The sequence below is a fragment of the Macaca thibetana genome, chromosome 7, assembly GCF_024542745.1.
Source record: "Macaca thibetana thibetana isolate TM-01 chromosome 7, ASM2454274v1, whole genome shotgun sequence".
Lineage (NCBI taxonomy): Eukaryota > Metazoa > Chordata > Mammalia > Primates > Cercopithecidae > Macaca > Macaca thibetana.
The window spans coordinates 165,808,643-166,097,000 of record NC_065584.1 but is presented as its reverse complement, the minus strand read 5'-3'; the positions used below and the strand labels follow the sequence as shown (position 1 = coordinate 166,097,000).

At 45.3% G+C, this 288,358-nt stretch overlaps 3 protein-coding genes across 7 annotated transcripts; 1 reads left to right on the top strand and 2 right to left on the bottom strand.

Annotated features, from left to right (window-relative positions):
- Nucleotides 1-37,152: 37,152 nt before the first annotated feature.
- Nucleotides 37,153-88,166, top strand: MESD (mesoderm development LRP chaperone). Of its 2 annotated transcripts, XM_050798573.1 has the most exons (4): nt 37,153-37,157; nt 77,272-77,500; nt 84,896-85,128; nt 86,866-88,166. In XM_050798573.1, the coding sequence occupies exons 2-4, from the start codon at nt 77,288-77,290 to the stop codon at nt 87,122-87,124; spliced, it is 705 nt and encodes a 234-aa protein (XP_050654530.1). In that variant the 5' UTR covers nt 37,153-37,157; nt 77,272-77,287; the 3' UTR covers nt 87,125-88,166. The 2 variants fall into 2 exon arrangements, with proteins under 2 accessions (XP_050654530.1, XP_050654529.1); XM_050798572.1 differs by lacking the exon at nt 37,153-37,157 and having other exon boundaries at nt 77,204-77,500.
- Nucleotides 63,007-65,017, bottom strand: TLNRD1 (talin rod domain containing 1). The gene has a single exon (XM_050798569.1). The coding sequence runs from the start codon at nt 64,729-64,731 to the stop codon at nt 63,643-63,645; it is 1,089 nt and encodes a 362-aa protein (XP_050654526.1). The 5' UTR covers nt 64,732-65,017; the 3' UTR covers nt 63,007-63,642.
- Nucleotides 88,167-114,896: 26,730 nt separating the features above from the next.
- On the bottom strand, nt 114,897-287,226 carry CEMIP (cell migration inducing hyaluronidase 1). Of its 4 annotated transcripts, none has more exons than XM_050798563.1 (32): nt 285,957-287,226; nt 284,441-284,631; nt 283,668-283,869; nt 275,983-276,075; nt 193,557-196,960; nt 188,749-188,895; nt 187,757-187,895; nt 186,471-186,707; nt 183,144-183,323; nt 179,727-179,797; nt 178,678-178,773; nt 177,879-178,000; nt 172,002-172,134; nt 171,064-171,255; nt 160,367-160,542; nt 157,904-158,113; nt 147,010-147,215; nt 145,921-145,990; nt 144,894-145,022; nt 142,310-142,395; nt 141,257-141,388; nt 138,022-138,057; nt 137,785-137,940; nt 134,908-135,088; nt 133,489-133,704; nt 130,077-130,288; nt 128,953-129,138; nt 124,528-124,732; nt 124,272-124,358; nt 123,443-123,600; nt 119,509-119,609; nt 114,897-117,765 (listed from the first exon to the last, which is right to left on the bottom strand). In XM_050798563.1, exons 5-32 carry the CDS (start codon nt 193,693-193,695, stop codon nt 117,638-117,640), a joined length of 4,131 nt encoding a protein of 1,376 aa, XP_050654520.1. In that variant the 5' UTR covers nt 193,696-196,960; nt 275,983-276,075; nt 283,668-283,869; nt 284,441-284,631; nt 285,957-287,226; the 3' UTR covers nt 114,897-117,637. The 4 variants fall into 4 exon arrangements, with proteins under 4 accessions (XP_050654520.1, XP_050654521.1, XP_050654519.1 ...); XM_050798564.1 differs by having other exon boundaries at nt 284,441-284,617; XM_050798562.1 differs by lacking the exon at nt 285,957-287,226 and having other exon boundaries at nt 284,441-285,763.
- Nucleotides 287,227-288,358: the final 1,132 nt, after the last annotated feature.

Here is a 288,358-nt window from a genome sequence, read left to right as displayed (position 1 = left end):
GACGCCATCAAAAGAAAGGAGAGGAGAGGAGAGGAGAGGAGAGGAGAGGAGAGGAGAGGAGAGGAGAGGGAGAGAAAGGGAGAAAGGGAGAGAGAGAGAGAAAGGAAGGAAGGAAGGAAGGAAGGAAGGAAGGAAGGAAGGAAGGAAGGAAGGAAGGAAACAACATTGCATAATATTCATTCATTCTACAAATGATCATTGAAGAGACACTATTTCAGGTTCTAGGGAGAGAACAGTGAACAAAACCAAGTCCTTGCTCTCATGGAACTGACATTCTAGTGAAGACAGACAGACAAAATAAATAAATAAATACATTAGGTGGTATTAGGTGCCAAGAAGAAAGGTGAAGGGATGGAGAGTAAAGGCTTCTCCAGGGAGAGAGACCAATATATAGCACAGTATGGGGCTGCTATTGTAGATGGGTAGTCTGGGACAGCCTCTTAGATAAGGGGAATGTGAGCAGACACAAAGAAACTGAACAAGTGAGCTGTGAGGCAGAGAATAGCAAGTGCAAAGGCCCTGGGTCAGAAGACTGTTTACGTGCTCCATAATAGCTAAGCATCTAGCGTGCCTGCAGAGAAAGTATGGAGGAGAATTGGTAGGACCTGAAGCCAGAGAGGAAGGGAAGCCATATCAGAGAGGATATTGTGGACCCTGGATAGGACTTTGAGTTTTACTCTGATGATATGGGAGCCAGGCATGGCATGATCTGACATATACTGCAAAATCATCAGGCTGTTATATTGATAGAGGACAGTGGGGCAGGGTTAGGATAGTTGCAGGAAGATCAGAAACAAGGCAACTGAATGGTCCAGCTAGGAGATGCATGCAGGATAGTAGTAGTGGAGGCCATGAGCAGTGGTGGGGTTCTGGACACATTTTTGAAGGTAAGTCCAACAGGATATGCTAGGGGTTGAATGTAAAGTAAGAATAAAGGAGGGGACGTGAGAATGACTCTGAGAAACTAGAAATGGCACTGAAGCAGGTAGCATGGCATAATGCAATGGCTCTCAACCCTGGTTGCCCATTGGAATCATCTGAGGAGCTGGGAAACCCTATGAGTGCTTCGCCCTACCTCCTAGAGAATCTGTTTTACTGGTCGAGGGTAGGGCCATCCACATGTCCCTTCTTTCACTCATACCTTACATCCAACCCCTAGTAGAGATGCACATGCCTAGGAGGGAAAGGCAGTGGGATCAAGCCTGAGTGAACTTGAGGGATCCCTTGGCCAACACTGAGGACCAGGAATGGCTCGGCCCCATGAAGGGTTTACAATGGCTTTGAGATGAGGATTAGTTCCTCAGGGCCCTTCCTATTCCACACCACACCACAGCCACATTATATACCTTGAGGATTAGCATCTCCATAAGAAAACTGTGAATAGACTCATCTTTCTTCTGATACCTTAATCTCTCAATCATCTACTTTAATAACCATTTTTGTAAAATCAAATATGAAAAGTTAAGAATAGAGACCATGCTCACTAAAGCGATTAACAGTCACACTGAAATGCTAATTCAAAGAATCTGCACTCCAATCTCCCATGACAAAGCAATGCCTCAGATTCTTTAGGAATCAGAGTGCAGGGCCAAGGTGATGAATGTGGTTGCACAGTTATCCAGCCTCATACATCTGCATCCCTGAGGAGTTGTTCTGCCTTCCGTTAGTCAGCACACTCTCCAAGCCCAATATAAATGAGCTTAGTCAAGAGCAGAATTAATCAACTCAATAACCAAGTCATGGGAAAGGCAGCGATGGAGCCAGCTTCAGAAATTACTGGAACCCTGAGCTCTCTCTTCCTCTTGTGGTTCCTTATGCTGGTTTCATTTGCTTCAGATTCACTTTCACTGTGGACCATGGTTTATGCCTTCACAACACTCTCACATTAAGAAAAGCAGGCTTCTCTCTCCCAGCCCCAATTTGAAAATATACTAGAAGAGGATTTTTATTTCCCTAGCTTGGGTTGTGTGCCCATCCTTTTGGCCAGGAGGTCAAGTTCTGTTACCACGTAACAAGGAGAAGGGCTGAGCAAATAAAAGTAGTAGAGGTCTACAATTCCCCTCCACCACAGCTCATGTTTATTCAGTCACTGTTCTCTGAGAAAGTGGTCATCAAAGTGCACTTTGTGGCTACAATGGCCACAGAGGCAGAAGGTCTGGGTTAAGAAATATCTAAGACTGCTTAATCTGTGTTCCCCCCTCATAGACTCATGAATCCTTTCTCAAGCAGGCATAAATCAATGCAATTGAATCATTTTTGTTTTGTTTTGTTTTTACAAAATACTTTGTCTAGAAGGCTGAATTTTAATCTAAGCAAATTGTTTCTGGCGGTTATAGGATAACTAAGGGTCATTGCTCTAGATCACTCTACAAGCCAACTTTCCTTCTCTGATTCTAGATCTATTCAGGGAGCATCTCCACTGTGAAAAACATTTATGATAATTTGCTGCCACTACATGGACTTCCACAAACTCAACCTTCCTTAACCCCAGAAACCATAAACTTCCAAAAATGATGACAAGGGGAAGAGATGAAAGATGTGGGAGCAATGTGGCATAAATCCCAACCCACTCCTCTGCTCTCCCCACTGTATGGATGGAGGTGCTGAGGAAGCTGGTGGGGTGAGGAGAGGCCTGAGAACTCTCACTGATAGCCTCCAATTTGGAGTGACGTTGATCTAAGTAGGTGATTGTGTGGCCTGGGGAAAATGTACAATAAAAACCAATGTTGATAGGGCCCTGACTTACCACACCAGTAGCGGGGCACCCAGTGGAATGGGTAAGGGGCCTGAGGGCTGTAAGAACAGACTCCAGGCCTCAAAGCTGAGTTAGAAGAATGACATGAAGTCAAAGAGGGGTCCCCCACTGCAATCACCCAGGAAAAAGACACAACCCCTCCTGCTTGTGGAGGGAGCCCTGGAATGGCCCGATAAACAATCTTTCAGATCAGAGTCAAGTCCAGGTCTTCAGTCAAGGCTGAGAAAAACTCTTTGACATTTCCTCCTTCCCACACTGTATCGTTGGGTCCAGGGACGCAGAGGAGCCTGTAAGCTATTCTCAGACTATAGCCATGCAGGGAGGGCCAAGCTGGGAGAGGGAAAATTATTTTTTAAAAGGTGAAAGAGATACTACTACTAATAAGCACCACATCAACATTTTCACAAGTGACTCTTCCAATCCTTCAAAGAGCGCTTCATCCTGATGTCACTTTCACTGTTCCACAGCCTCAAATACCTGAAAACAAAAGAATAAAAAAGAAAACTGAGAGATGTCACAAATTTAAATGGGCTCACAATCTAGGAAGGTGACTAAGACAGGTGACACTGACCACCTAAAAGCACAGGACTGAACATTTGTGAGTGGCAATACTGGAGATTGGAAAGCATCATCAGTGCAAAGGAAACTACCACCTCTCCACCCCATCAGCCTTTTTAGTGAAGCAATATGGTTAATCAAGAGAAGCTGTAGATCCAGGTGTTTCTGTTTAATGCCCCTATTTTGAAATATCAATAGGACAAAAAGTTTGTCAGCCAACTGAATGTGGCCCATAGTCAATCAGTTTTTGGATCTCTCCCCATTAATGAAGTACACTTATAAATATTGACCCAAAATCTTTATTAATTTTATTTTATTATTATTCCTTTTCAGAGATAAGGTCTTGCTCTGTCAGCCAGGCTGGAGTGCAGTGGCACAATCATAGCTCACTTCAGCCTAAAACTTCTGGGCTTAAGTGATCCTCCCACCTCAGGCTCCCAACTAGCCAGGACTACCTGTGTGCACCACTACATCCAGCTAATTGTTTTAGTTTTTTAGAGAGACAGAGTTTTGCTGTGTCACCTAGGCTGGTCTCAAACTCCTGGACTTAAGTGATCCTCCTGCCTCAGCCTCTCAAAGTGCTGGGAGTATAGGCATGAATCACTGCATCCAGTCTCCATTTTTTTTTTAGTCAGCAAATGAATGTTGGCAATTCATTAAAAGAATAACTTAAAATGACGAAATGAGATGAGTGACTCATACGTCCAGATTTCAAAACTTACAAAACAATAGTAAGCAAGACTGTGTGGTACTGGGTCAAGGAGAGACACATAGATCAATAAACCAGAATCAGGAGTCTAGAAGTAAGCCCTCGCATTTGAGGTCAATGATTTTCTACAAAACTGCCAAAACAATTCAATGGGAAAAGAATAACTTTTTCTACAAATGCTGCTGGGACAATTGAATATCTACATGCAAAACAATGAACTTGGATCCTTATCTTACACCATACTGAAAAATTAATTCAACTTGGATCAAAGACCTAAATAAGGCCAGGGGCGGTGGCTCATGCCTGTAATCTCAGCACTTTGGAAGGCTGAGGCAGGTGGATCACCTGAGGTCAAGCGTTCAAGACCAGCCTGGCCAACAGGGTGAAACCCTGTCTCTACTAAAAATACAAAATTAGCTGGGCATGGTGGTGCATGCCTGTAATCCCAACTATGTGGGAGGCTGAGGCAGGAGAAGTGCTTGAACCTGGGAGGCAGAGTTTGCAGTGAGCCAAGATCACATCATTGCATTCCAGCCTGGACAACAAGAGCAAAACCCTGCCTCAAAAAAAAAAAAAAAAAAAAAAAAAAAAAAACTTAAATATGAGAGCTAAAACTGTAAAACTCTTAGGAGAAAACATAGGTGTAAATCTTTATGACCTTGTACTGGGTAATAGTTTCTTAAATACGGCATTAAAAACACAAGCAACTAAAAAAATAGATAAATTTGACTTTATCAAAATTTAAAAATTCTGTGCTGCAAAAAATACTATCAAGAAAGTAAAAAGCCAAGCCACAGAATGGGAGAAAATACTTGTAAATTGTGTATTTGATAAACTACTTGTATTTAGAATATGTAAATAACCCTTAAACTCAATAATAAAATGACAAATAACCCAACTAAAAACTGGGCAAACGGCCAGATGTGGCAGCTCATGCCTGTAATCCTAACACTTTGGGAGCCCAAGGCAGGAGGATTGCTTGAGCCCAGGAATTTGAGGCCAGCCTGGGCAACATGGCAAATCCCAGTCTTTACAAAAAATGCAAACATTAGTTGGGTGTGGTGGCACATGCCTATAGTCCCAGTTATTCGGGAGGCTGAGATGGGAGGATTTCTTGAGCCGAGGAGGTGGAGGTTGCTGTGAGCAGAGATGGTGCCACTGCACTCCAGCCTAGGCAACAGAGCAAGACTCTGTCTCAAAAAACCCAAAAACCAAAAAACAAAACAAACAAACAAAAAATTTAAAAATTAAAAAAAAATTGGGCAAAGGCTCTGAATAGATTTTTCTCCAAAGAAAATAAACAAGTGGCCAATATACACATGAAAAGATGTTCAACATCATTAGTCATTAGGGAAATGCAAATCAAAACCACAATAAAATATCATTTCACTTCCACTGTAATCAAAAAGATAGACAATAAAAACTATTAGCAAGAATGTGGAGAAATTTGAAGCCTCATACATTGCTGGTGGAAATGTAAAATGTTACAGCTATTTTGCAAAACATTTTGGTAGTTCCTCAAAAAGTTAAACGCAAAGTTACCATAACCCAGCAATTTTACTCCTAGATATCTACCCAAGATAAATAAAAACCAATGTCCACACAAAGACATAAATGTTCATAGTAGCAGTACTCAAGATAGCCAAAAAGTGAGGACAACGAAAGTTTCCTTCAATTGGTAAATAAAGTGTTATATCTATACAACGAAATATTATTCAGCTATAAAAAGGAATGAAATACTGATACATGCTACCACATGGATGAACCTTGAAAATATACTAAGTAAAAGAAGGCAGATGAAAAGACCACATATTGAATGATTTCCATTATATGAAATGTCCAGAATAGGCAAATCCATAGAGACAGAAAGCAGATTAATGGTTGCTAGGGGCTGAGGATTGGGGAAGGGGTTGGGGGTGGCTGCTAATGGGTATAGGGTTTCATTGTGGAGTGGTGAAATGTTCTTGAATTAGATAGTGGTGATGGTTGCACATTTTGTGAATATTAAAGTGTACTAAATTGTACACTTTGAGAGAGTGAATTTTATGGAACGTGAACTATATCTTAATAGAAATATCAATTTAAAAAATAAGAGAACTTGATAAGGTGACTAGTTACACAAGTGATATAGAAAAATTATTTTTCTATTGAAATAATGAAGTATAATGGGAAAAATCTCCCGCGGTACAACAATAAGTACAAAGACAAAATACCTAGTAATAAACTAGGCAGGAATTTGTTTAGAACCTATAGAAAGAAACCTTTTAAAATACGAGTAAATGGAAACATATCTTCATCTTTGATCGGAAATGTTTATTTTTTCTTTGAATCATTTCTATAGTCATGAGTTTCCAAAGACAATATTAAAAACGTTGTTTTGAAACTTAAGAATCAAAATTTATCTAGAAAAAGTTATCTGGAAAATCCATCTGGAAAATATGATATCAAGAGATTTTGTTTGGAAACTGAACAAGAACTATAATTTATCTGTAAAAATAAAATTTATCATGCAGAATACTCAGGTAAAAAAAAGAGAAATGGACTTGTAGAGAATGGAAAGAACTATTCCTAAAATATATTATCTAGGTATAATAATAATAATAATAAAACCTATTTTTACAAAAGAAGAAATAGACCAGTAGAACAGAATACAGGGCCCATAAACAGGCTTAAATACATACAGGAATTTAACTTATAATATAGCTAGTATTTAAAATAGGAAAATTAAAAATTAGTCAATAAATGATGTAGAGATAACTGAGTCTTTGGAAAAAAAATAATCTGGATCCCTACTTTACTCTTCATATCAAAATAACTAATGGATCAAAACTTTGTTTTTCTTTTAGCACTTTGATTTTTTTTAATTTTTCTATATTTAGGGAGTACAAGTACAGGTTTCTTACATGCATATATTGCACAGTGGTGAAGTCTGGGCCTTTAGTGTACTCATCACCCAAATAGTGAACATTGTACCTAATAGGTAATTTCTCAGTCCTCACCCCACTCCCACCCTCCCACCTTTTGTAGTCTCATATGTCTATTATTCCACTCTGTGTGTCCATGTGTAGCCACTGTTTAGCTCCCACTTATAATTGAATATGTGGTATTTGACTTTCTGCTTCTGAGTTATTTCACTTAGGATAATGGCTTCCAGTTTCATCCATGTTGCTGCAAAAGACATGAGTTCATTCTTTTTTATGGCTGAGTAGTATTCCATGGTGTAAGTGCATGTGTATATATATTATGTATGTGTATATATACATACATAATATATAATGCATTATATACAGTTATGTGTATGCATATATATACACATATATATATCACATTTTCTTTATTCCTCCATTGATAAATATTTAGGTTGATTCCACATCTTTGCTACTGTGAATAGTGCTGCAATAAACATACAAGTGCAGGTATCTTTTCAATATATTATTTCTTTCCCTTTGGGTATATGCCCAATAGTGGGACTGCTGGATCAAATGGTAGTTCTATTTTTAGTTCTCTGAGAAATCTCCATACTGTTTTCCACAAAAGTTGTACTAATTTACATTCCTACCAACAGTGTACAAGCATCCTTGCCAACATCTTTCTCTGCATCATCTTTCTCTGCATCTTTGCCAACATCTGTTGTTTTTAGACTTTTTAATAGCCATTCTGACTAGTATAAGATGGTATCTCATTGTGGTTTTAATTTGCATTTCTCTGGTGATTAGTGATGTTGAGCATTTTTTCATATGTTCATTTGTCACTTGTATGCCTTTTTTTGGAAAATGTCTGTTTATGTCCTTTGCCTACTTTTTAATTATGTTTTTTGTTTTTTTCTTTTGTTTTTTTCGTATTGAATTGTTTGAGTTCCTTGTAGAATCTGGATATTAACCCTTTGTTGGATAGATGCATAGTTTACAAATATTTTCTTCCATTCTGTAGGTTATGTTTACTCTAATGATTTTTAATTTTGTTGTGCAGAAGATTTTTAGTTTAAGTTCCATTTGACTATTTTAGTTTTTGTTGTGTTTGCTTTTGAGGACTTGGTCATAAATTCTTTGCCTAAGCCAGTGTCCAGGAGAGTTTTGCCTAGGTTTTGTTCTTGGATTTTTTGTTCTTGGATTTTTTAGGTCTTTAATCCAATTTAGTGAATTTTTTTATTGTAAAAGGTATGGGTCCAGTTTCATTGTTCTGCAGATGACTATTCAATTTTCCCAGCAACATTTATTGAAGAGGATGTCATTTCCCCAGTGTATATTTTTGTTGACTTTGTTGAAGATTAGCTGATTGCAGATAAGTGGCCTTATTTCTGGGTTCTCTGTTCTGTTCCGTTGATCTATGTGTCTATTTTCATACCAGTATAATGCTATTTTGGTTACTACAGTTTTGCAGTATAATAGAAAAGAAAAAACAAGCCAAACCCAAAGTTAGCAGGAGAAAAGAAATAACAAAGATCAGAGTAGAGCTAAATGAAATAGAGACAAAAAAAATTACAAAGGATCAATGAAACAAAAATTGGTTCTTCAAAAAGATAAAATTGATAAACCATGGCCAGGCACAGTGGCTCACACCTGTAATCCCAGCACTTTGGGAGGCTGAAGTGGGCAGATCACCTGAGGTCAGGAGTTCAAGACCAGCCTGGCCAACATGGTGAAACCCTGTCTTTACTAAAAATACAAAAATTAGCCAGGTGTGGTGGTGGGTGCCTGTAATCCCAGCTACTCAGGAGGCTGAGGCAGGAGAATTGCTTGAACCTGGGTGACAGAGGTTGCAGTGAGCTGAGATCGCACCACTGCACTGCAGCCTGGGCAACAGAGTGAGACTCTGTCTCAAAAAAAAAAAAAAAAAATTGATAACCATTACCTAGACTAACCAAGAGAAGAGAGAAGATCCTAATAAATACAATCAGAAATGAAAAAGGAGACATTACTAATAATATCATAGAAATACAAAAGATTATGAACAACTATATGCTCACAAACTAGAAAACCTAGAGGAAATGGACAAATTCCTGGAAACATGCAACCCCTCAAGATTGAGGCAGGAAGAAATAGAACCCCTGAACAGACCAATATTGGTAGCAAAACTGAATCAGTAATAAAAAAATCTTCCCCCAATAAAAGCCTAGGACCAGATGAATTCACAGTCAAATTCTACCAAACATACCAAGAAGAATTAACACCAATCCTCCCGAAACTATTCCAAAAACCTGAGGTGAAAGGAAGTCTCCCTAACTCACTCTACAAGGCCAATATCACCCTGATACCAAACAGACCAGGACACAACAAAAAAAGAAAACTGTAGACCAACATTTTTATTAATATAGATGCAAAAATCCTCAACAAAATAGTAGCAAATTGAATATAATAACACATCAAAAAGATAATATACCATGATCAGGTGAGATATATCCCAGTAATGCAAGGATGGTTCAACATATGCAAATCAATAAACATGATACATCACATTAACAGAATTAAGGACAAAAACCATATGATCATCTCAATAGATGCAGAAAAAAATCTGATAAAATTCAGTATCCTTTCATAATAAAAATTCTCAGCAAACTAGACATAAAGGAACATGCTTCAACATAATAAAGGCCATCTATGACAAACCCACAGCCAATATCATACTTAATGGGGAAAAGTTGAAAGCATTCTAAGAACTGGAACAAGACAACAATATCCACTTTTACCACTCTTACTTAACTTGTATTCTAGAAGTCCTCACCTGCTCAATCAGGCAAGAGAAAAAAATAAAAGGCATCCAAATTAGAAAAAAGGAAGTCAAATTATTCTTGTTGCTGATGACATGATCTTATATCTAGAAAACCCTAAAGACTCCACCAAAAAACTCTAAGATTTGATCAACAAATTTAGCAAAGTTTTAGGATACAAAATTATTGTGCAGAAATCAGTAGCATTTCTATACACCAAAAATAATCCAGCTGAGCACCAAATCAAAAGGCAATCCCGCTAACAATAGCTATTTAAAAACATATAAAATATGTGAATACATTTAACCTAGGAGGTGAAAGATCTCTACACGAAGAACTACAAAACACTGGTGAACAAAATCATAAATGACAAACAAGTGGAAAAATCCCATGCTCATGGATTGGAGGACTCAATATTATTAAAATGACCATACTGCCCAAAGCAATATACAGATTCAACACAATGCTTATCAAATTACCAAGGTTATTTTTCACAGAATTAGAAAAAAAACTAAAATTCATATAAAACCAAAAGAGAACCTGAATAGCCCAAGCAATCCTGAACACAAAGAACAAAGCTGAAAGCATCACATTCCTTGACTTCAATTATACTCTATGGATCAAAATTCTAAACAAAAAACAAATGATAAGACTTTTTAAATAAATAATTTATTATAATCTTCTAGGATGAACACCTACTAAGCCCAGAGACAAAAAGGAAAAAATTAATTTCATTACAGAAAAATGTTTGGCTTTTATACAGCAAAAAAAATTACAAATGAAATCAAAATATATATGACAAACTGATTAAAATATTTGAAGCACATATGAAAACAAGATAACTTTTTAATTTATGAAGAATGTATACAAATCAGTAAGAAAAAACTCATCAATCTGATTAAAAAGAGGGCAAAGTGTGTTAACAGACTCGTAACAGAAAAATAGATACAAACGACTAAATTAGCATTTGAAAGTATTTAACCACATTTATCATTTTAAAAAATGAAATAGAAAATAAAATAAGATACCATTTTTCATCCTTCAAATTGGCAAAAATACAAACACTAGCAAGGGCATGAAATCACTGGCATTCTTATCACAGCCGGTGTATACATCGAGGCAGCATTTTGGAATGGCACTTGAGCAATAGCTGCCAACATCTCATTCATTTGTGAAACACATGCATCTTCCACAACTAGAAGTTTACCCTACAGTTACACTGACCAAAGACTACCAAGATCACATGTGAGCAAGAATGCTCTTGGCCAACTTCTGGTTCTTGTAACAGCTAGACAAAATAAACAAAAACAACCAAACAAGCCAATAGCAAGGGACAGATTAAATAACTCACCACCTCCCTCACCACCCTGATACGAATGCCTCCAGCATGACCTCTGGATGGAATTTTTCGGTAGCCTGTAAATCGTTCCTCGTATGTCCTCTCTTGTTCTCCCCACCTTGCCCAAGTCCATTCCTCATTTTGTAGTCAGAGGTGTCTTTTCAAAATGTAAATCTAATCATTTTACAAATGCACACGTGCACACACATACACACACTGCATAATATACTTTCAAAGTCTTTCCACTGCTCCAAGAAAAAACCCACCCCAACTTCTTACCATGACCTACAAGGTACTGCCATGTCCAGTCTACCTGCCTCTCCAGCCTTATTTTGGGCTGCACTCCACCCTCAATTTCACTCCCTCACACTCACAGTGCTACCTCCACTCCAGGACCTTTGCATATGCTATTCTATCTGCTTAGAGGTTCTTATTTTTTATTCTTTTGTGTGTTCATTTATGTATATATGTATGTGAGTACATCCAGAGTCATATTTTTTACTTTATACTTTCCTGTAATTAAACTACAACTAAGAGATGCTATAAGCAACCTTGAAGTAACAATAAGTCCATTATTCCTACTGTTTGCTTGGCCTTTCCCCAAAGCAATCACATTCTGACATAATCTTGAATTGCTTATTGTACAGACAGCTAACCCTCCTCCTGCCCTTATTTACTGACCATCAATAATGCGGGTGTCTGCCTAACAAGGATACTCCTTTCTCTTTTCATTTCCACAGAAAAGAAACCCAGCTGCCAGATGCCTCCTTTGCAGGCCTTCTGGCCAACCCCACATATGTTAGGAGCTGGGGGGGCAGAGACAAACCCTGCATTGTAATCGCAGTTCCTCTGACTGTGCCTGTCCAGAGAATCTCCAACCAAACTCCAAACCATACATCTTATCAACTACTTTGTCTGAAAAACAATTTTTTTTAAGTTGTATTATGCTTTCTTCTTGATGATCCACCACCAGAAAAAGATATCGGAGTGGGTACCAGATGTAATAAAAATCCTGTTGAATAATTTGGGCAGCACTTTAAAGATGACATATTTAAAGAAAATTGTAATCAGTGACCGAATTTGAGCGCCGTGTTGAAATGGAAAATAGTGTATCTGGAATACCATTCTCTAGGGACAGGATTTGCAGGGAAAGTCTGTGGGGTGGGTTTCTTGGTGCTATAAGAATTACATTAAACTCCCCTCTCCTCAAAGTCAATAATTTGACTTTAAAGCTGTCTTAGTCTGTTTGGGCTGTATAACAAAATATCATCAACTGGGTAGCATATAAAACAACAATAATTTATTTCTCACAGATCTGGGGGCTGGGAAGTCCAAGATCAAGGTACTGACAGATTCAGTGTCTGGTGAGGGTGTGTTCCTCATGGACTGTGCTTCTTGCTGTGTCTTCACATGGTGAAAGAGGCAGAAGAGGCAGACAAGCTCTCTTGGGCCTCTTTTACAAGGGCACTTATCTTATTCTTGAAGGCTCTATTGTCATGACCTAATCACCCCCTGGAGTCCCCACCTCCTAATACTATCATCTAAGGGGTTAAGTTTTCAATGTATAAGTGGGGAGGGCAGGGGGAGTGAGGGACATAAACATTCACAACCACAACACAGACCACAACAAAGCCAAGCTTTATTTTATTTTATTTTTTATTAAGAGATATTCTTTATTATTTTTATTTATTTTTTTTATTATTATACTTTAAGTTCTAGGGTACATGTGCATAACATGAAGGTTTGTTACATATGTATACTTGTGCCATGTTGGTGTGCTGCACCCATCAACTCATCAGCACCCATCAACTCGTCATTTACATCAGGTGTAACTCCCAATGCAATCCCTCCCCCCTCCCCACTCCCCATAATAGGCCCCAGTGTGTGATGTTCCCCTTCCCGAGTCCAAGTGATCTCATTGTTCAGTTCCCATCTATGAGTGAGAATATGAGGTGTTTGGTTTTCTGTTCTTGCGATAAGTTTGCTGAGAATGATGGTTTCCAGCTGCATCCATGCCCCTACAAAGGACACAAACTCATCCTTTTTTATGGCTGCATAGTATTCCATGGTGTATATGTGCCACATTTTCTTAATCCAGTCTGTCACTGATGGACATTTGGGTTGATTCCAAGTCTTTGCTATTGTGAATAGTGCCGCAATAAACATACATGTGCATGTGTCTTTATAGCAGCATGATTTATAATCCTTTGGGTATATACCCAGTAATGGGATGGCTGGGTCATATGGTACTTCTAGTTCTAGATCCTTGAGGAATCACCACACTGTTTTCCATAATGGTTGAACTAGTTTACAATCCCACCAACAGTGTAAAAGTGTTCCTATTTCTCCATATCCTCTCCAGCACCTGTTGTTTCCTGACTTTTTAATGATTGCCATTCTAACTGGTGTGAGATGGTATCTCATTATGGTTTTGATTTGCATTTCTCTGATGGCCAGTGATGATGAGCATTTTTTCATGTGTCTGTTGGCTGTAAGCATGTCTTCTTTTGAGAAATGTCTGTTCATATCCTTTGTCCACTTTTTGATGGGATTGTTTGTTTTTTTCTTGTAAATTTGTTTGAGTTCTTTGCAGGTTCTGGATACTAGTCCTTTGTCAGATGAGTAGATTGCAAAAATTTTCTCCCATTCTGTAGGTTGCCTGTTCACTCTGATGGTAGTTTCTTTTGCTGTGCAGAAGCTCTTTAGTTTAATGAGATCCCATTTGTCCATTTTGGCTTTTGTTGCCATTGCTTTTGGTGTTTTAGACATGAAGTCCTTGCCCATGCCTATGTCCTGAATGGTATTACCTAGGTTTTCTTCTAGGGTTTTTATGGTATTAGGTCTAACATTTAAGTCTCTAATCCATCTTGAATTAATTTTCATATAAGGAGTAAGGAAAGGATCCAGTTTCAGCTTTCTACTTATGGCTAGCCAATTTTCCCAGCACCATTTATTAAATAGGGAATCCTTTCCCCATTTCTTGTTTTTCTCAGGTTTGTCAAAGATCAGACGGTGGTAGATGTGTGGTATTATTTCTGAGGACTCTGTTCTGTTCCATTGGTCTATATCTCTGTTTTGGTACCAGTACCATGCTGTTTTGGTTACTGTAGCCTTGTAGTATAGTTTGAAGTCAGGTAGCGTGATGCCTCCAGCTTTGTTCTTTTGACTTAGGATTGTCTTGGAGATGCGGGCTCTTTTTTGGTTCCATATGAACTTTAAAGTAGTTTTTTCCAATTCTGTGAAGACACTCATTGGTAGTTTGATGGGGATGGCATTGAATCTATAAATTACCTTGGGCAGTATGGCCATTTTCATAATATTGGTATCTCTTGTCCATGAGCATGGAATGTTCTTCCATTTGTTTGTGTCCTCTTTTATTTCACTGAGCAGTGATTTGTAGTTCTCCTTGAAGAGGTCCTTTACATTCCTTGTAAGTTGGATTCCTAGGTATTTTATTCTCTTTGAAGCAATTGTGAATGGAAGTTCATTCATGATTTGGCTCTCTGTTTGTCTGTTACTGGTGTATAAGAATGCTTGTGATTTTTGCACATTAATTTTGTATCCTGAGACTTTGCTGAAGTTGCTTATCAGCTTAAGGAGATTTTGGGCTGAGATGATGGGATTTTCTAAATATACAATCATGTCATCTGCAAACAGGGACAATTTGACTTCTTCTTTTCCTAACTGAATACCCTTGATTTCTTTCTCTTTCCTGATTGCCCTAGCCAGAACTTCCAACACTATGTTGACTAGGAATGGTGACAGAGGGCATCCCTGTCTTGTGCCAGTTTTCAAAGGGAATGCTTCCAGTTTTTGCCCATTCAATATGATATTGGCTGTGGATTGTCATAAATAGCTCTTATTATTTTGAGATACGTTCCATCAATACCGAATTTATTGAGAGTTTTTAGCATGAAGCGCTGTTGAATTTCATCAAAGGCCTTTAAAGCAGTGTGTAGAGGGAAATTTATAGCACTAAATGCCCACAAGAGAAAGCAGGAAAGATCTAAAATTGATACCCTAACATCACAATTAAAAGAACTAGAGAAGCAAGAGCAAACACATTCAAAAGCTAGCAGAAGGCAAGAAATAACTAAGATCGGAGCAGAACTGAAGGAGATAGAGACACAAAAACCCTTCAAAAAAATCAATGAATCCGGGAGCTGGTTTTTTGAAAAGATAACAAAATTGATAGACCACTAGCAAGACTAATAAGGAAGAAAAGAGAGAAGAATCAAATAGATGCAATAAAAAATGATAAAGGGGATATCACCACCAACCCCACAGAAATACAAACTACCATCAGAGAATACTATAAACACCTCTATGCAAATAAACTAGAAAACCTGGAAGAAATGGATAATTTCCTGGACACTTACACTCTCCCAAGCCTAAACCAGGAAGAAGTTGAATCCCTGAATAGACCAATAGCAGGCTCTGAAATTGAGGCAATAATTAATAGCCTACCAACCAAAAAAGTCCAGGACCAGATGGATTCACAGCTGAATTCTACCAGAGGTACAAAGCCAAGCTTTAAATAAGAGATTTGTTCCTAAAAGGTTTCTCTTGTTCTCCACTAGGTGTGTTGGCATATTCCTTGATAGTACCCCTCAGGAAAGAGCTATGTGGATGGGCTACCCCATCATCTGCCCACAACCTGCAACAGTGACCCCTGTCATCTCAGAATAGAGAAGTGCATACTGCAGAAGAAGTGGAGCTGTAGGGGCATTTAGGGGGTTGGTGTCCTTTGTAAATTCTTCACGGAGAAATGCCCAGGAAAATAGACACCAGGCTATTAGTGAAGAGCTTTATTTGTACAGCTTATTCCCAATGACGGATTTTCACCGGATGGTTTATTAGGAGGTGCTTGTATGTAAGGAGTTGCTTGTATGTAAAATGCCTGTATATCACCAGCTGAAGAACCTGGCAACAGCAATAGCTGCTGACTTCAGACAGACAATAAGCCTCATGGTGAAGAGAGCTGATTTCGGCTTCCCACAGACAAAGCAGCTATCTGAGATCAGCAAAAGGGCCCTAGTGTCCCACGGAATTTACTGACACAAAATACCAAGACCCCACGGAATTTACTGACACAAAATACCAAGATATGGGGCAGGAGGTCGTTCTCAAACAGGCTCAATTTCATAAATGCAAATTTAAACAGATTTTCAAAAAAATAATAAAACAAAACAGACTTTCTCTTCTCTGAGTTTCCTTTTGCCCAACTGTAGAATAGGGGTGAACCAGGAGACTCTAAGAGGCTTGCCAGCTTTGCTATTCTGCTGTTCTATTGCCAAATCCAGGGACTCTCCTAAATCTTAGACTAGAGTTTGCCCCAACCCTGTTCCTTGGCTGAGTGGCCAGGGGGTCCTCAGAGTCTGGCCCATATGTCCATGGGTGGTCTTCATACTCTTCAAGGCCTGATGTGTGTGCCCCTCTATACTGAGAAATGGTCACTGTCGTAGGTTGTGGGCACTTGACATGGGCAGCCCCTCTTCCCTAAAGAGTACTTTTGGGGAAGATGCCATCTCAGCTACTGGAGACATATTGGAAGCCAGGCTTTGACCATTATCCCTAAATATGCAAATATATTCTGAGTCTGAACAAAGGGCCTGCAACTGGAAACAAAGAAGATGCTAACAGAAAGAATAGCCAAGGGTAGATTTTTCAAGGGTCTCACTAAGGAGTTTAGAGATTTATTCAGCAGGCTTTGAGAGCCAAGGTTTTTAAACAGGTAGCTTCTTCACAAAGATTAATCTGGTTGTGGAAGTGTAGGTGCATTAGACTGGGGAGAAATAAGAGCTTGAGATTTACTTAGAAAAGGCCTCTTTTGTTGGGAAAGGCCACAAAAGAGGTAGTGAACCAGAGAGTGGGAATAGGAAGAGGGAGAGACACAAGACTCCTGGGAGAAAGTTCATTGTAAAATTGGCTTTGGGAATCATGGAAGAGAGATAAATCAAAAATGGTTTCAAGAGCTTCAGAATCTTTTGTGGCAGCCTGAACACAAAAACACAGAACCCACCATCCTCCACGGAGTCCCAGGTCTGACCATGAGAGCATCATGCCTAGTCACTTTGCTGATTGTTTTTATCCTCTTCTTGTCCCCAGAAAACACTCCACCACCACCCCATCCCTGAGCCACAAAAAAGCTTGACACCCGGTGACGCTGGCCCAAAGTGAGAGTAATTTAACCCAGTGGATCCTGGCTGGTTCAGCTGGGAGGTCCGTGGACTGAATGTAGTATAGCTTATTTCTAAAGACTAACCACAGTTTGGGGGGCTACGTCTTCTAAATGTAGTGGTCTTTTGAAGGCGAAGGTCGATGTCCACTCCACAGCCAGTATCCTCCACAGCAACCAGATAATTGAGATTTCAGTTAGCCAGAAAATTTCCCCTTCCTTTTACACTTGCAGACCCTATTGGACCCTAAACCCATAAAAAGAATGTCACGGGAAACTTACAGAAGGCTACACATCTGGATGTCTGGCAAGGGGCAACTTCAGTGATGCACTCTGGGAGCTATTTTGTGGCTTCTACTTGGCAAATAAAAAAAATAAAATAAGTAAAACCAACCACAGACACCCTTCAGGGCAGTCCTCTGGGTGGCCTTGAACCAAACCAGTTGTCTCCTTCTTTCCTCAGTTGTAGTTCTGAAGAACAACTTGAGAATGTGCTGGGGATGTAACATGTTTCTTTTCTTCTCTTTTCTCTTCTCCTCTCTTTTCTTTTTTCTTTTCTTTTCTGAGACATGGGCCTCACTCTATCACCCAGCAGGCTGGAGTGCAGTGGTGCAATCATAGCTCATTGTAACCTTGAACTCCTAGGCTCAACCAATCCTCCTGCCTCAACCACTCGAGTAGCTCAGACTACAGGTGCACACCACCACGCGTGCCTAATTTTTAATTTTTTTGTAGAGATGGAGTTTCGCTATGCTGCCCAGGTTGATCTTGAACTCCTGGCCTTAAGTGATCCTCCTGCCTTGGCCTCCCAAAGCGCTTATATTACAGTTGTAAGCCACTGCACCTGGCCACAATATCTTGAGATAAGGGGAAGCTGGCCAGAAAAACCCAGGCTCTCTGTTTCAGTTGCCCTTAGAAACAAGATGTCTTTCAGATTTTTAACCCAGTGACTCACATGTCCCCAGAGTATAAAACCCAAGATGATCTCTTTTCTGGGGTTCCTCAGCTAGAGTGCAAATGAGGCACATGCAGAGAAGATTGTATCTACCCTGGGCAGATTTCCTGAGTCTTGGGGGACCAGGATGTAATGAATCCTAGGCTTATGTTGTCCCTTCTGCCTGCATCTAGGAATAAATCCACTTCATGTAACTTGTTGCATATGCATATGCTCTGTCTCATCAGATTCAGAGAAGTTGGTAACCAGTGCACAGTGAACCTGTTTCACATACCCCAAATTGAAAAAGTGTCATGAAAGCTGTATGAGGAGAAAGTTTTGCAAAACCTAAGACTTTCAGCAGTCTCCAGTGATCTAAAGAGGTTGCCTACATGGACAGCCCATGAGCTGCCAAAGGGTCCTTGCTCAGGGGAGGGAAGGGGTAAAGCCAGACTGCAGGAGAGGAGGAGAAAATAAGCAATGAGCAAGGAAGACTGAGGAAGCCAACCCTGCTCCCAGAAACCTGGTAGTTAAAGAAGAGACCTGTGGATTCAGTCATAAAGAAGCACAATGGGGTGGCATATTGTATTAGTTCATTTTCACACTGCTATAAAGAACTGCCTGAGACTGGGTAATTTATAAAGGAAAGAAGTTTAATTGACTCATAGTGCAGCACAGCTAGGGAGGCCTCAGGAAACTTACAATCATGGCACAAGGTTAAGAGGAAGCAAGGTACCTTCTTCACAAGGCAGCAGGAAGAAGTGCCAAGTGAAGCGGGGAGACCCCATTATAAAACCATCAGATCTCATGAAAACTTACTCACTATCATGAGAACAGCATGGGAGAACTGCCCCCATGATTCAGTTACCTCCACCTGGTCTCTCCATTGACATGTGGGGCTTACGGGGATTATAATTCAAGAGGAGATTTGGGTGGGGGCACAAAGCCTGACCATATAACATATGGCTTCCCAGTAAAGGGTGGGCCTGCGTACCTTTGAAAGTATAACTGCAGTACCAGTCCAATCTGGTCCAACTTTGTGTAATAAAATTGTGCATTGTTTATCAGTTGCTATGGACCCCAGGTTGCAAGTTATGTAACCTGAGCATACCCAGATGAACCAAGTGTGCAACACAGGTGGAACCTAAGTGCTCAGACCAAAGAATAAGGAAGTGAGTTAAGAAGCAGACACGTGGCAGGATCCATGATTCCATCAGATGGAGCCCTGGCATCATTCCCACAGCATGATCCAGTCAGATCACACCTAGCATCACCTCATTGCAAGATCCAATTAGATCGCATCTCATTACCCCTGCCTATAACATCTGTCCCAGTCCCCAGCTCGAGAAGACAAATTTAAGCACTGCCTCCTAATTCCTTGCCAGTCAACTTGCAATAAAGCCTTTCTTCTCTCAAAAGCCAGTGACATAGTATTGGCTTCTAGGTGTGTCAGGCAGTGAGCCTGTGCTTTCCCAGTAACAAACCCATAAGGGTAGAGGGAGAAGGAAGGCAAAGAGAGAGGGGAGATGGCGATGGGGACTGATAAATATGAGGTCTGAGTCAGAGGAGGGAGGGAAACTTTACAGCTGAAGGAACACATTTTCCTCTAAAAAGGAAGAAGAAATTGAGGACTTGGAAGATGAGGCTTAGAGAGGATGGCTGGAAATCAAACAGGAGTGGGCTTGAGCCATGACTTGTTCACTTCCTGGATATGATTCTGGATAAATCATGGCAGGAGGTAAGCATCATCTTCAGTTATCATATTCAATGGTGCTATAGTAAGTATATAAACTATAATTCACTACTGCAAATGAAATAGAAGGTACAGCCATTTGTTGGATGGGGAGTGTGTCGATTTGAGAATCTAAGGTAGAAAGAGAGGGCTGGAAGTAATCATTGTGAGGCCTGCATATGGAATTAACAAGAACACAGCAGTGACTTGAATCAATTACACTGCTATCTTTGCATTCCGCTTTGATCGTCACATCATCTTATCTAAAAGTCACAATGGTACCTTCAGGTAAGTGCTACTATGCTCAATTAAAAGACAAGAAGGCAGAGAAATTACCTCACTTGCTCGAGGTGACATCATTAGTGAGGAGTAGAGTTAAGCATGGAAACCATATTTCCTGATTCCACGCCCAACCCTGCCTCTGATATATCCCATAGAGGAGGCCCACTGCCAGGCATTGAGATTGCAGATGGCTCACTCATGAAAACTATTTGAACAAACAAATGATAGTGTCAGAATGAACTTGGCATGCTGGGATACAGGCCCAAACCAATTTGATGACAGGCAGGAAATATGAACTACTGTATTTAGAGTAAAATACAAAGCAGGAGACCTAACCAGGCATTTTATTCAATTCTGTGTGCTTCTTGCACTTAACACACTGCATGCACACTCAAGATATAGGTGCTGGACTGTGGCTTACAGATAAGGTGACAGGAACTTGTGGCTGGAGAAAGGGAAACCCCTGCTCATGGTCTCAGAAGCCAAGCCATGCTATGTGCCTGACATCAAGATGAAGCTTCTACTCCAGCCCAGATCAGATCCTCCCTGCTCACCAACACTGAAATGTTCGTTCCCAGCTCCTAGAATTTGTTGAAGCACTTGCCCCAACCTAGAAAACTCTTCTATGTCCTTTGATTTGTTGACTAGGATTAAGATCAGTCTCATTCCCTTCATGAGGCCCAGGCTCCATGTTTTGGGGTTTGACATGCCAGGATGTGAATCCTAGCTCTGTGAATCCATGCTGTGTGATTCGGGGAAAATACTTACCTCTCTGACTCGGTTTCCTCACCTCTAAAATGGGGATAATAATAATGCATACCTTTTCAAGACTGCTTAAGTTTAAATAAGATAATACACATAAGGTGCACAGATCAGCCACAGAACATAATAAATCCTCAGTGCATACATATTCCCACTGTGTATTTATCACCTGCTGTCATGTTTACCAGTTGTTATACTCATGATTTCAACACCTAGCAATCTCCCCCTTAGATCTTTCTTCTGAGCTCTGGGACCACATATCCAATTCTGCTAGAAATCCCCTTTCCAGACACCTCACTAGTATGCCAAATTCGACATGTCCAAAACTGACTTCATCCTCCCCACTAAGCTGCTCCCCTCCAGCATTCTCTAGATCTGTGACCATCTCCCCTACCCCCAGCTGCCCAGTACAGAAAACTGCAGGTTGTCCTCAACACCTTTACTTTTGCCCATTAAATGGCTTGCCAAGTTTTGTCAATTGTATTTCCAAATATTTCTTTATTGCTTCCCTTCAACTCCCTTCCTACCACCATCTGCCTGATTTAGGACCTTGTTATCTTTCTCCTAAGTTACTGCCACAAATTGCTCTTCCACTGGATTTAAACCACGGAAATTCATCTTCTGTGCCTTGACCACTATGTGTTTGGAATTCCATATTTTGTTTGTAGTGAGGATAGTGTCTTTCCTCCTTGTCCCCATTTGCTCTTCCTTGTTTTTTGTTTGTTTGTTTGTTTGTTTGTTTTTTTGTCGCCCAGGCTGGAGTGCAATGGCAGGATCTCGGCTCACTGCAACCTCCGCCTCCTGGGTTCAAGAGATTCTCCTGTCTCAGTCTCCCAAGTAGCTGGGATTATAGGTGCTCACCACCACACCCAGCTAATTTTTGTACTTTTAGTAAAGACAGGGTTTCACATTTTGGACAGTTTGGTCTCGAACTCCTGGCCTCAAGTAATCCACCTGCGCCGGCCTCCCAAAGTGCTGGGATTATATGCATGAGCCATCGCACCCAGCCTCTTCCATGCTTTCTTCTCCTTCTTGTAGTTGGGAGGGAAGGGGCTATATGACCAGCTCCAATATGAAAATGTGAGTAGAAGGAATGTGAGTCATCTTCAGTTACAGGCACTGAAAAGCACAGTTGTTCTTCCCTGTTAATATGATCACCATGTTCCAGATGGTGCTGCTACAAGATAGCAGAGCCTTTTTTGCCTGGATCCCTGAATGACTATATGGAACAGGGCCCTCAACTGTTCTATTTTGTGCAAGAAGTGTAAGCAAAAAGTAAGCCTTTGTTGTGGTAGTCACTGGCACTTAAGTCAAGGGTAATTTGTTACTATAGCAGAACCTAGCCTAACTTGACTAACATAATTACAATGATGCTTCTCGTAGAAAACCCTTAAGTAGCTCTCCCATTGCATACTAGGTAGGATACAAACTCTTTACCATGGCCTACAACATCTGTTCTTGTCTGGCCTCTGCCTACCTCTTTAACTCCTCTTTGCTATTTTCTATCTCATGCATTATGTTCCAACAGAATAAGAGTAAGTTTGCATCTTGCTTCCAGACCTGTGCTCCTGCTGTCCCTTCACCAGGGCTTCTCCTTCCACTGCCTCCCTCTTGCAGCCAATTCTTATTAACTTTTTAAAGCTTAAATTTAGAGAATCACCTCCACGAGCAAGTCTTCCTTGATTTCCTCCCCAACTCAGACTGGGTGAGGTGCCTGACATCAGGATTTCCATATTACCCTCTTCACATATGTATCAACATGCTTGCCATGCTGAATTATAGTCACTTACTGTATCAGTCCATTCTCACACTGCTATAAAGAACTGCCTGAGACTGGGTAATTTATATACAAAAGAGGTTTAATTGACTCACAGTTCTGCATGGCTGGGGAGGCCTCAGGAAACTTACAATCACGGTGGAAGATGAAGGGGAAGCTGGCACCTTCTTCACAAGGCGGCAGGAGAGAGAGAGTGAAGGAGGAAGTGCCACTTTTAAAACCATTAGATCTCATGAGAACTCTCTCACTATCACGAGAACAGCATGGAGGAAACCACTCCCCATGAGCCAATCACCTCCCACCAGGTCCCTCCCTCCACACATGGGGATTACAATTCAATATGAGATTTGGGTGGGGACAGAGCCAAACAATATCACCTGCATATATCTGTTTCCCTCCTCAGATAAAGTCCAGAGTAGGAACTCCATGTTATTCAACTCTCCAGTCCTCTTGCCTAGCACAGTGAACCATAGCAAACATTCAATAAATACTTGTAGACTGAGCAGTTAAGCAAATGGACAGTATCTGATGATGGCAGATTCATAAAAATGTGTACTGGTTGGACTTTTTTGTAACCCTGACCAGGTTGGACCACATCGAGGTTGGATCATCTTCAGTTGCGACTATGTTAGCAGTCAGCCCATATGTTGGTCAAGTACCTAAAACAAAACAAGACGCAGAATACTATGTACAATATGACCCCACCTATGTTTAAAAATGTGTTTAGCTGTATATAAAATTATAGAAGGAAATAAAAGAACCCAGGGCAGTTTTTTAGCCTGTTCATATTTTCATTCATTCTAAGATGTACACCCTTTCCAATTTTAAGATCTCTGATCAGTGGCTTGTTGCCCAGGCTGGAGTGCAATGGCACGATCTCAGTTCACTACAACCTCCACCTCCTGGGTTCAAGCAATTATCCTGCCTCAGCCTCCTCAGTAGCTGGGATTACAGATGCTCACCACCACGCCGGGCTAATTTTTGTATTTTTAGTAGAGATGGGGTTTTACCATGTTGACCAGGCTGGTCTTGAACTCCTGACCTCATGATCCGCCCATCTCAGCCTCCCAAAGTGGTGGGATTACCGGTGTGAGCCACCGTGTCTAGCCCTAGGGCAGTTTTTTAACTCTAGGAAATGAGAGTGGTGAGTGGGCAAAAGTCTTTTTATTGTTTGTTTTACACCATTCTGTATTTTTAATTTTGAGATTTTTACTTGAGCATGTATTACTTTTATAATTTATAAAAATAGTTCAATCTTTTTTCTTAACGCTCTGTAATGGCATGGTCTTTCTCTTGGGATTTTCACACTGGCAAACTGGACTCCTGTGCATGTGAAATATGACAGGCCTGGGGCTGCCTCCCACCTGGGAGGGGCCCCATGCCAGGAAACGCATGGCAATGGGTGGCTTAGCTGCTCCAAACTTTAGAGATAAATGAGACACTCTCTTCACCTTAATGAGACTGTCCTCCTCGTCCTCCTTGCCTCCTCTCTTCATGGGCTGGCAAGGACCAGGGTTAGGGTGTGGGCCTTAGGGCAAGCAATGAACTGAGGAGGTCACTTGGCCTTTATTTAGTTTTGGCTTAGGCCAGAGGTGCTGGGAGAGTTTTGTAGTTCAAGTGGGCTCCTGGGCAGCTCACCAGGGCCAGGGGGTCCACAGAGGGAGTTGAGTTCAAAGCCCTCATTGCAAATAAATAAAACATGCCTGGCCCTGTTCTCTTTGCACAAATCTCCCTAAAAGACATGTGGGCACAATAAGTGGCATAGCCAATAGCAGCATCAGCTAGGGACTGTGCAGTCCAAGTAACCATGCCAGAAGACTCCCATTGACCCTTCCAGATATCCCCTTTCCCCAATTCCCACCCCTGATGTCGTGCCCAGGAGGCTGGTTTGTGTGCAATGTGTCAATCGGCCCCCTGCTTCTCTGGCTTCTTGTTGGCTTTGGAGGGAGGAAAGTGAGGTCAGGGCGTTTGTTCTCCGGGTTTCTCCCTGTGAGTTTTCCTGCAAGTGACTGTGTCCCTTGACCAAAAGTCATTGCTCTCTTCAAAGCATTTCCTTTATAAGACTGTCTCCTTCCAGATTTCCCCACTGCTCACTTCCCTTCTCCCTTTGAGCCATACAAGCCCCACATGATGGTACTAATTCCCTAATCTCCGCACCTTTGCAATTTCTCCCTTTATTAAATTCTCCTCAAATTATCCAAATTTGGCTATGCCATTTGTTCAGGACCCTGCTTGATAAAGCATTTGTCTATAAAAATACATGGAGGCCAATTATGGTAGTTCACGCTTGCAATCCCAGCACTTTGGGATGGGAGGATTGTTTGAGTCCCGGAGTTTGAGACCAGCCTGGGCAATATAGAGAGACTCCCATCTCCAAAAAAAAAAAAAAAAAAAATTTACCCAGGCCTAGTGGCGCATCTGTAGTCCCAGCTACTTGGGAGGCTGAGGCAGAAAGATTGCTTGAGCACAACAGTTCGAGGCTGTAGTGCCTTTTGATAGATCCTGTGAAGAGCCACTGAACTCCAACCTGGGTAACAGAGAGACCCCATCTTCCTCATCCCCAAACAAAGGAAAGAAAAGAAAACAGAAAATGGTGAAGCCCACTCCCTGAACTGAAAACGGGAAAATGTATGTAATGGGAAAAACTGCAATTACTTTTGCACCAACCGAATACATACTTAGATTCAAGCATTCAGACACGTTCTCCTTCCTAAGGCACTGGCAAGGCACTGAAACCAGTGTGGCGAGAGAAACAATTCTGGTCTAGTCCACATGGTTACCTGTATGTCCTACACTATTCCTGTCCCACAAGATCTGGGACCTCCCCTTCTCGCTTTAGAGAACTTACTACTCTTAGTCTTGGCTTTTAGTGCCTCTTTCAGTCAATTGATTTCTCTCTCTTTTTTTTTTTAGATGTAGTCTCCTCTGTCGTCCAGTCTGGAGTACAATAGTATGACCTCAGCTCACTGCAAATTCCACCTCCTGAGTTCAAGCAATTCTCTCCCTCCTCAGCCTCCTGAGTAGCTGGGATTACAGGCACCTGCCATCATGCCCAAATAATTTTTGTATTTTTAGAGACGGAATTTCACCATGTTGGCCACACTGGTCTTGAACTCCTGACATCAGGTGATCTGCCTGCCTCGGCCTCCCAACATGCTGGGATGGGATTACAGGCGTGAGCTGCCACACCCGGCCAATTGATTTCTACAGATTCTGCATCCTTGTTCTCAAAACTGAATGATTCCAGTGCCAGTTTTACCACCAATAAATGCATGCTTGATGCTTCTGCTTGGTCTCTCCAGCTTAGCCCCCATGGATGAGGCGTGACCACTGACCGCTGTAGAAACTGGAGGCATACTTTGCTTTGACTGCTGCGGACAGGCTAACCTTCCACCATGACGGTAAGCTGGCTGATCACTGTCTCCCTCATGAACTCTTTCTACTTCATATGATTAAATATCTTTGCCTGGAGCTGCTCAAGATAAGCCTGTTCCTTCCCTTCCTGCCTAACGTGGTGTGGGAAGAAAAAGGTTGGTCTAAATTCTCCCTAAAACCCAGGAGTTCCTGCCGACTTTTCTTGTAGAAACACAAGGAATTCTGCTACCCATATAAGAAGCTTCTAAGACAATACTAAAAGATTGGAATTCAAAATGTTCATCTTTGGAGGAGGGAAGGCAATGTTCCTAAAAATGAAGAAACCTGACTTCTAACCTGGTTCTGACGCTGCTCTTCTGCAGCCTCTGAGAAGTCATTTGCCTTTGGAGGCTTCAGTGTTCCCTTTTGTAAAATAGAGGCAATTGAATAAGAGTGTCCCTTAACTTTCCCAGACTTAACATTAAAAGATCAAATGTGATCACTAAGAAGGACTAGATTACTTTCAGAATCCTAAGAGTGTATAGTGTCATCTGTCCCGGGTGCTCTAACCCCTGTCCCAAGACAGTGGAATGGACCATATGGTCAGGAAAAACCGGTCATTTTTCCATACAGACAAAAACCAGTTACAAAGGAGCTACTGAAAATCAGCCCCACAGACTTTTCATGGCCCCAACCTCTGTTAATTACTGGTAGCCAAATTGACTCGACTTTCAGAAAAAGCTGTGACTTTCTTTAACCAGGAGTTTTGTACTCTCAAAGCTGCCTATGAAATATACTCAGAACAGGGCACAAATTAGTCACAGTGACTGTGTTCTGGATAAATGTTAAGAAGCCATCCCAAGTGTGTCTGCTACACAGGATGCTGGATCTGGTATGTGAAAGGGAGAAGATAGACTCATCTTCCCAGCGCAGAAGGCTTTGCACCACTGCAGGCCTGGGAAACCAGGGCTCTCCAGGACAAGGATAGGCAAATTTGCCTCCTTTCACAGGAAATGGGTGAAGCCCGGCTTGAAATTATTACTCAGACGTTTTGTGCTGTGAAGGAAATGTCTTCTGATAGCACAAAGGTATTGGTTTCCTGTTGTGAACTGAGAGTTTCTGCCTTGCCCAAGAACGGACAGGAAGGGAAAGGGTGGTTGTCCCTTGGAAGTCCTTGTTGAATGAAAACGTCTGCTCAAGGTTTTCCAGGACACTTCAAACAGCCAGAGGAGAGGTTAGAGGTTGGGGAGAGGTCACACTGGTAAGGGAGGTAGTGCGTGTGGAATAAGAGTGTGGAGAGGTTGGCTGTGTGACACTTCAGCTCCACAAACATTAGTTGAGCAATACTACATGCTGTGGCATGTGCCCTGTGTCAGGTGTGTCAGCTGGCTTAGGCAGCCCTTGCCCTTCAAATAACAGTCCAGTGGTGGAAACTGGTACAAAAACAATTTTTGAGCAATATGATAAGGGCTGACATGAAGCTATGCCTAGAGTACTGTGGCAACATAGCACTGTACTTTGGAACAATCTTTACACCCTTTTGGCTCAGCTTCCCCTTGTTTATAATGAGGGATAAGAAGTAGAACTTAAGATTTCCAAGACGGTGGTAATAACTATTGAGCATTAACTACGTTCTAAGTGCGTCCTGTGCATTTTCTCCTCTTCTCCTCACAATAACCCTGTGGTGTTGGTCCTATAAGATTTAGAAAGGATGGTAACTTGCTGAAGGTCACAATTCATAAGATGCAACACTGGATCCTGGCAACCCTCTCTTCATCCCTCGTCTCCATTCCAGAGACTCCTTTCTCCAATATATTTGGAGATGATAGGGTTTGCTATGAGCCCCGAGTCTGATCCTGAGTCGCTCTCTTGGCAGGTGTGTCCCCTCCTGCTTCTGTCAGTGCTGCTGTTGACAGTTCCATAATATCCCATCTTCACTTGCTGAGCCAGCCCCAGCAAGTTCACAGTTATCTGTGTCCATGCAGGGTTGCTTCTGCCACACTGGCCTCCGGGAGGGTGGCCTGGGAAAGCCCAATCTTCACTATCCTATGGGCCTCCACAACACCACCTCATACAGCTGTATGTGTGAGGCTCATTTTACTGAAGAGCTTGGGTAGCTAAAGGGAATTACAACATAGAAGAATAAATTTACAGTGGTTTGCAAAATAGGAACAGTCTCACCATCCAAAAGAATATAATCTCTCCCAAGTAGTTAAAGACCATTAGTGAAGTGATGGTTTGTGGGCACACCCCAGTTTTGCTCCCCTCTCTCTGAGTTGACCCTCCTCTTTCCTCCTCTTTCCTCCTCCATGTGTCTAGTCAGCATTTGCTACTCAAGAGGGTTATGGCTGGGCATGGTGGCTCACACCTGTAATCCAGCACTTTGGGAGACTGAGGCGGGTGAATCACCTGAGGTCAGGAGTTCAAGACCAACCTGCCCAACATGGAGAAACTCCGTCTCTACTAAAATTACAAAAAATTAGCTGGGCGTGGTGGCAGGCACCTGTGGAGGCTGAGGCAGGAGAACCACTTGAATCCGGGAGGCAGAGGTTGTGGTGAGCTGAGATCACACCACTGCACTCTAGCCTGGGCAACAAGAGCTAAATTCCGTTTTTTTAAAAAAAAGGGTTATTGGTTGCCCTATGATCTAGTCTCCCCTCTTCTCACACCAATAAGACAGTAACCTACAGAGAATGGCAGAGAATAGATCTGAGGCTTTAGGCCCTAACTGCTACTGTTATTCTACCTAATAGCACACAAATCTATGTCTCTTTGTGTTTGTATACCTGTGCACAGCTTCAGATTGTGAATGAAAAACAACCTTTCTCTAACAAAATAAAAATTAAAACCCTTCCTATTTTTCTTAATGTTTGGTATACTGCATGCATGTGTTCATTCAAATATTTATAATTTCAGCCAGATGCGGTGGCTCACACCTGTAATCCCACATTTTGGGAGGCCGAGGTGGGTGGATCACCTGAGGTCAGGAGTTCAATACCAGCCTGGCCAACATGATGAAACCCTGCCTCTACTAAAAATACAAAAAGTAGCCAGGCATGGTGGAGCACACCTGTAGTCCCAGCTACTCAGGAGGCTGAGGCACGAGAATCACTTGAACCCAGGACACAGAGGCTGTGGTGAGCCGAGATCCTGCCACTGCACTCCAGCCTAGGTGATAGAGCAAGACTCTATCTCAAAAAAAAAATAAAACATGAAATAAAATTTAAAAACAAAATAAAGCAAATATTTATGAATTTCAAAGAAGTATTTACCAAAGGCCAAATACTATAACAGACACAAAGGAATTCAGAACAGAAATTAGTATTAATAGAATACTCCCATCTTCTAGCAGGTAGTTCTCAGTCCAACAGAGACACTGTATGTAGGAGATACACTGTAGGTTGACTCACTCTACACATCATTCCAATTCTCCTCTCCCTTGCCCTTCTCTGTTTTAGAGATTGTGGAGTGAAATACTTGTTTATCTACTCTCCCTTCTAGCTAAAAATGGCTATGAAATACAATTCAGGTCAAGGAAATATAAACAGAAGTCTGCTGAGGGGTGTTCTGGAAAAGCTTTTGCTATAACACGAAAAGAGGGACAGCTTCGCACACAGCTTTTTTGCTTCCTGTCTGGAATGTAGACATGATACAGCAGCCATCTAGTGATGAAGGGGTGACAAGCCAGAGACCATGGACGGAGGAGTAATATGTAAAGTCCCTGTGTTCCTGATGACATTGGTGAGTGCATTTCCTTCCTATGAACTGCTTACGTCTGCATATCTTATTATGAGAAAAATAACCTCCACTTGTTTAAGCCGCCATTTATACTCAGGACTCTATTGCTTGAATACATTTCTAATGTATGCCTACATGAATAGAAACAGCTATTCAAGAAGTGCTATATTAACAGGCAAGAAAAATAAATTATGGGAGCATAAAAAATAAGATCATGTCCTCTGCAGGAACATGGATGAAGCTAGAGGCCACTATCCTTAGCAAACTAATATAGAAACAGAAAACCAAATACCACATGTTCTCACTTAAAAGTGAGAGCTAAATGATGAGAACACATGGACACATAGAGCGGAACAGCAGACACTGGGGCCTACTGGAGGGTGGAGGGTGGGAGCGGGGAGAGGATCAGGAAAACAACTAATGGGTGACAAAATAATCTGTACAACAAACCCCTATGACACTAGTTTACCTATATAACAAATCTGTACATGTACCCCTGAACTTAAAAATTAAAATTAAAAAAAAAAGAAATTATGGGAGCAAAGAAGAGAAATCTTCCCAGAAAATGGCAGCATTTGAGCAAATTCTTGACAGAACAGAAGGAATTTTTCAGATGCACAAAGGCAAGAAGGTACTCTAGACAGGAGGAAAAGTATGTCTGAATGCATACGCCCAGTAAAAGTACAGCAAGGCAGCTACCAGCAATTGGAGTGCAGATTATAAGTGAGAAAGATGTAGGGTCAGAGAGAGAAATACAAGGGCAAAATCCAAAATCAGTTTAGACTTTATCTTGTAGCAATAGAGGATTACTTGAAAGCCTTAAAGCTGGAAGATAAATAGGGGTTTATAGTTTGGAAAGATAACTCTGCCAGGAGGGTACATGACGGATGAGAGGGAATAGAGGAATGAATGGAGGATGCTGGGAGATTACTGGAATCTTACAGGTGAAAAACAGTGAGACCTGAACTAAGGCAATGGCTTCAGGGCTCAAAGGAAGGAAAAGATTTGTAAGATAAATGTTGGAATCTAATCTAAAATTGCATAGAACTATCCAATAAAAGGATTGGGATTACAATAAAGCCTGTAATCCTAACACTTTGGGAGGCTGAGGTGGGTGGATCACTTGAGGCCAGGAGTTTGAGACCAGCCTGGCCAACATGGCAAAACCCCATCTCTACTAATAATACAAAAAATTTGCCAGGCGTGGCGGTGCTGTAATCCCAGCTACTCGGGAGGCCGAGGCAGGAGAATCGCTGGAGCCCGGGAGGTGGAGGTTGCAGTCAGCCAAGATCTCAGCACTGCTCTCCAGCCTGGGCAACAGAGCAAGGCTCTTTGTCAAAAAAAAAAGAAAAAGCCTGTAGACTAATTAACAGTATTGTACCAATGTCAATGCCCTGGTTTTTATACTGTATTATAGGCTAGGTACCAAGGCTCATGCCTGTAATCCCAACACTTTGGGAGGCCGAGGCAGGAGGCTCATTTGAGCCCAGGAGTTGGAGACAGCTTGGGCAATATGGCGAGACGCCAACTCTATTTAAAAATAAATAAACAAATAAATAGATATTATTAAGTAAGATGTCACCATTGGGGGAAGCTAGGTGAAGTATACACAGTACTTTATGTAGTATTTTAACAACCTCCTGTGAGTCTATTATTTCAAACTAAAAAGTTTAAAATGTTTTCAAAGTTAAAATAAATTTCCATAAGAATCTAGGTCTTTAAAAGAAAATAAATTATATATAGAGGAACACAGGTCAAGCTGGTCTCTACAAAGCTAAATGCCAAGAAAACAACAGCGTAGTCTTCACAAAAGAGTGGCACAATTTTGAGAATGAATCAAAATTAAGATCTCAAGAATGGCAAAGACATAGTTTGAAAGTGCTAAAAGTGGGCGATGAAATCATTTAAATATCATGCTGTCTTTTGAGATTGCTTTTTAATTTACTTCTAAAACATCTTGAAAGTGTAAAAATTCCTTACTGACACATGCTATAAAAATACATACATATGTACATAATTGTTGGGTTATTTTTCCTCTGCTCTTCTAACTCCTCCCTTGGGCTGGTGGTCTTTGCACTGCTGTTTCAAGAATGAATGTTCTTTTTGGCCATAGGCCTCTAGGAGCAAGTCTGAGTTCACCCTAGCCTCAGCAGCCCATGCCCTGAGCCACCAGAGCAACAGGCTCCCTTGACCCCAACCCGGGTCTCTGTAGGATCGCACACCAATTTCAAGGCTGCCAGTGGGCACCTGAGTACCCCTCTTTTCTGCTTTGTCTGGTGGCTTTGCCTGCCTTAACCAGTAATCACACTGGCCCTCTGCAATCACCATGTATACTCCACGTTGGATCTAATGACCCTATATCCCCTTAGTCAGCTCTGACTCTCTGGTTTCTGACCTTCCATCACATCTAAATATCCAAATGGAATGAGTTGTCCCTTACCAAGCTGGGAGAGGCGATTTATCCCACCCTGTTGTTTCAGATCAGAAAGACTAATTTCAAGACAGCATTCCCCAAACTGTGCTTTACAAAAAACTAATATACAATGAGATATTAATAGGTAGTCAGAAAAAAGTTCCACTAAAACTAAGATAAAGTTAAAGAGGGTTATTTTTATTGCATATCATTTAAGTTTTTAACAGGCTAATATTTCTTGTAAATATTGTGCCCCAAACTAATTTGGGGAGCTTTATTGGTGGAAATCCTAGTTTCATTAATCAGAATTCTAGACATTCATAGAACTGTAGTTTGAGGAAATGCTGTTCCAGGGTGATGTGTCCCCAAGGAATGACAGATCCCTTCCACTATATAGAGTTTTCCTTTCCTTGCCCTATTCCCAAGCCTTGCTAGCAAAGGAAAAATGGCTATGTTCCAGGATTAAGAGTTAAGTTCCTTCTGCACAAGAAAAGGGAAAGGAAGCCACCTAGCTCCTTAAAGGCCTGACAGTGAGACTGCAAACTCCAAGGGAAGACAGGCAGGAGAGAGGCCTAAAAGGACACAGAAAAGAGTGCGGGCTTCCTTTTCCTTCATTCTGATACAAAACCTTCGTCTGTATCTGCTTGCCAAGGTTGTTGATATTTCAAAGTAAAGAACTAAGTAGGTGGGAAGTAGAGAAAACTGTGGAAAGGGACCAGGAAGGAATGAGGGGATAAATATAGGAATCTCATTGTGGATGTTCTTCTATTTCAGTATCTTCTCTCCCTCCCACCCTCCCTCTTTTGTTCTTTCTTTCTCTCTCTCTGACAATTACTCTAATACTATTTGGTTCCATTTCCAATACTGAAGCTGTCTTTTTAAGCTCAACAAAACTTTACACATTTATGATTTGCTCTGAAATACTTCAGCAAAATAATAAATAAAACATTCATAGTGATTGGGGTTGGGTCATGGGGATTTATACTACTTTTTGTATTTCTGAAAGCTTCCATGATGAAATTTTTTTAAAATACACACACAGCACCTCTTTTGCTTCACTATGGGAATAGGCTTACCTGGATCTCAGAGCTCTTATAAATTACAAAACAAACCAAAATTCATAAAACAAGCCAACACACAGAAACAGAAGCCAAAGAAACAGAAACTCCAAATACGCCTGAGGACTTGGCAATGATTACAGAATTTTAAAGTTCAAAGTCCTGATTGGTCATTGATAAGCAACCCACAGCTCCTAGTATTGAATGCTGTTTGCACAGCTTGCAGATTCAGCTGGCAAAGTAATTTGACAGTGGAGGATGAGAAACTGTCTTCTTACACAGTGTTTCCAAAATCTTAGAGAAGCTTTAAGCTCTTCTTTCTTTCTTTCTTTGGAGACAGGTACCCAGGATGGAGTGCAGCAGGTACAATCATAGCTCACTGTAACCTCAAACTCCTGCACTCAAGCCATCCTTCTGCCTCACCCTCCTAAGTAGCTGGGACTATGGGTAGATGCCACCATGTCCAGCTACTTCGTAAATCTTTTTTAGAGATGGGGCCTCACTGTGTTGCCCAGGCTATTCTTAAACTCCCGGCCTCAGGTAATTTTCCTGCCTCGACCTCTGAAAGTGCTGGGATTACAGGTATGAGCCACCATGCCCTGCCAGTTTTAAGCTTTAATCATTGCAGAAGTGTAAACAAATGTTGCAAACTTACCAAAAAAATCATCTGAAGTTTTAGTTATTCAAGTTTCTTTTAGACCTTTTTAGTTTTGTGAATTTAGAACAATCCCATTTTTAATTGTTTGTTTCAGTCAATGCTTACCATCTGCAAGAGGAGTCTATCATTTTTTAAAATGTCAAATTAAAAAATATATTGCTTCAAATTCACAAATTCAGTAAGTGTAAATGGAATTTAAATAATTACATTTTTATATAACCTCTTTTGTAAGTTTGTTTCATTTATACTTCTGAAGTTATTAAAGCTGGGAAATGCACTAAGGGTTTTGGAACAATATGACATGCATCTTAAATATGACCAGATATTAATACAGAATTTGCTTTGGAAAATTGAGGGTGGATTTTAAAGAGCTTGGAATTTTACCAGGACATGCCTTGGGAAGCTGCAAACATGCCATGCTCTGGGATTCTCTCATACTTGTGTGTGTCTTTACTTGCCACCACTCCCACTCAAGAATTAGACTCTAGTGGTGTTTGGGGGCAGCGTGGGAGCATGAGGAACTGGCAGACAATTAGCACCTCTTGCCCATCTTTCTCTCCTTTGAGCACCTTTCTACACTTCATTTCTGCTTGACAATAATTTCCCATTTCTCCATGAGCTCTGTCCTCTCCCTCCTGTGAGCAAATCAGCCTAAGGTTTTCCCCTAATGATGCTAAGGCTGCACAGAAGGAAAAAATCAACAGATGACAATCAACAAGAGGGAAATTGGCTATTTCAAGCTAACATATTGCACTAGTTCATTTTGCATTGCTACAAAGGAATGCCTGAGGCTGGATAATTTATAAAGAAAAGAGGTTTATTTTGGCTCAGAGTTCTATAGACTGTACAAGGAGCATAGAGCTGGCATCTGCTTCTGGTAAGGCCTCAGGGAGCTTACAATCATGAGAGAAGTCAAAGGAGGAGCAGGGGTGTCACACGGTGAGAATGGGAGCAATAGAGACAGGAGGGAGGACCTAGACCCTTTTTAACAATCAGATCTCACGTGAACTAATAGAGTGAGAACTTACTACCGGGAGGAGGGTACTAAGCCATTTATGAGAGATCCATCCCCATGACCTCCCACTAGGTCCACCTCCAACACTGGGGATCACATTTTAGCATGTGATTTGGAGGGCACAAATATCCAAACAATAACACTAATTATCTTCCCTGTTTCTTCTTTCACGTCAGTGTCCTTCAAATTGGTGAAGACCACCATTTCCATCCTCCTATGCAGTGGTTCTGAAGCTCCACTGTGCATCCTGGTCAAGAGGGAGGCTTCAGCCACATGCCGACTTCCAGGCCATTCTGATTTTGTAAACATAGGGCAGCATGTAGGGTGGTCTCTGTGGCCACAGGTGAAGGGGCTTTAACTTATCCCACCCTCCAGCCAGTCTTCACCTCTCCCCCAACAGCTCTCCACCAGTTGTGGGGGCTCTTGCAGCTTCATGGTGGAGAGCACTGTTTTTGGAGTCAGGGAGAGCAGGATGTGGATCCTGATGGTATGATCCCTGTCCTCAACTGTAAGAATGTGGTGCCTCATTAGATGATGATGAGCGTTGACTAAAATAATCTGTGCAATTGTTGATTGCACATTGATTGGCACTAGGTAAGTCCTCAATAAAAATAAGTGATTCTAAGTATAAACAGACTCCCAATAACTATTTTATTTCCCAGTTGTTCCTAAGTCATCAACTTAATAGACTCATTTCTAGAAGAGAAATGGGAATAGATGCTTCTAGAATTGTGCCAGACATTAAAATTAATTCACTGTTGGAGAGGCTCTGGCTTCCCCCTTTCTTCCTCCCTTTATTAAAAGAACTCAGATTTCTAATCTGACCTTCCCTTTCCCATTGCCCTTGATTTCTGGAAGATTACTAACACTGCTTCTGCTTTCACAGCTGCACTTCCTCTCAGGACCTTGGAATTTAATTCATCTGGGCCCAAAGACTTGAATCCAATAAAATAAGTTAGACCCTCTTCATACCCCTTCACATATTTGTATTCATTCATTCAGCAAATGTTCTTGAGCAACACCACTGTGCCAGTGCAATGTTAGATGCTGAAGAGACAAAGCTCAGTGTCTAATGTCTTAAACGCCACTTCCCCCTTCATGCCCTTTGTTTCACCCTTTTCAGATTAAAAATTATTTCCCTTGCTATGGAAAATGGAAGCAAAGTAGGAGGTGAGCAGTTTTGCTTCCTCTTTGTCCCCTCGTATATTTACATCATTTCCTCCAAACAATGTGTCTTTCCTTTTCCTGTTCTTCTTAATCTATACAGAGCCATAAAACCTCCTTCTGATGAGATCAGCATTTTCCCCAAGCCTCTGCTCTTTTTAAGCTCTAGTTTAAGCCTCCGTTCTTCCTGAGCTCTGTTGGGAGGCAGCCCTGCTTCCTCCATCTTTTATATATGGTCTAAGTCTGTACCTGGGGGAGCTTCCATGAAGCTTCACTAATTCCCTCTGTGCTTCCTCCTTCCCTCTCTCACTGTGCAGTATAAGTCAGGATAAGCTAGTTTTTGCTGCAGTAACAAACACTGCTCCTAGTTAAAGCAATGACAAACAATGGTGTAAGTCTTGATCACTCAACCAATGATGACCCACGAAACAGGCTGACAAAGCAACGATGACTCAGCAAAACAGGTTGACAAAGGCTCAACATCCTATATTGCACCACTGAAACAGGTGGCCTTCTTCATCAATGCAGCAGGGCAAGAGTGCTCAAGGGTCTTATACCAGCAGGTAAATGCTTCAGCATAGGGGTGATACACATTACTTCCACTCACAAACTGCCAGCCAGAATTCATCACATGGCCCCACCTAACTACAAGGGGGTAGGCAAGTGAGTACCAGGAAGGAAAAGATCGTGTATGAGTGAGCACACAAAGTTCATTCCACAGGCTGAGTCACAATTACATGACTGGAATTTCATTTCGGACTCTCCCAGTCCTGAAGCAATATAGACCCTTTGAGATCCTCTGACCCTAGCATGACACCTACTTCTTGCTGACTCTCCTTTTCTAAAATCTGTGTTCCTTGTCCAATTACTCCCAGCCTTTCGCTCCTTCACTCCTTATCCTCACTGGGGAGGTTCCCTGGCGAGAAACTCTAGCCATTCTGATTTTATTCCTGAGAAACCTGGGGAAATTTTATTTAACAAAGCACCCCCTGTTGGGGATAATTAGAAGATGAGAATGTGGGGGCTAGAAAAAGAAGCCGAGCAGATGGCAAAGAAGTGAAGCCTCCTGCTGAAGGACTGGGGGGCATAAAGCCAACTGCAGTGAAGGAAAAGGTCACAGAGAGCCTTGCTGAGCTGCTCAAAGTTGGGGTCTCTGTGCCAGCTGCCTCTGCATCACCTGAGAGCTCATTAGAAATGCAAACCTTCAGCCCCACTGCAGGCCTGTGGAGTAGGAGTCTGCATTTTAACCAGATCCCCGGGGGGATTCACATGCACAGTACAGTTTGAGAAGTCCTGCAGTAGAGCACTTCAGAACACCCCTGTTGGGAGGGAAGACCTGGAAAAGATCTTTGGAACCCAGTGAGAACTGGCAGCAGAACCTGACAATCCTATATCTTAAAAATAGAGAGGTTTTAAACAGGATGCAGAGACTGTGCAGATGCTGGTGTATTATGCATATCTTTGGTAGCAATACAAAATGAATTTACAACCATCTAGTTAAAATGGAGGAGGAAGAAGTTTCTAAAAAGCTCGTATCAAATAAGGAATGATAAATGGGAATTCCTTACATAATATTTATTGTTACTAATATGAAGTATGCTAAATGTTATTATCTTAATTTAGTATATGATTTTTGTAAAGGTACAAATATTGGAATGCTTTCCCAAGGCCCACTTGCATCCTTAGTTTCTGACATACTTCTTTTCCCTAAGTATTAATTCCCACTGGAGGTGTCAGGATCAAACTATCCTTCTAGCTCCTACTGATTGGCAATGCAGAGATTGTAGCATTTGGTTCTGCCACTTCCAAATTCCCAAGATTCTTATTGCCCACTCCCCCAGTCTCCTTTCTCTGGACTGCGCTGGCAATTCTTCTTTCTGCACTACTGCCCCTCTTCATTTTAAGATGTTGTAACCACCAAATTTATAGACTATTCTTTACCTTTTCACTGGGGGTTGGTTACCTTCTGATGGCATGTAGAGAGGATCTGAGCTGTGGGTAACTTGGAAACAAATCCCAAATGAGAGAGTGAAACGCAGATTGCTTTTATTTACAGGAAGGGCACTTCTGATATGTTGGACTTATTTCACTCTTTAGTGTGAAGAACTACTTTATATTGTCATAGATATAAATACAGACCTAGACCTAGATATAGATAACGATCATTTATTCATACATGGATATAGAATATCCGTTTCACATCATATGGACCATAAATGGTGGTCACATTTCTTACTATTTGGGCAAAGTCTGGTGGTCAGTGAGAATGAAGTTAACACACAAAAAGAAACGGAAGAAAAATAGAGAGCAAGTCCCTAAGTATTCAAGGTTCCAAGATTTAATTTTTTCCTGAGGCCCTGCTATGCCTTTGTTTTTTGGCTCATTTCCTTCTAGGAGACCATGAACCAACCCACTGTTGTACGAGCTAATTTAAGCCAGGTTTCTGTTGCCTTGAACCAAGAGACTAAAGTCATTCTCCAAGGCCTCACCTCCTTCCTTAGGTACCATTACTGTGGGAAGACTCAAACCCTAACTATGCTATGCTATATATTATGACATTTTAAACACAGTGGAAATAGAGGCATGGTTACCTGCATCCATATTATATTATGCTAGCAATGGAATTCATCCATCCATAGATTGAGGAATGAAAAGCCCTGTCCCCCTCTGTCGTATATACCCAGGCCTGTACCACAACAGTAAGTGTTGAGATTAATGGGCGAAGCCAGAGAGTACGAACAGTTATGCATGCCCACTGTCATTATCTCCAGAAAAATGTAATGCATGCCGCCCTGCTGAAGTCAGGCAAGAAGGCATCCCTGGGATCCCTAGAAGCCTTGTAATGTGAGAGGATGCATGAGGCTGGGTGAGTCCAGGAAGGACACAGGATATTTGTAGAGAATCTCCAAATGCTAGCTTTGTGTATTACCTCACCTGGCAATCTATCGGCTTCCATACACTGTGGCATCGAGAGTGCAATAATCATTTTACAGAGGAGGAAACCAAGCCTCAGTGAGGGCAAGTGATGTGCTCTAGGTCACCAGCTACTAAATGCCAGAGCTAGGATTTGAACCCAGATCTGTTAGATGCTAGCGCCTCTTCTCTTCCCCTATAGCTGTGTTTCTGAAATTATGCCATGCACACAAATCACCTGGGGGCCTTGGGAAAATGCAGGTTCTGATTCGGTAAGTGTCTTTGTCTGTTTTGTGCTGAAACAGAAAATCACAGATTGGGTAATTTATAATAAACAGAAATTTATTGGCTCATGATTATGAAGGCTGAGAAGTCCTAGATCAAGGAGCTGGCATTTGGTGAGGGCCTTCTTACTTTGTCATAACATGGCAGAAGCTATTACATGGGGAAAGAGAGGTGGAGGATGGGGGGCCAAACTCATTGTTTATAATGTATTCTTTACAACTCTTGCTATAACAGCATCAATCTATTCACGAGGACAGAACCCTAACGACCTAATTGTCTCCTAAAGGTCTACCTCTCCACATTGTTGCTTTAGGGATAAGTTTCCAACACATGAACTTTAAGGGACACATTCAAACCATAACAGTATATCCAGACTCCAGGGTTGAAACTGAGAGTCTACATTTTTAACAAGCTGCCAGGTGACAGCGGCACTGCTGGTCTCTGGACCTACATTGGGTAACAAAACTTTAAAGGACCACATGGCCCTGAGCATAAGTTCCCTGAAAATTAGGAGAAATCTTGGGGAAGAATTTCAACTTTTGTGGACCATAGAATTGATAGAGGTTTGAGCTAATTTTGCAAAGTTCTTGTGGGGTAGGGAGGCCTCCAGCTAACATCTGGGCTACATAAGTATTTAGTTGTACAGAAGACAGAATTTTTTTTTTTAAGATGCAAAGGAGTCTGAAAACTCCTTTTTTGGTCTGCAGGCAAAAGCTTCCCTGGAGAAAGAAGACCTCTCCTGCTGGACCCTGTTCTTTCCAGGGCTTGTTTTGCACTGTCTAGCTCTTTGTTTTGCCACAAAGATCTATGGGGCACCCCCATTAGCCATTAGCTAGCTGTAGCAGAAACTGCCAGATCTTCTTGTGCCCCTCCCCCACTACATACTTTCCAGAATGTTAAAATTGCAGCAATTATGTGAATTGCTATGAAAGATGGAACTGTGAGAAATGGATTAGTACAATGGAGCACATGTCATAAACCCAGGGGAAAGTCCAACACTTCAAAAAAAACAAAACTAAAAAATATATGTACTTTCCACATATTCCATTAAGGGGAAGAGACAAAGAAACTTGGCCTAGGGATCCTCCTAGCTGAGAATCTAGGAAACCTAACATGACTGTTGGCAGTTCTTTGCTGGGATGGAGTGTGGTCCCCTCTCTCACAGCTCCAGTACACTGCTCAAGGACTAAAGTGACTTTGAGCTGTGCCTCAAAAGCAAGTAAGATGCTCCTTCAACTTTCTTTCATGATACAAAATTTGAACTCGTCTTTCACCTATCAAGAGCTGCAGCCCTAACCCCATCCACCAACTTGTTCCATACCTGCTACTTAAAATTCAATTACCAAATCCCACATGTAGGCCAGGCGTGGTGGTTCACGCCTGTAATCCCAGCACTTTGGGAGGCTGAGGCAGGCAGATCACGTGAGGCCAGAATTGAGACCAGCCTAGCCAATATGGCAAAACCCCCATCTCTACTAAAAATACAAAAAAATAGCCGGGTGTGGCGTCACACACCTGTAATCCCAGCTTTTTGGGAGGCTGACGCATAAGAATTACTTGAACCCAGGAGGCAGAGGTTGCAGTGAGCCAAGATGGGGCCACTGCACTCCAGCCTGGGCAACAGAGTGAGACTGTCTCAAAAACAAAACAAAACAAAACAAAATCCCATGGGTGTGTTTGATAATGTCTATGCAAACCGAACATGTGCATGCCCTACAACCCAGCAAGCCTACTCCTTGGTACACAACCAAGAGACATACGTTCATGTAGGCTAGGAGCACACGTTCACAACTGTACTCACAGAAGCCCTGTTCCTAACACTGCTGACCTGGGAACAACTCAAATGTCTCCCAACAACAGATGAGATAAAAGAGTTGCATTATATTTACGTAGTGAAATATTGTGCAATATTGGGAATGGACAAACTGCAAGTATATGCAACAACATGGATAAATTTTACAACATATTGAATGAAAAACAAGAGTAATCCTAAGGTATTTAGAAGTCAGGGTGGTGGTACCCTTGGCAGGAGGTGTGAGGAAAAGGAAGGGGACACAGGGGAGGGGTCTGCAGTGATGGTTGTGATGTTTCGTGATCTAGGTGCTGGTTTCACAAGTGTGTCCACTATGTGAAGATTCATCGACGTTTATACCCATGATTTGTGTACTTCTCATGTATATATGTTACGCTTGAATTAAAAGTTTACTTAGAAAAAGGAAAAGTTTACCATTCACCTTTAAATCAAAGCCCCTTTTCTGTTAGTGATTCCGCAGCAGCACCTCGGAGGTGTCCAACCCCTCCTTCCCCCTGCCTCCACCACAGTCTGGCTTTATACGATCTTTCTTCTGTGTGGCTGGCGTTTGTCTCCTTCTATCCTGCTTAACTTCCCCAGTCAGGGCCTCAACCCCTGGGACCTGTTATGAATGAAATTGTCACCTCTCTGGGCTCCCTACTTCCTGTCTGTCCCATCCAGCTCCTTTAAAGTGTTTGGTCTGGATGTCTGCTTTCATCATAATCTTCCTTTTAAACTTTCAGTCCACCATCATCAAGTCTGTCATAAAATGCAGCTTCTTTGAATAAAAATCAGGCCACACGTCCCTCCCAACTTTGTCTAGTCTGTGCGCTCCCTAATGAGCCAATTCTCCAGGCAGATGGTCCCCTCCTCCCTCATTGTCAGGACACTCTTGTGGCTTCTGCCGGCAACCCCGAGTAAGACAGAAAGCCCAAGCCCATTCCATCTTGCTCATTCTTCCCAGGACCAACTCAGATTTCTTTAGCCTTCCCGACAAGACCTTGACATTAGCCTCATCCAATTCCTCTCTCCTCTGATCTTTGGCTGTCCATACTTACTTGCCCAAATCATTCAGGGTTGGCCTTATGGGCACGTGCCCCTTGAAAGGAGTTGGAGAAGAAAAAAATGTTCTGAACTGTTTTCATTCATGCTTAGGCTGGGAACACATGCTGGTCACCATTGAATACAAAACCTCCTCTGGCTCCCAGATGTAGATCACTCAAACACCCAACCTGATCTTGAACTTCAAAATACAGAAAAAGTAAACTTGGCAGGGAGAAAACTGCCCACTGACTACCAAAGATGACACAGCATGAATATTTCCTCCAGCTACACAATGGAGAAGCTGAGTAATACACAGAATTCACTAAATGACGAGGACTAAGATCACAGGGGTTTTAAGGTCAGCTGAAACTCGATTGCCGTAGTTTTCCTTCCTCTTGGGTAAAAGCTTCTCTGAGCAAACCACGTTTTTTCAGATAATCAAGGCTGGAGTCCCTGCTGAGGCAGTTCGTTCCTGGCCTTCTGGCCTGGGCCACACGCTTCTCAGCCCTTCCCTGCTGGGCTGCGGGAGGGTTCAAGATGGAATGAGGTAATGCTGGCAGGACAGCTGCCCAGGGAGCCAACGAAACTCTGCCCCGGCTGCAGCCTAAGCAGGACAGGAAGCAAATTAGCAGAAGCAAGCAGTAATTTGCCTGCCAACAATAGGAGTCAAAACTGCATTTCTGACCCTGCACCGTTGATCATCCTCACAACAACAGTCATCCACAAGCCATAAAAAGGACAATGAAACACGATTTGAGATTGCAAATGCTGGAGTCAAGAGTCCTGGGTCCAAATTCTAGTTCTGCTACTCATCTGCTATATGACCTTGGGCAACTTGCCTAAAGTCTGTTAGACTCTGATTCTTAAATGTGCATATTTCATAAAGGTGTTGTATGAAATGAGAATGTATGTAAAGTGTGTAGTACATAGCAAGAGTGCAATAAAAAGACAGTATGTTCTATGGGCTTTTGTGAACTCCTGCCATCTTAAATTTATTAACCCTCCATGTGCAAAACCTCCCTCACATTTTTTGCTTCCCTACAGTCTTGTTTTGTTTTGTTTTGTTTTGTTTTGATATGGAGTTTTGTTCTTGTTGCCCAGGCTGGAGTGTAGTAGCACGATCTTGGCTCACTGCAACCTCTGCCTCTGGGGTTCAAGTGATTCTCCTGCCTCAGTCTCCCAAGTACCTGAGATTACAGATGCCTGCCACCACACCCGGATAATTTTTCGTATTTTTTAGTAGAGACAGGGTTTCACCATGTTGGCCAGGCTGGTCTCAAACTCCTGACCTCAAGTGATCCACCTGCCTCGGCCTCCCAGAGTGCTGGGATTACACGTGTGAGACACCGCACCTGGTCCATTCTTGCAAACAAAAAAGGCCCTGTGAAAAAATTGGGAGGTAAAAGTAAAGATATCATCAAAAGCAAGACCAGTTTAGCAGAAGTGGCTTACGAGGTGAGGCAGACTCAAAAATGGGGTTAATCTACTCCTAAAGGTCTCTCACTTCATATTGTCTCATCTAAAATTCTACCAATCTATTGCATTCCTACTATCCTGTTAAAATTAGAAGCCCATGTGTGAAGATGAAGACTATGTGAGTCACTCACATGTTGGTAGTAAATTAGCAATCTGCTACTACAAGGGACTCAGGGTTTTTGATTGGAAGTTGAAGCATATAGTTAACTCAGGAGCACAGATCACTCGAGGGTTAGGCCAGATAGGGATTCCACTGAAAGACTCTGAGTAGCAACATCCATAAGAGCATGGACTCTGGAATCATAAGGCCCAGTTCAAATCCCATTTCTATCATTTACCAGCTGTGATCTTAGAAAAGCTACCTGACCTCTTTGGACCTCAGTTTCCTTATTATGAAATGGAGATGATAATCCTAGGGTTATCATGAGGATTAAATGAGTTAATGTATACAGTCAGCCCTCTGTATTTGTGGGCTCCACATCTGTGGGTTCAACCAACTGTAGATAGAAAATATTTGAAAGAAAAAATGATGTCTGGGTGTGGTGGCTCATACCTGTAATCCCAGCACTACTGGAGGCTAAGGCAGGTGGATCGCTTGAGATCAGGAGTTCCAGACCAGCCTGGGCAATATGGTGAAACCCCGTCTCCATTAAAAATACAAAAATTAGCTGGGCATGATGGCGTATGCCTGTAGTCCTAGCTACTCAGGAGGCTGAAGCAGGAGAATCCCTTGAACCCAGGACGTAAAGGTTGCAGTGAGTCAAGATCCACCACTGCACTCCAGCCTGGGCAACAGAGCGAGACTCTGTCTCAAGAAAACAAAAAAAGAAAAACAAAAGAAAAGAAAAAATGATGTCTGATGTCTGAACTGACCAAGTAGAGACTTTTTTATACTGTCATTATTCCCTAAACAACACTGTATAACAATCATTTACATAACATTTATATTGTAGTAGGTATTATAAGTAATCTAAATATAATTTAAAGTATACAGGGCTGGGTGCAATGGCTCACACCTATAATCCCAGCACTTCTGGAGTGCAAGGCAGGCAGATGGCTTGAGCCCACAAACTCAAGACCAGCCTGGGCAACATGGTGAAACCCATCTCTACAAAAAAATAGAAGTTAATCTGTGAAGATGAAGACTATATGTATGATTCATTCACACGCTGGTGGTAAATTATCAATCTGCAAAATTAATCTGCAATATATAAAACTTAGCCCCATGTGGTAGCCCGCACCTGTAGTTCCAGCTACTCAGGAGGCTGAAGTGGGAGGATCACCTGAGTCCCTAAAGGCCAAGACTACATTGAGCCATGATTGTGCCACTACACTCCAGCTTGGGTGATGGAATAAGACCCCATCTCAAAATGATAACAATAAAGTATACAGGAGGATGTGCACAGATTATATGCAAATACAACACCATTTTACATCAGGGAGTTGAGCATCCGGGGACGTTAGTATTCAAGGGGGTCTCCTGGTATCAATTCCCCACAGATACCAAGGAACAATTCTAAGTGCTTGGAAATGCGCCTGGAACAAAGAAAGTATCATGTAGGTGTCAGTTATTATTAGGAAAGCCTGGGGCAAAGGATATGAAATTAACAAGGAAGATGATGCTGAAGACAAATTCTCCCATATCCCAACTCAGGGGCCTGGCTAGAGTCACTGTTCCTCTCTGCAAACTGGCCATTTCCATTTCCACTCTTTTGCTGTCAACAAAAGAGCACTCTTCTCTGTCAACAAACAGAGAAGAGCTTCTGTGCTTCAGCTGAACCACATTTTGGTGAATGAAGATGTGGGGGTTGCCTGAGGATTTTAAGCAGCAGTTCTAGTATGTTTTCCACAGGCAAAATGCACTTGCACTTGAGGCTCTAAACTACCAGCTTTTTTCAACTGTTATGTGAGGTAAGGCCTTCTCTGGTTCATCCTAAAGCATCCCTATGAAAACAGAAAACTGTAAGTGGAAAAAGATGCAAGTTTGTGGCAGAGGGAAAAATGCACTCTTGGGAAAGATAGGGAGGGAGGGCTATTCCTTTATAAACATAGCATCTAAGATTAAAGTGCTTATTATTACAATTATCCTTCTAAAGAAATCCCATAAAATACCCTCATTAGACTTTGACCTCAGCCTTTAGACTCTAAAAATAACAATTTTTTTTTTCAGTAGGGATAGTACCAGGTAAAATATAGTATAAAAAGAAAACAATAAAAAGAGTAAAAAAATAAAAGTAAAGGAAAATATTTTAAATAAATTTAAAAAGGAAAAAGGAGAAAGAAAGTAACTAAAATTCTTTAAAAAAAAGAGTTCACTTTTTTTGCTTTTCTTTGCAGTTTTGGCGATAAGCTGACTTTCCCCGCGGCAATACCCACAAAGCAGTTCATGTCTCTTCTTTGAGCTTCAAGGTCGCCATTTTTAAGATGGGGTTAAAAACACTTACCAAATGAAATAATGTATGTAATGGGTTTGGAGGTACCTCAAGCATAGCTGTTGATTATTGTTAGCATTAATATTTACTTCCAATGCCAAAAAACTGCCCCTCATTTTAAACTCCTTCTGTTAAGAGCTCTTTCTCAGCTCCTCCTTACCTATAAGCCCAGACCCTGCTCTTTCATTACTAATTTGGTTTGTACAAAGATGTCATCCTAGAGTCCCATGGCAGAAATGGACCCTGGGCCATCCCAATGCCTTCCAGCAAGTCCCTAAAGAGCCTGTCCCAGATTGCTAGACATAATTAGACACCTAAAAAAGGAAAGTACACAGTCATGCTGACTCATACCCTTCAGTGGGCACAGAATGGCCCCACTACAGATGACCTAGTCTAATGCCCTCATTTAAAGATGAGGAAACTGAGGCCTAGAGAGGGAAGTTGTTCAAGGTCATGCAGGGAGGTAGAGGTGAGCCCCAGCTACAGCTCTTAACCATTGACTGCCAGAGAGCACTGACTCATTGTTCTAGGAGTTTGTGTACCATAGACAGGATGGTTTTGGGAAAATCACTTGAAGAAAAAACATTAGGTCTCTTTCTCCTTGGGATTAGGGCTAGTTGTGTTTCTATCTTATTCCCCAGCTAGACTCTGAGATACTAGAGAAGGCAAGGACCAAGCTCAATCATTTCTCTATCAATGCCTTGCATAGTATTAATACTTACTAAATATGCATTACTAAGTACAGAAATGGTTGCTGTATAATAACAGATAACTCAAAATAAGTCTGTTCATGTATCCAAGTAAATGATCAGAAATATGGGGGGAATTTGTTCATAAAGATGTTCATGCAAATACTACTTATAATAGTAAGCTATTGACAAAACAACAACCAAAATTTCTAACGAGGAGGAAATGACCAATTATACTGTAGTATACCCATGCAGTAGAATTAAAATAGTATTTTATAACACTTTAATTCGCTTGATTTTAACAAAATGGTAAAATACTAAGCAAAAAAAAAAAAAAAAAAAAGCAGGTTACAGCTGGGCGCGGTGACTCACACCTGTAATCCCAGCACTTTGGGAGGCCGAGGTGGGGAGATTACTTGAGGTCAGGAGTTCGAGACCAGCCTGCCCAACATGGCAAAACCCCATCTCTATTAAAACTACAAAAATTAGCCAGGCATGGTGGTGGGCTAATTTCAGCTAATTTCAGTAATTCCAGCTACTCAGGAGGCTGAGGTAGGAAACTCCATCTCAAAAAAAAAAAAAAAAAAAAAAAAAAAAGTTACAAAAAAATTTCTAAGCAATTAACCATGTTAAAGAATATGTACAGAAAAAAATTACTGGAAGGACATATGCCTGAAATTAAGCATGGTGATCTCCCAGTAGTAGCATGTTATAGAGATTTCTTTTTTTTTTAGGTTTTTTTTTAATTTTTAAAAATTGTCTACAATGGGTAGGCAATTTTATGACAGAAAAAGGTCCCTGTAAAAGCATCAGTTGAGAAGCTATCTTTTAGAAGGGCATCTGCATCAGGCCTGCTATAGTTTGGATGTCTATCCCTGCAAATCTTATGTTCAATCTTGATTCCCAATGTTGAAGGTGGGGCCTAATGGGAGATGTTTGGGTTGGGGGGTGAATTCCCCCATGAATAGATTAATGCCCTCCCTGGAAGAGGGGAGTGAGTGAGTTCTCACTCCATTAGTTCCCCCAAGAGCTGGTTGTTAAAAAGAACCTGGCATCTTCCCCTGTTCTCTTACTTCCCCTCTCACCATGTGATCTCTGCACACACTGGCTCTCCTGCATCTTCTTCCATGAGTAGAAGCAGCCTGAGGCTCTCACCAGAAGCAGATGCTGGTGCCAGGATTCTTGTACATCCTGCAGAGCCATAAGCCAAATAAACCTCTTTTCTTTATAAATTACCCAGCCTCAGGTATTCCTTTATAGCAACATAAACTAGCCTAAGACAAGCCATAGAAGATTACACTGTATCAGGGAAGTGTCACTGAGGCAGAGAAATTTACTGATCCCAAATGCCATGTGCTTCTTTAAATTCCCAGTTACCTTGCAGCTAGGGCACATGACTGTTTCTGACCAATTAGCTGTGACACAGAACACTTCTGAGTCCCTTTTGAGTAGAATCATTGAAGAACCAACAGGCTATCTTTTTCCTTGCTGCAGGCACAAAGATCATGAATTCCAGATGGCATCAACTCCACCAGCCTGGGTACTTGGGTGATTGTGTGGACCAAGTCTCTCTCCCTTTTCTCCCCCATACTACACTAACATGAGAAACTTTTGTGCTGAAATCACTATGGTCCAGTAGTTCTCAAACTTTGCTACTGACTATAATCACTTGGGGCCCTTTTAAGAATCCTGGTGTTCGAATATCTGGGGATAGGATCCAGGCATCAGTATTTTTTTTTAATTCCTCAAGTGAATCCACTGGGCAGCCAAGACTAATAATCAGTGACCTACTCCACTGGTTCTTAAAGTGTGGTCCCATCCAGCAGCCTCAGCATCACTTGGAACTTGTCTGAAGTGCAAATTTTCAGGCCCTGTCCCATCCCAGATCTACTGATTCAGAAACTGGGGGTGGGGTCCTACAACTTGTGTTTAATAAGCTCTCCAGGTGATGTTGATGGACAGCCAAGTTTGAGAACCAGTGACCTGGAATATCTAGAGTATACAGTCATATTTCCTTAAGCTGGTTAAATTGAAGATGAATTTACTAACAAAATTTAGTAGTGGTTTTGTTGTAACAAGGGATGTCCCCACTCTTAAGAAATGCTTATTTACTTGGATTCACCTTTGGAAATATTTTCACATATGCTTTTAAAAAAATGATTGTACTAATTCAAACGAATATTGGGCGGGGAAAAAACCCTAGGACTCAAAATATTTCATGGGGCCAGGCACAGTGGTTCACACCTGTAATCCCAGCACTTTGGGAGGTGGAGGAAGGAGGATCGCTTGAAGCCAGGATAACCTCCTGGATAAGTTTATCCTTATCCAGGATAAGACCAGCCTCGTTCTGGGCAACAAAGCAAGACCCTGTCTCTACAAAAATAAAATAAAATAAAAATTGGTCAGGCATGGTGGTACATGCCTGTAGTCCCAGCTACTTGGGAGACTGAGGTGGGAGGATTGCTTAAGCCCAGGAGTTTGAGATTACCATGAGCTGTCATTATACCTCTGCATTCAGCCCGGGGGACAGAACAAAATCATGTCTCTTAAAAAAAAACCCAAAAAATTCATTCATAGGTAGTCATGGTCAGTAGTTCTCAGGCTTTAAGATTTCTGAACACAGTGATTTTTTTCTAAATGTTGGAAGCACCAAAATAAGGTTGATAAAGAATTTTGCAATGCAAGAATAGTTTTTAAAATTAAAACTAACACCATTACGTTCATGAAATGAGCTTTTAACAACAAAGACTAAGAAATGATATAATCCCTGAATAAAGAAAAGTCCATGATAGTACTATTAGTAAATTTACATTTCACAGTCCTCTGTTTTCCATTTTGCTCAGATTGATGAAATCTTTGACACACATAGGCTCTGGTCCTCAGCCAGTATCTTGGAACCACTGAACTGGGTGACAATTAAGGCCAACTCCCTATTCCCCAGGACATTATGTAATACCCAAAGGCTTCCAAATTGTACCAGAAGTAGAAACCTCTAAGCACTAAGCACTGCTCTAACTTTCAGCACCAAATTGTTGCAACTCACAAATTCTACTTCTTCCCACATCTCAGTTCCATACAGGCTTCAAGGCTTAACGTCTACAAAAGAATTCACATACTTCCCCAATCTTTAGTACCAAAAATAATAACTAAGCCAGAGCATGTTGTTACCAATGTTCAAAAGTAAGGCCCATTTATACAGACAGAAGTCACACCCTGTGTAAACCACGACCCTCTTCCCAGAATGACCCCATCACAATGCTAAAGGGACAGAGAACTTCCCTCCCAGGGAACATGCCACCAAGTACAAGCTCAATAATTTTTTGTCAGTTTCAGTTATGAGTTGGATGGATTGTCTGGGAGCCAAGTATGACATCTTCCCTCTTGGGCAAGGCTTGAATTTGGTGCTCACAGACGGGATCATGAGAATAAAGGGCATAGAGAGGCCAGTTGAGTGATTCAAAGGGTGCCGAGTCCAGATTTCTGTCCCAGTATGTTTTGCCCCAATAAGCACTACCTCAGATTTAGTCCTCTGAGCCTTGCAGGATTTGAAGGTTTCAGTGATTGCTACTGAAGAACAAGTTATGTTCTATGAGCAGTAATTCCATTAATTCCTCTTTGAGCATGGAGAGTAGGTCTTACGTTTATATCACTGATGCCTGGCCCAGAGCAGGTTGCCAGGAACTGCAAGCTGAATGGCTCAAGTATATCCAGGCTGGCAGTGAACCAGCGAGATGGGAAGCAAGGCATTGAGCTGAGAATGGGATTCCCTTGGGGAAATTAAAGGCAGGACTATTCTGAGAAGGTTGGTGAGCCTGCCTTCAGCTGCTAAGAACTAATCTCAGGGATTAGGATGCAGGCATCCTAGGATAAGAAATATTTGGGGATTGTTTGGGGAGAGGGCAGAGAGGTCCAAAGACAGAAAGCACAGATTATTCACCTCTCACAATTGCCCTTTCATACTGAGCTGTGATTCCTCCTTGTGCTGGGAGAACAGGAGCCTAGATTGTATCTCCCAGCCCCATGGCAAGCTTTTGCAGGTGCTTAAAGCTGGATCGCTAAAGTCATTATTCCTTTCACTGAGTCCTTACAGAATTCCTTTCAAAGCTGGAAATCACAGTCTGAGAGAGGCTGGATCATTTGATGACCATCACACCAGGACCCCATACCACAGCCACTCAGCTTGTGGCAAGTGCAAGGCTTCCAGCTGTGTCCCAGTGCCCCCACCCCCATCCAGTGTGCTTATGATCCTCATCAATTTGCACCACCAGAAAAGGGACATGAGCAACTCATTTCACTTTTTATGGAAATCATCAGAGGCTATTGACTGTGGTAACTCTATCTGCTTATTACTTCACTGAAATCAGAATTTCAGCGCTAGTGGTTGGAAACGCTGAGCTAGGAGCAGGTAGGATGTGGAAGGAAGAAGTTAAATAATTAAATAGATATAATACCTTTGTTTTAAACAATCCCTTTAATTTAGCTAAGATAAACATAATCTTTTATTTCCAGACAGTATCAATGATAAAATGCAAAAAAAAAAAATTAAGAAAATGATTCAAATGGGCGGTTGGTTGCACATTGGAAATTTTAATTTGCCCAAAAGCCCAAATGCCAGTTTGCTGCTGACCTGAGGGTCCCCCTGCATTCCCTGGTGGCTTTGGCATAGGATCTCTTTTTCTTCCCTAAGGCTTTAGCTTCTTTCCTCCATTCACAGAAGCCCGATCCTGGAAAGCAAAGAAGTAGGCAGAGATTGCTAGTAGGCACAGCTCACTCCAGAGCCCAGCTTAAGTACGCTATTATAACTAAAACTTGATTATGGAAAGTCATGAGTAATTTCTGTATTATAACAATTATGGGACTCAAAGCCAGGACTCACTCCCTCAGTCAGTTCTCACGCTGATTTCAAGGGCTCCCTAGGGAATATGGTTCTAAGTTCATTTGTGGGAAAAGACGCCCTTCTCGAGGTGGCATTTTGTTTCCTGACCCCTGCTAGACCTAAAACCGCCCTAAGGAGAGGGGCAAGAATCATCACCGGGTTGGCATCCAGTCCACCAGCTCAGAGCTCAAACTTAGGCGAGGCCCTGGGGCACCTAGACCAGTTGAGGGAAGAGAATTTGGGCCATCCAGGGCCTTGGAAGCCACCCAGATCCCTGGAAAGTCCACAAAAGACCAGACATGCCAAGGCCGCCCTGTTCTGCAGCACAGATGGAGAGTCCTAGTCTTTGGAGTCATCTAGGCTCAAAGGGTCACCACGTGTTTAGGACAGGAAAAACATTTCACATAAAGAGACCAACAAAAGCAAATGCACAGACATAGGAATAAGAACAGCACGGGAAAAGGCCTGAGTTCTGCCCATCATGCTGGAACAGAGGCTTAGGCTGGGGGTGGTGGGAGATGAGTGCCACGGACCAATAAGGGCCTGGTCCTGTTCCCTGTGGGACCAGTCCAGTGGCATGCTGTCGGAACTCAGTAAGTAGGCTATGTGAAGTTGCAGTTTAGGGCCTAGATTTACTACACAAGAGACATGGCTAATGGGAGGAGGTGACGAAAGCATGCCTAATTTGGGCAGGTAATCCAAACTGCAGCTAAGGACTCATTAAGCAGCATTGTTCAGGTGAGGGTCTACAAGAGGCCTAGGCTAGGATGCTGGCTATGCAGCTGGGGAGAAGAAACAGATGCCAAAGGTACGAGAAAGGATACTTTGAAAGAATTTGGTAACTGACTAAAGGGAATCTAGCCAAAGGAAAAGGTTAATGAACTATTTTACTCTTGGGGCCTTTCATCTCTAAAAGTTTGATATGACTTATAAACCCTACATTTGTTCATGCAGAAATGTTTATTGAGAGCCTCATATGTGTTAGGCAACTGCGTTAATCACCGGAGATAAAAAGATGATGCCACCACTTGATGATGATCCATACTGAGAACATGCATAGGTAAACAGAGAATTACAGTAACTTGATAAATACTAACATAGGGAAAGAGCAGGGTACTACAGGGACCTGCAGGAGAGGGTGTTACCCAGGCTGAGGACTGCGGAAGCAGGTTAAGGAGAAGCAGGATGTAGGGTGAGTGTTCCAAGGGACAGCTTGTGCAACAGCTCAGAGGCAAGAAGAGAGCATGACACTGGAAGGACCTCTAAAAAGTACAATTATGGGTAGACTATGAGAAACCAGACCTGCTAGAAATGCCTCAGTGAGGAGTTAGAAATGCCTCAGTGAGGAGTTTGCCTTTTATCCTAAAGTCCATGGGAGAACCACAGAAGTGTTGCAAGTAGGTGAAGAGCAAAGACAGTTGCATTTTAGAAATCCAAGTGGAAGCTACTTGACAAACCAGAGGTTGATCTTCTTCAAGTATCCCTTAGGATACCAGGATCATGAAGCAGGTGGAAAGCCATCTGTCCATGGAATCAACTCTGCTCGAGTCTGCATGGTTCCTGTGGGCATCCAGGGCCCTCTACAAATGGTCCAAGAGGAGCTTGGACCAAAGGCTTAAGTAAGGCTTAGGAAGAAACCCACAGGAATCGTCATAGGAAAGGTTAAAAAATTAACAGAGTTGAGGAGCATTTCACCTCAATGGGCAGAGGGACTGAATCCTGAAAATCATTCATTTACTGTAGCCAAGTGGCTAAGAATGCTGTCTCTGTCACAAGACCTTGATTCTTACCTTTATCTCCCTACTTACTCGTTTTTTTGACCCTGGGCAAGTGGTTTCAATTCAGCATCCTCACCTATAAAATGAGAACAACTCTTCATACCTCAAAGGGGTTGCTTTAAGGCCTGAGAGACACAATGTAAAGTTTCTAGCATATATATTAGGAGCTCAAAAAAAAATGCCAGCTATTGTTTTTCTTTCATTAAACAAACAACTTAGCATCCTGGTCACCTTCTAGGGATGACAGATGAAAAAGACAAGCAGATTGCCTTGAAAAATTCCCAGTCTAACAGCCAGCCAGGTGCATCTTCAGGAGCCCACTTCAGTTCTTGGTGATCCACAACAATGGCAGGCAGCCAGGCTCAGGACTCTTCTGCAAGTGAGCTGGGCCCACTGGCCCCACCCAGGGCTGCTGATCCAAGGTCAGGATAGCCACTTCAGTGAAGTGGGGGAAAGCTGTTCTGCTTCCTACAGTACAGATCCCATTCAGGAATAGCATCACACTCTGCATCTACACCACCTCAAAATTAAAGAGCAGCCAGGCATGGTGGCTCATGCCTGAAATCCCAGCACTTTGGGAGGCCAAGGAGGGCAGATCACAAGGTCAGGAGTTTGAGACCAGTCAGTTCGAGATCAGCCTCTGGCCAACATGGTGAAACCCCATCTCTACTAAAAATGCAAAAATTAGACGGGCGTGGTGGCACTCTCCTGTAATCCCAGCTACTATTCGGGAGGCTGAGGCAGGAGAATTGCTTGAACCCAGGAGGTGGAGGTTGCAGTGAGCTGAGATTGCACAACTGCACTCCAGTCTGGGCAACAGAGCAAGACTCCGTCTTGGGAAAAAAAAAAAAAAAATCAAAGAGCAGAACAGAAAATGATCCCTGAGCCTTGGAATAAAACCAACTTTTTAAGGCACCTGCAATCTCTAACTAAAAACTGCCCTCTGGTTGCACAGAAAACAGATTCGATGGAATTCCCACCTACATTATATGTGGTTGCCTGGCACTGAGAGTAGGAAGGAGGGGTTCTGATGTCAACATCCTTCTCCCTGGTCACCAGGATAATATATCCAGATGATCAAACCTAGGGACTAAGAGGCCCCAAACAGTCAAAGATCTAGATTAGAGGATCCTTAGGAACATAAATTATGGCACCTATCCTGGTCCCTTGTAATGTGTTTTATCTTGCTATCACTTCCACTGCATTCTAAGCTCTTCATATTCCCAACACTTACTGTTAAGTTCAGCATCTTCTCTGTACAGTCAGACTTAAGAAAGGTCTACTGGGCTGGGCGTGGTGGCTCAAGCCTGTAATCCCAGCACTTTGGGAGGCCGAGGCGGGCGGATCACGAGGTCAGGAGATCGAGACCATCCTGGCTGACACGGTGAAACCCCGTCTCTACTAAAAAATACAAAAAAAACTAGCCGGGCGAGGTGGCGGGCGCCTGTAGTCCCAGCTACTGGGGAGGCTGAGGCAGGAGAATTGCGTGAACCCGGGAGGCGGAGCCTGCAGTGAGCTGAGATCCGGCCACTGCACTCCAGCCTGGGCAGCAGAGCGAGACTCCGTCTCAAAAAAAAAGAAAGGTCTACTGAACACTGTTGAAAAATCCATGGTAAAGATCCCAGTATCTTGATATCCCCAGGAGGCTCCAACTAATGTCCTGTACTTTGTATGGAGTGTGTGAGTCATTCTCCCCTCAGTCACACACACACACACACACACACACACACACACACACACACACACACACGGCAAAACAATGCAAAAGGAACAATTTAGGTTAGGCAATTGGGACATTCTTCCAAAAGCTCTAAGTGAACTCCCAATAGATAATGCAGAATTCACTTCTTAAGCTATTTGTAAGATGGTGGAAGCATCTAGCCTCTCAGCTCTGAAATGTGACAAGCCATAGAAGCTCAGACCATACAGGATTTCATGGACATGTTTACAACAACAACAAAAAATTCAAATAGGCTTAGTTTTTTTCTAAAACTTTTTCCTTGTAGCATTTAAAGTGAATAATTCTCGTATAACCAGGAAAGAATCAACACCCATGATACTGTCAAACCTAAACCATTTATCACACCTAAAGAGAAGATGCTCTGGTGCATCATGGCAATGCCTACATACTACTTCCCAGTCACTCGAACAATGAGTACTCAATGCTACGCTTTCCTAGGCCTCTGTTTTCTCCAGTTATGTAAATATAACACAAAAGGATGATGCACTTGGAAAATGTCTTAAGCCTGACAAACGGCATCTCAAATTGATTTTATTGGGGAAGACAAAGGACTGGGTTTCTAGGGTTGCTTCTAGTTCTGGGATTGTTTCTAACGGTAGTTGGGTGACTTTGAGTAACTCCTTAAGTAAGGTAATATTTTAATACAGAGAACATGCCTAATACTGTCCCAGACACCTAGTAAATGTTTGCTAAATCAGAAACTTTTACCATTGGCCTTGCTAAATCTGACACTATTCTAGACCCAACTAATGAATGGCATACTAAGTATCATTACCAGCAACTTGCCCCTATGTGACAATGGGCTAATGCATTCATTTATTAATAATGAGAATCTAGAAGGTGTTTTGTGGCTGCCCAGGATGAAGCAAAACGTCCCAGTGAAGTCAAGAATTGCCAGTGTTTCTAGAAACCTTCGTAGGCAAGAAGCTTTGCTTGCCCTCCAAAAATAGAGGGATGAGGGGAACTGGAACACTTGAGCCACCTGTAGGGATGCATCTTTAGTGGGCACTATGGTTCATGCTTGTAATCCTAGCACTTTAGGAGGCCAAGGCAGGCGGATCACGTGAGGTCAGGAGTTCGAGACCAGCTTGCCCAACATGGTGAAACCCCATCTCTACTGAAAATACAAAAATTAGTTCCAGCTACTTGGCAGGCCGAGGCATGAGAATTGCTTGAACCCAGGAGGCGGAAGCTGCAGTAAGCTGAGATCATGCCATTGCACTCCAGCCTGGGAGCCTGGGTGACAGAGCAAGACTGTCTCAAAAAAAAAAAAAAGAAAAGAAAAAGGATGAATCTTTAAAATTATTTCTTATCTATTTAGTTGAGTTTACCTATCTACTTTAGTTATGTGGATAATTAAGGTGGAAAAACTCCCATTTCAATCTGGTTTATTAGAGTCATTGTTGCTGAGCCAAACGGAATATAAAGCCATCTTCATGGGGCTCTCCTTCGTCACAGCCACACTTACATAATAATCACAGCAGAACCAGTTTAAAGAAACAGTATAATAAATATTGCTCCAGAATAGTATGATTCCATCATGAAGACAGCTAAAATATCAGGTGATCTATTTGTGTCAGTTTTACGGAGAGCTTTGCATTGCATTTGAAACACAAAATGCCCACATACCTTAAAAATCAAATTCGAAGTGATAACTAAAGTAGAAGCATGCTTATGTTTTTAGAAGTATCTTTATCATGGAACCTGCATGAGAAGGAATGTTTAAGTAAAACCTAGCTGCTAAGTAAAAATTTAGAAAAATCATTAACCCTAAATACTATCTGAAGGGAGATGCTAGAATGACTTGCCAGTTAATTTTAGAACAGGAAGCTGATGGTCATCAAAATGAGAAAAGTTAAACTGAAAGGGCATCAGTGAACACTAAGTGGACCTGGGTTTCCTATAATAATCTCCAATTTCTGGAGGTTTATCATCAATGTAGGTCTCTTAAAAAATTGGTAAGAGAGCCAAGGTAACTAAATGATTTTTCACTTAAATAGTATCTGGAGTACCATCTAATATTTGGAAAAATTAGAACAAAATCAGAAGCTATTAAAGCTTAGGTGATGCACTATAATTTCAGCAGTTTTTCAGGTCAGTATGTTCATTAAACTTGAATGCACAGCATATATATTTCCCTTCCTGAAACACTGGATTTAAAAATGCTCCTCTCTCTGTCTACTTCAGCAAAATCTGGATACATGTTATCTTTGACATTTAAACAGACTTGTCAATCAAACTATGAATTATAAAGTTTAAGATCAGTAAATGGATTCACTTTTAAATTATGCTAACAAATCTTAATTAGCATTCAAATCTTACCTGAAGTCTAAAATGTTTGACTGACATGCTTTTAAAATTATAAGATACCCAATGTTTCAGAGAATCTGGATAGGAGGTTGGAAACCACACAGAATCCTTCCCAGAGGGAGACGGAGAAAACAGAGCTATGCTCATCATCTGGGCCATCCTTGAGGATGTTATAGTACACTTGCTGTGTCAAATTACTGGAAGGGTAAAGGCAAGGTTATTAAGGAAAACTGACTTTAACTCAGTTTTTTAGATCATACTTTTGCTGACTTTATGAAGAAGACAGAACTAGTCTTTTTTTTTTAATTTCGTGGGGGGACAGCGTCTTGCTCTATCCCCCAGGCTAGAGTGTTGTGGTGAGATGATGGTTCACTGCAGCCTCGACTTCCCAGGCTCAAGTGATCCTCCCACCTCTGCCTCCCAAGTAGCTGGGACTACAGGCACATGCCATCATGCCTGGCTATCATTTTGTTTTTTTAATAGAGACAGAGTCTTTCCATGTTGCCCAGGTGGGTCTTAATCTCCTGGGCTTAAGCAATCCACCCATCTCAGCTTCTCAAAGTGCTGGGATTACAGGCCTGAGCAACCATGCCTGGCAGGTACCAGTCTTATAAAGCTCATCACAAGGACTTACATTTCATGTGAATTCATTTAATTTTTACAATAGGAAAAGCAAGGCACAAATGTTTAGATGACATCCACGGTAATACCTGCCCACCTCACAAGATTGTACTAAGGACCCAATTACATAATACACATGAAAGCACTTTATAAACCAAAAAGATCTAAGTAAACATAATAAATGCCTAGGTTCCCACAGTAAACAATGAAACTATGATTCAGTCATGGCCACTGCTTTTATCTGCTTCTCAAATATTTATGGGACAGAAATCACTGGGAGGACCTGTCAAAAAGAGGGCTCTAATTGGGTAGGTCTGGGCCAGGGCGGGCCAATTGTCTGTGTATCTACCAAGTTCCTGGGTGATACCAATGCCAGCTTCTGGGGCCACCCTTTTGAGGAATTAGACTCTAAAAGATCATCCTAATTCCTGGCGCATGGTCAGCCTTAGAGAGTATATTTCCTGAGTATATTGCCGACTTTGGTTATACTTAAAGTGACCTTTGGAATAAGTCTGTATACTACATCCGATTCTGAATATAGTACTTTACAAACTCAGTATCAAAGTGTTCTTTCTTGGGCAACCAAAGAGCTAAAGGGCTGAATTTTAATTAGACCGTCTGCTATTCCCTTTTCCAGGACAAGAGTCAACAACATGTAAAAACATAGAAAGCTGTTTTGCCAGTTCACTATTACATGATTTCAGTTCATCTCAAAAGGGTGGTGGGAGGTAGGGAAGAACCCTGTACTTGTAATCACATCCCCCTCTCCAAAAGAAAAACCTGGATTCTCAAAGATTTCAAATTAACAAGAGAAAAACTTGTCTTCTCTATCTGGAGAAATAACATCTTCTCTATCTGGAGAAATTGGTCTCAAAATATCCAGGAGAACAAAACCACCTGAGCAAACAAGTAATTTGCAGAAATGCTGATGCCTCCTGATAGAGAACTACTCTAGACTCAGACCTGACAGAGAATAAAAGAGAAACCCACAGCCCCTGTAGGGCAGTGGTTCTCCAAAGTGGGCATGCATCCGAATCAACTGGGAGGGCTTGATAAAACACAAATTGTCACACCTCAAGAGTTTCTGATGGAATAGATTGAAGGTAGGGCCCAGGATGAGACTGACACTGAGGGTCCACAGACCAAGCTAAGGTTGGTCTGAGTCTAGCACTGAGTCTAGAAAGCAGCCTTCCCCCACATCTCACTCACAGCTGCACACCAGCACCAGCAGTGTCTAGTAGCACACACAGTTGGTCCCCAGTAAATATTTGCCGAATGAATGACCATTGTAACTTTCATTTCCAGGAACAATTTTACTACTTGCTTATGTATACTTGCTCCAAGTATCTTATATACAGATTCATTAAAAAAAAAAAGAAAAAAAAATTACACACATGCTGGGCACTATAGCCCTTAACCTTAAGGGGTCCACAGTTAAATTAAACTGACCCCAATCATAGACACTAGTATCACACTTTTTCCTTATAATACCCAGACAGTTAAATCTTAGAGCCCTCTGCCACTGAAGTCGAAGCAGACAACTCACCTATCTAAAGAACCCTAAAGTAAAACCCTGTTTAGTCAAAATGGAGCAATTAATTGCACACATAGTCCTACAAAAAAAAAAAAAAAATTAAGTAAAGACAAGAATTTGCCAGGGAGGAACACAAATACCTGTGCCCACACTGGAAACTCAAAGATGGTCTCCTTAAAGCCTCTTCCAGTTGCTGCAAACCAAAAGGCAGCCCAGAGAACAGCCCCAGGTGAAAATGCAACTAAATCTTTAAGGATTTCTTCTCTAAATCCTTCCACGTTCACTAAGCAAAGCTCAGAAAGAATTTTGGCAGTCATTTCTCAAATCCTCTGTCTGATCTGCATGTTACCATAGTCACATTCATTCTGAAAAACAGGTGTTTCTGTTAAAATTAGCTGTTCCAAACTGCCAAATATTTTAGATCCCTATGCCAGCTTTTAAAAAAAAAAAAAAAAAAGGCCGGGAGGGGTGGCTCACGCCTGTAATCCCAGCACTTTGGAAGGCCGAGGCGAGTGGATCACGAGGTCAGGAGATAGAGCCCATCATGGGTAACATAATGAAACCCTGTCTCTACTAAAAATACACACACACACACACACACACACACACACACACACACACACACAAATTAGCCGGGCGTGGTGGAGGTCGCCTGTAGTCCCAGCTACTCCGGAGGCTGAGGCAAGAGAATGGTGTGAACCCGTGAGGCGGAGCTTGCAGTGAGCCAAGATCGCGCCACTGCACTCCAGCCTGGTCAAGAGCGCGAGACTCCATCTCAAAAAAAAAAAAGTGTGTAAAATAACCAATCAGATGTAACTGATGCTTCCAGAATTATAAAAATGAGGATGGGGTGGGGGTGCGGTGAGGGGTAGGGAAGAAGGCAAATACACACATATCACATAATTTTTGTATTTCCTATCATCACCCGGAATGGATAATAAAGGCTATACTTAAAACAGGCAAAGAAAGACAGAGTTGTGCTTTTTTCTGGGTAAGTCTTATGTTTGAAAGACTGTTTTTGTTCCATTTACTGAGTTGACTATCATAAATAATGTCTTTTCTTTAAAGAACTTAGCCATCATGATTTCCTTTTCTTATGACCATTCAATGGGAGAAGATTCTCAACATTCCCTGGTCAAGATGATGTGCGTTAAGCCTGTGTAAGAAAACTTGCCTTCAGGAGTCAGAAGAACCCAAGGATTAATGTCTTAAGTTAACCCTAGTGTAGTTTAAAAATTAAGAAGCAAACAAAAAACAAACAAACAAACAAACAGGCCACTCTGATTTTATTCCTGGAACCAGTATCTCTGCTGACCTTATTAAACCCTGTTATGAAACAGGTCTGAGATGCTGCTTTTTTTAAACATCAGGGGCTATTTTAAAAAGAAGTTTAGCAACCTGGGACATTAGAGAAAAGTTAAAATATCAAAGACCTGTGCCCAATTCCTTTGCCTGGCATTCCTCACTCTGGCTTCTAGAAATCTGCTGGAAAAAAGTACAAGCAGAATTCATTTCAAGACACCTGCTGGAAGAAAAGCCCTGAACTTTATTTTATAAATGGGAGGTGGGGGGTGCAGGGGTGGTGAAAACACTTAAGTTTAGAACTTTTATCAACTTCAGAGGATAGAGATTATGCATGTTACATGACCAAATGTAGAACATACAGAAACACCAAGAGCAACTATTATTTAGGTAAGAGGTTTCAAAATTCATTTAGTGACTAGCTAACTTCATTCAAACAGATAGGGAAAGTTAATTTTTTTTATTTTTTATTTTTTTCCTGGCTTGAGTTGTCCTGAAAATTGCTTCTGCAAGGAAAGAGTCCAGGAAAAAAATTGGCAATTCTTTTTTTCTTAATCTAATATCAAATTTACAGATTCCTGGCCCTTATTTTACTTAACGTTTGTTCCTTTCAGTTTACTCTTTGTGATCGGCATAGGATAAATGAAAATCAACCATATAATCAAACTCTATCATTACTTGTGTACATTCAACAAATAAAAATTTCTATATGCATGCAGGATTGTCACTGGCCCATGAATTAGAATCCCACCTCCCTTTCATCCTGAACCCCATCCCAACATTAAAGGGCAGAGGAGAGGAATAAAGATGCTCAAGGTCATTTTCATTTTTTAAAGCCTTCAAAAACCCAAAATTTACCAGGATTTAAGAGAGAAAAACTGCTCCCATTGTCATTTTTTCAAAAATGTAAGTACCCTACCACTTTAAGACTTTTTCAAATTTCAAATTCGGGGCGGTGAAACAGTCCTAGCCTTACCCAACACAGGTTGAAGACTTTTATACAGTGCATTTCATGTCCTTGTAATAAAAACAGCGATTCAAACAAATAAAATAGTCAATATGACTTTGTTCTCTCTATGTATTACAGTAAAAAATGCTTTCTTTTCAGATCTGTGAGAACTGCAAAGGTTTAAGCACAACAAATCCCAAGAAAAATGTAAATGGAACAAATCTAAACACGTACGAGTTTTTACTCATGTGGCCCTCCCAGGCTTCAGGCACTGTAAATAGATTTGTTGTGCTTTTAGTGGGAAGATATTCAGAATTTAACTAGGTTCAACAAAACTACACACTCCACCACCACTCACACAAAAAGACTCCTAAAAATGTCTACAGAAAAAAAAACTACCTTAATATTACTCCAAATTTCAATGAAAAGATTCTTCCAACACACAATCAACCATGGCATTATCTTAGATCAAGGTCACAAAAATAAGCCCTTGGCCTACAATTATGTTGTGGCTCTAGAACGTTAACAAGCTTTCCGTGATACTTCTTTCCTCTATTAAGCAGTCTAGGACCCTCTCTATATCTTTTCTGAAACCATGAGGATCTTGTCTGAATAGACCTGTGTACATAAAAGATGCTAACTATTCTCACTTGATATACAGTACTTTTACAGTTCCATCCATAGAGACTCTGAGTTGAGAAGACTGGCATACCACACAGGATTAGGAAGTGCTTTAATCTAAAAATGATAGGCAGAATACAAATCAGAATTCAAGCAGCCTGAGCCACTGTTCATGATGATGGAAAGATAAGTGGAGACAAAGGGAGCTAAATCACTTTCCAGGAAAAATGAGACAAAACCGTCCCAAGCACTCTACATAACCCAACCCCATTTGTGTCACCTGCCTTTGAAAATAGAATGTTATGCATAGTCATCTCTTCAATTCTAGGCTGCTCAAGCGAGTACTTCTTGAGCAGTACTTTTTCTTGAGGAAAAAGTAGAAAGGCTTGGGAACTGGGGGCCTGCCTCACTACTATTGAAATAGCCTTCCCACAGAACCTTCCCATACATGATACACAGCATGCAAAATTACAATTATTGAAAAATCAACAATAATTGCAAAAAGCCATCTGAGAAACATAACATTTTAATAGATGAAATAAATACTCCAGTACATGCAAGGTAAAAACTTGACGTTGGGGGAAAAAAAATCACTCTATAGTGTAAATTAAAAAAACACACACTCACAGTAGCTTCCCCCCATTTGCAAATCACATGGCAAATTCATACCCTTTCCACACTAAGTATACTCCTAATTCAACACGATTGCTTAAAAAAAAAAAAAAAGACATACAAAAAAGGTAGCTACATCCATGTCTAAGGAGTGAAAACTGAGGTAACCTTTCTTTTAATTAAAAACACAAAAAAATGAAATGAACCCATGACCTCCTTCCTGCCCAATAATCAAACTTAGTTGAGAAATTCCGGAAGACGGGCTGGGGTAGGGGGCGGGAGTGATAACGCAACCAGATGACACATTTTCCATCTTCCAGTCCCTACTGCGTGGGGCCTGGTGGACAGACACCTGGGCCCTCCAAGTGCGTGTGCAGGTTGTGTGCATGGCCCTGCCTTAAGATTCCTCTCGAGCATTTAATGTTGGGGAGGGTAGGGGGTTTCACCTATGATTTCTTTGGTATAAATGGTGAGGGGCAGAGTAAGTATCTTCCTTTAGTCTGGGGGTGGAAGAAGGGGTATGGGGGTGGGGTGCTAATTCACAGAATTGGAATTCACTGGCGGTAAAGTCCTGGGCGAAGACCTCTCCCTTAAAGCCTGAGATAGCAGGGTGCAGCCTTCAGACACGGCGCAGGCCGAGTTCCTCAGCCTCTCCCTGTGGTCCGACATCTTGGCGCCCCCGTCGGGGTGCTGCGCCAGATCCCTGAGGCACTGGGTCAGGAGCACGCAGGCCGACACCACGCTCATGGCGCCGCCCAGGATGGCGGTCTGCACCGCCTTGCCCTCGGCGCTCACAGCTGCCGCGCGACCCAGGAACTGCGGCTCGGTGGCGAAGCCTACTAGGGCGCTGACTGCCTGCACCAGGGGCCCGCTGAACAGCGCGCAGCGGCTCCGCGCCAGCTCACTGGGCGCCACCTTCACCTCGCGCACGCAGGCCAGGAGCGCCGACGCGCTGGTGCTCATGCACTTGACGCCCAGCTTGAACTGCTCGCGCGAAAAGCGGTCCCGTGACTTGTCACTGGCCAGGGCGCACGCGTCCGTCAGGAACTTGAGGTTGCGCGACAGGCCCTGCGACACCTCCAGCAGCAGCTGCGGCGTCATGTCGGCCAGCGGCGTGGCGCGCAACACGGCGCAACCCTGCTCCACCTCATGGCGGCAGCGCGTCACGCGGTAGCGGTCCACCAGGCCCGGCTGCGCCGGCTGGGCACCCGGCGTGGCCACAGCCGCCAGATAGGCCGCGTGGGCCGAGCACTCGGTCAGCGACACCACCAGGTCGCCCAGCTCCACCAGGCTGTCCCCCGCCTCCCCGAAGCGGCCCATGTTGAGCTGGCTCTGCACGTCGTGGGTGAGGATGGAGAGCCCCTTGGTGCGCGCGATGATGGTGTCCCGGCACTGCTCGAAGGACTCGGCGCCGGCACCAGAGGAGGCAGGGCCCTCGAAGAGCACTGGCCGCGCCTCGCTCGACAGCAGCAGCAGGTCGGCTACCAGCTGCATCTTGCCCTTGCAGTGATCGCAGACGGATACCAGCCTCTTCCGCGGCTGCGAGCTGGTCCCGCCGATGGCGGTCGCAGGAGCCGGAGAAGCCGCCTCGCCAGTGGGCTTCCCGGCGCTGCCGCTAGCCATCGCGCCCGGGGGGCACTGGCATGCCGCTGGGGACCCCGCTACCACCGCCGCTGCCGCGGCCACTGCCGCCGCCCCGGCGGCCGTCGCGACTCAGCTGGCCAAGGCCGCGGTGCCTTCCTCGCACCATCATGCCATCCACCGCCGCGGGCAGAAGGCACTGGGCTGCGGCGGCGGGAGCCCGGGCGGCGCGGGGTGGGCCCGAGGGCCAGAGAACGCGGAAGGCTCTTCGGGGCAAGGGGAGGGGCTGCAGCTTTCGGCCTCCTAGAGGGCTTGCAGGAACCATGAACCGCGGCAGAGCAAACTCACTGTCCGCGCTCCTCGTCTCCGGGAGGCCAGGAAAGTCCCTTCTGCTGGTTCGCCGCCGCCGCCTTCCTGGGCATGGCCTGGCCCGGCCCTCAGAGAGGTGAGGGCGGGACGGGGAAGCTGGGAGTTGTCCTTCCTTCCTTTCTTTGAAATCAAAATCCTTTCCTCGGGGAGGAGCGCGGGAGGCAGCACAGGCAGACTCTGCTGTCAGCCGCCGCGCTCGAGGCCACCTCGGGCTTGGCGGCGCACGTGGGCTTCAGGCGCCGTGACCCCGCCAGGCGGCACTTCCCCGCGACGGCGGCCGGGGCTGGCTCTCCGAGACGCGCGGCCGCCCCGGGCGCATCTCCTGCCTCCCGCTCTCGGGAAGCGGCGCCGGCGGCAGCAGGGCAGAGGGTGTGGCCCGCGCTGTCGCTGCCGCGCCGAGTCAGAGCCGGGCGGGAGCCTGCACTGATTGCGCACAGCGGCCGCCCGGATCGCTCTCAAGCTCTCGCCCGCCCGCCACGCCCGGGCGTGCCGAGTGCCGCGGCGGCCCCTTCCCGCCTCGCCGGTTCACAGCGCGCGGCCCGGCGCCGCGGCGGCACGCCCTCCCAGACCGCGCGCCCGGCGGCCCGCCGCTGGCTGTCGACGCGAGTCCATCCCTGTCGCCTCCTCGTCTGGGGCCCGCAGCGGCTGAGCTCTCCCGAGACCCTGGGCCCCGCGCATCGGACGCCCCTGCACGAGTCTCCCTGCGACCGGGCCAACTCAGAAGGTCCCCGCGGCGCTGCGGCAACCGGCCCGGGCCCCGGCTCCTGCCATTTTTGTCAACCGCCAACTTCCGAGCGAGCGGGGAGAAACTGAAAGGAAGGGCGGGGGCCGAAAGGCAGAGGGAAAAACACCCGCTTCCTCTCCGCGCGCGGCTTCACCTCGGAGCGCGGCCGTGGCTGTGCCGCCGCCCGCAGGGTCTGCCGGAGGCTTTTCCTCTTCCCGTCCGCGCCTCGCCCCCGGGCTCGCCGCCGCCGCCTCGGCCGTAACCTCCCTGGAGCCTATAGAAATCTTTTGTGTGGCGTCACCGCCTTTCGTTTAAATCCCGCTTCCTCCTCTCGTCCTTCCTCCCGCCCCCTCCGCCGCTCCCGGATGCTTGCGCGATGCGCTGCTCCTCCCCCGGGAAGCTGGGTGGCTGCGGGGGACGCCGCCGCCCAACGCGGACGCCACCGGCGTGGGGCCGGTGGTCACGGACCCCCCCATGGTCGTGGGCCGAGAGACTGGGGAAGCGGACAGGGGAAGGCCTGCCCCGGGCTGGGGGCGCTGCGCACACCCATGGGAGACCGGGGCGCAGCCGCCCGCGGGCATTACGTAAGCTCTTAGCCGGACCAGGGGGCTTCCTCCCCGCCAAGAGAGGAACTCTAAAAGGTGACTTGGCCTCCGGGCTGAAGGCAGGAGGACACTCGATACTGGCCACTGGTGATTTGTTGGGGCCGGCGGGTCATCTCGGTCTGCGCGACTTCGCCAGTTTTTCCAACGCCCCCTGCCCTTTGTTGTGTTTGATCCGCTTCCGCGATGGGTTTCTGACCAGCAGTGCAGTGTAACGAAGAGAGGAAAAGAGCACTGGATGTGGAGTCCCAAGAGTAGGGCTAGATGCTTGCCCGTTCCTCCCTTGAAATATGCCTTATGCAGTGAGAGCGCGGGCTCTGAACCAGACTTCCTAGGATCAGCCTTTCTCAAGCCATTTATGAGTTCCATGACCTTGTTAAGTTATCGCTCCAAGTATCCGCCTTCTCTTCTAGAAATTAGAGACTGTGCACAGGCTGCTTGAGTACTTGGCTCCTAAACAGTAGCTGTTAGAATTATGAGCCTTGATCAGCGCAGTTTGCCCCCTCATAACGTCTATTTATTCGTCTGTATAATGGAATAATAGTGGCTGCTGTTAAATGAATTAAATAAGACAGCGTTTGGAGGGAAATGTTATTACTCCAGTTTCACAGATAAGGAAACTGATGATTAGGTGCTTGAAATGACTTCCCAAGATCAGGAAGACAGCATATGGCAGGGACAGGAGCCCACGCCTACTCCCAGCCTCTTTTTACCGGACCTTGTTTTTCAGGAAGTGGTTAAAACACCTGGGCTACTCCCAGCAAAACGCCAGTATCGCAGTCCTGAAACAGGTACGCTAAGGTGCCCAGCCCAATACAGGCTGGGCGTGCTGAGCCAACGGAAATGTTTGTTCTCTGTCCCTTCCTAGAACTCCAAGTCACCTTTCTCCAGTCAGTTAAAAATGTTACTTTTAACTAGAATGACGTTTCAATTTATCGGCCATATCCAAGCATTTCTGTGAATGAACTGTGAGACATGCTATTAATAAATTAACCATGAACAGCAGGTTCAAACCTGGATGGATAGTCATCCTACTTATAACGTAAAGTATCCTTAAATATCTTTACAATCCAGATGAACCCACTTATTTTGCAAAGCGAGGTCAATAAAACTGACTTGAAATAGGAAGCAATTCTGTAGGATTAATTCCTTTCTTCTTCTACAAGAGAAAAAAACAAAAACAGTTGGATAAGTCAAGGTTTTTCCATGATGACGCAGGAATTGCACGTTAGTCCCTCTTAGCTCCAAAAATTTATGAGCGGGAAGTCAGACTCTTCTGTGCCTAGTTTATTCATGAGGCTGCTCTAAGATCAGGGGATTTTTTTTTTTTTTTTCCAAAGCCACTTAGTGCCCCTGGGGGGTCCTATTTTCCCTTTCTTCTACATATGCAGTCTGTTTTGCTGTTGATGGAAACCCACCCCAACAATGAGTTGTGTTACACACAGACTGTCCACTCTATTCAGTGAGGTTTGGTTTCATTTTTAAAACTGATAGCATTGTGTTCTTGGCCTTCCCTGCTTCATTTTTCAGATAGGGAAACTCCTTCTAAACTGATCTTCCCAGGCACTGCGTTCACCTTTCTTTAGGTTCACCTTTACTTTGTCCCATTGTTCATTCACTCCACAATCACTGGGCACCAGTCTTGTGCTAGGCACCAAAGTTAACATGATATGTAATATGAGGCCTCCGCTCTTAAAGATTAGAGTCCAGGGAGGGGAGTAGATTCACAAGAAACAGTCACAATTTCACTATTGGTTCAGTGAGAGCACAGAGTAAAAAACCGATAGCAAAGATAATTGGGCTTCACAGATACAGTATTTGCAGGTAGGCAGGGCCATGTGGTTCTTTCTGACCAATGAAATGTAAGGGGAAGCTATGTAGGTTACTTCCAGGCTGAGACAATGAAAAGCCAATCTGTAATTCTCCACTCTCTCACCCTCCTGTAAGTACCATGGAGACTGCATTCTAGTTGGTGGAGCCTCTGTAAGCCTAGGTGACCACGTGGAGCAGACCCTCTTGATCTGTTGTGGACATGTAATGTGAGCACACAGTGAACTATTGGTGTGTTAAGTCACAGAGATTTGAGGGTTGTTTGTTGCTGTTGCATATTTTTAGTCTAATTAGAGGATGGCTTGTTGGTGTCTGCCCTTAGAGTCACTCAAGCAATGGCTTTTTCTTTAGAAAACTCCACCTATTACCCCTTCTAACCCTCTCTTAAAATTAAAATAAATATAAATCAAAAGTATTTGCTATGATCTGACCCCCAAATTCATATGTTGAAACTTAACCACCAGTGTGACAGTATTACAAGGTGAGCCTTTGGGAGGTGGTTAAGTCATGAGGTGGAGCCCTCTTGAATGGGGTTAGTGGCCTTATAAAAGAGGTGTGAGAGAGCTGTTCACCTCTTTTGCCCTTCCATCATGGGAGGATACAGCAGCATAGGGGATGCATCATCTATGAGGAATGGGCCCTTGCTGGGGCCTTGATCTTGTACTTCCCAACTCTAGAGCTGTAAGCATTAAATTTCTGTTAGTTATAAATTACCAAGTCTAAGGTATTTTGTTATAGCAGCTCAAATGGACTAAGATAGTATTTTTTTTTTTTTAATGGATGTTGAGTGAGAGAAGAAAGCGGAAAATGTGTGGGCTGGGGATTGGCTGGAGGAAGGTAAATGGAGTGGATGATAGAGAGCTGGTAAATGGCCTGGCCCCTAGAGAATGCATTCTCAGTACTGGCTCAAGGCCTACACTGAATAGGCATTTGATGAAAAGTAAGTGAACACGGTACAAAGAGAACTGAGGATTTGGGCAGGACAAGTGGAACTGACAGGCTGAGACAGGCAGGATTGGGGAAACATCTTTTACCTCCTCTCTTACCTGTTTTAGAAGGTGCATCCACCACTTGGTACAAGAGAACATTATGGGCACTCTGTTTTGTTTTTATGTTTAAAATCGTGGTAAAATAACAAAATCATCTTACCCATTGTTAAGTACATTATTGTGCAACCATCACCATCCTCTATCTCCAGAAATGTTTCATCTTCCCCAACTGAAACTCCATACCCATTAAGTGACTGCTCCCCACTCCCCCTTCCTCCAGTCCCTGGCAACCACCATTCTACTTTCTTTATGAATTTGACTACTGTTAAGTACCTCATGTTAGTTGAATCATACAATATTTGTTATTTTGTGCCTGGCTTATTTCACTTAAGTTGTCTTTTTTTTTTTTTTTTTTTTTTTGAGACAGAGTCTCGCTCTGTCGCCCAGGCTGGAGTACAGTGGCACAATCTCAGCTCACTGCAAGTTCCACCTCCTGGGTTCATGCCATTCTCCTGCCTCAGCCTCCCAAGTACCTGGGACTACAGGCGCTTGCCACCATGCCTGGCTAATTTTTTTTTCTGTATTTTTAGTAGAGACGGGGTTTCACCATGTTAGCCAGGATGGTCTTGATCTCCTGACCTCGTGATCCGCCCTCCTCGGCCTACCAAAGTGCTGGGATTACAGGCATGAGCCATCGTGCCCAGCCTTAACATAATGTCTTTAAGATTCTTTGATATTGTAGCACACATGGGAATTTCTCTTCTTTTTTATGGGTGAACAGTATTCCATTGTAAGCACTCTGGATCTTTTCATTCTATCAAAAATTTATTTTGTAGCGAGAAAGTCTTGGAGACACAGTCTCACTATGATGCCCAGACTGGTCTCACACCCTTGGCCTCAAGCGATCCTCCCACCTTAGCCTCCCAAAGTGCTGAGATTACAGGTGTGAGCCTGTCTGGCCACTCTGCATTTTGATACCCAACTTACACTACCCCAGACTTTCTGGACCAACAACCAAGCTGTGTTTGGTCTGTAGTGCCACCTGGTGGTCAATATGAGGCATTCTGTGCCCTAATTATTGTCCTCTTTGGAGCAGTGTCCCTCTGTTTTGCTTTTGTGCACACAAATGGGCCAATTACATCTCAGGCTATCTTTCTTATACATATGCAGACATCACCCTTCATTATTTCCCTTTCACTATCTATTGTAAAAGAGCGGAATTTATATCTCTTCCTCTTTTCCCCAGATTCCCTCATTGTCATAGGTGATGCATGACAACAGCCCCTGGTTCACCAAGGAACAAGATCACTGTCTTAACAGCTCGCTCTCCTTACCCGGCATGTCCTCTTGCTCTCTGGTATATTTTGTTCCCATCCAGTAAGAACACCGGGGCAGTACCTCACACATCACTCCCATTTCCTCCCCAGCCCCAGTTTCCACCCTCCCTCCCTCCATGCTTTCTCTTTGTTCACTTGCAGCTGGGTGTGTAAGGGACCCTGTGTGCTGGACCAGTTATACCTTGGCAGGCATACCTGAGCCTGCAGGTCCTGAAGTCTAGGAGATCTGGAATTTTCTGCAGTAGTTTGCCAGAGCACCCTCCATGGAGGCAAAGTTTGCTTGCACAGATTAATAAATTCTGTGCCCCATTCATCTAGTGGCCAGTCATCTTTGGATGTATTTTCCATTTTCCAGCATCCTGGAGAAGAGAAAAAACAAGTGCTAAGTTTCAGGCACCCTGGACTCCTAACACTAATCATGCCTGACCAAGTTTTGACATCTCGCATGGTACCTGGTATTCAGTAACTACAGAGTGATTAGATTTATTGGTGCCTCACAAGGAGGCTCCCTGATCCTTCAGACAGACCCAGGTATTTCTTCCCCTCTTGTAGCTACTGTGATGCCTGCTCATCTTCAGAGTGACGTCAAGTACTTGTAACTGTTGGTGTATCTCTCTCCACAACCCTATCATCTCTGTAAGGGCAGGGACTTGATCTGTGCATCTCCCCCCACACTTAATGTATTGAGTGTTTATGGCAATAGGTAATGAATTATTTCATTTGTTAAATCTCTGCACAAGAAAGGCACCCTTTTATTGAACCAAACTCTGACTGCTCACAACTTTCATTCAGTAATGGACAGAAAGTCATGGACATTCATGAAACAACAGCAGGGGTACAGTCTAGGTCTGGTCATGATCTAAAAGCTCACAACCCTAAGATTGAAGGGGAGGCCGGAGGCCTGTTTGCTTAGCAAGTATGTTCACCTCATTTTTCTTACAGCTTGTTTGGGACAGTCCAGGGAGGTGATTCTTTGGAAACAGACTGAATTTTCTAAACATAACTGCATATATCTATGCTGCAAAGTACATGTAATTTTTTCAGATGACACAGAGAAAAGTCCTGCCTTCTTTGGAGATTCAGATCTCATCCCCAAATTTTCAAGGCCATTGCAGTATTGTAGATAATTTGAATTACATGTATTATTCTGATAATTTCTATTGAAATTAGATTTTTCCCCCTTACATCTTGGTGGAAAGAAGGGTACCAATTCACATTTTGTGAGCAGCAGTGTTTGTGTGTGTCTCTCCTTTTAAAGCACAAGTGGGCCAGGCGCGGCAGTTCATGCCTATAATTCCAGCACTCTGGGAGGGCGAGGTGGGTGGATCGCTTGCACCCAAAAGTTCTAGACCAGCCTGAGCAACGTGGTGAAAATCTATTTCTTGGCCGGGCGCGGTGGCTCAAGCCTGTAATCCCAGCACTTTGGGAGGCCGAGACGGGCGGATCACGAGGTCAGGAGATCGAGACCATCCTGGCCAACACAGTGAAACCCCGTCTCTACTAAAAAATACAAAAAACTAGCCGGGCGCGGTGGCGGGCGCCTGTAGTCCCAACTACTCGGGAGGCTGAGGCAGGAGAATGGCGTGAACCCGGGAGGCGGAGCTTGCAGTGAGCTGAGATCCGGCCACTGCACTCCAGCCTGGGCGGCAGAGCGAGACTCCGTCTCAAAAAAAAAAAAAAAAAGAAAATCTATTTCTTTAAAAGAAAGAAAAAATGCACTTTGGGAGGCCAAGGCAGGTGGATCACGAGGTTAGGAGTTCAAGACAGCCTGGCCAACGTGGTGAAACCCCATCTCTACTAAAAATACAAAAATTAGCTGGACATGGTGGCATGTGCCATGAATCCCAGCTACTCAGGAGGCTGAGGCAGGAGAACTGCTTGAACTGGGGCCTGGGAAGCGGAGGTTGCAGTGAGCTGAGATTGCGCCACTGCACTCCAGCCTGGGCTACACAGCGAAACTCTGTCTCAAAAAAGAAAAAAAAAAAATGCAGAAATTAGCCAGGTGTGGTATGGGAGGCTGAGGTGGGAGGATCCCTTGAGCCTGGTAGGTGGAGGTTGCAGAGAACCAATATCATGCCACTGCACTCCAGCCTGGGTAACAGAGCAAGACCCTATCTCAATAAAACAAACAAACAAACAAAAACAACACACCACAACCGATGTATGTTAGATGTGAAGAAAAATAGAAAATACAGAGAAAAGGTTAAAATATTTTGGAATCTCCCTGCTTAGAGACCGCCATTGTATACATATTTGCAGCTCTTTTCCTATACATAGATATATACCTGTATAATTTTAATAGCATTTAAAATCATTTAATAGTATAAAATGAACATCTTTAGTAGCAACAAATATATATGATATATTTAATGATTGCATATTACCCATCGTATGTGTGGAATACAGCTTGCAACTGTAAATGTAGATTTTATAGTCTACAATTTTTGCAACACTTAGAGTTGTTCTTGTTTTCCCCACTCATGGAGAGTGTTATAGGCTTGTTACATTGGGTAAGTGAAGAAATACACAGAAAGCACTCAGCAGAGTGCCTGTCGCATAGTAAGTGCTCAATATTATTAGCATTACTATTATTTTCATTGTCTGTTTCCTCAGAGTCAAGTTCTTGGAAGTGGAATTGCTAATCAGATTATGCACTTTTTTAAGGGGAAGGGGAGTTGATACATTTCACCTAATTTTCAAGCAGCAAACTCCATCCCCCCAGAAGTGAATGAGAAGGCTTCTTTCCTCAGCCTTGCCAACAGTGTATACTGTCTATATTTTTATCCAGGATCAACTGATAATTTAAAAATTATAAGATGTTTGAATTTGCATTTTTTTTATATTAGAGAGATTCTGTGTTATGTTTTGTTTCTGCTATATGTGAACTGGCCATTTATAGTTATTGTTTTGGGAATTACCCATTCATGTCCTAGCCCATTTTTCATTTGGTTTTTCATCTTTTCCTTACTGATTTATAAGTTTTTTTTGTTTTTTTTTTTTGTTGTTTTTTTTGAGACAGAGTGTTGCTCTGTCGTCCAGGCTGGAATGCAGTGGCACAACCTTGGCTCACTGCAACCTGTGCCTCTCGGGTTCAAGCAATTATCCTGCCTCAGCCTCCCGAGTAGCTGGGATTACAGGTTCCACCACACCCAGCTAATTTTTGTATTTTTAGTAGAGATGGGGTTTCAACATCTTGGCCAGGCTGGTCTCAAACTCCTGACCTCAGGTGATCTGCCCGCCTCAGCCTCCCAAAGTGCTGGGATTACAGGCATGAGCCACCATGCCCAGCTAGGAAAACACAAATATTATGTTTAACCCTGTAAGTATGCTTTTCTGCTCACAGATAATGGTGGTGACCAGGAATGGACACCTGCTTCAGACTGGGCCAGTCACATTGTCTACTGAAAATTTGAAATTCCAACAAAAGGCAACCAGTTAGTTGCTACCAATATTTAACAATTACAATGAATGATTCATGTCTTTCTATGTAATTAAATTTTTTAAGTGAGTAAATTTAGGGGCTTGTAAAGCCCAGGAAGTATGCAGTATATCTGTTCTTACATTGGATTAAAAAGCAGCAAAAGTGCAAAATGGTAAATATTCATTACCTCTCTCAGCCCATCCCCAGGCCCCTCCTCCTATGCCTTCCCATGAGTCAGTCATTAGAGGGTTAATGTTTGGCACAGTGGTGACTGTACCCATCAGCTCATCTGCCTCTGTTCTGATTACCTGGTCATTTTTACTCCAGTTTTTCAACATTTTCAATATTACCCCAGCCTGCTTCCAAATAGTACTAGAAAGTTTTGTTTCACCCTCCTCTGTTGTGGAATGATGCGTGCCAGGATGAGCTCAGGTTAAGACACTAATTATATCTGAGATTCAGCTTTACCATCCACAGTCACTGAATCACTTAGAGGTGGGGTTAGTATTAACCTCAGAGCACTGAAGAGACTTGTGGCTTTACTTAGGCCATGAGGACACAACCTTTCACATCTGTCCTCTCCAGCCTACACTGCACCACCTGGGACCTGGCAGAGACTCTTGTCCCATCTGAGTGCTCCTGGCTCCAGACTTTTCAACCCATTTTCCATTTGGCTCCCAATTTAACTATCCTGAGTGCCTCACTGATTAACCTAGATGGTGCTGTGGTGGAAGAAGGACTCCAAGAAAGACTGGACTTTGTTGTCCAGTACACCTCGGCTTAGATTCTTGCCTTGCCACTGCACTAGCTGTGCAGCCTCAGACAAATTGTATACTTCTAAAACCAGGATTTCCTCTTATTTAAAATGGAGATATTATCATCTTCATCACATCATCCCTTTGGGCCTGGATCTCCTGTAATCTGCATGAAATTTACAGTGTATTGTTTATCTGCTCTGCTAGTCCAAAATTGCAAGAGTAAGGATCTCATTATATTCATTTTTGCATCAGAGCCTCACTTGATTCTTGGTTAACAGTAGGTCTTTGGTAAATAAAATTCCCCCTGAGTTGAATGGAATCAAGTTCCAAACACTAAGGTAAGTTTCAAATATCCAAATGTTGAAAATGCAGTTGATCCAGATGTTTTCACATCAGTGGATTATATACTGAATTGATTTCCTCCTTAGAGGAAAGTCAGCAGCCCTGAAACTTTCTACATATTCCCAACAATTTCTGTAAAACTTCCAATGATCTTATTCTCTATAACTAGATATGTGGGCCAAGAACCCCAGCACCTTTGCCCCTTAACTTTGAAACTGGCAATATGAATTACCAGGGTGACCCCTCCCAACAGAGCACATGATCGGCCACAGCTGTGCATGTTTTTCAGTATGACTGCACCAGGATAGGGCTCCAAGCCACTGGGTGGAGCAATGTGCTCTGGGGAGAAAGCTCATGACATTTCCCCTATGATTTCACAAAAGAAAAAATCTTTTTCTTACGAGTTGTTTCTGCTCAATGTCAATAGGAAAGGTCATAGCTTAGCGCATTTACGTACAGATGCATGCATGAATATGTAGACTATCAGCCACCCCTACAGTGTGAGAGAATTTAAATTGCATTGGTCCTAAGAGTGAAGGAAAGCAGGTGTAGTTGCCTACTCAACCTCCACTTTATTCTTTTCCCTTTATTACAATCCTAATTTTATTTGAGATGACAATGTATACAACTAGAAGACAATTTCTCAGCCTCCCTTGGAGAGCTAGGTTCCAGCCAATGAGATGTAAACAGAAATGTATGCAATGTTCAAGTAGGCTGCTTAAAAGAAGTTGACTCCACTTGAAAGGTGTGCTTGGTTTGGCCTGCCTTCCATCTCCCTTCCTCTGGTTGAATATCATCTTGATGACTGGAGCTCCAGTAGCCATCCGGGAATTTGTGACCTTGATGGTGGAAGCCACAGGCCAATATGATAGAAGGATGAGGAAGAGGCCGAGTACCAGATGGCTGAGGAGCCACCATACCAGTCCTAGATTCGAGTTTCCACTGCTTCTGTGAAATAAAAATCAATCACAAACTTTTTATCTTGTTTAAGCCACTTTTAAAAGTCAGTTTTCTTTTATATGTAGCCTACTAATCCTATCCAAACAAGGCTTGAAAAAGGTTTACTACAGCTCTTTTTTGTTGTAATAGCAGAATAATTGGTAAAATAATGCTCATCAATAAGAAAATAAACTATTAATGTAACAATACCAAATAAAACTGTGCAGCAGTATAAAGAATGAAAGGGTTTTTTTGTTTGTTTGTTCTAGAGATGGGGGTCTTGCTTTACTGACCAGTCTGGTCTCAAACTCCTGAGCTCAAATTATCGTCCTACCTCAGCCTCCCAAAGTGCTGGGATTATAAAGGCGTGAGCCACCGTGCGGCCTTTTTTTTTTTTTTTTTTTTTTTTTTTTTTTTTTTTAAGGTCTTCTTATGTAATTAAACGTTTTAAAGACATCTGCTGATGAGCTGTTTAAAACAAGAAGAATCTCAAAAGCATCTCTGGCCAAAATCTTTTTAAGAAACAAAAAGTAGCGTGATTCAGCCTTGACAAGGATTAGTCAGAGCCCACAGTATTAAGTTGAAATCAAAGAAAGGCAAGCTTTTTTGGGGATGAATAGTAATCTTTTTGAAAAAAAATTTTTTTTTTCCTTCAAGTTTAGGAGATGACAAATATTGAAATCTGGTTGAACTGAATCCTCTTTATTGATAAGGAAAGCAGTGGGCTCGACCTATTTCTGACTTTCTGAAAAAAGTTGCCCTACCTGCCACTCACTTCTTTTTAACTGGCTATTCTCAAAGGAAATTGCAAGAGACTGAGGATAAACGTCTGACATCCAGAAATGGGCTTTTTAGAGCTGAGGCAGCCTCCAGAACTTCCATTTCCAATTTATTTCACAGGCGAGAAACTGAGGTCAACAGGGACGTAGGTTAATGGTTCCTGGAGGCCCTGAAGGAACTTCTGGACCTGGCCTGTGCGTTCCAGAGAAAAAGGTCGGCCTCTGACGGAAAACGAAAAATGAGCACTCGGGAACCCACCCAGCCGGCGCAGAGCGCCTCAGCAGGACCAAGGGGAGGAGCCAGTGGGGCGGGCGGGGCCAAAATGGCGGGGGGGTGGGACTTCCAGAGGCGGGGGCCGAGGAAATGGGACGGGGCGGGGCCCGGTAGGCTAGCGAGCGCCGGGAGGCGGGGCCTCAGGAAGGCGGAGAGGAAGGCGTGTGCAAGGCGGGGTCCGGCGCCCGCGCAGGTGGGATCGGCTTGTCTGCGGCGCTGCGCGGCGAGGCCAAAATGGCGGCTTCCAGCTGGGCGCGCAAGGCCGTGGTCTTGCTTTGGGCCTCTGACCTGCTGCTGCTGCTGCTGCTGCTACCACCGCCTGGGTCCTGCGCGGCCGAAGGCTCGCCCGGGACGCCCGACAAGTCTACCCCCCCTCCCCGGAAGAAGAAGAAGGATATTCGCGATTACAATGATGCAGACATGGCGCGTCTTCTGGAGCAGTGGGAGGTCCGCGGCGCGCTCACACCCTCCTGGCTCTTCTCTGTCCGGAACCCTGTTGCCACTGACCCCTTACCCATTCTGTCTTGGGACCTTTCTGACCCCCTAACCTCCTCTACTCATGCCTTGAACCCTTACCCACTGAAGCCACTGCTGACCCTCCATTCCTCTTCTCACTCGCGCGCCCTGCTGACCCTCGCTCCAGCCCTCTCTCATTCCAGTGCCCTGTTCCCCCTGCCACTTCTCGAGCCACTCCAATCAGGGGTCAGCCCCTCAGTGTTCAGCCTTGCTCTCCCTTCACTTTTCAGTGCCCTGGTTGTCTTTGCGTTGATCCTTGTGGTCAGTGAGCCCTGCAAACGGGGAGAGAGACCTTTCCCATTCTACTAAAGAGCATTTCCTTCATTTTCCTTTTGTTTTGGGGTGAGTGGGTGGGAGAGTGGGTTGCAGTGAAGATGGTCTTCTTTAATGGTTATCTCAGCTGTCTTCTAAATCAGTAGAATGTTAGACTTCCTGTTTTGGTGTATGTCCCTGCTGGGAATTTTGTGTTTTTTGTGGGTGGATTTATTTTACTGAGGGGAGAAGTAGCAATGGCTAGTGGCTCTGTATCGTGGAACTCACGCTTTTTGTTCAAAGGAGAGTACGTTTTCTCGTTTGTCACTTGGATGGACCAGAGTGTGCAGTTACAGGGAGTGTGTAATAAGCTTTTAAGGTAAAGATTACTGGCCAAAATCACATTGCTGCCTTTCCCCCTTCCTGAGGTGATTGTACTGTCCTGACTGACTTGCATAGCTGTGGAACCTTGGGCATGTCTAGTTTCTAGGTCTCAATTTCCTTATCTGCAACGTGAGGAGGTTTACTGGATGGTTCCTAAGATTCCTTCCAACACTGATGTTTGTTATTTTGTGATTATCTCTGTGTGTGTTGGGAGAGGAGGGAAAGACTTTCAGACACAAGTTTAAAATACCACCTGATTCATCTGACTAGAAGAATGCAGTCCTGTGTTTTCATGTGGTTATCAGCAGCTGATGGAAAGATTGGGGTAGATTTGAGTGTAGAGAGAACGTCCCCATTCACCATCTCCCTTGCAATATCCTTCTCTTTTTGGACTACAGCAAATAAAGCCTTTTGATCTGCCAGATTGAGAACATCACCTCATGAGAAATCCTCCCCTTGACCTACTCAGACCCTGAGCTAGACGAAGAGGTGCTGCAGAGATGAACAAAGATTGCACTGGGAACAGTAGATAACAGGATGGATGAGCAGGGAGAGAATTTGCAGGCCAAGAAAAACACATTATCTCATTTAATCCTTTTACCCATCCATGAGGGAGCTACTTATCCCTATTTTCTAGATGATGACATTGAGGCACAAAGAGGCTATTTAACTTGCTCCACATCGCACAGCAAGCTAGTTGAGTTTCAAAATCTGTCACGACTTTAGAGCCTGTTCTTTGAACTGTTTTACCTGCACTGCCATACATATTGGTGAACAGAAGTGCAAATGAAGGATGGTGAGGAAGACGTGGATTAAGCTAGAAACTGCAGGAGCAGAGTAGAAAGGAGAAATGTGAGATTTTTATACTTTTAACATGGCTTGATGGTTGATTTTGTTTTTTTAATTATTTTTTATAGAGACAAGGTCTCCTTATGTTGGCCAGGCTGGTTTTGAACTCTTGGCCTTTGCAATCCTCCCACCTTGACTTCCCAAAGTGTTGGGCTTATGGGCGTGAGCCACCATGCCTGGGCAACTGATTGATTTTGTGAACAGCAGGGCCACATAATATAGTAAAAAGACAGATTGGCCAGGCGCAGTGGTTCACACCTGTAATCCCAACACTTTGGGAGGCAAAGGCAGGTGCATCACCTGAGGTCAGGAGTTCAAGACCAACTTGGCCAACATGTTGAAACCCCATCTCTATTCAAAATACAAAAATTAGTCAGGCATGGTGGCGGGCACCTGTAATCCCAGCTACTTGGGAGGCTGAGGCACGAGAATTGCTTGAACAAGGGAGGCAGAGGTTGCAGTGAGCCGAGATCATGCCACTGCACTCCAGCCTGGGCGACAGAGTGAGACTCTGTCTCAAAGGAAAAAAAAAAAGACAGATTTTAAACTCAACTTTACCCCTCACTAGCTACTTGATCCTAGTTTTAGGTATCTGTAAAGCCAGAGAATGCCCTGCTTTGCAGGATGCCATGAGGATTAAATGAGCTAATGTTTGTAGACACTCTACAGACATGAGGACCCTTCCCCAGTAGCAGTGTTTTTTATGTGGGAGAGCATATCCATCTCTGTGGGTGCTTTTTTTGTAGGAAGCAGTTCTTCTCTTGTGACCGTCTCTAAATCCATACCCTCACTCCTTCCCCAGCAGTGTGAGAAACAGTGCTTCAATGAGAGGCTGTGCCTCAGATGTGTGGAGAGAAGGTGAGAATTCCTTCCATTGTGTTAGAACTAATTCTGAGTCCCAGTTGGTGTAGAAAAACCAAAGGTGGTTATTTCATTTTACGTTATGATAGCCAGGTATAATGGGAAGGGGCAGTTGGAGGGATTTGGAGCCAGAAATGTGGTTTGTACTTCTAGCATGTGAGTAAACTAAATCATTTATCCTTTCTGAATATCATCTTCCTCATATATTAAATGGAAGCCTAGTAGGATTGTTCTGAAGGTTGGAGATAATATATGTAGAGTGCCTGGAACTTAGTAGCTACTCAGTGGATGTCACTTATTATTTATATCAAAAACCATAGGAGGAAGAAGAGGATTTGCAGAAAGGGGAGTTCAGCTTTGTAGCTTTTGACTTTGGCAAACAGTAATGAAGGAGCTACAAAGCCAATTGAAAATGCAAGACTGGCCTGGAGGCAGGGCTAGGACTGGAGTCAGGGGACTGCCAGACTTGTCCCTGGCCCCACCTCTGCCACAGGATAAAGATTGGATTGTTTTCAACATAGACACACTGATCATAACAGGTTAGGTTACCCAGACTAAGGGTAGAAGCGGTTAATTATGTACATCTAGGGTATTATTTTTACACTTCAATTTTAACTAACATAATAATATATATTTATGGGGTACAGCGTTGTATTTCTACCCATGTATACAATGTAATGATCAGTTCGGGATAATTAGCATATCTGTCACCTCAAACATTAATCATTTATTTGTGTTGGGAACATTTAAAATTCTCTCCTAGCTGTTTGAAAATATGCAATAAATTATTGTTAACTATAGTCATCCTGCAATACTATAGAGCACTAGAATTTATTCTTCCTATCTAGTATAATTTTGTATCCATTCACCATCCTCCTTCCCTATCTCCCCTCCCCTTCCCGTCCTCTAGTAACCACAATTCTAATCTCCACTTACGTGAACACAACTATTTTAGGTCCCACATAAGAATGAGAATGCTCGGTATTTGTCTTTCTGTGTCTGGCTTATTGCACTTAACCTAATGTCCTCCAGGCTCATTAGGGTACTATTTTGCAATTTTTTTTTTTTTTTTTTTATGTAACTGAAACACAGACATATAAAATGGAAATTAAAGCCGCTTTTTTTTTAAGTCTCTTGAAACAATTTTTACCCATACTATATACACTAGACTTAACGACTATTTAATTATATTTGCATTAACAAAGAAATGCTGGGCTGGGCTTAGTGGCTCACGCCTGTAATCCCAGCACTTTGGAGACGGAGGTGGGTGAATCGTTTGAGCTCAGGAGTTCAAGACCAGCCTGGGCAACATGGTGAAACCCATCTTTACCAAAATTACAAAAAAAAAATTACCCAGGTGTGGTGGCATGCACTTGTGGTCCCAGCTACTCAGGAGGCTGGGTTAGGAGGATCACTTGAGCCTGGCAGGCAGAAGTTGCAGTGAGCCAGGATTGCACCAGCACCGCTGCACTCCAAACTGGGCAATAGAGTGAGACCCCATCTCAAAAAAAAAAAAAAATGCTGCTTGGGACCTACTGAGTTAATTTCATGATTATTACTGAAATCAGTCTGAAAAATGCAAATATTCTAGGGTATTGAACCAACAAAAACTCTTGCAGTGTTTTGAGGAGACTATAACAGATGTTATGGAGAATAAGGATAAAGACAGAAACAACCTGTGAATTTGGCAACTAGGAGGTCCTTTGCGACTTTGAGAGTGTAATTTCCATGTGGTGATTGTGGTTGGAGGCCAGATCACAGAGGCCTAAGGAGTCAGCAGTGTCATAGCCAACAGATACAGTACTGAATACTGTTTGCCTTTAAGTCATTACATCCCCAAACAAACCTTAGGAGGGAGACGCTGTTATTGCCCTCACCTTTCCATTATAGGTAAGGAAAGTTATTTTCAGATGGGCTAAGTAACTTGCACAAGGCTGCATAGTGATGGACACATCCATCCGACAGCACAGCCCATGCTCCTGTCTGCAAGTCGCCACCAGTGACTCTTTCAAAGCAAAATGAGAAAGAAACATGTCAGTTGAGAGGGTGGCAGAGTTGAAAAGAAGGTTGGTGCGTTACATGTGGTCACATTACTGGGACCTTGGAGATCACTTTGTTCTGCTTGTCATTTTGTAGATGAGGAAACAGGCCTCGAGGAGTAAGGATTCTTAGGCAAGGTCACAAAGCTAGTTATGTAGAACTGAAACCAGATCCCAGGTTTGATGTCAGTATGGATCACCTTCAAGCACTGTGTAGAATTCTTTCATTTTTATTTTTTACTAAAATTATTTTTAATATAGTACATTATTAATGGTATCTTAAATCTTGGCCCTTCAGAGATTGGTCAAAAGCACCAAGTAAGAATGACTTAGTGGCCTTTTCTTTTTTTTAGGTAACAGCTTTATTGAGATTTAATTCACATGCCATAGGCAGTTTACCCATGTAAAATGTGCATTTTAGTTTTAGTATCTTCGGAGAGTTTTACAGCCGTCACCAAAATCAATTTTAGAACATTTTTATCATCCCCAAAAGAAACCTTCAACCACTCCTGCCGTTTTCTCCCAACTCCCTAGCCAGCCCCAGGCAATCACTCATCTACCTTCTGTCGACAGATTTATCCATTTTGGACATTTCCTGTAAATGGAATCATAGAATGTGTAGTCTTTCATATCTGGCTTCTTTCACTTAGCATAATATTTTCAAGGTTTATCTGTGTTGTAGCATGTATCAGTCAGTACTTCATTTATTTTTTTCTTTTTTCTTTTTCTTTTTGGTAGAGATGGGGTCTTGATATGTTGCCCAGGCTGGTCTTTAACTCCTGTGCTCAGGTGATCCTCTGGCCTCAGACTCCTAAAGTGCTGAGGTTACAGGTGTGAGCCACCGTACCTAGCCAATACTTCATTTCTTTCAGTTGCTGGCATTAGCCTTTTCTCCAAGGAACCTGGTTCCTTGGTTCCAGAACCTGGTTCTTTTAAAGATTTTTTATCTGTCATTCTATATTCTATGTATTAGGCATGGTGGCTAATGCCTGTAATCCCAGCACTTTGGGAGGCCAAGGTGGGCAGATCACGAGGTCAGGAGATCAAGACCATCCTGGGCAACATGGTGAAACCCCGTCTCCACTAAAAATACAAAAATTAGCTGGATGTGGTGGCGTGCGCCTGTAATCCCAGCTACTCAGGAGGCTGACCCAGGAGAATCACTCAAACCCAGGAGGCGGAGGTTGCAGTGAGCCGAGATCTTGCCACCGCACTCCAGCCTGGTGACAGAGCAAGACTCCATCTCAAAAAAAAAAAAAGTTACCATTTTGTATTAGTAATTTATTCATTTGTTTTTATCCCTATGGGTTCAACATTTGTTTGAGGGGTTGTAAGTCATACTATTATTTATTTTGATGTTGAGATTATTTCAAATTTGGCCCCTGAGAGCTGCTTCAAGTTGGCTTCCGTGTCATTTTGACATGTTCCACGATTCTTCGAGCACTTTACTACTTTGTGATGCAGGATTATTCTAGGCTCATCTTCTGTCTCCCTTGCTATAAGCGTGTTCTCCGATGAACCCAGGCTCTTTTACATATTTTTATCCATCTATCTGTTTACTCATCTGTTAATCTATGAAAAACCTTGAGTTTCTCCTGATACCTTCAATTCCAGCCTAATACCACAGGGCTCATTCTTCCCCCTTTCATATTTGTAGTTTCATTTCCAGAAGTTAAGAACCTGGCTCTCATTATCCTCAATATGTTTACTCCTTTTCTCAATCCTAGAGGTCACATAAGATAGTTTCAGAATGGCTAACCCATGCCACTACAGAAAGCAAACCTGCTAACTGGAATTGAATATTTTTGTACAATACCTATTATTTAAGTGAAATGGGTATACATGGACTGCAGATTTTAAGTATACAGTGCAATCTTTAAGACATGGTCTCATTGTGTCTCCCAGGCTGGAATGCAGTGGCATGATCATAGCTCACTGCAGCCTCGATCTCCTGGGCTCAAGCGATCCTCATGTTGCAGCCTCCTGAGTAGCTAGGACTACAGGCACCTGCCACCACACCTGTCTAATTTTTAAATTTTTTTTAGGAGATGGGATCTCACTGTGGTGCCCAGGTTGATCTCTAACTCCTGGGCTTAAGCAATTCTCCCATCTCAGCCTACTGAGTAGCTGGGACTACAGGTGTGCATCACAGTAGCTGGGACTACAGGTGTGCATTGCCATGCCTGGCTACTTTTTAATTTTTTTTTTTTAGAGACAGAGTCTCACTGTGTTGCCTAGGCTGATGTCGAACTCTTGGCCTCAGGTGATCCTTTTACCTCAGCCTCCCAAAGTGCTGGGATTACAAGCTGAGCTACAGTGCCTGGCCTGCAATAAATTTTGATAAATGGATATTTCTGTATAATCCACACCCCTGTCAAAATATAGAACATTTCCGTCACCCCAGAGAAGTTATCTTGTGTCATTCTCAGTTAATCCTACCTTGTCCCCCTTCTACAGGCAACACTGTTCTAATTTCTGTCACCCTAAATTAGTTTTGCTCATTCTTGAATTTTAAATAAATGGAATTGCATAGTAAATCTTATTTTGTACCTGGCTTCTGTCACTTAACGTTTTTGGGATTTGTTACATGTAACAATATTTGTTCTTTGTTGCTGTAAAGTATTTTATCATATGACCATACCAGAATGTGGCCATTTTTACAGCCTACCATGTTGGGTAGATTGTATGAGAGTTTAAAAGCTCTAGAAACCCATCACATGGGGGCGCTCTGTGATTGGTAACCTGGGTTTGGGTAGTATTTGCTACCTGAAACTTAGACTGTATTGAAAGTTAAGAAGAGGAAGAAAATCCCTAGTTTTCCTTTTTATGTTGTAATTTAAGTCATATACATGCACCTGACATCATGCAGATGTTTTTGCCTGTACCAGTTAAAAAGCAAGATTCTGATGATAGGTTTGATGCTTTTCCCCCAACCTGATAGAAAGATGATGAAATTGAAGAAGGAGATCTTCCAGAACACAAGAGACCCTCAGCACCGGTCGACTTCTCAAAGATAGACCCAAGCAAGCCTGAAAGCATATTGAAAATGACGAAAAAAGGGAAGACTCTCATGATGTTTGTCACTGTATCAGGAAGCCCCACTGAGAAGGAGACAGAGGAAATTACGAGCCTCTGGCAGGGCAGCCTTTTCAATGCCAACTATGACGTCCAGAGGTAAAGCACCAACAACCAGCTGAGAAAATCATAGGCTGTGCTGGGTCTTTTCTTTATTATTATTAATTATTATAATGATGATGATTTTTTGAGACAGAGTTTCGCTCTTGTTGCCTAGGCTGGAGTGCAGTGGCTGGAGTGCAATCAGCTCGCTGCAACCTCCACCTCCCTGGTTCAAACGATTCTCCTGCCTCAGCCTCCCGAGTAGCTGGGACTACAGGCGCTCGCCATCACGCCTGGCTAATTTTGTATTTTTAGTAGAGACAGGGTTTCACCGTATTGGCCAGGCTGGTCTTGAACTTCTGACCTCGGGTGAATCACTTGAACCCAGGAGGCAGAGGTTGCAGTGAGCTGAGATCATGCCACTGCACTCCAGCCTGGCAGCAGAGCAAGACTCCATCTTGTGGGGGGTCGGGGGTGGAAGCATTTGTTGGTAAAAGCTGTTAAGTGTTTGTTTTTATTTTTTGTAGAGGCGAGGTCTCACTATGTTGCCCAGGCTGGTCTTGAACTCCTGGCCTCAAGTGATCCTTGCACCTCAACCTCTCAAAGTGCTAGGATTACTGGCATTGACTACTGTGCCTGTTGTGTGTGGTTTTTTTTTTAATGTCTCAGTTGATCTTAAAGTTTTATTTATCTTTGAATCTTTAGCTTTTATTTCATCTGAACAGAAGGGTGTATAGCTTAGTTTAGCCTCTTCTGCTAGAAGTTTCTGCTCAGTGGAGAGTGCTTTTGTGTATAGCTATGTTCACACATAAAGCTCGGACCATGCTGTTAACAGATAACTAATTTGATATGAAGAGGCTCAGTTTTCACACCTGAGTATGGTTCTGAGGTACAATTTTAAGAAATCTGCTTCTTTTTCCTCAAGAACAGTTCTGAAATTTGGGGTCTGCAAATATTCTAGTCTAGGAAATATGAAAGTAATGACAAGAAATGGGAGGAGTACTTAGAGAACATCCGGCCAGCAAAATATTTTCAATTAGCTTAAATAGACACCTAGACAGAGCAAATAAATGTCTTGGTGATGTGTGCTCCGGAAGGCCCACTGGTCTCTGTGGAGCGGTGGGAGCGTTATAAACTGAAGGGGGAACACGTGGTGTAGTCCCTAAGGAAGAGAAGAATCATGCCTGCTGGCCACACTAGGACTCCACCCAGGCCTCATTCTTTCTGCTTTGTTCCTTGGGACTTTTTGAGTGTGGGCGAGCTGGGCTGCTTGCTGCTGAGCTCCGGGGCTAGGATTTCTGTCCAATAACCAAGTGTCCTCTTGAGTCCTTCATAGCCTCTTACCATGACCCACTCTAAGCCATTGGTTTTCCACCTTTATCAGCACAAGCCTTTTGTCCCATAAAATTGTAACTAGACACTCTAGAATATAAAACGGATACAGATCAGATCGAAGCTGCCTCTTTACCTCCCCAGCAGCAGTCCCTGGGCCACCTCTGCAGTGTCCTAGAGAGGTTTTCCAAATGTTTGCTTTTAACACGGGCATCCATTTATACTACAAAGAAACATCCAATGTCTGTTCCTATTTTGTTCTGAGCTGGGTATTTAATAGTTCTGCAAGCTAATATTTTCATGCATGAGATATCAGTAGCTGCTAGGCCTTGGAAAATCCAATTTTTTGTTCCATATTCATGTGGAATTTGAAATAAACATGATAAGTGCCAGAGAACTGCTCCGACCCATTAGCACCTTACTAGTACGTGCTGACTGTCTGATTGCGTCTCTCTGCCCAAGGTTCATTGTGGGATCAGACCGTGCTATCTTCATGCTTCGCGATGGGAGCTACGCCTGGGAGATCAAGGACTTTTTGGTCGGTCAGGACAGGTGTGCTGATGTAACTCTGGAGGGCCAGGTGTACCCTGGCAAAGGAGGAGGAAGCAAAGAGAAAAATAAAACAAAGCAAGACAAGGGCAAAAACAAGAAGGAAGGAGATCTGAAATCTCGGGCTTCCAAGGAAGACAATCGAGCTGGGAATAAAAGAGAAGACCTGTGATGGGGCAGCAGTGGCGCACTGTGGAGAGACAGGTGGATGTGGAGAGCTGTTTGCCCAGCTCGTGGGGTGGGAGTGGTCTCAGGAAACTGCACACCGGTTGACATTCTAGTTTCTTCTAGAAAGGGTCTGCCACATGACCAGTTTGTGGTCAAAGAATTACTGTCTAATAGGCTTCAAGTAAGAAGACAGGTGTTTTCTAATTAATACTGGACACTGACAAATTCATGTTTACTGTAAAATTACCTAACACAGAAATATGACTGTGTTGCTTTTTCCCATTTACACGTGGTGAGTCAACAACTCTACTGAGATTCCACTCCCCTCCAAGCACCTGCTCTGATTGGGTTGCCTTCTGTGTCCATGTTTTTTATTTTCTGTCAACTAAAAGGATAGCAAATTCTGATCGGAGAAGTCTTTAAAACTCTTGACTTAATTGAGTCAAAACTCTTCATGCCATGTACATCATTTTCATTATGTTAAAAGTAAAATGTGTTTTGTGAACTCAGATCTATCTAAATATATAGCCAGGAAGCCAGGGTGTGTAAATACAAAATCTATGCAGGAAATGCAGAGAACAGAAAATATGTCACTTGAAATCCTAAGTATTGAATTTCTTTGACTTGAATCTCACTCATCAGTAAAAGAGAACTCTTGATGTCCGTCAGGTTTTATGTGGTCTGTAAAGTTAGGGGTTCTGTTGTGTTTCCTTATTTAGGAAAGGGTACTGCTGGTGTCGAGGAGTTATATGCTCCATTTAATGTGACAGTTTTAAAGGATGTAAGTAGGGAATCAGAGTCCTTTGCAGAGTTTGACAGAAGACTCAGTAACCTCATTTATTTCTAAACATTTTTCTTTGATAAAGTGCCTAAATCTGTGCTTTTGTATGGAGTTAATGTCTGATTTTGCCGTTCATATGTTAGAGCCTACTCTGAATAAGAGTTAGAACATTTATATACAGATGTCATTTCTAAGAACTAAAATTCTTTGGAAAAAACCCTCAATTGTGATTTGAAGAAATTAAAAATAGCACATTACATGGTTAGAAAATGTCAGTGTTAAATAATGGTACAAAGTGAAAGGTATAGCCCTCTCTTGCTGCCAGTAGCTTGTCCTGGTGGAAGCTGCTGTTAACAATTTGTCCCCCCACATCCCCCTCCCTGCCCACCCACCAAAAAAAGTACATTTACTTACGTAAATGTACTTATGGTGATGTATGTTTGTTTTGGCCTCACAGCTTCTGTTTCCCCTTAATTTGGTAGCTGTTCACATTTCCCTCTAAAGAACCACACCCTCTGCATTCTCAGTTCTCTACTTTGGATGGGACATTTGCCCTGCAGTCCCCGCACCCTCCAGGCCATGCCCACTCCAGGATGAAGCTTGTGTGATCTATGGTACTAGGGTACTAGGCCCCGAAAGAGGCTTTTCTTGTTTCTTCTGCATTTTGAACCTGGAGCAGAGCTGTTGTAGGCCCTGCCCTTGGAGAGGAGAGCTGTTTGACAGTGGGGCCAACACAGACAGTGGGGAGAGAGTGCCACACCCTGGTGGCATAGAGTCCCTGAATCATGCCATGGCTGAAACAAACCCTGTCCATGGGCTTTTTCTGTTTTACTTAGGGCAATTTGAATGGGTTACTGTCCTGCATAGCCAAAATGGCCCAGTGTAAAGCAGCTGTTTTGATGAGATAATTGCTTTAATTAAGCAAAAGGTAACAGAGCTTTTACTCTGCCTTGTACCTGGTGTTTCCACTTAGGAGCCTTCTGCTGTCAGAATGTGCAGATCTGTCTCATTGCTTCCTATGCAGTGTGCCCCCACTTCAGCCAGTAGTTCCTGTGTGTCTGTTATGTACTAGGTACTACAGGGTGCTAGGACAGTGTAGATACAGCCTCTGCTGTTGTAAAACTCAGTGATTTGGTGGGGGAAGACAAATGTCAGTAACGTACAAAGTAAAATGGCAGCTGTTAGAAGTATGAAAGGGGCAGGGTAGTGGGAGGTAGAATCTTCCCTGACCAGGTCGGGACAGCCAGAGGCCTTCTCTGAGGGCAAGAGGAAGAAAGGAGAAATAGAGTAAGGCAGGCAGAGGGAACAGTCTGAGCTAAGACCCTGTGGCTGGAAGAGGCAGACCCTGTGGCTGGAAGTGGCAGAGGGAGAGGCTGCAGGAAGGCCAACGGGGAGGCTGGGGCCCACTGCAGGCCCAGGCTGGAGTAGCATATGGAGTTTGGTAGGAATTTGGGACGCTCTGATGGATCTTAATTGTGATGGGATGAGTGTGAAAGGCAGTCCAAGTTACACTGGTTGCACAGGAGAAGTGATTAGAAGAGGACCCCAGCAGGTGTGAGCTGTGAACTGGGAGGTGCTTCAGTAGTGCAGGCCATAGCTGAAGGTGTCCTACATCAGCAGGGTGGTGGTGAGGTTTGAACCACCAGAGTCCCTGCTGATGGACACTTGAGTGTTCAGATTTTTTGCTGATATATTAAGTGCTGCAGTGGACATTTTCATACAAAATATTTTGGTACACTTTTGTTTATATCTGAAAGGTAAATTCCTAGCAGTAGAATTATTAGATTATTAGAACAAACAGAATTTAACATTTTGGTGTGTATTGCCAAATTGCCCTCCCAAGTGGTTTAGTCAGCTTACCCTTGCCAGCAATAGATCTATCCTTGCCAGCTCTGGGCATCACATTTACCAGTTTAATAGATTGTAAAACCATATCTTAATTGGCTACCCTGAAGCCACCATACTGGAGAGGCTGCATACAGAGTTTCACGTGGAGAGAGGGATGCCCAGGAGGCCCACCTGCTCCAACCCCAGCTGCATGAGTCTTCCAGCCCAGGCACAGACCTGTGGAGAAGATTTAAACATTTGCAGCCCCAGCCTTCAAGCCATCCCAGTTGACACTGAGGGGAGCTAGCGTAAGCTGACCTGAGAAAACAGTCTGCAGATTCACGAGCAAAAGAAATGTTGGGCTGGGCACGGTGGCTCATTCCTGTAATCCCAGTACTTTGGGAGACCGAGGTGGGTGGATCAGTTGAGGTCAGGAGTTTGAGACCAGCCTGGCCAACATGATGAAACCCTGTCTCTACTAAAAATTAGGTAGGTGTGGTGGTGTGCCCCTATAATCCCAGCTACTCAGGTGGCTCAGGCAAGAGAATGGCTTGAACCTGGGAGGCGGACGTTTGCAGTGAGCCAAGATCGCACCACTGAACTCCAGCCTGGGTGACGAGGTGAGACTCTGTCTCAAAAAAACAAAACAAAAATTTTTTTGAGAGAAATGTCATTTTTTGTTTGTTTTTGAGACAGGTCTCACTCTGTTGCCCACGCTGGAGTGTGGTAGGATCACAGCTCACTGAAGTCTCGACCTCCTGGCTCAATTGATCCTCCCACCACAACCTCCCAAATAGCGGGGGGAAATGTCCTGTTTTTAACAAATTTGTCTTCCTTTTTCTCTTGTTTTAATATCTAGTGATCTAATAAATTTGGATGATATCTTTTGACTATCAACTATGAAACCTGTATTAGATATATACATCTTTCCTTCTTCCTTCATCCTCAGGCTTTCTGGTTTTGATGGTGATACTGTGGCTTTTGTACTTCTGGTGGTTTCCTTTATACTGTTAAACCTCTTTTTTTTTTTTTTTTTTTAATTAAACCAACTTAGTATGCATTAACCAGTGAACAAGGGAAAGGAACTCACAAACTCTTTTCTGTGTCCCTGATTATTGTTTAATAGTGTTTGTACATTGACAAGATACATAGTATCCACCTTCTGTACCCATGATGTCCACCTTTGTGGTTGGACAAAAGCATGCAGGGTAGGACATTTCTGAGCCTTGCTTTTTCCCCTGGGAGTTTTTTGTTTTTTAAGAGATAGGATCTCTTGCTGTCTCACCCAGGCTAGAGTGCAGTGATGTGTTCATAGCTCACTGCAGCCTCAAACTCCTGGGCTCAAGCTATCCTCTTGCCTCAGCCTCCCGAGTAGCTAGGACTACAAGCATGCACCACCATGCCTGACTAGGATTTTTTTTGTGTTTTTTTTTTTTTTTTTTGTAGAAATGGAGGTGTCTCACCGTGTTGCCTGGGCTGGTCCTCAAGCAATCCTCCTGCCTCAGCCTCCGATTCACTGGTATTAGGTTGTGAGTCACCACACCCAGCTCTACCTTTCAGCCCTTCTTACACATGGCTCCATTGGAGAGGTGTGAGGCCACCCCTGTCTTTCCCTTAGAAGTGACTGCTTTTTCTCTTTCTTTTTTTAAATTTGTTTTTATGTTTCTTTGTTTTGGGGGATTTTGTAACTTATTTTCTTTTTAAATTTCCTTTAAGACTGCTTTGTATCAGATTCCTTAGGAATTCTTCTTCATTCTTTTTTTAATTGAAAAATTTAAATTTTAAAATAATTGTTTTAAATTAATAAATAGCATTCAGCTCCTTTTTGCTTATATAATTCATACTTAACATTTAGTAATTTTTCTAGGAAAAGTCTTAGTGTTGATTTTTTTTTCCTGAATCTTTTTTCTTAATCCTTCTAGAGCATGGTGTGTAATTTCTAATTGATTGCAGATTCAGCTCCCCCCTCCCCCATTATTTTGGAAAAAATTATCTTCTGTTAGCTTTAGTTTTGTGTTGGTATCTTGGGTATCTTTTTTTTTTTTTTGCTCTGATACGCATTTTATATTTTTTAATATTCCATTTTTATCTCATGTTTGAGCTGTTTTTATTAAAATTCAAGTTTTTATTAACTTCTATCACTCAAAAATCCAAATGGGGAATCTTCACCTTGGGTTATATTTTCCCCCAGAATTGAATAATTATCTGTATTTGTGTGCTACATTCTTTTATTGCTGCTGTTTTCTAATTTCAAAATGTTTAGATAGATACCACATCTTTGTTTTTTTTGTTTTTTTCCTCTCTTATTCATGCTTAGGCAGACACAGCTTTTCCCAGACCTTGGCCTGCACAAGTGTTATAGGTAAGTTCTCGCTGGCTCCTTTCCCTCCATATCTGAGCGTTGTCTGCTTCCCCAGGAGCTGCAGCTCCAGGGTGGAGTACTGCCTTCTCTCAGCTTTCCTATAGCTGAACCGGAAAGGAGAGGGGCTCAGACAAGGCTGTGTGTGGCTCTGCTTGACAGGTAGCCTCTGCTGTCCTGTGGCTTTCCTGAGTGTTCTAGACTAGGGTTCTCCTCCCCAGTGGGGGAGGAGAAGGAAAGGTCATGCAATATGTGGCTTTGGGCAAGAGCAGGAGGCACTTGCCCCACTCACGCAATTTGAAGGGCAGCACAAAACTTGGTAATTAAATAATATTTTAATGCAGTATGTTATAAAAACAAAAAATATTTTTTTAAAAAAACCATGATGAATAAAAGATGAACATTCTAAATACAGGATCTGTCGAGGGGTGACTAGGGTGAGGCGGAGCTGGCAGAGCCAGGGGGCAGATTCACCACCTTCTCCTGCAGTCTGTGGTTGGTATTTATGTCCTCATGCTTAAAAGTTCATAGTCCCTGAATCCCAGGGTTTTGCATGCATAGTAAGAACTGAAATATTTATTTTATTTTATATATATATATTTTTTTGAGACAGGGCCTCTGTTGCTGAGGCTGGAGTGCAGTGGTGCAGTCATGGCTCACTGCAACCTCAACCTCCCAGGCTCAAGCCATCCTCCCACCTCAGCCTCCCAAGAAGCTGGGACTACAGGTGCATGCCACCATGCCTGGCTAATTTTTGTGGGGTTTTTTTGTGTTGTTGTTGTTTTCTCGTAGAGACAAGGTTTCATCATGTTGCCCAGGCTGCTCTCAAACTCCTGGGCTCAAGTGACTCACCCACCTTGAAATCTTTATTTTTATTAAAATAATAGCACAGCAATGTTAAAAGTTCTCTATAAAAGGAAGAAATGCATCTACCATCACACCATCCCAGCTATCCAAGCTGTTTTCATTTGGCCAAGCTCCCTTTGAGACCTTTACCTCTGAGTGTTATATTCACGTATTTGTCATCATAGCAGAAACAGAATTTACGATTTTCCCACTCAACATTACATAGTAACGAAGTTTTTTGTTTTTTGGTGTTTTTTTTTGAGACGGAGTCTTGCTCTGTTGCCCAGACTAGAGTGCAGTGGTGCGGTCTTGGCTCGCTGCAACTTCCACCTCCTGGATTCAAGTGATTCTCCTGCCTCAGTCTCCCAAGTAGCTGGAATTATACAGGTGCCTGCCACCTCGCCTGGCTAATTTTTTATATTTTTAGTAGAGACAGGGTTCCACCATGTTGGCCAGGCTGGTCTCGAACTCCTGAGCTCGTGATCCATCTGCCTTGGCCTCCCAAAGTGCTGGGATTACAGGCGTGAGCCACTGTGCCCAGCCTGTAATGAAGTTTTTATATTGCTGCCTGGTCTCTGCGTTCAGCGTTTTAGTGGCTGTGTAATATTCCCATCCTTTTGCTGTGCCATAATTTTAATTAACAGATTGATGTAGTGAAGACAGTAAGTAGGGCTAGACCAGGCATGGCTCTGTTACTCACACATGCCTGAGTCCAATCTCTGCCTCACTGTCTTTATCTCCTAGGAGCATCTGCTTCTACCCATGGCTCTGGCTGCCCTGTTTATATGCATAGCCCTGCCCTGCTCTCCCACCTGCCCTGGATGGTCATGGTCTTTTGGACCAGAGGTGGGCGTCTGACCCAGGTCACCATTGACCAGGTTGGCAAATCAGATCCTCTCAGCAGAGACTGGATGATTTGATAGCTGAGGCATTAATAGTGCAGCAGCCACAGTGAATTACAAGAATGTGTGCTAGTGAAGTTTCGACACTTGCCCTGGGTGTTTGACCTCCTGAGTTTTGATATTCAGGTTGTCCTTGAATTCTGAGAGCTCTGGATTCCTATGATAAACTTTTCCCTAGGGCTACTTTGAAGAGGTTTCTGCAGGCGGTCTGATCCTCTCACTTTAACTTTTCCTGATCTCTGCTTATCCATCTATGTGGGGGAGTGAGACGAAGCACTTGTGTAAAGTCCCCAGCACCAGGCCTGTATCTGTGCTCTATCTATATTTGAGTTATTTTAAGTTATCCACAATTATCAATAATGTTGAAATGAGCAGTTTTGCTTCCTTAAGATTAGTCCTTTGGTGTCGATTTCTTTTTTTTTTTTTTTTTTTTTGAGACAGAATCTCACTCCGTTGCCCAGGCTGGAGTGCAATGGTGCAATCTTGTCTCACTGCAACCTCTACCTCCCGGACTTAATCAATCCTCCCACCTCAGCCTCCCTCCCAAGTAGCTGGGACTACAGGCATTGTCCTACTTGTCTCAGGTCTTACTTTTTCCTGTGTCCCTGATTATTGTTTCATCCCAGCTACTCAGGAGGCTGAGGTGGGAGGATCTCTTGAACCTGAGAGATAGAGGCTGCAGTGAGCTGTGATTATGTCACTGCACTCCAGCCTGGGGGACAGAGTGAGACCCTGGCTGCAAACAAAAAAAAAAAAATGTTTTCAGACTTTATTTCTCCTATTGGAATAAGGGAAAGAAGTTGAACTCAACTCTGAATACAGTGAAGACAATTGGGGATGTATAGCAGAAGAGCAGAGTGAGGGGGTCAGTGGGTGGAGAATTACTAACAGGAACTTGATTAGATAGCAGGGGCAAGGGGATTCTTATTAACTGGCTTAGGATTGTTACTAATGCTGGGCTCAGCCGTCCAAGGTCAAGGCCTAGCTGAGAAGATGGCTCAGAGGAGCCCAACTAAAGTTTCTAAGGAGGGGTCTTTGTCATTTCTAGGGCTTTGCATGTGAATGCTCTTTACTGAAAATAGAAATTAACCCTTGACTGTGCAATCTGATGGCCAACGTTTTCCTATCCTAGGCTGTGAGGTACCTTGTTGACCAGATAGGGTGAGGCCAGGGCTTGGAGCTGAAAGGCATTTTCAGCAGGCAAAGATCAAGCTCTTCACATAGACTTGCAGTAGGAATCCTTTGGGATAGAAGTTGACAAATATTCTCTTCTTCACCAGGCTCCAGTGAGGCTCCTTGAAGCCCTTGAAGCATTGACTTTCAGTGTCCGTTCTTATGGGGCTTGAGTTGCCCGTTTTAGCAAGAATCCTGTTAATCAATTTATTGAGAAATTCTTACCCTTGATATCTAATCACTTTTAATATCTGATCAAATTCTCCATCTTCTACCCCACCCCCAGGTGATATCTGATCACCCAGGCCTGCCTTCAGCATAATCCTGTTAGGTCTGTTTAACCGGAGTCCATCCTACCCCTGACATTTCCTTTTAGTCATTTTCCATCTACTGCCCCCCATCCTGCTCCTCGGGTGGGGTAGAAACCTGTTTGTGCATGCTGTATTCAGAATTGAGCCCACTTCTGTACTGAGGTCTCTTTCCCCTTATTGCAATACTTCCTGATTTAAATCTGTTCTTACTGCTGTAACTACCATCAGACTCTGATTTTCTTTGACTAAGTCTGAGAGGGAAAGTTCCAAAGAATAGGAGTGGCTAAGTTAGCTACGGAGAAGTTCCTCTGGGGCCGGGGAGCAGAGAGGAAGACAATGATAATTACAATGAAGAACATGTTTTTGATGTCAAAAAGTACATCACTTCCCATTACGCACTGCATGTGAGCCTCACACCTGCCCTGCAGTGGAGGAGTAGATAGTTTACAGGTGAGTGAGCCCAGAGAGGAGGGGACTTGCCAGTGATCACAAGGCCAGCGAGTGCCTTTACTACTTCATAAGACCCCTATCAAGCAAAGTAGAATTGTTCATTCTCTCCACCATACAACCAAAGCACAGCTTGGAAAAGTGATTTGGCTAGAACCCTTCTCCAAAGCTATCTGTAGTGGTATATCATCTCCTAAAGGAAAGTCAATTTAAAAAGTAAAGGATGTACCCGCCAGGGGGCAGCAGAGACCGGCTGTGCCTCATGGCCTTCCCCACCATGTCTGGCCCTCATTTGCCGCTGATCCTTCGGTGATAATTCTTCAGCTATTATTTTAATTAACAGTCTGCCCAGTCTGTGCTTGCAAAATATCTGTGAAAATCTGCATACACCTCTCTCTCTGAATTTCTCTTGGAAATCTAAGGGATTATCTCATCCATGTGTACTGTTCTAATATTAATTTACTTCATCCTCGTAGCAAGCAGCCCTATGCGGTAGATACTGTCATCCCCATTTTGCACACAAGGAAACTGAGGCACATAGACATTCAGTATTTTCTCCACGGTCATGCTGCAAGGCAGTGACAAAGCCAGGATTTTTTTTTTTTTTTTTTTTTTTTTTTTTTTTTTTTTCAAAAGACAGAGCCTTGCTTTGTTGCCCAGACTGGAGTGCGATGGCACCATCTTGGCTCACTGCAACTTCTGCCTCCCGGATTCAAGCGATTCTCCTGCCTCAGCCTCCTGAGTAGCTGGGATTATAGGCACCCGCCACCACACCTTGCTAACTTTTGTGTTTTTAGTGGAGACGGGTTTTCACCATGTTGGCCAGGCTGGTCTCGACCTCCTGACCTCAACTGATCCACCCGCCTCTGCCTCCCAAAGCGCTGGGATTACAGGTGTGAGCCACTGTGCCCGGCCTCAAACCCAGGATTTAAATTCAGGCAGGCAGACTTCAAAATTGACACCAGCCACCGTAAGCTGCCTGGGAAAGGGGCTGCTCCCATTCTCTGGACCTCTTCTCAGACCCATGTGCCAAGTGTTGGTACAAGCACTCCCCATGTAAGTGCTGAACACGAATAAGTTTCGGGAAGTGTGCAGGCAGTGGAGATAAAGATAGCAAGGCAGGAAAGGTCCCTGCCCTCTTGGTATTGACAGGTTGAATATTAAAAGATACGCGATGTCTTTTAGCATCGAGTGTGCCTACTATGTGCAGGCTCTGGACATCCTTACCTAACTGTGACATGCTACCCACTGTATGCAGGTCTTTACATACTTTATTTCATTTACTCTCATTTTGTTTTCAGTTAGGGTCTCACTCTGTTGCTCACACTGGAGTACACTGGCACAATCTCAGCACACTGCAGCCTCGACCTCTGGGCTCAAGTGATCCTCCCACCTCAATCTTCTGGGTAGCTGGGACCACAGGTGTGTACCCTCACACCCAGCTAGTTTTTTAATATTTTTTGTAGAGACAGGGTCTCCCTATGTTGCCCTGGCTGGTCTTGAACTCCTGGGTTCAAGCAATCGTCCCACCTGGGCCTCCCGAAGTGTTGGGATTACAGGTGTGAGCCACTGTGCCCGACCTCACTTACCCTTCATAACCCCACAAGGTTGGTATTAGTTAACATTTAATATGAGGCCCTTTGAAGCACAGTTCTGGAGTTGGACTTCCCAGTTCTGCATTTTATTAGCTGTATCATCTTGGACAAGTTATTTAAGGACTTCACTCATCTAGGCCTGTAGGTGCTAATAAAAGCTCCCATTTCAGAGAAGTATTACAAGGATTAAATGAGCAAGTCCCTGTGAAGCACTTAACAGCTTTCTTTTTTATTTATTTTATTTTTAAAGTAAAGAGGTGGGGTCTCACTATGTTGCCTTGGCTGGTCTTAAACTCCTGAGCTCAAGCAATCCTCCCACCTTGGCCCTCCAAAGGAGTACAGGCGTAAGCCACTGTGCCCGGCCAACACAGCTTTCAGTACATGCTAACTATTATCATGTGTGTGTGTGTTTTGTGCTTCAGGTAAAGTTGGAAGCTTCTAGGGGTTAAGCCCCTTTCCCAGAGTCACAGCTAGGAAGAGGCAGGACAAGATCCCACCTGGGCTGTTTTCTTTTGGAGGCACTGCTGTTTTCACTGTGGCTTAACACTCCAAGGGAGGGACTGGGATGGAATTCTGCATGGGCCACAGAGGATTGCTCCAGAAGGAGAATGGTCACCTGCCCAGTGCAGGGTATGCCAGAGCAGAGCAGGTCAGCTTCCTTCCAGGCAGAAACATCTGCCGTTCCCACCACCTTGGTGCTCTCCTCTCAGATACCTGCATGGCTGAGGACCTGCTTTCAGGTGAGATGGCTTGCCCTGAAAGGGGCAGAGCTGCCAGAGTCCCCGGGGGTCTGCAGGAGACTACAGTTTGGCCATGCTGCTTGCTGGTACAAGGAAATTTTTGGTAGGCAGATTTCAGGAGGTCCCACGCAAGTGTCACAAGCCAGAGACTTGAGATGCTGGACCCCTTTCCATTTGATCCAGCATCTGGGAAAACCTGAGCCTGCAGTTGGGGCCACTTGGTCAACTCTCCATAGATCTTGTTGAATCAACTTGTTGAATCAACTGTTCCCTGGCAGACCTAGGGCAATTTTCGTTTTCTCCGGAGAAGTCTGCCGAAGTTTCTGAGGTGAAGTTTCCAAGCTGATGAATTGGAAGCCCGGACTTGGCAGCTCTCAGCCAAGGAGGGTTGCAGTCGGTGGAATGTAAGGAATGCCCAGGGACATCTGGTCTGCCTTGCATCTGTTCTTCAGGCCAGCCTGCATTCTTCCTGCGGGAGAGAGCTTCAGCCATGGGCCTAGAAACACTGGGACCCCTTTGATCCTGCCTCCTACCTCAGCCCCAAGTTGGATGACATTGAATGCCATACTTGCTTTACCTGGGCCTCAACTTTTCTATAAACAGGGTGACAAGTCCTGCCAGGCCTGGGATTTACATGCCAGGGTCTGGAAGAAACAAGACAATAGGGATCGTTATTCTAATGCAAAGGAGGTCCCTGACTCCCTTAGGATAGAACCTTCCTTACAAATTATCTGAGATCCTTGCTCTAAATTAAAACTCCCTGAGGGCTCCTTTTTTTTTTTTTTTTTTTTTTTTTTTTTTGGTGGAGGGGGCAGGATGGAATTTCACTCTTGTTGCCCAGGCTGGAGTACAATGGTGCGATCTCGGCTCACCGCATCCTCCGCCTCCTGGGTTCAAGTGATTCTCCAGCCTCAGCCTCCCGAGTACCTGGGATTACAGGCATGCACCACCATGCCCAGCTCATTTTGTATTTTTAGTAGAGACGGGGGTTTCTTCATGTTGGTCAGGCTGGTCTCGAACCCCTGACCTCAGGTGATTTGCCCACTTCAGCCTCCCAAAGTGCTAGGATTACAGGAGTGAGCCACTGCACCCGGCCAAGGGCTCCGACTTCTAGTTTTAAAATCAATGTATGCCTTGAGTGCATCACCTCAATGGGCCTCAGTTGGAGTGGGCCAGCATTTCCCAGAGGAATTTAACCAGGGGAACTGCCCAATGAGGAGGAGTTTGCCACTTCAAGCCAGTTCTTTGGGCCTTTGAGATGCAGAATCAGGAGGAAGGGAAAAGGTGCAAAGGCTCTGGAGCAGAGAGGCAGCAGGGTATGGAAGAAGAGGGCCTGAATCAAATACACCCACCCACAGTGTACAGTGGCAACTGTGCAAGGTGCTGGTAGCCTGCAACAGGGATTTTCCAAGGGAGGCCAGAGAAAAGCTTCCTGGAGCAGGTGGCCACTAAGCTGAGATTTGAGCAGGCATGAGTGGACACAGAGGCAGTCTGGAAGCTGGGGCAGTGGCACAACAGGAGGGGGTGGGAGCTTGGTTGGTGTGTGTGTGCACGTGTGTGTGTCAATACACCTCTAATATGGGGAGCGCCGGGCCCATTGCGCTCACAGGTCTTTCTGTTTGTAATACTCTGTGACTTTCAGAAACCAAAGGGCCTCTGCCACTGACTCTGCAAATGAGTCATTTGTTATTACAAACCCTTTGTAAATATTATTTTGATGAAGTTTAATAGTTCATCAAATGAGACTATAATTTATTTGGTCATTTCTGTGTAGATGAACATTTAGGTTATTTGAACCTGTCAAGTCATCATAAATAATGCCACAATGAGCATCTTTATACCCATGCTGTATTTCCTTAGGCTAAATTCCCAGATATGTATGTAATTAATAGGTCCAAAAAAATGATGATTCTTTTAAAGTTCTTGATTGGTAATGCTAAGTATTTTCTAAAATGGTTATTACTAATTTTCAAAAACTTTATCATGGAAATATCTTAAATGTACCCACAAAAAATAGAGTGGGTCATCATTTCTTGTAACCCAGCTCTATCTAATTATCAACATTTTAATCATTTTTAATCTTTATTTTGGGGAGGAGGATATACCTCCATGTATTTAGCCAATTTGTTTTTTTCTTTTTTTTTTTTTTTTATTATACTTTAAATTCTAGAGTACATGTGCACAATGTGCAGATTTGTTACATATGTATACATGTGCCATGTTGGTTTGCTGCACCCATCAACTTGTCATTTACATTAAGTATTTCTCCTAATGCTATCCCTCCTCCAGCCCGCCACCCCACAACAGGCCCCAGTGTGTGATGTTCCCCTCCCTGTGTCCATGTGTTCTCATTGTTCAACTCCCACTTATGAGTGAGAACATGTGGTGTTTGGTTTTCTGTCCTTGTGATATTTTGCTGAGAGTGATGGTTTCCAGCTTCATCCATGTCCCTGCAAAGGACATGAACTCATCCTTTTTTATGGCTGCTTAGTATTCCATGGTGTATATGTGCCACATTTTCTTTATCCAGTCTCTTATTGATGGACACTTGGGTTGGTTGCAAGTCTTTGCTATTGTAAATAGTGCCACAGTAAACATACATGTGCATGTGTCTTTATAGTAACATGATTTATAATCCTTTGGGTATATACCCCAGTAATGGGATTGCTAGGTCAAATGGTTTTTCTAGTTCTAGATCCTTGAGGAATTGCCACACTGTCTACAATGATTGAACTAATTTACACTCCCACCAACAGTGTAAAAGCATTCCTATTTCTCCACATCTTCTCCAGTGTCTGTTGTTTCCTGACTTTTTAATCGCCATTCTAACTGGCATGAGATGGTATCTCATTGTGGTTTTGATTTGCATTTCTCTGATGACCAGTGATGATGAGCATTTTTTCATATGCCTGTTGGCTGCATGAATGTCTTCTTTTGAGAAGTGTCTGTTCATATCCTTTGCCTACTTTTTGATGGGGTCACTTTTTTCTTGTAAATTTGTTTAAGTTCTTTGTAGATTCTGGATATTAGCCCTTTGTCAGATGGATAGATTGCAAAAATTTTCTCCCATTCTGTAGGTTGCCTATTCACTCTGATAGTAGTTTCTTTTGCTGTGCAGAAGCTTTTTAGTTTAATTAGATCCCATTTGTCAATTTTGGCTTTTGTTGCCATTGCTTTTGGTGTTTTAGTCATGAAGTCTTTGCCCATGCCTATGTCCTGATTGGTATTGCCTAGGTTTTCTTCTAGGGTTTTTATGGTTTTAGGTCTTACATTTAAGTCTTTAATCCATCTTAAGTTAATTTTTGCATAAAGTGTAAGGAAGGGATCCAGTTTCAGCTTTCTATATATGGCTAGCCAGTTTTCCCAGCACCATTTACTAAATAGGGAATCCTTTCCCCATTGCTTATTTTTGGCAGGTGTGTCAAAGATCAGATGGTTGTAGATGTGTGGTATTATTTCTGAGGATTCTGTTCTGTTTCATTGGTCTATGTATCTGTTTTGGTAACAGTGCCATGCTGTTTTGGTTGCTGCAGCTTGTAGTATAGTTTGAAGTCAGGTAGCGTGATGCCTCCAGCTTTGTGCTTTTGGCTTAGGATTGTCTTGGCAATGCAGTCTCTTTTTTGGTTCCATATGAACTTTAAAGTAGTTTTTTCCAATTCTATGAAGAAAGTAATTGGTAGCTTGATGGGGATGGCATTGAATCTATAAATTACCTTGGGCAGTATGGCCATTTTCATGATGTTGATTCTTCCTATCCATGAGCATGGAATGCTCTTTCATTTGTTTGTGTCCTCTTTTATTTTTTTGAGCAGTGGTTTGTAGTTCTCCTTGAAGAGGTCCTTCACATCCCTTGTAAGTTGGATTCCTACGTATTTTATTCTCTTTGTAGTAAGTGTGAATGGGAGTTCACTCATGATTTGGCTCTCCGTTTATCTGTTCTTGGTGTATGGGAATGCTTGTGATTTTTGCACATTAATTTTGTATCCTGAGACTTTGCTGAAGTTGCTTATCAGCTTAAGGGGATTCTGGGCTGAGACGATGGGGTTTTCTAAATACACAATCATGTCATCTGCAAACAGGGACAATTTGACTTCCTCTTTTCCTAATTGGATACCCTTTATTTCTTTCTTTTGCCTGATTGCCCTGGCCAGAACTTCCAATGCTATGTTGAATAAGAGTGGCGAGAGAGGGCATCCTTGTCTTGTGTCAGTTTTCAGAGGGAATGCTTCCAGTTTTTGTCCATTCACTATGATATTGGCTGTGGGTTTGTCATAAATAGCTCTTATAATTTTGAGATACGTTCCATCAATATAGTTTATTGAGAGTTTTTAGCATGAAAGGCTGGTGAATTTTGTCAAAGGCCTTTTCCACATCTATTGAGATAATCATGTGGTTTTTGTCGTTGGTTCTGTTTATGTAATGGATTACATTTATTGATTTGCATATGTTGAACCAGCCTTGCATCCCAGGGATGAAACCAACTTGTTCGTGGTGGATAAGCTTTCTGATGTGCTGCTGGATTCGTTTTGGCAGTATTTTATTAAGGATTTTCGCATCAATCTTCATCAGGGATATTGGCCTAAAATTCTCTTTTTTTGTTGTGTCTCTGCCAGCCTTTGGTATCAGGATGATGCTGGCCTCATAAAATGAGTTAGGGAGGATTCCCTCTTTTTGTATTGATTGGAATAGTTTCAGAAGGAATGGTACCAGCTCCTCTTTGTACCTCTGGTAGAATTCAGCTGTGAATCTGTCTGGTCCTGGACTTGTTTTGGTCGGTAAGCTATTAATTATTGCCTCAATTTCAGAACCTGTTTGAATATTCAGAGAGCCAGAGATTCAACTTCTTCCTGGTTTAGTCTTGGGAGGGTGTATGAGTACAGGAATTTATCCATTTCTTCTAGATTTTCTAGTTTATTTTCATAGAGGTGTTTATCGTATTCTCTGATGGTAGTTTGTATTTCTGTGGGATTGGTGGAGATATCCACTTTATCATTTGTTACTGCATCTATTTGATTCTCCTCTCTTTTCTTCTTTATTAGTCTTGCTAGCGATCTGTCTGTTTTGTTGATCTTTTCAAAAACCCCGCTCCTGGGCCGGGCGCGGTGGCTCAAGCCTGTAATCCCAGCACTTTGGGAGGCCGAGACGGGCGGATCACGAGGTCAGGAGATCAAGACCATCCTGGCTAACACGGTGAAACCCCGTCTCTACTAAAAATACAAAAAACTAGCCGGGCGAGGTGGCGGGCGCCTGTAGTCCCAGCTACTCGGGAGGCTGAGGCAGGAGAATGGCGTAAACCCAGGAGGCGGAGCTTGCAGTGAGCTGAGATCTGGCCATTGCACTCCAGCCTGGGCGACAGAGCGAGACTCCGCCTCAAAAAAAAAAAAAAAAAAAAAAAAAAAAAAAAAAAACCCCGCTCCTGGATTCATTGATTTTTGGAAGGGTTTTTTGTGTCTCTATCTCCTTCAGTTCTGCTCTGATCTTAGTTATTTCTTGCCTTCTGCTAGCTTTTGAATTTGTTTGCTCTTGCTTCTCTAGTTCTTTTAATTGTGATGTTAGGTGTCAATTTTAGATCTTTCCTGCTTTCTCTTATGAGCATTTAATGCTATAAATTTCCCTCTACACACTGCTTTAAATGTGTCCCAGAGATTCTGGTACGTTGTGTCTTTGTTCTCATTGGTTTCAAAGAACATCCTTATTTCTGCCTTCATTTCATTATGTACCCAGTAGTCATTCAGGAGCAGGTTGTTCAGTTTCCTTGTAGTTGCGCAGTTTTGAGTGAGTTTCTTAATCCTGAGTTCTAATTTGATTGCACTGTGGTCTGAGAGACAGTTTCTTGTGGTTTCTATTCTTTTACATTTGCTGAGGGGTGTTCTACTTCGAATTATGTGGTCAATTTTAGAATAAATAAGTGTGATGCGGTGCTGAGAAAAATGTATATTCTGTTGATTTGGGGTGGGAAGTTTTGTAGATGTCTATTAGGTCCGCTTGGTCCAGAGCTGAGTTCAAGTCCTGGATATCCTGTTAATTTTCTGTCTCGATCTGTCTAATATTGACAGTGAAGTGTTAAAGTCTCCCATTATTATTGTGTGGGAGTCTAAGTCTTTTTATAGGTCTCTAAGAACTTGCTTTATGAATCTGGGTGCTCCTGTATTGGGTGCATATATATTTAGGATACTTAGCTCTTCTTGTTGAATTGATCATGGCCTTTGTCTCTTTTGATCTTTGTTGGTTTAAAGTTGATTTTATCAGAGACCAGGATTGCAACCCCTGTTCTTTTTTGCTTTCCGTTTGCTTGGTAGATCTTCCTCCATCCCTTTATTTTGAGTCTATGTGCATCTTTGCACGTGAGATGGGTCTCCTGAATACAGCATGCTGATGGGTCTTGACTCTTTATCCAATTGCCAGTCTGTGTCTTTTAATTGGAGCATTTAGCCCATTTACATTTAAGGTTAATATTGTTATGTGTGAATTTGATCCTGTCATTATGATGCTAGCTGGTCATTTTGCCCGTTAATGAATGCAGTTTCTTCCTAGCATCGATGGTCTTTACCATTTGGCATGTTTTTGCAGTGACTGGTACTGGTTGTTCCTTTCCAAGTTTAGTGCTTCCTTCAGAAGCTCTTGTAAGGCAGGCCTGGTGGTGGCAAAATCTCTCAACATTTGCTTGTCTGTGTTTTTTCTTTCATCTTCTTTGTGATGGTATATTTAGCCAATATCTGATTGTTGACTGCTTAGGTTGTTTTACAGTTTTCATCATCATATAACATGCTGCAGTGAATATCTTTGTCATAAATTCTTGTGCATTTCTGTAGCTCTTTCTTTAGGATAAATTCTTTGACAGAATTTTGGAGCCAAAATCTGAATACATTTTGCAGTCATTTTTACATAGTACTAAATTGCTTTATAGAAAATTTGTACCAAATTATTCTTCTATCCTCATTGTCTAAGAGCATTCATTTCTTCTGTCTTTTATGGTTCTTTTTACTATTTTCTAGTTTACTAGGTGGATAATATCATCTCACTGTTGTTTCAATTTGCATTTTATAATTACCAACAAGGTTTAGTTTTTAAATATATCTTTTGCCATTTTGCCATTTATATTTTTTCTTATGTAAATTGGCCCCCTTTTGTTGTTTTTCTTTTCTTTCTTTCTTTTTTTTTTTTTTTTTTTTTTTTTTGGTTCCTTACTGCTTTGTAAGAGCCTCTCATATATAAAAACAGAATCTCAGCAGGAAGCAGATGGCATGGATAAAGGAGCATTTAATGGCAGGATTGTTTGCAAATTGTGTGCATACAGTTTAGGGACCCCAGCAAAGAGTAGTGCAGTAGCCCTGGGCTTGCAAAAGTGGGGGCCAGTTACCACCGCTAAGCCTGGATGCTGAGAGAGAGGGCAATTACTGGGACCGGGAAAGGACTCCTGACCAAAGCTCATCTTTCTTAGAGGGATACAGTCAACTCACAGAGACACAGTAAAAAGGGAGACAGTGGCATGAATTCCCTAAGCCAGCACTTTCCTTCCTCCCTTCCATCTGTTGACGGTGCTGCCAATTGGCCAAACCCAACAGGGAGCCAGAGGGCCAGGCAACGGCTGCTGGACACGTCTTGGCCTCTTGGGGCCTATACAGGGCAGGGAAGGATGTAGAATTGATCTGGAGGCAAACAGAAGATGACTAGACATCCAAAGATAATAATTTCTTTTCTGGGATATGTATTTTAAACTCATTTCCTCAGTTTATTTACTGTCAATATTGTTTAGAGTTTCAATAATTTTATGTAGGCATATCAACCAATTTTGATGATTTTTCCTTTGATGTTTTGTTTAAGAAAGCATTCCTGATCCCCAACATTGTGTCATTATTCAACCATATATCGAGTGTTTTCCCTCTAGAATATGAAGGAGAAATAAGGAGAAATAATTATTTAAAAGATGCAAATAAGTAGAATTTCATTTTAACAGCTTAATTCTTTCTTTCCAAGGGAGTGTAAGTCCTTGCACTCTTTCTTCCCACTTTGTGTAATTGGTTGGTTGAATGTGCTGATCTTGAAAGGTACAAACTGGGAAGGAGTTTTATTTTTTTTCTCCATGCTGTTTTGTTTTTTTTTTTTCTTTTTGACACAGGATGTTCTCTGTCACCCAGGCTGAAGTACAGTGGTACAATCACAGTTCACTGCAGCCTTGACTTCCCTGAGCTCAGGTGATCTTTCCACCTCAGCCTCCTGAGTAGCTGGAACTACGGGCGGGTGCCACCACACCCAACTAATTTTTGTGTTTTTTGTAGAGTTGGGGTTTTTCCACGTTGCCCTGGCTGGCCTTGAACTCCTGGGCTCAAGCGATCTGCCCACCTTGGCCTCCCAAAGTGCTGGGATTACAGGTGTGAGCCACCATGCCTGGACTCAGTGCTATCTTAAACCTTCTTTGTTGACTCAGTCTTCTGCCAGTGATGAGCTGACTGGGACCAGCTGGTAAAAACCAATTGTTAAATAGGAATTTTACAAGCTGGTTGTGAAACAATTGCAGCTGAAAATCAGCCATGATGGGAGAATTTATACTGTGGGCATCAACAAATACTACAAACAGGGCTTCTCCCACCCACCACCCCCCTACCCCTGCTTCCAATTGAGTTTACCTGCACACCACTGCTCTTACCCACTTCTTTTTGAGCACCTCCAGGAGAGAATGGGGACATTAGCTATTCTTTTGTCTTCCACTTTGCTTTTTCTCTCCACTTCTCCCATCTCTTCCTATTCCTGCTGGCTCCAGCAGGGGCACATAAGTGGGGGGATTGGAAGAAGAGGGGTTAAAAATCTTTAATAGGCCAGGCGCAGTGGCTCACGCAGGTCACAAGGTCAGGAGATCGAGACCATCCTGGCTAACAGTGAAACCCCGTCTCTACTAAAAATACAAAAAATTAGATGGGCGTGGTGGCGGGCACCTGTAGTCCCAGCTACTCGGGAAGCTGAGGCAGGAGAATGGCGTGAGCCCAAGAGGCAGAGCTTGCAGTGAGCCGAGATCGTGCCACTGCACTCTAGCCTGGGTGACAGAGCGAGACTGTCTCAAAAAAAAAAAAAAGAAAATCTTTAATAATTTGTGTTATGGTAGAAAGAGGGTTTGTAAGTGTCCTTTGTTATGGCAGGTGTCATTTATTGTCTGGCACGTTTGGAGAATATTCCAAGATCCCCCTTACCAACTTTGATCTGAGCAAGACATTTTCCAGCTGAATACTGGTGAAACCCCTTGGAGTTACCCTATATCCTCTTTCTATCAGGAACCCCTTCACCTAAGCAGGCAGCCACTTCCAACAGGGCCCTTTCAAACTAGCTCACAGTAGGGCTGCACTAATTTCCACAGTGTACACTTGACTCGTGGGAAGCCTCACACATCCTTGCCCAGCCAAAAGGAGTGAGTACACTGACCCAGAGGCTGCCCTTCATCCTTCCAGGCACTGCAGCAGCTCCAGCCTACATCTGCCTTTGGTCATCTCTGGGCAAGAGACACCTTCAACCTCTACCCTTCCACATGACAGGCATGTAAGGCAGGCTCTCCAGAAAACTGTCTCCCCCAGCTCCAACAGCAGCTGGATGACCTGTGAGTTTTAGGCACTCAGAAAGTGTTCAGCTGAGAAGTAAAATGTCAGTCTCTTCCTTTTGTAAATCTCTGCCATCTCCCCAAGAGGGGTTCTCTTGGAACCTCTCACTGGGTTTACAGGATGCACCCTTTGAGAGAGGGGAAACCCAATAGCACATGGACTTGTTTGTAAATTTCCTTCAGGGCATCACCCCTTCAGTAACCCTCCAGCCTTCTCTTCCTTAGCCTGGAGGTGGGTCACCACTTCTTACCAAGTCCTTCACAGCTACTCTAGGAGCTTTTCCACAGAACATGGGGGTAACTGTCATCTATTGCCTCAGCAATTCCCATTCCATAAACTGACACATCAAGGACCTTGAAAAGACCATCCTGCTCCCAACCTGATCACATTGAAGACAGGCTGCAATTGCGAGGCCTCTGCAGATCATTTCTACTGCTGAAGGGTAGTGACCCCTGAGAGAGAGTTCTTTGCTCAGCAGAGCATCTTGAGGACTGTTTGGACATGAAAAGAAATGCCTAAGGCCAGGCACGGTGGCTCATGCCTGTAATCCCAGCACTTCGGGAGGCCAAGGCAGGCAGATCACCTGAGCTCGGGAGTTTGAGACCAGCCAGGGCAACATGGCAAAACCCCATCTCTACCAAAAAATAGAAGAAATTAGCTGAGTGTGGTGGCACATACCTGTGGTCTCAGCTACTCAGGAGGCTGAGGTGGGAGAATTGCTTGAACCTGGGAGGTGAAGGTTGCAGTGAGCCAAGGTCGCACCACTGCTCTTCAGCGTGGGTGACAGAGTGAGACCTCATCTCTAAATTAATTAATTAATTGAAATAAAAGAAATGTCTGGGACCAATCTTTTTATTGATGAGAGAGCAACAATTCTATACCTGATAAGGCAAGGAGAATTCTGATGTTCTAGTAGCAGCCTGACTCAGGAATTCACTTAAGGTGTGTGGAGGCGAATGGGAGGGTAGAGGAACTTCTGGGAAATGATGACTAATATTCTGTTTGAAGCTGTTGCTATGCCGTATTCCTAAATCTTCAGCAAAATTCCGCTATAAATAACTTCTTTGTGTTTGTGTAATTTGAGGAAATCAAGAAGGAAAGAGGCAATCTGGGATGGTGAATTTTATGTGTCCACTGGACTGGGCCAGGGGCTACCCAGAGATTTAGTCAAATATGATACTGGGAGTTTCAGTGAGAACGTTTCTGAATGAGATTGACATTGGAATTGGTAGAATGAGTAAAGCAGATGGCCCTCCCTAATGTGGGGGAGTGGTGCTTCATGCAACCAGTGGAAGGCCTGAATAGAACGAAAAGGCTGAGTAAGAGAGAGTTCCTTCTGCCTGACAACCTTTGAGCTGAGACACTGCTTTTTGGGCTGAGCTGAAACATTGGCTCCTTCTGGGTCTCAAGCCTGCCAGTCTTCAGACTGGAGTTATACCATCAGCTCTCCTGGGTCTCAAGCTTGTGTACTGCCTGCCGGTCTTAGGACTTGTTGGTCTCTGTAATTGCATGAGCCAATTTCGTGTGTGTGTGTGTGTGTGTGTGTGTGTTGCATTGGATGGGGATTGCCAAGTTTTTTCCAATCATGGGAGCTAAGCAAGTTCAGCTAAATACGAAGAGAGGAAAGGTGGTCTCTAAAAACTGACCATACTCAAGCAGCCAATGTTTATAGTGGTAAGCCTGTAGGCAACAAATAATTTAATTTTGTTTTCTTAATAGAACCTGAAGATCTTTCATTTTTCGCTGGGAAACCTAGGTTGGTTACGTACTGTTACTGCTGTAGTGGCTGGACTCCTTTTTACCCAGGTGCTGTGCTGTCATTTTCATGTCATCTTTCTGACACCTCTCCTTATAGAGGCTGTATTTTGTTTGTTTTTTTTCTTCTGCAGTGGTGGGGAGATGTCACATTTTTAAATGCTATTCATTATCATCATTAGGTTTTTTTCCTTCTTAAACCTATAATTATAAATCTGTTAATGTCTAAAACAACATGAAACAATTTCCTCCCACAAGAGAAGATGAAGAAACCGAGCATGGTGGTTCATATCTATAATCCCAGCACTTTGGGAGGCTGAGGTAGGAGAATTGCTTGAACTCAGGAATTTGAGACCAGCCTGGGCTAACCAATGAGACCCCATCTCTACAAAACATAAATAAATAAATAAATAGCTGGGCATGGTAGCTTGAGCCTGTAGTCCTAGCTCTCAGGAGGTGAGGTAGGAGGATCACTTGAGCCTGGGAAGTTGAGGTCACAGTGAGCTAGGATCATGCCACTGCACTCCAGACTGGGTAACAAAACAAAACCCTCTGTCTCAAACAAATAAACAAAAAAAACAGAGAGAGAAGATGAAGAGCTTAACACAGCCACCCCCTCTGCACACTCCCTCCTTGTATCCGTTGTGCTTGTTATTACCGTATATCCCGGGTTTGTAAAACCCAATTTTCCTTTGTAAATATTAACAATTGTCTATCTCAAAATTGCTTTTGGCTTTGCACCGAATTCTGTGTTTATATTTATAAAACTTATTGCAATATCTTTGTGGTTTTAGGGTTGGTTGCTGGCTTTTTTTTTCCTGTTCCCCTTACCCCAATTTTAAATTCTTGATTTTGTTTCTCTATCTGATTTAGAAAATACCTTAGAGTAACATTTTCTGGAAAAGCAGCCAAGTGCTACTCTTTCTAAGCCTTTGTGTGTCAGAGAACTGTTTTCTTTTGTTCTCACCATGAATAACACCTAAGCCTGACTTTTCTGTAGACATGTTCCTTGTCCTCAGTAATTAGTGTGTGGGGACCAGGGGAAGAACAAAGGAATCTTGCAGTCAAGGGGAGCAGTTGGATGCCTTCAGATTTTTAGCCCAGAGCTTTCTGTTCACCACACTTCATGTCATCAGAGCTGGGCAGCCTTATATAAAATCCATTCTAAACCTGCTGCCTAGGGTCTTAGGGTCTTTTTAATTTTATTTTTTTATTATTTTTTAGACAGGATCTCACTCCGTCACCCAGGCTGGCGTGTAGTGGTGCAATCTCGGCTCACTGCAGTCTCCATCTTCCGGGCTCAAGTGATCCTGTAGTAGCTGAGACCACAGGCACACCTGGACCACACAGGACTACCACGCCTGGCTAATTTTTGTATTTTTTGTAGAGATGAGGTTTCGCCATGTTGCCAAGCTGGTCTCAAACTCCTGGGCTTAAGTAATCCTCTTGCTGTGGCCTCCCAAAGTGCTGGGATTACAGGCATGAGCCACTGTGCCTGGTCTCTTAGAGACTCCTAAAACCACACTTCTCAGCCAGGCGCAGTGGCTCACGCCTGTAATCCTAGCACGTTGGGTGGCCGAGGCAGGTGGATCACCTGAGGTCGGGAGTTTAAGACTAGCCATGGCCAACATGGCGAAACCCTGTCTCCACTAAAAATACAAAAAAATTAGCCGGGCGTGGTGGCAGGTGCCTGTAATCCCAGCTACTCAGGAGGCTGAGGCAGGAGAATCGCTTGAACCTGGGGGGCGGAGGTTGCAGGGAGCCGAGATCGCACCCCTTCACTCCAGCCTAGGCTAAAGAGCAAGACTCTGTCTCACAAAAAAATAAACAAAAAACCACACTTCTCAAACTTTACTCTGCAAACAACTACCCTGGGTCCCTTCTTAAAATGCAGATTCTGATTCAGCTGATCTGGGAGAGCCTGAGATTGAGCATTTCTAACCAGCTCCTGGTTATACTCCAGGGTGGTGCTGAATTTTTTTTTTTTTTCTAGTAGAGACAAGGTCTCGCTATGTTGCCCAGGCTGGTTTTGAACTCCTGGGCTCAAGCAATCCACCTGCCTCAGCCTCCCAAAGTGCTGGGGCTACAGGTGTGAACCACCTCCCCCGGCTGCTGTTGATGATGCTGATGCCATTGACCCATGGACCACACTGAGTAGCAGGCTTTAGAGCATAGGCGTCTGATCTTTTGGCTTCCCTGGGCCACATTGGAAGAAGGAGAATTGTCTTGGGCCATACATAAAATACACTAGCACTAACGATAGCTGATGAGCTTTAAAAAAATGCAAAAAAATCTCATAATATTTTAAGAAAGTTTACGAATTAGTGTTGGGCTACATGCAAAGCCATCCTGGGCTGCATGTAGCCCACTGGCTGTGGGTTAGACAAGCTGCTTTATAGCTTTCAAAGCTGAGTCATGCATGTTGTCGATTCTGTTTGATGCTCCTGATTGTTTTCTGTGAGGGAGGGCAGGTCCTGGGACAATGAGCTCCTCCCTTCCTCCATCCCCTCCCCCAGCCCTCACCATTCCCTCTGTCTGCTCCCCTTCTCACCCCAACCCAGCCCTGAGGAAATGAGGGCACTGCCGGGTGTCTGTGGACTTGATCCTCCCAGGATTAAGCCCTTCCCACCACCCACATCCTACTCCTTTCTCTGTGGTTGAGAAAACGCCTGCCCCGTACCTGGCCCCCTGGCTAAAACAGCTAGGATGGGGTCAAAGGGCATCGGGATTTTGACTTCAGTACTGGAGGCCGGAGGGTTGCGCCAGGGTCAGCTTTTATGCCTTTGTTCAACACAGCAAGCATACATTACCCAGCAGAACTCTGCCAGATATGGGAAAACCTGTGGCCTATGCTCTGTAGGAGGCTACAGTCTGGGGGAAGGAGTGAATGACAGCCTGGGACAGGGGGCGCAATATCAAGGCACTGGGCTCTGCACCCAGGGGAGGAAGGAGAAAGCTGCCAGGCATGGGTCAGAGAAGGCTTTGTGTGGGGCTACGTCCTGGAACATGAGTAGGCATGAGCCAAGAGGAGAGAGAGCAGGGTGGGTCAGGTCATCCACCATGTTATGAGGACTCTAAAATCCTTGAACCAGTGGGAGGGGATGAGAATTAGGGTTCATCTGGGGACTGGGGATGAGGAAGGAATGGGTGACCAGACTGGAGATGCAGGCATATGCCACCTCAGAGACTGCCTGTGTGCTCAACTCAGCATACCCTGTGTGCCTGTGGGTATGGGGACAAAATTCCCCCAACGCCTGCTTCTGGCTTTGTGCCATTGCATTTTCTTTAGGCAGATGTTCTTAGCTGTCACTGCACTGACTTCTAAAGCCACCCCAGCCTCCATGAGTGAACGTCCACGCCTTCTCCCCTCCAGTCTGTGAGGAGGAGCCCCACCCCCTTTCCTCCAGCAATTCCTACACATGGCCTCCAGGCCTTTTCAGCACCATTGCCTCACCAGGAATGTTCTTCGCCCTTCTTCACTTGGTTCATTCCTATGCATTCTGCAAAACTTCATCTGCCACACTTTTCTGACCTGTCCCCTCCCAGGCTGGTGAGGCAGAGCAGAGCATCCTGTCTGTCTCCCTGTGGAAGGAACGGGAGGTGCCCACTGGTCACCTAATGCATTGCACAGTGACTACCTGTGGGATTTGGTGACTATTGCAGAGACAAATATTGAAGGACCCTGAAGTGCCTGCCTGTCCCTCCACCCTGACCTCTCTGTGGCTTCTTTTGCTGCATGTCTGGCTGGGTGCAGTGTCCCATTACTTGATGGTTCCTCGTTGGCGTCTGCTTTCCTAGTCCTCCCTGGATGCCTTTTCTATTGCACCTACTAAACCAGTGGGCTGTGCTGTCTTTCACTCAGTGACACTTCTGGCTGAGAAGTCATTAGTAACGCGCCACCCCCTATCATCACAGTCAGTAGGGCCTAAAGCTGGCCCTGTGTTTGGTCCAACCCACCTTCCACTTTGCCTCTCATGACTGATCCTTGATTTATGTCCAGGTGTCCTCAAGCCCACACCCTGATAGCTGACCCTCTGTCAGACTGTGCCTCTTACAAAAGGCCCTTCTCTTATCCTCTCTCAGGCCAACACCTGTCCTACTTCCACTCACTGACCTTCCCTGACCACTCCAGGTAATAACTACTCCCCGTCTTCAGAACCCCTCCACACCACTCATTGGGCAGATAATTTCATGTTCTCCATGGGGTCATTCTGTGTTCCTCTGTGTGCATGGTGCCTGTCACAGAGCAGGGGTGCAACAATATTTGTTGACTGAGTGTGCAAATGTAATCTCTTTCTCCTGGCAAAGTTTCCTGAAGGTAGAGGCCATGTACTCTCTACTGCACAGCTGACTTTATGCCCAAAGCTAGTCTACCAGATATATTTGTGTATTGGCAGCTTAAAACCACCAGTCTGGTACCAGCCCCTTTAAGTGGATTGACCATACGCAGATGCACACACACACACACACACACACACACACACACACACGAGACATAGTTGTTTTGTTTTTAACCTCAATTATAAGACCCAGAAGCTCTTTGGAAATCATCAAGAGAACTCTCTGTGATGACGGAAATGTTTTATATCGGCTCTATCCTATATGGCAGCCACTAGACACACATAGCCATTGAGCACTTGAAATGTGGCCAGTGTGATTGAGGAACTGGATTTGTAATTGCATTTAATTTAAATTAATTTAAATGTATGTAGCCCCATGAAGCTAGTGGCTGCCATTGTGGACAGGCAGTTCCGGACCACTCCCAGTTCACCTGCTGTAACTTCTGCCCCTCACTGTCTCCCCTCCAGACCCCTTCCAGCACTGCTTGAGGCGCCCTCTACCTGTGCCTACCTCTCTTGTCTGCCAGTTTGATTTGGACTTGTTTTTGCCACCTCAGCCCCATGCTCTTGTCAAACATGTGTTTGGCCTCTGGCCAAACAGAGCCTGGGCGGAAAACAGAGTGCCGCTTCTGCTTGGCTTCCCCATCAGGGAGGGGAGTTGAAGTGACAGCCTCCTGACCGCTTAGAAATGTGGAGGATGCATCATGTTCTGGACATGGCTGGCCATATGAATGACATCTTTTCTTTCTTTGAACCATCTCCACCTGCTTTTATGGACATCCCCCCGCCGCCCCCCAGCCCCCGCCATGGGCAGGGCAGAGTAGGATGTTGACATATGACTAGCTCTTGGGAATAAGGCCATGGAAGTAAGGCAGACACATGGGGTGATTTCATCAGCCTTATTATCCTTAGATAACTGGTTATCTTAGGCTATCCTTAGATAAGTTATTATCCCTAGATAAAATGAAGCCCATTTTAATAGAAAATGAAACAGACAAGATGATGACATCCTTTGTATGTTTACTATAATACAGCAAAATTTTCCAGACCAGAGCCAATGTCCACGGCTCTAGGTACACCCCTTCCAAGCAATGCAAAGGACATCTCCAATCATGACATTTAAGACAGTTCTTTATTTCTCTGACAGTGACTTCTTGAAGTGCACATATAATAAATAAATAGAAAATATATCTTTGTTCATGGTGATGCCTACAAGAAATGTTTACATACAAACACTCTATACATCTAACTCCCGAAAAAGGACCAGCTATTTCGGCAACAGAAAAAAGACAAGCATTTCAGAGGAGCGTTGCTTTCCTTAAAGACCGAACTCACTTAAGTCTTACACACAGAAATAATGAGAACAATTTCCTAAGCAATAAGAAAATTTGTGCTACCAAGAAAATGCCTAGATATTGGCTCTTGGTGAATGGTTTAGGAAAGAAAGTTTTAGGTACAGATCCTGTATGGTGAAACATATGTACAACTCTGAGAACTTTCAAATAGATATCTTTTTTAAATGAACTGAGCCAAAGACATTCAACATTCCTGGCCACCTGAAAGTGATCACATCCTAAGTGGTTCACAGTGTGAGACCCTTGCATTAAAAGAGTGAAAACTCAACAAAACCGTGGACAAGAAGGACATGAGGTCATTTTAACTCTCCTTTCCATCACCGCTAATCTCCCTGGAAGAGGTCCTTCCTGTGAGTCTGGCCTTTGAAGCAGCCATATCTTTAAAAGCAGAGCCCTATGGTCACCTCCCAGCAGCTGAAAGATGTTTGGTGGGAAAGACCTCCCTGGCAGTTGACTCCCACCTGGGGAATGGACTCTTGGACCGAGTCTCATGGGTGCAGTTGGGTGGAGGGAGCCAGGCAGGCCCTCTTTGAAGGAAAGTTTGTGGTTGGGGCAGGAAAGGGGATAAACGTAGTTCATCACAAGACCCAGGGAGACCCCAGTGCCTCATGTGAGATTATAAACCACAGATAGAGTTCTCCCTCTTACAGGAGCTCTTTGGGCTCTCTCTAAGGTAGGCCAGGGAGAGAGCAGGGCATTAAGCAGCAGCCGAAAGGGACTGGGGTGGACCCAATAGCTGTTCAGACACCCAAGATCAGTCAAAATGGCTCACCAGAAACATGGCAGGCCCTACTCCCTCTGCTGGGCCTCACCTGTAGAGCTACAGAGACAGGAGAGCTAGGTAGCACCAATGGGGAGTTGGCATCTACTGTGCACCCAGGCTGGGCTGACAGGTAGTGAACAAAGTGAAGGCCACAGGGACCGCCAACACGAAGGGGAGGGCAGGTTTGTGTGCGCTGGGAGCAGGAGGGAAGAGAGTGGCTAGCTGTCATTCTACTCTAGTCATTTCCTTTCCTTCGAGGGGACTTGTCCCCATTTCCAGAAGCTACTTCAGGAGTGCCTGGGCACTCAGGGGCCAGTTGTTGAGGCAATGTGGTGTGGCAGCAAGGGCTAGGGTGGGGCTCCCCGGGCCCTCCCCTGGCTATGTGGTTCTTTCCCATCTTGGGGGCTCATTTTCCCCATCTGTTAAAATGAAGGCTTTGGACTAGATATGTTCTATATTTCCAGCTCGGAAATCCCAGACCAAGGGAGTGTGAGCACATCTAGAGTCTCTGGGAGGCCCCCGTGCTCAGTTCCCTGGATGAAGAGCAAATGAGGCCCCAAGGCAGGAACTCACTTCTGTGGACCTCACTCCACCCTCTCAGAATCAGAGGCGGGGCTGCCTGGACACCAGATTCCTCTGTGCTCATAAGCAGCAAAGCCCATTTCTCCCTTCTGACCACACTTCTCCATCATGAGTGGGCCAGAGAGGCATGGGCAAACGGCGACCCTGCAGTCACCAGCTTCAGCAGGCAGCGGCAGGGAGGGCTGAATCCCTGAGCCATTCCAGAGACTGCCTCATCTCCCCCCAGCAAATGCCCCCAGCCTTCATTCCTGCAAGCAAGAAGCCTTCCTGAGCCTCCCCTCTGAAATGGCACTGGTCTCCATTTTACCTCTCTGTGATTTCTCTGCCTGGCATTGCAGTGCACATGGACCTGACTGCCTGTCCCATTGGACTGCAGGCCCCTCGAGCTAGGCGTTAGTTCTCACCTCTCCATCCCGTGTGCCCTGGGCACCGAGCATCATGGATATCAGTGGAAAGGAATGTTTTCCTCCACTGTTGGGTTCCAGGTACCATGTGAAATGCAGCAGACTTCTGGAATCTCAGAACAAAAAGGGCCTTTGAGAGTCATCTAGTCCAAGTCCCAGCCTGCTGCCCGAAGTCTCCTGAAAGGTGGACACGGCCAGAGGCAGGGCTTGCCTCTTCCCCAAGGGTAGCCAGTTCCACCCCAGGTCCTAATCCTGTCAGGCTGGCTCTTGCTTACCGGAGTAAAGATTTCCTTAAGGCCAAGGCTCTTTTTCCTACATTTACCACCCTCACTTGTCTGCCGAAGACCATGGGGATCTGTGAATGACCAGCCCTCCAGGCTACCTCCTAACTGGGTCAGGGCTCCTGCCAAAGTGGATCTTTGCTGTCAGCACAACCCAGGTCTCCTGATATGGTCCCCAAATCCCCACTGAAGAGGCACAGATAGGAGAGAAGCACCCAAGAGGCTGCAGGAAAGTGAATGTTTCCAGCATTGGCCAGCACCGCCCCAGGGGCTCCAGGTAGACACTTGAGTAGGGGCAGGCGGCAGCACCAGCATCTCTGATATCTTTCCCTTGGCCCATCAGGGCTGAAACGCGGCCTTCCCAGGCAGCTGCTGGCAGGGACGGGGGGACCCAGCCATCCCCCACTGGTCTGCTGCCAAGAGTCACCGTCATAGTCTACCACGAGGTGGCACCAGGCGGCAGCTGTCCTCACAACTTCTTCTTCTTCACCACAGGGATAGGCACAACTTGGAAGATTTTGGCTTTGTGATCCTCAGTGTCCAGAGTCACCCAGATGGGCCGGAAGCTGCCTTTGAAGCCAACGAATGCCATTTGCTCTGAAAAGCAATGATGAGTCTCCTGAGCAAAAGCCCTATGAGAGGACGGCTTCCCCACCCCGTTCCAGGGCTCCCCATCGCCAGTCCCCCACCCCTACCAGGCACCCCCCAGCCACACTGCACTGTGGCCCCTTGGGAAGAGCTCTGGGCTCAGCTACTGATGGTGCCTGACATGCATTTGTATGGGGCAGGCAGGGTCTCACCTGAGCCTCAATGCCACCTAGGCAGGGTGATGGCTTTGCTTTTGACAGGGGAGCCATGCACAGCAGGAAATGGGGCAAATTGTAAGGGAGGAGACCTCCTAGGAACCTGCCTACCTTCGAACTGCCCCTAGGACCACCAGCAAGTCCCTGCCCCTCTCTGAAGCCTAGTGTTCCCATCCATCAGACGATGGCATTGATCTACAAGATCTCCTCCCCCACCCTATCACTCTGTGGCTTTAGAAGGAGTTCTGAGAGGTGAAGGAATTTGACCAAGAGTGTGTAGTAAATGGTGCAGCCCACATTAGAACTCTAACCCCCTGAACCCCACACAGCACTCCCCATCTTGCAGTTCAGAGCTTGAGCATCCAAGGGGCATGGGAATCCACATCTATACTCAGCCCATCCTGGCAGGCAACATGCATTTATCACCACCGGGAAAGTCCCATTCAACTTAGGTCACCTTACATACATCAACTTTTGGCAACCGGGATCTTAATTTAAAAGACAGAGGCTCCAAAATGATTCCAGGACTGGGCTGGAAAGGATACTTCTCTTTTCCTTATGTTCTCCTTTGGCTGGTTTGAAGGGTTTGCATTGCTTCTGATTTTTCTTATCGCCCCATATGATGGGCTTCTGATTTTGATATTTTCCATAGTGAGGATGGTGTATAACTAAGAAGCCCAGCTTTGAGTTAGGAAGATTAGGATCCAAGTCCTAACCTTAAACAAGTGGCTTGGCTGTTAAATTCTTGGTGTCCTCATCTTAAATGGAAATAATAGTACCTGGTGTACAGGTTATTAATGAGTAAGTGAGATAATTATAACATGTTCTGCAAAGTGCAAGGCTGAACATTAAACAGAACCACAATGATCATTATCATTATTGCCCATGGAGCTGCTCTACCGCCCACACAACCTCTCTGAGGACTCTCCCTGCACCTAGTTTTTGTGATATAATGGTTGTCATGCTGATAGGTCCCTCCTGGATGGCTTGTTCCAGCACAGCCTGCAAACCTGTGCTAGGCTTCACCACCAAAGAGCTGCCTGGCCTTGGACAAACCATGTAGGTTCTCTGGGCTTCTAGTTTTCTTTTCATCTACCTATCTCAGAGGAACAAATAAGAGTTTTGCAAGCTGCAAAGGACTACACAAAAGCTGGAATGTTGAAGAAGATGCAGGACCCCTGGCCAGTCTGAATAGCAGGAATTGGGTAGGAGGGTGAGGCTAAGCTACTTTTCTTAAATGATGCTTTTGTTGAATAAAGGGCCACTTTCCAAGCAAATGAGTGAACAACTCTAGCAATTTTCTTTCAGTGGCTGGTAGCAAGTTATAATAAATTTGCTGCAGTGCGGGGGTGGTAAACAGGTGGCATCTTGCCCATCCATTCCAGTAGACCACTAGTTGTGTGGGGGATTCTGAGGTTGTACCCAAGTTTAGTACAAAGCATGTTCTCAACTCAGCAAAAGACGACAGCAACCTCCATGCCAGGCATTTGCCTTCTCTGGTTTGGGGGTCAATTTAAACCCCAGTTCAAACCCTTACCTTTCAACTTGAGACCCCTGTCTGCCCCAAGCTTTTCCAGCACTCTGGTCCATGGGCCTCTGGAGACATATCTTCCCTTTGATACCATGAGCACTATGGAACTGTGAGAGAAGAAAACAATTAGACCAGAGAGAGGGCAAACTGGGGCAAGTGGGCATGGGGAGGGATGTTGGGTTGTGCGTGGTGGGACTGGAGTTAGCAGTGCCCAGAGGCCTGGCCAGGGATTCAGGAAAGGGCAGCCTCTCCTGTGTTCTGAGCTGATGGGCTCTTTCCATGTGGTGACGAACATCCTGAGCTCCCTCCCACACATCTGGCCACAGTTGATGCCCACGGCCTTCTCCAAGCCTGGACTCAGCTCACCACATTTATATGTCTCTCTCCAAACAGAGGAGAGGCTGTAAACAGAGCACGCCATGCCAGGGCTCGGCACACAGTAGGACTTCAATATGCATCTCTTCCCTTGAACGTTCTCAGCCCTGGTTAGGTAAGACCACATAGAAATGTGGTGACAGAGGAAGGAAGGAGGAAGGGATGAGAGAGACAGGAGGTGAGGGAAGAAGGAGGGGGGCATCTGTCAAATCATAAAACCATCCAGGGGCTCCTGTAGATCCTGAAGGTTCTAGAAACCAGCTCCATTTGGCATCCCTTGGAATTTCATTAGAACCACAGAATTCCTCCACTGCAGACTCTCTGAATCAGAATCTGCGTTTTTACAAGATCTGCAGGAGATCGTATATACATTAAAGCTCTAGAAGCCCCATGCTAGAAGATTTCTCTTGGAGCCCATCTTTCTTTTGCTGTCTTCTTTCGATGGACACAGACTTAGTACAGTCCAGAGCCAGCTTCCTCTGAGCTGCAGGAAGAGCATGGCCAGATTTGAAGTCTTTCTGGGGAGAACACCATGTCGTTACCATGATGCTCGGGTTGTATCAAGAGCTCAGATTGACCTCTTATGTTCATGTCACCTCTCTCTCTGGTCAGGCAAGACAGGGCTATTGCTTCTATTTTGCAAATGGGGAGATTGAAGCAAATAGTTACCAAGTATCTCAGAGGACCTGCCAAAGGGAAATGTGCTTGAAAGAGGCAGAGGTTTGGAGCAATGTGTGTGCCCAGCCTGAAGGTCCCAACTTGCAAAAGTTCAACTTGGGAATAAGGAGTGTCTATCTCCTGCCTCGGGGTGTATTCAGTCCAAAGTGCTGGGAAAATAGCCTTCACAGTGGCAGACTCAGCATGCTGGGCCAGACAGGAGGAAGTGAGCACCTCCCTTGGGAATAGAAATGGGGCAGAAGCTCAATGGGGCATCCAGTTCGTATCTCAAAGGAACTCTGTAACCACAGACCACAGTCCAGACATGGAAAAACTGTATAGGATTCTGGAATCTGTTGTTACCCCTATTTGTGTCCCACTGGGAGCAGCAGGAAAGATCTTAAGATGCAAAGGGCTTGTGTGAAATAAGGATAGATAGGAAGGGAGCTGGGGCTGCCTCAGGCCCTTGAGGAAGGCTGGAGAGTGAGGCCCAAAGGGTTGGTAGGGTGAGGCCCCTTAAGGAGAGAGGGCTCATCGCTAACACATCCTCCACTCTAGATTCAGGATCTGTTCTCTGGAGGATATTTCTGCATTGTTTCATTTCAGAACAAAAGCTAATGGTCCCTTGTTGGAGCTCAACCTTCCTACTTATGGGACTCAAATGTAGGTCCTGCCCTCCTGATGGGGACCTAGGTTAGCTCACATGAGCGGGACAGAGAGACAGGCTTCTTTTGTCCCCACCGCCTCCCACTGACGCCCAGAAGCCTGCTTGTGTTGGGCACACTTCTTTGCCTGGTATGCCATCCTCGTGGCCTCAAAGCCCGTGCACCAGCCAGCACGGAGTCTCCCACAGAGTGGCAGGGCACAGGCAGCTCCCAGAAGCCATGCTAGACGTTTACGGTGTGAGCAGCTGCCCTCTTCCCTCCCCAGAACCCTGGGGCCAGTAGTGGCCTGCTGGATGGGGTAGGAAGGGTGGGCCAGGCTAGGCAAGGCCCGTAGCCACAGTAGGACAGGACCTGCCTTGCCTCATTCCCTGCTGCTTTCCAGGAGGTTAGAGAGGGGTCTAGTGGTACCAATGCCTGCCTGGGTACCCAGCACCAGCCCAGGGAGTGGCCCATTCCAGTAAGGGCTTCCCCCAGAGAGTTGCTGCTGCTCGGGCTGGAAGGAGCCTTGCACACAGTTCCAAACAGAGTAGCACTGCAGTCTAGTTTCTTGTTCCAAGCTTCTGCATCCTCTTCTTCCATTTCAAAAGAAAATCCTCTGCCCAAAACGGCATGATCTCGAGATAATAACTATTTTTCCTAATTTGGTCAACCTTGTCCTTCTGTCTGAATCTGCATATGAAAAATAGAATGCGGAAGGAGCATCTGATGGGGGAATGAGGGAGGGAGTAAATGTGGTTAAGCAAAATCTCATTATCCAAAATCTCACCAGGTACCCAGTTCACATCGTGCCCCTCATGGAGTCAGCATCTGGGAAGTACATTTGCTTTCATTCAATAACTATTAATGTTTACTAAGCACCTACTATGTAGCAGGTACCACATGAAGTGCTTAGACTTTCCACCAGGTTGTGGCTCCTGAGTGAACTGTACACTCACTTAACTAGCCATGTTCTGTGCTAGAAATGCAAAGGGAAGTTAGACACGGCCCCAACATTGAGAAGGCCACACTCTTCATGGGGCAACAGATGTGTCCACCAGACCTATTGTGAGTAGTGCTTTAGCAGAGGTAGAACTTTTTTTTTTTTTTTTGAGATGGAGTCTTGCTCTGTCACCCAGGCTGGAGTGCAGTGGCACAATCTTGGCTCACTGTAACCTCCGCCTCCTGGGTTCAAGTGATTCTCCTGCCTCAGCCTCCCGAGTAGCTGGGACTACAGGTGCGCACCACCACACCCAGCTAAGTTTTTTGTATTTTTAGTAGAGACGGGGTTTCACCATAGTGGCCAAGCTGATCTCAAACTCCCGACCTCGTGATCTGCCCACCTCGGCCTCCCAAAGTGCTGGGATTATAGGTGTAAGCCACTGTGCCCAGCTGAGATAGAACTTTTGGGTTGGATGGGAAAAGACCTCACCAAGGAGGCAATGTGGGGAGACTTGTAAGGTATTGGGGAATTACCAAAGATTGCTAAGGAGAGGGGACACAGGTTTTCCCTACATTTAAGAAGTTTAAACCAGCAGCCAATATGGAAGATGGGTTGGAGTTGGGGCAACTGGAAGAGGGAGGCCCGTTAGGAGACTATGCCAACAGTGCTGGTGATGACCAGCAAAGGCCTGGGCAGAGCAGCAGAAGAGAGGATGCTGTGGAGGGAACCAGCAGGCGAGCAGTAATGCAGGTGGAATTGATAGTGTGTGGAGGAAAGAAAGAGGAGTCAAACAGAATGCCCAGATTCTGGCCTAGCTATCAGGATGGACTGTGATGATTTCATCAAAACTGAAGAAGTAGCTGGTTTGGGAGGTTAAACATTTTAAAAGGCTGAGAATTCAGTTCCATACAAGACGTCCAGGTGACATTGTCCAAGTAGCAGTTGGATTGGAATGTCGGGTGCTTAGGAAGGAGATCCAGGCTGGAGATAGTAGCCACCAGCACTTGGATAGTATTGAAGGTGTGGGAGGGGATGAGATCATGCCGGGAGTGTAGTGAAGAGGGCCAGGGCAACCTTCCCATGTGTAGCGGGGCTGTCCCGCCTGCCTCTGCCTGACCTACATTCACAGCAGCCCGGCTCCAACACCAGAGTCCACAGGCAAGGACACTCTCGTCCAACACCCATGATTTGTGGGCAGGCTGTAGAGACTGCCTGAGCTTTTCCAGACTGATCTGTGATGAGGGCCTTTGTGCGAGGGAGGGGGCCCTTGCCCAGGGGTCTGCTGTGCCAGCAGCCAATTCCAGAAGCAGAGGCACAGACTCACTTGTCAGGGATGGTCGCCACATAGTTGAAAAGCTGCCACGGTATGCCCTGCAGAATGGAGTTCCTGAAGCTCATGTGGCTCACCATGCGCCCTTGGCTCCCGTCAATCACCACCACCTGGATGCCATCCTCCGAGCTGGGGTACTTCTTCCCATCCACCTGCAGAGTCAGAGCAATCCAGGTGTGAGGCTGGGTGCCAAAGCCCCAAGATTCTCCTGCCCTGGTGGTTCCCAAGCAGTCCCTGAAGGCAGAAGTTGCCTATGCAGCTGTTCAAAGCATAAACTCCATTATCCACTTAACTCTTTGTAGCCCTCAGTAGTGGGTCAAATAGTGGCCCTGCAAAAGATACGTTCACCCGGAACCTGTGAAAGTGGACTTATCTGGAAATACAATCTTTGCAGATGGAATTAAGTTAAAGATTTTTTGATGAAACCATCTGGATTTTTAGGGTGGGCCCTAAATTCAAAGATAGGTGCCTTTGTAAAAAAAAAAAAAAAAGGCAGGAGGAGAGGTGAGACGCAGACACTCAGGAGAAAAGTCCACATAAAGACAGAGATTAAAGTGTCTGCAAGCCGAGGAGTGTGCAGGAGTGCCGGCAGCCACCAGAAGCGAGAAGAGGCATAGAACAGGTTCCCCGCCCCTAGCCCCCGAAGGAAACCACTGCTGCCAACACCTTGCTCTTGAACTTCTGGCCTCCTGAACTGTGAGAATAACTTTCTCTTGTTTAATGCAAACCACCCAGTTTGTAGGAATTTGTGACAGCAGCTCCAGGACACAGTATCACCTCTCATTGAGCAAACCCTAATCCTCCAGGGGCCGGAGGCACTTACTTCAATGTAAGCAAAGTCGTTCCAAAGGTGGAAGAAGTGCTGCTTGGAACTCTCCATCTTCACCTCCAAGAAATGGTCCTTTGTTTTCTGGAAAACACATAGAACCCAATGCAATTGTTAGGTTTGGGTGGTCATTCCCCAACTCTTCCTGTATCCCCAGTCACAGGAAATGGTTTGTGGAGCTGAGTGAGGGACCTAACTGGGTCTGGGCCTAACTGGACGGCAAAGGGGTCCAGGCTTGCTGTCAGCCACTCACCAGCTGAGAACCAAGGAGCTTCTTGGGCATTGGCACGTCCACGACAGCCCTCTCGGTGAACTTGGGGTAGGCTGTGGCTGTGCAGTCACTGACGCCTGCGTTCTTTGGGATCAGAGCTTTAATCTTTATCCTCTCACAGCCTTTCATGGAGCAGAAAGCAAACTTCTCTCTCTCGTTCTGAGCTTTCAGCTTCAGGAACAACAGCCTGCACACAAGGAGCATTGCTGGGCATTTGCTTGGGCACTCAAACCTCCCCTTCTCCTCTCACCCACCGAGATATTTACTCTGAGCTGGTCACAGCAGGTTGACCCAGCGGCCTTATAGAATGGAACCATGTCTATCACAGAGTTGTATGTAGTTGGAGAAATAAGGAACAAATGCATTGAAGAAAAAGCTATGAGAATGGCAATTCTATTCTGAGCACGTTTTATGTGCCACGCCGTGCACACATAGTAAATCAACATATCTCATTTAATCCTCAAACAATCCTGTCCAGTAGGTACTATTATCATCCTGAATTCCTGGATGGGAAAATGGTGGCTCAGAGAAGTGAAGTGACTCACCCAGGACCACACAGCTGGGAGGTGACAGAGCCAGCATTTTCCATCCCAGCATGGTGACTGGTGAGGAAATGCTCTGTCTTCCTAACTCAACTTTTCTCCAAACCATAATCTATTCCAAAAATTATTTTATAATTTATTTAAAATAATTATTATTATTGGCCGGGCGCGGTGGCTCAAGCCTGTAATCCCAGCACTTTGGGAGGCCGAGGCGGGCGGATCACAAGGTCAGGAGATCGAGACCACAGTGAAACCCAGTCTCTACTAAAAATACAAAAAAAAATTAGCCGGGCGCGGTGGCGGGCACCTGTAGTCCTAGCTACTCAGGAGGCTGAGGCAGGAGAATGGCCTGAACCCAGGAGGCGGAGCTTGCAGTGAGCCGAGATCGCGCCACTGCACTCCAGCCTGGGCAACAGCGTGAGACTCCGTCTCAAAAAAAAAAAAAATAATAATAATAATAATAATAATAATTATTATTATTATTGTAAAGGAAGCTGACCCAGTGTTAAAGGGAGTCAGATTGTAAGGAAAACACAGTACTCACTTGGGATTCATTATTGTTCTTTTAGTGCAACAAAGCACTCGCAGGCTGAGTCCTGCGTCTGAAACATGGGAAGATAGGATATGGGGTATCTACCACCCATCTTGCTCTAGGGACCAAGCCTTCACTGAGCCCATTCAGACTAGGGAGCTGGGTTTGCACCACAATGCCATCACCTCCAAACCCCTACCACAGAGCTGCTCAGACCAGGGGCACACATTGGACTCACAGAGGGGCCATGGATTGGCTACCCAGTAACCAAGATTCTCACTCTCATGGGACCCAGCAGGTCTTGTCCACCACTGGTTGGTGCTTGAACTAAAAGACCACATGGAGTCGGGGCTGACAACCTTGTTGTGCCCCGTGCCTGCTAAGGAATCGCCAGAGGAAGGCAGTTTGTAGCAAGTAGCTGAAACAAGAGGCCAAGCATGTGTGCGTATGTGTGTGAACATGGGGAGATGGAGAGACACAAGGGGTAGGCAGGCTGTCTCCTTGTTGTTTTCAGCACCTGAGCCCGTGAGGCCCAACTGGGTTTTTAGTTCTTGAAGACCCCTTGGTCTTCTCTCTGTAGCACCTCCACTTAATCTGAGCTTCCTTGAGTGGTTTTATGTTTCAAGCCATCCACATCAAGTGATCTCAGAATAAAGTAGAAACTGACTGTTACAGAGGCCTCGTGCTCAGGGCTGACAGCAGAGCAGCCATATCTGTGCTCCATGCCCGCATGGTGGGGAAGTTGGGGAGGCAGGTGAGCACCCACTTTGAGCAGCTTAGGAGGAAGGCAGTTCAGTGCTGCCCATGGTCACGTCTCCCTGCAGGCTCCCAACATGGTCCAAACCACTCCTGGAACCAAGGCACAGAAATGGGATTGGTCCTGAGGCTTCTGCACAAAACTTAACAGTATTCAAGTTTCTCTGTTGCCATTATATATCAGATTATCTAAATCGGGAGTGACCTAAAAGACCATCCAGCCCGTGGTAGGTAGCAGCTGCCTTCCCTAATCCTGACCTACAACTTGGATGTGTGCAAGCTGGCTGAACTGCAAGGCCCTGGGAGGCACAAAAGCAGCATGGGCCTGGGCACCTGCCAGCCCAGTGCTCAAATCCTCGCTATGACCAGGTAATGTTGCAGAGCAGCGCTATTGATGGCTGTGCACCTTAAATAATATACTTGTTTATTATTTAGTAAGAATCATTATAATAATTCACTGAGGTGGTGTTAAGCAAACTTAGCTATCCAGAACACAGCTACAATCACTTAAGAGTTTTTTTAACCTGGAAAAAATGGCAGCTTATGTATTTCACACTTTGAAACCCCCTCCCTTTCAGCTGACTTATTTTAATTTTACCCCTAATTATAGCAAGCTAGTTGTTAAGTATCCTAGCCCATAGTAGATTATTAGAAGGTAGCTGCTAAAGGCAGGTGCTCTGAATATAAAAAATAACAAATGTATAAGGCAGAAAGATTTTTAAAAGCCCAACAGTTTGCAGTTGTTCTCCACGGGAAACAGACCCCCTATAACCCAACTCCTGGTCCCTAAGGCATCGCCGAATTGAAACACAACGTAATGATCAACAGGCATAGGGCTAAGCTAAGCTACCAACCAAAAAAATGTGCTTAAGGTGACAAGCGGACAAGCCTTAGATTTTTAAGACTTTGATCAAAGAGGTTCAACTTACTTAGTGGAAGTTTCCATTTGAAAATTTCACATCTTTTGAACATTTCAGCTCACGAGCCGAAAAGAAGAAAATCTGCATGGATGGTATCCCAGGGACTTTACCTTATCAACATCTGTTACTTTAATCATAATGTTTCCTAGTGGTATGTGGAGCATATCTCATTCCTCCTCCTCTGGTTTTCATATGGGAGGATTTTCCTAAATACTCCTGGCCCCTGGTCCCTCCCCTCGTCCACTTCTTCCCATGGGAAGAGAGTGTCTCATAATTGGTTGGTTTTGGGTATTTGGCTCAGCCCGTAGAGCAGGGGCACTCTGGTCTGTCTTACATGCTCTGAGGTTTGGGAGCTGGGCCCTATGTGGGGAGCCTGTGCTCAGTGCTACCTGCGGCGGAGAAGGTAAAATTGGGGACGATATTGGGAAGCTCTATTCTCCAACAGCTTTATCATCAATAAAATGGATCGCTTCCTCTTCACCTGCCAGCTTGTCTGCCCCCAACTGGCTTAGCGCTTGTGTGGGGAGAAAGGTATTTTCTATTGCCCTCCCATCCCAACATTGTACTTATACTTTTGATTCTAAATTTTAATTTTCCCTTAATCAAATTGATGGAGCCATAAATAAGACAGATCACCTGTTATCAGTTTCCTTATCATTGGCTTCCATATAAGAATAGAAAACGGGCCATCAAATGATCTTTCACCCTTACTCCTCACAGTTTGCTATCGACATCGCTGTGGAGCTGGCTTGGCATTCTTAAGATATTAGACTAAATTTCTTTTTAAGAGAGGGGATCAAAGAACTCCCAGGAACAGATACTCTGTTTTCATTATATCTCTATTGAATAGAACCTAGTGCAGGTTAGTAAAAGGGTGAGGGGCTTTGAAGACAGACAGATCTAGGTTCAAATCCAGCTGGGTCAAATTTATGCTATGATCTCAGGAAGTCTCTCCTATTTTCCCTGTGCCTTCTTTGCCCATCTCTTTCACTCTCTCTCTCTCTCTCTTTTTTTTTTTTTTTTTTTTTTTTGAGGTAGAGTCTCACTCTGTCACCCAGGCTGGAGTGCAATGACGCAATCTTGGCTCACTGCAACCTCTGCCTCCCAGGTTCAAGCAATTCTCTTGCCTCAGCCTCCTGAGTAGCTGGGATTACAGGCATGCACCACCATGCCCAGATGATTTTTGTATTTTTAGTAAAGATGGGGTTTCACCATGTTGGCCAGGCTGGTCTCGAACTCTTGACCTTGTGATCCACACACCTCGGCCTCCCAAAGTGCTGGGAGGTGTGAGTCACCACACCTGGCTGCCCATCTCTTAATCCTCTGCTCCAAGTGGGTTGTTGTGAAGATTTGAGATAATGTACCATGTTTTCTGGATTCTAAGATTTACTGCCTTCACTTTTTTTTTTTTTTGAAATATGTAAATTCCCTACATGTATATGTATATTTAATAGAGTGTTTATTTTACTTTTAAAGCTTAACAGTTTTAAAAATGTCATTAATGTATGGGACAGCCAGCCTTAGAATCAAAATGCCTAGAAACATGTCTTACATTAATTGGCATTAACTACATGGCTGTTCTCAGACTTATTGGAAAGGCCAAGGGGACAAGATGAGGTCGAGCCACTTTCCTGCAGCCAGGTGGGCACCTGCTCACCCTGAGTCTTCGTCCCAGTAGTAGTGGCTCCTGCCAGGATAGCTCTGCTCCACTTTGTCCATCTGCAAGGTCCTCACAAAGACACCTGTCTTGGACGTTTGCTTCAGCAGGCGATTGTGAACATCCGAGAGGATGGAGAAGGTGGTGCCTCTCGGGTAGCAGAGCCCCACTCGGATCCAGTCGCCCCTAGGATTGGAAGTAGAGTCAGGTTACAAGCAAGGGTGTCCAGGCCACAGGGCCTCTGGAGCATGCCTTGGAGAAACAGACCAAAAAACCTCCACCAAATGACACCTCCACTTTTGTATGGGAAATTTTGAAAGAACATTTGCTGCCATGGCGACTGAGTTGCAGTGTTCAAGGAGCGAGGGAGAGACAATGGCCGCCTGTGAGCAGAGAGTCTGAATGCTTCACTGGTGTGTCTCCAGGGCCAACCCTGGGGGTGCTCCGTATGGAACTTTGGGAAAAAGACATTCTTTTTGTAGTTAAAGAGCACAGGATCCAAAGGACCTAGGCTCAGCCCCTTCTGGGTCCAGCTTGATTGTAGGATCCATTTCATCTCTGCGGTCTCATTTCCCACATCTGATCAATGTCCGTCTCACAGAAATACTGTGACAAGTAAATAATGTGCATAGAAAATACTTGAATCTAAATATAGGAAGCCCTATCTAGATGCCCTCACCCTCATCACTTTATCTCGCAGAACCTCATTTCCCTCTCTGTAGGATGGTAACAACAATACCCAGATATTTTTGCCATCTATCGAGCACTCGCTAATGCCAGGTCCTGGGTGCCCACCATACCTCATCTCCCTAGATCCTCATTGCACTCCTGCACGATAATACTATCCTCAACTCAAAGATCAAGGAGCTCAGGCTCAAGAGGTTACATGCCCTACCCAAGGTCACCCATGCCGGAGCGGGGGCTTGGCCTGTGTCCTTTAATGCTTAACTCCTGGGTGATGTCAGCCCCTCTAGGTACTCCTGCAGGGATCAATCACATGGGCTAGCTTGTGGTTCCATAAGAGGCAAGGCCAGGACTTTGCAACAAGTCATCGTTATCAGCTTTGAGCTCAGTCAGAGCAGCTGCCCACAGATCTCACTGCTCCTGGCCGGGCACCCACTCACTTGTTGAAGTTGATGAGCCAGATGGCGAGTTCGGCGGGGGCCGTCTGGTCCCAGTGGATGGTGTAGCCCTTCTGCAGGGTGACAACCGGCTGGTACTGCTGGTAATGGGTGCTCCTGGTGAGCGCCCCCTCCAGGTAGAGAGGGTGGCTGGGGAAGTCATTCTTGATGATCTTCATTCGCAGGTTACTGGTCTTGTAGGCTTGAATGTACATCTTTTAAAACCCAAAAAGGAAACACACAATGAGGCTATTACAAAGGGTTATTCCAAGAGTGTCTGGTTAACATCTGACTACAGACTGCACTTTCAAAGGCACTTTCTCTTTACAGAACCCTTTTTAGAAGGCTTGAATGAAAGAAAGGCCAAATAAGGGGACATCTCTTTCTGCTGGTGGACACAGCCCAGGCCTTACTGTGTAATCCAGCTAATGCTTTCTGTGCATCTTCATAAAAGTGCTCTGTTGAGCTTCCAGTGGAAATTTGAGAAGAGCCTGCATAATAGTCAGATGGCAAATTTTGGACAAAGGACAGAGATGTGGACGGAGGAGGAAGGGAGTGAGAGGAAGAGAGAACTTTTATAATTCTACCATAAAATGCAACTCGCCTATAACTGGCAGTTACTCTGCCTGCATTTGAGAGAGTGCCTGGGTGTGTTGGCCTATTTCTCCCTCCTACTCCCTCTCAGTGTCTGGCCCCTGAGGCCAGTCCTTGTGGTGCCACAACACACTGCATGAATAAATGGTGCCTCATTTCAGAGGAAAAACCGAAAGCAAGACTGTCAGCCATTGAGATCCAGGGACCTAAGAGCCTGGATGCTTTAGCCCAGCATTGGTTTAAAACACTGTGTCGGCCAGGCACAGTGGCTCACGCCTGTAATCCCAGCACTTTGGGAGACCGAAGTGGGCGGATCACCTGAGGTTGGGAGTTTGAGACCACCCTGACAGACATGGAGAAACCCTGTCTCTACTAAAAATACAAAATTAGCCGGGCGTGGTAGCACATGCCTGTAATCCCAGCTACTAGGGAGGCTGAGGCAGGAGAGTCTCTTGAACCTGGGAGGCGGAGGTTGTGGTGAGCCAAGATCACGCCATTGCACTCCAGCCTGGACAAGAGTGAAACTCTGTCTCAAAAAACAAAACAAAACAAAAAAAACAAAAAACAAAAAAACCCACTGTGTCCTGTTTTATGGCACATCCCAAATTCATAAAACGATATCCCCATAACTGTGGCCAAGAGAGACAATCACACCAATGTGCAATGATGTTGTGCTTTTGGAAAGAAGTGGTTATCTTCCTCTCTAGTTTTATCGCATATAAGATGGAAAGAGAAACCAACCCTGCCCATCTTAGGGAGTTGCCCTGAGTATCAGAAGGTAAAGGATACATTAAAGCATTTTGTAAGATGTAAAGTGAAGGGAAAATACTATGGATAACAGTTAACCAGTTGCCAGTTATGATAATCTGGCAAGCTCTAACAATGAGCTTTTCTTCACAGAAGATAAGCAACGTATCAGAAAGAAAGTGTGGGAAGGAAAATCAAGGCTCCGTATGGGATACCTAGACCTTGAGCTGAGGCTGTGTAATGCTAACAGCATGGATGCCAGGCTTGAGGGTTTGGTCATCCTTCAATTACTCAGGGCATGACTGTCCTCCATCAGCTCCCTTCTGACTCCACTTCCCTTCTTATCTTTCTCAGACCATCACATCAACCACTCACTCCCATTAGGATCTTGGCCCTTCCTCTGCCCACACCTGCAGCAGAAGCCTCCCCCTGACTCATTGCACAGCTCCGCCTCTCCCAGGGCTCTTGAGCAGAGCTGAGAAAATCCCACAGCCTGGGAGAGAGATGCCTCTGCAAATGCACCGCCTCCAGTCTCCGCTAGGTTTTCAACACTGCCAGGTGCTCCTTCCACAAGCTTGTTGTCAACATTTTCCACTCTACAGCAGCTCTTCCAAATCTTTATCACTCTCTGGAGGTTACTTTCCTCAAGCCCAATCCCCAAATTCTCAGCACATGACATCACCTTCTACTGCAGAGAGAAACACCCTCAGCTTCCTGCCCTCTGCCCCAGTCTTCCTGTGGTCCTTCTTCCTGCTAAATGCTAGCCCTGCCACCGCCGCTGGCACCTGACCCCCACCAGCTGCACCCTGTGCCCCCTTTGCCCCTTATGGCCCTTTTCCTTCAGCCCAACACTATCTCCCTCTCCTATCACTCCTTCACACCCAAACCACCATTTAGCTCTTTTCTAACACCCCAATTCCTGACACCCACAGTGGTGATAATAATGCCTGCCTTGTAGGATAGTTTTGAAGACAGCGTCTTCATTCATACATGTTTCCTTCACTCTCTGAGATGATCTGGCTCACTGTGAACCTGACAATTCATTTTGTCAGGCCTCTCTGCCCTTAGTCATTTATTCATTAGTCATTCATCAAAATACTAGAAGTAACAATAATATAATAATAGCTAACTAATATTTTCAGTTCTGCCCCATTCTAGGCACCATCTAGACCTGCCCTGTCCCTCATGTGGCCACTGAGCACTGGACATGTGGCCACTGTGACTCAGGATCTGAATTTTAAACTTTAATTCATTTAAATTTCAAAACAAAAGCAATGTAAATATTTTTTCCTATCCCATTACCCTGATTTGATCATTACATATTATATACATGTATCAAAATATCATGCATGCTCCAAGAGAATATACTATATAGCAATAAAAATGCAAAAATAAATTTAAAATAAAATTTAAAATTCACATTAAACACAACGTTATTGTTTCAGTAGGACTACACTTCCCTTGATTGAAAATTGAGTGGGCAACAGTGGATTTTGAAGACAGAAAAAAAAACAAGAACTGTTTAATGATTTTCTACACTGATTCATGTTGAATGATAGTATTTTGAATACAATTAAAGTATTATTAAAATTAAATTATGTTTCTTTTTACTTTTTAACATGGCTACCAGAAAATTTAAGATTACATGTATGGCTTGCGTTATATTTCTATTGGATAGGGCTGGTGAAACATTTTACATGTATTTTCTGAAACCACCCCCAAAATCTCGCTAGGAAAGTTCAACTATTTTATAGGTGAGGAAACTGAAGCTCCAAGAGTCCAAGTAATTTGCCCAAAGTCCAATGGTAAGTGTTGGAACCTGACTTGAATCGAAGCATTTGACCCAGAGGGTTCTTTTTTTTCTAAGCATTCTGTTTACCAAGTGTTTTGATTTTAACTTTGTAAAAATCCTACTGGGTGAGAGGAAAAAAATTAAAAGAAAGAAAGAAAAAGAAAAAAAAATCCTGTATCTCTTTGTGCCCTGAGACAGAGCTAGGCATACAGTAGACACTCAGTGAATGCTTGTTGCATGAGTGAATAAGTGAGTGACCGGCCCCCAGAAAGGTGTCCCCACCTGTGCATAGCGCCCACTGCAAATGGCCCCTCTCCAGTCGGGAACATTGATGCAGTCTGGGTGCCGGACCAGCCAGTTGTCATCCTTCGTGAGGTAGGAGCCAGGGTACTCGGACACGGAACCATCGATGTCATGGAACACAGATGTCTTATCCCCATCCATGTCCAGCTGGTTGAACCAGGGCCCAGGCTCTCCGAAGAACACTCTGGAAGTAATCTAAACAGAGCCCAGGAAAGTTAGGCAGGGCTAGAAGGTGAAGGGAAACTGCAGCCGTCATCAGGCCAGGGCGAGGTTTCCGATTTCCACTGACATTACAAGCCAGCCAAAACAAAGATGCTCTCGGGCACTGAGAGAAACCGCAAGGCTGACCCCTCCGATGCAACCGGAGTCACAGTCAAAGGTTCACCGTGCCTCAACTCCCAGACCTAGCACACACTCTTGGCCTCTGCTCGCTGGAGGGTTGGCTGCTGTGGGTGAGCTTGGAGACTGCTCTGACACACAGGCTTCACCAACTGCAGAGATGGAGGAGGGGGACTGAGGACTGTGAGTGTGAATGTGTGTGAGAGGGAGGTGGTGGTGATGTGTGTATGAGAAAGGGCACACACACGTTTACACATACACACACACACGGGGGCATCCATGTGCGGGAGAAAATGTGTGTGTGGCATGTTTCAGGAAGACAGTTTTGCAGCATGGGCCCTCTCAGATTTCCATGACTGACCTTTTTCAGGCCCTCAGTCGCCTGAGTAAAGATATTAAGTCATTTCAGTTTCACATCATTTCCCTCAGCCTGCCAGAAACTGGGCAAACAGGCAAAAGGCAGGAGCAGGGAGGAGAAGGAGGGAAAAGTCTGGGAATCCATAACCTGAAGGAAATGCACAGGAGGCCTGGCCCCGGCTGGTCTCACGGGGCAGCCCTTGCTCCTGATCTCCTAATCCTCAGCTCCTCTTCTGCCTTCTCTGTCTAGGGCAAGGAAGGCTCTGTTTATAGTCTGCTCTTGGGGAGAGATTAAACAGAACATCATCAGTTAAGACTTCCCTTGGAAACTGTGGGGCTTGTTAGATTCTTTGTGCCAACTCAGGTGGCCTGGTCATAAGACTCAGTTTGTCAAAGTCAAGACCCTTGGAGGAACAGCCTAGGAACCTCGATCCACACGTCGGGGTCCTCTGGAGGCTGGCCTGAGTTTTGAGCAGGGAGAGAGCAAGCGGGCATTTACCCAGACCTGACCTGTGGGGCAACCTACGCTTGTACTTTTCCAGTTTGGATGAAGAGCAAACTGGGACATGGCCCAGCCTAGTTGGAGGAGGCTTTTCAACCCCTGCGGTGGTGGCAATAGCTCAAACTCTGGGCCCCAGGGGACTTGTGAATCACCATCCAAAGTCTGGGTTTGCCGGGAGTCTGCCGTGGCGCCTCACTCACCGGAACGTCCTCAAAGGCAATGCCGGTCACGTTGTTATGGGGGCAGCTCTGCCAGGCATTATTCAGGCGGAAGGCCAGGGCGCTGGTGTGCCGGCCCTCCAGGGCCACAAACTTTCGGAAAGTGCAGTTTTGGATGTTGATGGGGCCATCATAGAACTGAATTCCTCTAATCGGAAAATTCCTATGGAGTTAAGGAAGATGTCAGTCTAAATGTTGTCCATTCCTATGGAGTTAAGGAAGTAAGATGTCAGTCTCAACGCCATGTTGTTTGCCCCTTCTGAGGTGGATGGTAGCAGAGACTTCCTGGGTAAAACCATTCCTGATCCCCACCTCTAGCAACTCCCCCTGCCCCAGATCATTACTGATTCATTAATTAATGAATTATTAATTCATCAATTAATTTAAAGCATGTATAGACAAACTAATTGTCAATGAATGACTGCCAGATGAATGGATGGATGGATGAATGGATGGATGAGTGAATGAATATCCATCTAGTTGCTGGTTTGGAGTTTGGAGAATGGTCCTGTATTTCAACATTTCCCCCAGTGTTTCCATTATATAAAGAGTCATTGGGTAAATACTGTAAATACCACTGGAGCGTGCCAATAATATGTTTCTTGGGAAGGTAGAGCTGTTAGTCATTATCGCCTTAGCTTTAGTTGCTATAACAATTTAATCAGATTAAGACCCACATGAGTTTCTCCTCTGTGAGTAAGCCTTTCACACTGGCAGTGTGCTGGGTTTGGGAAACAGAGGGGAAAAGAACACAGAATGGAAGGTGATAAACATGTGATAAAAGTAATTGTAAGGCAACATTTTCAGCACCCCTAGAAGAAAGGGAGGTCCCACTGAAAAGCAAGACTGTGGACTGACAGAGAACCCCAAGAAGGCCCTGAGACCCAGAAGGAGGTAGGAAGCGGCCACAGGCTTGGATGTGGAGGTAGGAGAGACTGGACAAGAACTGGTGACTTAAAGATTTTGCCTTGGTCTAGCATGGAGTAGGTTGCTCAGACACACTTCTCCCATTGTCTCCGACTCCTGAGCAGAGCACAGGAAACAAGGGTCTGGGAGGTTGGCTGGGCTTCCTGGTGGCCCTTCTTGGGCCTGGCCCCAGTCTAGGCTTGCTCCTTCTCCAAACCCAACGTGTATGCTTATGCTGGTGTCTCTATATCTGGGTCAAGCCCATTCTCTTCCACAGTAAATATAAAGAAGAAAAGATAGAAAGATGGAAAAAGAAGCAGAAAAAATATCTGCCCACAGGGAGAGACCATACTCCAGTTGTCCCTGATCTTCAACCCTGGGCTCCCTTCCTTTCCAATATGGTTCCTTGAGGAAGACCCTAGCCACAGCAGTCATGGTAACATGCCTTCAGCGGGCACCAAAGACTCCTTGCATTTCTATATTTTTATGTTTATAATTGATTAACATCATGACCTAGAATCCTGATTCTCATGGGGTGGCTCCATGCATTTTTTCATTTCACATATTTTGGAGACAGTCCATTTTTACTAGCTCTATACTTAGGTTTTATACTTCAGCCTGACCCAGCTCTATACAAGATGGATCAACCATGATGAGGATTGCAAGGTCTTAGGTTCCTACTTGCAGATGCAATTTGAGGAACATGCCTCAGTCTGATAGGTTTCCATAAACAGGATCACCTTTGGAAGTCATCAGAGCATTCTGGCCCTGGGAGGCTGCTAACTCTTGGCAAAGAAACCCTGAACGTGCAGATTCAGGGTCACTCATACAAATGCTGAAAGGGACTGATCCGTCACTCAGGTTAGACAGAAGGAAGGGCTTCTCCCACCTCGTGCTGAAGGAGATCATGATTTTGCCTTTGCAAAGTCTTTTCCATGTCCACTTGGGTTGGAAGTTTTAGGTCAATGTGTATTTTGTGCCCTGGCTCTAGTAGTAGAAATTACATCTTCCTAGAGAAAGAGTAGAAAGCTTAGAAAGACAAGAAGGGCTGATCTTATCATCAGGAGCACAGGGACCACCATGCTGCTCACAGGCTCTGAACCTTGCTCTCTGGCTTAAATTCACATCTGAGCAGAAACACCAGCAGAAGAAGGGAGATTTCCTCACCACTGACCCAGCCTGTGGCTTTCCAAGGAATTGACTGAGTTCATTATCCCTGTTTGCTCATCAACCTTCCAAGTCACTCACTCACTCTCCACCCACCTGCTTATTGTCTGACCTTCATTTGAACTTCCCCAGCTGCAGAGCCCAGGACTCCTCAGGACAGTCCTGCTATTCTGTTGTTGAGCATATCTGATGTAAAAAGATCCATCCTTCTTGCAGTAAACTAACCCTAAGGACCATTGTAGAATGAGTCTCATCCCCTATGTGCACAGCAGCTCTGAGAACATGCAACAATATCCCCCATGTTGTCCCCAAAGTGATGATCCTGTCTCCTGTTTGAAGACCCCAACCTGCATGTGACATGGCTTCAGCTTTTGTCACCCTCCTGGTTATTCTCCTTTAAGTGTGCTTTGGCCAGACTCTATCGCTCTCCCATCCTCAGGAGTGGATGCAACACTCCAAGTGAGTGTGCTGTCAGAGAAAAGGACTCATGATCCCTGATCCCAGACACTAAATTCCCATTAACGTAGCCCAGGAACACATTACGCATTTTGATGGCCACATTACCCTGTTGACTCATATTCCACACCATTTTTTGACTTCTCTCTCCCCATTCCAGATTTCATCCCTTAATTGTTAGTCTCAGTCAGCTCAATGATTCCTCTGGCTGGTAGAGGACAGAAGAATTCAGAGTCAACAGGTAGAAACTACCCATTAAGTTTTTCCCTTCCAACACAGCCACTTAGGTTAAGCCACTCAGAACAAGGAGCTACATGGTTGCAAACCTACTGGCCTATAGGGAGGGTCCTTCCACTATGGTCCAAGCCACCGGGGCCCCAGATCCTATTGTCCATCATTTCTGTCCCCACGTTGCCGCTCTCGCCAACAAACAAACTGTTCTTTATCTCTTGCTTGGAGCCGTCATCATATGGGAAAGTTCCACCACTGTAGAGAGAAGATGTTTAAGGTGAGATGTCCAGAGACAAGATCCCACAGCGGTCCAAATACAATGACAGTTGCCCTTACCTGGCCAGGGTTAGGCCGATGCCATTGTCAGCAAACCTGTGGACAAGAGCAGATAGATAGTCAGAGCATGTCCTGGCTTCACATTCAGTGGAGTCGTGGAGAGAAGGACACTTCCCTGCCCTTGGAGTCAAACTGAATACCATGCAGAGGAAGGAGTCTCTTTGTAAGCAGAGGTGTGCTCTGGGAGTTGTGGCTCTCCTGTTCTACACAGGAAGGGGATGTTCTGGGTCCCCTCCCACTCCAACTCTGACTCTAGAGAGAAAACAGTGACCTCTGTGGCTCTCCATGTTCAATGGCATTGACAGCATGCAGACTGGGGTCCATGAGCCTCCCTCTCCAGCCCTATCCTCTGTGATTCCAGGACTTAGTTTGGGGTTGGATCAGGAGAACTTGAGAGTTCAGGAGGACCTGAGAGCTGGTCCGCTCTCAGGACCAGCACCAGGGAAAGGTGGAGTATGTGAATGCACTTCTATTTTTTTCTTTTACCATCTTCACTACTGTTTCAGCCATAGAGAGAGGCAGCAATAGCTACTTTTCAAGTTTCCGGGAAGTCAGGCAGATGCTGGCCCTGAGAAGGGCAGGAAGTCATTTTGCAATTGCGCTGGAACCATCTCGTTAGCTCCTTTTCACCTCTGCCCTTTTTAGGGGTCAGATGAGCATGCTCCTGGGGGGTGTCTGATTGTGAGGGCCAAGGGACTACACAGAATCCAGAGCTGAGTCTTGGGTCCGTGCTACCACAGACTCTAGGGCCAAATACGGTGGCTGCCTTCACTTCCTGTGTCCCAGGGGTAGATTTAACTGGTCTCCATGCCTCTGCTCCTTCCATCTGTCCTGTCCACCCTACCAGGCTCATCTCAAAGTGCCATTCTCACCAACCTTTCTGCTCCCTAAAATTTCCATGGCTTTATATCCTTCATAGATCCAAGTTCAAGGGCCTGGTGAATCCACAACAGCTGCACCAGGCTGGTCCCGGTGGCCGGCATGCTCTCTAATTCCCAATGTACTTTTTCATACTCTGCTCACCCTCTTTCAGACACATGGACCTTTTTCTTTTTCTGAAGCACATTTAGTTCGAATGAATCATTCCAGTCCCATCATTAGGGCACTGTCTACTCCATTTATTTTCCAAAACTTCCTGAGTCTTGTCTCCCAGACCGCTCCATGGCTTTTTGTCATTGCTTCTGTCCCCCAGTGCTCGGCTCCTGGTTCCCTCATTCTTCCAATCCTTGAAGGGATCCCTATCTTCTGTCAGCCTCTATTGCACCAACCTTGTCCACGCATAGGACCACAGCCTTGGTGCCAGCCAGATCCTAGACTACCTTGGAATGAGTCTGGTGGGAGAGTAAAAGACACACCCACTTTGGCAGGAGGGGTCTTCGCAATTTTTCTTACTGCCCTAAATCTGGCATTCACCGTCTCTTTAGGGACCTAAACTCTGAAATGCCCACAACCAGAACCAAGAGATTTACCGAACTTAGGATACTGCGAAGAATTTTGGCATTGACACCATCTAGTTTCTCTTCAACTCAAGGCTTCCACCCACCTTCTGCATAGTGCCCCTCCCAAGGATGCTCTAGGATCTGCTCTAGGGATAAGGAGCCTGGCAGCTTATCACATAGACTGGTGTCTTATATGGTAGGAACGCTTTTCCTTCTCCAGAGCTGAAACCTGCTCCATGCCTATCACTTTTGCCTTCTAGAGCCAATCAGAACAACCCTGTCCCCTTCCCCTAAATGCCCTTCAGAAACCCAGAATCAGCTCTCTTCTTTCCCGTCCCTTCTTTTTAAAACGAATGACTTCTTTTCTTGCAAAATGAAGGCCCCTCGGCCTGGCAAAGTGACTCACGCCTTTAATCCCAGCACTTTGGGAGGCCAAGGTGGGCAAATCACAAGGTCAGGAGTTTGAGACCAGCCTGACCAATGTGGTGAAACCCCATCTCTACTAAAAATACAAAAATTAGCTGGGTGTGGTGTCGCATGCCTGTATTCCCAGTAACTCGGGAGGCTGAAGCAGGAGAATTGCTTGAACCCAGGAAGCGGAGGTTGCAGTGAGCTGAGATTACACCATTGCACTCCAGCCTGGGTGACTCATCACAGATGAGAGTGAGACTCCATCTCAAAAAAAAAAAAAAAAAAAAAAAAAAGAAGGCCCCCTCAGTCTCTCTGCCTCTGTTTTTAGGTTTTGTTTTTTTGACTTTTTAAAAAAAAAATTTTATTGTTTATTTTTGGCCACTGCCTGCTGCCATTCTATGCCCCTGCCTGGCTGGGAGACCCGAAAGCCTTTGCACCTCCCCTTCTTTGTCTCTCATGCATCTTCCTGGGGCTCCATTGCTAAGTCAGTTTCTCCCCAGATCTCTGCATATCTGAGCAGCCTTTCTCTCCCTCCCTCTCTCTCTTCTCTGTCAATGCTGTGTCTCTGCTTTTCTCCTCACATACTTTTCAATTTATCTTGTTCCCTTTCACCTTTATTTCTCCTTTACTTGGTCACAATAAAATAGAGAAATATGTTTATTTCCTAATAGGGTTTCTGATTTCCCATTTTTAACACAAAAGGCAGACAAGGAGACATTTCACAATACTCCCTGGAAACAAACCCCGGCTCTGCTGACTGTGCCTTCTGGATCTTGTCCAGCATGTGCCAGTCACTTATATAGGGACTTCATATGAGAGCTCAGCGTTCCCTGCCTTTTTCATTTGAGTCTTGGAGTCCAGTGAACTGTAGCTCCAAGTTCCAGTTCAAACACTAGCTAACTGCATGACCTTGGGAAATTCACTAAACTGAAACTCAGTTTATCATCTCTAAAATGGAGATTGTAATTTATATGTTTGAGAAACATGGTAAGAAAGAAATGCAACTAAGGCTTCCACACAGTAAGTGCCCAGAATATTCTGGCTTCTTTCTTCTTCCCTCCCTTAGCTGATGGGCCGTGTGACCTTGAGAGAGCCAAGACCAATGACTATTTGGAAGCAAATCATAACCCGCAGCACCTGGCGCTATGGGCTGAAGCCAATATGCTGCTTTTAGGTTTTGCTTTTTCTGATTTTTTCTTTGTTGTTGCTGTTTTTTGGCCACTGCCTGCTACCATTCTATGCCCCTGCCTGGCTGGGGGACCAGAAGGCCAAACGTCAGTATGTCTGGCTTCCCCTCTCTGTTTTGCTCTCCTCTCTCTGTGGGGGGCTGAGGGAAGACGCGCCATGCCCCCTTTGTGCCAAAGCCACACGCCACTCTGACTCACCGGCAGCTGTCCAGCCACACATCCCCACCGCGCAGCCAGGCCCCATGGTCCTGGTTCTTGTAGGCAATGAAGTGCTTGATGATGGCTGGCTCCCGAGGCTTCAGCGGGTCAGCATCCTGGTGAGGGCTATATCTGCAGCACACCATGGGGAGGGCACAGGTGGTGGTTTTGGGGGCACACCTCTGCTTCTGGGCTCTGTAAGCCTCTCTCTACTCACAGTGCCCAGGAAGGCACTGACTAAACAGAAACCCATTTGCATTGCCTGGGCTCTGGAATGAACTTTCTGAGTTCATCACAGAAGCAAGAGGTCACTCCTCCATCAGCCCATGCAGGCTCCTCACATACTGAAGAACCTGCCCCCAAGTGGGTCAAAGCACAGAGGAAAGTTCAGACAGCCATTCCCACAAGGGCATGCGACATAGTCCTCGTGGCCCAGGAGAAGAGTCTGGAGATACCCAGCTCTCGCACTAACTGGCAGGTCACCTTGAACTAGTGCCTTTTCTGAGCACTTCTTAGCTACAAAACGGAGTGGACTATCATGTTACCATATTACCCACTTTTGATGGAGAGCAAGCAACTTGTCTCTTTAAAGGAGATTGGTTTTGCTAATTACCTTGAGGTTTTTAAAGCACCTTTTAAAAGTTGCCCCTGGCTTTCAACTGAACAGTAGGTTTATTTATAGGCATGACCTGCATGTTCTTTCCCATTAAATTGATGGTAAAATTCTTCCCTTCTATTCTCTTCATCTTTTCATCCTGGCCCAACCTACTGTGGCCCTGCTCATTTCTGCTGACTTACCAGCTATTCACTTTGCTGAGGGATCTAGAAACCTCTGGGAATTTCTATCTTCCTTTGGCTACTGGAGCTGGAATCCTAATTCAGACTTTACTCTGCTCAGGTTTTCACCATTGTACCCCCAGCATATAGCTCAATGCCCAGCACAAAGCAAGGGCTCAACAGATGCTCAGGGAATGAATGAGTGATTAAAGGAGGGGGAGGCAGGAACTGGAGTGCAAGGTCACCATGGACTGTGTCTTCCCAATGGCTGAGTACCTGGCAGAGATGATCGAGAGGAAGGGCCGCTTGTCCTTGGCAGAGGCCTCAGTGGTTTTGACTCCGTTGTCTATGATCATGCCAGCCTGCAGGGAAGAGATATTGAGGGACACATTAACTTCTACTGTGGGCTAAAGGCATCTTCTCACACTCAGCCTCACTGCATACTTCTGAATGCTCCAGGAAAACCGGCTCTGTTCTCAGGCTGCATCAACAGAAGTAGAGGATCTACAGTAAGGTAGGTGAAGATGCTGCCTTATTCTGCATTGCTCAGACCAAATCTGGAATATTTGACCTCTTTGAGGAGCATATGTGGAAAGTGAGGTCTAGAGAGATTATATATCTTGTCCAAGGCCAAATGGCAAAGTCCATGTGCAGAACCCATACTGCTTTGGACAGCCCAGGCCCCAAGTCAAGAACAACAGGTGTACACTCGGAGGAAATTTATCTGCTGTGATTTAAAGCAAATGCTGAACCTAAGTCCCATCGTTACCTTGGACAGGGGACAGTGACCTTCCCACAGTCTCATTTTAGCTCCTGTCTGTCTTGAAGACAGAATCTGGCTTTCTTGTTTGACTCTAAATATGTCCACTTTGTCAGCCATGGGGTAGGGAGAAATCAAGGCAGCTGAGTGATGCTGCCCAGGGAGGCCACCATTCAGTCTTCATTCCTTTCTGGATTCTCCTGGCCTCTTGTGAATGCTCAAACTCAGATTTCTCTTCTTTAGATAACTGGAGGGCACTGTGGTCATGTCATTCTCCCTCTGGCTTGTAATTCAGCAGCAGTGATGTGAGTCAGATGATGTGGGGTTGACTCACAGCTCTACTCCCACTAACTGACTGGGCAAGTCCCTTCACCTCCTTAGCCTCAGTGATATCATCTGCAAAATGCGCTAGTAACACCTATGTCACAGGATGGTTATGAGGACCCAATAAGAGACCCCAGGTGAAGCCTCCTGGAACAGGTCCCTCTCACTGTGGATGTGGAGTCAAGGCTTACTGGGCATGAACACCAAGGGCGGGACCTCCTCCTTAGCTTAGACAATTGAATCATCCAGCTGGCGGCTCCTCTTCACTCCTTCCCTCCCTGCCTCAGAGAATGAGACCTGCCACCTTCCTCAAGACCCACCCCCGCCCCACCCATAAGCCCTTGCATCCCTGCTTGTTAGAAACCATTCACCTGCATGCACTCCTCCCCTTTCCAGCCTCTCCACACCTGCTAGGTTCTATGTGGCCCACCTCTCTTCTCATGAAGCCTTCCCAAGGGGTGGGAGTGGGGGGTTTCTTGACAAGCAGCCAACACATTCTCTCCACTGTTCCCCCTGCCACCAACAGCAGCATGCCCCCTGCACCTGCCTTTGTATGAAGACAGCTCTCTGAGGGCCATGTCAGCCTCTAAAATGCCCTCTCTGATACCCTGCACTAATTCTCCTCTGTCAAGGTGAGACTGTTGTCCTCCACACCTCTGCTCACTGCTCGATGACACTACCCTCTTCCTAGTTCCTGGGATATGACACTGCCTGGGGACTCTTCTTCTCTTTCTGCCGTTCCACTCTGCAACTGCTCACCCCTTGCCCCACCCTGCAATTGCTCGCCCCTTGCCCCACCCCATCTCCTAGGTGTAAGCACAGATCTATTCTGAGACTGTATCTCTTCATTTTGGTCTTCTCTCTGGTTGGGCTTTTACAAATCTTTTTACTTTTTGACTCTGCATGTATCCGTTTCCTTTGAGGAACATCAATTTTTCTTCATTGGTATCATTAGGGATTGGACCAGAACACCAGCCTAGGCATTTGGGAGTCTGCCTGTGCACTGCCCTGGCATCCTTGAGACCACCTCTGCCCCCACAAACAGCGTCTCTGGTCTCAGCCATGCTCCAAGCTCCATTCCTATGCCCCACGACTCTGGTCTTGACTGCTGTCCTTACTGGGAGGTCCTTGACAGACTTGAGATCCCAGTCATCTTGGTATGCCCTCTGTCCCCCAGTGCCTAGCTTGGTGCTGGACACAAAAGCAGGTGCTTAGGACATATTGATGAGCAAATGAAGATGACTGAGGACTTTGTGTCCCACCTGCCCACTGAGCTCTGTACAGATGTAGCAACCCATTCATTTCCCAAGAAACAAGACAAGGGCAAACAGCAAAGAGGATGCCAATGCTGCCTCCACCTTCCTTCAGAGCCACGTCTTGATTTCCTTCAGCTTATGGATCAGGCCTAACTTTTCATGGTTGAGACTACACCCAGACCCGCCAAGTGAACTGCAAACCAAATTCAGGTGCCCAGCTCAGGGGCCACCAAGAGAAGCTCTCCCCCCGTCAGCATGAGTGAAAGCACAACTTGTTCCTTTTGGCTCTGGCCATATGCTAAGTCCATGCCCGTGCAGGAACCACCACAGGAGATTTGTGTGAAGAATGTGGCCAATGGCCTGGGAGGCCTCACAAGGCTGCTCCATTTTCTTCGAGACCAGCGTTAAGAATGCAGTTGTTCCCAGCTCTCGCCAACTGGTTGTCCCGGCTCTAATCATCTGCAGGCCTGGGAAGGGGACCGAGAGGCTGGCCAGAGAGGCGCAGTCTGGAAAGACTTACCCGGTAGTTGGAATGTGCTCGGTTGTTATAGAATTTTCCCAGTGGAATGTGCTCTGAATAACCTGGGGAGTACATTCCCACGGAGGGGCCCGTTGGTACGTGGTGAAAAATAAACCAAAATCCAGTTTCCTGTTGGGGAAGGACAGAAGGGAAAAGCCACAGCGTTCAGCCTCAGAGAGCTCCTGGGCAAGGTGGCCACGCAGCCCACGCTGGAGGTGGGTCTAGTATCTAGTGCCGTCACCCACACCAGCCCTCAATGCCTACCCCCAACACACACCTCCGTGTGGTCCAGTCTGGAGGGAAAACAGTGACAAGTAGAGCCCACCATGAGAGTTGAAGCCCGTCATGGGTTCCTACTCTATCAGACATGGCTCGGAACTGTTGCATTTCAATCACTGTGGGCTTAAACTCCTCTTCCTGACACACAGGGAGATTTCATTGTCTGCTTTCCCCTTCATTCTACAGATAAGGAAGCTAAGTTCCAGGTCAAGGTCAGGGTCCCAAGGAAGGCCAGAAGCATGAATGGGTGGGTGAGAGCAGGGCTGTGTGGATGGAATGCTGTGGCCGCCACCTCCCAGCTGTGTGTGTGCCCCTGGGCATGTCAGCTCTCCTAGCCTTAGCTTCCTCCCCTATCAGATGGGGATAATAATAGTACCTGCGTCACTGGGTTCTTATAAAAATCAAATTATGTGAACTTACAACACTGATACGTCAGGTACCTTTCTAAGCTAAAATCATGGCATTCTAATATGATTTATTATACATAAAGCATTCAGTGTTCACTAACTATGGTCACCAGTGTATTATGAAGTGACAGGGCTGTCCTTTAAAACCAAGTCCAAAGGACACCCCCTGCCCTACCACCCCCAGTCTGTTGTTTTCCTCTTCACTGTAGCTAAGCCTGTCTGCATGGATATCTGGGCTTGGGGCTCAGAGCACAGATACTTCAAGGTAAGCCTCAGGAGCTGTCTCCCAGACTCCAGTCCCTACCCTCACTTTCTGCCAAAGAAGGGATACTTCTGCTCACCTCAGATCCTGCAGCAGCACAGTTTATGAGGTTGTTGTTGGGATTGGCCATCCAGAAGGTGGACACAGCACTGCAGGGAGGGCAGAGATACCTGAAGTCAGATAAAGGCCACCAGGGGTCATCCTGCCACACAGCAGGTGCAGGTCAGGCACTCTGATATTGGCCTGAGAGTCTCTTTTTTTATTATTATTTTTTTGAGACAGAGTCTCGCTCTGTCACCCAGGCTGGAGTGCAGTGGCGCAATCTCAGCTCACTGTAACCTCCATCTCCCGGGTTCACACAATTCTGCTTCAGCCTCCCAAGTAGTTGGGACCACAGGCACCTGCCACCACACCCGGCTAATTTTGTTTTTTTTGTATTTTTAGTAGAGACGGGGTTTCACTGTGTCAGCCAGGACGGTCTCAATCTCCTGACTTCGTGACGCGCCCACCTCAGCCTCCCAAAGTGCTGGGAGGCCTGAGAGTCTCTTATCAGAGATCTGAGAAATAATTGACTTATTCTGAAACCCAGTTTTCTAATTAAAGTGTGGTGCTCGTTTAAGCACTTAAAATGTTCAGAAATTTAAAAAAGCACGAGTCTTGAAAATAGAAGCAGTGTGCAAGTGATGTCTGAGATTGGCTCTAAAATACTTGTAGGTCAGAAGAACCCAGGAAAGTAGTCCTTTCTAAGGGAGGGGCGCTGCACTTGGAAGGCTTACTGCAGAGAGATACCACCCCGTCTCTCTGTCTCTCTCTCTCCATATCTAGAAAAGGGTCCGTGTGGTTGGGGCCTCCGTGGCAGCTGAGGTGACAGCCACTTCCTCTCATCAAAGGGCACTGTGTGGATAAAGAGAAGCCCCACAGATGAGAACAGGGGTCCTCTTTGGATAAGAAAAACGCACATGAGGCAAACTGAGAAGGGAGAAGAGAGAAGACACCCTCCCACCTGCTCTGCAGGAAGCTGGAGCAGTAGGTGGTTAAGGGCTGTGAGGCCCAAGCTGCTCAGAGCCCCAAAGTGCAGAAGTCTGGTGCTGGGCTGAGCTGAGTGAACACATGCTCACACATGCACACCCCTTCCCCCCAGCACACAGAGAGGGGTCCAGGCACTTACTTGCAGTCTTGCCTGGGCTTGGGGATGTACCCCGGATAGGAGTCCTCTGTGATCATCTTGCACATCTTGCTGTCACGGTCTGAGGGGAGGAGGGTTCCGGACTTGACAAGGAGGCCAAGACAGTGGTCAAAAGTGTTGCGTTCCTCTGGCCCATCTTCCGTGAAGAAGCAGTGGCCCAAAGAGTTATAGCCCACAACGTCCTTGGTCTGCAGGGGTCAAGACAGGGATGTTTCACCAAGCATCCAGTTATTCATGTGCCCATTCATTCATTCAGTAAACACTAAATAGTCTCATGTGCTCATTCATTCATTCAACAAACACTAAATAGTCTCAGCCATACACTGGGCCCTGGGAGGAGCATTGGGGGTTTGGAGATGAATAGGACACAAGTGATAGGCCTGGGGAAAGTGGGACATGAGGTGGGATGGTGACTTTTTTTTTTTTTTTGAGATGCAGTCTCGCTCTGTTGCCCAGACTGGAGTGCAGTGGTGCAATCTTGGCTCACTGCAAGCTCTGCCTCCAGGGTTCAAGCGATTCTCCTGCCTCAGCCTCCTGAGTAGCTGGGAATATAGGCGTGTGCCACCACACCCAGCTAATTTTTTATGTGTTTTTAGTAGAGACCCGGTTTCACCATGTTGGCCAAGCTGGTCTCAATCTCCTGATTCGTGGTCCACCTGCTTTGGGTACCCAAAGTGCTGGGATTACAGGCAAGAGCCACTGCGCTGTGCCAGGGATGGTGACTTTTAAAAGCCCTTTCCAGCTGGAGGAGCTGGGGGTGGTGAGGCTCTATAGGGTAGGAAAGGGGGCAAGATATCATACGTGAGAAGGTGAATCCAAGAGGAGGCCATGGGCTGGGCCATGCGCACCCACTTCGATGGAGCACACAGCTGAGTGCCCTGCGTACAAGGACTTACCATGGAGGGACTCCACAGAGGAGATCCCACTGAGGAAGGGTGGACGAGGGAACTTCATCTAGGAGCAGCACCTGAGCTGGGGCAGGTGTGCTTTTTATTAAGACCAGTATAGATTCTCCTTATTGTACCCTCACCCAGAAATCCAAGCCAGCTTGTTAGCCCAAGACGCATATCAAGCCACATGTGCAACACCTGGGTTCAGAACTAGAAAGGGCTGCAAACTCCAGCTCTTTGGTTTCCTTTTTGGAATACACAGTTAGTGGGGAAAGCAGAAATAATATTTGCATGGATATTGAGATACCAGGGATGTAGTTTCAGCAGCACATCCAAGCAGCATGGGGATCTCAGACAAGACTCCTATCTTCTCTTCAGTCACTTTTTTTCCACCGCAAAAATGAAGGACTTGAATTCCATGATCTCTGAAGCCCCTTCTGGGTCTGAATCTCTAAACTCCTCAATCTCAGAACTCAGGTCTTCAGAGGGCCTCTAGCCTGGGCCCCACCTCCCTGTCCAATCCCAGACTCTGTTCCCAAGCATAACTGGCAAACAGGTACCCTACTTCTGCTCAGACACTCCAGAGAGATGCTCACTTCCTTGCAAGGTGGCCTGTTACACAGTGGGGCAATGGCGAGAAATGCCTCCCTTATCTTACACCCTTTATCCCCACCCCTGGGTACAGACTGCCCAATGATGTCATCCACCAAGGGAGTTCCTGCTTCCTGATGACATCAATTCAACACATACCTATTCAGTACCTGCCACCATGCCATCACCGGAAAATCCACATACCAACCAGCAACAACCCTCCACCTCCCACCCCTGGCACTGTGAACATTTCGAGAGGCTGTCCTATGCATTGCAGGATGTTTAGCAGCCTCCCTGGTCTCCACCTACTAGATGCCAGGAAAACCTCTTCAGTTGTGACAACCAAAAATGTCTCCAGACATTCATTGCCAAATATTCCATTGGGTAGAAGGGAGGAAGGGTGACAGAATCATCCCTGATTGACAGGCCCTGATGTAGACACCACAGTTCCTTCCAGGCTTTTTTTTTTTTTTTTTTTTTTTTTTTTTTTTTGGAGACAAGGTCTGGCTCTGTTGCCCAGGCTGGAGTGCAGTGGTGTGATCTCGGCTCACTACAACCTCTGCCACCTGGGCTCAAACCATTCTCCCACCTCAGTCCCCCGGGGAGCTGGGACTACAAGTGTACGCCACCACAAATGACAAATTTTTGTATTTTTGGTGGAGTTGGGCTTTCACCATGTTGCCCAGGGTGGTCTCAAACTCCTGGGCTCAAGCAATCCTTCTGCCTTGGCCTCCCAAAGTGCTAGGATTACAGGCGTGAGCCACTGCACCTGGCCCAGGGTCTTTCATATAATAGCCGCCTACTCCCCAACTCCCAGGCAGCCATCCTTTAAAAGCATCCTCAAACCACACTCCATATCCCAGCACTGGACTGGCCTCTTATACTTTTTAATCTTGCTGAAATCTCACAGCATCCTCTATTCAATTTTTATTTTTTTTAGAGATGAGGAAAACGAGACTCAGAGAAGGTAAGTGATTTGCCAAAGGTCACATAAGCCATATGTAGAAGGTCAAGGCTAGAAGCATGGTTTTCTGTGTCCTCACTCCATAAGGGAGAACCCAACATACATGTAGCTCTGTTCCAGGCAGGCTCTCTGTTCTTCTGAATAAACATCCTTCCCTTCATCTTTAGTAATAGGCAAGGGTGTGATCTTGAATCCTACTCACCTGTTTAATAAGTCAATCAGTATCAAGGTCAGCCAATGGGACTGCTTTCCTTTCTCCTATTAAGCTCGAAAAGTTTGTTATAAATAGCCTGGACAGACAAGCATGGGAGAAAAAGGCAAGAACATCTGAGGTCAAGTGTAATGCCTTCAACTTTACAAAGGAGGATCCCAAGGCCCAGAGAAGGGACATGGAGTGTCCCAGGATGCTCAGCAACCTCATTCTGCAGCTGTGATCAAACTCAAGCCTCTTGCCTCCTGCCTCCTGCCCCCTGCCTCCTGCCCATAGCTCTTTCTAAATCTTAGGAACCCATTTACCCTGCTGTGTGGATCATACTTTGGGTAGTCTTTCTCTGAATAGGAGTAAATAATGAGTTAGGTACATTCTTATTCTAAAAAATGCCAGAGAAAGAAACTAACTCCTGAGAGAAAAACCCTCATTGAAAGGAAGAAAAATGATCACTGTTTATTGGATACTAAATGTTTTTACATGTTATCTTATTTAAACCTCATGGCAACTACGATTCTATAAGTGACACAGACTTAGAAAGTTGCCCCACATCACTTCTCTTGCAAGGACTGAATTGGGACTTGATTCCCCATCTGTCTGAGTCCATAACCTGTGTGTTAATCAATACTCAACAATGCCAGAAAGAAAAAGGTGCTCTCACTTTGGGCTGCATTTCTTTCTTCTCATTAGGAGTGGGGTGAGGATGGCGCACAGAATCAAGAGGGAAGCATGATAAGGCCGAGGACAGCCCTGGAGTGGGGGTAGAAGACACAAGTTCAGGTCTTTACTCAGCCACAAACTTGCTGTGTGTGACTTGCGTAAGTGTCCCTGTGTGATAGGATGATGTCTAAAGTTTCTTCCAGCTCTAACATTCTGAGATTGTTCTTCCTTAGAACATTACCCAGAGTTAAATATTTAAACTGTGACGTAGCTTGGGATGATAGACGTAGATAGATGGATGGATAGATAGATAGATAGATAGATAGATAGATAGATAGATAGATAGATAGATGGATGGATGGATGGATGGATGGATGGATGGATGGATGGATGGATAGATAGATAGATAGATAGATAGATAGATAGATAGATAGATATAGATAGATAGATAGATAGAGATAGAGATAGCAGATACATAAACAGTAGCTGCATAAACAAACATGCATATAGATTCACAGGTGGCCATTCAGTCCCTATGTGTGCCAACCAGAAGTAATGCGTAAGTTCTCCCCCCATTCTTTTGCACAAATTGTATTTTTCCCTTTGTTCTTCTGGATATCTTCCTCCCTACTGTTGGTTGGTAGTTGTGAAAGCAATTCCTGAACACTGTTTTAAGTCTTCAATTGTTTTTAGGTGTGGTCCAGGCAGAAGATTGTGAAGGAGAAAATTCCTGGGCTCTGCCTGACACAGAGCTAGAAAGAGCCAGCAGGGACTGCTTCAGTGGCGGGGGAGGGTGTGACCATTTTATTTGGTTTATGGTCTAAACCAGGACACTTTTGAAGTGAAGGAGGTGTGATTAGTAGTTAAGCTGGGACAACAGGTCAAAAATGGACCCTTCTGTGCAAATCAGGACATATCTGTATGTAATAATTTCCACCATCAACCTGTATACAGCAAGTAAAAGAAACTGCTGTTTAAAACAAACAAATACAGATAGAAGTGAACTTTACTTGTTTCTGCCTGCTAGGGTGGGTGTGATATGATTTATGTGATTGAGAAACTCGACAACAAATACAACCATGTTATAAAGAAGACCGGCATTTCCAATCTTCTGCCATTTTTTTTTTAATTTCTTTTTGAACTGCTGAAAAGAAGATTGCCATAGAGTAGAGTGGTGGGTCATTTGTTTGTGAGTGTCTTAATGAGTTTTTGAATATGCAAATTAAAACCGGGTGGAAGAAAAAACCTGGACAACCGAGTTACTCTGCCTAACAAGGAAAGGAATGAGTTTCTAAGGCAGCCCAGAAGAGGTGGGGAGGAGGATGGGAGAATGAAGAGGAGGGGAAAAGAACTCAATAACCTGGTTGGGGGTGGGGAGGCAGTAGCCTAGGGGGAAGCGTTTGGTCTATAGAGGGACCTGTTACTCCATGTCTTACTGTTGGTTTCCGTGCTGATCTCTAGTGTACCCCCTCTCCCTCTGCATCTCTTACCCCAATCCACCAGTAAAAGCCCTGGGCCAATGAAACTTTTGGGGAAATCAAGGACAAGGGTCTGGGTTTCATATTTGGGTTCATATGGAAAGGAGAGATTGAAACTGCCTTTGCAGCAATTACAAGAGTTAGAAAATTATGACAGTGAAAGAGATCTGACCTAACCAACTCCATCTTGCTTCTAACCTCCAAGCTGTCCTTGGTCATTCCTGGGCGTAGGCCAAACTGACTTTGGGAGGAACTTAGTTTATAGTTTAACTTTGAAACAAAAACTATAACAGCCCCTTCCCAAAACAAATCCCAGTCTTACGGGGGGACTAAACTGCTTTTGTAGGACTAACAAATTAGCCACGAGATTAGAAATTATGGTTTAGGAGTCATGCAGCTAGAGGCCACAAGATTCCAAGCCTCCCCAACTACTCCTGGGGACAACATCGCTATTGTAAACCCTAAGGTTAGTGCTTGAGATATTTTTAAAATTCCGCACTAAATGGATCAGCTAGTGCCTCCCAGATGGATAAACTGGCTCATCTGACCTTGTGGCCCCCACTGGGAACTGACTCAGCACAAGAGGACAGCTTGGACTCCCTGTGATTCCATATCTGACCCGACCAATCAGCACTCTCCCTTTCCCACCCCCTAAACATCAAATTATCCCTAAAACCCTGATCCCCCAATTTTGGGGGAGACTGATTTGAGTAATAATAAATCTCCAGTCTCCCGTAGAGCCAGCTCTGTGTGAATTAAACTCTTTATTGCAATTCCCCTGTCTTGATAAATCAGTTCTGTCTAGGTAGCAGGAGAGGTGAGCCTGTTGAGCAGTTCCAAGTTGAGAGCAGCTACATGAATCAAGAAGTGAGTGAGAATGTGAATTCAAGAAACTGAAAGAGGGAGGTAACCAGGAAAAGCCGAAGCCTCTCCCACAAATTCCAGAGCTGTGAGTCAGAGAGAGAGGGCACTGGATTTCCTGCCAAATACACAGAGGGCTCAGCCATCTTTCATAGGATGCCAGAGGGAGGATGTGTCCCTGGGGCTGGGGCACTTGGGGACTGGCTGCAGTCCATATAGATGGCACCCCTGGAGCAGTGCAGGGCACAACCTGCAGGGCCACATGTAGCAGCCTGTTGGGGACATCCTGGTTTCAAGCATCTTGTGGCTATTGGGAGCATTTATGTCAAAGATAGAACATTTTGAGCAATGCACAAGGAGGAAAAGAAGGAAAGGAAAGGGCATGGTTTCTTCTCCCATTCTCTGCCTTAAAGAGGAAAGGGAGGAAGAAACAAGTAGAACCCATATTGAAGTCATTTTGTGCTTCCACAAAAGTACTGGAATGGATTCATTTCCTCCAGGAAAAACAGGAAGGTGATTCCCCCTATGTCCTGCCTCAGTGTTGAGAAACACATGTTAAGATGAAGTGGGGGCCCATTTTGCATCCCCCACTCCCACTATCCAGCCTACAGATACTGTGCCATAGAGCCTTCCTTTGAAGGCAGACTGCACCCCACATCTGCCTGCATCCTGCAGCTTTGGTGCTAACCATTGCATTTCAAGAAAGACACCATTGACAATATCAATACAGTGAGAAGCATTTTCCAAACTGTATTACAGAACACCAGCTTTGTGAGACGCGAATGAGTTTAGGCATTGCTAGGATAACCAAAGCTAAGCATGTGTTTTTATTGCAAGCCTTTGCTCTGCTAGCACTCATCATGAATTTCCAAAACAGGGAAAGAAGACATGTATGCAGTGTTTGCCAAGGTCTTTTAACTACAGAGGCCAGTCTCTTTTTGTTTGTTTGGATACTTGCTACTATCTTACAGAACCAGAGATGTTTACACAGAACACAGTTAGATACAGAGGCACACAGTGATACTATTTAATAAGTAATACTATTTAATATCATTGCTGACTATGTCATATACATTGTCTGGTTTAATCTTCCTAAAGACCCTTTGAAGTTAGTTCTATCATCACCCTCACTTCACACAGGAAGGAACTGAGTCCCAGAAAATTTCCATCAGTCCCACAAGGCCACACTGGCAGATGAAAACACAGGTCTCTGTGACTCTATGCTCTTTTACCTCAATGTTCTACTGAAGCCCACAATAACTGCCATATCAAGAAAGAGTTAGGAATTGAATGAAGAAGGAGAGACAGCGGTGGGTTTGCTGAGCTTGGTGGTGACATTTTGAATGACATTGTTGAGAACTATCACCAAGGCTCAGAGAGAGCAAAAGTTGAGAAGCCCACATTTGTGTCAGGACAGGAGTAAGAAGCAGGAGTTGGTGGAATTTCAGGCCACCCTTCCCAAGAGTTGGTGGTGAAGAAAGGGAAAGAGCAAAGGTGGCTGCCCAAGGGGGAATTAGGGATGAAGGAAGCTGTCCTCTGAAGATAAAGGATATCAGAGCCTATCTACAGGCAGCAGGGAGAGAGGAGCTCATGAGCAAGGGGCTTCCAGGACACTGTAGGATCAGCCCAGGGCCAGGCTTTAAGGCACTCTCAGCTCTGCACACCTAGAAACCCTTCTTTCTCCCAAGCCAGTATCTGCTTGTCTGGAATCTTCCTCCTTCAGATCAGGGATGGTGTTAGGAAAAAGGCTTCTCTGATGCTACTGAGTGGCCTCTGCATTCCAAATCAGGATCTCATCTTTGTCTGTATTTGGCCTCCTTTTGTCCCATCAGCTAAAAACGTCTTTCCAAACATAGTCAGGCGTGAGTAAATCCTTCAAGCCAAAATGAGGGAAGCAAATGTGAAATACCTATGGAGATCATCCAGTTCCCAAGGCAGCATCTCCGAATGTGGAAATCTCTGCCCCAGTGGCGGAGCATTTACAGGGTGAGGTGCCAATCCATAAAACCCAATTCCCATGTGGGGGATGGCTCTTGGAGATCTTAGGGAAGGACACTGGAATATGCTGCATTACCCTGCTGTCTGTCTGACTTAGAGAGTTAGAGGCCTGCACTTCATCTAGATTCTAAGCCAGGACAATTTGGTTTTACCTTGGGAAGGCCTCAAGGGCAACTTCAACTTCTAACCCACCAGCTTGGCCAACAAGCTCAGTCCTGAGCTGAGTGAGGCTGGAGTCCTATGTGGCCACTAGGACCAGGCTGTAACTGGTACCTCGGCCACCTAATGTCTGGACAATGGCCCTGCCAGTTTGGCAGCTGGCATCCCTAAGAGCCAGGCTGGAGGGAGACTTTGGCATACAGGGCAGCAAGGGTCTTCTGGTTCTGATAAGTTGTCCAAGGCTCTAGCTCCAAGAGTCCACCTCCACTGTGGGTACAAGTAACCCACGTGGCTGCTCCAGATACAGCCCCGTGGGTTACCCCCGATCTGCTGCCTTCCCTCTTACCCCACACATTTCTCACTCCCCCAGACTATCTTCACGAACTTACACTCCTGGCTCAAGGCCTATGCCATCTTTTCCAGCCTCTCCCAGCTCTCCCAGCCTCTCCCAGCTCTCCTAGCCTCTCCCAGCCTCTCCCAGGCTGCAGCCCTGCTGGGATGCTCACTCTCAACACTGCCCTGCTGGGTGTCCTAGAGTGCCCAAGGCCTCTGCTCCTGCCACCAGTAATTCTTGTGCCACTTCCCCCTTTTTGAGTCCATTGCTACAGCTGAGACCTGGGCTCAGCACTCTGAGAAAGGTTTGCTATTCCAAAGACAGCCAAAAACATTTCACAGGTATTTTCTAACTGAACCACCCTGAGAGGAAGCCATCACATTCTCCACAGCATGTGTGAGGAAACTGAAGACCTGCCTGGTTAAGTAGCTTGCCAGCAGTCACACAGCAAGTGTGTGAGAAAGCACAGCCACACATCCACACTCCAGGGTGTGTGTGTATGTGTGTGTGTGTGGTGTGTATTTTCCCTGAGATTCACAAGAGCTTCCATTCAAACTGTTCCAGATCTGTAATCACAGGCTTCTGGTAATCTTAATATCTTTCTTTTTAATAAAGTTGAATGTAGGTGAATTTAAGCTAAATTTATGAATAGAACTTCAACGAAAATGCTTAGAACAAGTAAAGCTCCAAAGACACAGTGAGGCCTGTTATCTTTCCTAACCAATTCTACATTGTTCTCTTCACCATGTATCCTGACTGCCATCACCACCCTGTGTGAGAAAGGTGTGATTGCATCCATTGCACTGGTTCTGCAAATCACATGAGGGAGCAGGACAGACCTGAGGCCTGCACCCAAGGCAAAATGTGGGCCACACACTGGGCTCCATGCTTTCTGTGTTCTCTGCTTGCTTAATCCTGGAAGCAACCATGTAGGGTAAGCAGTGCCATCCTCTCCATTTTACAGAAGCATAGAGTGGTAAAATGACTGGCCCAAGATCACACGGCTTGTAAGTGGCAGAACTCTAATTGCAACCCAGGAAGTCTGGCTCCAGAGCCCATGCTCATCCCTGACATTCTGAATTTATTGTAAATCTTGATGTCTTTCAGCTTTAGCCAGAAAACATTCTCCTTTCCTTTTTCCTTGAGCCAGAAAAAATTCCTATAGCTTCCAGCAATGGCTCCAGCACAGTCCTCTACCACCTGCTAGGAAGAATCAGCCTTCATGTGTGGACAGTACCTCCACATGAAACCTACCTGCATCTCATTCATCCTCACAACAGCCCTATGTGTTTGGTGTTGTTTTTTTTACTTGACTGAGCAGGAAGCTGAGGTTCAGAGAAGTTAAGCTACTTGCCCAAGGTCCTACAGCTCACAATCTGTGGATCAAGCCCTTGAACCCAGGCCCTCCTAGACTGGGCTCCAAAGCTGAGGATCTCTTCTCTTTACTCAGTGGGAGGTTTTAAATCAGAGCATTTAAAACACAGAAACAACAGACACTCTTTATAATAGAAGAGTACGTGGAATAGAACCACACCAGTGTCACACGGACAGCCTCCTTATTTTCCCATAACCATATGCCTGTTGGTGAGGCTTGCTCTGCTTGGTTTAAAGCAGGGGTTACAAACGCAAATGCCCACAGGGGCCAGCAGGCAATGAAAGGAGTGGCACTGGCCTGGGGGATTTATAGTAGTTGTAACAGCCATGGTAGGCCTGCTGCACACTGGAGAACGCACACCTGTCTTAGTGGAGGCAGCCTCGACTCTGCTCCAAGCCATTGTTGCCTTGCAGGGAGGCAGGACAGGCATTGCCAACTCATCCTACTTTTCAAAAGAAGACAGGAATCCATATTTTTATGTAGAATCTCTTAATTTTTAAATGATGGAAACTAATTCAAATGTTTCTTGGCACTATTTAAGCCAAACAAAACACATTGTATAGCTGGATTCAGCTTGAAGGGTGTCATTTTGTGACATCCAGTTTTAAAGTTTATAGAGGATATAAAGTGTAGTTCATTTAAAGAAAGTCCAATTTAGTGTAAAATTATCAATTTAGTGTAAAAATGTTCAAATGTTTCTCTAAACACAGTATAAGCCAAACAAAACACATCTGGTTGCTAGATTCAGCTAGCAGGGTGCCATTTTGTGATGTCCAGTGTTAAAGTTTATAGAGGATAGAAATGTAGTTCACTTAGAGAAAGGTCAGTTTAGTATAAAAAAATTATCTGTGGAAATCAAGACAAGCCTCTGATACACATGCCAATTTGCTAATGAGAGTATTTCTCCCAGCAGAACTTGCTCTGAAGGTACACTTGGTTCAACAGAAGAAAAAAAGCCCATTGTTGTCACCATCTCAAATCTGTTGGGTAGATACCACAGCCAAGTCTTGTGTGACCCCCCTGTCTGCAGTTAGCAGAGCTGTCATGCTGTGTGGTGGCGGAATGATCTCCAGATTTCATGTTATGCCAGTGAAGCACAGGAAAAACTGGACTCCTAGAAACCACCACAAAGTAATCACTCTCCCATCTCTGCTTGGTACCTTTGGTAAGGACAAACCTCTATTTTCTCCTTCTTGTTTGGTTGGTGATCTGCTCCCAGTTGATATCATTCTAAAACCTGAGCTAAGGATGGTTCAACCCCCAAAGGCCCTGGATTAAATGTCTACATCCAAACACCCCTCCAGTGCTAACCATTCATGGCCCATCCCCAGAGTTCCCTGAGGGAAGGAGGTGCTTACCAACAAGCCATTGGAGCCATGGACTGTGACGCAGCGAGAGAATGTATGATGGATGGAGAGGTCCCTGATGTATGTGGGTGGGTTATAGCCTCCCCTTTCATCTACATCACCGGCCAGGTGGAAGTGAATCGGGTACTGACCCATCAGCTGCTGTCCCATATGCTTCAGCTCCATGCCCTCCAGGTGTGCTGCCTTAAATCCCAGAGCAAACTAGGAGAGGAGAACCAAGAGTCAGAGGAGCCCATGAGATGCTTTGGGATTTCCCTGGCTAGTGCCCATATTCCGAAGATGCAGAGGCATTGTTCTTTGTCAGTCCCCACCCAATACTCAGTAAATCAAAGATATTCTCTGCAAATGGGTTAGAATGCCTGGCCCTTCTTATACTGTGGAAGACAGGCAAGGAGCTGCTAATGACAGAGGACATTGTGAGGAAATGGAGTGCTTGGAAATGAGATGTTCTGAAGGGCTATTCTATAGTTGGGGCTCACTTTGACCCTCCTTTCCTGTCCCCAAACCATCAAGTGTTAGGAGCAAAGGATAACTCCGAGATAATCTAGAGGAGTGGGCTAGCAAAAAGCATGCCCTATGAGCATGGGGAATCCAGGTTACAGTGAACTATGGAGCAGCAAGAGCCTTTGCCATTGTCTCCCACCTAAGACCTTCTCCTAGCAGAGGGAAAGGGAACACCGACTCTGGAATCTTCATGAGCCCATGTTCTGGTGGCATGTGTGTGAGCAGAGGGGATGCCACACACTTGCTTCATGATATGCCTAGAGTCATTCCTTTTGGGCTCAAGAAAACCACTTGACCACACAGAATTCCTGCCCTCCAGGTGTTCACCATGAAAGCACAGTCTGAAAATGATTCCTGTCAAAGGTCAGGCTCAGCTAACCTCTACTAGAGAAGGATAATCTTGGCATGCTAACCATTTCTTCCAAAAATAGGTGTCAACTGGAGTGTCAACTCCAGCAGTGGCTGCCCTGGAGAGCTGTGTTGAGAATGACTCTGAAGGCTAGTTTGAGCTCAGTGGGAAAGAGTCCCCTGATCACTCAGGGACTGCTCTCAGGATTGGAAAGGGGGCTACAGCAGCTTGTGTAACATAGACCTGTTATTTCTGCTTTAGTTTCACTAATGAGTTTCTCAACTGAGGACAGTATTGTCGCCTCTGCCCCACCCCATACCCAGGAGACGAGTGGATATATGAAGTGTTTTTCGTGGTGATAATGACTGGGGAGCACTGCTAGCATTGAATTAGTAGGGACCAGGGATGATAGAAATCCTATAATACAGGCCTATGTGACAAAGCACTATCTCACATAAAATGCGAGTAGGCCCCCATTGTGAATGCTGTAAGTTTCACTCCATTTGTCTCTTCAGTTCCACTACCAAAAAGTCTTATCCTTAAAGTGCATGATATTAGCTTTAAGAGAACTATCTTCGCAAAACTCCGAGGTAATATTATGCTATCGGCATTGAAACCAATTACCACATGAAGAAATTTTGGGTATCTTAAGCAATACAATAGAAAGGCACTTTGCATTGTGATATAAAAGAAATTCCTCTTTGAGCTTAATACTAGGAAAACGTAAGCACCAATAAACTAGTACCATTTTTCTATATTGTGCGGTAAGAACCCTGCAGCTCACTACGTCTCTTCTTTGTCTTGACTCTAACCAGGAAATTCACAGGTAAATTTAATGCTACAACTTCTTCTTTTTGTTATTGTTGTTGTTTTTGTTTTGAGACAGAGTCTCACTCTGTCACCAGGCTAGAGTGCAGTGGCGTGATCTCGGCTAACTGAACCTCTGCCTCCTGGGTTCAAGCAATTCTCCTGTCTCAGCCTCCGAGTAGCTGGGATTACAGGCGCCCGCCACCAGCCCAGATAATTTTTGTATTTTTAGTAGAGATGGGGTTTCACCATGCTGGCCAGGCTGGTCTTGAACTCCTGACCTCAGGTGATCCACCCACCTCGGCTCCCCAAAGTGCTGGGATTACAGGTATGAGCCACCATGCCCAGCCAATGCTGCAACTTCTAGTTCCTCTCACCTGCTTATTGTTTTATCTATATGGTAATGGATCTATCGTAAATGTGACCTTTTGCAAGTTAAATGCTAGTTCTTTTAGGAAGTGATCAGGGCAATAATGAAGTAATAATGAAGTAGTCATGAAATAATGAAGACAAGGAATGAAGGTAGTGTTGAAACAGTGTGATGTGTACCACGTGGCAGAGAGCTGTTTGTTGTCGAGTTAGCTCTGTCATCTCTCTTATTCCCAAATATTTGTAGGGGGAGCTGCACACCAATGGATAATACATAAGACTTCTCAAACTTCCAGAAGGCGCCCTCCCCTTGATCCCTCCTCTTGTTCCCCGACCCTCATCCCTACCAAGAAGCCCCGCCTAGAGGCTGACATCATGGGAACTCTCCTGGTTGGGTTGAAAGATTCTGCCAGACTGATACATACCTTGATGTGGCCCCCAAAGGTATCGAAGTCAAAGAAATTGCAGATGTGGTTTCTGTAGGGGTAGCATTTGTCCTCCATCTCCCCCATCACTATTATGTTCCGGCTCAGAAGCCCAACCTCTGCCCGCATGTCCACACCATCTATCTCCTCCCCGATGTGCAGGTACATTGGTTTCCCTAGGGCAGAAAGGGAGGAAGGTAAACAACAGCAGGTACTGCATGCCCACTGAGTTCCGGGCCCATGCCAGGTGCTTCCATGGCTACTGCTTACTCATCACCATGACCGGTGTGCACAGTGGTCTCATGTTACAGAGGGATGAAGGTCAGGGAGGTGAAGTCACACGCCTGCATGCAGAGCCAGATCTCACAGCTACACAGGCTTAGGTCTGAAGCCCTTAGCAGAAATGGCTAATTGTCCCCTAATATTTGTCTCCTCTTCTGCTTTTCAGTCCTAGACTCCCGCATTTTAGCTGGACACAGGGCCACCCAACGGAATGACATTTCTCAGCCTCCTTGCAGTTAGGTGTGGCCGTAAGGTGTGAGAAGTGGTAAGTGCCACCTCCAGACTGCCCTCCTCTTGCTCTTTCCTGGGGGCTGTCAGGCTAGCCTCACCCATGCAGGTAAGAACCATGCCCCAAAGACGGCAGAGCAATGGGAGAGAAGAAACCTGGTCTCTGGATGATACCGTAGATTGCCAATGTTAGGGAGATAAAACAGATCCTCTCTGTCTTTAAAGCCCCTGCTTTAGAACAGTGCAAATTCATAATCTGTTAAAGCAGGCAAATCCCTATTCTGCTTACCTCAGCCTCATGTAGAGTATGTATCTACAGCCTGGGGCTCCAGAAAGAGCCAGATTGGAGCTTCTGCATCCACCACTGTGGCCTGGCTCTGGATGCCTCCATGGTACCACGTGGAGCAGGGAAGAAGGGCCTTCATCTGACTCTATACTGAGCTCCTCACCATCCCCTGCCCTCCCTCTGGTGTTGGTGGAGAGGATGCTCTCCCCACTTGTGCACTGACCCCCCAGTCCCACCCCTTTCCATATCCTTAAGGCCCTGGACTCCCTGCACTAGTAATTTCATTTCTTCCTTCTTTTGGGCTCCTTATATTCTATCTTCAAACTTCTCTAGACCTTCCCATCCTTAAAAAACTAACAAACAAAAGACCTTTTCCAGTTCTGCTACCTCTCCTAGCAATTGCCAGTCTCTTTCCCGCTGTAATCAGAGCCCCTGAACTTGTGGTCTGCACCTAACCCCTCCGTTTTCTCTCCATTCTCTCCCTCCCATCACTCCACTCAATCTCTTGCCAAATGCAGTCTCTTCCTCTCCACTCTGTGCAGAAAATGCATCTCAAGAACGGTGCAGGGTGACAGGAGTTCAAACTTCAGAACTTCCTGTGATTTATAGCCCCAAATTCTGCCTCCACAACAATCCCACAATCTTTTATGGAATAAAGAGATCTTAGGCGAGCTCTAAATTTGTTGGGCTCGTCACTGAGGTTGCTGACCTGGCTTATGGATACTTTCTCTTCCATTTGAGGATGCAGTTACAGAGAGCAATAACCTCCCATGTGGATTCCCAGCCTGAACCACACCACCTACACGGCTTGGCTTTCACTGTGATCTTGACTGGAGCAATGGAGCACCGGCCTCAGCCCCCAGACACTGCCAGTGTTCACATATGAAGACCATGGTTATAATTAGCCCTGAGCAACACCCTCTACGGTGACATTGTCCTGCTGTCTCCTCCACAGGAAGAGCTGAGACCCTTGCCTGCCCCTTCACCCTGCACATATCCTGTGTGCCTGCAGTGTTTCTAGGGATGTTTACCGTTTTGGGATTCTGCAGATTCAGTGAGATTGTAGGTTTTTTTTTTTTTTTTTTTTAAGTATCTTATTCAAGATGTGAAATTGATGAACGGCAAATTTGAGAAAATATCTCCCATGGAGTTGGTATTAGTTTCCTATCCTGCAGTAACAAATTACCATAAACTTAGTGGCTTAAAACAACATAAATTTATTCTCTTATAGCCTTGGGAGTCACAAGTATGAAATGAGTCTAATGGGGATAAATCAAGGTGTCAACAGGACTGGTTCCTCATGAAGGCTCTAGAGGAGAATCTGCTCCTTGCCCTTTTCAGATTTGAGTGGCTGCCTGTGTTCCTTGGCTCATGACCCTTTCCACCCTCTTTAATGTGCATCACTCCAGTCTCTGCCCCTGTCATCACGTCACTCTCTTCTGACTCTGACCTTCCCATGTCCCTCTTTTAAGGACCCTTGTGATCACATTTGGCCCACCCAGATAATCCAAGATAATCTCCCATCTCCAGAGCCTTAATTTATCACATCTGCGAAGTCCCTTTTGTCACATAAGCTAACATTCATGGGCACTGAAGATCAGGACATGAATATATTTAGGGGTTATTATTCCATCTATCACAGAGTCCTCCTTTTTTTTTAGATACTGGGTTGGGTCTTGCCCTGTCACCTAGGCTGGAGTGCAGTGGTGTGATCACAGCTCACTGTAGTTTCAAATTCCTGGGCTCAAAAAATCCTCCTGTCTGGGGATCCCAAAATGCTGGGACTACAGGCAGATGCCACCACACCCAGCACAGGATCCTTCTTTAAATAAGTATCAGACATTAAAAAATAATAATCTTAGAAAGATTCCATTTACTGACATGGACTCTTACTCCCTGATATGCAGATGCCAAAAAGTTCTGTGCCCTGCCGAAGGGGTCAGGAGTGGACACCATACATGGAAGTTGTCAGGCCTTCCGTTTCATCCAGGGTTCTGACACCGACCAGGGGAAATGATATGAAATGAGTTAACTCTGCAGAATGCTGGAGTTCCCTCCTCCAGGACAGCCCATTGAACATGGCTTCTCATTTGGGTTACAGGGCCATGTGTCTTTACAGTTCTGAGATCCAGAAGCAGGGCTCCCTCTGGCCACCCTCAGAAAAACCTCTCCTTCCATCCCTGACTCATCTCCCATCCATCAGCTCTGTGGCCTTCAGTTACGGGGCCTTCCCAAGTGTGGGGGTGCAGAATCTTTCTGAAAAAGAGCTTTGCACTGGCTTCTGAGTGGATCCTGAGAGCACAGAGCAAACTTCGCCAAGGAAAGGAAGGAGACTTCCCAAACTCCCCAATGGGTTGAGCATGTTGAGGGAACAGGCACAGAAAGCAGCAGGATCAGTCTTGCCAGGCAGGGGATGGCAAAGAGGTCTCCATGCAAAACTCAGCTCCCTGTTTACCAGTCTAAGGGGCTGACACAGTGAAACTCCAACTCCTGTGGGTTCATCTCTTATCACTCCCACACACCCTCTTCTGTTCCGGCCAGACCAGACCATCATCCTTCCTTGAACATGCCTTTGCTTTCATCAGTGTATCTCCCTCTACCTGCAGAAAGCTTTCTCCACTTTGTCCCACTTAGCTCCAGTTTCTCCTTCTCAATGATGTGCTCCTTGACCACACTCAGTGTTAGTCTTTCCTTATGGGAGTTCCTGCAGTGCTCAGCAGAGCCAGGAAACCAGGCCAAGCCTCCCCACCTCCAGGACACTCATCCTTCATCTTCCAACCATCCCTCACAGCACGTGCATCCTGGTGCTCTGGGTGTTTCTCTCAACTTGCCAGCATCCACCTTAAAATATGGTGTCCAGGAAGGACGCTGACTAGAGGTTTCTGCTCTCATAGGTGGCCAGAGGAACTTCCTCAGGGATCCGGCCTTGAACGTGGCTGCAGAGGTAAGATAGTGTGATGGGGAGGATTGTAATTCTGGAGCCAGGCTGTGAGGGTCAGATTCCAACTCAGCTCACAGCTGTGAGTCCCTGAGTGTATTTAAGCTCTTGGAACCTCAGGCTCTTCATCTATAAAATGGAGATAATAATAGCACATACCTCAAAAGGTGGCTGTGAATGTTAAATGAGTTAATCCATGGGATGTGCTTAGAAATTAAGCCCCTGGCATATGGTAGGAGGCTAGTGTAACAGAAATGACACCTGCAGCTGTCACTAGCACCGTCTCCAAGGCTCCCACCGCTGGCTTCACACCTATAATAACGGGAGTTGGTAGATAGCAAATTTGGCATCTTTCTTTGTTCCACGGAGGAAGGTGGGCAGGGTGTAGGAGTGACTGTCAGGTAGGTGGAGGCACTGTGTTTATCAGACTCCTGTCAGCCAAGGAAATATAACTCAGATTGAGAGTTGCAAGAATATTTCAGTCCAACAGCCATCTTCCCAGCTGCAGCGCTTCCTATCAGAATCTTTTACAAGACCTAGCCATGGCTGTTAGCTGCAGCAGCCACCTTATCTGTCCTGTTGCCGTCTTCACTGGCCACTCCCAGGCTGCTATCCGAGAGACAAGGGACACTGTGTGCCTCACTCCCCCGCACCGCCTCCTGCCTCAGAATTCTCCCACCAGCCACCACTCCTCCCTTCCTCCTCAAAGTACTGATACGTGAAGCCCAACCAGGGAAAAGCAGATGTGGCCAAACTAGCCTTGTCTCAAATAATCCAGGAGAGCCGTGAGCACCTGGGTGAGGGGGGAGGAGGCCTGTGAAGCAGAGGGGCTCTGCACAGTTGCCCTACACAGGACTGCAGATGCCGACCTACCCTAGTCTTTACTCTGCAGGTGTCCTGGTTCCACAACCTGCAGACCCCTCTCTACAGGGTACACAAGGTGCTAGGCACCCTGGGGTCAAGAGAAGAAAAAACATCAAGGACCTTCCAATGGAAGGAGCCAGAGTGTGCACGTGTAGCTCAGACCTAGCAGGACTCAGTGAGTCTGGGGAGATGGGGCCTAACCTTCTCAGATCGGGTATGAGGACAAGTCCAGAGGGACTCAAGCTGGAAGGCCCCAGAAAGCAAACATAAACCCAGGTTCCCCACAGTCATCTTCATGTGGAGACCTTGGGTACAAGGGCTTTCACGGAGGGAGGATGAAGCAGCGCGTGTAGTCTTGGAGCCAGTCTCTGAGTTGGAATCCTGGCTCAGCTGTTGACTTGCTTGACCCTACATCAATGCCGCCCACTAGAACTTCATGTGATGAAGGAAATGCTTTATTCTGGGTTGTCCAGTATGGTAGCCACTAGTTACTGGTGGCTACTGGACACATGAAACCTGGCTGCTGTGATCGAGGAGTAGAATTTTTCTTTCTTTCTTTCTTTTTTTTTTTTTGAGACAAAATCTCGCTCTTGTCCCCCAGGCTGGAGTGCAATGACACGATCTCAGCTCACTGCAACCTCCGCCTCCCAGGTTCAAGCAATTCTTCTGCTTCAGCCTCCTAAGTAGCTGGGGTTATAGGTGCCAGCCACCGCACCCGGTTAATTTTTGTATTTTTAGTAGAGACGGGGTTTCACCATGTTGGCCAGGCTGGTCTCGACCTCCTGACCTCAGGTGATCCACCCGCCTCAGCCTCCCAAAGTGTTGGGATTACAAGCATGAGCCACTGCACCCGGCCAGGAATAGAATTTTTAACTTAATTTAATCCAATTTAGATTTAAGTAGCCACATGTGGCTGGTGGCCACCATATGGCTCAGTTTCCTCATTTGAGTCATGAAGAAAACAGTAGCCCCTACTGTATTAGGTTGTTGTGAAGAGTGAACAAGATGGTTTATGTGAAGCACTTGGAATATCACAGAAAACGAAATTCATGTTAATTCTAGCTAACAGCGGCATTCTTTAAAGATGTGGGGGGTGTTCATGGGCAAAGTGGGGAGGTGGTAAAGACAACAGGGCAGAAAATCAAGGGAGGGGAGTTCTAACTGCCACACTGTGAGGTGTTGGCAATCATACTGTGGTTGACAAAATTTTGAAATTTTTTTTTAGGTGATTCATGCATTTTCATTACTATGTTACCCCCATCTGTTTCCCATCAGAAAGTCCTTAAGGGAAATGCAAACAGTCCTGTAGAATGAAATCTGGGAGCAATGAGGAAGGAGGACCCAGATAGATTGTGTCCCTGTCTGCAGCCAGCCTGGGGGAGAGAAGCCTAAGAGACGGCTGGGTGGGTGGGGGTGCTCACAGAAAAGGGAGAAGCGGGTGGAGTCCTTGATCCTGTCAACGGGGAGATGGAGAGCCAGAGAATGGGCTTGGGGATGAATAGGAGGAGCCTCTCCAGAACAGACAGACACAACACACACACATACACACACACACACTCTCACACACTCACACACATGCACCCCTACCTGGGGCTTTTCTGGTGCTGTTCACCAGGAGCTGCTGTTTTCATGGGGGCCCCACAGCTCCCGGGCAGAGCAAAGGAGGTGGCTGCTCCGAGCTGAATGTCTTTAAGGGAGGGGCAGTAGGCTGGGGTGGGGCTAATGGGGAAACAAGCACAGGCAGTGCTAACCCCAAGGAAAATAGAAGGTGTTGAGGTGGGCGCAGCATCTTCTCCACTTATCCTCTCCTGCTTGGTACTTGGGGCCTGGAGCTGCCCCCCTGCATTCTGTCCAGCCTTCAGGGACCTCCAGAAGCAGCTGACCCTGGTGGTCAAACGTGATCAAGAAGAGCAGCTCTCCTCCATGGACACCCCAACCCCACCATAGGCTGAGGCAGAAATGCTTTGATGCACACAGGTTCTCCATTCTCAGGGCCACCCTTGGCACCACAGTTGCCTTGTTAGGACCTGCTCAAAGTGAGACCACCCATGCAGGCCTCAGGGTGACCCACCCTGGGGTGCAGATGAGGACTGGTCTGAAGAAACCCTGAGCAGCTCTCCCTAGAACGCCCTCTCACCTCCATGCAGGCAAAGGCTCACAGTCAGGCTTTCACCCTCCTAAATAGCCCAAACGCTACCCCAGGCCCATGGATCATCTTACAGTGAATAGTGACATTAGCTCAGATGGTCTGAATGCCACTCCTGCCAAGAGTCCAGGAGGACATCTGACCTCCCAGAGGCTTCTTCACAATTGTCCCTGGGTGACACATAGTCATTCAGTGAAGACCCAAGGGTTTAACAATCATTAGGAACTTGCTTCTCTTGACACCCTCCTATAAACATAGATCTAGGCAGTCTTTCCCTGCCAAGGGAAATCCAGTAAGCTTCTGCCCTTCAGTGACTTCCCTGTGCACTCAGAATAAAGCCCCAAATTGCACCACGGCCCCACCCTCTCTCTCGAGCCCCATGCAGCTCTCCCATTCTCCACTTCAGCTACTCTGGCCTTTTGGTAGCTGGAACACACCATGCACCCCTCAACTTTATGTTCCCCTCTGACAGTACTTCTCCCTAGGTAGCTTCTATTCTGTCTCAGCTCAGTCACTCATTCCTCTGGGAAGACTCCCATGCCTGTTTGTCTTTGCCAAATCTCCCTTTTCTATACTCCCAGCACCTCCCATATCCCACTTTGATAGCAGTTGTCATCGTTCTATTTTGGAATTCTATTTTGATTGGAATAATACTTTGGTGGATATCTATCTTCACTGCTGGACTGCAGGTTCCCTGAGGACAGGGAACACGTCTATCTTGCTCACCATGCCGTATACAAGCTTGGCACATTGTATGTGTTTCCTTCCTTCCTTTCTTCCTTCCTTCCTTCCTTCCTTTCCCTTTTTTTTTTTTTTTTTTTTTTTTGAGACAGAGTCTCACTCTGTGCAGTGGCATGATCCTGGCTCACTGCAACCTCCGCCTCCCAGGTTCAAGCGATTCTCCTGCCTCAACCTCCTGAGTAGCTGGGATTATAGGCACAAGCCACCATGCTTGGCTAATTTTTGTATTTTTAGTAGAGACGGGGTTTTACCATGTTGGCCAGGCTGCTCTCGAACTCTTGACCTTGTGATCCATTTGCCTCAGCATCCCAAAGTCCTGGGATTACAGGCGTGAGCCACCACGCCCGGCCTGTATGTGCTTTCTAATGGCTTGTTGAATACATGATGAAATACTCCTGCCCACCTCCTCGTGGAGGAAGGGCGGGACAAGGCCACCTGCCCAGGCTAAGGGTGGGGGAAGTGTGCAACATGCACACTCACACCTTGAAGCACTGGAGACATGCACAGAAATAGCTGCAGGCCTATGACAGACCTCGGGTGTTCATTAATAATGATGATAGCCAGGTGTGGTGACTCATGCTTGTAATCCCGGCACTTTGGGAGGGTTGAACGGGGAGGATCACTTGAGCCCAGGATTTTGAGAACAGCCTGGGCAATATAGTGAGGCTCTGTCTCTATAAAGTAATAACAATAATAATAATGATAGAAATAGTTTGTTTCCCTCTCACTACAACACCCTCTACCTGCATGTCCCAAAGGAGCAGAATTGGTATAAATTGCTGTTAGCCATGCCCCTTCCTCCTTTCCCATCTTTAAGCATAGTTGCTAAATTATTGCACCTAATGGTAATAATAAGAGCTAACACTCATTAAGCACTTACTGTGTGCTAGGCAATATTATAAGTGCCTCACATATACGAACTCCTTTAATCCTCACAATAATCCCATGAAGTAGTCACGATCATTATCTCCATTTTACAGATGAGGAAGCTGACATAAAGAAAGATTATGTAATTGTCTAAGGTCATACAGCAAATAACTGGCATTCCTGGAACCCAAATCCCGGATGTCTGGTTCCAAAGCCCACATTTTTATTCTATTCTGCCTCTGCCAAACAAAACCCAAGCCAAAAATGTCTTCTTCAAAACGTCTTTAGAGAATGTGACCAACAACATGTCCCCGTCTACTATGAGGAGTCAAACTGCAAATAGCCGCACAGAGGGCATCTTTGCATAAAACTGCTCCCAGCATTGCTGCTCACATTGTTGTGAATATCTTTCTTATGAAAACCCTTTTGGCAAATTCCTCAGTGGCTCAGAACTAAGAGAAAGTTGTCCCTCTTGGTCTTCTGGGCTCCTTGTTGCCTTCCTTTCAGTGGATGATGGTTAAGTAATTGGTGAAGTTTCTTTCTTTGCTCTGGCTGCCAAGGAGCTCAGAGATAAAGTTTATTGTCTATTTTAGTATCTTCTGCTCTTCCACTAATCTTAGTCACCTCCCCCTCTGGTTTTGCTGAATTTATTCTCCTTCCATCTTTTTTACCTTCGTTGCCAGATTTACTTGGACTGTGTTTATGGTAAGATACCCCAAAACCTTTTGCAAATAATGTAGGGGTTCAAACACTGTCATTTTAAAAAGCAGACTCTGCTACTTTGTCAAGGAACAAATGTCTAGTCATCTCGGCCTCTACCCACAAGCTGCTGTTTCTTTCCCTCTCTTTAGCTACACTCACCAAATTACCACCTGCCTCAAAAACACGTAAGCCTTCTTTTTCAGGTTCTGAAGTGTAAGGTGGGCACGCTGACATCACAGCCACATTGTTTGTGGACTGTCTCCACCACATGACCTCTAGGGTCCACTTCCCCTATGAGTGAGATAAGAGGACTGAATTCCATCAATGTTCTCAGATTTTTTAAACTTTGCCACCACAGATTCTTCCACAAGCACATCTCAGGCAGCCAAGAAGATTGTGTTGAATTTTATGTTCTGTGGGTTTGTTTCCAAAATAGTAGATATGGTGAGTATATTGGATACGCTTTCTCAATCCATGGGCTTTCTCCCAACTCCATATTATAATACTCCTCCAGGTGCTATGGTCCTGTAGCATGTGATATTTTTGACGCCCCTTACATGTTGATTCCCCTTTCTTCTGGTAATACATACCAATTTTCCTTTGGGGAACAGCCATTTATCCCTTTGATGCAGTCTTAGAAGAACTTTCAATGATGGTTTTTGTCTTTCCTAGCCAAAGGGTGAGCACACAAGCCACCAGCCCAAGCAGATGTTCTCTCCCTGGAAGGTGACTTTTGAGCACTGTGTCCCAGGGCCTAAGCATGGTTCTTAAAGATGATGCCTTAAGGATGCAGTCCATTAGTTCCTGCTACCCAGATCCCAGAAGCTACCCTGTTCCCTGTCCTTTTGGAGGTTAGTTATTCAGCTTTTCCTTTAGTTCTCCAATTAGTTGAATAGCCTCTCAGTAAATTCCTGTTTTGCTTAAGATAGTCAAGTTGGATTCTGTTGCTTACAACCAAAGAACTCTAATTGATACATAACTCCCCCTACTAAGAATAATTGACCTGGATTATATTTGAAGTCTTTTTTACCTTTAACAATCTGTGATTCCAGTAACCTCACATAACATAAGTTACAGGATATCTAAATCAAGATTTAGGAGAAGAAAAAGAAAAACCCCAAATCCACAGATAGAAGAGATTAAAAATTTTGTAGTAGATTGAATAATTGTCTAACAAATATTCACTTCCTCCCCCTCAAACTTGATGAGAGACATATGCTTCCCTAGCCTCTTTGTGTTGTGCTTTACCATGTGATTTACTTTAGCCAGTGGAATGTGAGTGTGAGAATGTGCCATCTTTGAGCCTAGGCCTTAAGAGTTCTGTGTTTCTGCTCACCACTAGGAGTTTGCAACCTCCCCCATGAGAAGAACATGTTTTGGGAAGAATGGGAGTCATATGGAAGTGACTTGAACCCAACTCTCAGCCTGGAGTCAGGCTCAGTCTAGAGAAGCTGAACCCTAGACAACCTGTAGATGCATGAGTAAGAAATAAAGACTTGTCACGAGGTTTTAAGATTTTTTTTGTTATGCAGCATTATTACAGCCATAGCTGACTGATACAGATTTGTTGTAATTTCACTTTACTTTAAGCCTAACAATTTTCAGATTGATCCAGTCTACGAAGGGGTTAGTAAAAGTCCTACCTGCCACTTTGACCTGGTTGGGAGCGCAGGATCTGCAGGGAAGAACCTGGAACTCTTCTGCCTGGTACATGGAGTAATCAGTACTGGCAATGACCAAGGTATCTCCAGGCTTCCATGACTGTACATTATCCTCCAGGTTCAGAATGGTGCTGTTCACATTGGTGTCAATGGTGACTGTGAGTTTGGGCCTCACTGTAACCCAAAACAGGAAAGACTGAGATAGAGGCCTTTGCCCTTGGCAAACTTTTGGCTATCTCTTTTTTCCCTTCCCCTCCATAAATAACTAAATGCCAGGTTTGCCTATCCAAAACCCAAATCACTAGCTTGCTCCATCCCACTCTTGGTAAAGGTTTTTGAAGTCAACAAAAACCCTACCAGAAAAGAGCCATTCATTAGCTCTGGGCAGGGGAATTTTCCACTAACTTCTTAGCTGGAGTTAAATGTGGCTGCCTCACCCCACCGACTTTGCTCAAGATGTAAAACAAATATAGTTCCTCTCAACTATTATTTTCAGTTGCCATAAACCTCTCCCCCTAAACTTTCATTCCTAATGACTGCCTTCTGGAGATGGCCAAGTGCCTCTGAGAACAACCCAACCATTTCCAATCTCTTCTAACAAGCACCTTAGGAACTGGGTTTAAAATAATAGCACCCAAAGAGGCAAAGAGCTGCACATCTCTGCAGGGGAGGACAGCTCTGTCCATCTGTACGTTGACTGTCTTGGACCAGGCCCTTCCCTTTCTTGAAAGGCTTATGGGCAGGGTGGGGTTCTGCTGTCTCCTGCCAACTCCAAGGATCCTCCCACTGATCCTGTGTCACAAAAGTGCTCTCCTTTAGGAGTACTGTCTCACTGAGATGTCTGGAGGTTGCCTGCATAGCTACCAGTTCAAGGAACCGAGCCATAGTTGCATCTGCATCCCCGACAAGGGGCTGCTTACCAGGCTTCCCACAGAGGAACCGTACACGGTAGCTCCGGCAGGCTCTGCCCCGGTCATAGCAAGCAAACCTATAATCCTGGCCTTTTTTGTAGACAACCTCGGTGCTGAGGTTAACTCCATCCATTGTAGTGGCCTGGGAATGACACAGAAATTACAGAGCAAAGTCACTTTTTTTTATAAAGAAGGAAGGTGATGATTAATGTTCTAAACATATACTCAGAGGTCTAAAATTGTCCCTGCTGCAACACTATTTACAACTGCCTGAGATGATTATCCCAATGATTGCCCCCATCACTTTTGTTATGAGAAAGACAGCCTAAAGTCTTGGAATAGATAAATGCCTGGCTTGAGGTCCTACAGTACTCAATATTGAAACCAGTGATCTACTGCTTATGGCTGGGTGAACATTTTATGGAGCATCTACAATAAGTAACCACTCTTCTAGGCTCTGGGCTGGCCACTTTTTACAGTTTGCACCACCTCTACCAGCACCATGAACAGCGGCCAACAGGCCAAACATGGTTCCACATCCCCTGGGGAGGAGTCTTTAAAAAATACTCATGCCCAGTCCCCATCCTTGGAGTCTCAGATTTGATTGTGTCTGGGGTGCAGCATGGAATCTGGACTTTAAAAAGTTGCCCAGGTGATTCTAATGGGCAAGAAAGTTTGAGAACCACTTGTGTAGTTATAAAGCTAGATGTTTACCTATATTATTTCATTTCATCTTCATAGTAAAACTATGAGGCTGCTGTTACTTTTATAGATAAGGAAACTCATCCTAAGAGAGGTTCAGTCACTTACCCTGGATCACAAAGTCAGTAGGTGGCAGAGCTAAAACTTGAACCCAGACTTATGTAACTACAACACAACACTTCTAAGCCCCATCCACTCTTGCCCTAAGGTGGAAGCCACCTAATGTCTTTTGTTCAAATGTCTGCCTCCTCCCACCACATGGTGGGCTCTGGGAGGGCAAGGAGCTGGTTTCTGCCCCCTTGTCCCCAGCATTCAGCCCAGGGCCTGGCACAGAGTGAGGTCTCAGTGGATGAGGGCTGGCTGGTGAGCCGCCACAAGGCCAGGTGGAGAATTTAGGGAGCAGGCTCCCAGGAGGGCACGATCCCTGCCAGCTGGGGCCCATCCCAGAGCCAGGGTGTGTCTGCATCCTGACCGTGACTATCATTCAGAGACATGCAATTTAGAGCAAGGGCTGTAGCTGCTGTCATCTTTGGCATAGAGACCAAAGGGACCAGACTGGGGTAATAAGGAAGGAAAGTATAGCCGATCAAAAAAAAAAAAAAAAAAAAAAAAAAAAGAGGAGACTTTTTAGGAAACATTGTTTTAAACCCAGCAAATCCGTTATCTTTGGCTTGGAAGAAGAGCCATGTGGAAGTGAGTTCAGCCACAATTAAAACTCAGTCATTTCCTGCAAAAACACACTCACACCCACTATCTCAGGTGGTCTCCGCAGCAGCCAGAGAATCAGGGGTTGCAAACTTGCTTTTTAGACGGAGGTCAACGCTGATGGGTTCAGATGTAAGCCCAAGGTCAGTTAAGGCAAGCCCAGCTCCTCCGGCCTCCTGACATTTTCCCCTGAGGCTAGCATGTTCTTCAATGGGAGACCCCGTAAGATTGAGAACTGAGCCTGGAAACATCATCGAAGGGAGCTGGAGATTTTTTCCAGGTGCAATATCCAACAATAATTCCAGGAGAACATTTACTCAATTCTGCTGCTTTTTCTTTTTTTCCTTTTTCTAACCTGAAGAATGACCTCAGTTTTGGATAAGAAGAGTAAAAGGGAATCCATCGTCATTCAGAGAAACAGATCTTTAAGTAGACTTGAGTTTATTATTATTCCTGGTAATAATAATTAGTAACAAAATAATTATCAATATTATAACTAATAATTTTGTTTTATTTTATTTTATTTCATTTCATTTCATTTATTTATTTATTTTGAGACGGAGCCTCACTCTGTTGCTCAGGCTGGAGTACAATGGCGCCATCTCAACTCACTGCAACCTCCACCTCTCAGGTTCAAGCGATTCTCCCACCTCAGCCTGCCGAGTGGCTGGCATTACAGGCACCCGCCACTACACCCAGCTAATTTTCGTGTTTTTAGTAGAGATAGGGTTTCACCAGGTTGGCCAGGCTGGTCTCAAACTCTTTTTTTTTTTTTTTTTTTTTTGAGACGGAGTCTCACTTTGTCGCCCAGGCTGGAGTGCAGTGGCACCATCTCGGCTCACTGCAAGCTCCGCCTCCTGGGTTCACGCCATTCTCCTGCCTCAGCCTCCGAGTAGCTGGGACTACAGGCGCCCACCACCACGCCCGGCTAATTTTTTGTATTTTTAGTAGAGACGGGGTTTCACCGTGTTAGCCAGGATGGTCTCGATCTCCTGACCTCATGATCCGCCCGCCTCGGCCTCTCAAAGTGCTGGGATTACAGGCGTGAGCCACCGCGCCTGGCTGGTCTCAAACTCTTAACCTCAATTGATCCACCCACCTTGGCCGCCCAAAGTGCTTGGATTACAGGCATGGGCCACTGTGTCCGGCTGATAAATTAATTTTAAATAATAAAAAATGTGTGGGCCACTTTTCGGTTTGCACACTTCACTGCACTGAATCCACAAAACATGCCCATGAGGAAACAATTACTAGCCCTATTTTTACTGTGAGGAAACTGAGGCACTAAGTAACAAGACTGTGAGTGAGGTACCCAGGGCACAAAATTTAAGGCAGCACCCACTCTTGGGGTCATGCAAGTATTGAGTTGGCACTGGAGGGAGCGGGCTGCCTTAAATTTTGCACTGTGGGCACCTCACTTGCTGATATGCCAAACCTCACAAGTGGTAGAGCTGTGATCTCTCTGGCAGGCTTAGATCTCTCTGACTTCAAAATATGTTTTCATTACCATCAGGCCGACCTCTAGCCACTGCACCAGCTGCTGTGGGGAACACACAGACTGCCTGATGTCCCCAAGGAAATCTGAGTCCAGTAGATCCCACTGGCCTCGAAGGGTGGCTGGGTTTTAAGAGAGAAGGTGGGAGGCAAGAGAATTTTCAGCCAAGGAGAACGGAACGAAGGGCAAGACATAGAAACAGTGTGTTTTTGTTACTATTATTTTTTTCAGAATCACAAAATATCAGATCTTGGAAAAGCTTTTCTTAAGGTCAACTGTGCAGTCTTGCTGCTTCCCCTTTCTTCCCAACCTGCCTCCTCCAATCTTGCCTAGGTTGCAAATGTCCTTGACACTCCCTGGCCCAGAGGGTCTGGCTATGTCAGTGCATGGCAGGTATCCTGGGACCCACTGTGTATGACACGGAGTTGGGCACTGGGGGCAGACACAAGCAGGAAGAGGAGCACGTAAGAGCTCAGGGCCTGGGGAGGTGAGAGGCACCAGGTGACCAGAGAAAAACTGCATTTTTGCAATAGTGGCAAAAATGAGCATGTGGAAAGTGCTGTTTCATCTTAGTCTCTCCCTGGGTTAATTAACTAGGTCATTTAGCTTTTGGCTGATGCGTTTGTCACCTGCTAAAAAGGAGGAGATCCTGCTTCTCTCACCTCTTGTGACCATAAACAAGACTGGCTTTGTTTTTCTGGCCTTGGAAACATCCAGGAGCATATTCTGTATCACCATTTTTACCTTTGATGAGTATGAAGAGATGCTCTAGCTAAGTCTGGGGATGACCATTGATTAAAGATTGGTGGCGAGAATTAGGAGTAAGACTGATCTTTCCAGCATGACAACATCTTCTCGTCGGTAGAGATGGAGGTTTGAATTCACCCTTGGAGGCACATGACTCTTACCTCTTAGATGACCATCTCAATAGACCTTGGTTTTGCCAAGTAAAAGCCAAAGGTCTTATTATGGAATTGGGAGTTCTGAATGCTTTCATTGTGGGAAGACTTTCCTAAGCTTCTGAGTAAGGGGACCACACTGCTGTTGGATCTTCTATTCTCTGAACCTCAAATAATGGAGATCTCGAACATGGGGAATGTATTGTCAAGGGAACTCTTTTTGTTGGAAGAAAACTAGGCCTTGAAATATGGCAACAGACTAATAGCTATAGAGTGTAGGGTTGGGTCCCTATGAAGGGTCTTGGCTTTCGGAGCTCTCAGCCTGGGTTTAATTGTGTTTTGGGACATTCAAGGAAGGGCCTGTGTCTGTGCTGGGAGCAAAGTAAATGCAAGAGTGGAGAATGTCTAAGGAATGCTGTTTTCCTGGCACCGAGAGGTGGTCTTCCAATCAACAATGTCTGGAGCCAGACAACTGGCAGAGCAAACACCGGGAAAGATTTGTAGACCACGTAAGCATTCCTTGAGCATTTCCAGAAGTATTTGGAGAGGGGAGGTTGGTAAAGAGCTAGACTTCCTGTGGTCAAGTGAACTGGAGGGATAAGATTATGGCTATTTCAGAATTAAAGCTGGAACATTCAAGGTTACGAGAGATAATTAAAATTAAATCTGGAAAGAATGTGCTGTGGGGGATCAGTGCTTTTTGATTCTGTTGGACCCAAGGAGAATCTGCAACTTGAAACTTAATCTGGGTAAATCCTTCTCAATAACATTGAAGCCATGTGAAGGGAAGAGCCTTAGCCAAATAATGAGAAAGTTTTCCTCAGCCTTTGCTAAGTGCAGTACAGAGGCTCCTCCCTTGGATAAGGGCTCCTTCCTACAATGCAAGACAGAGGGCAGAAGTTCTGATCAGGATGGTGTGGCGGGGTGAAAGCACAGACAGATGGCCTGGGACTCAAGCTGACCTGGGATGTGAGCTTTGATATTCTAGGAAAAAGTGTTGTACAAATGTGGTAGCTCTTTTTATTGGCTGAAGGAGGATAAAACGGGTGGAAATGGCCTTTCTCAAATGCCTTTTTTTTTTTTTTTTAGTCGGAGTCTTGCTCTGTCACCCAGACTGGAGTGCAGTGATGTGATCTCAGCTCACTGCAACCTCCACCTCCTAGCTTTAAGCAATTCTCCTGCCTCAGACCCCTGAGTAGCTGGGACTACAGGCACCCGCCACCACACCAAGCTAATTTTTTTTTTTCATATTTTTAGTCGAGAGGGGTTTCACCATACTGACCAGGCTGGTCTCTAACTCCTGACCTCAAGTGATCTCCCCACAGCCTCCCAAAGTGCTGGGATTACAGGCATGATCCACTGAGCCCAGCTCAAATGACTTCTAATTCTCTATCAAGCATTTAAGCAGCCTCAAATCTTGTCTTGGAATGAGACTGGACATAAGGAAATAAATCTCACTTACCTTGCCTATTTCTCCTGTCTCTCCTGTTGTTCCCAAAGCCCAGTATCCCACTGGCTCAGCTGGTGAATGGTGAGGCCTGTGTATTTACTCAACACTTTCTTGATGGATGGGGCCAACTGAGAACATCAAGGTCCCCTTCAGATGGAATTAACTCCAATGAAGATTTTGAGCAAACACTGTCCATTCTATGAATGCTGGCTTTGATTTAGCTCAGTTGAGAACAAGGCTGTGCGTGTGTTCTACATCTGGGCTGGCCTGGCCTGCACCCCAAATCCTAGCTGCATCCTGTGCACTCAAGGTCCCTAAGGAAATTGACTGGGAAGTGAGGCTGGGGAGGCCAAACCCATCCCTGTGGTGGGGGCACACTCAGCCATGGCTGAAGAAGCAAGTTAAAGAGAAGGAACTCGGAAGCTGGACCCAGGAGAGAATCTGAGCCCTGGTTTTTGGGCAGATAGTAAGCCTCTGCTTCAGTCTCTAAAGTGGGAACAGTACTCTTTGACTGACCTACCTCACAGGAGGGCCATGAGAATCACAGCACACAAGTGGCAAGAATGTCTGTGATCTATAGAGTCCTCTTCAAAACAACACGTTTCTATTTTCTATTTTTGCTGTGAGTTTGGTACCTGTATATCAATGGGACGATTGCAGATTTTTCCTGGGTGAGCTTTCCAGAGGTCTGAAATTTTATCCCCACCTTTAGTCTGAGATGCTTTATCATGATCGAACCACTCCGTCCACTCCACATCTAGGCAGAAAGCAAACAGCACAGTCAGACAGGAGGTTGCCTGTGAGGGCAAGTCACACTCAGTGTGTCTCCAAGCGTCCTCAGTACCATGGGAACTGAATATTATCTGTCTGTGGTTGCACCAGGCTGGGGCATGGATGGTTCTAATCAATCTGCCTACACTCCCACGTTTTAATTAAAAAATGAGTTTCTCTTAATGAGTTTCTTACTTTTATAAAAGCAATTTATATTCTTTGTTATTGCAAAAGCAAATAAACCAAGAGAAAAGAAAGAAAGTCCATCTGTAAACCCATTATCCAAGGACTGCAACTAGGATTGCTGCTTTCTGTAGTCCTTGAGTGTGGGCTATTTGAAGGGCAGGTTCTATTCCTATCTGCATTTCCTGTTCAGTGCCATTGCCTGCCACATCAAAGATATTCTGTGAACTAAGCTGAATGCCACAGACCCTGACTGAGGTGAAACTGAAATCTTAGCCAGAGGACAACATCCTTCTGGGCTATGGGCTAAAATGGCTTGACTAATTAAAGACAACGTTTGGTTGCACATTTTTAGTTGATTCTGCAAAAATTTAAGTGGTCCTACTGGTACAAGAGATAAATCCTAGTTCTGCAAAAGACAGTGATTTCTGGTCTTCTATCGCACTCTTAGGGGTCACCAAATTGTCTGAAACTCCTCACCTTGAACCCACTCGCTGGACAAAGAAACATTGAAATATTCTCCATGCTCGGTCTGGAACAATTTGAATACCCGGGCAGCAGCAGAGCCTCGATGTCCTGTCAGAGAAACCAGACCCTTTAGGAGCTGGATAGACCCCCAAATTCAAAAAGCTATGATTCCAAGGCAAGGAAATCCCCCTGCACACATGGACATTGACTCAGTTCTTTAAAAAAATTTTTTTTAAGTAGATAAAAGAAAATCAGGACATTCATTCACTTGGGAAGCAGATTATCATCCATTCTTTTGCTTCAGTTTTGACAGTTTAGTTCCAGCCTCCCAACGAATTCAGATTGTAGAACTCCAGCGTGTCTCACGGTCTGAATTCTTCCTTGGCATTAGAACTGCAGCGCTTCCCACAGCCTTTGCTGGGCAAAGGAGGCTACCACTGTGTCCTGAAAGCCCATCTAAAGTGTTGTTTTAGCTCTTCTTATTTTTTATTTTTTATTTTTTTGAGACGGGGTCTCTCTCTGTCACCCAGGCTGGAGTGCAGTGGTGCGACCTCCTCCCAAGTAGCTGGGACTGCAGGCGCCCGCCACCATGCCTGGCTAATTTTTTTTTTTTTTTTGTATTTTTAGTAGAGACAGGGTTTTACCATATTGGCTAGGGTGGTCTTGAACTCCTGATCTCAAGTGATCCACCTGCCTCAGCCTTTCCAAATGCTGGGATTACAAGTGTGAACCACCACACCTGGCCTCGTTTTAGCTCTTAAAGTACCAACCCTGCTGGCTCTATCTCCGTTCTTATCTTTTCTATGCCAATTCTAGGTTTTAGATTAAGTCAGTGAAGATTTCCATGAAAAGGTAAACATTATCGCAAGTGATGGGTCTTTGGCCAGCATTGGCCTTTGCCACTTCCATGTAAGGTGGCCAGTTAAGCGGCTACTCACTCATCTAGGCATTGGGAGCTGGACAATCATGCTCAGAGAAAAGTGAGCTGTTCAGAAAAGCCCTGCACCTCTTGGTCAGAGAGACACTGGAGGGAATCAGGCCTCCAGCCAGCTATGTATTACCATGATATTCAATATGGTCTTCCACTGAAGAAGATGGATTTCCTTTCACAGTTAGAAAACTCCAAGGGTGTCTGAAATAAAGAAACAAATAACAAAAAGTAAAGTTCTGCATAAGTCTGAACCTGCACAGGGTGTGGGGGGATGGAACAGAGTTGAAGCAGCATCAGGTGGAAGAGGGTCCCTCCCTGCTGTTTGGGGGAAATTCATTCACTTGCTGGGCTTCTCTTCTCCAGAAGAAGCACCTTTCTTTGCAAGCACTCCTCTGGGCTTCCTCGCTCGCTGGCCTGCCTGATGTTTGCTCCCTGTGAGTCTCTTCAGCTCCATTCTGGCAGAAGATGGGAGTATGAATCACAAATAAACAAACAAGCCAACAGACCTACCATACCTCCCGCCAAGCTCAATTATGTCCTGAAGCAAGTGCTTGGATACCTTCAGGAAAACATGTTCCAAGAGAGAAAGGTTATTTCTCTCATGCTCAGCTCCCCTAGAGTTGAGCTCGAGGAAAATACCAGAGGCTAACGTGACTGACTACCCTAGCCATCTGCCTTGGGCCGTGGAAAGGAGAGAAATCTCTCTTCTTCTTAATGGGGAGGGAAGCAAAAAACGGTTTAAGGTTTTCAAAAATTGTACATCCATCTTTCCTCCATGAAAGCACATGCTGGTTTAGGGCAGGAAAGTTTTCTTGCCCCATTTTGTTTTAGGCATTTTGCATAATGCCTAATGCAGTAATGGGGTTCAGGACATGCTACCCCCCAAAATGGCAACTTGGCATATTTAATATTTCAAGCTCAAGGAATTTGTGAAATGGCAGGAAGGAGTTTCTGACTTTCCCCTGAAGCAGGTCTAAGACCTTTATGTGAGAGGGCCTTCCTTATTCTGAGAAAAAGATCATCCTTATCCCCAAACACAGAAGGAAGCCAAGAGGAAACTGAAGGAACAGAGACCTTGCTAAGTTTCCCGTTTACTGTGCTTAACTCAAGCCCCTTGTCCTACCACATTTTCCCACAGCTCTCCACTTCATCAAACCTCGTGTACAGATACTCAGGTTTAACTGTTTCTTTGGGTCCTTGTTTCCTTATGAAGGCTCCTGTGTTGTGTAAAACTTACTACATTTGTGTGCTTTTCTCCTGTTAAACAGTGATTTGTTGCAGGTGCTCCAGCCAAGAACTTAGAAGAGTAGAAGGAAACAGGTTTTCCTCCCCTACAGTAGCCCTCTCTTACTATAAGCCATCAATCGATTTTGGTGCTGAATAGCTCTCATTATTCTTGTTTTGATCTCTTGTCTTGGAAAATGAGTCACTATTGAACGGTGTTTAACTGAGGTTGGGGATTTGACTGTCCACTTTCCTGCTTAAATCCTTCAGTAGTTCCCCATTGCCCTTTGGATAAAATCCAAGCTCCTTGGCACAGAATCGAAGGTCCTCTGCTCCCGCCCTCCTCCAGCCTCACCTCTCATCCCTTGCCCTCTCTCATATACTGCCACTGCCTGACCATCCCCACCTTCTTTGGGAGAGGCATACTTTTGCCCCTGGGCCTCCGAAGCTGCTGATCTCTCTATGGGAACTTTCTTGGTCTCATCCTCATGTGTTCATCTGCACTAAATTCCACTTGCCCGCTCTGTTGCTCTCTCATGCCCCGTCACCAATTTCCATTCATACCTGCCTTCCCCCGAGAGCTCAGGACACCTGGTCTAACCGAGTACCTCCCACCAGTATGTGTTCAATAATCATTTCCTGAATGTGTGAACAAATGAAGGGTCCAAGTTTCAGTTCTCCTACTGATTTTGGATGCTTTAAGTTTATCACTCAAAGAATGTCTCTATACAAATGAGGTGTGGACATGTAATTCCTGCCTACATATCTCCTTTGCCCATGTGAACCGCCCTAGCAAAAGATGGTGAGTGCCCATCTTTCCAGTGGCTCTTGTTTATAAGGAGAAAATAGTTGTTAACATTTATGGAGTGCTTATTCTGTGCCAGACATGATGAAAAATATTTTGCTCATATTATCACATTTAATTGTCCCATAGTCCTTTGAGATAGCTGCTGGTATATCCTATTTTACAGACTCAGGACCAGGCAAAGAGAATGAGTCACTTGCCTGCAGTCACACCTCCTAGGAGGTACAACCCAGACTCAAACTCAGGCCACCGGATGCCAGATCTTGGGCCCTTAGCCACTTTCTTCTTCTGCTGAGGCCCTAAGTAGTCAGCTTCCTGGTGTTTCTAACTCTCACTGTAAATTAATAAACTGGCCTTTTGGTTTATAAAACAACAGAATGGAAGTGCACTTAGTGTTTGCTAACAAAGGAGACTTGCAATGCCAAGGTATCATTGTCATCTTTGGCTGCTTAAGTTTCCTGCTTGAGTTTCCCATCCAGAAGAAGTAGTCTCTGGGCTGTCGGAGAATGCACTCTGGAACCTGGCGCTCCCCTCCCTTGCCCAGGGAATTTCTGCCCAGCCAGCAAAATTGCTTTGCTCCAAGCCCAGAAAAGTCTCTGGCTTCCCTCTGATCTTGCTCCCAGATGCGGGAAGCTGAAGTGGGGAGCATCATAATCTCTAAACAGCCGTGGGACAGATAACCTCAACTTTCCACTGAGCTGAGATTTGATTCAACATGATGAAAAGGCATGCTTACCATGGACACATGGAGGGGAACAACACACACTGGGGCCTGGCAGGGGCGGGGGCAGAGGGAGGGAGAGGATCAGGACAAATAGCTAATGGATGCTGGGCTTAATACCCCGGCGATGGGTTGATAGGTGCAGAAAACCATCACGGCACACGTTTACCTATGTAACAAACCTGCACATCCTGCACATGCATCCCGGAACTTTAAATTAAATGAAATTTTTTTTAAAGGTGTGTTTACTATGGGGCAAGCATCGTCCTCTTGGTGCCAATGTGTGTGCATGCCAATGTCAGGCATGATGCTGCACTCCAAGGCAAACAAAACACACACTAGAACATGTCAAAGGGCTGCTTCTCCTTGGGCATTTGCCTCAGCGGAAACATTTCACATAATCTTTGAAAAACTATCTGCCAATCCCCAAGCCATTACATGATCCGTTTGCCAAAGAAAGGGAAAATGAATATTAGTTGTGCATTGGAGGCATGGCTCTTACACACAGTGGATACTCACTTAATATTTTGTAAGTGGCTGGCTGAATGAATGAGTTCATATAAACACGAGCTTTTGTGTTTTTTGAGTGAACTATGCTTGTAAGAAAAAAACAAGCTTTCTTTAAGAACAATCCCCAAATATGCCAAATGCAGATGTCAAATGCAAATGCCTGTATCCACCAGGTCATTTAGGATGGTAAGGCTACGGGGAGAGGAGATGGGAAAGGTAAATTCTCAGTGGGATAGGGTGGCTTCAATGTTCCAGAGCCCAGTGGAAGCCGAAGTGAGGGGCAGTACCTAAATCCAAGGTGCAGGAAGTGTTTGCTTCCCAATTTGGTCATTGCCTTCCTGGCCATGTCATCCAGATTTCGAGAACCTTCATCATTCACTGCAACAGAAAGGATCCTGCCATCGGGCACCGCGTTCAAATACTGGACCAGACGTTCACTCTCTTTCTTGGATCTATAGGTGTCAAACCTAAAAAGGGCAGAGAGAAGAGATCTGAATAGTCTTGACAGATGCCAAAACAGAGAACTCTAAGCACATGTCTGTGCTGCAACAACTAACATGCTATCCGATGATCCCAGGGCTACAATTCTTAAAGAAGGAAGCCTTTTCTTTAAAGAGCAAGCATGTTTCATTATTTTGCATACCATACAGGGATAGCCAAGAAGAAGGGTTATGACTTGACCATAATGTTCATTCGCTAAGTAAAATGCCAAAGAAATGATTGCAGCAGTGAAGACTTCAAGCTCCAGGACATTGAGTGGGTCACATACTTGAGGTCTAGGCCTTTTGATGTTCCCTTTTCATCCTGGAGGCAGAGGATCATGCCTCTTGCAAGAGCCTGACTTTAGGAGATAGTTCAGATAGCTAGGGCATTAGGAATTTATATATCTGATCTAGACTAAAACACCAGTACTAGAATTCTTGGAAATGACATGGAGACTATCCCAAATCCCTTCTCCCACCCCTAGAGCAGCTTGCAGAGAGTTACTTGCAGAGATCCAACTTAAAGTTTATTTATTGACCTGTTAATGATTCTTATGATAATGCATCTTAGAATGATTAAAATGTAATCTTGATTCACACAGTAGCAGTCATATAACATTTGAGTATTGTAAATGTTGTTGCATTGCTATTTTCTCCTGTTTACTTTTTAAAACTTATTTTACTTTATTAATTTAATAAATTTTTAATAAAGTAAATTAATTAATTTAATAATTTAATAAAGTAAAAATTATTTTACTTTATTGTGGTAAGAACACTTACGTTGAGATCCACCCTCTTAAAATTTTAAGTGTACTATACAGTATCGTGCAATGTTAGACAGCAGATCTCTTATAAGAGCAAGAACTAATAATCTCCAAATTGACTGATAACCTACCCTCATGCACATAAAATATCCATGAAATACAAATCACACACAAAAAATCTATACTTCTGGTGAGAATAATTTACAAAGCAAAGACACAATTTTGTAATGATTCAAACTCTTCCCCATGTAAGGATAAAGATTTTATGCAATTACAGTGGAAATTCCTAAAAAATATGTCTTGGAACTTAAGGAAAATAGTTCTAAAATGAATCTGGAAAAGTAATCTGAGGAAGTTTTTGGAAAAGAAAAACAATGTTGGTACCAGTGGTAGCTGGATAGCTGCTCCTGGGTCCTCACACTTGTTTCTAACTGTGGCACAATCTAGTCCAGTCCCACCTAAGCTCGCACCCTCCGCTGACCTTCCCCAGGAAGCTCCTGCTACAAGCCTAGTGCTTCTCAGTGACCACCTCACCCACCCACTCCTGTCTTCATCATTCCTTCCCACCTTTTCTCTACCTGATCAAACACCTACTACCTTTCAAGAGCTGACCTAAGTTCCTGCTTCTCTGAGTGACCTTCTCAGATGACTTTTGCTTGCATTTACGTGTGTGTGTGTGTGCGTGCGTGTGCGTGTGTGCTTATTAATATCTTTACTCATACACATTCATCTATCAGATTATTGAGATCTCCAACACATACTTTAGGTAAAAGATATTCGGAACAAACAGACATTCTGTCTTTGCCATCTCCACAGCATCTGTCCAGATCACTTCTCATTAACAGGTCAGTAAATAAACTTTAAGTTAGATCTCTGCAAGTAACAGTGTTGTACTTAAGAAACAGCACCAAAAAGATCAGCACACAATTGAAGAGGCCATCCTCTCTAGTATGAAGGCAGGGGCTCGCTGACATACTTTGTGTCAATCAAGGCATCAGCTGTTTCCTGTGGGCTCAACCTTGCTCAGTCTCAGGGCAAGGCAAATGGCTGTCACTAGGCAGCCCATGGAGGCAATACAGGCACACCTGGGTTTGAATCCCATTTCCAACACGTTCCAACCTTGTGACTGAGTAAATTTAGCCCTGTGAGCCTCAGTGCTTTCATCTGTATAAGGTGGATAATAACAGAACCTGCCTCACAGAATTTTGATGAAGATTGAATATATTTGACAGGTAAAGTGATGAACAGTGTTTTGCGGGCAGAAAGTCCAGTGACTATTAAAGGTACTAATGTTTACCAGCAATGTTGGGTGTCTGTGAGCACCAGCAGGCACTTCAGCTCCTGCCCACCCTGTCCCTGACCACAGCTGGCTCCTGCTGCCTTCATGGTGACACCCACAGCTTGGGCCCTGTTCTTGAGGAATGCCTGTCTCCCTCCCCCAGCAGCCCCAGGATTGCTCTGTCTCTGCTTGTCTACCACACCTCTGTCCTTCCCTCTGAAGGGCCAGGATGAGAGCCCCTGGGATTGCAGGGAAGGTCCAGCCTTGGCAGAATCTGCCAGCTTACACCTGCCCATGCTGCCTTCCAAACATCTCACAGGTACATCCACTAACCGTCATTCCTTTTGGGTCTCACCACTGCCATGTCTTGCCTAGACCACAGCAGAAGCTTCCTAACGCCCTGCACCGTCTTTGCTTTTGCCTCCACAATTAAAACCATTCTCTACATAGCAGCCAGAAAGTTCTTTTAAATCAGCTCACGCTCTTCTTAATGCCTTTCAGTGACTTTGCATCCCACTTAGAAGAAAACCCACCTCCTTATCATGGCCTCCGAGGTCCTGTCCCATCCCCATTTGTAACTTCCAAGTGACTGCATGCTGCTCTTGCGCCACTCGCAGTGCTCCCACCACTCTAATGGCCTTTCCTTCATTTGAGAATGTCATGCCCTTTCATACCTCTGGCCTTCTGCACTTGTTCTCTCTCTTGAACACTCTTTCCCTGACATAGCCTCACCCTTCATTTCTCAGCTCACATGTTGCGTCCTTACACTGCCTTTCCCTGACCACCCTATCCAAAGTGGTCTTCCCTAGTTACACTCTAGCATCTCACTCTGTCATTTTTCCCACTTACTACCAATTATCACAATCTGAAACTACGTTATGTGTACATATGTGTGTATGCTTGCTCCTCTTCAGTTCAGCATCACTGGGCCAATGCCTGGGGAAGGACAGAACTCTTTGAAGGCAGGGATTTCCGTCTGTTTCATTCATGCTGTTCTCCCAGCACCTAGAGCAGCACCTGGCCAGGAAGCACACTCAATCAGCGTACTTTGAATGAATGAGTATACATTTAAGTGAAGGCAAACCTTACCGGTCAGAATGGATGACTGTGCCTGATTTGGGGTTGATGACGTGAACAATAACTCCACGGTGGCCCCAGCTCCTTTCAAAAAAATAGCCTCCTTCTGCCATGCCACCTGGGTGGAGGGTCTTGTTCAGAAATGTCCAGGAGAGCTTTTTCTGTCCATGCAACTCAAGAGTGCCTCCTCTACCGACCCCAATGTACTTCAGACCATAGTAAGGATCTGGCTGAATACCTTCATCAGCCCTGCAAGAGAAAACAGCTCCCCAAAGTTGGCTGACACATCTCTTTTACTGGATACTGAACCCAGAGGGAACCTAGGAGTCACAGCTCAGCTCCCTGACTCCCCACCATAGCCACCATAGAGCCAATTACACTTTTATCACCTAAGGTCAGTAAAAATAACACTAGCAGCAGGGCATGGTGGGTCATGCCTGTAATCCCAGCATGTTGAGAGGCCGAGGCGGGCAGATCACTTGAGGTCAGGAGTTCAAGACCAGCCTGGCCAACATGGTGAAACTCCATCTCTTCTAAAAATATAAGAATCAGCCAGGTGTGGTGGAACACACCTGTAGTTCCAGGTATTTGGGAGGTTGAGGCACCAGAATTGCTTGAACCAGGAAGCAGAGGTTGTGGTAAGTTGAGATCATGCCACTGCCCTCCAGCCTGGGCCACAGAGCAAGACTCCATCTCAAAGCAACAACAACAATAACAACAAAAACATTAGAAACCCAATCTTCCTAAGCCAGACCAAAATAAGGCCCTCAGGGCCAAGCAGAAGTGCCAATTATTAGTTCACAGGTTGGCACATCTTCCATTCTGTTCTAAGTGTTTTGTATTTTGGTCCATATCAGATGCAGAATCACCTGGACATGAACTGCATACCCTTGTGCATTCCTGGCTCTCACTTCTTAGCACTCTCAATTGTTTAAAGAGGGAACACAGCCAGGGGGCAAGTACCACTTGGAATTTTCCTGTATCTTGTCCATCGTAGCCTATTATATAAACACTTGCAGAGCCTCCCTGAACATGATATGATTGGAAGATAGCTGAAAGGCTGGCAGACCCATCTCTAAAACAAGTATAGCATCCAGGCTACTATAAATAACATGCCTCATGGACTTCAGCTCTCCCAAATCACCATGTCTGTCTTGTTCATGATCCCCATCTGGCAGGACAGAATGATTCCTATCTTACAGGCAAGTCTTGCCCTCTTGCCTCTCTCTCTGTCTTGGAAAGCCTCCCTCTTGTCAGATCCACGGGTGGCATTTGATCTGTAGGAGTGGTCTACGCACCTTCCATACAAAATGATGGTGAAATTGCCCTGGAAAGGGCAGAGGGCACTCCCAGCATGCAGCTCTCCTCCGTTGTCAATCAGGATGTGCCGGGTTCGCAAAACAATTGGCTCATTGTGGTCTTTAATGACTAGCTTGCCTGAAGAGGTAGCATTGGGGGGAGGTTTAATAACACAGTGTTAAGGGTAAGGTTATATCAGAGCCAAGGGCAGACTCCCTAAGCAACCCCCATCTCACCGGGACAGGCAAAAAGGCACATCTTCCAAACATTTCTATGCTTGGTGTACTTACAAGTACAGTCATCCCTCAGTATCTGAAGGGAATTGGTTCCAGCACCTCCCACAGATACCAAACTCCATGAATGCTCCAGTTTCTAGTTCAAATGGCATAGTATTTGCATATTTGCATCTAACCTATGTATATCCTCCCATATACATGAAATCATCTCTAGATTGCTTATAATACCTCATTCAGTGTAAATACTGTATAAATCGTTGTTAAACTGTATTTTTAGGAAATAATGACAAGAAAAAAAGTCTGTACATGTTCGGTACAGGTGCAAATTTTCTGGAATATTTTCAATCTGGGATTCATTGAATTCATGAGCAGAACCCACAGATACAGAGGGCCGGCTGTAATTCCTTTTCTATGCTGTCTGCTTTACAATGTGTAAATAATGTCTGTCTGCTCAAATGCCATCACTGCATATACTGCATTCAATGACCAGGCCTCTAAAGGTAAGATAAGCAGAATTACTCAAAACACCAATAAGGAGTTTCCTCTATAAATGCTCCTTTCACTAAGATTGGACCTCCGACAAGCCATTCCTAACAGCTCAGAACTGACGGTTATCTCAAACAACCAAATGCCAACATGAACCCAAATCATGTGATGTTTATTCTGTCCATCTGAGCTCATGGCAACCTGCATCCTATCTGCTAAGTTGTGGGGCAGTGGAGGGAAGAGGGAGCAGCAGAGAGAGATTGGCTTACCTCCCTCTGAGATGTGGATGGAATAGACTGTGGCAGAAGAGGTGAGCAGCAGTGTCTTGCCCTGGCTGATATGCACATGGTAGTCTTGGTCATGGCCAGGGTTCCAGGGTTGCAACTCAGGGCTCTGGTCAGGGCACCCAGCAGCCACTGCCAAGGACAGAGAGATGTCACTGTTCCCATCTACCAGCCTCACCAAGCAAGAATGCTACAGGCCAAAAGGGGGACTCCCATGCATCTTTAAGGCCCCTGCCTCTTCTCTGTTAGAGCTAAAAGAAAGACCTTAGAGAGCTGAGAAACCTCCTGACATAGGAGGCTGGAACCTTGGGGACCAGTCATATATTTTGCATGAATTCATCACATATCTGTGAATAAGTCACTTCCCTTTTCTGGGTTCAGTTTTCCCATTTGCAAAATAAAGGGTAGATAGATGGCTTCTCAGGACATTCCAAACTCTGAAGTTACGCGATGATTTACCTAGACTACTCAGATTCCAAGATATTCTGTCTTCTGGAAAGCAACATTTGAATAGCTAATAAAGCTCTTTCCCTTTCTGCATAAGAATTAGACCTTTGGTTAATTTTCTAGCTCTGTTCCCCTGGAAACCTGAGAAAGACAGTATTATATAAATTGCTACCTAGCAACATTGTTTATAACAAAGTGACCCCTGATTGGTGAATGTCATCTAAACTGGGAGGAACTATAGTTTATATTTATATGTGGTGGAGATGTCACACTGTAGGCTTCCCTGAGTGCGGTGACTCTTATAATGGGACATTTTGCAAGAACCCTGAAAGTTACATCTATGGAGTTGCTACTAGCTCCAGTGGGGCATGAGGCTTCTAAGACACAGTGGTCTCCACACTTGTCCAGTTAGTCTTATTTCCTTTCCCCTGAGCTGTCACCTGGAGAACCAAAGACAACAGCTTCTGGATGGCTGTCTGGAAGGCTGCCAGGACCACTCCCATGGAAGAGAGGAGCCTGTTGCTGCTCTGATGGCATCTGTGTTTCCCATTCTATATTTTCCAAAGGAGCCTGATGACCAGTGTGACATGTGGTCACCTAATGAGTCTGATATGTTTAGTTGAGTCTAAAAAGACCTGGGTGGGGTGGGTATTGCAGAGGCACTTCTCCCTGACCTCTGTAGAAGCACAGGAAGAAGTCTCCATGTTCACATGGCTAACAAGGCTTGAGTGAAGAGGACTGGTGCTGTCACAGGGACTGGAACAATCTCCATCAATAGCATGGAAAATTCAGAGGCAAACAGGTGGGAAGAGACAATGGACAAAACAAGATGAGAATAAACTGGCTCTGAGAACAAGCCCCGGTGCCCTTCTTTTTTCTGTGACCAGAAGGTTGTGAAGTATGAAACAGTAGCTTTCAAAATAACCTAGGGTGGTGGTGAGGAGGCGGGAAGCTGACGTGCAGGTAAGCTCATGGCAGGGCAAGGTTTCAGATGAGAAACTCTGGGGCAGGTACTGGAAGGAATGGAAGCAAGCTCACAGGTCAGGCCCTGAAGAAGGGAGTCTAGGAAAGGCTGTGTCTCTCAAGCAAAGAGGGTGCCACGAACCCTGGGAGGAACTCTGGCTTCAGCGCATGATATGGTGGCTGTGTCCCCACCCAAATCTCAACCTGAATTGGAGCTCTCACAATTCTCATGTGTTTTGAGAGGGACCCAGTGGGATATAATTGAATCATGGGGGCGGTTTTCTCCATACTGTTCTCATGGTAGTGAATACATCTCAGGAAATCTGATGGTTTTATCAGGGGAATCACCTTTTACTTCATTCTCATTTCCTCTTGTCTGCTGCCATGTAAGATGTACCTTTCGCCTTCTACCATGATTGTGAGGCCTCCCCACTCATGTGGAACTGTGAGTCCATTAAACCTCTTTCTCTTTATAAATTACCCAGCCTCGGGTATGTCTTTATCAGTAGCATGAAAACAGAGTAATACAATGCAATTACTGGCATGTCAGTTCTAAATGCTCCTTGATTTTCATTCAGCTATCTCCAGAGTAAGAGTGTCTGTCCCATATTTATATATGTCAAGGAAAACTCGAAGAAAGTTCCCCCTTCATCTGCACTCAAAAGCACCAGATACAGACCCCACACCCACACTGAATTGTCCTTTTTGCCCATCCAAAGGCAGCTACTGGCCCTTCTATTCTCTGCAAAGCGGAGTGTAGGCACTCAGTGTCCGCTGGCTGGATCTCATCCTCATCCCCACTTCCAGCCCCATAACAACCCTCCTCTAGGCTCCCTCTGCCTTGCTGTCAGCCCTAGCACAGGCTTTGGATCTCTTTCATTAAGAAAAGAATTTCATATTTTTTAGAGTTTCACCAAAGTAGCTCTTCCAGCTATTGTAAATATCAAGGGGCTCAAGCAGTGGCAACAAAAGGAAAAAATTTGGGAAGACGTGGGTTTGCTCATCAGTGGACTTTCCATTTTAATGTAAGAGCAGAGTTGCCAGCGGTGGGGTGGGCTCTCTGCAGTGATACTGAGCAGCCAAGGATGGTCTTGAGGGCTGGGCTGCGAAAGCCACTGCTGGTTTTATCTCCAGACAGGGTCAGGTGCTTGGCTGGCTTCCAGTAGAGGCCAGTCAGAGGCCCCGGGCTGCCTTCCATCAAGTCCTGGACAAGAGTGTCAGGCTCCAAGGTGGTGAATTCCCAGCCATGTGGTGAACATATGTGGCCAGCTGAGGATCCCAGTGGTCCAGGCAAGGAGCCATGAGTATGCTGGAAGGAGCCATTGCAACTCCATTGGACAAAGCCTTGCAGCCTTGTAGTCCACATCTGCCAGGACAATCCTGACTGTCCTTTTCACTCTCCAAGTGCAGGAGTTTGCATAGACCTTGCATCCGGATTTGAAATTGGTCAGTCTGACCTGTGTGACCACACATCCCAGCTCTCCAGAAGCTCTGACACCACCGCTAAAGCACAGCAGGTGCAACATTGGCCTTGAATGGACACTCCTCTTTTGGAGCTGGACATTTTCCTCTCAGTGAAGGCCAGTGTCATGGCTTTTCATTTGTATGAATCAGAAAGTGTCTAAAGAGGGTCAGGGCTTTTGCTGAACTATCACCATGGCAACCACCCTCACTTTCCCAGGAGAGGCCACTAGAAGCGGGATTGAGAGGGAATGCAAGCCCGACCTACTTGGAGCATGAATAGCAAGGGTTGGCTTCTACATCCCTCTGACATCAGAGAAAAGCACAGGCCAGAGGGAACCAGAAGCTCAGCCCCTTTCCACATGGCTGATATGCAAACAGCAAGAGAGGTGCCAGGATGCGGGAAGAAATAATCAAGGGAAGTACCTGAGGGCTCCTCTCCAAGGTGGATCACCTTTAGGGTAAGTCACCCTAAAAGATGAACCCAAACCCAGTTCCTGGCACAGAGTCAATGCTCACTCTGTGTTTGTTAATTCAATAAATGAAAGAAGGATAAATGAATGAATTCAGGTAATATAGCCAGTTATTGCCTGGAAAGTTAAAATATGGACTACTGGCTAGGCATGGTGGCTCACACCTGTAATCCCAGCACATTGGGAAACCAAGGCTGGAGGATCCCTTGAGCCTGGGAGTTCGAGACTAGCCTGGACAACATAGTGGGACACTGTCTCTACTAAAAACTTCTAAAAACAGCCAGGCATAGTGGTGTGCATCTGTGGTCCCAGCTACTAGGGAGGCTGAGATGAGAGAATCTTTTGAGCCCAGGAGGTAGAGGTTGCAGTGAACCATGATCATATCACTGCATTCCAGCTTAGGCAACAGAGTGAGACCCTGTCTCAAGGAAAAAAAAAAAAAAAAAAAAAGCTACTTGCTGTGTCCCCTAAGGATCAGAAATATTCTTCAAGAAATCACAGTGAAGGAATTTCACTAGTTATCAATTATTTTCTTCTATCAATGGGTAGAGAAAAACAAAATATAAATTTGATGTAAGGTCCTTTATTCTTATAGAAAAGCATCCAACTCAATGGACATAAAAATAGCATTAATAAAAGAGTAATCAAAGGTGATTATAATATTGTAGCACTAAACCCCCATCTGAAATTTAAAAATTGTCCCTGTCTCTCACTGTCTTCTGTCCCAAGTTTGGATGATCTGATCAGTGTTTCCTGTAGCCCAGGAAAACTTACCTTACACTTCTAGATGTTAACTGAAAATCACTTGAAGAAAAAGTTGACAATGTTGAGATAGAAAAATAGATCTAAACCTGGCTTAGAGCATCACAGCTGAAAAGTACTTTAATGTACCCAGATCCTAAGATACCAAAGCAGGAAGGGAGCATTGAGACCAGGTGGTCCAGACAGAGTTGGAAAGATATCTCTCAGATATGTGGGGTTTTATTTTTTTTTCAGCCTCTTAGAGTGGTTTTTACATTTTGAATTCATTGGTAACATTTAAAAACTAGGGAGATTTTCCATAAAGCTCTAGATTTCTGGTTTCTCTGAAAAATTCAGATCCTGCAAAAGGGGATCCACCTTCCCACAGTAGTAATTGGCTAGAACTGAGAAAAGTGTTTCCCTGCCTGGTCAGCTTCACTCATTTGTATCAGGTACCTGGCTCCTGTAGGCACTGAGTTTGCAACCCCTGATTCTAGTCCAATCCCTTCATTTTGTGGATGATGAAACTGAAGCCCAGGATGAAACGTGCTGGGGACCAAGGAGTTTAGTAAGGTGGGGCCAAGGCCCAGGCACCCTGACCCACTCCTATGGCTCCTTCTCCTGGCTCCCCCAACAGCAGCCTTGCTCCAGTGAGGGGCCGTGCCTTCCATGCTGAGATACAGAGGTCCATCTGTTTGCAGTGCTCACCTGTGGATGTGGCCCCAGGGAAGCAGGTCAGTGTAAGCCAGCTGATTGTCAGCATAGCCTTGAAGGAGAAGTCCTGCCTCCCAGCAGCTCCCATCCTGGCAGCGTGCTCCCTGAAAGAGAAGCACACAGAGTCAGACATGCAGCCTTGGCAGGCTGGAATCAGTACACAGGGCTGACACGGAGACAGGCAGTGCCAGAATGTGCACACTCCAGCCAGCCCACACTCCAGTGCAGCGTCCTCACCAGTGGCTTCCCCAGCTGCCACAGCTCAAGGCTGGGCAGACTGGGGCATGAAAACCCTACCGTTGTCCTGCCTGTGTACCTGCAGCTCAGAGACTGAATGATAGATGGAATTTCATCCTTGGCACTCAAAACTCCCTCCCCTCCAGAATGAAGCTTTTTTCTTAAGCTAAGAAACAGAGCAGAACAAAAATATTCCCACGAAACATGAGCTGGGTATTAGATTCCACCAACTTGCTGTGTGATCTCAGATGATCTGTTTAATCTCTCTGGATCTCAGTTTTCTAACCTTTAAAATGAGGGTGTGGACTGGATGATTTCTAACCTTTACATTATCAGTCTATGCTTCTAATCCAGCCTTGGATATTAATATTGAAAACATAAATATAGATGCCTGCATGTTATAAACCCTCTTCTTATCTATCTAGGAGGAAGATGTGGCAAAGATAGCTAATTGTCCCCAATATTCATTTTCTTCTCCTTCCTCAGTAGCAGAATCCCTGGTTTTTATCTGAGCACATGGCTACCTAGAATAAAGATTACATTCCTTAGTCTCCCTTGCATTAGTTGTGGCCTTGGAATTCAGCTCTGGCCAATATAGCAGAAGTATAGTGTCTGAATTCCAGGAAACTCCCTTGAAGGAAGGACAGAAAGACTTTCGTCTCTCCCTGCTCCTTCCGGCTAGCTGGAAGGAAGATGTGATGGCTGGGTTTTCAGCAGCTATCTTGGGCCATATAGTAGCAGCCATGCATGCACTGAGGATGCCAATGCAAGCAGAGAGAAAACTTAGGTCCCGACCCTGTGTAGAATGAAAACAGCCCTAGATGATGGACTCATTTTATTGAGAGAGAATTAAATTATTTTATTTTATTTTATTTTGTTTTATTAAGACAGAGTTTTGCTCTGTCACCCAGGCTAGAGTGTAGTGGCAGGATCTCGGCTCACTGCAACCCCCACCTCCTGGATTCAAGCAATTCTCTTGCCTCAGCCTCGCCAGTAGTCGGGATTGCAGGCATGTACCACCACACCTGGCTCATTTCTGTATTTTTAGTAGAGACAGCGTTTCACCATGTTGGCCAGGTTGGTCTCAAACTCCTGACCTCAAGTGATCCAAAAGTGTTGGGATTACAGGTGTAAGCCACCATCTCTGGCCTGAATTAAACTTCTAGTTTATTAAACTTCGATTTTATTTAAGCCACTGTTATTTTTTTCCCTTTTACTCATATAGAAGTTTACTATGGGAATCTGTCTAAGTAAACCTCAAGACAGGAACTTAATAAAGGAAAAGATGTGAGATTTCCTTTTCAGGCTGTAATATCACTCGGAGAGATGTCTTTGTTCAAGTCCTCTGTAGCACACACAGAGAACTTAGATGAGCTTTGGGGGTGGCCAGCTGCAGCTTCTATGCCATCTCCCCAATTCCTCCTATGAATATGACTCTAGTTGTGCCCAGGAACAAACAGATACTCTCCCACACTGAGAAAAGGGTCCAAATCTATCTCACCCAGCCCAGGCTCCTCCCTTTGAACAAGCTCAGTGAAAAATCTGATCACTCCTGACCTTTCGGTTCAAAGTGAAGCTCTTTGTGCGAGTTCAGTGAGTTGGGACAGCCAAGGGGTCTGAAAGGAGAACACTGGGCCTTCTGCCTGGTACCTCCCACACAGGTGTGCTTGGGAGGCCGGGGGAGGGAGGAAACGATACTCCCAGAATCAATGCTGGCCGTGTCCTCTTAACAGCCACCCTGCCTGACCCAAGCCTGCTTTGTGGAGAACAACAGGGCCCATTCTAGTCGCTTCAGCCAGATAGCTGAAGTCACGCATCACAGCATCTGGGAATGGCTCCTTTCCCATGGCCCCCAGAAGAGGAGTGCTCCATTTTATGCTCCTTGCAATAGAAAGAAGGGGACCCCAGGAATAGGAGCATTTTATGGTCCCCAGAGAAAAGCCAGAACCCTGGTTTCAGATCTCCACCAGTTTAGAAAAACCAAAGGTATTAGTAGTTTGCTGTCTGCTGCCAAAGGGCCCCAAATCATCATGGTTTCAGAAGAGCCCTTCCTTGGTAAAGGAAGATGACAGACAGCAAGGTTGGAGGCGGCAGGGTATGGGAGGTAGGTTGGGTGGGGGTATCCCTCCTGCCCTAACTTGTTGGGTGACCCTCATTAAGACATTTCTTTCTGTGGACCTCAGACTTCCCAGGTACCAAGTAGGGAGGTTGGTGACATGGACATTGAATCTCTGATGTCTTCTAATTATATTACAGGTGATTTCAAAGACCAAAAAATAGTCACTTTCTGGATAAATGCAAAAATAATTCCACATGGAGGAATAATGCTCAACCTCCTTTTCCTAACATTTGTGAGACCTTCTGCTATGTCTCAGAGCCAGCTGTCTAAGCCACTGGGGGCAGAGAGATGGCCCTGCCCAAAGAGGCTAATCCCACATTGCTGAGCAAGGGGTCATCCGTGCTTTCTTGCCCCTGAGTAGCTTCCAGTGCCTGGAGACACATGTCCAGAGAAACATTCTGTTGAAGTGGATCCTAAAAGATGCCCAAATTTCTCTTGGGAATTCTTTCACCAAGGGAGGACAGCATTCTCCATTGGCCATTAAAAGCTTTCTGGCAACAAGAACTGGGATTCCGCTTCTTAGCTGGCAAGATAGTCTTGAAACAGTTCCCAGCTGTTGAAGGCCTCAGAAGAGCGCACGTTAGCTAACAATGCTGGAAGTCTCTGCAGGAAGCTGTTAGCTGGAGACTGGTTGACCCCTGTCCTCACTGGGTTAGAGGGCTGCTCAGAGATCGAGCCATGAGGACCTGAGCTTGCCTGTCCCTTCAAGGGTGCAGCAAACTCCTTCAGCAGAGCCTGTGCAGAAGAAAATGCAGGCACCCGTTTCCGAAAGCCAGCACTTTGGGATACTCCACAAGTCTTCACAATAACAAGCTAAAATTTTCCAGAAGTTCGGCTGCCCCCGGATCCAACTGCTACTCAGTCCCCGTGGTTGCTGGGCCTCACTGGGTCAAGAGATACAAGAGCAAAAACAGGGCCAGGAGGCGTTGCTTGCTGGCGTCGCTCTCTGCTCCTCACTGCCATTGCTCACCGGGCACCTGAGTCTCTGCTCTCCCTTCAGGTAGCCCTAGCCCCAGCTGCACCGGAGTCCAGGGCTTGTCGCCTGCAGAGCAAGGGGAGACAGGGGAAGAGAAACCAAGTGTTACAGGAGCCTCCAGAGAGGCTGCAGAGCAATGGCACTCCCATGGCATCCTCAACCTTATGGGGACGAGGATTCCTGCTGTCCAGAGAGGCTATGGAAGCTAGGATCTTTTCTAGGGATTATTGGAAGAAGAGGGAGCAGGAGGTAAGAGGAAGGGCCAGTTTAAGCTCTGAGGCAGGAGGCGAGATGAGACCTGCAGGGTGACCTGGAAGTTCCTGAGATAAGATAGCAGAGGGACAGCCATCCCCATCCCTACCCACACTGCATGAGGTGATTCTTACTTTAAGCCAACCTAGGCAAGGTTCAGCTCAGTGACTAGCAGGACAGTGGGGTAGCCAGGAGCAGGGGCTCCAGAGTCTTCAATCCCAGCCATGCAGCTCACATGGAGGGTGCCATCTGGCCACTTGTACCCCATTTAAAAGTCTGTAACGCTGAGATGATGCACTGTAAATTCCAGGGTCAACGTGAGAATCAAAAGAGGCACTGTGCCCCGTGGTCAGTGCTCAAGCCATGAGGGCTCTTGGCATCAAGGACAGTCTGTGGCATGAGAGAAGAGATGGGAGATGGGACCTGAAAATCTGGGTTTGAATTCCAACCCTGGCTCTCATCAGCTGTGTGACCTCCGGCAGCCCATTCAATCTCTCTGTGCCTTATCATTGTGAACATGGGAATAACATTACTGATAACCAGGAGTTATTGTTGTGAGGGTCAACTGAGATTTGCTAACTTGAAAAATGTCAGCTCATATATATCACTGGTCTTGGGAGTAGGAGTTTTGAGAGGTACAGAGAGGAATCGGATGTGAATCCTGCCTCTCGAGTATCTTACTGGCAAGAGGAGAGAGAGGCAAGTACACAAGGAACTACACTCCCAAATGGCAAGCTGCTATCTTCTTAGGCAAAGGAAGATAAAGAGATGGTACCATTGACAGGATAGCACAATCTAGACAGTCACTCTTTGCTTCACTTAGCAAAGTTCAAGGGAAATATTTTACTTGAGCCTAATGACTCTGAACACTTCCCTTAAAATGACATATGAGAATATAGGTCACTTTTTCTCCTGTTGAGAGGTGGCAGGCTTTGGAACCAACCACACCCTTGTGAATTCTCTTGGGCACAGTTTCGTGTATGCTTATATGTCACTTAATGGTTATATATCTGTTACAGGCTGAACTGTGCACTCCACAAATCCATATGTGGAAATGTTAACCCCCAATACCTCAGAATGTGACTGTATTTGGAGACAGGACCTTTAAAGACGTAACTAAGGTAAAATGAGGTCATATGGGTGGGTCCCTAATCTAATATGACCGGTGTCCTCATAGGAAGAGGAGACTAGGACGCAGACATAGAGGAGAGACCATGTAAAGAGACAGGGAGAAGACAGCCACCTACGTGCCAAGGAGAGAGGTGGTTTCAGAAGAAACCAACCCTCCTGACACCTCAATCTCAGACTTCTAGCCTCCAGAACTGTGAGCAAATACATTTCTGCTGCTGAATTCACCCAGTCCATGCTACTTTGTTATGGCAGCCCTAGCAAACTAATGCGGCATCCTTGAGTAAATTACCTAGTTTTTCTGAAGCTCACAGGTTTCTCATCTGTCATAATAACAGTAATAATTGAAGCAAACACTACCAGGGCCCTGTTAGGTGCAAGGCACTGCTTTATGCACTTTTCACATATTGACTAATTTACTACCTCAAAGCAACACTCTGAGCTGGGTGTCATTATTATCTCTAGTTTATGGATGGGGAAACTGAGGCACAAAGTATATAACTTGCCCAAGGTCACACAGGAAGTAGATGACAAATTTCAAAGCCTGCCTTTCTTCTCCAGAAGTTGTGCTTCTAAGGATTCAATCATTTGCAGCATAATCTCAGGATCTCAGAATATAGGCGCTGGTAGGAATATGAGAGATTATACAGCCAGCACTTTTCAAACTTCAGTGTGCACCTATGTTTCCCCAGGAAACTTGCTAAGAAATGCAGATTCTGATTCTGTAGGTCTTTCGAAGAAATGCAGATTCTGATTCTGTAAGTCTTGCTGAGAAATGCAGATTCTGATTCTGTAGGCCTGGAGTGGGGGCTGAGGTTCTGCCGAGGGTCACAGAACTAGTAGGTGGCTTAGTCAGGATTTGAACCCAGGTGGTCTGGCTCCAGAACCCACATTCTATAAAATGGGAATAATAACACCACTCCCTGCTTATCTCTCACCCAGGTTTACTGGGAAGAGTAAATGCTTGATTTGAGCCATTTCTCTGCCCTGGTAGACAACATAATGATCTTGAAACCAAGCCTGGGTGAGCTTGGGGGAAGATGGGCAAGAATCTCCCTCCAGCTCTCTTGTGGTCAGGGAAGCTTTTACGTTTCCCCCTTCCTTTGTGACCTAGTCACATGTTCATAGATTCTTAAATCCATGCCATGACTCCTGGAGGACTGGATCACCTGCACAGGGTCCACTAAGATTCTTTTCTGGCTAAGGACACAAAAGTCTATCTTTGTGGACACCAGAAATCATGGAAACAGGAAAGCAGAGCTCAGAGATCTTGTTCCCACAGGACAGAAATCTTCCCTGACAAATTGTGATGCAGAAACCCTTCTCTGACATTGCCCGGTAAGAGCCCTGTCTTCCTCTCCTGGGTCAGGTAAGGGGCAACCAAACACCGCCTCCCGCCCCACTGTCTCCTTCTGCCACTTGTTCCTCCCCAGGCCCAGCTCTCTCCTGACAGAGAAATGCATCTCTCTGGTCACCTGGTCCTGACACAGTATCCCTAGAGAGAAGAAAGAGGTGGGAGACAGAACAATCCAAGCACCCCTCTGGATCACAGATAAACACAGGAAGAGTCCCAAGCCTGGGGAACTCCCAGCAGCCCTGAGCTCCTTCCTGCCAGCCCTTTCTCAAAGGGGTTGCCGTCAGCACAGTCTCCTGAGACAGGATGTGTGGGGCTGCTGTGCAGGGGCCCCAGGGACAGGGCACCCCAGTCTGCATCCTTGGAGAGAAGCACTTAGAAAACCTTTTGCTTCTGCAGATTGGGGCATCCCAGGATGCTGCAAGAAGCACGTTTCTCTGGCATGAGTTACTTTTACCTTTTGAAAACACACGTGCCCAGACCTCTCCCATTGCTGCAAAGACCAAAAACCCCAGAGGCCCTCCAAAGCCTGGTCTCTCTTCCAGAAACTGTGCTTCTAATTCCTAAAAATAAAACAACTTGCAGTTTAGCTTCAGGCTCACAGAAGGTAGGAGCTGAAATAAGACACCTATTCCAGCACGCACTTTCTTATGCCTATCAGTGTTAGGGAGGGGACTTGTTAAAATGCAGATTCTGATAGGGCAGGTCTGGGGTAGGGTCTGATTCTGCGTTTCTAACAAGCTCCCAGGGGAGGCTGTTGCTGCTGGTTGGTGGACGATGCTTTAAGCAGCAAGGATCTAGTTCACCCCCACCCTCCCTATTTTACAGATTTGCAAACTGAGGCCCACAGAGTAGAAGAGAATTGCTCCTGTTGATTAGGAGCAGCTAAATGGAAACCTGATCCAGTATCTGATAGGGGAATTACTGTCTGAGCTCAAGTTATGGGACACATGTCATCTCCGTCACTCTGCTTGCTTGGGAGGAAGGGCGAGAGAAGGGAAGACTAGGCCCATTTATTCCTACTGTTTCTATTGAGACAACACTTCAAAGCAATATTTGGATAGTAAACACATGCCTTGGGTACCTTTTATTTATGTACCCATAGAGTCCTTTTTTTTTAGACAGAGTTTTGTTCTTGTTGCCCAGGCTGGAGTACAATGGTACGATCTCAGCTCACTGCAACCTCTGCCTCCCAGGTTCATGCCATTCTCCTGCCTCAGCCTCCCATGTAGCTGAGATTACAGGCATGTGCCACCACACCTGGCTTATTTTATTTATTTATTTTTGAGATGGAGTCTCGCTCTGTCACCCAGGCTGGAGTGCAGTGGTGCCATCTCAGCTCACTGCAACCTCTGCCTCCCGGGTTCAAGCAATTCTCTGCCTCAGCCTCCCCAGTAGCTGGGATTACAGATGCCCACCACCACGCCTGGCTAATTTTTTTTGTATTTTTAGTAGAGACTGGGTTTCACCATGTTGGTCAGGCTGATCTTGAACTCCTGACCTCAAGGGATCCACCCGCCTCGGATTCCCAAACTCCTGGGATTATAGACATAAGCCAACCTGCCCAGCCAAGAGTCTTGAATTATCTTTTTCCCAAAAAACATTGATATGGGAAATTTCCAATGGGGAACCACCTACAAAGCCAAAGAGGAGAGATGCTACAGTTCCCTGTGATAACAGAAATTCACCTTCACAGACTCACCCTATCCCCAAGCATGGCAGAGTGAATCCCGTTTGATCCTGCTGTGCCATCAAGACCAAATCCCTCCTCACCCCACCAATCAGCTGTGGGGGAGGGATGGGAAAGGTAGCTCTGAAACTATTTCACATCCTCCTATTCATTCAGCTCACATCACTACCCCATGGGCGGCCACTGAGCTGGTGTTGGGGGCACAGGAAAGTAAGATCCCCATCCTTAAGGATCCCCCAGTCCCATCCCCCTGTGCAACAGGTACTGAAATCTAAATAATGCACGTGACCCTCCTAGCAAACCAGATATGTCCTAATGAAAAGTCAATCTGTAGTTACTCACTTGAGATTAAACATAAGAGTAAATAATTTAGCCACAATGATAAATCTGGCAGGGTGTCCAAACTTTTGGTTTTCCTGGGCCGTACTGGAAGAAGAATTGTCTTGGGCCACACATAAAATACACTAACAGTAGCTGATGAGCTTAAAAAAAAAAAAAAAAAAAAAAAGGGCTGTGCATAATTTTCATGATATCCACCATCACGCATAAGCAAAAAAGTCCTCACGTTCAAAGGGTTGGACACAGCTGCATGCTGTCCAGTACAGTAGCCATGAATCACATGTGGCTATATAAATGTAAATGTAATTATAATTAGATAAAACTAAAAATGTAGTTCCTTGGCCGGAGGTGGTGGCTCACGCCTCTAATCCCAGCCCTTTGGGAGGCCGAGGCTGGTGGGTCACGAGGTCAAGTGATAGAGACCATCCTGGCCAGCATGGTGAAACCCCGTCTCTACTAAAAATACAAACAGCTGAGCATGGTGGCACAAGCCTGTAGACCCAGCTACTCAGGAGGCTGAGGCAAGAGAATCACTTGAACCTGGCAGGCGGAGTTTGCAGTGAATCAAGATTGCACCACTGCACTCCAGTCTGGGTGACAGAGCGAGACTCTGTCTCAAAAAAATAAAAAATAAAAATAAAAAGTGTAGTTCCTCAGTTGCACGAGGTACATTTCAACTGCTCCATAGCTTGTATATGGGGCTACTGTATTGGACATCACAGGTTGAGGACACATTTATCACAGACTTCTATGGAACAGCTCTGAGCCTCACTACTCAGAGTGGTGTAGTTAGGTCCACACTAGAGCTACAATTCAGTTCAGAGCGACAGTTCTCATGGTGGTATTCCCTGAACAGCAGCATCATACTACCTGTTAGAAACAGATTCTCAGTGCCACTCCAGACCTACTGACCAAGTGACTCAGAAAAATCTGAGGGTGGAGCCCAGAAAGCTGTTGTAACAAATCCTCCGGGTGATTCTGATATGCGCTTAAGTTTGAGAACCGTTAGTTACAGAGTATTAATTAAATCCCAAAAAGACACTCGTCAGCCTCCTAAATATTTGAAAATGTATCAGGCTTTATCACAAGATAGATCCAAATTTAAGTCTCAGACCTGCCACTTAAGGGCTGTATGTGTAGTTGGCCAGTTACTCAACAATCTAAGCCTCTGTCTGCTCAGTTGTAAAATGGGGGAATAATAGTAGCTGTCTTAGAGGTCTGTTGGATGGGATTAGATGATGCATGCAATGTGTGTGGTACATGGGTTAGCCCGGATGAAGACTCCATAAAGGTCAGTGTGTCGCCATTACCCACGTCTGCCTCCCGGGCAGTGATGGACACAGCTGACCATCAACCTGGCTTACTACGTGGGCTTTTAGGGTAGCCTTTTTCACTAATAAATTGGTAAAACTGAGTCTTCAGATGAGTGTTACATCTAAACAAGAGGTGCTTTCTCGAAAGCTTGTCACAGAGGGCTTTATGCAGGAAATTCACCCCTGTCGGGCAATATGTTTATGACCTGGGGAAAAAAACCCAAATATGACCTAATGAGAGTCCCTCACTGGGCTCTGGGCAAAAGTTCTGCCTGGATTATGTGAAGTGTGGCAGATGCACCAAGCCAGAGTCCTGAGGTCCTGAAACAGCAGAGAATTCAGGAGCAGATAAAGGGAGGTTCCTGCTACCTCAGAGGGCCAGGGTATGAGAAGAGGTCATTTCTGCGCTGCAGCCTGGCTCATTGTTTTATTCCAGGGGGCTTTGCTTGTCTCTCACATTCAAGCAAAGCGCAGCTCCCAAAAGAGAGGAGGGGAAGTGAGAAGAGAGGAGGGAATAGGGGAGGGGAGGGGAGGGCAAAGGAGGGGACAGGAGAGGGGACAGGTTCCATAGCCAGGTGACCCAGCTCCCACGGTATTATGGAGGCTAACAGAGAGGTTCATTCAACACACCTAGGACCTGGTAATGAATGCTACTCGGGTAGCTGGGTCACTCTCCACCTTAAACCTCTCCCGACTGTCCCTCCGGCCCCAACTTTGAGTCTGCATGGCACAGGATGGCTTCTTCCATAATGGGATTAAAAGATAAAATATGGCCTTGTTTACCCATCCCGGTATTACATTCCCACCCTTCTGGGGGATTCCATGAATGAAAACACAACACCTGCTGGGCAAGGGGCTGTGGAAGAGGAGAAAGGGTGATGGAAATGCAGCACCCGGGGAGCAGATCTATTCTTAGTCCCATGAATTTCCTCCTGGCCCCCAAAGGCCTTCCCCCATTCTGATGTTTGCTTCCTTGACTTCAGTGTTTTTTCTCTTCCCGACCATCCTCCCAGCTGCCATGCTCAAGCTTTTGAAATGCATAATTTGTTTTAATTACAAAATAAAATAATTTCTCCCATAGAGGGTTCTTCCTGGCCCTAAATTTCCTATCAATTCCTTCTCCCTCTGCATCCACATCATATTCATCAAACCCTTCTTTAAACTTATCTCACTCTGTCTTTGGAGTTCCTGAACATTTTCCACACTGGGCTGTGGGCTCCTTGAGGGCAGGTACTCCGTGAACACATTTTTCCTTCCCAACAGACCTTAGTTCAGTAGCTTGGCACACCGAGGCTGCCCAGTTAGTATTGGACTAAGTGAATGTGTTTGCCAAATGAATTTGGCTATTTGCCAGCTCTGCAAATTTCAACTCTTTGTCCAACACCATCTTTCAAAACAGGTGGGTGTATTTTGAAGTAGAAATTGGAGACATTAAGCAGATTTTAAAAAATATATATTACTCTTTTTTGTCATTTAAGCATTACCCTCAATTGAGTAAAAAAAAAAAGAGTATCTTCCCTGTTAAAGTTGGTTTTGTCTTCCAGCATCATAAAGCAAGAGGGGAAGTCTCGTTACTGATACAGGTACTCCCAGGCCCACAAAGTCTGAGGCCAGTCTTCCGCTCCTACAGTTTGGAGTGACTGGAGGCTGCAGCAAGGAAGGGTCCTGGCCTCTCTCACCAATCCCAGGACTCTCTGGAGAGGGTGCTGCCCACTATAAAAGGTAAGCCAAGTGTCCCAGTTTTCCCTGCCCTCAGTCCCCAGGCCATAGACACCCATCACCTCTGAGATTCACTCATTCCTATAGGGCAGGCCTCTTGCATGATTCCTCCAGGTATTTCTGGGACTCCCTACGGGTGCCTACACAAATCCTGTCCCAGCTCATGCTGCAAATATCCTGGGATTTCACAGCCACAGCCTCTTGCTGGGAGTTTAGCTAAGCTCCATCTCCACCCCTGCTCCTCATCCACCTGCTGCTATCTTTGTGCATGGGACATGAGGGATTCTCCCCCAGCCCAGGCTGCCCTGGAAGCTGCCTTTTACCTCACAGTGAAAGTGGCCCATCTCATCTGCATGGAGAGGGAGAGTCCATGCTCAGTTACATGTTCCATAGCCAGGTGACCCAGCTCCCACGGTATTATGGAGGCTAACAGAGAGGTTCATTCAACACACCTAGGACCTGGTAATGAATGCTACTCGGGTAGCTGGGTCACTCTCCACCTTAAACCTCTCCCGACTGTCCCTCCGGCCCCAACTTTGAGTCTGCATGGCACAGGATGGCTTCTTCCATAATGGGATTCCTCTCTCCAAAGCCTCATTGTCCTTTCCTGAATTTGAGCATCTGTCTGGCCTTCCCAGTCCATCAGATGGTCTGTAAACAAGTGAGCCTCATCTGGAAAGACAGTTTAAATTCCACCAGCTCAACCCAGGCTCCTCAGCTTCCTTATAAATCAGTGGATGCAAGTAGGTATTTTAGGAGAGGAGCTGCCACCTGACGTCAAAGACAAGTTGACCTGAGTCCCAACTCTGGCTTCCCCGGGCATCATCCATAGAAGGCTCTGCCAGCTGGCTCTTGTCCAGGCAGGGAAAGTCTGCCAGGGTCAGGGGAGCCCAGGAGTCTGCCCCGCCACGAGCCTTTTTATTCCCAGTTCCCTGGGCAAATGTGGTGTGGGCTGGCTCCTCAAAGCCAGCAGCTAAAAGGTCAGGTGATGCCAAGAGCAGCTAGATCACAGAGTTCAAAGACCTCAAAGGTAAGGTGAGCCTCTCTTGAGACCCTGAGTCAGAACTTGGAGCTACCCAAGTCTACTCACTGGGCTATGCATCTTCCCAGCTGGTTGTGTGCACTGTACTGGCTTGGTAAGTGATTGTAGCAATAAACACTTCATCAGTTGTATTTGTTAACTGAAAATACTAGCATCAGCAGTTGACTTGGCATTTCTTCTGGCCTGAAGTTATTCTATGTGTGCCTACTTGTTTCTGAGGCTCAAGAAAAATTTGTACCAGATGCCCCCTGCCCTCTCCCCATCACCTCCTACCAGGGTCAAGACCCACATCACTCCTCATCGGGGTTATTTAGTGGCCCTTTTTGCCCCATTCTCCCCGCTGGGGGGGGGGTTCCTGGCCCAATGGGGGAAGGGAGGCTCATAGTCCCAGGAAGAGCTTTGTTTCATAGAGGATAAAATCAGTGCTTAAGGAGATTGAGGATGCCTGGAGAATACATCAGGTGCCAAGGATCAACAAAGATGAGCATAGTGCAGGGTTCATTCATGAAGTACCTTCAGTGCAAAGTTAAGCAGTCTGGACTTTATCCTGAAAGCGTGGGTGTGGGGGCACTGGCGGACAGGAGGAGCCAGAGGAATGAGTCGATGTGTACTTTTAAAAGATACCACTGCCAGGGACAGAGAGGAGGAATGGGAGGGGAATAGGAGTGCAGCCTGGAGGTCTCCACTGGAATTTAATCAATCAATTCATGTTTCTTATTAGTGCCTACTGCATGATGGTTCTAGGCATTGAGACACAGCAGGAAACAACTCAGGAAAAGACCCTGCCCTGGATCAGGTTAGAGCTCACAGTAAGGTTGTTGGAGAGAGGGGTTGCAGGAGGAAGAATAGAAACCAATAAGCAAGGAAATGCATCCCATATATGTCTGATCATACAAAGAGCTGCAGAGAGAAATCAAGCACAGGAAAGGAAAGCTCTCTCTGGTAAGGTGACATTGGAGCAGGCACCAGAAGAAAGAGACAATGGGGTTAGGAGATGCCATGGGAATACATAGGCAGAGGGAACACAGCAAGAGAAGGGTGTGAGGGAGTGCAGTAGGCAGGGGCTGGAGCTGCGTGGTGAGGTCAGAGGGCAGAGGGGTCAGCACAGCTAAGGGGTAGGGTAAGTTGAGGGTGATAAGACATGAACAGTTTCAGGTGGCTGAAACTGGGGTGGAGGCAAGGTAGGGGTGGGAAGGGATAGGAGGGACGTGTAGTGTTTGAGGCAGGGCATGCTGTAGAAACAATCTTTCTCTGCAGCAGATGCCCACTCAGCTCAGCGCTTCATTGATTACCTGTTAGGTGAGATGGGCATTGAAAATCCCCAGCGCTGGATGTGGTGTTTGCAGTGCTGCAATGCTGGCTTAAATAAACTCTGCAGTAAGCATTGTACCATTCTCATCCCATCCATGGCTTTCACACCAACAACTAATCCTTTTGGAGTGATGCCTCCAGGCACTGCAAGTACATCATCTCAGACAGTGTGGGCCCAACTTACAACTGTCTTTAAGATTCTAGTGCCCAGAGAGAAGACAGGTAATGTGACAGGGTCCAGGAAGGCTGGACTCTAGCTAAGTGGGCCACACCATACATACTTGGACGTGAAAGAAGTTCTCAAAACCAGAAGATCCTGGAAAATGTTAGCTGCCATTGGAATGGCTATATGTGTGGCTCTGTTTTGTGTGTTCAAACTATTTTTGTATGATAGAAGTGTAATTCTAAAGCACCCACTTTCCAAATTAAACAAAGGAACGGGGGAACGAAGCACCAGAGAGACTCACCCAGAGGCCTTGAAAGCAGGTGGAGCCAACAACCTGAGCTGGAAAGGTCTAGAAAATGTGTGTGCGTGTGCCTGTATGTGTATGTGTGTGTGTGCATGTGTGCATGTGTATGAGTGAGAAACAGGGAGATTACTCTGCAGAGCTTGACAAGCAGGCAGATCCACCCTACCCTTAGGGTTCTGACTCTGTGGAGCTGGGGCAGGACTCAGTAATCTGCATTTGCACCCCTGCCAGACACCCTGAAAGATTCTGATGCAGGTAAAGCCCTTCTAGAGGTACAGTGGAAAGGGGAAAACGTGTTTTCTTCTCTCCACCAACTGAAGGAAAAACTGCTTTTTCCCTCCACTACTCCAATACTTCCAACCACTACATGTGCAGGGGATTTTCAAACCAAGCAATTTTCCAGTTCTTGGTGCACAATAACTAGGTGCTCTACAATCCATTCGATTCTGATACAGTCTACCTGGAGTCAGCACGAATGCCATGGATTGAAATCTGTGTTTAGACCCAGGGTAGGCCCACCATTGCCTTTCGGCGTGTGGACTGTGAACTAGGGGTGTCCTTCAAACTGGAAACAAGGGTCTTGTGGGGCAAAGGCCTTCTGACTTGGGCAAAGGCATATTCTTCTGGGAGCAGCAGGAGAGACGGAACAGGTAGGGCATCATTGCCAGCAAGATGCCTCCTGCTCCCAGAGCTAGATGTCTTCAGGAGGGACACGATCCAGACACAGGTTTAGAACAAAATGTGATGAATTGGAACCAGCCTTAATGATTGATGGGAGAAGGTGCTACATTCAAAATGAATGAGGAGCCCATGGAGGATGTTTGCGGGTTTCATTCCCTGCTCCCGAATTCAGCCCCTTGATCTTCCTTTGCAGCCATCTCTCCCTTTACTCTCAGACCATGTGGCTCAACTGGGGCTGACCTGCCCACCTTGCTCCTAAGGTAGATGTGTGACCTGGCCTGGCCAACGGATAGATCCATTCCCCTGGCTGCTGTGATTGGTGCAGGGATGTTCATATGACGCAAGCCAAAAAAAAGGGACATTGGCTGGAACTACTGGGAAAGCTGGATCTCATTCCACTGTGGTTGGCAAACCTGGAGTTGCTGGGGCCACACTTGCCTCTATATTGAGAGAGGATCCCTGAGAATGAAGCTTGCACAGAGGAATGTGGAGCCTAGAGATGGAGAAAGCTAATACTTGAGCACCCAGACCCAAATATGCCTGAAGCTACTACTATCCCTGGACTTTTCAATTGCATGAGCCAACAAAGTTCCTTTTTCATTTAAGCCAATTTGAGCTGTGTTTTTGACATTCACTATGGAAACAATCCTAACTAATAAGGAGCCAACAGGAGAAAAAAAGATGAAGGTTAGCTCTTTTTTTTTTTTTTTTTTGAGACAGTTTTGCTTCCGTAGCTCAGGTTGGAGTGCAATGGCACAATCTCCGCTTACTGTAACCTCTGCCTCCTAGGTTCAAGTGATTCTCCTGCCTCAGCCTCCCGAGTAGCTGGGATTACAGGCATGCACCACCATGCCCAGCTAATTTTATATGTATATGTATATGTACATGTGTGTGTATATATATATATTTTAGTAGAGACGGGGTTTCTCCATGTTGGTCAGGCTGGTCTTTAACTCCCGACCTCAGGTGATCTGCCCGCCTCGGCCTCCCAAAGTGCTAGCATTACAGGCTTGAGCCACCGAGCCCAGCTGAAGGTTAGTTCTTTACAAGTCTTTTTGCTCTCATAAAGTGTAATTTAATTAATGAGGCCTTACATTACTTTATTGGAAAAGAAGATTTCTTCTCCTCAATTGTTTTGTGTCCCCAAAACATGCAGTTCCCTAGGAAATGTGACCGACATCAGAAAGAATGAAAACCTTCACTGCCACTAAGGTTGACGACTATTTCATGAAGGATTGTGCACCACAATCATGAAGAACCACCCACCAGCATACTCCCCACCTTATTCCAATCCATCTTCCACAGACGCACCAGCATGAATCGTGGCACATTTTTGCTTAAAACCCTCCAAGCGCTTCCCATCACACCTAGAATGAAGTCAGAGCCCTTTATCCAGCCCTGTGTGGCCTGATCACTTTCCAGCCTCATCTCACGCCCATCTCCACCCATCCAACATGGGCCTCTCTGTCACTTCCTTGATGATGGCAAGCTTGATTCTGCCCCAGGGACTTTTCACATGCTGCTCCTTCTGCCTGGAATGCTTTCCCTACTCCACTCACCCTCAAGTCCCAGTCTAAAGTCCTGTTCTTACAGATGCTTTTCCTGCCATCTTCTTCCTATCTGAAGGTCCCTCCCTCAATACCCTTTGTAGCATCCTGGTTATTTTCTTCACACAGTTTATAATCATATATTCACTAATGAGTTTGCTTATTGTCAACAAACTTCATGAGGGGAGGGATTTGGTCACTGGTTATGCTACTCAGAGTGTGGTCCAGGGACCAGCAACATCAGCATCACCCAAGAGCCTGTTAGAAACCAGAGGTCTTGCCCCAGGCCACTGACTGGCAATCCTCAGTGACTAATGTGCCCAGTGAAGTTTGCAAACTTCAACTTCTAAGGGTCCTTCCTCTGCTCTAAGACACCTTCTGCCCTCATCCTTCCCCACCATGAGAGGAGTCAGAGCTGCTGGCTTCTGTGCATCTCTTTCCATTCTTCTTCCCTTCCCCCAGGAAGAATTAATATTAACCACTAGGGCCACCAAACACAGAGGATGCCGTGAAAAGTTCCTCAAAGAGCTGAGAGCCCTAGCGGGCTTATGTGAGAGCCCCGAGACAGGCGTGCAGCTCACGAACGAGCTGGACACACAAGAGGCCAATTTGTTGGCACCTGCTGTGCCTGGAAGCCAGGATGGAATGTCATGAGGCAGGGCCTGGCAGCAGTTCAGAGAGTGCAGCCTTCCTCCCAGGCTCCTGTTCTCAGGCTCACACAAACCCAGGAAGGGCAGAGACAGGGAATGTTTGCACGGCAGATAGACTTTCTCCACTCCTCCCTCTGCCCAGCCAGAGTGGAGTCGAAAGGGCACACTTGATTTTAGTTCAAGTTTGGGCCAGAGTCCTCCTTTGATCTGACAGGCTTGTCTTTTCTTGGGTTATTTATTTGTAGAAACCCCTCTGGTTTCCTACTACTTCAAATACACCTACAGGAAGCCACTGGCAGGTGGGGTTCTAACGCATAGGCCTGTTTTACTGCCCTGGGTGCCACCAGCTTATTGTGATGGGATCAGTTACCTGGATCTCTGCATGCAGGTGAAATTTACAGCCCTGGGCTATAGAACAAAAGGCCCTATTCTATGAAAGAAAATGGGTCTGATAAAGCTAGCTGGGAGGAGTGGCCAGAAACAGGGAGTCCTGGGTTCTAGTCCTGAGAGACCATGGCAGGTCTTCCCTGGGCCTCAGTATTCTCTCTCTAAAGTGAGACCCAGGGAAATGCATATTTTAACGCTTACTTGGGCCAGGGAGCTGTGACAGAGATATGTAATGATAACAGTTCCTGACTGCATAATCTCAGCTCGCAATTCTGAGCTCCGGGACCCCTAACTCACCACTAGGGGACCCCAGGGTTCCACATAATCGCTTTTCCCTCCAACCCAACATTTTGCTATGGAAATTTTCAAACTCACAGCCAAGTTGAAATAATCTCACAGTGAACACTAATACAGCCACAACCTAGATGCTACTAGTAACATTTTGCCTCTTTATTGCATATCTATCTGTCCATCCAGAAATCAATCTTAGTCTTTGGATGCATTTCACAGTAAATTAAAAACACCACGGCAATATTTCCCCCTAAACACTTCAGCCTACATATTATTAACTAGAGTTCCATATTCTTTTTTTTTTTTTTCATCTTTTGAGGGAAATTTTACATGTAAATAAAACACACAAACCTAAAGCACACACTTGATGAGTTTTGACAAATGCGTATGTCTCTGAAACCCAGATCCCCACGAAGGTCTGGAACATTATCATCACCCCAGAAAGTTCCCTCATCCCCTTCCCAGCCAATTCCAACAAGAGGCAACCACTCTTCTAGGTGAGAAATACCAGAAACATTCCATAGATTCACTTTGCCTCTGCTAGGACTTCATGTAAATGGAATGATCCAGTATGCAGACCTTTGTACAAGGCTTCTTTCACTCAACATGCTTTCGGGATTCACCTACGTTGCTGTGTGTATCAGTAGTTCATTTCCTAGAATGGCAAAGGAATATCCAATTGCATTAATATATTCTACCACACAATTGCCTTACTGTTACTGCTTCAGGGAACTCCAACAAAATGGGATTTGGGAGCAAAAAGAAGGCACGGGCCGGGTGTGGTGGCTCACACCTGTAATCCCAGCACTTTGGGAGGCTGAGACAGGCAGATCACTTGAGGACAGGAGTTCGAGACCAGCCTGGCCAACATGGCAAAACCCCAACTCTACTAAAAACATAAAAATTAGCTGAGTGTGGTGGCGCATGCCTATAGTCCCAGCTACTTGGGAGGCCAAGACAGGAGCCGAACCCGGGAGGCAGAAGCTTGAACTCAGGAGGCAGAGGTTGCAGTAAGCTGAGATCATGCCACTGCACTTCAGCCTGAGCAACAGAGTGAGACTCCATCTCAAAAGAAAAAAAAAGAAAAAGAAAAAAAAAAAAAGAAGGCACAACTTTGCAACCAAAATACAGCAAGAATGAGCTGTGTTTGCCGCCATCCTTCTCCAACCCAGCAAGACACTTTGGAGGCAGGTGTCCTCGGCCCAGTTCCCAGTTCCACCACTCATTTGCTGTGTGAACCTGGGCAAGTTCTGGTACCTCCCTGTTCTGCAGCTTCCTCATCTGAAAGATGCTAGTGACAATAGGACCTTCCTCAAACAATAGTTGTGAGGAAGAGTGAGGTAAGCACATGTTCCATAAATGTTACTAAATGTTATTGAGGAGGAGCTTTGACTTTTATTTTTATTTATTTATTTTTTGAGATGGTGTCTCACTCTGTCTCAAAGAGCTTCAGTGCAGTGGCATGATCACATCTCACTGCAGCCTCAAATCCCTGTACTCAAGCGATCCTTCCATCTCAGCCTCCCGAGTGGCTGGGACTACAGGCACACGCCACCATGCCGAGCTAATTTTTTAATTTGTTTATTCTCACTATGTCATGTTGCCCAGGCTGGTCTTGAACTCCTGAACTGAAGTGATCCTCCTGCCTTGGCCTCCCAAAGGGCTGGGATTACAGGCATGAGCCACCATAGACATAGTTTGACCCCTGCATGTTCCACTTAGTGGCTCTGCAGGTCTGGGAAATTTCTGTAGGTTTTTTTTTAAAGTAGGTATGGCTTCACTATATTTTATAACATTATCTCATGGATTTATTTTTCCTCTTCCTGGTTTTCTCCTTTCCCTCCCCATGACTTCCCTTTGCATTTTTAAGCTAAGATTCCTGTGCAGCTTACAAGGCTGTTAAGTATCTTCTGCCTAATTGAGGTTTCGAGAGGATTCAAAGAGATAATATATATGAAATGCTTAGGAAAGCACCCGGTTTGCAGTTAGCTCTCTTATATAAAAGTTATTTTCCATTGTTAGCTGTGTTCTCCAAAAGGGCAGAGCAGAGACTGATTTGCTGAAAACAAATGTGTATGCTCAAGGCATACTTTTGAAAGAGTCTTGCCCTGAGAAGTCAGGATACCAGGCTCACAGGTCACCCTTGTGCTCCCTGCCCTACAGATGCTATTAAAAATGGAATTCAAGGGAGCAACTGCAAATTGCCTGAAGTATCTCCTGGGCCTTCAGCCTGGTCTCCCAGGGGCTGTAGCCCACGCTTGGTTTATAGCCAGGAGAAGTTGCCAGGCAGAGAGAAGAGCTCCCGCCTCAGGCTCTGGCTGCATTTGCAGAGCTGAGCTGTGGCCCAGGATGCTGGCCTAGTTTCAGCTGTAGTCGGCCGTGTTGCCTAAGATCTTCCAGAGGCTTCAGTTGGAAAAAGTTATTCCTTGCTTTTCTCCATAAAATGAGAGAAAGTGGTCCTGGCAGAGAGAGGAGGTGGCACTGTCATCTCAGGGCAGGCCTTGCTGGCTGGCTGAGGGCCTGCAGAGGCCTAGGGGACAGTGCCTGGTTAGAATCTGAACACAGATCTCTCTGACTCCAGCTTGTTCCTGCCTCTGTCAGTTTGCTTCTGAGTATTAAATTTGGAAGTTGTGTTTCCAGCACCTGGGTCCAAGGAATAACCTTAAAACCCTCAAGCCCATGACTTGCCCCAAGGTTCCATAACAAAGATTCAAAGCAAAGTCTCAATTCAACCCAGTGCTCGTGCATCACATATTAGGTTGAACAATACAAAATCATCCATATTCAACTGTCTTGATCTATAATAATGTCTATTCTATGCAATTCAACCTATACGTTTATTCAGTCCTTCTTATGTATACACCATTGTCCTTAAGTCTGGGAGGTGGGGTTGGGAGAGCAGAGAGATGAGAAAACAATGCTTGCCCTTAGAGCTTATGTTCTAGAGCCCTTAGAATCTAATCTTTCTGTTTTGATCTTCTCTCTCAAGTAGTCCTACCTCTTACTATGAGATCCATGCCATTTGAATTGGGTCAATTCCCTTCTTAGGGTTTCAAAGACCACCATATTGTAAGGCTTCCCAAATCTCTGCCTTGAGCCAGGGTCTCCACTCTGTTCCAGAGCCCTTTCTGTGATCCACCCTTTCACAGGATGGACCTCCTAGAGTCACACTTGTTCGGCGAGATTTCTCACTCCCAGGCCAAACAGACTGGACCAGGGGCACAAGGGACCAAAGCTGGGCTGATTATTTTTCTCCTGGTTTCAGTCCCTTCTTGTGGCCTGGCTGTATTCCTGCCTTTGATGCTTGGAGACATTCCCTATGTCCTTATTGTAAATCCAAACCCCCTGCTTTTTTCCCCCTTTCCATTTGACTAAATGTAGCTAGACTTGGTTTCTCTTACTTGCAACCAAAAGTCTTAGTTCTTCAGCCCATAAATGAGTGATCTGATTTTTTCCTCCCAGGGTCTTAACTGGGCATCGGAACTTTCAGCCACAACAAACACTTTTTTCTGCATAGATTTCTACCCTATTTTCCATGTCTTTCCTGTGCTAACAGTACCATCTCTGGCGGCCAGGACTTTGTAAGAACAGAGGAAGTCATTCTCCTGACTCACCCGGTATCCCAGGGCTGGACAGGAGTGAGTTGTGCAGGCTTGAAGGGCTCATGATGATAGTACATGTGGGTGTGGGCCACTGGGACATTTTGCCCCTCAGCTATTCAGGCACCCATTGGGAGCTACTCTCGTGCGTTTACCATTCAATCCATGTTGGAACAAAGACAAGCTGAAAATCAAATAAACGCCTTCCAGACACTTAACACTGCACACACTTTATCTTCCTCCTCCTTCAGGACTGAAAATGAGATAAGCACCACCTTACTTGGCTGTTCTCCAAGGTCCTGGCATACAAGGGGAAAAGGGAGGGGGTGAGACTATCCCTCAAAGTATGTTGGGACATGAAAGCAGAGGCATAAACCCTTCTTTGAATGGGGAGAAATGAGATATATATATATATTTGTAAACCACACTTCAGTATGAAAGAAGACGATGGCAGAGGAAATGTCAGTAAGCTGAGTCAGAATGTTTCCAATGCCATAAAAGCAAATGCTGTCTTCTATATGCAACTATTAAAAGTAACAGCAAAAACGCAATTACTTTTGCACCAACCTAGAATAATATTTTTGCTTCTACTAGTTACTAATCGTACGTCTCCAATTACAACACACACACACACACACACACACACTGGAAGTAGCCCATGGAGTCCAAAAAGGTTCTGATTCTGGTGTCAATGTCATACTTCAAGGGCCTTCTGTGTGCCAGGTATCAGGCTATTTACTATTACATGGTTTAACTCCCACCACATCTCAGAGGTTAAGTGATTTGTCCAAATTCACATAATCGGCAAATGGTACTTCTATTCCAGGGTCCCAGTTAACAGAATTTCAAGCCATTGCATTTTCTCACCACTCTGCTGTGCCAAGGAACGAACAATTCCAACAGAAGACAGCAGTGAACTCTCAATCAAGCACTTCTTCCTGCCCTGCAAACTTTGCCTCCTCTCACCCTTGTTCTTGAACTTACCCTGTCCCCCTTGAAGTTCTGCCCATAGCCTTCTACTTCCTCATCATCTATTCAGTGCAGGAGGACCTCTCTATCCTGACATTCACGGTGGCCTCCTGATGGTCAGCCCATCTCCAGTTTCCTCCTACTTCCAGTCCATCGCCTACACTGCTGCCAGGATAGTCTTTCTCATAGGAAAATCTTGTATTTTACACCCTTCCAAAACCCGTGTTGCTGTATGAGGTCCCTCAAGAAGTGGCCCCTAGATGTCTACTCAATCTCACCTGTTCTCTCGCTTCATGACCCACGCCACCTTCTAACTTACACTCTGGCCATGCTAGTACCACCAGAAGACCCCCTGTTCACCCAATGTCCGACATGAGCTCATGGTCTGTGCCTTTTATCACATTGCTATTTCTGCTGGAAGGCTCTTCTCCAGCACCAATGCCTGGAGGAACCCTACTACCCATCAAGCCTTTAATAAATTTCCAAGAAGAATGAATCACTCTTTCTTCCTTATTTTCCACCTCTATTCAGCATAGGTCTCTTATTATTATAGAATTTTATTACGTGGATTTCCCATGCTAGAACATGAACGACTGGAGGGCAGGGAACCTTATTTTCTTCCCTTTTCTATCTCTGATTGAGGGCCTGGCCCAGACTAGGAATTCAGTAAAGGCTTGTTGGATGAATCACAGAATCAATGCTCAACAGATCAATGAACAAATGACTCATGTTAACTCTAAAAAGAACCTCACCTAGAGAGGGATTAGATTTGTTAGCCAATCACTGGCTGCATCCCTGTCTTACATTCACCCTTTGTTTGCTCCCTGGCCCTGCTGTGGAGCTGCAGCGACCCCAGGATTGTCTGCCCGCCTCCCCTCCCCTATGACCTGCCCCTCCCCCTCCCACAGAGTCACTCCAGGGACTCCCATGGGGGCTAGCACCACCCGGGCACTGGCCCCTGCCAACTGGTCCACAGGCGAATGCCTGACTCAAGCCAGACCAATAAGTTGCTTCCCTGGATCCTGGGTTTGGAGCTAGAAAGAGTCTGAAATCTGTCTCACTGCTGTGGTGAAAGTTACTCAGTACAAGGCAGCAGCCCCATCAGCTGCCCCATTCCCTGTTGGCACTGGAGCCTTGCAGCCCTGTTTTCAGCCGTCCCTGAGCCTGCCTCCCCCAAAGGTGTTTCCAGAATTTCATTTCTCAATCCTATCTCAGATTATCTGCACCTTCACCTTCTCTGTTGCCTTGGAGCTGGGTTTCTGTCACTGACAATCCCAGAGCCCTGACGAGTAAGGGGATGAGCAGACAGACCTGGGAGAAAACTGAGCCAGACTATAGGTGAGTCTGTGGGGATCACCACAGTGAAAAGGAACCCCCTTCCCTCCACATCAGCAACTTTAGGGAGCAGCAAAGTCCCTGACAACATGGCTTCTCCTCACCCACCCTACAGGACACGTCTCCTTGGGAAAATAACAAGAAGATGACGGCTGGGCGTGATGCCTCACACCTGTAATCCCAGCACTTTGGGTGGCCGAGGCAGGTGGATCACTTGAAGCCATGAGTTTGAGACCAGCCTGGCCAACATGGTGAAACCCTGTCTCTACTAAAAATACTAAAATATTAGCTAGGCGTGGTGGCACATGTTTGTAATCCCGGCTACTTGGGAGGCTGAGGCATGAGAATCACTCGAACCTGGAAGGTGAAGGTTGCATTGAACTGAGATTGTGCTACTGCACTCCAGTCTAGGCGACAGAACGAGACTCTATCTCAAAAAAAAAAAAAAAAAAAAAAAAAAAGAAGATGACAATAAAGAAGCTGCCACCACTCTGTCCTTGTACACATGCCCAAAATCCCTGACTAAGAATCACTCCCCTGGCCAGCTCCCGCCAAAGACACCCCTCCGACCCCTCCTACATGCACCTCCCACCTCTCCCACTCCCAACCCTCACATTTCCCTGCTCTGCCCGTCCCTTGCCTGGACAGCCATAACAGCCTCCTCTCCCTGAACACTACTTTGCCAATGGAACCTTCCCAAACACGTATTCACTATGCTCCAGTCTTGTTCTAAAGCTTTCAGTGCCGCCCTCTCCCCACCATCACTGCTTACAAACTCTTGACGGCTTAGCAGAGAGTGGCCCTTACCTAACTCATCACACCTTGGGCCAGCTCGTTTCCAGCGTGTGTCAGGCACAGTGGGCCATGCATTGTCTCTTGGGTCATCCTTGAGCATCTCTGCCTCTCTGCCTTCACTTGCTCAGCTCCCCTGCCTGGAATCCCTTCCCATCCATTCAGGTATTTCACTTCCTTTCATATATTTCAATCTGGCCTCATTTTTGAGAACCTCCCTGATAACAGCAATTTGACAGGGCACTTACTAGTTAACCTACTTGCTTACTCTCTCTCTCTCTCTCTCTCTCTCTCTCTCTGGTGCTCATTTTGCTCAACTACACAGGACATTTAGATTAAGAGTAGCCTCATCCACCTCATTTGTCCAGCACACGAGTAACTAGAACTGGGCCTAAGGAGTGAACTGGCCTGAGAACTCTCAGGTCACTGGCAGAGTCAGTAACCGATCCCACGGCGTGAAGTGGGTGAGCAAGAGGGAGGAGGCCAGGGTGACTCAGGGGTTTGTAGCTGGAGTAGAGAGTAGGCTCCTTGCCAAGGCAATGGTGAGCAGATTTCCCAGCTGGCTGGGAGTTCCTGCTGAATTAGAAGTGCTTTCAGATGGCCCATGTAGAGGTGCAGTGGGCAGTTGCATAGGTGGGTCTGGAGATCAAGAGAGAGACATGGACTCTAGATATATTTTAAAGAGATTGGCCAGGCGCAGTGGCTCATTCTCCTGTAATCCCAGCACTTTGGGAGGCAGCACTTGAGGTCAGGAGTTCGAGACCAGCCTGGCCAACATAGTGAAACCCTATCTCTACAAAAAATAGCCAGGTGTGGTGATGCATGCCCGTAATCCCAGCTACTTGGGTGACTGAGGTGGGAGGGTCACTTTAACCTGGGAAGCAGAGGTTGTAGTGAGCCAAGATAGCACCACTGCACTCCGGCCTGGGCAACAGAGCAAGGCTCTGTCTCGCTCTCAAAAAAAAAAAAAAAAAAGTCTAAAGAGATCCCTGCAGCCGGTGTGTGTGTGTGTGTGTGTGTGTACGCACGCGCTCATTAGAGAACACAATGACCGTGAGGAGGTTGAGGTCTGAGTTCTGGGAGCGCAGAAAAGATTCACGTGGAGTGACCCTGCATGGCCTACTTAGTCCCTCTTAGGCAGCTGCACCCCATATTGCAGGGCTGTCCCTACTTTCAGAAGCTGGGGAAACTGGTATCTTGGGTGCAGCTTCCTGCACCCCTTCTTTCCACCTGGGAACCCCTTCTCATCTATGGGCAGGCGGTGCTCCAGGACATCAAGAGATGGCTTCCTTCCTTTCTTGTTGATGCTCCTTGGAAGAATAACCCCAAGAGAGATCCTCCATAAATGGGATGATGTGAACTGAACTTCAGCCCTCTCCCTGGAAATGCCAGCCACTACCTGAGTCCAAGGCAAGAAGAAAAGGCCCCACAGGCTTGGGGCTTGGCCTGCTGAAGCTCTGCCCTTCCCCACAGCTGTTCCTGAGCCACAGGTCTATAAATGTATTACAAGGTGTTGAATGGGCTGTCTGAGGCCAACCCAAGGTGTCAGAGCATGGAGCAGGAACAGCTGAGGGGCGGCTGTCCAGGAACTAAATCTCACAGTCCATTTCCCAGAACTGTGGAGCGTGAGTGGCTTCTCTATAGGAAAAAGGCTGGCAGAGGCCTGGCGACGAGGCCAGATAGGAGGAGTCCATGTGGCTTGTGGAGGCCAGAATAAGAATACGCTACCTCAGCTCTTCCAGACCTCAGTCTCCTGCAGGGGTACCTCTCAGACGTTTTTTCCAGGCTTTCTGATAAATTACCCAATTTCTGTTTTATCTGGGTCATCTCCTTCTTAAAGTTCTGAAGATCATTATCTCCATTCAATCTGCCACATTTGGGTACAGAACTGTGTCCCACTCTTGAGGATAAAGCCTCTTTGTCCCTGCAGAAGGCATTCGAGGAGGAGATGCACATGCTGGAGAGCTGTGCATCGTGACTTCACCGTCTCTGGAAATCATGGAAGGAATCTCAGGAAGAGCTGAGCATCTCCACGGCTCACTGTTTCACCTTCTGCTCCTGGCTCCTCCCGGGTGGACAGGGACACTGATTTGCATCTGCTACCTGGCCAGCAAGCATCCTGCCACCCACAGCGCCCTTCTGCATTTTGACATTCTGAAGAAACCCACGGTTTTGCCAGAATGAAAGAAGATGGTCCCAGCATCAGCCTTCTGAGCCCATGGAGTGAGGATCTATTTTCTCAGTAGCCTTGCTGGCCACTGCCCTTGGTGACTAGAATCATCACACAGGCACAAATTGCAGCTCTTTGTCAAAGGCATGTTGCTAGAGTGGATGAAATACCTGAAATATTGGATTCTGGGGGTCCTACTCCCAGGTGGTACAGCAGCGAAGGGACTAGGGACTTGATCTTCACTTTCTTCACAACATGGTCCTGAGTCATTGCTGGAGCTGTGGTGAGCCCAGACTGCACCCCAACCCGGAAGCTTTCTGTTGGTTCACATTTGCTTTATTGATATAAATAGATGATGCTTCCCAAAAAGCCCTAAGTTCACTCCTCACTAGTTTCCAAAAGCTACAGAAGGGCTGGGTGCAGCAGCTCACGCCTGCAGTTTCAACACTTTGGGAGGCCAAGGTGAGCTGATCACTTGAGGCCAGGACTTCAAAACCAGCCCGGCCAACATGGCGAAACCCCGTCTCTACTAAAAATACAAAAATTATCCTGGCATGACGGCGCATGCCTGTAATCCTAGCTACTTGGGAGGCTAAGGTAGGAGGATGGCTTGAGCTGGGGAGGTCAAGGCTGCAGTAAACCAAGATTGTGCCACTGCACTCCAGCCTGCATGGCAGAGTGAGACCCTGTCCTGCCCACCCCACCCCCAAAATAATCAAAAGCTACAAAAGAACCCCCTGGAGAACTTTTAAAATACACAATTTCCTAAGTCCTTTCCTGGAGATCTTCATTCTGAACGTTCTGGTATGGGACCCAGGACTTGATCTTTTAAAAATGTGCTCAGGGCTTCCAGTGCACAGCCAGGAAATGGAAACCACTGACTAAAGCCCCCAAGTCTTGTCACCAGAGTGAGTGATTATTAGGCTCTAGTATCAACAGCTGAGTTGCTAAGCCAGGAATTAGAACTTCACACTTATGCTTAGAAAGTGTCCTTTTCATTTCAGCCACCTTTGATCTTTCAGATCTTGAACTTATCACTCAAATCCTGCCCCCACTGAGTGGCTTCAGGACCACTGGCAGGCAGGCCTTTCTCCCTTCCACACGGGTTTGAGAAAAGAGATGGCACTGTCTCTAAGCTGCTGTTAGTCACCAAGTTCACTCCTCACTAGTTTCCTGAGCAGTATCAGTACCACCTCAGTGAGAAGATGAGCTTACACACACCCTGTTTGAACATCAGTTCCCTTGACTCAGACGGCCAAGCACATGAATAGCTGCTCCAGAGGCCTGTGACTACAACGATGATGACTGCAGGCTAAGCACTACTGACAGGTGATCCACCCAGCAGGTGAAGCACAGGAAAGGTTTTCCTGGGGGAGGAAAAGCCTGCTTTGGGGTATCTGGAGACCTGCAGGACAAGCATGACTGACCCAGAGAGAGGGAGGGGAAGAGCGCTCTGGTTGGTTGAGTGACTATAAGTGAACGACTCAATGCATGTCCCACACGGGCCTATGTGCGTGAGTTTATGGGGATGGGGGAAATGTCCAGCTCCATAATAGAAACCCTCTGGGCCTGACACTGCCAAAGGTTTAGATGGAAAGTATTCCATGACTGTCCTTCCCAAGTGTCTCCCCTTCCCTCTGCCACCTGGCCCGGCCCAAAGCAAAGTGGTCTGTATGGAGATTTACACTGAGGTGGGTGGGTAAAGGAAGCACCCGTCCCTCAGGCTGGAAGTGAGGTTTCGGGGTGGGAGTGTATGTGGCAGAGGGCATGCTTGCCCAGAACAGGGTCAGGCTGAATTTGATGAGGTGGGTGTATCAGGAGGAGTCGCCCGGATCTAGAGGATGGAAGGAGGAGGGCAGGTGCTGGAATGTCTGCTGGCTTCACTAGTTGCCTTGTGTGTCTTTTCGCAACACTCCAGGGTCTAAGCCATTTTTTCTGGTCCCATCCAGCCCCGCCTAGTGACTCGATCTAGCTCACTGACAGGATTTTCCACCTCAGTTATGGCCTGCCCACCTCATCCCAGTCACAGTCAAAGTCACTGTGGGAGGGTTAAAGGCTGGAATGCCTGCTGTCCCAGATCCCACTATATCAAAATCATTTCATGGAACTGTCTGTCTTCCCTGGATGAAGACCAAGGAGAAGGAGACCAGAAAAGAAGACCAGAAAACCAGAACGAAGAGAAAGGTGATGATCAGCATGTCCCATATTGTCTGAAGTAGGGTCCACTGACAGGTTTTTTAGTGCCATGTTCATATACTCCCTGTATCATCCACACTGTGTGTAGCACAATATTTGCTCAATATATTTCTGGTTACTTTTTTTGAAACAGGGTCTCACTTTGTTGACCAGGCTAGAGTGCAGTGGTGTGATCACTGCTCACTGCAGCCTCGACCTCCCAGGCTCAAGAGATCCTCCCGCCTCAGCCTCCCGAGTAGCTAGAACCACAGGCATCCACCACCACGCCTGGCTAAATTTTAAATTTTTTGTAAAGACAGGGTCTAGCTACACTGGCCAGGATGATCTCAAACTCTTGGGCTCAAGCGATCCTCCTGCCTTGGCTCCCAAAGTGCCATCACACCCAGCCTCAATATATTTTTGAAAGGTATTCCTCCTCAGATATTAGCGTCATCACCCACTAAATAATTGTCAAATCACTGGTTATGCAGAAAAATTTACCTTTATCCATGTATGTATATGGATAATATTTATGGATATATATTATCCCTATATATCCATAACATCATTTTACAAATCATTCATACTTAGGAACATATGGATGAGCTGATTTGAAGGTCTTTCTAACACTTAGAGAATAAATGAGAAGTGGATATGGTGTGTGCTGGGTTCTGGGGCTGAGTTCTGCCCATGGGCACCCTGGGGCTGGGGCCATGCCCTGCTCTCCCAACACAAGGCTGGGCCACCTGGCTTCTCTCCTGCTCCCGCTCCCGGTCCATGCCCCAATCTTTGCTGTGTTTCCACAGCAGCCTCGGGATGTTTTCAGCACCTCTGATATCTGAGCATGGCTGCCTCATTCCATGCTATCTTCTGTCACTCTGGGGATGGTAGGCCCTGAAATCGGATGGGGACACAGGAAGTGGGAGGCAGCCCAATTCTGCCGTGGTGGAGCTGCTGGTCAGGTCCAACTGGCTTAAAAGAGCCCCAGCTGAAATGAATAGACATTCCTCTCTGAGCTGCCACAGCTCTGTGAGTCATCTGGGGGTGGTTTTGAGGAACACAGTCCTACGGTGGAGGCGATGGCCACCCAAAAACCCCAGAGAAGGAGGAGCAGGGCAAAGCAGTCACCTGGCTAAATTTGGAAGAGGAGACTGCAGCTGTTTCCACCCCCTCCTGCCCCCTCATCCTGGCATTAGGCTTTTTTTTTTTTTTTAATGGCCTTTGCTCGTCGCTTGAGCATTGCCAGCTATTTTCCCCAGGAGATATTAAAGCAGGGCACAGGCTGGCTGGGGGACACAGGCAGAGAGGCCCCGAGGCAGCTGCAGCTCATCCCAGGCAGGGGGAGGGCACAACAGGGGTGGGGGCACACAAGCAGGAACTCCACGCCCACTGACCAGCTGCTCCGGACACTGGGTGTGAGTGCCAGAGAGGCTGGCCCGGGACTGTGTGGGCCCGCCTGAGTGGTTGCTGGGTGGCAGCCTTAGTGCTCTGCCTTCCAGGGAAGTGGGAGTGCAAAGCTGGCTTCCCCAAGAACAGCCCCCATGGAGAGTGAAGGATCTGGGGCTGAGGTGAAGCAACACAAACACGGGCTGCATTATCACCTGGCTCTGTCACTAATTCACCAGGAAGCCTTGGGCAATGACTGGCTGTTCCCTGCCTCAGTTTCTTCTTCTGTAAACCAAGGAGGGGTCTCATACTTTCCAAAGTGCCATGCCACCAAGATCCTAGCTATTCTCTGGAGTGAGGGGCAGGCCTCTCTCTTGACACCTGGGTGGGCTGCTAGGGGCTGGGTGACAGAGCGCCCAGAGGAAGAGCCCCTTCATGATCTCCTCAACACACAGTCCCCACCATGAGCTGATAGAGATGGAGGGATATGTCCAGCTCCATATAGAAATCCTTTGAGACTGATGCCGCAAAAGGGTTAGAAGGGTTATGACTGTCCTTCTCAAGTGTCTGTCCTTCCTTCTGCCACCTGGCCTAGCCCAAAGCAAAATGGTTAGTATGGGGATATAGACTGATGTGGGTGGGTGAAGGAAGCACCTGTCCCTCACCCAGGAAGTGAGATTTCAGAGTGGGGGTGGGTGTAGCAGCCCCCCTGCTCCTCCAGCCAGCACTGTCATCCCATATCCTCAGCTGTCTCTAAGCAGAGGCAATGTGCGCAGGAGAATAGGAGCTGCGTGAAGGCAGGTCTTCTTGACTGATACATTCAAAGCATTTAAATGGTGCCAGCCTCATAGTAGGTCTTCGATAAATGTTAATTGAATAAATACATGAAATGGGCAAGAAGATGGGCTCTGGAGTCAGACTAGCTCTACTCACTTGGACCAGTGACCATTGGACTGGTGAGTTACTTAATATTTCTGACCCTTAAAATAGTCACCTGAAAAGTGGGGATCATGATGGTGCCTTCCCTCATAAGGCCATCATGGAGATTAAATAAGATACAACACCTAAGGCATTCTGCATGTGTCTGGCATGTAGTGGGCTCACTGTTATCATTTACAGGGTGGTTCTACCTGGATGTGCCACCAGCATTTTAAAGGTCACCTTGTATGGTCCAGCTCATCACCTCTCACTAGCAAGATGTTCTCTGCTGCTCCTGCTTTCAGTTGGTGACAATGTCATCCACTCAATCATCTAAACAGAAATGGGGAGTTCCTCTTGGCTCTTCCCATCCCCTGACCCCTGGGACGTCCTGGAAGGTTTTTCTACAGGTCTCATGCATCTGTCTTTTCCTCATTCCTGCTGCCATGACCCTTATTCTCTCTCACGCCTTGCTGTAAGATCTCCAGATGTCTTCTGCATTCCAAGCCCCTCCACACCCTGGATTTCTCTCTCTCTCTCTCTTTTTTTTTTTTTTTGAGATGGAGTCTTGCTCTTGTTGCCCAGGCTGGAGTACAATGGCACAATCACGACTCACTGCAACCTCTGCCTCTCAGGTTCAAGTGATTCAGCCTCCCCGGTAGCTGGAATTACAGGTGTCTGCCACCACGCCCAACTAATTTTTGTATTTTTAGTAGAGATGGGGTTTCACCATGTTGGCCAGGCTGGTCTCGAACTCCTGACCTCAGGTGATCCACCCACCTCGGCCTCTCAAAGTTCTGGGATTATAGGTGTGAGCCACTGCACCCAACCCTGGATTTCTCTTTATCCTCAACCTTGCTGCAATCTTCTGTCTTCCTCCCTCCCTAGCTGTCAGCCCCTTGAGAACAAAGAACAAGTCTTTGTGCTTAGTAAACATTTGTTGACTAATGAATTAGCAAACACAGGAGACCAGAGTAAAGGTCCTGGTGGGGGAGAAAGGCCAAGTAGGAGGAGAAGAAAAATGAAAGGCAGTGAGAAGTGAAAAGCTACTTTGTGTGTAATTTATTACCTTTTAATCCACCATGATTTTGTTTAAAAGAGAATAGGTAAAAAATGAAATGGAAATACATCTATAAGATATGTACAAATGGTACCCAATGTGTTTCTATTCTAAGAGTGTGTTTCTAAGTTGACTGTTGAGAACTTGGCATAACATCTTCTGATAGACATGCAACTCAAGAATATATTGAGAGCTCATCCATAGTTGTCACTGTCTCAGATCATGACAATTATGGATGAGCTCTTAATATATCCCAGGCACTGTGCTAGACATTTTCCATGCATCTTTGTATGTAATCCCCGCCAGGAATTAGTATCCCCATTTTACAGATGAGGAACAGAGTTGTGGGAAATTTGTGCAACTGTTTCAAGCTCTTTTGGCCAATTAGGGAAGGAATTGAATCTAGGTCTGTTTGATCCCAAAGCTCATGCTTTCCCCATATACCATGTTGCTGTTAATTCCCAGCAATATGGCCAACTGCTCTGATTGGTCAGCCTTGGCCTCCCAGCCTTGTCATTGGCCAACACCGCCTGGAGGGAGGGCTCTGGCAGCTACCAAGGACCTGTAAGAGGGAAAGCCATGGACAGAGTAGAGAAGGAAGGACAAAGAAAGAGCCTCCTGATAAACATACCAGGTGGACTGAACCAGCAGGAGATCACGCCAAGGGCAAGTGAAAGTGCCTGAGAGAGAAACAAGGTCCAAATTCTAGAAGTCATACCCCTCGTCCCCTTCCCCTATGTCTGTACCAACAGAGTGGACGGGAGCCAAGAAGTGGAGCAGTGCCTGCCCTTTTGGAGGAGCAGGGGAAGGATGATCCATGCCTTTCTTGCCTGTGGACTCGGGGTCCCTCCTTGAGCGTTTGCTACACCCCCACCCCATCACTGTTGTCGGGGTGCTTTGCATAGGTGCCTGGGTGTCTGAAGGCGGAGAGTAGAGGTCACTGACTGGCTGCCTCGGAACCAAGTCTGGCCTGCAGATGTGTATAGATCGTCCTGCATAGTGTTTTTAAACATTGTTTAAATCGGGAAAGTTTCATACGAACATCTGGATTTCCAGCTTTGCTGGAAAATCTGAAGATCAGGCAGCCCAGGTCCAAATTCCCACATGGCAGCCATCAGCTGGCAAAGCCACGGCTGCCCCCTTCAGCTGGGGCACAGCCTGCCTCTCAGAGGACGAGATGAGACGGGAGGGAACACTCAAGCTGTCCCTGGCTATGGCCCCAGGTTCCGGGATAGCACCCTGGAGGTTTCCAAAAGCTGTGTCCTCCTCCCCTTGTGGCCAGTGAGGACAGAGAACTGCTTTGTCAGCTATTGAAATTGAGGCATGGCGGCTGCACGGCGGGAAGCCTGACAGCCTCCAAGCCTGCCTATTTCTCGACCACAAGGCTCAGTTCACTCCAGGAAGCCTGCTTGTGTTCCTAATGTAACATAAAACACCACTGACTTCCTGTTCTGGACCCCCTAGGACTCCCTCTCAGGCGGCAGTGCCTGCGCCCTAGGTCCCTGCACCCTAGGCTAGTGTGTCCAGGGCACCTGGGCAAACACTCGGGCACTGCAGGGCCCAGGGCTGGCCTCCCACGCCTCGGCCAGGGACACCCAGCAATCCAGCAGTGTGGCCCCTGCAGCTCCCCGTGCACAGGCCTGTTTACTTCTTCAGGGAATGCTGTAAGAGCCAGGCCCGATGAGCCGAAGAGGCCATTTCAGAACCACCAGGCAGATTTTTCATTCCAACTTCAAGGAGCTTCCAGAAAACCCAAACAAACATTTGAAAACGGCTGCCTCGCTACAGTTCTGGAGGCAGCGCCAAGTAGAAAGGCATCACCTGTGGGCTAGCAAGGGTCCCTGCCAGGAAGGAGGGTCCTGACATGCTGGGCTGACCTGCAAGACCCGCTGCTTGAGCCAACTGGGGGTGGAGTCCCTATGAATGACTCGTCCCCCTCCATGCCCCGTGATTGGAACGCTAGTGGATGGGTGATCTCTGTTCCTACTCTGCCTGGAATTCCCTCTCCTCTATCACACTTGAATATCACACTTGCCCTTCAAGACTCCTGGAGAACACTGATCCCCTGGGATTTTCTGGGACCACCCTCTGAGCCCCTAGGAAGCCCCTTTTGACTTAGACATCCCCCTTTCCTCTTTCTGCCTTCTACCAGAATTGGGTGCTTATGACTTTCTCTTCCCTGCTGGCCTGGGAGACCCCTTAGAGGAGGACATTCAAAAAGACCCCGCAGCTTCAAGTCCCACCCAACCTTTGCCAGTTAGGGGTCCTTGGACTTGCCACTTCATTTTTACAGTTCTGTGTCCTCAGCTGTAAAATGGGGTGGATAGTGCCTACCTGGTAGGGTGGTTGTGAGGGCAAGGGAAGAAAATGTGTGTAATGTGTCTAGAACTTTGCCTGGGACATAACCAAGACTGAAGGAATATTGGACAAATAAAAAGCCAGAAGGAACGACCACCTGGGAGGGTGAATTGCCCCTCACATCCAGGCCTGTGCCCGTGCCCCATGCAGCTCGCAGCCCACAGCCCAAGGGAGGTGGGCAGATGAAGGGGATGGAACTTTCTAATGTCCCTCTCAGCCTGCGGGGGCTCTCCTGAAGCATTTGCAGTACAGCCCCAGTTAACCACGAAGGCAAGCGCAGTGTTGCCTTTTCCCACTACACAGGGCCCCATTGCTGAAGGCCCACCCTTCTGCTGTGAGGGACGCCAGGAGGTCTGGCCGGTTCCGCTGCTGCTGAGGGTGCTGGCCCTCCTGCAGGGCCCAGTTTGCAGGGAGCCCAGGACTTTGCACTTGACTCCCTCAGAAGCTGGTGTCCTCTGGCTCCACACTTATCCCTCCCCCCCTTGGGACAAGCTGCCCTTGTTTGCCTCTTTCATTCATTCTTAAGTCTGCCCTCTGTTGAAGCCACAAATTAAACACACACGCACACACACACACTCACAGCCTTGACTCCACAACCTTTGCTCCTGACTGGGCCTCCTCTGAACAGAGGTTTCCTGTGCTATGGAATACGATTCCTGTTAGCTGAGGAGAAGTGGCTTTCAGGCCTCTGGGCCAGGGCCCCTCTCACTTCACTGAGTGTGGCTGCCACCACATCAGCGGCTTCTTGTCCTCTCCTGCTACCCCAAACACCTCAACCCCAGCCTGAGTCCTGCTGCCTCCATTTCCTGTCTCCTCAGAGGGCTCAGCTGCAAACCAAGACGCCTGAGGGTGGCCTCAGCTCCTGAGTGCTGGACACCCTGTGACTTAAACCCCCTAATACCTCAGCACCAAACATGCACGGAGCTCTTTGGCTATCCAGAAAAAGCAGGGCAGAAGGCAGGGAACACAGATTTTGGAGCCACGTAGGGTCAAATACTCAGTCTGCCCCATCCTAGCTGAGTCACTGAAAGCAAGTTGCCCAACCTGTCTGAACCTCAGTGTGCTCCTCTGCAAAATGGGAATGCCTTCCTTATACATCTGAAGAGAGAACATGGAAGTACTCAATGAATTTTAAAGAGCTGTGTCAGTATTGGTTGCCACTGAGTATAGGGCATTGGGATAGGTCTTGGGAATACAAAGACAAATCACACAGGCGTGTTTATCCTCAAGGACCTCCTGACTAGTGAGGTGGATGAAGCACATAGAACAACATAGAGGAAAGAGGACTTCTTAAAGGGGCCTGATGAAGTGCCTGGGAATTTCAATCCAACCATGTGTATTTGGGCAGTGATGGGAGGTGGCATTGCACTCAGCCTTGAACCAAGGGAATGCTGCAGGACCCAGGCCCGCTGCGCCGGAGAGGCCATTTCAGAACCACCAGGCAGATTTTTCATTCCAACTTCAAAGAGCTTCCAGAAAACCCAAACAAACATTTGAAAACGGCTGCCTCGCCACATTTCTGGAGGCAGCGCCAAGGAGAAGGGCATCGCCCACGGGCCAGCAGGGTCCCTGCCAGGAAGGAGGGTCCTAACAGGCTGGGCTGACCTGCAAGACCTGCTGCTCCAGCCAACTGGGTGTGGAGTCCCTATGAATGACTCGTCCCCACCCTCCGCTCCCCGCGAGTGGGTTATCTCCGCTCCTACTCTGCCTGGAATTCCCTCTCCTCTGTCACTCTTCCACATCGCAGGTCAGGGTCTGGACAAGCAGAGAGTCTGGGGCAGGGAACAGCAGCGTAGAAACCTGGAGGGGCTGTAGCATACAGCACACCTGGGACAGCCAGAGGGGCAGAGTGGGAAATGCACTGGTAGAAGTCCATGGGAGAAAGGGTGTTCTCACCTAAAATGGGTAAATAAGGAAGTTGGTGTGGCCAGTGGAGGGCAGAGAGGAAAGCAACGAGAGACCCCAGTCTGTGCAGGGGTGGTATTTGGGATGCAAGGTGAAACCTCCAGGTGGGGAGGGATTACTTTAGCAACTGCCCATGTCTATACCGTGAGCTCAGCAGGGCAACTTTGCCCCCAACGGCTGGCATCTTGAATGAAAAGAAATGAGCACTAATAATGCCCCCAAATAAATGCAAGGATGCTTGGTCAGATGCTCTGGAATATCTGTGTACTTCCTCTTGATGGAAGGCATATGGGGAAGAAGGAAAATATCATCAGATAGTATTTGGAACAAGAGTTCCAGCCAACCGGTGGCAACTTCTTGGAGGCAGTCTGGTGAAGTGGCTGGAACTCTAGCATTAGAATCCGAGTTTTGACTGTATGTTTTTGGGCAACACCTGGTTTCCTAAGCTCCAGTGACCTCTCAAGGGTGTTATGAGGACAGACATGAGCTGGTGCCTGTGTTCTGTACCAGGTTGCCATAAAGAATGGTGTTCTTTGGGTCTTGTCATTTTGAACTCCTCTTCCAGAGTAGCCTGAGAAACCCTCTGCTTACCTGATTCTAGACTCCACCACCCATCATTTACACCCCTCCCATCTCTCTTGTTCATTCCATTTGCATATCCATCTGTTTGTCTGCCATGCATGGAATCTGGTATGACATCACTCTCCCCCATCTGTACATCTCGGAGTGCTTATGAAGCAAATCATTCTGAGCAACCACGGATTACTGAGGAGGGCCTGCTAGTGCTCTGGAGTTTTAGCAACCTCATCTTCTCCTTGGCCTCAGAGACTGTGCTGAGGGCCAGACACATCCCTTAGACCAGAGTCAGCAGATGATTGCAGATATAATAGGGATGTTGGGTGTGGGTCTGTTTCCAATGAAGGGGAGAGTGGTTCTGGGGCCGGCTCTGGTAGTTGGAGCTAGGGGCTGGGGAGAAATTAGAAATAACCTTTCTGAAATAGAACTCAAGGCAGCCAGGGGCTCAGAACATCTTCTAGGACTCCACTGCTTAGCCCTTACAATCCTATCACATTATTCTGCCTTGCTGCAAAATATCACTTATAACTTCCTACTGCTCTGGTCCTGATAACTGCAGGGTCTTCATTTGCTGAATGCCCTGTTGGATAAAAAATTAAAATCTGGGCGTGGAAGCTGACACCAGACCAAATTTCTCTGCATAATAAGCGGGGAAGCCTTTGGATGTGATGGAGGTAGAGGGTAAGACTGGCAGGAAACCCAGGAGGAAAAGGAAAAACAAAAGAACTTATAGGATTGGACACTATGGAAGAAGGAACTGTGGAAAACAAACACATTTGAGGAAGGTTTCCAAGCTATTTTTTTATGGAGCGTGTGTCTCCAAGTCGTCCTTCCCTGTGAGACCTTCAGCAAAATGTCTGCCATGTTCATGAATGCATTTGGTACAAAGTGGACAAAAACCAGAGACAAGGGGGATGCTAGACACTGGCGAAACAATTTGTTTGAAATCACTGCCTTAATTTATCACAGAGGAAAGTGTTTTTCTGCCCTTCGGAACACTGTCCTCCTCAACCCATTAATACCACCAGTCCTGAAAAAGATGTCTTTTCGCTCTTAGAGAAGCGGCACTGAAGGGCAAGCCAAGCTCAGCACACTTAACTCTTTTGTTTGGGCAACAGAAGCCTGTACCAGAATTTTAAGGCCAGGAAAATGCACTAGCAGTGGAGAGGGTGGAGAAATTTTCCAAGCACTTTTTGGTTTAAAAAGAAAAATAGAGAAAAACTGAATGCAAAAAAAAAAAAAAAAAAAATCACTTCCGTCTCCTCTCTAAATATACCAAGTATGAGCCACTCTGTTTTATGAGCAAACCAAGTTACACATGACCTATTTTGATGTTTCCCAACCAACCGAAAAGCTTAACATTAAAAAAAAAAAAAACACTTAAAAATAAACATGTAGATATTTCCATTTTCACCAAAATTTTATTATGTTTTATTTCGAAAAGAAAAATCCATGGTTCAAGTTGGGGCAAGGCTCTAATCTGTCCAGACTATCTGTGGCAACAGCGAGGCAGAGAGAAACAGACCGTGGGAGAAGGGAGACTGTGGATGATCGTAGCACCAGCCTACAAGGTCCCTAAGAAAGAGGGAACCCTTAAGAAATCCCAAGTACCCACAAACCCTGGACACACAGGTGAACATACACAATGTCCTCAAGGACATCTCCAATCTGTAATGAACAAAATCATGTCTGTTTCCAGACTTTATGGGCACCCTGTAGATGCAGACTACGGAAAGATGGGCCGGTAGATTCCACATGTTTGAGACAAACTGGTTCCTTCTGTGAGCCAGAAAGGCAGAGATTGGCTGCCCCTAGAGGGTGAAGGGTGGCCACGCAGGGCCCCTGCCTATTACCCAGGTCTGGGAGCTGACAAATATCCCAGGTGGGCAAATACTGATTGAACTCCTATCCTGTCTTGGGCCTGGCTAGGCATTAGTGGCGAATGGGTATTCCCTTGTTTCTGCCTAGAAATTCCTACTTTGGAACTCAGCAATGGTACTACATTCTCCACGAAGCCCTTCCTGACATTCCAGGCAGAGAGGACAGTAGGAGCAAAAGCATGGTGAATTGGGGGAACTTGGAGTAGCTTCACAGGGCCCAAAGAAAAGATATATAAGATAGGAAGGAGGGCAGGAGGCAGGCTGGAACTAGCTTGCTAAACCCACTGAATGCCAAGCTAAGAAATTTGGCTGCATGCTCTCTTCCTCTCTCTTTCTCTCTCTCTTTCTCTCTCTGCAATGAGGACTCAGAATAGGTTTTAGTCCAAGAAAAATAATCTTCTAAAAATGCAAACAATCCCTATTTTGAAAAATAACAACACTTGAGTAATATAAGAAGCTGCCACATGTTCTTTTTTTTAAAAGCTTTTTTTTTTTTTTTTTTTTTTTTTTTTAGCAAGAGACAAATTTTCAAAGGCCTACATAATGGAGAGATCCTATCTTCATGAATTGGAAGACTGAATATTGTAAATATTTGGTTTTTTCCAAGTTGATAGGGAGAATCCCAAACAAAACCCCACTATGTTTCCCTTAATGGAAACTGACAAGGTGATTCTAGAAGTTGTATGAAACTGCTAAGGGCCAAGAACAGTAAAGACAATCTCGAAGAACAAAGTGGGAGGCCTTAATCTCCTGGATATCAAGACATATTCTAAAGCTAAGTCTTTAAGACAGTGTAATATTGTTACAAGGATAGATAAATGGATCAGTGAAACAGAATAAAAGACAGCCCCACAGATTACAGACATTTGATTTATGACAACTGTGGCTCGCCAGGGCAATAAGGAAAGAACAATGTTTTCAACAAAAGTTGCTCAGTCAATTGAATAGCCATATTTTAAAAATGAAGTCTGACTCTAATTTTGGCCATGCAAAAAGTCAATCCCGATGTAGATGGTAGCTCTAAGTGTGAAAGACAAAAATAAAGTTTCCAGAAGAAAAGGTAGGACAGACAAAGATGTGTGAAACAGAAATAAAAAAGGACTAACCATTTAAAAAAAGATTGGTAACTGGACTACATTAAGAACTTCTGTTCATCAAAAACACCTTTAAGAGCCTGAATGCTGCAGAGTGGGAGGAGATATTTGCAAAATATTTAACTGACATAGGGTTCCTACCCAGAATACATAGAGAAATCAGTGGCTCTCAACTGGGGGTGATTTTACCCTTTTTCCTTCCCCCTTGGGACATGTTGCCATAGAGACATTTTTGGAGACAACTGGGAGGTGGGGGTGCTATTGGCACCTAGTGGATGAAGGCCAAGGGTGCCACTAAACACCCTACAATGCACAGAATAGCCCCCCAAAATAAAAAATCATCCAGCCCCAAATATCAAGAGTGCTGAAGAAGGCTGAGCACTGTGACTCACGTCTGTAATCGCAGCACTTTGGGAGGCTGAGGCTGGCAGATCACTTGAGGACACGAGTTCAAGACCAGCCTGGCCAACATGGCAAAGCTCCGTCTCTACTAAAAATACAAAAAATAAGGTGGGTGTGGTGATGCAAGCCTGTAATCTCAGCTACTAAGGAGGCTGAGGCACGAGAATCACTTGAACCCGGGAGGCTGAGATTGCAGTGAGCAGAGATCATGCCATTGCACTCCAGTCTGGGTGACAGAGCAAGACCCTGTCTCAAAAGAAAAAAAAAATAGTGCAGAAACTTGCAAACTCTGTTCTTAATCAGAAAAAGAAAGAAAGAAAGAAAGAAAGAAAAACGAACAAACAAAAAACAGATAAATAAACAAAAGACTTGAATAGGAATTTCACAAAAGAGGAAATCCTAATGGCCTATAAAGAACCCCATTAATTAACAGGAAAATATAAATAAAATATAAATGAAAACCACAATGAGCTACTACAACACACTCTGAATGGCTAAAATTCAAAAGACTAACAGCCAAGTGTTGGCAAAGATGCAGAACAACTAGAATTCTCATGCACTACTGGTGAGAATGTAAACCAATATACACACTTTGACAATGGTATTCATGCTAGCCAAAAAGTGCAAACCATCTAAATGCCCATTAAGAGTAGGCTGGATAAATAAGTGGTGGTATACCCCTACAAGGGAATACTATGGACAATGAATATGAACAAACTAAGATACAAGCAAGAAGAACACGATAGACTTCCATAAACAAAATAGGCCAGGCACAGTAGAGTCATACTGTAGTATTCAATTTATATACAGTTTCTCGAGGAAACAGGCAAAACTCAAGTATGGTATTAGAGGTCAGTATGATGTTGACTTTTGAGGAGCAAGAAGGGGATCATGATAGAGAGGGGCCATGAGAGAGGTTCTGGGGAGCTGGTAATGTTCATTTTGTGGGAGTTTTTTGAGCTGTGCATTATGATCTGTGCACTTGGATGTATGTTATGTCTGCCAAACAAGATTTTTTTTTTTTTTTGAGACAGAGTCTCCCTCTTGTCACCCAGGCTGGAGATTTTTTAAATACAATTTTAAATGCCCTCTTGTGAATAATCTCAATTACTGAACACAAAGCACTGCATAGATATTTGTTTTTTTCTTGTATACATATACTGAGTGGATTCTGTCAGTCCTTCCAGCCTCGGAGGTGTAGAAAGGCTCTGCCATCTACCACTAACCTAGGAGTCATCCTGGCTGCCTCTGCCCATGCCCCCGACACAGCCCTCCAAACTGCATCTCTGATACCCAAAGGAAGGATGGGTAATGAGTTGCTTGGTTCTCGAAAAATCACCTGTTTGGATATAACCTGATTCCTTTGGGGGGAAAAGTTTACTTCTGAGTAAATTCTGAGTTGTTACTTTTCAAAAATGAGAATTCCTTGTAAATTGAAGGAGCTGAAAAGTGAGTCTGAACCCTCAGATATGGAAAGCCTAGAGTGGCAGACCCAAGCTCAAATGACTACAAGGGTTGAGTGCAATATCTTGGTGGGCGGAGGGGACCCAGCAATTTGGAGGGCCCATGCTCTGTCTACCGGGGCAGCCACTGCTCAGGCCACATCTTGCTGGGTCCCCAAATTTCCCAAGAGAAATGAGAGGTCGGCAGGTTGGTTTTAAAACATGTCTGCATTATTTGATAGTCCTCCCATAAAAAAGTGGGGTCTAATTCCCCTCTCTGTGCATATGAACCAACTTTAATGACTGACTTCTAATCACCAGAATGGAGCAGAAGTGTAACTTCTAAGAGTCGTTTAGAAAAATGATGTGCCTTCCACTGGGGGGGTCTCTCTCTCTCTCTCTCTGTGGACTTTCACCATTGGAACGCAGCCACCATGCTGTGAGAAAGCCACATGGAAAGGCCACTGTAGCCCCTGGGGAGGTTTCAGTTGAGAGCCAGCATCAGCTGCCAAGCATGTGAGTGAGCCAGCCTCAGATGCTTCCAGCCCCAGCCTCTCAGCTGATGCAGAACAGAGACAAGTTGGCTCTGCCCACATTACAGATTTCAGAAACAGATAAATATCACTGTTCTTTAAAATCACTGAGTTTTGAGAAAGTTAAGCCTTAAGAAATACCTGGAATATCTGGATTTTAACGTGAATTTTCCAGATTTTTAAAAGACTGCATAGGCTGAACAAAACAACTGCAGGCCAGATCTGACTCATGAGCTGCCACTTTGAGACCCTAGGTTAATGGACATATTAACTGTCTCCAGCTTCCAAAGTGGCAAATCCTGACATGTATGAGTGCCTCAATGAGACCCCCAATACTCATTCTGATCTAATTCAAATGCACAACATGCACTTATTTGAAACGTCAAAATGAGAGCTGGGAGTGAATCCTGCCAGTTTGCAAACCTACAGTTTTGACCAACTTTTGAACCAAACAGATCACAAGCAAGTCCCACCAGTTGGAACTAGCAATGCCTTAGTGTCTGTTTCTCTTACACACACACACACACACACACACACACACACACACACACACACACACAGAGTTTATATTAAACCAAAGCTCCAGAAACCTGAAGTCCTGTCTAATATAGTAACATATAGGCAACATAGATCAAAGAATGAATTACTTTTAGCCATGACTGTAACAATATAAATTCACACCCACTGAAATGTTGCTAAATATGGAAAGTGCAAAATTTTCAAACCAGATTTTGCAAAACAGAAGCAGGCTGCCAACTTGGAAGGGTGCTTTCTGCATGATGTATGCCAGGCATCCTAGAAGCTTCTACAAACACATTCTTGTCTTTTATGACCAGAACAGGTGATACTTAAAACAGTATCCACTTGAATGACAATAGATGGGAAATGTTTGCAACAGGTTCTTTCTATCTCTGTCTCTTCCTCACTGTCACTCCTTTTGTAAATCCACCTTTCCCCTGGAGCTCCATTTGTACATAGATCAGCGTGAGGAAGGCCAGGGAGAAGGAATTTGGCACTAACGCCCTTGAATGAGCCCAGTGGCCAGCAGCTGCACCTAGAGTCCCTCTGACAAGAAAGACAAGCTGTGACTTGTGGTCAGCTTGAGGACACCTAACCTTCACCACCACATTGCCCAGCATGAACCCCTCTGGACATACAGAGCTGCAGGTCTTTGTAAGGAGATACAGTCGGAACCCGGGTATTCCAGCCGGAGCTTTGGAGTCATCTGGAATGCTCACCACTGCCCTGTATTCATTATCTCCATGTGGGACCCAATTCAGAGAGGCTGGTCTTTCCCTACCCATTGGCTGCTGCTTGACTCTGAAAGTAGCATGATTAGCCCAGGTCACAGGTGCCACCTCCCAGAGATCCCAAGCCAACACACTGCGTATCCTGTCCCCCAACTTAGCCCTAATCACTCCTCTGCCCACCGCGAAACTGGAATCAGTCACTTGGGAAGTGCCGTGGCCCACTGAGCCCATTGAGCGCTGCTTGGCAGGTGACCTTAGACACTACCAGAAAGACATCCTCACAGGCTCTCTCTATCCTCCTCCAAGCCCCCAGCCGCCCCATGCTTTCTCTGAGCCTCTCCCACAAAACCTTCCAGAGCTCCTGTTCTATAATTCACAGCCTTGCCTAAACCTCAGCACCTTCACGGAAAGTGCCCCCTATCTCCTCCCTAGACCCAAAGCCAGTTCTTTCTCAAACATGCAGAGTCCTATCAGCCTCCCGAGGCCACTCGTTTCCCACACCTCCCAAATTTCCAGGCTGGAAGGCTAGACCAAGGTTCTCAAAACTAACAGTACATAATCTCCCAGCACGGTAACTACCTCTTGATTTACTTCCGCTTACATGTGAACTCCATGGGGTCAGTGCTGGACCCAGCACATGATTAGTATAGGCAAAATACACATAAAACGTTCAGTACATGTTGAATGACTTAATAGATACAAGCAGATATTATTGCACCCATTTTACAGATATGGAAACTGAGCCTCAGAGAAGTTAACAGATGTGCCTAGTCACACAACAAGCAGGTAGCAGAAACACAGCTTGAACCAGGTCATCTGTGTTCCTCCACACGTTGCTATCTAGTAACATTACTCAGCCCATGGGGTCATGATTCGATAAGCTAAAAGCATAGCTTAAAAATAAAGATAATTTTATTTCCTGTTAACACAAAGACTTCCAAAGAGCTTACAAGATGAAAGAAATAAGATGCAGAGAGTCACCTTAAAAAAAAAACACAAAGACATTCATCCCCCAGCAACTCCAAGGGGCCCCTTTCCTGTTCAAACTACCCTTGAGGCAGGAGGGAGGGGATACTTCGGAAGGTTGGTCCCATTGAGCTCCAGGGTCCTGGGGCCTTCCTTAGTCGTGGGCAGAACAGACAGCTCAGAGAAATCACAGTCCTAGAACCAGAAGGGCACCTCCAGGGCATGCCAGTCCTGGCTCTTACTCCATCCTGGACTCAGTCTGACACTGTAAGAGACAAAGAACTGTGGATACAGGCTACTACAGGAACCATGCTCACTGTCAAGGGCTGCTGCTTTATGCTAATTACAGTCATGACTGCAGGAAGTTGAATTGTGTCTTGTTGCTAACAGATAAATATGAAAAAAAGTAAATTACAAAATGCTGAGCCAATGACTAATAGGAGGGTTGAACAAAGGAAGTTTATGGACGGATGTAAAAGTGACCAGCCATCAGCCTGGACCAGGAAACTTGGCCCATGAGACATTGTGAGACAAGGAGTCATTTGTGTAGAATGGTCCCAGATCCCCTTACAACACAAAAACTGGTTTAGGAGTGGCCAGAACCTCTGGAGCAGTGGCCTGGTTGCTTATTGGAAGGATGTGCACATGCACACACACACATGTACACACACACACACACCTCCCTTCTATGGTACTAGGTCAAGAAGCATCAATCCCAAGAGGCTTTTAATAGAAGATAACTGCCTGGAGATTTGTGGGAAGAGATTTGCACAGTAAGATTTGGGGAAATTGCATAAAAGAAGCATTGGTTTACCAGCCTTCCCATACTCCCCATAAAAACCCAATACTTCTTAGAGGTATTTGGTCAACCTGCAGAAATTCCTGCCTCTGCTGTGCACAGCCCCACAGCAGGCCTTCTAGGTGCATCTACCGTAGGCTCAGAGCCTGTGCAGCAAATCCCTGTTCTAAGAAACTCCTCATAACATCCCAGTAGTTAATTGATAAGAGCAGTTGCGCTGGTTGAAGCAGGGTGAAGACCAGCTTATTACCTCCTTTCCTCAAAACTCTGGAGAAACCTTTGTGTAAATCCTAGGGTTCCGTGGAACACGGTCTGAGAACTGATCTAAGGTGTGCCCAACATGGCAGGGCAGTCCAGAAAGATGAAAAATGTGGGTAGCTTTTAAAAGGAGAGGCTCTGTGGAACCACGAAGGTAGAAGTGAGACAGCAGGAGCTAATGAGGAACTGTGTGACAGGGAGCTAAGGGTGGTAGAGGCAGGTATCTCATTCCCAAAGGCATCGGCTGAGCAACAGCAGCAGCTGAATGAGGATCAGGAATCATATGAGGGTGTTCAGATATCAGGAACCCAGGAGACGGAAGGAGTGGGAGGGAAGGGCCCAAGCGGGAAAGACAAGGCCCTCAACCTCTAAGTCCTGAGGAAGGCCAGAGATGTGGACGATGACAGGTATTTCAAAGTAGGAGTTGAAGGCACTCTGGCCAGATGGGTCAGGCCTCCATCAGGGCAGGGATCAGGAGAACAGAGAAGGCCTGGAGCAGCTGTGGGGTGGGCTTGGGAATCCCTCTGGGATCACAAAATGTGGCCTCTACTGTGGGTCCCCAGCATGAGTTCCTAGCAGCTGTTCTCCACTTTAATTTCACAAACCACTTTCTGTGCAGGGAAAAGAGGAAGAGGCCATTGTTCCCAGTTGCAGATGAGCAATCCAGAACTCAGACTGAAATTCCAGTCCCCAGATTTCTACCCCATTCCTGGCTCACACAGATCAACTGCCATTGGAAGCGTTGCAGCCATTTGTAAGTCTACTCAAGACCACTCCAGTGGAGACCTGCTCCAAAGCCTGATTTTTAATTACAGCACCTGCAACACAGACTGAGAAAAACAAGAGGAAGAAAACCAGTTCCTGTCATCTCAAAGTGCCTGCTATTTTTCTTAGAAGATTCAATTCCACTATGCCTTGCTTTTAGAAAACTCCATGTGTGAAATTCATAAATAGGCTAGGAAGTATGTATTTACATCACCAGAAAAAAATTCATTATATAAGAATATTCACTTTACAAATGATTAGCCATAGGTTTATTCTAAGGAGTGAACAACCCTTCTAGCGTTCAAAAGATGTCTTTCAAGTCAAGCTCTATGATCAAATGATTCAAATTGTGTATAGCCTTATTACTTTGGACAATGTGATGTTTGGACCAGACTTTTTACCTCTGGATTCTGGGACTGCTATGTGGCATTCAGCATTCTTTTTCTTTTTCTTTTTCTTTTGAGACAGAGTCTTACTCTTTCACCCAGGCTGGAGTGCAGTGGCACAATCTTGGCTCACTGCAACCTCCACCTCCTGGGTTCAAGTGATACTCCTGGCTGAGCCTCCTGAGTAACTGGGATTATAGGCATCTGCCACCATACCCGGCTAATTTTCTGTATTTTTAGTAGAGACAGGGTTTCACCATGTTGGCCAGGTTGGTCTCGAACCCCTGACTTCAGGTGATCTGCCTGCTTCGGCCTCCCAAAGTGCTGGGATTATAGGCATGAGCCACCATACCCGGCCTGCATTCTTAAGAAGTCTTAGGGAAAACCAAAGCACTCTTCTTAACATGAAGAGACTATAGCTTAAGTTCAGGTCTTAGTTCTCTGCCAGACTTACTCTGATCATGAGTTGCTGCATAAACCTGTAACTCAGTTTGTACACTGAAAATCCGGGAAAACCCTTACTATGACCACAAAAGACAGCACCATAAAGTTTTAAGTGATATTCATGGTACTGACCAGGTTATTCTAAACTAGCCCTTTGCTTATCCTAAGGCAAATGTAGAAGCCTCATAGAAGCCAAGGCCACTAACGGTTACTATGCACCAGGAAGGTGGCAGGGGAAATGAGAGAAAAGAGCTGTATGCAGAATAAATCCAAAGAGACAACAAAAACGCCCAGACTGGTAACTTGACAGCAAATGAATTTTGTAAATGATGCAGTATTTGTAGCATCTGGAGAAAATGCAATAGTATCTAAAATATAAGATCTTTGAGAGTAGGATCACATATATTTTTAATTCCCTACCGTGCACAAAGCAGCCTAAGCACACAGAAGGTGCTTGGTTAACACTAAATGAATGAAAATGATTGGATGGAGTTGCAGAGAAGAAGGAAAGACGTGCAGACAGTGAAGTTCCTAAGTAACAACTTGTACAATTGTAGGTGTGAGAGTCTAAAAGGTGAGTCTGTATGTCATACAAACAGAGAAGGCCAGGTGCCCACAATCTTTTCTTTATCTCAAATGTTTCTGTTGTCTGGGCAATAACAGACAAATGTGCCCTCGGGCAGTCTGTGATGGTCAGAGGACGGCACAGGAGGGCTATCTGCAGATCTTAGTTGGGGAATGGGGAGCATTCTTAAAGCCTGAGGGGTCATCCTGCACTTGCCACCCCTTCTGCGCCCTGAACGACATCTGAGAGATCTGGCCAGATGCAAATCCAGGGCCTTGGCTTCAAAGTGAAATCGCTGATGGACACTTTGCCTCTCTCACTTTTGTTCTCCTCCCAGATGCTAATGAGAAGGCGCAATGGCTTTGCTTACTTGTTTGAACCATGGCCATGCATGCTGTGGCTTGGCCAATGCTCAGCATTTGGAGTGGTTTAAATAGCAGGTCAGACAGAGGCCTTTCTGGCCCAGCCCTGTCCTGGAAATTCTTATTAACATTTACAAGAATAAGAGGAGAAAATAATGCCTGCTTCACCGAGGGTGGGGGAAAGGGCTTGGGCCTTGAAGTTAGGAATTGTACATTTTTATCCTGGTTCAGCTATTTCCTACTGTGTGTTCTTTTTGACACATCATTTAACCTTTCTGAGCCTCAATTTCCTCATTTATAAATAGAAGGTAATACTACCATAGGTTTGTTGTGAGAGTTATTAAATGAAGTTTTACACACACACACACACACACACACACTTCATAGTGATATAATGCCCACCCAGTACACAGTTAATTCTTAGTTATTATCTTCATCTATAAATGGTGATACCAAGACCCCTCAAATGTACATCACAGGTTTGTTATGACAGCCCATAGATAAGACGTGAGCAGCCTGGTGTGCTGATGACACTCCCTTCTTCCCTTTTTAGCTGGTGGGGAATACATGCAGACCCAAATGGGGGTCAAAGGATCTATTTTACTCAATCTCACAGTTCACAGCTAAAGAATATTCCCGAACTTCATATGTCCCAATCTGATGATAAAAGCTGAGTCCAAACATAGGAAAACACTGCTTCTGCCACAGGCCCTGTGAGGTCATGTTCTGAGCTGGAGAAAGGTGGGCCTATTGAGTCTGTTCCCAATAGTCTGCTTACTATGTGGGAACCAGAAACGTAAGCGCCCACCCTACCTAGCTCAAAGAGGTGGGAAGAATCAAAGACAAGAGATAATGAGTCTTTCCTATTTAGTAACCATCTTTCAAACTACTTATAAAATGTAAATTAGTGAATCAAGACAATATTAAAGAACCTGCCACCCTGTTGGACCAGGCTGCTGATGTCAGAATAAGGTGCAGACCTCCTGCCCCCTCCCCTCCAAACAAAGAGGCCAGAATATCCAGATGTGTTGAATTGAGGTGTAGCGGCTGGGGACATGGATGACTCCAAGTGCTCATGGGGCAAGAGGCTGCAGGTCTGGAGCAGAGGATGCTGGAGACTGTCCTCTTGGGTCTTGAGAGGCGAGGACAGGAGCAACAAGCAGAACTCCTCAGGGATGCCAGTTGAGACTGTGACAGAGGGGACTGCCCTGGTGACAGTTTCACCCAGAAGCCCAAAAGATGAGAATCTGAGGCCCAAACAAGAAAAGACCATGTGCCTCCAGAGGCCAAGAGCAGGTGGCACTGTGGGTAAGCACCAGCAGGAGAGGGTGGGGGAGCTGCAGCTGTGGGCTAGACTGCCTCGCATGTTATAGCACAGCCACGAAACATAAAGCAAACATCCCTCACTTCCCCTTCTTAAACTCCAGGCAGATGTCACTCATCAAACACAACACCTGTCCCCAGGGCCCCTCAGCATGCCTTCATGGTCCTTCCCACTCGAGTTGATAAGCAAGACAAAGCCTAATTGCTGTCCCAGGCTAAAGAAAAGACTTATAGCCCCACTAGCAGGGAGAGTTCAGTGCTTCAGACATACCAAGTTCAGGAAGGCATTGACCAGGCCCTTTCTTGATGCTGTGCTGGGGTCTTAGAGTCTGCACAGTGGGGATTAAATCTCAGCTTTATCACTTACCAGCGGTGCTCAGTTTTCCCATCTGTGAGACAGGGATAGTTTACAGGTGGATGAGAGAGTTCACACACCTGGCCTGTTGCGCATGGTAAATGTGAAAGAAAGAGCCATAGTCTTTTTTTCTTGTATTCATCATTTCACCTCTGGAAGTGCCTTCATTTTGACCTCAGTCCAAATATACAACTCACAGAACATTCTTATCGCCTCTCCCTATCTTAAAAATTAGTAAACCTGTTAAGATTTACCCATACCTGGTGTAGCTGGAACCCACCATCAGGGTTGAGTTGGGAAAATGGGGCCTCCTCATATCTAGTCTCAGGACAGGAGACCCCAAGTGATGGCATGGGTGGTGTGAGGATTATAGAAGGGGAAAGGGACTGGGTCCCCAGGGTCTGGAGGGGAAAGCGGACCTGTTGGAAAGCTAAGCTAAGACTGAGAATTCCCTGCAGAGCCATATCAGGAAACCCCTGTGGTTGCCAACAGGATCCCAAGTCTCCATCCATGCCCCAACTAATTCTGGCCCTGGAATACCAGGGCAGATTCCTCTCACTGATGGCGTCATCTCCAAAGGCCTCATACGGGTACACACATTGCTCCTGGCCAACCCTCTGGGGACTCCAACTGTGTCTGAAGCTAGTTGCCATCAATGGAATGACTTGTACTTAGCTCAAGGGGAATTAACACATACAAATATCTGTAAAAACCACACAGGCCGAGACTCCCCAGGGGTGTAAACAGAGGCATACTCTCATTTCAACAAGAAATTCAAACAAACCGTTTCCCCAGTTCCCTTCCTGAAACCCTGTTCTCTCCCATTTAAATCTTAGCGTAAGAAAGGATTGTGGGTTGTTGTTGTTGTTGTTATTGTTGTTATTTTTTTAATGTGCAAATTAGCAGATGCCCAGAAACGTTAAGCAATTTTTCAGGACCACACAATCAGTCAGTAGCTCATCCAAGCCTGGATTCTGGCCCCTGGACTCCCAGCCCCATGTTCTCACTTAGTTTGACTGTTTCTCAAACTTGGCTCTCATTTCTGACCATCTGTTTGAAAAGCTCAAGAGTGAGGAGGTGTCCTATGTGGCAGCAGATGGAAGTCAATCAAGGCATATAAACCAAATGGCACCATGCTGGGGGGAGGGATACTCTCAAAGTGGAAATATCCTCATTTGATGCCACAAACAACATGAGAGGAGGAAATAAAACCAAATCATTAGCCAAGCAGCTGTGCTGGGTCCTACAAAAACCGAGCCACCTTATAGTGTTCACCATCACTGGGCAAACCACTGTTTTCAATGTGGTATTGACACTGCTAATGTCAGATCAGAGCTTTCTGCTCTGAGCTTATTCACAATCTTTTCTGTCCTTCATGTGGAAAATCGAGGAGAAAGACTGGGTCTTGTGAAAACAGAGCCTGCACAAGAACTGGACAGTGACAGCTTAAAAGGAGGCTCACACCAAGGGGAACCTGGCCCTCGTTTCAGAGACCTGATGCCTGGCACAGGCTGGATTTGGGTTGGAAAGGGACAGAGCTGTGACTGCACATATGAGAAGACCATCAAAACACCGTGAGGTCATTACAAATATCAATCACTCTCACTTCCTGCAAGGTCTCTGAGGTGGTGGCCCCAGGGGCAGACAACAGGGAGGCTCATGCATTCAGCCAACAGCCATGCTCTGAGAGCCTGCAGAAAACCAGGCTCTGGGCTCGGCACTGGGACTGATGGGAAACACATCTGGGGGAGCCAGGAAGCTGTGCACAAGAAGCATAAAAGTTTCAGTCTTGACTGGGAGCTTCTGTCAAACCCAATTGGATGTACAATGGCTTCAGGGGCTATCAGATCCCAGGTAAGACTGGGACACACTGACACACTTCCAGTTATTCTCCACTTGAGGATGAATTGATCCAATCCTTGTACCATAGTCTCAAGGTGCAGCAACGAGGAGGAAAAGGAAACCAGCTGTGTCACTCTTCAGGTGCCCAATGGCAAACAACAGCCTTCCAACATGGCGGCCTCTAGAAAGTTCAAGTGCTTCCAAGAGCTCCTGACATGCATACCTTTCTAATTCCAAGGGGAGACTGTCCTGAGAGTCCCTTTCAGCGATTTGACACACAGAGCTGTGCCTTCAGGCAGTCCTCCATCTCCTCTCAGCCCCAACCTGTTCAATGGCCCATGGGGACATCTAAGTAGAGGAAGTTCCAATGGAGGGAAAGAGACGTAAGGGATTCACAAAGGTCTTTTCTCCACCAAAGACCTCATTCCCTCTCCCTCACACTGTCCCCTCTCACAGTCTGATTGAGTGGCAACCCTTTAGCCTGTCTTCTTGGATGAACCTGTCTACTCATCTCTCATAGGCTTCTTGAATATGCCTTTCTATTTTTGGACCCTATTATTTTCACCTGGTTGATGGAAAAAGCCTCCCTGCCTATCTCCCTGCTTTTATCTACCTAGTTCTACCCAGTCCATGTAGTTGCCAGAACTATCTTCCCAGAATGCACCTGTACTCATCCTTTCTCCTGCCTAAACGCTTTCCACGGCTCATATATATATATATATATATATATATATATATATATATATATATATATGGGTCATAACTTCCTAACATGACCTTTTATAACTTGACCTCTGCTTCTCGTTCTGGCCACTGACAGCACTGGTAGATCAAACCACTGGGAATAAAACAGAAATTAAGGTTCCTGAATGCAATAAGCCAGGAAAGAATGAGTCTCCCATGCTCCGTACTCCCTCATACCTCTGAGTCGTCTGTCTCCTCACACTGCCATCCTGCCAGTAGCTATTTCTCTGTGAGATTATGTGCTCCAAGGGGCTAGTGGAATGAGTGAAGCTCATCTCTAAATTCTGAGCAACCAGCACAGAGCCTGTTGTTTGAACAGTTCCTTTCCAACTACTGCCTTCTCGAAGGTTTCACATCTTTATGATGAAGTGCAAATATTTTGAAGCATCTTTTGGGTTCCAAACTCTGTATCAGACACTTTCACATTTTTAGTTTATTTGATCCTCACTGCAACCTTGTAAATTAGTTAATAATAACATAAAATAGTAATATTCAAAACATATTTAACATTTAATAAATACCAGAAATTGTCCTAAGTGTTCCCATGTTTATGTTCATTTGCTGTGTACAGCATCCCAATGGGTTAAGTATTATTATAATTTCCTTTCTATAATAGGTGAGAAAACTGAGGTTTGAAAAGGTTGAGGGACTTAACTACAGTTACCTAGTTCTCACCATCCTTGGGAATTCAATCCAGATCTATCAGCTTCTATAGCCTGTGTCCTTAATAACTATTATTACCCCCTTTTATAGACTCAGAAACTGATGATCAGAAAGTTGAGGGGATTCAGGGTCACTTGGCTAGTCAGCAGCTAAGCCAGCCCTCCTGAATCCACATCCTATGCTGGGATCCACTGCTACTCCTTGTAACTGATGATGCTGACTGTGGTTCAGGTTGGATGAATCAAGGAAAAAACCTTGACCCATCAAAAACCAGGTTCCTAAGCTAAGAAGACCCCAGGAAAGCACATGCATCTATGAATATAAAGGATACACTGTGCTACCAGTCCTCAGAAAATTTATGCAGGCCAAAGGAATACTGGGCTCTGCTTGAATATTTTTGGCAGTTGGGAAGACATGTGACTCATGGTATTTATAAGGAACAGGCTGCCCACTTTCCTCTGACCAGTCTGGGTAGCAGCACTACCATGGAACACCACTGCCCCGGAGAATTCCAGATTAAATAGAGGAAAATCAGTCAGGGAAAAGAAACATCCAACTCAGAGAGAGAGGGAGACAGAAGAGTTGGCATGTTTTTGCACAGCCCCACAGAATTCTGGAACAGTCCAGAGCAGGAGCTGTGACCTTAGCCGAGGATCAAAGATTAACATGGGCAAAAGAAAGGCTGGCTGAGCTTCACTGTCCCACCTTTGTCATGCTGGCCACTTTGAGATGTCTACAATTCAATTCTCTGGTTGGGCAGAAGTCGAAGGGTTTCAGACAGACTTGCCTTTGAATCCTGACTCTGTCCTATTGTGACCAAGTGACCAAGTCAACCAACTTAACTGAGCCTCAGTTTCCTCCATCCACAAAATAGGGCTATTGAGACCTATAGCTCAAGGATATTCATGAGGATCAATGTCATAATGTATAAGAAATACCTGGCGTGGGCCTAAAGTAAGTGCTTAATAAATGTTCCCCCATTCCCTTCCTCTTTCTCTAAGAGAAGATCCTTTCTTTCCTCCTTTAAACAAAATAGACTGAAAGCAATCTAGCCCGTCATTTAAAATGATTAAAGTCCCCAATTTCTGTTTATGAATGCTGTAGAGGGTAAAGGGGGAATATACAGGGTGTGCTGTCACTGGTCTCGGTGAACATAAATTTGAGGAATTGTACCAGTGTTCCCATTCCAGTTCACATCTTGTCATGATCAAGACATTAACGGATATGACAAAGATCCCAGATGAAAAGCAACTCCTGAACCACACTACTGGCATCATGATTAAAGCAAACATAAGCAAGCCGAACCCAGCAAGACATCTGGAACCATCCCTAAGAGTGACCATCCACTAGACAGGACCCAACCCTGCCATGAGTGGAATCAACTTCCTGTCTCAGGAGGCTGCAGATTTCAAATCCTGTGCCTCTACATGGCTGCCTGAGATCCTAACCACACTCTGACAGCCATGGCATCTAAGCAAAAAGGGAAATGAGTGAGGCCAGTTGAAGAATTATATAATCCTCCATTTTAAAAATAGGACTGGGTATTTTTGGAAATAACTGGCTGGGTGAGTTATTTAACAGCCTTTCTGGCTAGCCTGTGGAAACTCAGAAAATGGCATTCTCTCAGGGTCTCTAGAAAGATGTGTTACCTGGTACAGCCAAAGAAGACTGAAGATGCCCAGGCTGGGCTGAACCTGAGACAATGCAGACATAGCCTGGTCCTTTGTAAGCTGTGGACTGGCCCTGGAATGCACACTGGGAGGAGAAGAGTTTGGAAGCCACTGCCCAGGATGGATCTCTGTAGGCAAATCCTTTCATCAGCTACTGTGACGCCCTCTGAGTGATGCAATTGATTAAGGACGACAAAAGCCTGGCAATGGCTTCCGCTTCCCACTTCTTGTTCCCATGTTAGACATTATTAGTCAATTGCAACTCTTTCTCTTCAAGCCCCAGATCCAATCCTTTACACAAATCTCCCAGAAGCCACCAACAATCAATGGGAGTTGGCAAGAGGTGACACTTCTCCAGTCTCTCTGCAGTAGCTAGTAAGTGGCGCACTGGCTTCAGTGTGGACCACTGCTACATCGTGGAGTTGACCTGTTGAAACGGATGAGCTATTCTGACATCAGTAATGCTGCCTGCAGCTTAGAGTTCAGGACTTCCGTTGTGATACAAATACAGCTGCTTGGAGAATGAAAATATTCATATATTTTTGGAGCAGATTCTAAGTACTTTCAAGTTTGTGCCAAAGTTAAAACTGTCCACAAATACTCTGATTCTCTTCTCCTTTGGGCCCATGGTAAGTTTGCATTTCTCCTGCCCCTTTTCAAGTGAGACTATGGCCATGTGACTTGGTTTGGCTGATGATACATGAGTAGAAGTGACATATGTCACACATGTGAAGTCTTAAGAGCCTTCAGAGCATGCACCATGCTCCCTCTCCTCTGCCCTCGTGATAGTAGAAGCACATATGGAGGTGCAGCTTCTCCAGCAAGGGGCCTTGCATGACTGTAAGAGACAGTATCTCCTTGCTGACCCACACTGGACATGAACATGAGTGAGAAATACATATTTTTTGTAGGAAGCTGCTGAAATTTGGGGGTCGTTTGTTCCTGCAGCATTGCTTTACTTATCCTGACTTTTACAAACACTTTCAACTAGTCATTCCATCGGATCCTCTCAACAACCATGTGAAATAGGAAAAATGCTATTATCCACATCATATAAATAAGATGACGAACGCCCAGAGAGGTTAAATAATTAAGAAACACTGAAACCTTTTACATTAACTGGCCAACAACCTATCGCCAAAATGGAAATATATACGCTCTGATCATATAATTTTTACAAGAAGTGGTGCATGTAAGCAAGTCATAGATCTCACTGAAAAATTAAATATTGTCTGAAAATTGACCCAGAAGCACCAAACACAATCATCCAAGAATAAAGCCACAATTTGCCACCACAGCCTCCTAAATTAAGGTTCTTGCTCATCTTTGCAGCAGTTGTCAGGATCCTCACAGTCAGCTACATACCCCCAAATGTTCCCATAATCCTCTCTGCTTCTACTTACTTCTTCTTCTTCTTATTATTATTATTTTGAGACAGGATCCCACTCTGTCACTCAAGCTGGAGTTTAGTGATGAAATCACCACTTACCGCAACCTCTGCCTCCTGGACTCAAGTGATCCTCCCACCTCAGCTTCTTGAGTAGCTGGGACTACAGGCACACACCACTATGACTGGCTAATTTTTTGTTGTCGTTGTTTTTGTAGAGATGGGGTTTTGCCATGTTGCTCAGACTGGTCTTGAACTCCTGAGCTCAAGCTATCTGCCCACTTCGTCCTCTCAGTAGTGTAGTGCTGGGACTGCAGGCATGAGCCACCATGCCCAGCCTACTCTCACATTATTTATGCAAATCCTATTCTCCTGTAAGCAATATCCAATTATTTGAGCCACTTTCTCCCCACTTCTCCTTCAAATGATGGACACTACATGTTCCAGGGCAGCCTTCCGCATCCCCAGCTCCACGCTGTTTATAATCATAATAATTACATCAGTTAATGTATCGTCATTTTAGCTCCTTCCTCCTTCACCATGGCTTTCCATTTCTATTTCTATATAAATAGCCTTGTTATAAACTCTTTACTGTCAGCCAACTCCATTCTTTTCTGGAAGTAGGCAAAGTATATATTACAAACATAAAAATATAATAATAGACTTATCTTTGCTCTGTTCAGGCATATAAATAAGATCTCTGTGCTGAAGCCTGAGGAGAGAGAACCCCGTCTCCTGCTTTGTTTGCAGTTACTCTCCTAGAGTAAGGGTGCACTGGAGGCTCCTAATGACTCCTGGTCACCTGGTTTGTGCTCATTGCTCACCTGGTTTGTGCTCATTGCTGGGCTTGGAGCTGTGCAGGTACAAGGACACAATGTCCTCTCACACTCGTTTGACCTGTCTCCTCTCCCAGTGCCCATCCTGAGACCCATCCCCACCCTTCCTCATGCAAACATATACGAGAAAAATTTCAATCCAGCTGATGGGGTCAGGTTAGAGTGTTGAAGGAGATCATTCAGCAGAGACGATTCAATCTTTTGAAGATTCCAGGAAAGAAAATTCTGATATCTGAAGTAATCAGGGAAGGCTTCCCAGAGGAGAAGCAACTTGACCTGGACCAGGAATTGTGGCTTATTTGTGGTAGGACTGGCCTAGGTGGTGCAGAATTTAAGCAAGGAGAAGAGAGGTGATAAGATCCTAGTGATAGTATAGACTCCTGCCTGCAGGAGGCCTTGGAGTAGGAAGCAGACAGGGATCAGAAGAAACGTCCAGACAGACAACTTTCCTGCCTCCCTCAAGGACCCATTTCTTTGATTTCGGAGCTTTCCGCTCCCTGGAAAACTGTGAGTGGGAGCTAGCCTAGCCTGCCTCAACCACCACTGGGTGGTGATGCAGAGGAGGGAAGCATTTAGGGCTTAATGGGCCCTGCAGAGATGGGAAAGTTTCTCCTGTGGTCTTGATCTGATATAATTCTTCAGGGTTACCATATACCCACTTTTCCCTGAAATCCACACGCAGCCATCACAACTTTAAAAAAAAAAAATAGCGCTGACTTTTCACAGCAAAATAGCATTGCAAAAGAGTTTGTTTTAGAAAGTCACAGTCTCTCTTAACTCACTTGGATTTTTAAGCATAAATTTCAATCTGGAGGAATATTGGAAAGAGGGCACCGGTAATGGATTCATCCCAGGAAAAGTATTTATTCTTGCCTTTCCTTGGCCAAGGAAAGTTTCTATGCTGGAAAAAGCACCTCACCATCCACCAAGCTGTATGACAAAGATTATAAATAGAAATAAAGAAGTCATTCTGACATGTTTATCATTTTGCCTTAAACTTCTGGAGCTCCCAGGGCAGAAAAAAGCTGGATCTTTTCCCTCCTACTTGGAAAATATCATATTTCTTTGGGTTTCCAAATAATATCTCACTATGATCTTTACTTTTTTAAAAAGGCACAGACTTAGACTCTTTAATGAGAGGATATTTATTCTAACTCCTCATTGTTATAACTAAGAAACAAAGGAGAAGGAATGAGAGAGGCAAGGAGGAAAGGAGGGAAGGAGGGAGGAAAGAAAGAAGGGAAGTAGGAAGGGAGAGAGGAAGGAAGGAAGGAAAAAATACAAGAATATCCATTGAATATCTACTATATACCAGGCACTGTACTGTGCATTTTCCATATGTTACTTCATCTAATCCTCATAGCCAAATGATCTGGAAAGCATTCTTGGCCTCATTTTCATGACCAAAGAATTCAAGGTACAGTAATTAAATGCCTTTCCCAATGTCTCATAGCTAGATAGAGACAGAGTGTTGCTCATCTGGTCTTCACCACAGCACTGGGAATTGGGCCAGGCAGGCCACATGATACCCATTTTTCAGATGAAGAAACCTAATTGCAGAGAGGCTGAGGCATTTGCCTTTAGTCTGAAAGTTAGTGAGTGACAGAGTTTGGATAAGAATGCAGTTCCCCCAGCATCCTGGTCAGTGGTTTCTCTACTGTCTTACCCATAAGGTATACATGGCATGTTTTCCTTACTTGGACCAGTTTTTCCAAAGAAATGAATTGCTACTGTGATCTCCTTGGAAAGACCTTCTCAGGGATCAGGAAAAGCAGTAGGGACACTCTCCACCTGTATTGAAAGTGCAACCATAGGGCTGGCCCAGTGGCTCATGTCTGTAATCCCAGCATTGTGGGAGGCCAAGATGGGAGGATCACTCAGGCCGGGAGTTTGAGACCAGCCTGGCCAACAAAGTGAGACTGCCATTTCTTAAAAAAAGAGAGAAAAAGAAAGCACAACCCTAGAATTTAAGTCTGCATGGGGAGGAGGAAATAATACAACTCACACAGGAGAAAATAATGATTTGGAGGAATCAGTGAAATCTCACTGAGAGCCATTCATTCTCCAGGTCTGTGTGTTGCCCATGCTATCACTCTGGCTAAGGTACCTTTCCCTTCTTCACAGGCCCAAAGCCTACCTATCCTTTGAGGTACAACTGAAGACCCTCAGTGAGCAATCTTCCAAGGCACCCATACGTTCTGCCCTGAGGTTTGGGGAATAGGGAAGAGGCAGGAGAAGAATTCTAAGAGGGGGTGACATCGAGCTGGATCATGAAGGAAGAGTAGGAGATTGTCAGGAACATATGAACCTTGAAGAGGATCTTTCAAGCCAGGGAATCAATGACAAATGTACTGCCCTAGCTGGAGCAGAGAGAGAACTGCTGGGGACGAGGCTGAGCTGGAGATGGTGGCCAAGCCATGGGTTGCTCTGGTGTCAAGCCAAAGAGTTTGGACTTTATCCTTTTAGGGATGGGAGAGGGTGTCTCAGCTTTGATCAATAAACCTTTGCTGCTAACAGGTGTGGAGCCAGGTACTAGAGATACTTCAGTGAATGAAACATCTCTTCCACCCTTGAGAAGCCCAGGGGCTAGTGGATTTTAAGTGAGAGAAAAATGATCAAAGTTGTCTTTTAGAAAGATATTGGTAACTGACATAAATTTTAATTCTTACTTGTACAACATCAAAATCATTTTGAAAAACATAATTCAAACTGCTGGCTCTGAAATCATCTGCCCGAGTTCAAATTTGGACTGTTCTACTTGCCATTGGACCTTGAGGAAATGATTTCACCTTTAGAGTGCTTCAGGTTCCTACTCTTATGACAGTACTGTTGCTGCAGCTGGGTGTGGTGGCTCACACTTGTAATCCCAGCACTTTGGGAAGCCAACGCGGGTGGATCACCTGAGGTCGGGAGTTCGAGACCAGCCTGGCCAACATAGTGAAACCTTGTCTCTACTAAAAATACAAAAATCAGCAGGGTGTGGCGGCATGTGCCTGCAATCCCAGCTACTTGGGAGGCTGAGGCAGGAGAATCGCTTGAACCCAGGAGACAGGGGTTGCAGTGAGCTGAGATCATGCCACTGCGTTCCAGCCTGGGTGACAGAGTGAGACTCTGTCAAAAAAAAAAAAAAAAAAAAAAAGACAGTACTGCTGCTTCTATTACAAATGATGATGATGATGAGGATGGCAGCTAACACCTGCTGAACACTGACTACGTGCCAACCACTGTTCTAAGCACATCTGCATGAACTCATTTAACCCTCACTACAACCTTTTGAAGGAGATGCTATTATTGCTTCCATTTTATTAACCCAGAAGTGACCAGCTTCTGGTCACAGAAGCATTGGATATCTTGCTCAGGGTCAAGTGGGATAGTTACTATTACCTCTTATTTTCATTCCTCATCTTCTGCCTCTATTGACAAAAACAAATGCATTAGTAAAATTAAAATTAATCATGCATTGTAAAGGGAAAACCTGGCAGTGATGTAAAACACAAAATTTCTTTTGAAGTCTATCCCCCTTGATTTCAGCATGATGCTAGTGTAGGGATGGCTATTTCCAACTCTGCATTTTCAATGAAGCCATCACAGGCCTCTGACCCAACCCCTTCCAACAGGGCACATGAAGCTTTCAAGCTAAAACACATGTGATTATTGCCCAGCCTATGCTAAGTGTTTGTTAACAGCACTTTCATTCCAGTGTTTTCTCAGCCTAACAAATTAGACCTAATGATTTGCTTTCCTGCTGCATTTAAAAAAACATGACTTCATGTTTTTTATAAACATGTTTAACCATAAATCTGGTTAGTCTGATCCATGAGCCAATTCTGCCTGTGAAAAAAATATGAGAATTCTTCCAATGTAATTTAAAATATCAAATGTCCCTGGGAATCACTGCAGTAACAGCAACCACAAAAGCAGCTCCCATTTTCTGAGTGTGTTACTATGCTTTACAAAGGTGCTTTGCATTTCACATGCACTAGCTCCAGAAATCCTCACAGCAGGCCCACAAGCAGGTACTATTGGGCCCATTATACAGGTGAGAGATCTGAGGCTTAGCAAGGGTATACAAGGCTGTGCAACTGACTAATGGCAGAGCTAGGATTTGAATCCAAGTCTGTCTCCAAAATCCTCTTTTTTTACACAAGTTTGTAATACAAACAAGAGGGGAAGAGGAGTCTATGGAAATGACCTAGAAGCTTCTCATTGAAATTATCCTGAGATGGACTTGAAGATGAAAGCATTTAAGTGATCCCCAGATGCAGGCCACCACCCAGGTAATTATAACAGTGCAGAATATGCTCCTGAGAGGTTTGCCAAAGCTGGCTACAAACAACTCGGGTTAAAACAGGACATCAAGCCAGCCTGGTGTCATGCGCCTGTAATCCCAGCTACTGGAGAGGCTGAGACAGGAGGTTTGCTCGAGCCCAGGAGTTCAGCCCTGTAGTATGCTATGTTGGTGCCTATGAATAGCCACTGCACTCCAGCCTGGGCAACACAGAGAGAAAGCCCCTCCCTAAAAACAACAAACCAGGACGTGGAGTCAAAGCAAAAACCATGCTGAGTGTGAGCTCTCAGGCACAGTGATGTAAATTCTCTGGCACTCAAAGCAACTGGTCAAATTATACCAGAGAAAGCCAGGTGTTTGTGGACCAGGTTTAAATCAGGCTCATGGACTGGGTGTGGTGGCTCATGCCTGTAATCCCAACACTTTGGGAGGCTGAGGTGGGCAGATTTCTTGAGCTTAGGAGTTCAAGACCAGCCTGGGCAACATGGTGAAACCCCATCTCTTCAAAGAAATAGAAAACATTAGGCGGGCATAGTGGCAAGCACCTGTGGCCCCAGCTGCTCAGGAGGCTGAGATAGGAGGATCGTTTGACTCCGGGAGGCAGAAGTTGCAGTGAGTTGAGATTGTGCCACTGCACTCCAGCCTGGGTAAGAGAAAGTGAGACTCTGTCTCAAAATAAATAAATAAATAAATGAATAATAAATAAATAAAATAAACCAGGCTCACAGGAAGTGTGATTTAAAATGAGACACTCATCACTGTCTGTTTGGAAAGGTTGCCTCTGGCATGTCTCAATCTTCCCTGTCATTATCACTTGACCATATCCAGAAGAAAGCCAAATCAATGCCATCAATCCAGCCCTCCAGGACTGTGCTCTGTAATTTCTACAGTACATCAGTCACACTGGGAAAATGTCACCTTCATAGAGACTGAGAACACTTGCAATCTCCAGGCTCCATGATGGATGCAGTAAAAACTTGCAGGATTTCATTCAGGATTGGACAACTGCTTATCCTCCAAGGGCCAGTTTATGTATCTTTTTTCACAACTTCCAGAGAAACTTCCTACCCCAGTTTGGGCTCCTAAACCACCTGACATTCTTGTATTATACGAATTTTCATGTGAATTCTATCTATTTAGTTTTTGTGTCTCATTTCTCCACTAGACAATAAGTAGGTTGGGGGAAGAGACTTTATCCTAGTATCCTGGTATCTACTACAAGACCCAGCATGTAGTTAGAGTTCAAAGCAGTTTATTAAATCAATGAGAAGCATGATGTCTGGGTGATGGGTAGGTTGGTAAATAGATAGGCAAATCAATGAACAGAAGGTTGAGTAGGCAAATGGATGGGGAAATTGTAATTTTGTTGCTGGATGGACAGCCGGATGGTTGGAAGAGTAGATGGACAGCCGAATGTGAGGGTGGCTGGTTGGATGGATGGATGGATGGATGGGTGGATGGATGAATGGATGGATGAATGAGTAGATTGTTGAATGGATGACATGGATGGATATACTGTGGGTGATTTGGTAGATGGAGAGACTAGTGGGTGGATAGATGAATAGACAAGGAGCAGACAAGTTCTCAAGGAGCCAAGTCAGTGAGCCATTTTAAATACAAGTTTAAGAACACAGGTGACTCAAAAAAGGAAATGGAAAGTTGTCCTTCAGGGGAGTTCAAAGCCAATCTTACCCAAATCAAAAGGGAAACGTAGTTATAGGCTGTATTTGTAAGACTTTTTCTGCTTCATAAGACTTTATGAAATCTTAGGAAGCCTGGTCTCCATAATGTCACAATATTGCACATCCATATTATTAGTTAAGAAAAAAAATCAATTTATCAATTGCGTGGCAGGCAGAATTCTAAGATCCCCCCACCAAGATTCCCAGAATGTGGTATACACACATACCTTGCTCCCAGTTTACACACATACCTTGCTCCCAGTTACCCAATCAAACACTAATGTAGGTACTGCAGTAGAGAGATTTTGAAGATGTAATTAAAGTCCCAAATCAGTTGACTTTAAGATACAGATATTATTCAGGTGAATCTGACTTAACCACATGGGCCCTTTAAAAGAAGAAAGTATTCTCTGGCTGGTTGCAGGAAGAGAACCTGGATACTCAGAGCACAAACAATATTTGCTGTACAATTGTTGACTTGAAGGCAGAGGGGAACACATGGCAAGAAGTACAGGTGGTCTCTGTGTGCTTACAGCAGCCCCCAGCTAACAACAAACACGGAAATGAACTTCAGTCCTACCAGCTTAAGGAAATGAATTCAGCAAACCACAAGAAAGGGCCCAGAAGTGGATTTTTCCCCATGGCCTCTAGACAAGAACTGGGCCTGGCCAACACCTTGATTTCAGCCTGGTGACACCATGGGTAGAGAACTCTGTCACTCTGCACCATGCTTCCTATCCACAGGACTGTGAACTAACAACCTGGTGTTGTTTTAAGTCGCTAAATGAATGGCAATTTGTTAAGCAGTACCATGAAATTAATCTATCAGTTTCATCCAGAACAATTCCGCAAAAGGAAATTCACACTTGATAGAAATGGAATTGTTATATTTTCTTCTGGTTGATTGAAGAAATATTTAATAGCAGCACTCTGTCTCAGATAGATTCAAATGCTGACTTCACAATATGAACATTTTCCCATATAAATAAACATTATTTTGCAAGATTTTAAATAGCTACATATGATTACATTATATGGAAACACAATAATTGACTCAACCTTTCCCCTACAGCTGGGCATTTGGGAGGTTTCCAGTTATTCACTATTATAAACATCACTATAATAAAAATTATTGTAGAGGCATTCCTGTGCTCTTCCCTGATAAAGTCTTTAACATCAGGTGTCAGAAGTGAAATTGCTGGCTTTAATATAGTAACCATTTTTAAATCTTTCAATACAATTGATATTTTCACAAGCATTATATGAAACTGTGCAAATCCCCACATCTGACTACAAGTAAGTAATGTAAGAAAAATCAATAACTTACTCTTGTTTCTTCATCCTCGAGCATTCATATTTATCATATTGTCCCCAGTTACTGGCATTTCTTTCTATTTCTCTGCAATTCTGGGACAGCAGCATATGGTGTTGATCAATTAAATCACTGACAATTTTTAGCAGAGTCAGTTCTACTTTCTAATTTTTTCTGTTTCTGCTTTAAACCATCCTAGCCCATTGTTGGCTTCTTTATGGGTATTTTTTTTAAGCTTCCCCATATGTTATTTCGCTTGAACCTGTTATCTCTTATTTCATAGAATTGATTTTTTTTTACCGCAGATAGTTCAAAGCAGATGCTATCCAAACTACTTCTATTTCCTGTAACAATTTTTTGTGTTTTATTTTTCTCTACCTTTCCATGCTATGGTTATTTCCTTGTTTTCTGTTCCATAACATTTTCGTGGGCCTAAGTTTTGTCTTTTGTTTTTTATATAATTTATTCATCTGTGATGATACCACTGTATCCTGGCTTGTTATTTTTCACAGGTGTGTTATAGGTAGATGCTGTGAATCTCATGGGTCAGCTCTATGGGTGCTGCTAGAATCCTGCCTGCCGACCTGAAGTTAGGATGGAGGCTGGTTGATGCCAGTTTATATTCCCAGCTCAAGGACGCAGCCGCCTAAGTGGGGGCAATGGGAGGCAGCTGGGCTGTATGTAATACCTTCCATTTACCGCTGTAAGGGTCTCAGCGGTAGAAGTCTGCAGGTGGGCCATCCCCAGCATCAGGTCTGCCGCCTTGTCGGTCAGCGTCTATGCACCACTCACCATTCCTAATATGCTGGATACTAATAGGCCATGGTGATCTTGGATGACTTAGTTCTCCCTTTTGAGCCCTAGCTTCATCTATAAAGAGAAAAATACCTAGCCTAGTCTCCTGACTTCAAAGGGTTACTAAGAGTGACACAAGAGTCAAGGAGTTTTATAAACTGCCCACAAATCCTGGGTTAAGTATTATATTTAGAATGAAGCTTGGCAAGGGGCTGCAATGGGTAGAGAGAGGAGACAGAGAGAGGGAAGATCAAGTGGACACTGCCAGCAGGAGCCTGCGGACAAGTGCTCCCGGACACATGCTCTCTCCAGAGGACACAGGTGCCTACAAACATCAGGACACAATCTCAGCAACCTATCTACTGTTCCTACTACAAACAGGACTTCATAAACGTCAGTGCAATGGCAGAGCACTGACAGAAACATTGAAATGGAAAGAAAATGTTTTAAATGAAGGCCACTGTGCTGGCTGATAACCTTTTGATGACTCAATGTTTTTAAGACAGCCTTTAGCTATGATGTCTTACTGTCCCTCAACAGTTGATCCAGTGGCTCCCACTGACTACAGTACCATGCACACTCTTGTTCTGGCCTCCAAGGCCTCCAAAATTTGGATCCAATCTATCTTTCCAGACTTATCCTCCCTCCAGGTCTTACAAATATCCTCTCCTCAGGCCAGGTGTGGTGGCTCATGTCTATAATCCCAACACTTTGGGAAGCCAAGGCAGGAGGATCATTTGAGGCCAGTGGTTTGAGACCAGCCTGGGCAACATAGTGAAACCCTGTTTCTATACAAATTAATTAGCAGGGTGTAGTGGCATGCACCTGTAGTCCCAACTACTCAGGAGGCTGAAGTAGGAGGATCACTTGAGCCCAGGAGTTTGAGGCTGCAGTGAGCTATGATTGTGCCACTGCACTGTAGCCTAGGTGACAGAGCGAGACCCTGTCTCAAAAAAAAAAAAAAAAAAAAAAAAACCTCTCTAGATACTTTGTCTCCATTCTTCCTTCAACCTGAAATGCCCCTTCCCTCCTCTCTATAATTTATTTCTCACCTATCCTACATCTAGTCCCACCTTTTCTTTAAACCTCTTCTGAGAAAGCCCATCCCACAATTGTAGTCTCTCACCCAAACTCGTAATACTTTTTGTTTCTGACACTGATTTGACATTGATCACCAATTGACTTCCACGCACTATTTCTTGTGTTGCTTTGTGTTGTAAACTGAGGCTCTTCTATCCTAAACACAGCGGGACTTAGACATGCAGATGATTATCTCATCTAACACACACTCTGGAGGAACTAGGGACCTTAAAGGCTTCTGCACATCCTCAAGACTATTCTCAAAAGTGACAAACTTTTATCCGTCTTAGGACTTAATTCCCAGAAATAGACGGTCACTTGAAAAGAAAACTAGAAAGTGAGCAGATGATTAAACAGTAAAACACTATGCATAAAGTGTCATGTAACTCCAAATGTTAGAGATTAATTTTCTTCTGGAGCTTATAATCTAGTTCAGAAAGCAACTGCAAAGAGCTTTTCAAACTCTCCCAAGCAGCTGTCCAGGGGAGCAATTATATGAATTTTACCACGACCCTTTCCCCATCCCCTCTGCTAGGTATGTAAAACAGGTGGGATTCCATGCATATTTAGTGAATAAATGATCAAATGGACAAATTCATCCCCATCTCCTCTTTCCTGGTTCCTGGAAGAAAATGTTCTCTTGGGCTGTCCCACATTGCAAGGAGACCTTTTTCTTCTATGAGCGCTCACCATGAACTTCTCTCTAGAATATTTTTCAGAATTGGACACATTCTCAAGGGCTCTGTCATACAAGCCTTTCTTCTAGATCAACTGGATAAGCCCTTGTAATGAAGTGCTGCACAAAATTTCAGTGCCGTCTGTGTTAGTGAATACCTTGGACCAAGTTAAGGTCACACAATGCCTGGGCACCTCAAAAGTTTCCACAGTAATTCGAATTAAGTGGTAGAAGAACTGAGTCATCACATGACATATGTTGGTATGGGCATGCCAGCCTCCCCAATAAAATGTGTTATAGGATATTCTGGTTGCTCACAGACGCATTTTACATACCTTGCCTTTGCCCTCACCAGTGTTCAATTATTCAGTACCCGTACGTAAATAGACAGTGTAGAATATTCCATTAACCAGCATCTGAAATTTCTTTTAGTGTTAGGTATTGGGAGATTTCCTTTTATAGCAACCAACTTAATAAAATAATAATTTAGTGGCCTAATATGAATTCAGTGTTAAAAACTGGGGGAAAAAAAAAAACTGTTAATGACACACTATGACTCAAACAATGGTCCTTTATACACAAAATTAAATAAGCCGAGACCAAAACAAGTGAAACGCAAAATGGAGAGATAAAACTTTTTCCTATGAAGCCAGATTGGTAGATCTGGCATATCAAGTTTATGTTAACAATTTAAATTTGATTCATGTTAGAGTTTTGTTTGCACATCATTTGTAAATTTGTTTTAGATTTATAGATGTGTAAGAACTATAAGCTGAGGAACTTATACCTAGTTTTTATGTTTGTATATATTTAAATAACATAATAATCAAGGTAATTTAAGTCAACAGTGTACATCCTTGGGAATGTTTTCCCTTAAAAAGAATCTGTATCTTACTCAGGCAAGAGCAACACTACTCCTGAGCTTCCTAACCACACAGTCATCACCAAAGGGAAGGCAGGCAGCTGGCTGGCAAATGCGTTTTTTAAACACCTAACTTAGTGCTGGGCAAGCACCCCAGCACGGGAACCGCCTGGCTCAGTAGGGAATTTAAACCCAAAAAGAAGGTCTGCTTGTTTGCATGTCTGCTTTGTAAATATTGTCCCAGGCGGGCAGGAAGGGGCAGGTTTTCAAAACACCCATAATCATCTTCTTCTGTGTATTCCTTTTGCTTCGGACCTGACTCACAGAATGCAAACAGCCTTTAGCAGCCTTGTCAAATCATGAAGCAGTTTCTCCAGGGCTGATGTGATCTCTAAGCCAGCCACTGATTTTATCAGTGCACAAAGCTTGTTCTTGGGGCTGTTAAGGCATAAATCCGCCTCTCCTGCTTTCATGTGGTTGTGAGACCTGGTGGGAGGATAGGTGTTGATACAGGAATTGGGGCTTTCTAGTGCTAGCTAAATGCACAAAGGGGAAAACATGCAGTTCCAGGGTGGTCATGGTAGCTCTCCATGCAGCCATGTGACTTGCTCCCAGCTTTGGATCTTCTAGAAGTTCAGGCCTGGCTACCTCCTACATCAACAATGAATTAAAGCCTTTCCAAAACCTTATTGTTGCTTTTATTAAGCAACAACCAAAAGCCTTTCCTGTGTGGCCCTTTTGCTTGTCCCTTAGTCCAAGTACTATGACAAGACCTCTGTCTCTGCATATTATCAACCAGAGGAAAGATCTTGGTTTTATCATACAAGGAAGATGAGTTTGTTCTGACATTAGAGACTTTCCCAGAGTTTTTGAGATTTTCACCTGTGAAGGAATCCCAATCATTCATTAGGAAAGACACATGTGCTTTCAGCAAGTTGAAATCCTGCATGGACACCTCTCCTGGGACATCTGGAGCAGTAGGTGAGGTGCCTGGCATCCTTGCCCAAATGTCAGAGCTGACAGAAGCCTAGAGCCAGTCCTGTCCAAGCTTCTCGTTTCTCAGGTAGAGAAACTGAAGTTTGGAAGAGTCAGCCTTCCTCCAGTCACATGGCCACATGGTATTAAAGCTAAAAGTAAAACCTAGGCCTCCTGTCTCTTAGTCCAGAACTCTTTCCACCAAACCACAGTTATGTCTTCAAAATAAAGGAGACACTCTCTCCCATATTCTCTAACTATGCAGTCATATTATTTACAAAAAAGGCACTGAAAAGGCATCATTTTCTTCTGCAAGATGCAAGACACAGGGATCAGAGTACTTTAGAGCTGAAAAGAGATCTTGGGGTCTGATATGGTTTGCCTGTGTCCCCACCCGAACCTCATCTTTAATTGTAGCTCCCATAATTCCCATGCATTGTGAGAGGGACCTGGTGGGAGGTAATTGAATCATGGGGGCAGGTCTTTCCAGTGCTGCTCTCTTGATAGTGAGTAAGTATCACAAGATCTGATGGTTTTATTAAGGGGAGTTCCCCTGCACATGCTCTCTTGCCTGCTGGCATGCAAGATGTGCCTTTGCTTCTCCATTCTTCCACCATGATTGTGAGGTCTCCCCAGCTGTGGAACTGTGAGTCCATTAAATCTCTTTTCTTTAGAAATTATCCAGTCTTGGGTATGTCTTTATTAGCAGCATGAGAACAGACTAATACAGGGTCCAACTGATTTATATTCCAGATGGGATCATCGCAGTCCAAAGACAGCCATTTACCCATAACAGAAAATGAGTCAGAGGCAAAGCAGAGACCTGTGGGTCTGGAGCCCAAGACAAACTTGAACTCAGGCAGCAGATCTCTTCCACACCACAGATTAGCTGTGTGTCTGTGGGACAGTTGCTTAACCTCTCTCAGACCTTTTTATTCTCAGCTAGATAATCTGGATAGTCTAGAACCAACTGCATGGAGCTGTTGGGAAGTCTAAAGGAGATAATGAATACAAATACTCATCACAGTGTCTGGCCATCAGCATCATCATTGTCATCTTCACCACCTTGTCTCCCCATCCAGGGAAATTTCCATTATAGTATTTTGCTGCTTCTAAGATTATTTTTCATTTTGGTTTTTTAAAAACATAAATTCTAAAGTTAAATGTTTTGGGTTTGGCATTTCCTAATCCAATGCCTGGAGCTTTGGGTCAAAATTGAATTGAATACTTTCCACACATCCATCAGGAGAATAGCATTCCTGCCTAGTGATCTGATGACCATGGGAAGTCGTCTTTAGCTTTCTGAATATACACACTCATTTCAGGGAGAAATCCTATCCCAATAACCTCCTTGTATATGAGGGGACAGAATCCAGCCATCCTGTGGCCCCAAGGGAGGTTCTGTACAACTCTGCGGGACTGGTCACCCATGATGTAAAGTCTGGTTTCTTTACATGAGGAAGTACAGAGTGGCAAGAGCAGTTCACAATTGAACTAAGGAATCGCTCTCTTCCTTAGGGCTCTGAGAAGCATGAATGAAGAATAATGGTGTTTAGGAGCCCTCCAGAGCCCCACCATGCTGGCATCCTGAGCTTGGACTTCTAGCCTCCAGAACTGTGAGAAATATATTTCTGCTGTTAACAAGGCACCTAATCTATGGAACTTTGTTATAGCAGCCCAAACTAACTAAGACAGTGGCTCTGATAAAAGATCCCAGTTTGTCCTCACCATTCCTTTACAAAACCAAGGGTGTTCCTCCCATCATTGTACAAATGAGAAAACACAGGCCTGGAGAAGTTAAGTTGCTAGTCCAAGTCATACAGCAAGCTAGTAGCAGAATCTTGAACCCAGGACCTCTAAGTCCAAAGCCATTGCTCTCCTGACCACATTCCAAGATAGACATGTGAACATGTCAGAAATCTTCCAGGAAATGTACCCAACCAGTAGATTTATTTCAGTCATTCAAAGATACAGAGAAAAAGCAGCAGGAACTGACCCAGAATTGCAGGAAAGTGATGTCACTGCTCTCGCCAGCCCACGCCCCATGGTCATTATTTTAAAAGCGATGAGACTATCCATTAGAGCTGGTGCTGGAGCCATGCCCCTGTCAACATCCGGGTGTGTGGGCAGGGCCTGAGCAGATCCTCTGGAGGCTGCATTGCTGACACTGTGGGTAAGGGCTGGAGCCTCAGTGGGTAGGGCCTGCCCACGCCCAGCTGAAGGCAGAGGCAGAGCCATCAGGAAGGGTGAAAGAGGTAACAGGGCTTCCTTTGGGCTTTGGACCCTGCCCGGCAGCCATTGACGGCTTAAGCCAGCCTTCAGGACATGCAGCCATGATTCTGTACATATGTCCCTTTCCCACCTTAGGGTGCCTGCCTCCTGGGTACCTCCACTCTCAGGTGCCTTGTTACTGCACTCAGTGCCCTGTGCCTTGTTACTGCACTCAGAGGATAGAAGGCTGTGATTAATGCAAGTACCAGGCCATGTTGGCAGAATTAGGACTCAAAGAAACAATACAATATGACTCCACATGAGTACTTCCAAGTACAATAGTACAGTTGTCCCTTGGTAACTGCAGATTAGTTCCAGGAACTCCCTCAGATACCACACTCTCCAGATGCTCAAGTCCCTAATATAAAAGAGTGCAGTATTTGCATATAATCTGCATACATCCTCCTGTATACTTTAAATCATCTCTAGATTACTTATAATACCTAACACAACGTAAATGCTTTGTCAATAGTTGTTATCCTGTATTATTATCCTGTAAGGACAAGAAAAATAGTCTGTACATGTTCAGTGCAGATGCAAACATTTTTCAAATATTTTCAGTTTGCAATTGGTTGAATCTATAGGTATGGAACCCACAGTATGGAAGGCCAATTGTACTACAGAGTAAGTACCTCTACCAAAGCTGGGTATAGTGGATTGATCACAAAAATCAATCAATCATTCCGCTTCTCCTTCCCTCCTCCCCTCAGATCCTTGTCTTTTGCAATGTAACTATGCAACTTCTCCCATTAAAAGGTAGAGTCTAAATCTCCTCCCCTTGAATGTGAACTGACCTGGCTTCAGCCAAAAGAAAGCAGCAGAAGTGCTGGTGTGCCATTGGGTTTTGAGATTCAGGCCTTCAGAAGCCATGCATGCTTTCCTTCTCTCTCACAGAACAGCATCAGTCATCTCGAGAACAAACTCAGGCTAGTCTACTGGGTGATGAGAGACACATGGCCCAGTCACCCTCATTCACTGAATTGAGAGCTAGCCAATGCCAAACCCATAAATGAGGCCATCCTAGACCAGCCAGCCTCCTGTTGTCCTGCCGATAGACACAAAAGCGAGTTGAGATTAGCCAAGCCTGTCCAGATCAGCAGAACCAGCTGGTTGACCCCCAGGACAATAATACACAGTTGTTTCAAGCCACTGCCTTGGGGGTAGTTTGTTACACAGCAGTAGCTTACTGATACATTGGAGAAAGAGAGAGGGAACTCTTCACAAAGAAGGGGATGCCTCAGCAGGATCAGGAAGAATGAACGGTAGTTTGCTAGATGATTGAGCAGAGAAAGCAGCATTTACAACAGCAAGATGGCAACAAGCAGCATTGCATCAACAGGACCATACAATTCTGGGATGTTGCTAGAGTCTAAAATGAAAGGGAGAAGCAGCTGGACAAGAAGCTGGAGAGGAAGGTGTAGCCCAGCTATGGTAGGCCCTGGGTTCCAAGGCTGAGCTATATCCCCAGAGATCTACAAACCTCCGAATCAACAGTTTTACTTTATAACAGGTTTTTGGAAAGTTATTAGAAGGTGTAAACTCAATGTTTTTGTCCCCACATCGAGTACTGAAATATTTCAAATATGAACAGAGATGGTGAGAATGTCAATTACTCTGCAAATCTACTAGAATGTGAGTTTCTTCTCTAACTCTGATCTAAAGTAAGGTTTTCAAAAGACTCCCTCAAGAGCATGATGATGGTTTGTAAAGACCCCTTAAGAGCATGATCATAACATGTGTTTGATGAAAACTAAAGCCTGGATTTTGGAAAAAGTCCCAAAGTAAAATGACATGAAAGTCAAGGTTTTCCCAAGACTTTATTGAAGAGAAATACCAACAGTTTAAAAGGAGTTGTCTCAACCAGTATTAAGTACTCCAGCTGTGGGAAGACATGGAAAAACCAGCCACATTCAGCCATTAATGATTTTATTCATTCATTCCGCAAAGGTAGCAGTCATTGACTCTGTCAGATCCTGCAGTAGGCCCTGAGACTCTACAAATAAATGACATGAGCCCTGCTCTCTTGGTAGTCACAGGCAGAGGGAAAGAAAGGACATGGAACCACGCCCCACCATACAACTCACATGGGCTATAAGAATGGAGGTGCTCTGGAAACCCAGAGGATGGTGAGGTGATTTCAGCTACCCCTTCAACATAGACTATTAACAAATTTCCAGCCAGGTGCAGTGATGCATGCCTATAAACCAGCACTTTTGGAGGTTGAGTTGGGAGGATCACTTGAGTCCAGGAGTTCAAGACTAGCCTGGGCAAGATGATGAGATCCCGTCTCCACAAAAAAATGAAAATAAAAATAAATAAAAAATTAGCTGGCATGGTGGTGTGTGCCTGTAGTCCCAGCTACTCAGGAGGCTGAGGCAGGAGGATTGCTTGAGCCTAGGAGTTCCAGGTTCCAGTGAGCTATGATCATGCTACTGCACTCCAGCCTGGGTGGCAGAGAGAGATGTTGTCTCTCTAAAAAATAATAAATTATTTTACAAAATTTGTGATCAAGTCAGGGCTTATTTCACTTAAGATGAAGACCTCTGGTTATACTACCATGTTGCTGCAAAAGACGGGATTTCATTATTTTTTTGTGGCTGAATAGTATTCCATTGCATATATATACATTTTCTTTATCCATTCATCCTTTGATGGACACTTAGATTCCATATCTTTGCTATTGTCAATAATATTGTGATAAAAATATAAGTGCAAGTATCTCTTTGATACTAATATAGTGTTTTCTTTTCCTTCAGGCAGATGCTCGGTAACAGGATTGTGCAGGGTAGTTCTGTTCCATACACTATTTGTGAATAAACCTTTCATAAGCTCCCATTTTGCAGAAGAAGCTATATATGACACTCAAAATTGTGACTTCTCTCCAGACCAGGCCTTCCCTAGCCTGGGCCACAAGTGGGAGTTCCAAGGTGGCCCCTTTCAGGCCTCAACTCATTGAGAGAAACACAGATGAGGCCTTAGGGAAGAGCCATCTAGTTCCTCTCCCAACCAGTGCTATGCAGGGACTGCCTGGATCTAGTGCCCTCAAGGTGGCTGGCAGCCCAGTGTGCCACTCCAGGCTAATCCTCACTTGGCTAAATCCCTAGTTCAGAACATCCCTAAGCTGGCCACATCTCTGCAAAACCTGGGACACACCCAGGCTTGGTCTGCTAAGATTGAATCTCTGAAGTTTGCCCTGATGGTCAGATCAAATGTCTGGCTGAATTCCCACTGTGCTAGCTTTATCTTATTCTTGTCATCTTCCACACTGATAACTGGATCAAATAAGCTTTTACTGGCAGGACAAATCAACAGATAAAGGAAAGATTGTTCCTTGAAGCTGTCCTGGGATAACAAGTTAGTAAATTCAAGGGAAAATTGTGTTAGAGTTTCTCCTTGCACTAGGAACTGAAATAAATTTGAGACAGGTCAAAGAACGTAAAAATCAATCCACAGGACCTTTAAAAAAGAAATCAATATGTAAACGATCAACACATTGAACTGTGTTTCAAATATGAAAATATTTTACATATTTTACAAAATAACTGAAAGGGAAGAACAGGAGAGAAAACTTCAAATATGTAATGAGATCAGACATACTGATAAGAAAAGTATGAATACCACATAAATAGGCATATGATATGAATACATAATTCCAAAAACTAAAAATAACTAGTAAACAAAAATGTAGGATGGCTTTCAACCTCTACAGTTATCAAAGAAATACAAACCTATTAGCTATGATTTTTCACCTATTAAAATTATTTTTTAAGTTATAGTAATATAAAATATTAGTGTAAATAACACTGTTGTACACAATTAATGAGAGTGTTAATTTGAATAAATCTTTGGAGGCCATTTTCTTGTTTACTTACACTTCTAAAAATCATTCTATGGAAATCAGCAAAACTTGGGAAAAAATGTATATAAAATGGTCATTTTAAATGTTTAATAGTAAAAATTTAGAAATAAATTTGATGTTATTTTATAGCAATTAAAAAGATGACTTTGAAAGCTGAAAATGCTATGAATCAACTTTAAGATGTGTTGCGTATAAGGTAAAATTCTATCAACATTATGTAAAAAATATACAATAATAACACTAAAAAAATTCATCAAAATTCTTACAGTGTCTATCTTCAGTAGTAGGATTATGAGTTTTTCTTTTTCATTTCTGTATTTCCCAAGTTATAAGGAAATAACATGGTTATGTGGCTTACATAATGGAAAAAATATGTAATATGTATATACACATGCACCATGTAGGTTCTTTTTAAAAATGTAATAAAATGCCTCCGTTGACCACTCCAACTCCTAGTTATTGCTCCTTCCTCCAAAAGTCTTAGAACCAGGCTGGTTTCACACAGTGCTTAGAGCACAGACCCAAATGCTTGTGGAATGAATTAATTAATGAAGGAGCATTTCCTTTCTACACAGTGGCCTAAAACACAGTGGAGACTGCCTGGCATTGCTTACTAGTGAGGATGGGTCATGCTCTGCTACAGTAATAAAGAACCTAAAGCTGCAAGACTTCTTTCTCACCCAGCCCCCAGGTCCACCGTGGGTGTGTGGAGGACCCTGTGCTGTTATGTGCACCTAAGCACCCAAGCTGGCCCCTCCATCCACACCATTGCCAGTCACTGCAGCAGAGGAAAGAGGAGGTAAAGAATCGTGTGTTAGTTTTTGTACATTTCTTCTAGAAATGACACACACAGCTTCAGTTCCTATTTCACTAAGACAAGACACTTGACCACAACTAACAATGAAAGTGTGGAATGCATTATCCTCCCTTGTGCCCAGAAAAGAACAGTGAACAGTGTGACTGTTGCTTTTCATGCGTACACATCTCTCTACCCGCTTAGACCATGAGCACCCCAGGAGCATCTGGACCCTGCATGCCCCTGTCCTCCCTGCACTCTCTCTACCCTCCACACACCAGCACTGCTCATGCCTGGCAAAGCACCGGAACACTCTAGGTGCTCCCTGTGGCATCGAATAGCGATGGAGGTTGTATCTACACCAAAGATATCATTATCCCAGATTATATTCAAATACACATTGTACCCTATATCATTGTAGATGTACATTATAATCATCTATAATGATCTGCAATCACCTCCACTTCTCAGTTTCTGACAATCACAGGTTGCTGTGCACAATTCCCGTAGGCAATTCTGGCCAGGTCCATCAAACTGGTGCCATGAAGTGTTACAGGAACCTTTCCAAGCTTTACCTAGTAAGACTTCTCTGGACATCTTTCATGTCAGAGCCCCATCTCTCTCCACATCCGGCTTCATCCTTACACCCTGGCCACACTGAGACACTCATGGCTCCTTTGATGTACTGGGTTATCTGATTGCCCTTCGGCTAAAGTGCCCTCTCTAATCAGCAGACGAATTCTTACTATGCTTTGCAAGGTTCAAGTCAAAGATTAATTCCCCCAAGAATAATGAGGTACCACTTTTCTGCCCACTCTTTGCCTTATATAGACATAAAATGTATTAATCTCATGTGTTCGCATGACTCCACTCACCCACCCCATGCTCCCAGATTGAAAGGTAGGAGCATAAGTTACTGGGTTTTGCATTCTCCATGTCTGGTGTAGAGTGGTTGATTAATAAACGTTTGCTGAATAAATGGTCTAAGCACCTGCAATATCTCATGGTTTTATTGATCTACCTGGCAGTGACTCAGAGCTCTCAAGTCTTGGTATCTTTTTTGGTAAACAGGTCAGACTGATACATGTATTGGTGGCTTATCAAACACATAAGTGGGACATGGAACATGCACCAAGAGTCTTTGTAATAAGAGCATTTCATCCAGAATACTCTGAGTCTGCTCATTCATTTCCTGGCAGTCTCTTTTTGACTACATCTTAAGTTTCAAGTTCTCCATCAGAGCTCTCCAGGATGAAAAATGGACCCACTGAGAACACACATTAGTGACAGTGGATTTCACTGCAGCCCTATCCATTTACCAAGCACTCTACAGTTCTGAGTGTAATCCACAAAGAGAAGCTAATTCAAAGCCCTCTTTAAAATACTTGCTAAGGCTGGGCGTGGTGGCATGTACATATAGTCCTAACTGCTCAGGAGGCAGACACAGGAGGATCGCTTGCGCTCAGGAATTTGAAACCAGCCTAGGCAACACAGTGAGGGCCCCCATCTCAAAAACAATTAAATAAATAAACAAACAAAGAAATTAAAATCCTAGTAAGCTCTGATTAAATGCTATTTTTAAAGTTTAAAGTTGTGAGAAAAGCCATCTCTTTATGAAAATATTTTCTGGTACAAGCTGTGTGTTACTGCAATAATACATTGCAAAATGAATCAGAGGTAATTTTGTATTATTTCCTCAGAGATAATAACAAAAAACTCCATATCATTTAAAATTTTGTTTTCTTCTGTCACCCAGGCTGGAGTGTAGTGGTACAATCATGGCTCACTGCAGCCTCAAACTCCTGGGCTCAAGTGATCCTCCTGCCTTAGCCTCCCAAGTAGCTAGGACTATACATGTAAGCCACGGCACCTGGCAATTTATTTTTCTTATAGATGGGGGTCTTGCTGTGTTGCCCAGGCTGGGTTTGAACTCCTGGGCTCAGGAAATCCTCCCACTTTGGCCTCCCCAAGCACTGGGATTATAGGTGTGAGCCACTGCACCTAACCTGGCTTTTCAAGAGCAATGAATAACTCCTGTTGAAAAGATGCAAGGTTTCTTGCTTGGCCGTGCCCAGGGTGTCCTGGAGTATAATCTCCAGCCCAAACCCACTCTAGTCTTCCTAACATCCACCAAGATGCTCATCCCACATCCTGGGAGTTCTCCTGGACACCTCCCTCTCCCTCATCCCATGTCCACTCCACCATTCCGTCTGTCCATTTCATCTCTTAAACACCAGTTGGATCCACCCACACTTCTCCTTTCCTGCTGCCTCCACTCCAACCCACCATCACCAGGTCCCCAGCCCAGCACCATAGCATCCCCTGCCATCTTCCTGCATTTATTTTTGCCAACTATTGCCTATCACCCTCACCTACCCAGACAGAGAGCAGCCAGAGTGATCCCTTTAAAAAAAAAAAAAAAAAAAAAAAAAAAAAAAGAAAAATCAGACAATGTAACTCCCTTGCTTGAAACCACTTCATGTTTTCCATTGCTTTCAGGATGACGTTCACAATCTTGAGCGTGGTTTAAAAGATGCTGCATGATCCCCCTGCTGCCCCCTCACCCCTGCCTCCCCTTCAGTCCTGCCTTGCTCCTCACCTCACTTTCCCTGCCCCAGCCAATCTGGACTTCTCTCACTCTCTATCTTGAGGCCTCTCCACATCCTTGTTACCTAGGACATCCTTGTCCCCACTCTTGGTCTTTCTATCTTCTACTCACCATCCTCCTAGGCTCTGCCTACATGTTGCTTGCCAAAAGAGGCTTTCTCTCCCTGCTTCCACTTCTATTTCCACCAGCCACTTGCAGCAGATCCCCTATTTTTTTTCCTCGAAACTATCAACTTTGCTTCATATCACTGACCACAGTTTGGAATCACATATGCCCGTGATTTTTTCTTACCTATTTTTTTTATTTGTCTCTCTTTCTAGACCTACACTGTTCCACTAGCCATCTGTGGCTATTAAGCACTGGAAATATGGTGGGTCCGAATTGAGATGTGCTGTAAGCAGAAAATATATACCAATTTTGAAGATTTGGTATAAAAAACATAAACAATCTCATTATTTTTTATAGTGACTACCTGTTGAAGTGACAATATTTTGGATGTATGAGGTGAAAAAAAGTATATTATTAAAATTAATTTTACCTGTTTCTTTTTAAACTTTGTTTTAGTGGGGTTACTAGAAAACTCAGAATTCCAAATGTGGCACCCATTGTACGTCTCCAGGACAGCACTGCTCTAGATTGTAATCTCCATGCAGGCAGGTCTCAGCTCATTTTGGTCACTGCTGCATCCCCAGAGCTTAGCAGCCTTTGCAATATTATAAGCTGACTTCAGTAAACTGCTAAATGAGAGAATAAATGAGTGAATGAGTCAGACAAGCAAAGGAAAAACTTCCGGTTAAAAGAAAATAGTCATATGAATATGAATACTACAATTTTGTAAGCTCACTGTTGTTTTGTGTGAGGGAGAAATTTCTGATTGGTGACCATTTGGAACAAGCTACCACCCTCTCTAGAGGCCAAGCAGGACTACTAGGTTATCTGTGGTTAAACCAGATAAAAATCAGAGACAACAGAAAGGCAAAGATAAACTGTTGGAGGGTCTTTGACCTCAAGTTGTCCCACTTTTCAAATCCCCAAAACTAGGAACATACTCGGCACACTTTGACTTAAAAATAAAATCATAAATAACAAAAACAACTTGACAAAAGCATTCTACTTAAGTTCAAAGAGGACCCTCGTGTTAATAAAACTGTAATGAGCACCTATTAAGAATTTCTGGCGGGGATGCCCAGTTGCATGTGGTGTTTGTTTTTCATCCTATCCCACTACTGAATATTTAGCTCAGTGTTTCCCCAACATAGGTCCTACAGCACCCAAGTCTCAGAAAGTCCTCTGTGAAAATAGAAAGGGAATTCCCTAGACCAACACATCTGAGAGATACTATACACTATGTACCTCTCCCTGAAAGACATGGTGCATGCTGGTTTACAAAGGCATTGAAAAGATATTGGAAAATGAAAACAGGTCAACTTTGTTTAGCCCAGTTTGTCTCAAATTTGTTTGACCTTAGAATATCTAGTAACAGCTCAAGGAAGTGATGCTACTGAGAAATGCATTTTAGGAAGGGCTCATCTAAGCTTCATTTCCAAAACCATAATTAGGGATAAATTGTTCTGATATTGTGGGTAGTCCTACCTGTGGGAAACCCGGCTGTGATAACCAGAGTTCCACCATTCAATGGTAATCACTTCCCTTTACTTTGGGTAAGAGACAAACACCCACCGCAGAAGACTCAACCTCATGTTGATAATGTGTGTAGTTATACATAACGATAAGTAAATAAGGAACTTTGAGGGCATTGGTCTTACACACCCAAATTAATTATGTGCCTCTCAACATCTTCCTTTTTCAGAGAGCAGAAGTGGGAAAGACATCCGGAATGAAAGCAAATAATTGGACAGGTTACACAGCCAAGCTAGGCAAGGAGTTTGTGCCCTTCAAATTTCACTGTTGCACCAACCTGCTGCCACCCACGCAGATCTCAAAACCTGCAGCTCCAACATTTACCTTCTTAATGTGATATTCTGAGCCAGGGCACAGAGATACTAGCAAATCTGCTTTTTACACTTCTTAAACTGTATTTTCACCAGAAGTCAGAAGATTTGGACTATCTTTCTCTATTCTGTATCCTACCAATATATGTAAAGCACTTATAAAGTTAGTGTAAGTAGTAGATCTCAGGAAATGCTAGTAAGTAGCTCTCCTCTATGGATAACGTTCATGCCTGAATGTCTCAGTTCCGGAGATACAATGGTGACTGAGATGGACTAGTGCCTGATCTCATGGAGTGTTGAGCTTGACAGATACCACACCAAGGAGACACAATCTCTTCCTCTGCAAGGGACCACTAGAGCATATGCCTCAGCCATTCAGATGCTTGTTCTAGGACCAGCTACTGCCCATAGCTTGTCAAACGTTTAAAGTTTGTAAATTCCCCCAAAGTCACAGCATGGTTGTCTCTACATACGGTGTCTGCTAATTCAATCAGCTACATTGACAAGTGGAAGAGACATGCTATTTTGTATACCTAGTATGTACAAGATCATAACTCTAAGAAGTTTCCATGTATTAGTTCACATAGTACTCAGAATAATATATAATCATCCTATTTTAGGGGATGGATAAGCAATTGAGGCACAGAAAGGTGAAGTAACCTGTCCAAAGTCACCCAGCTAATCAGTGCAGGAGGTAGATTTATAACTGGGACTGTTGGGCTCCAAAGCTTATGCCCCTTCCCAGTTCATTATACTAGCTCTAATATTCTACAACCCAAGGAAGATATATAAAGTAGAGAGCATGCAAACTGATGGAGAAAGAATATGGAGAACAGTTTATTTTGCAGTCAAGAAAACCTAAAGGGGCTCTTCCTGGAATACTTCACATTTCTCTCTTTTTGTCTGATTAGAACCATCTTGGAGATATTGGTGATCTGAATTTAACGTGTTTTTGTTGAATGGCAGAACCCAGTCTTTGTGACTTTTCTCTCCTCTGGCTACTTGGTGGGCATACTCAGATTTGCTTTAAGTCCACTTACAGGGATGGCACTACAAAATATTTGTGGGTGCGTTTAGTTTGCTAAAATCACCCAAATGTCTGATGACAACTACAGTGCAGAGAAGAGATGAGGACTCCGGAAGATCACCCAGGGGGCATCTGCAGACCAGACTGCATTCAGAGTATCCATCTCATCCAGTTAAGCTTTGACGAAATTTGAGCTGAATCTGCACCCTTTGTAGTGACTACTCCCTCCTCCCCAAAGGTGAGTCTCACTTGAAATGCTGTCCCTTTATCCCACTTTCCCTCCGCCACCTCTGCTACAGGTCAGTCAACAAAGCAGTTAGAAATTTGCCCAAGAATTCATGAAGAATTATGAAAAAATCACAATATCTACACAACTCATGAAAAGCCAGCACAGAGGCCACAGGATAAACCCTCCTCACCCCAGCCCTGAGACTGGATACAGGAAACAGGGGCGCATCAGTCCAAAGGGATATTGTGAGACAAGGACCTGGGATTAGGAGCCTCGGAACATTTTCTTCAAGGGCTTGGAGCCTCTACTTGCAGCGTGAAGAAACCTCATGTTGGCAGTGACTCGAGCCACAAGACCCCTGAAATGACCCTGACTTAATCTTCTCTCTATCGCCTTCTGGGCCCTGTTACCCTGGTAGCAACAATTCACTTTGGGCAGTGCAGTTATCCTTCTTGCTGAAGGGTATTTACTGAGCCCTAGCAGTGACATTATCCACTAATCTAGAGTGAGAGTGGGATTCTGGAATGTATTTCTTACCAAGAACACCACCCTTGGGAGGGAGGAAGACAAGCCCAACCTTAGATACCTGCCACCAGGTACAAGGGCCTAATGCCCACCAACTGATCACACACTTCAGTCAGGTGAAAAGTCGAACTCCCTGACTCAGCTTTCAAGGAGCTACAGCCCTGCCCCACCTTTATGATCTCATTTCCAGCCACAGGAAACTTCTAGTTCTTCTCTTCTCTAAATATATGTGTGTATATATATATATATATATATATATATATATATATATATATATATATATATTTTTGATCCTCTGCATTCAGTTCAGGATATTCCTTCCTTCTCAACCCTCCATCCTCTGGCCTAGGAGAAATTGTACTTTTCTTTAAGGCCCAATTAAATATCACTTCCTCCATGCTACCTTGTCTCTTTCCCCAGCAAAGTCGTTTACCATCACTTTGTAGTGCTTCCATATTGCTTTCTTTATGCCTCTGTTACAGCATGGATTGTAGGTAGTTGAATGTCTGTCTGTCTCCCCAACTAAACTGTGAGCTTCTCCATTGCAGGGAGATGCAATGGAGTCATCTCTGAATCCCAAGTATCTAGAAAGAATTGGTGGGTCGATGATGAGTGCATTCGGGTTGCAATTACTCTCAATGAATTCAACTCTATGAATACTGTTTTACGAATCCAATCTACTGTGAATTCTAATATTCCCCTCAACATGCTTTTTCAAAATCCAAGATTCGAGTAACATTAGTTACTATGAAGAGCTTTTGGACTCACGGTGACATAGGTCCGAGTTCCCACTCCACCATCTTGAGCTGAGTGGCCTCCACCTGGAGCTGCGTAAGTGATGCAGCTTCACTGAGTCTCCATCTGCAAAACAGGACAATGTCTTGTTCACAGTTGTCAGGAAGCTTGAATAAGATGATGCATGTAATGCTCTCTGCATAAGTCTGAATGTTTTAGGTGCCCAGTAAACACTGAGTATTAATGATGTTGATGGAAATAACCATAAAGCCACAGGAGTACAGACCTCTGAGAAGTTGACTAGCAGGCTTTAGTTTCATTCAAATACCAGAGAAGAATACACAAGGGTCAATATCAAATGTACTGAAATGTACATGCTTGGGGGGCTGGTGCTCAGATGCAGGACTCATTCATTTGAATTTTTAAAAAATATTTGAGTACCTACTATGTGCCAGCCCTTGGGAGTAAAACAGAACATGAAAAGTCTCTGCCTTTGAGCCAAGTAGAGGTCTTGTCTCTGAATGAAGAAAGGACTCTTTATTGTACTGGGACGTGGCTGAGATGAGAAGCCATCTCCACTGAGGGAAACCACAGATTTCTGCACCGCGTATCCCACAATGGCCACCAAGGGCCCATCGTGAGCAGGGCTCTATTCAAATAGTGACTTGGCCTCTCTGCCCCTTGTTCCCCCGAGCTCAGAGGGGTGATGTCCTCAAACAACCTCAACAGAGCAGAAGCTCGAGTTCATGCTTATTACGCAAGATTCAACAGAAGTATCATCTTTTTTGTATGTCAAAAATAGCTTTTTATTTAAAGAAATTTTATATGGTGATGTTTAAAGTAAAAATGAACTTCACTACATGGTCATTCTCAGAAAATTCCAGGATATATTAATGTGTTACCATTTGTAACATTACACCATGATTTTAAAATGTAGAACAGATTTCAGCTGTTTCTCAGTCACCTGGAAAGTTCAGGCATACACATAACCCACAATTATGTGGTCAGAGGAATCTCCGAGCCTCTTCAAAGCTACCAACCAAACAGACACCACTGAGATGGCCACGCCGTTTTATTTTTAAAAAATCATTCAAGCAAGAAGAAATCCCTGCATATGGAAGTCCCAAAGCCAAAATCCTCCAACTGCTTTCTCTCTCACTACCAGGAACTGAATTGAGAAATCTGATGAACTCAGTGTCTTCTGAAGCAGTCACAGACGAGTGACACATCAGCCCAGCAGAATTTGCAAAACACTCTACTATGGAGCACCACAATTCCTGCCCTCTCCGAAAAGGAAGGGAAACAAGGGAGAAGGGAAGAGAGCAACTTCAGATGCCAAGTCTGAAAAGAACACACGTTCCTCTCTTCCCCACTTTCTCTGGGAGTCCCACACCCCAAATTCAAATCAACAGGGCTCAGAGGAGCCTTTAGGATCACCAAAGGGCATGTCTGCCTTGTCTCTGGTACTGATCTCTGCCTGGGAGACCACAGCAGAACCCACACTGACTGGGATGTTAACCTTCCAACCAGAATGGGCCCTGGAGGTGGGTGTTTACCAGGGACAGGATGAGAGTGAGATAAGTGAGGCACTTGCCTTGGGCGCAAAATTGAAGAGGCCACCAGAAAACTCAATCATCAATATAAAGAATCGTGCAATGCAACACTTTAAAAAACAAAATTAGCACCAAAAATGTCACGATGAATGAAATATCAAAATTCTAAATAAAGATAGGGTCAATATTATTGATTATTCTTTTGCCTCTAGTGCTTACATTTCCTTGTGTCTAATATAAAGCTTTAGAGTCGTCTGGCCGTGAGCATGGGGCTCAGCTGCAAGCACCAGTTGGAGTGGAAGAGAGACGAGCAGACTCACTCATGGCTCAGCAATGTTGGTGCAAAACAATCTTTTGCTGAGTAACATGGAAATGGATCTAAAACATATGGATTAAACGCCTCTGAAAATAAACAGGGTTTTAAAAGGAAAGGAAAGGAAAAGTACTTAGCCACTATGTTTGAGGTTTTCCTGAACCCAAACCTTTGGAAAACTAGCATAAGAGTGAATTACTCAGCGCCTGTAACACAATCAGCTTTGAAATAGACTTGTCATAAACCACCAGTCTCTTCTAAAAGAATTTTTTTTTTTTTTTTTTTTTTTTTTTAGATGGAGTTTCACTCTTGCTGGCCAGGCTGGAGTGCAGTGGCGCAATCTCGGCTCACTGCAACTTCCACCTCTCGGGGTCAAGCAATTCTCCTGCCTCAGCCTCCGCGGTAGCTGGGATTACGGGCACATGCCACCATGCCTGGCTAATTTTTGTATTTTCAGTAAAGACAGGATTTCACCATGTTGACCAGGCTAGTCTCAAACTCCTGACCTCAAATGATCTGGCTGCCTCAGCCTCCCAAAGTGCTGGGATTACAGGTGTGAGCCACTGCACTCGGCCTTAAAAAAAATTTTTTTTAATAGTGCACTCAAACTAGCTCCCTTATGCACTCCTTTTGGGGCTCAATCCTACTGTTCTTTACAAGAAGGAGCATGACTTTACACACCAACAGGGGCTTGGGAGGCACTGGAGACCCAGGATTCACTAGGACTCCTGAGGGGAGCCTTTAGGAGGCTTGAGGAGACCAAGCTGGGAATAAGTCCATCACAGCATGACAAGAGTCCTCCAGAGAAGGTGAACAAGTAATGATTTGGACTAGGAGCCAGACAGACACCCAAGGGCATCAGCCTGTACCACCTCTGTAACTCTGAGCATCAGTGTTTTTGTCTCCCACCTGTAGTTACCACTGCCTCCTCAGGAAGCTGGAGAGAAGAAGGGTCCACACATGGTGAGAGCTCAGGCAGCAGCCACTGTGTACAAGTGGATGGCTCAGGTTCACCACTGACCAGCCCCCAAGACAGTTCCATGGGATTTTAGAAACCAAGATCTGTGGTTACCAGTGCTAAGAGATCAAGCACAACCAAGGAGCCAACCTAAGTCCAGCTTTGAGGAAAAATCTAGGAAGTAGGAGAGAGAGGGAGGCTGAATCCCAAGGTCTGGGAGTCAGTCTTTGTTTTAGTATGTTCCAGTTGCTATGGTGATGTGGGCTGATGCAAAGGCCTCCGGACAGGAGGCTGGCTTCCCTTTGAAAGAGATGCTGCTGATCACCCACCAACACTCAGCGTTCCTTGACACTGTCCAGGGCAAGTGTTTTGGTATGGCTGGCAGAAGGAGCGCCAGGCAACTGCAAATGCCCATCCTAGAGGGAAACCCCTCTGCCAGGGTGCCCCTTCCCTCTGCTAGAGTTCCTCACATACCTAGAAGGGTTCTTCCAGTGGTGAAGGTGTTGTCTAAACTCTCTAGACTGAAGAAGCCTTACTCTCACCATCTTCAATAATTCATATGATCATGTTTTTAGAGCTGGCTCCAGGCCCAGAAAGGGTTCTTCAGATCCCTTTCTAAGTTCTGGGACCACCCATCAGCGAGGGGCAGCCTCTCTTCGGGTGCTGTCCCATTCAGGGTATCATTTTCTCCCTTGAGGAGAGCTTTGTAGGAGGCAGACAGAAGCCACAGCTAAAAATTGGAGCCCCCACTCCCCACTGCGCCTCTGCAACAGAGCTCTTCCATTCCTATCCATCTGACTTGCCTCCTCTTTTCAAACCCCACCTTCAAAACATCTTGCAATCAATCAAATTTGGCTTTTTGACATCAGTGAAAAAGGATGCAAGATCCTGGATAGAACTTGCCAAATTTTAAACCCTGAAAATAAGGTATTTTTTCCTCACCAGCTTTTATATAAAAAATATTGGGAGATTTAAAAAGATTAACAGACCAGGTTGTAAATAAGAAGCTTATTTTTGCAAAAAGCTCACAGCTTTGTTTGTCTCTCCCATGCTCAGCTACAAGCTGGAGTTTCCCGGACCAGCACCTATCCTATACAACCCTTCCCACCGGTCCTCCACATACCCCATCTTTGTTGGATTATCACGCATGCGATAATTCCAGATTTCTGTTTTTAATTTTAATTCCAGTTTTCAATTTTCACTGAAAATTGTTTGATGGACAAACACACACACACACAGCAAGACATCCAGAATGTTAAAAAGACATAGCAGGCCAGGTTCAATGGCTCACACCTGTAATCCCAGCCCTTTGGGAGGCAGTGGTGGGCAGATTGCTTGGGCTCAGGAGTTTTAGACCAGCCTAAGCAACACAATGAAACCTCATCTCTACAAAAATGCTAAAATTAGTCCAAAAATATTAGCTAAAATTAGTCCCAACTACTTGGCAGGCTTGAGAATCACCTGAGCCTAGGAGGCTGGGCTGCAGTGAACTGTGTTCATGCCACTACTCTCCAGCCCGGGTGACAAAAGTGGGACTTTGTCACACACACAAAAAAAAGACACAGCAACACAAACCGCAATAAAACTAAGCTAACACTATTGATATGACTGCCAAAAGCAAAATGAAATGACCCAGGACCGAAGTTTTTCAGACTGTGCTCCTTGGAGCCCACAAAGCTCTGTGGAACTTTTTGAGAGATCTCAAGACAAAAATCAGCTCCCACCCCCAACCACAGCCACTTCTTATCTAGTTTTTAAATTGGATTTACTAATATTTTATTGGAAAAATCATTCCGTGGTTCAAGTAATTTTTAAATTACTAGTGTAAAAGACTAAAGGAAAGAGGCCTAACGGCTGCTCTGAAGTACTCTCTCTTATGCCCGGTGTAGCCCGGAGTCTGGACAGGTAAGGGAGCTTATGCACATGATGCAAGTAAGGGAGCTTATGTACCTGGACAGGTAAGGGAGCTTATGCACCTGAGGCAGGTAAGAAACTTCATGCACCTGAGAGGTTGCAGGAAGAAAGGGGTTTAGGCCTTTCTGAGCTTCTGACTCTCCTCATATGCCCTCAGTGAAGCTTCCTCGGATCTCCTCTGACTGAATTTATGGTCTTCTTCATTCCTCCAGCAGGTCTTCTGCCCTCCACTCCTCCTGACTAATCTGTCCTAGCCCCCATCACCCTGTACGACAACTTCTGACTGGGATGTCTGTCCCCTCACCAGGCTGTTAGTTCTTTGAGAACAGGAACCATGTATTCAATTGCCTTCTCAGTGACTCATTCAGGGCCTGCCTCATAGAAGATTATCAAAAACTTTTACTCAACTTATTTTCTGCTTCCGACTGTGGTGGTGGGTGACAGAACACAATTGCACACCAGTGTCTTGGGCTACCCAGAATGTACTGGTGATGACCAATTCATCCTCCCAGGAGTGCCACAGGGAGGGAGTTGAGGAAGGTAATTAGGTCTTAAATTTCATTTTCAGGTTCAAAAAAGAAGAAACTGTGATCTTTGGAGTCTAAAATAGTTGTTTAAATGTAAACATGCATTCTCAGTGTCTGGAGCCAGAGTTAGATGAAATTCCCCAAGTGATCTCTTAATACCACCAAAATTACATTCAAATGCCTCTGCCAGGCAAAGATAAATTGCCATTTGCACAACGATTTTGCACTTAAAAGTAGCTCGATCCAGAGAGCTTTGGAAAATTTATTATGACAGGGAAAAGTGGAAACTTAAAGGGGGCCAAGATATTTAGTCTGCTGATAAGATGGCTTAGGGGCGACAATAATTATCTCCAAGAATTTTAAGGGTCATTATAAGGTCATTAGGAGGGCACAGACCAGCTGGGCTTCCTCAACTTGGACAACAGGAACTGACTTAAATTACACCAAAAAGAATTGGAATCAGAATCACAGAAAGTCATCAATGTCATAATGACATAGGCCCCCACGGCTTGAAGGCAGCTCTGTGAACCAGCAGCATCACCTGGGGGCATGTTGGAAATGTGGACTCTCAGGTCCTATCTCAGATCTGCCAAATCATAACTCTCACTTTAACATGTGCTGCTATGATTTGCTGGCATATTTTAAGTCTAAGAAGCACTGGTCTAACCTCACCCCACTAGAGAAGTCGAGGAACCTGCCCAGGTCCTGGTTGATAGTCCAGGCAAGGAGTACGGTCACAGTGACTGGCACCCATAAAGCAGTCCCCAAGGAACACTCCAATGGTTCCCATCTTTCCTGACTGGCAGAGCCACAGAAAAGGGTGCCTGTCCTCCAGGCCACTGTACTTTCCTTGTCCCAAGGGCTGGGTGCATACCTTACAGCCACAAAGATTCTGGAGAACAGCATGAACTCCTCACCTCAGAGAGGGCCAAAGAGTGCAGCAGGCTCCTGGGGAAGCCTGTGGCCCTCTCCCCTCTGTGCGATGTCTAAAAACAGGTGAGACAGCAATCTGGCATGGACACCTTCCATGCCAGAACAACTATCTAGATGTGCTTTCTCCGTAACAGAAAATGTCTAATGGTACGGCTCTGCTACTGACAGGAGAGAAAGAAATTCACAGGGCTTTCAAAGACCTGGTCTTCAAAGGTTTTCAAAGTCTGGGCAAAGCACTTTAAACTGAAGTTGCATCTAAACCCCTGATACGACTGCCTTTCCAGAAGATTCAAAGACATTCTAGTGCAAGGAGCTAGGCTCTCCAGCTCCTTGCTCTGAGCGGATGCCTGTGCAAGGAAGGTCTGCCCGCTTGTGCTCCCCAGGGCTCACTCACCTGCAGGGGTGGGGAGGGAAGGGTGGATTCAGATTCCTGGAGTCAAGCTGAGCCTAGGCACAGGCCCTAAAAAATAACAGGGGCAGAGAGGAGTAGTAGCTCCTCTCCCTCTGGGTGGGCTTGTGTGTTTCCTGACACCAAGGGAACTAAGCAGACAGCAAATGTATATTTGATGACATTTCTCTGCAAGCAGCCTCCCTTCTGAAGAACCAAGGTTGAACAAAGCCTAGTGCCAGGGCACACAGAAGAAAAAGAAGGACTAGAGGGCCTGCCAGAGATGATAAGATGGCCCCCGAAGAGAGTGGCTAAAGCAAAGAGGTACAGCTTTAATAAAAGTCACCATGATAGTCACCATCCTACTCAAATTAGCAATGTTTCCACCTGCCAGACTTTAAGGAAAGGGGGGTCAGGCCCAGTTGAATAGCATACAAAATGGTATAAAGGAATCCACCACTGAGAAGTCTCCCCTGGTACCCACTGCCACTTCCAGCCTCCTGCCAAACCAACCAGATACAAGAGAGTAACAATGTGATCCTTTCCTATTCACTGTCCAAAGGAAGCTGAAACTGCCTCCAGATAATGGCCAAAAACCAAGCAGTGAGAGATAGCTGATGCTTTACCCTGATAAGATCAAACATCTGGGTATGTGCCATCATGTAGAAAGAGATGTGTAGTCCAGACTTTGAAAAGTCTATGCATACTTCGAAAAGATATGCAGTCTTGTGGATGTAGCTCACAAACTTAACTTTGTCCCCATTTAGGAACCCAACCTACATGTTTGCATTTCTCTTTTGAACTATAACTGCAAATGCAAATTGCATTTAATCCATCAAATTGTGATGTTCTGCCAATACCACAGAAGGTGATAAAAAGAGGTCACTTAAGCAGCAGGCTTCAAAGGAGGCTGATGAGAATAATTGAATTCACCCCTTCCATCCTGCTGGCCTTCCCCACTGAACGCCACTCTTGCCATTTGATCTGTCTGTCCTGAGGATTCAGGTACTGCTGCAACAGGCAGAATGCCACAGGACTGATGAAGAGCTCGTTTCTACCACTTCTCATGACAGTTCCTCCCCTCCTTGGCCCTTCACTCCAAGAGTGTCCTGAAGTTCAATAGTTTTCTTACCAGAAAGCCAAATGTATGCTGGAAACTGGAATCTGCATAGGAGTCCACAGAAGACAGTCAGGAATTCAAGGTCATCCAAGGCCGCATATCCTCCTGCTCCATTCATGTCATCAGTAATCTCATAGAAAGATTCTGAGCATCCATAGCATGTATTCTTCGACTCCAATCCTTTTAGATGGAAGAAGCTAAGATTCCTTCTGCACTATTAAGAGCAGAAGGAGGAGAAGAATAAAAATCTAAGAGCACCAGAATGTAAAACTGACAGGGATAAAAACACTCACATGCGCGCACACACACACTTTTGTGAAAAAAAACTCTAACTGGAAGATTGGGTACTATACAATTGCATTCTCCAAACTTCTGTGGTGTGTCATGTATTAGTGATGTCTACCAGACAGAACCCTGAAATGCAGAGCTGGAGGAGACCCTCCAGTCCAGCCGGGATCAAGTAAGTGCCCACTGCTCTGGGCAGAGCAAGTGTCTTGGTCAGAATCTCACACCTAAGCAAGGCTCAAGCATGAAGTAAGGTGCTTCCTGCTTGGCAATGACCACTCAGTGAACCCCTGGACAAAGTTCCACTCCATAAAGCTTTCATCCTGGAGTGATCTAGAAACCAGGCCTTGGAGGCCACTCCCCATCAATACCCAAGAGTACTTCACTCCCAGAAAGACAACAAAGCCTCTTAGAAGACTTTGCATTCTCATGAGAGAACAATCAGGAAGAACTGATCATCCGAACCAGAGGGCTGTGATAATATTTTGAAAATGACTTACTTTTATCTTTCCTCCAAGTAGTATAGGTAGGGGAAAACAGTTGACTGATTTTTATCACATAAAAATTCTTCCATTTGTCTTTAAATAAGAATTTTTTTTGCATTGTGATCAATTCCAGAATTTTCATCAATTCCATCAACAAGTTCTTGGATGCAAAATAAAGTGAAGATGGAGCCCCTATCAAACAGTTACTAGGTTAAGAGAGAGGACAAAGGGTTGGTGAACATAATTCAAAAGAAATGCACAACTGTCTTTAAAATATACCTGTAATTGCTACCATTTTAAAAGATTTCTCTGTGCTCAGCACTGGATTAAATGCTTTACGTTGTACCAATTACTGTAATTCTCATAGCAACCTTACAAGATGGGATTGCATTATTCCCAGTTTACAGATCAGCAAACAGGCACAAAACATTTGAGCAATTTTCCCAAAGTCACAGATGCTGTCTCAAAATTTTTTTATAAGAAGTGTTTAATTGTTTTTACTCTCCATGGGCCTTTGTCAGTCACCAAAAAAGCAGACCTGGGTTTCTTGTAATTTTGAAATAAAGGAAATACACACTTCTGTATGGGTGGAAATGACAAAAAGAGCCCCATCCAGTGTCATTTCTTACCAGAGGAGGGAGACCTTTAATTTGATGCACAGATTAAACCCTACAGGTTTTTCCACCCTGTTTCAAGTAACCAACTTGAAAAGTCATCTACTGGGCTAAAGAGGAGCCTTTGGAAATTGCTTTAAGAATGTCATGGGCTTTGAACAAAACTGTTAGGATCAGAAAAGCATAGTTGCTTTTGCAAATACATCCGGTTGCATTCTCTATAAACTTGTTCTATTTGATTTCTTCTCCATTCTGTCATTAATCATGAAACTAATATATCCTCCCAATACCATATTTACTAAATAAATAATTTAATTTGATGGAACACATGAACCTGTGCCCTACACAGAAAACAGTTTGAGCCGGATCCCTAATTATGTCTGGCATAACTGTATCTGGCATTATCTCACTGCCTGGGTCGGATTCTCAGGGGTCGCACTTCCCTAACAGCTCTGAGGGGTCTCCGTGGTGTCATAGAAAAGCCAGAGAACCACAGAGTGCCCCCGGGAGGTCCTGTAGAAAGCCACCTGCCGACTCAGCTAGGACGTGGTCAGAAACCAGAGACTCCTGAGGACTGGGCTGCCTCCTGAGTGGTAATACCGAGGGCCCCCTCGGACTATCAGTCCGTTTCCTCTGTCCCAGCGCCCCAACGCCTTGTGTCTGGGAAGAAAGTGCACGACTTCCCCAGAGACCCAGGGCCACAGACCCCGACTGGAGGAAGTGGCTGGGAGCTGTCCATGGTGGCGTCGCGCCTGGGCACGCAGAGCCGCCGGCTCACCGCCCTCGGGCGCGCCCTGGATCATTTTCCAGACCGCAGGGATGGAGAGACGCGCTCCCCGGCTCACCGTCCCCGGGATGGGGCTGCAGCCAGGCACTGGCTCACACATCAAAAGGTAGTTTTTAAAGGGAGCTCTCACCTGTGGGTAGCGTTGGCTGCTTGGAGAAGGACTCAGGACCTCAAACCCGGCAGCTGGCGGAGATCCTTGGGACTGCCGTAGCGTCCGACACTTGAGGAACAGCGGCTGTCGCGGAGAGTGTCTGCGGCTGAGGACCCAGGGCGCATCGCGCTCCTCTCTCATGAGCACACGCATCCCGCGGGGTCCATTCCAGAATGTCACTGGCCCTCGTTCCCGGCGAGCGGGAGACCTGGCTAGCGCTCAGCCAGGACTCTGCCTTTCCTCCCAACCTAACGCGACCTTTCTTGCAGCCGATGTCCTTTGCCAGGGACCACCAAACCTTCTTCCAGTGATACCACGTATGGAATCTCAGTCTAAACATCAGCAGAGGACCCCGGGTTCATCTAACATTGCAATTGCCTCAGCTCGGCCCCGCGCCAGCGCGTCGCTGGGTGCCTACCGCTGTCCCGGAGGCATTGGGAGGCGAGGAAAACCGGGAGGAAGAGCGTGCTGAGGCAGGAGCAGCAGGGCGCAGACCTGTTGCTAGGCGCACGCCCGCTAGCGCTCGGCCTGAGCTGGCTCCGAGTCGGCAGAACACCGAGACCTGACCCTTGTGGTACTCCCTCCTCCGCGAGACACTCTCCCGGGCTCAAGCCCCAGGTGCCATTCAGAGGAGGAAAAATCTACGGAAAGCAGGAGTCTGCCCCCTCTGGATGCCTTCTGGGGACTCCAGCGCCCCCCGGCACCTGCAGCTTGTAAAGCATCACAAGATCTCAGAGAAATCCCACAGAGGTCAGTGCCAGAGGCGTGTGCCCATCAACAGACGCATGGACAAACAGACAAACAGAGCACAGCACAGGGTGGACAGACAAACAGAAACTGAGGCGGGCAACGTTTACCCTATGCCGGGTGGAGGCCCGAGCCCCCGCTTTTTACCTTCCTACCATGGCATGGGCCGTCAGCTCATCCCTGACGCCCCCAGCCAGGCCCTCTTACCTCTGGGTCGGTGGCCGAGACAGTGTCAAGCCTCGCGGGCCAGGAGCGCAGCGGCCCCGGGCGTCTGGTCGCTGATCGCCAGGCGCCGCGAGCACCCGGGGCGTGGGCAAGCGAAGTGGTAGCTCGTCTGGGAAATCGGGGTTCAGACCCTGGCCGCACTCAGCTCCGCTAGCTCCTCGCGCCGCTTGCGCTCGCCAGGCTCGGTCCGTTTGCACCGCGCTGGGCTCTGCTTGCGCGCCAGCTCTCCGGTCGTCAGCCGGAGCTGCCGCTTTTATAGCCACTTTTACTGACTCCTCCCCCGCGGAGCCCCTGACGCCCGCGCGGCACCGAAGCTCCCTCCCTCGCCCCCCAGTGAAGCTTCCCTCCACGCGCCCCCGCCTTGCCCAAGTGGGGCGGGGGCCCTGCGCCCGGGTCGGACCGGGGCGGGCTCTGGCGGCGGCTCTGGGAGAAGCAGACCCGAGCCCGCGGAGCCCGGGTGCGCGGAGTCCCGCCCGCAGCAGCCAGGTGAGGGCGCTGGAGGACAGGACTCCGTGGAGTGGCCGCGGCGGACCGCGGAGAGCAAGTCCCCGGGCCTCCAAAGAGCCAGGGTCTCCCGTACCCCGCTCGCGCCCCGGGGCGTCCTCCAAGGCGAAGAGGCAGTGGACCACAGGAGAAAAGGTCTTCGCCTGCCACAGAATCTCCGCGAGTCGGGGTCCCAGGCTAAGTCTCAGGATCTCTTTTAACTCAGCAGCAAAAGAGTGGCCTGAGAGATTTTGGTATTGGCCTAGCAGTTCATCTGAGAGGAAAATGCGTGGGTGTTCAATGAAAGCCACCTTGGTTTGAAATTGGATTCAGACCCTTCCCAGCCTCAGTTTCCTCATCGGGAAAACGGGTTCTGTGATGCTTCCTCACTAGAATGGTGAGACTTAAATGGAATCAGTAAAGTCCAAGTTCTAGGCACATAATAGGTGCTCGGTAAGTTAGAAACATTTCCTGTGGGTAGGAGGGCTCTGTGCCTCTTTAATTGGACAGGCCAAAGTTCTGAAGGGTCAAAGCAAGAAGGTGCGACTGGTCTAGACATTCCCCTGCCAGAGGAAACAGTATCAGTAGGAAAAGTCCATCACAACACATCCCGAGGGCATATGGAGACTCCTCTCAACTCTACCGCTAACCTACTGTGTGACCAGGGCCAGCTACTTCCCCTGTCTGAGTCTCAGGGCGGTTTTTTTGCAGGGAGGTGAGGAAATCTGTAAAATGAGGGCGTTGATACCTGCTCTCTGCCCCTTCCACTTTTTAGAGTGTGACTCAGCCCCCTTTCCTGGTTAGCAGAGGCCTCCTAGAATATACATTTCTTTCTTCCTTCCTGGCAGTGTTTTCTGAGAACCACCTCCTCAGGCAAGGTCTCCATTCTGTGCGGTACACACTAGCTTCGGGAATCTAGGTCTGGA

Bases quoted from the DNA above. Each gene is read 5' to 3' on its own strand.
- TLNRD1 (XM_050798569.1), bottom strand. From the start codon at position 64,731: ATGGCTAGCGGCAGCGCCGGGAAGCCCACTGGCGAGGCGGCTTCTCCG.
- MESD (XM_050798573.1), top strand. From the start codon at position 77,288: ATGGCGGCTTCCAGCTGGGCGCGCAAGGCCGTGGTCTTGCTTTGGGCC. The intron at 77,501-84,895 runs GTCCGCGGCGCG...CCAACCTGATAG, and splicing joins GTCTTCTGGAGCAGTGGGAG to AAAGATGATGAAATTGAAGA. The intron at 85,129-86,865 runs GTAAAGCACCAA...TCTCTGCCCAAG, and splicing joins GCCAACTATGACGTCCAGAG to GTTCATTGTGGGATCAGACC.
- CEMIP (XM_050798563.1), bottom strand. From the start codon at position 193,695: ATGTCTGACTCTGTGTGCTTCTCTTTCAGGGAGCACGCTGCCAGGATG. The intron at 160,543-171,063 runs GTAGGACTTTTA...TTTCTGCCCTAG, and splicing joins CAACCAGGTCAAAGTGGCAG to GGAAACCAATGTACCTGCAC. The intron at 147,216-157,903 runs GTAAGCACCTCC...TGACCCCTGCAG, and splicing joins ATGGCTCCAATGGCTTGTTG to ACCAAGGACGTTGTGGGCTA.